The 254,120-nt window shown below is 51.6% G+C and overlaps 13 protein-coding genes across 31 annotated transcripts; 6 read left to right on the forward strand and 7 right to left on the reverse strand.

Moving 5' to 3' along the window:
• Positions 1 to 3,816: 3,816 nt before the first annotated feature.
• On the reverse strand, positions 3,817 to 15,156 carry Farsa (phenylalanyl-tRNA synthetase subunit alpha). Its single transcript, XM_041650122.1, has 13 exons — positions 14,959 to 15,156; positions 11,932 to 12,069; positions 11,748 to 11,846; positions 11,536 to 11,654; positions 8,790 to 8,882; positions 8,576 to 8,704; positions 8,387 to 8,502; positions 5,633 to 5,717; positions 5,445 to 5,544; positions 5,176 to 5,344; positions 5,006 to 5,083; positions 4,741 to 4,855; positions 3,817 to 4,212 (listed from the first exon to the last, which is right to left on the reverse strand). Exons 1-13 carry the CDS (start codon positions 15,103 to 15,105, stop codon positions 4,074 to 4,076), a joined length of 1,527 nt encoding a protein of 508 aa, XP_041506056.1. The 5' UTR covers positions 15,106 to 15,156; the 3' UTR covers positions 3,817 to 4,073.
• An 8,711-nt stretch (positions 15,157 to 23,867) lies between these two features.
• Calr (calreticulin) lies at positions 23,868 to 28,825 on the forward strand. The gene is made up of 9 exons (XM_041650773.1): positions 23,868 to 24,034; positions 24,394 to 24,495; positions 24,687 to 24,890; positions 26,068 to 26,162; positions 26,252 to 26,461; positions 26,544 to 26,657; positions 26,824 to 26,967; positions 27,901 to 27,993; positions 28,087 to 28,825. Exons 1-9 carry the CDS (start codon positions 23,944 to 23,946, stop codon positions 28,279 to 28,281), a joined length of 1,248 nt encoding a protein of 415 aa, XP_041506707.1. The 5' UTR covers positions 23,868 to 23,943; the 3' UTR covers positions 28,282 to 28,825.
• A 2,271-nt stretch (positions 28,826 to 31,096) lies between these two features.
• On the forward strand, positions 31,097 to 36,965 carry Rad23a (RAD23 homolog A, nucleotide excision repair protein). Of its 3 annotated transcripts, none has more exons than XM_041649986.1 (9): positions 31,097 to 31,362; positions 32,832 to 32,993; positions 33,136 to 33,317; positions 33,443 to 33,498; positions 33,637 to 33,764; positions 33,982 to 34,060; positions 34,153 to 34,283; positions 35,985 to 36,082; positions 36,228 to 36,424. In XM_041649986.1, the coding sequence occupies exons 1-9, from the start codon at positions 31,291 to 31,293 to the stop codon at positions 36,283 to 36,285; spliced, it is 966 nt and encodes a 321-aa protein (XP_041505920.1). In that variant the 5' UTR covers positions 31,097 to 31,290; the 3' UTR covers positions 36,286 to 36,424. The 3 variants fall into 3 exon arrangements, with proteins under 3 accessions (XP_041505920.1, XP_041505918.1, XP_041505919.1); XM_041649984.1 differs by lacking the exon at positions 36,228 to 36,424 and adding an exon at positions 36,589 to 36,965 and having other exon boundaries at positions 31,119 to 31,362; positions 35,985 to 36,149; XM_041649985.1 differs by having other exon boundaries at positions 31,134 to 31,362; positions 35,985 to 36,149; positions 36,230 to 36,424.
• A 466-nt stretch (positions 36,966 to 37,431) lies between these two features.
• Positions 37,432 to 40,373, reverse strand: Gadd45gip1 (GADD45G interacting protein 1). The gene is made up of 2 exons (XM_041649987.1): positions 39,980 to 40,373; positions 37,432 to 37,796 (listed from the first exon to the last, which is right to left on the reverse strand). The coding sequence occupies exons 1-2, from the start codon at positions 40,327 to 40,329 to the stop codon at positions 37,478 to 37,480; spliced, it is 669 nt and encodes a 222-aa protein (XP_041505921.1). The 5' UTR covers positions 40,330 to 40,373; the 3' UTR covers positions 37,432 to 37,477.
• Positions 40,374 to 52,605: 12,232 nt separating this feature from the next.
• On the forward strand, positions 52,606 to 58,073 carry Dand5 (DAN domain BMP antagonist family member 5). The gene is made up of 2 exons (XM_041649989.1): positions 52,606 to 52,914; positions 56,948 to 58,073. The coding sequence occupies exons 1-2, from the start codon at positions 52,606 to 52,608 to the stop codon at positions 57,191 to 57,193; spliced, it is 555 nt and encodes a 184-aa protein (XP_041505923.1). The 3' UTR covers positions 57,194 to 58,073.
• Positions 58,074 to 72,629: 14,556 nt separating this feature from the next.
• On the forward strand, positions 72,630 to 167,239 carry Nfix (nuclear factor I X). Of its 7 annotated transcripts, none has more exons than XM_041649548.1 (11): positions 72,630 to 72,888; positions 100,335 to 100,866; positions 144,433 to 144,495; positions 144,699 to 144,773; positions 145,228 to 145,348; positions 146,155 to 146,291; positions 148,816 to 148,938; positions 150,862 to 151,037; positions 156,217 to 156,364; positions 158,349 to 158,440; positions 163,325 to 167,239. In XM_041649548.1, the coding sequence occupies exons 1-11, from the start codon at positions 72,862 to 72,864 to the stop codon at positions 163,337 to 163,339; spliced, it is 1,509 nt and encodes a 502-aa protein (XP_041505482.1). In that variant the 5' UTR covers positions 72,630 to 72,861; the 3' UTR covers positions 163,340 to 167,239. The 7 variants fall into 7 exon arrangements, with proteins under 7 accessions (XP_041505482.1, XP_041505485.1, XP_041505486.1 ...); XM_041649550.1 differs by lacking the exon at positions 72,630 to 72,888 and adding an exon at positions 98,843 to 99,290; XM_041649549.1 differs by lacking the exon at positions 72,630 to 72,888 and adding an exon at positions 99,775 to 99,912.
• A 16-nt stretch (positions 167,240 to 167,255) lies between these two features.
• On the reverse strand, positions 167,256 to 170,103 carry Lyl1 (LYL1 basic helix-loop-helix family member). Of its 2 annotated transcripts, XM_041649555.1 has the most exons (4): positions 169,883 to 170,103; positions 168,900 to 169,255; positions 168,717 to 168,808; positions 167,256 to 168,056 (listed from the first exon to the last, which is right to left on the reverse strand). In XM_041649555.1, the coding sequence occupies exons 2-4, from the start codon at positions 169,229 to 169,231 to the stop codon at positions 167,644 to 167,646; spliced, it is 837 nt and encodes a 278-aa protein (XP_041505489.1). In that variant the 5' UTR covers positions 169,232 to 169,255; positions 169,883 to 170,103; the 3' UTR covers positions 167,256 to 167,643. The 2 variants fall into 2 exon arrangements, with proteins under 2 accessions (XP_041505489.1, XP_041505490.1); XM_041649556.1 differs by lacking the exon at positions 169,883 to 170,103 and having other exon boundaries at positions 168,900 to 169,272.
• Positions 170,104 to 172,060: 1,957 nt separating this feature from the next.
• On the reverse strand, positions 172,061 to 186,250 carry Trmt1 (tRNA methyltransferase 1). Of its 10 annotated transcripts, none has more exons than XM_041649611.1 (18): positions 185,913 to 186,250; positions 183,794 to 184,069; positions 182,898 to 183,174; positions 182,207 to 182,262; positions 181,823 to 181,965; positions 181,375 to 181,562; positions 176,889 to 177,004; positions 176,687 to 176,799; positions 175,068 to 175,216; positions 174,822 to 174,908; positions 174,669 to 174,738; positions 174,446 to 174,580; positions 174,255 to 174,340; positions 173,605 to 173,713; positions 173,428 to 173,504; positions 172,610 to 172,729; positions 172,395 to 172,518; positions 172,061 to 172,245 (listed from the first exon to the last, which is right to left on the reverse strand). In XM_041649611.1, the coding sequence occupies exons 3-18, from the start codon at positions 183,152 to 183,154 to the stop codon at positions 172,084 to 172,086; spliced, it is 1,992 nt and encodes a 663-aa protein (XP_041505545.1). In that variant the 5' UTR covers positions 183,155 to 183,174; positions 183,794 to 184,069; positions 185,913 to 186,250; the 3' UTR covers positions 172,061 to 172,083. The 10 variants fall into 10 exon arrangements, with proteins under 10 accessions (XP_041505545.1, XP_041505552.1, XP_041505553.1 ...); XM_041649618.1 differs by having other exon boundaries at positions 182,898 to 183,089; positions 185,913 to 186,249; XM_041649619.1 differs by lacking the exons at positions 183,794 to 184,069; positions 185,913 to 186,250 and adding an exon at positions 183,521 to 183,620 and having other exon boundaries at positions 182,898 to 183,089.
• On the forward strand, positions 184,720 to 203,353 carry Nacc1 (nucleus accumbens associated 1). Its single transcript, XM_041649622.1, has 6 exons — positions 184,720 to 184,929; positions 196,919 to 197,830; positions 197,921 to 198,094; positions 199,143 to 199,248; positions 199,345 to 199,442; positions 200,524 to 203,353. Exons 2-6 carry the CDS (start codon positions 196,927 to 196,929, stop codon positions 200,784 to 200,786), a joined length of 1,545 nt encoding a protein of 514 aa, XP_041505556.1. The 5' UTR covers positions 184,720 to 184,929; positions 196,919 to 196,926; the 3' UTR covers positions 200,787 to 203,353.
• Positions 184,782 to 186,166, reverse strand: LOC121447367 (basic proline-rich protein-like). Its single transcript, XM_041650550.1, has 4 exons — positions 186,123 to 186,166; positions 185,913 to 185,952; positions 185,505 to 185,614; positions 184,782 to 185,346 (listed from the first exon to the last, which is right to left on the reverse strand). The coding sequence occupies exons 1-4, from the start codon at positions 186,164 to 186,166 to the stop codon at positions 184,782 to 184,784; spliced, it is 759 nt and encodes a 252-aa protein (XP_041506484.1).
• Positions 203,354 to 204,922: 1,569 nt separating the features above from the next.
• Positions 204,923 to 209,907, reverse strand: Stx10 (syntaxin 10). The gene is given in 5 exon segments (XM_041650551.1): positions 204,923 to 205,016; positions 205,018 to 205,064; positions 208,412 to 208,662; positions 208,665 to 208,710; positions 209,788 to 209,907. Coding segments are annotated over 5 exon segments (558 nt in total).
• Positions 209,908 to 211,271: 1,364 nt separating this feature from the next.
• Positions 211,272 to 212,797, forward strand: Ier2 (immediate early response 2). The gene has a single exon (XM_041649482.1). The coding sequence runs from the start codon at positions 211,364 to 211,366 to the stop codon at positions 212,030 to 212,032; it is 669 nt and encodes a 222-aa protein (XP_041505416.1). The 5' UTR covers positions 211,272 to 211,363; the 3' UTR covers positions 212,033 to 212,797.
• Positions 212,798 to 241,976: 29,179 nt separating this feature from the next.
• Positions 241,977 to 253,331, reverse strand: LOC121447370 (voltage-dependent P/Q-type calcium channel subunit alpha-1A-like; the record flags this gene model as incomplete). Its single annotated transcript, XM_041650552.1, has 8 exons — positions 241,977 to 244,124; positions 244,466 to 244,719; positions 246,737 to 246,923; positions 249,813 to 249,926; positions 250,034 to 250,172; positions 250,270 to 250,379; positions 252,980 to 253,080; positions 253,160 to 253,331. Coding segments are annotated over 8 exons (1,548 nt in total), but the record flags the coding sequence as incomplete, so codon positions are not given.
• Positions 253,332 to 254,120: the final 789 nt, after the last annotated feature.

The following is a 254,120-nucleotide window of genomic DNA, read 5'->3' on the forward strand; positions in this document are numbered from 1 at the left end:
CTGGCCTAGGACTCTACGTAAACCAGGCTGTCAATGAACACAGAGATCAGCGTGCATCTACTTCCAGAGTGGTAGAATTAAAGGCAGGCACCCCCACGGCTAGTGATAACCAGCGACATTTATTTATTCATTCATTTGTTCATTTATTTTTTTGTGAAGCAAGGTTTCTGTGTGACCCTGGACGTCCTGGAATTCACTTTGTAGACCAGGCTGGCCTCGATCTCAGAGATCTGCCTACCTCTACCTCCTGAGTGCTGGGATTAAAAGCGTCCACCACCACTCCAGGCTGTAATTTTTTAAATAATTTTTTTTTAATTTATATGCATTGGTGCTTTGCCTGCATGTGTGTCTGTGTCAGATCCCCTGGCCCTGGAGTTACAGACAACTGTGAGCTGCCATGTGGGTGGCGGGAATTGAACTCAGGTGAATTTTTATACATTTAACCTACTTGTGTGTGCACATGTGCTAACTCTGACTTCCCCACTGGAAGGAAGTTCAGCCTGGAGGAGTCCACTACTTCCTTCCACTTTGTAGGTCACTGGGATGGAAGACTTTGCAAGTGCCTTTTCCCACTCTGCCATCTGGAGGGAATCTCTTTTGTCTTTAAATGTTTTTTAATATAGTTTTTGTGTCCATACACATAAAATGTTTTGCCTGCACATATTTCTGTACAACATGTGTGCCTGGTGCCCATAAAAGTCAGAAGAGGGATCCAGATTCCCTGGGACTGGAATTACAATTGTTGAGCTACTACATGGGTGCTTGAAATTGGGCTTACGTCCTCAAAAAAGCACCCAGTACCTTATCCACTAAGCTATCTCTCCAACTTTTTTTTTTTTTTTTTGATGCCACATACCCAGCAGCTTGAGTGCTGGTGAGGAACAGAAGAATGGGATCAGGTAGAGTTCTCTAGAGCTATGGCTGCGGATTGGAACCTCAGTTTTTTTATTATGTACAGCACAAGGGTTAGCTAGTTTTGGTAGGAGGTATCTGTGGGTGAGCAATCTTAGCCTGTACACATCTGGAGAGGAAGCCAAAGTTGCTAATCTTTATTACCCATAAACAGTCATACTGAGGCTCTGGAGGAGGACCTGCCATTCCTCTAGGGCCTGGCCCATATAGGTAATGGCTCTGGAAGTTTTCAATGGGTCAATCAGTCTTGGACTCCTCCGTGCCCACCCACATCAAAATACAAGTCAGAACTGTACTCACTCAGGGCTTCCTCTACCCACTTAATTTTTCTTCTTTCTTTTTCTTTTTAGTTTTTTCAATAAAGAGTCTCACCATGTAGTCCTGGTTATCCTGGAACTCGTTCTGTAGACCAGGCTGGCTTCGAACTCACAGAGACACACCTGCTTCTGCCCTCTGAGTGCTGGGATTAAAGGCCTGTGTCACTACTGCTCCCTACATTTTCAAATAAGGTATTGTGTAGCTCAGGCTGGCATGGAACTCAACATGCATCTAGGAATGCCTGTAACCCAGCTTTTGGGGGCTAAGGTAGGAGGATCTCCAATTTCAGGCCAACCTGAACAAAATGGGCTGACCCAGACTCAAGAAAAAACCCAATCTAAAAGACTGAGGCTAGGAACAGTTAACATGTCTGTGGTCCCTGCTATTTGGATAACTGACGCAAAATTACTTGGGCCCAGGAGCCGGGGCCAGTTTGGGCAATACAGAAGCCCTGTCTCAAAAAAGGGAGCTAAACCTGAGGATATAGTTCAGTTAGAGCATTTGTCTATAACATACACACCCTGGGTTTGATCACCAACACAGCACACACAAATAGGTAATAGACTGGAATGGATGCACACAAAAGCCCGGAGACCAGCTCAGCATCAGCGGACACTGCAACAGGAGCAAAGGCCCTGTGTTTCACGTCTGTCACACTGTGTAACTCTTCTGAGCCGAGCTGTCGTAACTACACCCCGAACAAGGACATATCTACATTCTGTGGAAAATGACTATGAATCTGGATTTTTACCAGCTAGGCAATGGAAAAACTGGTACTCTCCTTTACTGGCCTCAGAAATCTAACTGCCTCTATATCCCGAGTGCAGGAATTAAAGGCATATACTACCACCTGGCTAAAAAACTGGCACTCTCAAAACACATCCCCGTTTATTACTGCTGTGATAAAAATCTGAAATAACACTGTTGTAAAAGTTACAAGGATAACCATCTGGCAGATCCTAAAATTTATTGACAGGAGGCAATAAACTTAAGTGTTGTCAGGCAGTGGCGGTGCACACGTTCAATCCAAAGCTTAGGAGGCAGAGCAGGCAAATCTAAGTTCGAGGCCAGCCTTGATTACTGGGCTAATTTCAGGACAGCTGAGGCTACACAAAGAAACCCTGTCTTGAAAAAAAAGAAAGGAAGGAAGGAGGAAAGAAAGAAATGTAAGTGTTGTGACATGTGTCTATAATTTCAGTACTTGGGAGGCTGAGGCAGAAGAATCTGAAATTTGAGGCAAGCCTGAGCTATAGTGATAACCTATGTAGACCAGGCTGGCATCAAACTCAGAAATCTGCCTGCCTCTGCCTCCTGACGGCTGGGATTAAAGCTGTGCACCGCCACCACCACCAGGCCTAAAAAATTAAAACATATATGCAGACAAAATGACCATAAACATAAAAAACAAACAAACAGGCAGGCCCAGAAAAGCAGGTTAAAGTGCAGGTGCATGAAGCTTTATGCAACTCTTTCCTCAGAGTTTATGAACCTCTCTCTTTTTTCATTCAACAGTCTAAGTATGTGGCCTAGGCTGGCCTCAAACTCATGATGCCCCTGCTTCAGCTGCTCCAGTGCTGGGAGACTTGATCATTAGGGGGAAACCAAGAGCAGCTTTTCACCCCACAGCCTTGCTCCTACCAGGCATGGGAATGCGGGCTTTAGGCCATCACCCACTGATGTGGGCGTGTCATATATCAATCGGTTGATTTCATTGGTTAAGTAACAAACAAACTGCTTGGGCTCATAGCTTAGAACATAGGTGGGTGGAGTAAACAGAACAGAATGCTGGGAGGAAGAGGAAGTGAGGTAAGACTCCTCAAGCAGAGACGCCATGCCCTGCTCCTGGGCAGACACACATGATGAAGCTCCGACCCAGGATGGACGGAGGCTAGAATCTTCCCGGTAAGCGCACCTAGCTGTGCTACATAGAATATTAGAAATGGGCTAGTCCAGGTGCGAGAGTTAGCCTAGAAGAGGCTAGATAGAAATGGGCCAAGCAGTGATTAAAAGAATACAGTGTCTGTGTAATTATTTCGGGTAAAGCTAGCCGTGGGGGCGGCCAGGTGCCGGGGACGCAGCCCACTGCTCTTATTACTACAACAACCCACTAAAGTGTCCTTTCATCAGGGAGTTTCAGTGCTATTCAGTTAGACGAGGAGTGGGCACCAGTGACTCGTAAATGCCAGGGGTGAGGGGCTGGCTCAGTAGTTAAGTGCTTGCTGTGTAGGAGTTCAATCCACATAAAAAATACAGGATGTCCATTTATAATCCCAGAGCTGGAGTGTTGGAGGCAGGAAGGTTCCTGGAGCTTCCCTGTCACATAGGACATGGACAGTGTTCCTAAGGATGACACCCAAGGTTGTTTTCCACATGCACCCGAACAGACAGACACACATCCATTAAAAATAAATGTTGAATGGAACCACGGACCTGCCTGGGCTGCCTGGGCCCTTCTAGAATCTCAGACCATGGAGGATCCAAAACCCTGACTTCCAAACCAACATACCAGGAACTGTCACCCAGTTTTCTCCCACCAAGCAAGGCAAGACCCACAAGTCACCTAATGAAATGAACAACAACAAAGAATCCTAACAAAAGGCACCGCATGAGAGAAAGTGCCTATTTTATTAGACAACAGCTGACCCGCAGGGCCCAAATCCACCCTTACAAGAACACTACCACCAAAGGCCAGTGCAAGAAACCTGCTTCCTGCACTCAGGACCCTGCCCCTGGTGGGTGAGGCAGAGGGAGTGAGCTAGCCTCACAGAGGCCTCATAAATGTTAGCGAGGTCACCGCTGGGGGATGCACAGGGACTGGACAGAGCTCTCTGGGGCAGCCTATATCACGCAGCCTCCTGTGTCTGTGGAGACCTGGGCTCGATATCCAGGCGGCACACAGGGCTGTCATATACCATCTGCAGGTTCACCTTGTGGCCCACCAGCTCTCGGATGTTGTTGATGCCATACTTGATCATCGTTGGGCTGAGAAGGAACAGTTCAACACTGAGTCAGATTAGGCTGTCTTTTGCTCCTCAGAGGCTCCCATTTTTCTAGGAAGGGAAAGTCTTCCCCATGGTGAAAAGGATGTACCATCAGCCCAGTCACTCCCAAGCTCATCTTCCCTCCCACTCCCCACTCTGCTGGCACACCCCATGCTGAATCTAGATTCCGAGGCTTTGCACGAGCTATGCCTTCTGCCTGGTACACCCTGTGAGCAAACTTCACTGCTTTCTGGGCCTCCATGAAGCCTTGACCAACTAGTCTCCTCAGTCCTGCTTTATCCTCTCTATGGCACCTCCTGCCATCAACATGGCCTTCTGAGTTTCCTTATTGGCCATGTTAGTTGCCCTTCCTTTTCCACTAGGACCCAGGTTGCATGATATCGAGGGAATACGCTGTGGTGTTCACAGCTCAGGGCCAGCACACAACTGGGCATTCCTGTTAAAGAACTGTCAGAGGTATGAACAAGTGAATGACAGGGTCATCCCAAGCTCCAGCCTGGGCACTTACCGCTCCAGGGAGAGACCCCAAGCAATAACAGACACATTCTCGGGGAGCCCCATGGGCAGGAGCATCTCAGGGCGGAAAACCCCAGAGTTGCCAACTTCTACCCACTTCTTTAGGCCTGTGGGGATAAAGGAGAGATCAGAGAATGCATGTGGATGATAGCGCCCAGAGGATGGGAAGATAGGTTAGGAGCTTAGGAAAGAGGGTGACCCAGGTCAAATGTGGGGCCCCTCAGACCCTCCTCCACATTCACTTTCCCACCCCTGACCTTGGTGGTAGCTGAACACTTCCATGCTGGGCTCCGTGTAGGGGTTGTAGGCTGGTTTGAAGCGCAACTGGGTGATTCCTGCAGGGGTTGGCCAAGGCAGGCTGATGACCCAAGAGGCACCCTCTCAGGGACCCCAAACACTTCCTGTCTCGAGTGGCTTGCCTGCTCACCCAGCTTGGTGAAGAACTCCTTCAGCACACCCATGAGGTGGCCCAGGGTCAGTCCATAGTCGGCTACTACACCCTCTATCTGGTGGAACTCAGCCAGGTGGGTGGCGTCCAGCGTCTCATTCCGGAACACACGATCAATGGAGAAGTACTTGGCGGGTGTGAAGGGTTTCTGGGGAGAAGGGGTGACAGCCAGATGAGGCCTGATCCTGGCACGAGTCAGAAGGTCTAGGACAGTACCAACGACCCACTCTGCGCAGGCCACATTGTACCTTCTGGGCTAAGCAGTAGAGGGCACGGGCACTGGCTGATGTGGTGTGAGTGCGAAGCAGGTTTTTCCGGGCCTCTTCTAGCTTCCAGTTATACTTGTAGCTTCAAAAGAAAAAGCAAGAGTCTGCCCTGCGGTCCTGGAACCCCTGCCTCCTGCCCCTCCTCAGCCCAAGTCCTGCTTCTGCCTCACCCCTGTGAGCCATAGCCACCCTGGGAGTGGGTCCGTTTCACCCGCTGAACATAATCCATTGGGAGCTGCAGGGCCTCGGCGGGATCTGGGCAGGACAGAGACATGCGGTCAGTCAATGAGCATCTCAGAAGCTACTGCATGTCATCAGGCATGTCTCCACGGTAGCTCCGGTGCCCCAACAGCCGGAGGAACCTGGTACTCCTAAGATGACATTGTGATCCAGAACCCGTAGTACCCCACACTTTCCTCTTCACTGTGAAACAGCCCGAGTTTCCCTCTGGCTCTGACCCATTACCTCCTGCTCTGGTGTCCTCCCATCCTACTTGGCCATGGCCTGCAGTTCCAGGGTCACCAACTGACATTTCAGCCTCAGAACCTTGCACTGGCTACAGCTTCGAGCTGGAGGATTCACACCGTTCTCTCCCTTACTTCCTTGTCTTTGTTGAGGACTTTTTTAAAAACTGGGACTCACTGCAGCTCTGGTGGGCCTGGAACTCCCCCTGTAGAGCAGGCTGGCCTTGAACTCAGAGATTCACCTGTCTCTGCCTCCAGAATGCTGGGATTAAACAAGTGTGTGCTACCACCCCAGCCTTGCTTAGGACTGAAATGGCACACAGCCTGCCTGGCCCTGCAGGCACACACTAGTATCTGCAGTGGTTTCTCACTTCCTGCCCCACCACACAGATTCCTCAGGACACCTAGTCAGGAAGTGGATCTCCCTGGGGCCGGGGACTTCTGCCCTACTCAGGGCTGACTCAGCAGCAATGTTGCCATTCAGGAGGGTCTTCAGAAAGGCCTTGCTCAAAAAATATGTGATCCCCCCCCCCCCCAATGCTTCCTAGAACCCAGGGCCTTCCTCAGGTTTGGCAAGTGCTCTAACACTAAGATGTAGCCCCCCACAAGCAAATAAACAAAACAAGTTTCTCTCCTTTTGGGGAATGTAGAATTTCCCCTGCTCAGCATGCTGAGTGCTGGTGACAGGGAAGAGCCACCACACCCAGCTCATGCATGTGAATTCCCTGGGAATGTTCACACCATAGCTTTGGTGCTTGGATAAGTCTTTAGCATGTACCAGCTGTGTTGCCCTAGGCAAGTGATGTGCTTTCTGTGGTTCAGTTTCCTCAACTGTAAATGGGGCTAACAGTATCACTTCTGTAGTTGGAAGGTTTACAACAATGGAGTAGAAGATGAGTTTTGGGTACCACGACAACAGCAAGATCACTGCTACTAAATTGGCGATGGTCACCTAGGGAGCTCATCTGTCAACTCCTAGGGGAGATCGCCACTGTGAGAAGCCACTCATGTAACGCTAAAAGGGCTGGCCTGTAATCAGTGACAGAGAACCGCCAGCATCCAGGAGACCCTGGCTTCCATCCCTAGCAGCAGCAGCAGCATGCACACAGAGGAAACAAATAATTGGTCATGATGGGCACACTTACAATTTCATCATGCTGGAGGCTGAGGCAAAAAGACAGAGACTGAGATCAGTCATAGTTACATAGTGACCTACGGGCCAGCCTAGACTAGAGTAGGACCCTGTCTCAAAACAAAACAATCCACATTAGTAAGGCAAGATGGTCTTAGCACTTAAGAAGCTGAGGCAGGAGGAGTGACACGAGTTCAAAGCCAGCCTCGGCTACAGTGGAACACAAACTGAGAAAAACAACAATAACCAAAAAGAAAAAAAGGGAGGAAGGGAGGGATGTAGGGAGGGAGGGGAAAGGGAGGGAGGGAGGGGGAAGGAGGATGGAGGGAGGAGGGAGGGAGGGAGGGAGGGAGGGAGGGGATGGACATTTCTAGAACTAAGGACAATATGCTTCTATTTAAAGGTTTATTTTTATTTTTCAATTATGTATATGCCTGTGTGTCTATGTCTAGGTTTACGCACGTGATATTGGGTGCCTGAGGAGCTCAGAAGGTATCAGATTGCTTGGGCTGCAGTTGGAGGTTGTGAGCTTCCAACACATATGCTGGGGACTAAACTAGGGCCCTCTACAAAAGCAGCAAGTGCTCTTCACTGCTGAGCTTTTTCTCCAGCTCACATACATGCCTCAGTTTAGTGAACAGGATTCTGATCCCAAACAAACCCCTGAGAATTCACATGGTGGTGAGAGAGGGGAGGCGACAGGCAGAGACAAATAGAACACAGGTTCTCATATGTACTAACCACGTGCTAAATTGATGATAAACTGATGAGCCACACCCCAGCCCTTAAGTGGCATTAAAAATCTGGGACATGTTAGGCATGGTGGCACATGCCATTAGTCCAAACACTAGGAAGGCAGAAACAGGTGTATCTTTGTGAGTCTGAGGCCAGCCTGGTCTACATAGTGAGTTCCAGACAGCCAGTGAAGTTCTGAATAAAATACCGCCATGGATTGTGGCATATACCTTTAAGCCCAGCCTTAGCAAGGCAGAGGCAGGGGAACTCCTGTGAGTTCCAGCCTAGCCTCATCTACATGAGCTCCAGGCCAGCCAAGGCTACTTAGTGAAACCCTCTCTTAAAAAACCAAAAAACAAAAACCAACTCTGGGTGGCTAGTACAGGTACAACACAGGCAACGGCCCCAAGGCAGGCAGCAGCCTGGCATCTTCAGAAAGCAGAGACTAGGCACAATGGAGAGAAATTACTAGGGGATGGAACCAGCTGCCAGGGCCTTGCTGACTACAATAAGGTCAGATTTCATTTTAGGAAATGAGATACCTCTTCCCTAAAGCTTCCCCCAGACCCTGGTGAAGCTCCCAGGCCACCGACCTTTCAGGAAGAAGGTGTCGTGTTGGTCCCGTGCTGGGTGCTGCTGAGGCTGGAAAAGGGCATCGAAGTTCCAGAAGGAGCTCTCAATGAAGTTGTCCGTAGGCATCTCAGTGAACCTGCAGGAGACACGGACTGCCTGTCCTGCCTGTGCCAGTAGCTGCCACACCCCACCCCAGGCCCTGTGCTCACCCCATCTCCAGGAAGATCTGTCGGAACTGGGAGCGGACCTTGAGCAAGGGGTGCAGGTGGCCACTGTCTGGGAGCACACCTCGGGCAGAGAAGTTATAGGGTTTGAAAGGCCGGTCCCTCCAGGAGCCACTGTGGGGAAAGACAGGATACAAAGCTATGAGAAGGGCTGCCCAACCCTCCCCACAGCCTCTACCCTAGGGTCTCCTTATCCTACCTGGAGATCATCTCTGGGCTCAGCTCTGCCTCCTGCTTGGACACACTTGTGCTGAAGGCCTTGCCCTTGCTCACCCAGTAGGTTTTCAGGATCCTGTGAACAGAGAAGAAAAGGGCCATTGCTGTCACTTCAAGAGCCTTCCCTCCACCTGCCATTGAATGTTAATCCCAGAACACTGAGTCACTCTGGTTTTAGGTCGTTAGTTCTTGCTTTAAAGGACTCTATGTATCCCAGGCTATACAGTTAAGAATAACCTCAACCTCCGGCTTCCACCGCCCATATTCTAGAAATGCAGGCCCACGACACACTGGGTTTATGTGGCGCTAAGGATCAACTAGGGCTTAGTGCACACTAATCAACCAAGCTACATCCCAGAACCTGCTCTACTTACTCACGTCTTTGTTTATTCTAGAAGGTAATATTACACAGTAAAGGCTGAGATTAAAGGTGTTAGGCATTGTATTCTACAGAGTGTTCTTATTTGCTTTAAAAAACAAAAACAAACAAACAAAAAAAAAAAACCCACAGGGTCACGATAGAGTACTGACTGACTTGGAACTCCTGTGTAGACTAGGCTGGTCTTAAACTCACAGAGGTCCACCTGTCTCTCTGCTTCCTGTGCTGGAACTAAAGGTGTGACCATGTCCAGCTGCTTTTTTCTCTGTGGTGGTAGACACCAACCCTGGGGCCTTGGACCTGCCAGGCAATTATTCTACAACTGAGCTACATTACCAGTTTTGTTTTTAATTTACGTGTACTGTATGTCCCCATGTTTATGTTAATGTATGTTGTGTATGGTGCCTGCTGAGGCCACAAGAAGGTATCACATCCTGGGGCTCTTCCTAGCACAGGTCATGGAGCTAGAGAGACAGGCAGTTGTGAGCTGTCCAACATGGGAACTAGAAATCTAAGCAGGTCCCCTAGACGAGCAACCAGTGCTGTTCATCCTGGGCAATCTCTCCAGTCCCTCTGGCTTTTTAAAAGTTTTTAAAATCATTACTACATTTGCTTATCTATGCACACGCCACAGTTTATGTGTGAAGATCAGAAGACAACGTCAAGAAATCAGTTCTTTCCTTCTACCATGTGGGTCCCAGGGGTGAAACTCAAGTTTGAATGTAATTGTCCTCCATAATCTCATAAGAAGTGGTATTATTAGGAGGTGTGGCTTTGTTGGAGGAGGTGTGTTACTATTGGGGCAAGCTTTGAAGTTTTCTGGTTTTTCGAGACAGGATTTCTCTATAGCTTTTGAGCCTGTCCTGAAACTCACTCTTTCAGACCAGGCTGACCTCAAACTCGCAGAGATCCACCTGCCTCTGCCTCCCTTAAAGGCGTGTACCACCACCACCCGGCTGGCTTTTCTATGCTTAGAATACTGCCTAGCGTCTCAGTTGACTTCCTGCTGCCTACAAGATGTAGAACTCTCAGCTACTACTACAGCATATCTGCCTGCACACTGCCATGCACCCCACTGTGATGATAATGGACTGAACCTCTGAAACTGTAAGTGAGCCACCCCAATTAAATGTTTTCTTTAAAAGAGATGCTGAGCTGGGCGGTGGTGGCGCACGCCTTTAATCCCAGCACTCGGGAGGCAGAGGCAGGCGGATTTCTGTGAGTTCGAGATCAGCCTGGTCTACAGAGCTAGTTCCAGGACAGGCTCCAAAACCACAGAGAAACCCTGTCTCGAAAAAAAAAAAAAAAAAAAAAAGAGATCCTGAGATGATGATGTCTCTTCACAACAAAAGAAACTCTAAGACACCAGGCTTGTACTGGTGACAGTATCTTTGCCTACTGAACTATTTTGCTGGCCTTCTTTTTTTCCTCCTTGTTGATTAGGTGTTCTATGAAGCCCAGGCTGGCATCAAATGCCCATACTTCCCTTGTCCATTCTGCTGTGTCTACTGTCTTGAAACTGTCATTTGAAATTTTCTCATGCAGCCACTACCTACCTGGTCATGCATTTATTCGCTGAATAAAAAACACTAAGAATCTAATTTGTGCCAGGGTCCATTCAAGTAGTGATGCATGCAGAGGGGCATGATGCTATTAGCAAAGTATTGAGAGTTTATTTTGGATTAGGATCTGTTATTTCACAACCCTATGAGAAGGATTTACAAGGAAGGAAGGTGAGGCTGGGAAAGGCCAAGTGAGTTGGCCAAGCCATAAATTTTAGCTAACGAAATACAGGGCCTAGACTTCCATTGGGTAGCCCTACAACCCTGGGCTCTAAGAGGTTCTACGAGGCAGGCTTCACTGTGTGGGCCAGACTGGAACTCTCCTGTCTCCCTGTACAAGTATGCAGCATCAAATCTGGCTCAGGGCAGCCCTCTTAAGTGACGCACAAGCAGGAATTTAATTGGCTGGCTGCCTGGAAGGTACACATTCCTCAGCAGCAGTTACAGCAAGAGCAAGCCCAAAGGCTCCCTGAGCCCGGTACACACTCAAAGCCCTGCAGACAGCTAGGTCCATGCCTCTAACCCAGCACTAGGGAGGTAGAAACAGGTAGAAACCTCTGTAAATTTGAGGTTAGCCTGAGCTACATAGTTAATATCAGGCTAGCCAGGGCTACACAGAAGGACCCTGTCTCAAAACCAAGGAACCAAAGAACTAAATGACAGGGACAAAACCCTGTAAAAACGGGGTCTGGTGACTGACAGCAGCAGCAACTGGATATGGGCTAGGCAACCCCTCCATCCTCACGGCACCACACGAACCAAAAGGCTTAGGCCTTGCAGTCACTCACACTTCGGTCAGCAGCTTCCTTTTCCGGAGCTCATTCCTCTCCTTCTCAGCCAGCTTCTCAGCCTGGCCTGCCTGGACCAGCTGCAACCGCCTCTGGACCTCATCCTCTATACTGTCCACCTGCCAGAGGACAAAGGGAATGAGGGCTGGCGTCTGCCCCACCCACCCTTCCGTCTCCCTCCAGCCTGCTGGCCATCTGCATACAGGACTCACCACTTGGAACACCCGGGGCCCATCAGCTGCACTCTTGTCCACTCGGATCCACTTGTTGGACATGGCCTTGCTGAAGCCCACCTTGCCACTGGGATGTCGCTAGGGAAGTGGGACTGTGATGAGTGTTGTATACCAGGGCCACCTGCATCCCATCCCCTCCCTGGACCCAACCCCTGGGCCCTACCATTAGCTCACTCTGCACCAGGCCCTCAAGAGGGATGCTTCTAAACACACGGGCCTCATGGCTGCCCTCCCGAGCAATCTCCTCACCCTCAGCAGTCAGCTCCCAGCACTTGGTGGAACGAAGCTCAGCCTCAATAACCTGTAAGGAAATGAGTGGCACATGTACATGTGGTCAAAACCACCACCTCTACAGCATTGAGCCTGAGACTCAGACACCCCAGAGCTGGAGAGACGCCTCAGCAGTCAAAAGTACGTACTGCTCTTATACCACGCGGAGTGGCTCACCTCTAACTCCTAGTTCCAGGGATCTGGAACTTCTCCAGCTTCCTGGAGCATGTTCACTCACCTATACATACGCACACATACACACACACACGCAAATAAACAAAATAAATCAAGGCCATTTGTGATGGCCTTTAATTGCATCCATGCAAGTGGAGACCTGCTGCTTATGTGAAGCCTTGGTTTCCTGGGGAGAATCCAGCCATTCAGTGGTGGTGGCTTTGACTGTCGTTCATATTCGCACCCCTGCTGCACTGGAGGAGCAGCAGACAAGTCTCCAGTCCACTAGCTTCTCGGGCTCCTTAATTTCCTTCTGGAACTTGGACAACCCACTGCCATCTTCCTCCTTCTGCCCCTGACCTGACTCCTACATCAAGTATGAACAGATGTTGTTTTCCCCCTTCTTCTTATGGTTTTTCATTCATTCATTCACTCACTCACTCACTCACTCACTCACTCATTTCCGGGGCAGGTTTCACTATGTGGCCCTGGATGGCCTAGCCTAGAACGCACTCTATAGATCTAGTCTTGAACTCACAGGCATCTACCTGCCTCTGCTTAAGAATACTGAGGTTACAGGCGGATCTCTGTGAGTTCGAGGCCAGCCTGGTCTACAAGAGCTAGTTCCAGGACAGGAACCAAAAAAAGCTACGGAGAAACCCTGTCTTGAAAAATAAAAAAAAAAAAAAAAGAATACTGAGGTTAAAGGCCTGAGCCAACCGACACACCCAACACCTTAACTTTCTTTTAAAAGTTATTAATGTGTGTGTGTAGTCAGGCAACAGCCTTTAGTTCTTGCCTTATACTTTGTTGAGGGAGTGTCTCTCTCTCTCCCCCCTCTGGGGGGAGCTGCTTTTTTGAAACAGGGTTTCTCTGTGTACCCCTGATGTTTTGGAACTCACTCTGTAAACCAGACTGGCCTTGAACTCAGAGATTCACCTGCCTCTGCCTCCCGAGTGCTGGGGGATTAAAGGTGTGCATCATCACCTGGTGAAGGAGGGTCTCTTATTCTTTGCTGTGCTGCACACTCTAGGATCGCTAGGCCAAGAGCTTCCTGGCAATTCTCCTGTCTCTGCCTTGCTTAACGAGGGGTGGTGGGATTACAGGTGTGCAAGGACTGAACTCAGGCTGCCAGGCTAATATGGCAAGAGCTTTTACCCAATGAGCAGTATCCCTGGCCCCTATGCTGTAACCCTGATCTGACCTCCACACTGAGGACCCTGGAACTGTAGTATGTACGAGTGACACTGGTAAGTCACCTAACTACACTGAACATCATCTGTCTTCTGTGCAAGACCTAAAAACAATGTCATTACCTGAGATTATGGCGAGGACTACAGAACACAGCTGAGACCACAGAACTTGTGCTCAACAAATACACAGCCCAGAACTCGGCCTCATGGATCTTGCTTCCTGAGTGATCCACAAGCCTTCACTTCAGCACAGTCTGCTTGCTGATGCTGGAAGGACGGGCTTCCTCCCTGCTCCTCTACCTTGCCCTGAACCTCAAGTCACCTGCCTCCCCACGCAAGATACCATGCCCGTCAGCTTGGGGACCTGCCAGTCTCAGTCGTCAGCACCCCACCCCAGCCCTCACTTTTGCCTGGCAGTCCTCACCAAAGACTATACAAAGAATACAATCTCAATCTCGCTGGCCTCAACTCCACTATGCTTGTGAGGTAAAGACAGACAAATCAGGCTGGGCACGGTGGATAAAAACCTGTAATCTCAGCTGTTTGAGAACCTCAGGCAAGAGGCCAGAATGATCTTGTTATGTGGTGAGTTCAAGGCCAGCCTGGACAAATGACAGCCTGTTTCAATGTATCCCAGCACTGAGAAGCAGAGGCTGGTAGATCTCTGTGAGTGAGTTCAAGGACAGCCTGATCTACATAGTGGGCTATAGGATAGCCAGGGCTAAGTAAAGAGACCCTGTCTGTAAAACAAAACAAAAATAAATACCCACAAAAAAAAAGTTAAAAAGTAAAAAGTGGACTTGAGAGGTGCTTCAGTGGTTACGATCAATAGCTCTTACAGAGGAACCAGGTTTAATTCCCAACACCTACATGGAAGCTCACAATCATTTGTAACTTAAGAGGAAATCCAACACCCTCTTCTGGCCTCCTCCTCTAGCAGGTACACATATATAAACATAAAACCAATAAACAATTCTTAAAAAACCACAAACAATCAAACAAAAACAGTCATACATGGAAGGTGTGACCCTTTGATCTCAGCCTTCTGTAATTGGAAGCCAGCCTGGTCCACAGATCAGTTTACAGCACAGCCTAGAGCTTAATCTCGATGGTACAGCTTTGCCTAGCGCACAAGGAGGCCCTAATATGGAGATGAATGGGGATGAGGGACCCTACAAGCCCATACAATTCTGCTGCGATGGTCACTGCGTCCTGTAATCCCGATACCGATGCCCTGCCATTGATATCCTGCGTGTCATCGTTTTCCGCCACCGGATCAGACTCAGGTAACACGAGGTCAACAGTCACAGCTGGTTCTCTGAGCCCCCACATCACTCAGGTCATCTGCACCTCCCCATCAGACTGCAACACTTTAGGGGCAGCGATCTCGTCCTGTACACCGTTACAAGCTCCTTGCTTTCGCCTTAATAGGCATTGGTTCCAGACTTCCACCTGCTCAGCCCACGGCGCACCTATATGCAGTTTCCCCTAACCAGCCATAATGGGGCACAGATGGAAAAGCGAAGCGGGCCAGCGGCACGCGCCGAGCTCACCTCACCCAGAGCCTGTAGGCTCTTCACGGCGCCTACCACCACTTGGTGCTCCACGCCCAGCTGCGTAGCCAACTCCGCGCTGTCCAGGCCGCCATCAGCTTCCTCCAGCCGCCGCAGCAACAGCTCCAACACTGGATTGTCTGCCATGGTGGCTCCCAGTGTGCTTAGTGCGTGCAGGCCGCCGGGCGGACCGAGGAACCGGAACCGGAACACGAGAGCGCGTGAGTCGCCATTTTTAATGTGGCACACAGTGCGATTTGGGGGCAGGCCGTCGCCATCTTAAGTGTGGCAATTAAACCTCAAATGAACCTATGGGAGTCAGAATGCTTTATGTAGTTTCTCCCCAGCAGCCTTTAGTTAAATAGTGAGGTAAATTTGATGACTTGAAAGTCAAAAGTAGTTTCTCTTGATTTTTTTTTCTGTTTGTTTTATAGCTTGAGAGAGGCCTTACCTAGCAGAGGCTAGCCTTGAACTCCTTATCTCCTCCCTACATCTTCCAAGCGCTGACTGAGAACAATTCTCTTGATTCACTCCCAATACCCCGTAATTTTCATGCAGCCACTACCAGCAGGCTCAGCTCACTGCCACCTTCCTAGAATTCTCTCTCGCCCAGAGATAAAGCACTGGGTGGTGGGCTTCACTCAGGGTTATTCTGCTGAAGTTTTTAGATTTATTTACTTTATTTATGTGTATTTTGCCTGTATATATGCTTCACAAATGTGTGTTGTGCCCTCAGAGGGCAGAAGAGATCAGATCACTTGGCACTGAAGTTATAGATGGTTGTGGATTCTGGGAATTGAACCATGGTCCTCTTGAAGAGACTTAACAGCTGAGCCATCTTTCCTACTTCCAACTCTGCTATGTTAACTACTCTTTTAAAATGCTAAAGGAAGGGCTGGAGAGGGTAAAAACACTGGCTGCTTTTCCAGAGGTCCTGAGTTCACTTCTCAGCAACCACATGGTGGCTCACAGCCATCTATAATGAGATCTTGTGTCTCTTTCTGGCCTGCAGCAACATGCAGGCAGAACACTGTATACATAATAAAGTCTTTCTTTTTTTTTAAATGTCAAAGTAAATCTGGGTAGGGACCATACCCATTTAGGGAAGAGGGGTTCACCTAGGAACAGCCACAGGTACAGAGTATGCTGACCTGCATGGAATACTTGAGGTTTTTAAGGTTCTCCCCTAAATTCATAATGTAATTACTATCTAAATCTTCCACTTCACAGGAGAAAAAAACTCAGTGTGGGGTTACCAAAAAAACTGCCAAAAGCAATAATAGGTTTCTGAATATCCAGTGACCAAGTAACTCACAATCAAAGGCAGTGACTCCAAGGTGTCTCAGGCAGGCGTGGCCAGGTTGAGCCATGCTACCACTGCAGCCTTGGTTCTTCCTTGCTTGTTTTTGTCTTTTTGGCAGGGACCATGACGCACAAGTGGAGGTCAGAGGACAACTTTTGGGATTCAATTAACTCCTTCCACCCTGACGTAGAACTTGGTTCCTCAAAGTCTGTCTTTCTTCCTTCCTTCCTTTCTTTCTTTTGCTTTTGTTTTTCAAGACAGGATTTTCACGCTGCAGACCAGGCTGGTCTGGAACTCATAGAGATCCACCTGCCTCTTTCTCCCAAGCTCTGATAAAGGCAAGTGCCACCACTGCTCAGCAAAAAACAAAAAATTTTAACATTTCCCTATCATTCCCCAGTGCATAGCAAATTAGTGTACCTTTGTTTACACTGTGTTAGAAGTCTTGATTTTAATCAAAATTGCCCTTTGGGGGCTGGGTAGATAGATGAGAGAGTCAGAGGGCCCAGGTTCAGTTCCCAGAGCTCACATAGTGGCTCACAATCATCTGTAACTCCAGTTTCTGGGGATCTGCTGCTCTCAGAGGTCAGAATATGAAAACAAAGATTGCACTTTTGTTTCCTGGCCACCAGACCCGAATAATCACACAAAACTATATTAATTACAACACTGTTGACCAGTGGCCCAGGTGTATTCCTAGTTAGTTCCTAACATCAAAACCAATCTAATGCCGGGCGGTGGTGGTGCACGCCTTTAATCCCAGCACTCAGGAGGCAGAGGCAGGTGGATCTCTGTGAGTTCGAGGCCAGCCTGGTCTACAAGAGCTAGTTCCAGGACAGGCTCCAAAGCCACAGAGAAACCCTGTCTTGAAAACAAAAACAAAAACAAAACAAACAAACAAAAAAAATCAATCTAATTAGGTTGATGACAACGAGAAACTAGGTAAAATGGTAAGCCTCTGTGTAGCAGGCTTTCTTGAGCCACCAGTCCCCAAATCATGACACAGGGACTGATTATCAGAGGTAAAAGCACAGCCTTCATTTAGGCCTGTTTTTACTAGCTCATAAATTAACCCATTTATATTGATCTGCATGCTGTCATGTGACTCGTGATTTTTACTTCTCCTCCTGTCTGTCCTGCTTCCTCTCCATCTCCTCAGGCATCCTCTCTATGCCCAGATTCATCTATTCTTTTCTCTCTGCCTATCACTTCCTGCCTAGTTGTTGGCCATCCAGTTCTTTACTAAACCAATCAGAAGGCTCCTTGGCAATGACACATCTTCACAGTGTATAAAAAGTTTATCCCACAACACCTCTGTAGCAGGCTTTCTTGAAACACCAGCCTTCAAATCATGAAATGGAGACTTATTATGAAAGCTCAGATTTATTTTATGCTTGTTTTGTTAGTCTTATAACTCTTTTTAACCCATTTCTCTTCAGCTATGTTTTGCCTTGGGGCTTTTTACCTTTCATTCTGTGTGTCCTACTTTCCTGCTTTGTCGGTAGGCTGCCTGGCTAGGCTGCCCCAGGCATCTTCCTCTCTTTCTCCCTCATTGTCCTCCAGCCTAGATTCCTCCTCTTACTCATGCTCTCTGCCCGCCAGCCCTGCCTATCCCTCCTCTGTCTAGCTATTGACTATTATTAGCTAATATTATAATATTAGGTATTCAACTTTTTATTAGATCAATCAGGTGCCTTAGGCAGGCCAGGTGAAACAGTAACACATCTTTGCCTAGTTAAACAAATGCATCATAAACAAAATAACACGTATTTCCAAAGTTAAACAAATATTCTATGCCACATTTTCCCCTTTTTGTCTAAATAAAAAGGAGAGGTTTTAACTTTAACATAGTAAACAGGGAGTACAGGGTAAGTCACTTCCAAAACTACAGAAATGACAGAGACATCTGGCTGTTTGGACAGTAACACCCAAAGTTCTTCTACAACGTTGGGGCATCTGTCTTCAGCCTACAGGTCTAGAATATCCGGCAGACTTTTCTACAAAGCAGAAATTTTTGAAGGACTGTTCTACCTTGCCTTTACAAAGTTTAGCAGTTGCTTTCCTTTGTATCCGGCTTGACCAATTTGAACAGTACACTGTCAGCAATTGAGGCAAGGGCAGTCAGTTTCTTGCCCAAATAGCTAGCTTTGCCACACTGAAAGCAAACTCCATATGGAGGTTCTTCAATGCCTATCATTCTTTTGTGAAGTAGATTGGTGCTGCCAGAGACTCACATGTTTCACTGTCGTGAAAAACCTTAGGTTATTAAACACATTAAATGCCATATTCTGTAGGTATCTGAAGTATTTGAAGATCACCTATCTAAAGTATATGTCTAGTCTTGAAAATATAACATAACTACAAGTTTGATTATTATATATGACTAACTACTAACCTGTATTTCTTAATTATACATTGCATTTTTTTTTAAAGATTTATTTATTTATTATGTACACAGTGTTCGGCCTCCATGTATGCCCGCATGCCAGAAGAGGGCACCAGATCTCATTACAGATGGTTGTGAGCCACCATGTGGTTGCTGGGAATTGAACTCAGGACCTCTGGAAGAGCAGTCGGTGTTCTTAACCTCTGAGCCATCTCTCCAGCCCTATACATTGCATTTTTAAATGAGCTGCATCAGCACAATATCCCAGACAAGAGTAGAAACATACATAGAGCCAGGCGATGGTGGCACACGCCTTTAATCCCAGCACTCGGGAGGCAGAGGCAGGCGGATCTCTGTGAGTTCCGAGACCAGCCTGGTCTACAAGAGCTAGTTCCAGGACAGGCTCCAAAGCCACAGAGAAACCCTGTCTCGAAAAACAAAAAAAACAAAAAAAAAAAAAGAAACATACATAGAGTATAACAGAAATAACTTTAAATTTGTATCAATATAGGCAGATTATATACCAAAATCCATACCATTATAAAACATTTGAGGATAACAGTTGTCTTTTTTTTCTTTTTTTTTCTTTTTGGTTTTTCTAGACAGCAGGGACTGGATGATGAAACTGTCCCTGGATGGTAGTGGGGGATTGGGCGGCTAGTAAGGCCGGCCCATGGAGCAAGTATGGGCTCAGGTCCTTGACGAAAGCTCTGTTGAGTGCCCCGGGGCTGCCATTGCCACCGGCACAGGGCAGTGTTCTGAAGTTACAGTGCCTCTGCTGGAATCAGACTCACATCCATGGCCCAGAATGCCCTTGCCTGGGGCTTTGCAGGGTCCTTGGGCACCTTACGGAAGCACCAGTTAGAGGAAAGCTTGTAGTAGTAGAAGTCCTCCAGCCTTTGTAGTCGTCCCTGAAGAAGGGGAACCCTGTCTGGACCTGACGGATGATCTGGGCCAGCTTCAGCCTGCAGAAAGGGGTGCTGCCTGAACTACCAGGTGATCATGCCAAGTAGGTGTGGGGGGCCAAGTAGGTGTGGGGGGCTTGTCATGGCGCAGGTATCTTTCTTCCTCTTTGGGGGAGACTGCCTTTGAAGGCCTCAGATGAGAGGTGTTGCAAGACATCACCAAGGAAGGCGGCCCTGTGCCCAAAGTCTTTGTAGCCCTGACTGTCTTGGAACTCACTATGTAGGCCAGGGTGGCCTGGAACTCACAGAGATCTGCCTGCCTCTGCCGTGGGAATAAAGGCATGTGTCACAACCATGTGTACAACAGTAATTTTTTTTAATTAATATTTATTTATTTATTATGTATACAATATTCTGTCTGTGTGTATATCTGCAGGCCAGAAGAGGGCACCAGGTGGTTGTGAGCCACCATGTGGTTGCTGGGAATTGAACTCAGGACCTTTGGAAGAGCAGGCAATGCTCTTAACCTTTTGAGCCATCTCTCCAGCCCCTGGGTAACAGTAATTTAAGTGTGGACCATGCCTTGGACTTTTTTGCTAGTGTAGGAACGGAACCCAGAACCTCATGCTTTCTAGGCAAGGGCTTGATCACTTTAGTATATTCCCAGTTCTGAGCCACGCTCATACGAAATGTTCATCAACATTGTTTGAGCCTTTTACATATCAGCTAGTATTCCCCAATTCCAACTGTCCAGCAAAGTCCTGCAATATCAGCTCTAGTATTCCCCAATTCCAACCTTCCAGCGAAGCCCTACATTCAGGATTCATCAGTTTGATGAATCCCTCTCTCCTCAGTTCAAAATAACTTCTGTTTTCCCCTAAGGCTTATGCTAATTTCTTTCTTTTGTGACAGGGTCTCACTAAGTAACAGTGGCTTACCTAGGTCTCACTGTGTAGACCACCAGGCTGGCCTGGAACTCTCAGAGGTCCACTAGTCACTGGCATCCCAGTGCTAGGATTGAAGGTCTGCTACCACACCTGGTTTTTCTTAATTAAAAAAAAAAAATGTTAGGCCGGGCGGTGGTGGCGCACACCTTTAATCCCAGCACTCGGGAGGCAAAGGCAGGCGGAGCTCTGTGAGTTCGAGGCCAGCCTGGTCTACAGAGCTAGTTCCAGGACAGGAACCAAAAGCTACGGAGAAACCCTGTCTCGAAAATAAAAAAACAAACAAACAAAAAAAAAATGTTAGTATAGTTTCTGTGTACCAGAGCACATGTATTGCGGTCACAGGACAACTTTAAGGACTCCGTTCTCGCCTTCTACCATACCTGATGCAGGCTCTCTCTTGTTCATTTTTTAAAAATCTCTTTCTTTATTTTGTAAGAAGAAGGAACCAGATCTCATTACGGATGGTTGTAAGCCACCATGTGGTTGCTGGGAATTGAACTCAGGACCTCTGGGAGAGCAGCCAGTGCTCTTAACCTCTGAACCATCTCTCCAGTCCAGTCTCTCTTGTTCTTTTTTACTGCTGGTGGTTCTTCTGTCTCTACCTCCCATCCTGCTAGAGTAGAGCTAGGTTTACAGATGTGCATTGCCACATTTGACTTTATGAACATTAATTTCACTTTATTCATAGAGGTTCTTTGCCTGCATGTGTGTCTCCTGCATGTGTGTCTCTGTACCATTTGCATGCTTGGTGCCCATAGGAGAGGGCTTTAAATCCCCTGGAGCTGGAGATATGGATGGCTGTGAGCCTTCATGTTGGTTCTGGGGATGGAACTGGGCTCATTTGGAAGAACAGCCAGTGCTCTTAACCACTAAGTCATCTCTCAAGCCCACATATCCATTTTCTGGGATTGAACGTGGGTTCTTAAGCTTTTCAGGTTAGCACTACGCCATATCCCTAGTTCTTTTACCTCTTTTAAAATATTTTCGGGGGCTGGAGAGATGGCTCAGAGGTTAAGAGCATTGCCTGCTCTTCCAAAGGTCCTGAGTTCAATTCCCAGCAACCACATGGTGGCTCACAACCATCTGTAATGGGGTCTGGTGCCCTCTTCTGGCCATACACACAGACAGAATATTGTATACATAATAAATAAATAAATATTTAAAAAAATATTTTCGTGTTTATTTCACTATGTAACCCTGGCTCACGACCTTAAACTCATAGAGATCTACCTACTTCTGTCTCCTGAAATATGCTTTTCCTGTGTGTGTGGATGGCTACAGAGGCCAGAGGCCTTGGATCCACTGGAGCCGAGGTTGTGCACCATCTGACATGGTTGCTGAGAACTGAACTTGGGGGCCTCTGGAAAGAAGCAAGTGCTCTGAAACCATATATCCAGTCCCCGACTGAACTGTGTTGAAGGACCAGGTCTTCTGTGATCCCTACTGACCTCCAACTCACTATGCAGCTGAGAATGGCCCTGAAGTTCTGATCCTTCAACCTCTTGAGTGCCAGGACAATGGGCATACACCACTCCATCCTGTTTATTCGGTGCTGAGGAGGAACCCCAGGGCGTCATGTATGGTAAGCACTCTACCGACTGAGATACATCCACAGCCCAATCAACGTATTTTCTGTATGTGTGCAAGCATGTAGAGCTCTGGCTGGTCTAGAGCCAGACTCCCTTCTGCTCGGTCAGCCTTCTAAGAGCTGGGATTATAGATGTGCGTTTGAGGGTAGTATGGGCTACACAGCGTGACTGTCAAAACTTGCAGAGAGCCGGGCGAAGGTGGCGCACGCCTTTAATCCCAGCACTCGGGAGGCAGAGGCAGGCGGATCTCTGTGAGTTCGAGACCAGCCTGGTCTACAGAGCTAGTTCCAGGACAGGCTCCAAAGCCACAGAGAAACCCTGTCTCGAAAAACCAAAAAAAAACACAAAAAAAAACACAAAAAAAAACTTGCGGAGGTAAGGATGTATCTCAAACCCTAGAGGGCATGCACAAGTCCCTGGGTTCCATTCCAAGCAACAACGCATTAACATAAAGCTGGAGCATTGAGCATAGGTGTTAGTAGCCCAGGACAGGAAGGAGAGCCAATCACAGGTCACGATCACTCTGAACTTGGGATATCCTCCAGAGGGACCTAGACCAACAACACTCAGTTCCCTGCACTGCCTGGGGGTGGAGCTCCAACTTCTTGACCTCAAGTGTCATTCACCTTTAAATTCCTCTCGCTGAAGAGGAAGCACTCCATTTTTGTAAGGATTCCCTGGGCCCAGCCCGTAGTCTATCCCCACGTTTCCATTTCCTCAGTTTGGAAACACCTCCCATCCCCACCCGCCACCCCCACCTAGCAGCAGGCAGGGAGCTGGGCCCTGCTTATCGGCCTAGGACTCTATCACCATTGTCTTCTGTGTCCTTTTTTCCCTCCTCAAACGGCACCCCTTCCCCTCTGCCTATAGCCGTTTAATTGCAAAAGCCAAGTCGTTTGTGGGAGACCACAAAGCAGTGACCCCTTTCATTTCCCAGCTCTGGGTAAAAAAAGATAATAACCGTACCTCTCACCCGAAGAAACATGCTTACGGCCACACCCCTCTGAGATCTCTGTGTTTCCTGCCCTCAAACCGTGGATAGCCCTAAAAGGTTTAAAAGCATTTCTGCCAGATAACTCAGGGTCACCCATCTTGGCCTCTGTTATTTCAGAGGCAAAGCGACTTGCATCATGTCACACAGTAGTCTGACAGACTGCTAGGACACTACGGGGCAGAAGGAGGAGAAAGCTGGCACTTTCTCTACTGGCGTGAGCAGCTGGGACACTAGAATGCAGCGAAACCCCAGGATACTGGCACTTGCCCTTATCCTGAACGCCCGGGTGGGCGTTCCCTAAGCGCAGGACGGATAGAAAGTGGCGAGGAAACCTTCCTTCGTCCCTCTGTGCAGAGAGGGTGGAAAATGGTCGAATTTGAGCCCGGGTCTTGGTCCCTCACGGTTAACACCTGGGCTCGCTCGCGCGGATTCTTTAAACGATTCGAAGGAAAGCCAGGGACTCGCACCAGCAAGGGCGGGGTTGGGCCGAGGCCCGGTCACATGACCGGACCAGACCCGAGTGTGCTCGGGGGCCCCCACCCCACCGGGGGGCGTCCCCCACAACGCGTGGTCGACCCTCATTGGCCCATGGTGCGACCAATAGAAATCGGCCATCTGGGATCCCAGCGTTCCGAGCCACAGCCTAACATGCTGAGCCGACTAGGACGCAATGAGAAGGGACAGCTGTGGGTCTAAGCCAGTCAAAAGGGCCGGGGGGCGGGCTCAGCGGCCGGGTCAGGTTGGTGTGAGAGGTGGGTGCATATAAATTGGAGCCGCGGCGGCAGCGTCCGTCAGTACCGCATAGCCGCTGCCCGACGGTCGTTTTAAAGGGCCCGTGCGCCGCCGCCCCCTCGGCCCGCCATGCTCCTTTCGGTGCCGCTCCTGCTCAGCCTCTTCGGCTTGGCGGCCGCAGAGCCTGCCATCTATTTCAAAGAGCAGTTCTTGGACGGAGGTAAGGTCTGGGCCCACCTCGAGGCTGCCTCAGCGGCGGCTGGGCCCGGAGCCCATGGCTGCCTTGCCGTGTGTAAATGTAATTACGGTTCAGAGGGCCAACACTGTGGCCCCGGGGGACTAGAGCCGCGGGCGGTTCCTGTTGTGCGTCCTTGGGGGCCGCGGAAGGCACAGCAGTTTCCCGCGCCCGGACTTAGGGTTCCTCCGAGGACCTGAAGCCCGCTCGAGGTGTCAAGTTCGAGGTTGGGATGGGAATCCCCCTCCCCGCCCCCACCTGCTGGTGACTTCGGACAGACGTTGGGTATGGGGGCGGGGGTCAGCGGGCCGGCTGATCTGACTCTATGCCGCCCCCTCCACCAGATGACTGGACCAACCGCTGGGTCGAATCCAAACACAAGTCCGATTTTGGCAAATTTGTTCTCAGTTCTGGCAAATTCTACGGGGACCAGGAGAAAGATAAAGGTAAGAGGCAGGGAGTGGGTGTTCGGATTGAAGACGATTTCCTGGAGGAAGCTGTAGTCAGCGCTTAGAGCTTGGGCATTTCCCAGGAACCCGGGAGCCAAGGACAGGTGGGGGAAGGAAGGGGAGGTCATCAGTGTCCTTCGAGGGCTGGGGTACTCGGGGTCCGCCTGAACGACACTCCCATCCCACAGGGCTGCAGACCAGCCAAGATGCCCGATTTTACGCGCTGTCCGCTAGATTCGAACCCTTCAGCAACAAGGGCCAGACACTGGTGGTCCAGTTCACGGTGAAGCATGAGCAGAATATCGACTGTGGGGGCGGTTATGTGAAGCTGTTTCCGGGTAGTTTGGACCAGAAGGACATGCACGGAGACTCGGAATACAACATCATGTTTGGTGAGGGGGAGGGCAGCCAGTGCGGTCCTCTGCCTAGTGGACAGTGGGTGTAGACTGACCCCTTTATACTCAGAAAACTGGTTTTCACAGCCATAGAAAGCACATGAATGAGGGTCTTTTTTTCCCTGAAGGGATAACTAAAGGGTTAATCTGTTTTAGTTGTAGATTTTTGTTGTTCATTTGATTATTTTTAGATGTTTCCAAATCTTAGAAATTAAGCCGATGACTTAATATAAATCCCTGGAGACCCTTTTGAGTGCCTTCATGTTTATGCATGTATGTCTGGGCACCCTAGTGTAAAGGTCGGAGGGCAACTTCAGAAGTCTCTTCTGTCATTTGGATTCTGGCATTTGAATTCAGGCTGTCAGGCTTGGTGGAAATCACTGATTTACCTCTAAGCCGCTTTGCCGGTCTTAGAATGGTAATCTTTTCAGATTTGTCCTGAGTGTTAAGAATCAGGTCTTTGACCCTGAAGTGGTGGCACACGCCTTTAATCCTAGTTCTGGGTGTAGCGAAGGCAGGTGCATCTTTGTGGGTTCCAAGACGGGTATATGTAAAGAGAAGCTGTCTCAGAAAAAGAAAATAGAATCGGATCTTTATTCCTGGCTAGATATACTGGTGCACACATGTGATTCCAGCATTTAGACCACTGAGGTAGATTAATAGTTTTTTTTTTGTTGTTGTTGTTTTTGTTTTGTTTTTTTTGTTTGTTTTTTTGAGACAGGGTTTCTCTGTGGTTTTTTTGGAGCCTGTCCTGGAACTAGCTCTGTAGACCAGGCTGGTCTCGAACTCACAGAGATCCGCCTGCCTTTGCCTCCCGAGTGCTGGGATTAAAGGCGTGCGCCACCACCGCCCGGCGGTAGATTAATAGTTTAAGGCCAGCGTGAGTTATTTGTAACAGTGTCCTTTGTCAGAAACAAAATGGACTGGAGAGATGATTCAGTGATTCCAGAGAACACAGGTTCAGCTCCCAGTACTCAAATGGTAGCTTCGGGATCCTTTATCTTGGTGGGTGGCAGGTGTGTCCAGTTCCTGCTTCTGACCTCTAAGGCTCCTGCATATGCATGGTGCACCTACATGCACGTGGAAGTTAATAAGTAGGCGAGGCTAGATCTTTCTCTCACAGAGAGGGCTAGAGCCTGCCTTAGTAAGCAGCCTGTGTTTGCTGCTCGTGTAGGTCCAGACATCTGCGGTCCTGGCACCAAGAAGGTTCATGTCATCTTTAACTACAAGGGCAAGAATGTGCTGATCAACAAGGACATCCGGTGTAAGGTGTGCCGGGGTAGTCATTTAAGTGGCTGTCGTGGGAGGCCCAGGCAGTAGCCTGGTGGGAGGGGCTGCTCACCACCTTCCCTCTTCAGGATGATGAATTCACACACCTGTACACGCTGATTGTGCGGCCGGACAACACGTATGAGGTGAAAATTGACAACAGCCAGGTGGAGTCAGGCTCCTTGGAGGATGATTGGGACTTTCTGCCACCCAAGAAGATAAAGGATCCTAATGCCGCCAAGCCAGAAGACTGGGATGAACGAGCCAAGATTGATGACCCCACGGATTCTAAACCTGAGGTTGGTGCTCTGACAGTGGCTCTTCCGCCATCATTGAGTGGAGGACCCCTGGGCCCACTCTGACCTCCATGTGTATTCCTAGGACTGGGACAAGCCTGAGCACATCCCTGACCCTGATGCTAAGAAGCCTGAGGACTGGGATGAAGAGATGGATGGGGAGTGGGAACCACCAGTAATTCAGAATCCTGAGTACAAGGTAAGCTCGAGTGGTGGGTGTGACTCACTGGTCGGATGCTTGCGTGTGCGCTGTAATTAATATTGCACTGCAGAAACCAAACAAGACGGGCGTTGGGGTTCTCTGCAGGGCTGTTGCTTGAACTGAAGAATATGTCCACCTGTATTCACCTGGTTCTCCTCTGCAGGGCGAGTGGAAGCCGCGTCAGATTGATAACCCAGATTACAAGGGTACTTGGATACACCCGGAAATTGACAACCCTGAATATTCCCCGGATGCCAACATCTATGCCTATGATAGTTTTGGTGTCCTGGGCCTTGATCTCTGGCAGGTGAGACACAGGAAAGACAAAGGTTGTTGGCAAAGCTCACGTTGTAGGATCATACTGGTAGTTCTGGAGGGAAAACCCACCTCAAAGTGTCCAGACTCCAAAGTGCTGCATTTTATGAGGCATTTTCTTGTGATGCCTTTTTCTTCATAGCACAGGAGAAAGTTGGGGTTTTGGGGACAGGGATGGGTTGGGTTTCCAGATAGGGTTTCTCTTGTGTGGCCCCAGCTGTACTGGAACTTGCTCTTTAGAGCAGGCTGGCTTCAAACTTAGATCTGTCTGCCTTTGCCCTCCAAGTCCTGTGATTAAAGGTTTGCGCTACCACCACCTTGGTAAGAAAGTTGGTTTTATTTTGTGTTTATGTGGGTGCACATACAGAGGTCAGAGGAAAGCTAGAGGGTGATTCTCTTTATCTTGTGTGTCCATCCTAGGAATCATCTCTGCAGCTACTGTCTTTATTAGCTGACACCTCACAGGAGGTGTCTGGCCCCACTGAGCACCTAAGTCAGCAGTGCAGGTCACTAGGGCAGAGGTTTATGTCCTAAAAGCATGGCTTTTGAACTGTAGTATCCCCTTTTTTCTTAAGAGTTTTGAGGCAGGGTGGTCTTGGTATGTATCCTTGGGTGTCTTGGAGTTCACCACATAGTGCAGTCTGGCCTGGAGGTCTTTCCTCTTTGCCTTGCCACTGCACCAACATACCTGCCATGCCCCCTCCCCCACTGCCATCCCCTTTTTAGCAGCATTTCACTATGTAGCACTTGGCTGGCTTGGAACTCCATAAGGAGTCTAGCCTCTACCTCCTCAGTGCTAGGATTAAAGGCATGTCCTGCCACACACCTTGCTGCCTCACATGGTAGAAATAGAACGAACAGCCCTGTTCAGAGCCAGGTCTGTCAGAAGTCACTGTTGACCATCTGTCTTTTCATTCTTCCCCAGGTCAAGTCTGGCACAATCTTTGACAACTTTCTCATCACCAATGATGAGGCCTATGCAGAGGAATTTGGCAATGAGACATGGGGTGTCACCAAGGTTGGCTGGGGTTCCTGTCTTACTAGGGGTCAGCTGCAGGGACTGGGAGGCAGGTGAGAGCCAGGTACTAAAAGGTGTGGTCTGTCCCCACAGGCTGCAGAAAAGCAGATGAAGGACAAGCAGGATGAGGAACAGAGGCTGAAGGAAGAAGAGGAGGACAAGAAGCGCAAAGAGGAGGAAGAGGCTGAGGACAAAGAGGATGAGGATGACAGAGATGAAGATGAAGAAGATGAGGATGAGAAGGAGGAAGATGAGGATGCCACTGCCCAGGCCAAGGATGAGCTGTAGAGGCCATACCACCTGGGCTCCAGGGCTGGACTGAGGCCTGAACACCCCGCTGCAGAGCTGGCTGCTCCCAATAATGTCTCTATGAGACTCAGGAACTTTTCATTTTTTTCCAGGCAGGTTCAGATCTGGGGTGGATTCTGATTTTGTTCCCTGCCCCCCCCCCCTTTTTTTTTACTGGTGTTTGTCCTAATTCTCCCTCAGCCCTCAACTGGCTTCTCGTTTTGAATCAACATCTTTTTCTTCTGTCCCTTTCTCTCCAACCCCTGGTCACTGCCCTCCAACTCCAGAAAAAGGGGTGTGGAGGAAAAAGTCCTAGGCTTGAGATTGCATCTGCTCTCCTTCCTGGATCTCAGAGGAGGGCAGGAGAAAAGGGGGTGGTGTCTCCCCTGCCCCCAGCACTGAGGAAGAATGGGGGTCTTCTCATCCCCTTTCTCCCTTGCCCCCAGGACTGGGCCGCTTGTGGGGCAGCCAGTTCTAGCACAGCTCACACTGAGAGTGTAAGAACTACAAACAAAATTTCTATTAAATTAAGTTTTGTGTCTTCCCTACCGTGTTTCCTTCTCTGGGAGGATGTACGTCAGGGAATCAAGTGGCTTTTCAGGGTGCAGGTTGCTCAGGCTTGAGCTATTAAAGTTGATCGGATCCCACAAAATGACATTGGTGCATATATATCTGTATCATGTAATCTCAAGCAGGAGAGCAGCTGTCAGATTTGATTTTGTTTGCTAGATAGGATTCCTCCATGTAGCTTTGGAGCCTATCCTGGAACTCACTCTGTAGACCAGGCTGGCCTCGAACTCACAAAGATCTGCCTGCCTCTGCTTGCCAAGTGCCAGGATTAAAGAAAGGCGTGTGCCACCACTGACCACTAGCAGCAAGTTTTGATGTTTGAAGTCCTACTAAGTCCCTTGTCCTGGCAGCAGATGTGTGATGAACAGACTGATTGCTGACTGAGCTTGGTGACTGCTGGGCAGACACTTGAACCTTAATCTTAACTATCTATTGTTAGAACGGGCTGGAGCTAGGCATGGTGGCGCGCACCTTTAATACCAGCACTTGGGAGGCAGAGACAGGCGGATCTCTGAGTTTGAGGCCAGTCTGGTCTACAGAGCGAGTTCCAGTACAGCCAGGGCTACACAACCCTGTCTCAAAGAGTAGGCTGGATCTCTTAGTCCACTTTTTGATACTGCTACATAGGATAGATAGTTGAGCTGTTTCAAACCTCGCATCATTGGAGTGAATGCTGGTAAGTCATAGTCAAGGAACTAAATTCAGAGAGTGACTGGTTTAGCCCAAGGGCCCATGTTTCTAGGACTGAGCTGATAGGGGTTGGCTATGTTCAGTTGGAGATGGCTTACTCTGGGTGCCTGCCTACCACAAGGGGAAAAGGGACTGAAAGGATTAGGATCCCCACTGTTGGGTCACAGGCTTGCCATTTAAAGGTGGAAGGTGGACAGGAGGCCTGTGATCTTAGAAACTGATCTTGCCTTGCCAATTTTGAAGGAGTCTGCACTCAGGCGGCTGGAGAGAGGCAGGCCTTTGGGAACTGCCTGATCACTGGTGTGGCGAGAAGCATTTGGCAAAGCAAGCTCCGTAGTGAGCAGTGAGTAGTCAGTTCTGCCTGGGAGGATGTTGATGCTTGTGTTCTCTTTATGATAGCCTTGGCCTAGCTTCGCTTCAACCCCTTAAATCACCTTTGATGTGCTGCACCCCTTCCAAGGCTGATGTTTTCACCACCTTTTAGTTATGTTATGGTGACTTAGGCTTCTTGAAATACCCCTTACCTCCCAGAAAAACGTGGGTGCAAGCAAGGGAAATCTATGGAGGGGAGAATTGTATTTAGCGTAAAGGAGCCTTGGCTGGGCGGTGGTGGCTCACGCCTTTAATCCCAGCACTCGGGAGGCAGAGGCAGGCGGATCTCTGGGAGTACGAGGCCAACCTGCTCTACAAGAGCTAGTTCCGGGACAGGCACCAAAGCTACAGAGAAACCCTGTCTTGAAAAAGAAAAAACAAAAAAAAAGGAGCCTTGGAAAATGTTATTCTTTTTTTAAATGTTAAATGTTTTGAGGTGTTGAGTGGATTGCCAGTCATTGAAATATCACAAAGAGGTAGGGCACCCATGAACTAGAGTTTGTTCTAAAAATTAATAAGATAGCCCTTGGAAATGGAGCCACATGATACCCAGATTCTTTTTTTTTCTCTCTTTTTTTTAAATATTTATTTACTTATTATGTATACAATATTCAGTTTTGTGTGTATGCCTGCAGGCCAGAAGAGGGCACCAGACCTCATTACAGATGGTTGTGAGCCACCATGTGGTTGCTGGGAATTGAACTCAGGACCTTTGGAAGAGCAGGCAGTGCTCTTAACCGCTGAGCCATCTCTCCAGCCCAATACCCAGATTCTTATATTTGGTTATCAGCCTAGTCATTGACAGTTGAGTGGTGGTGGCGCTCGCCTTTAATCCCAGAGGCAGGTGGATCTCTTGAGTTCGAGGCCAGCCTGGTCCACAAGAGGTAGTTCCGGGACAGGCTCCAAAGCTACAGAGAAACCCTGATTCAAAAAAACTTAAAAAGATATGTTTGAGATTTGTGGTAACTTCATTTGCTTTCTGCTAAACTACTTTTAGTTTGTTCAGATCTGAATTAGGGCAACTAAACCTAAAGCAAAAACCATAAAAACTGGTAGTGAGTGGAAGCTGGTGCCTTAGAAGCCATTTTGCGGGCATATGACATCACTATTGACAAACATGACATCATCCAGACAACGAAGTCTGCCCGGCTAAAGCGCAACTTAATTGTTTGCGCATGCCTAAGGAAGGAAAGTGCTACCACGCATGCTCTAGAGGTAGAGGCAGGTTCACAGACGGGTGACAAAGCTGATATGCGCGCGCTTCTCACTTGCCCCGGAAGCGCTTGGAGCACGGCGCAACTGGGCGCTAAGATGGCGGCGGCGTGAGTTGCATGTTATACGAGGATCCTGGGGCTGCCGCATTGCTCCGGCCCCGCCATGGCCGTCGTCATCACACTTAAAACGTTGCAGCAGCAGACCTTCAAGATACGCATGGATCCTGAGGAGACGGTGCGGGCCGGAGCCCGGGTGGCGGGAGCGACCGGGTGCCGGGGTGGGTGGGGGCAGGGAGGCCTGGGACCAACGGGAGGGACGGGGAGGACGTGCGGCCGGGCCCTGCTGCCCTCCCCCAGCGGCCCGACCTCCTCGGATCCCCCCGATCGGCCCTGCCCTGCCCCGGCAGCTCGGGCGCCATTCCCTGCCTGGACCCAGGGCGAGTCCCCAGGTCCGCTCCGGTGTCAGCTGCCGGCTCCGCGTCCCAGCTTGCAAGCTGCTCAGGTGGCCCAGTTTGGCATCAGTGGCCAAGAGGTGCCAACTGGTGACGACAATGTTGATGATAATAAATGGTCTTAATCTTAATAGTTTTGGTGGTCCGTGTTTGTTGGCCGTTTATTCTTTCCCAGTGTCATCTTACTGAATCTGCAAAATAGCATTGTCCCTCGGGGATTCTTGACTTTCTCCTTTTGACAACCTCAGAGTTAAGGAACTTTGCCACGGTCACAGCAATGGCAGAGACAGGGTTAAATTTTTTTCTGTTTCATGTAACAGACAGCAGCCTAAACATGCTGCATGAACTTTTGTTTGCTTTTGCTTTTTGAGAGTGGGGTCTTGTAATTCAGTGTGACTTTGAACTTTCTGGGCCTCAAGTGATCTGTATTGACTTAGCCTCCCAAGGAGGTGCTACTACTGAGGCCACCTCCCCTGAACCTTCAAATATACTATAAAGCTACTGGTACACCCTAAGTGAAGTCTAGGCATTGTGGTCATGTCTATGATCTCTGAACATTAAGGCCAAGATGGGGTTTGTTTTGAGTTCCAGTCCAGTCTGAGCTACGTAGTTCTAGGCCAGCCTGGAGTACAGAATAAGAAGGACCGTTATAAAAATGGAAGGGAAAAGGATGTCTCAGTAGTTACAGAACAGAGGCCGGTGGTGGGTCTACCCTTTCATTTCCCTTACTGTTTCCCTTCTCAACCACACGGCATCTGAAATACAAATTCGCTTTTCTTCTCACATCAGTGTCTTCACATGAGAACAGTGACTGACTTGTGTTTTGAACAGGGTTTAGGGATGGAGCTCTGGTAGAGCACTTAGTATAAACAGGCCCTGGGGTCCATCCCTAAACCACCACCATCACACCTAGGTGTGAACATACACACAGACACACACTGAGCAGCTTCAGTGTCTGGCCTATAACAGATTGCTGTCAGCTGACCAGAATGAATCGGAATCTTGTACGATTGAGAGCAAAGCTTTTTCCCTAGAGTAAAAGGGTCAGGAAAGGAGTCTTTATTGTATTTGAGACAGCTTCATTATGTAGCTCTGGCTAGCCTGGAACTCAGTCTCTCCCCCGTGTTGGGGTTAAATGTGTGCACCACCATGCTTAGACTTCACTGAGGGTATCTGAGTGCTGGTGCTACTTGTGACCACACACACACATACATTATTAGTCTTGTTTATAATACCTTACTCCTTATTCCAGGTGAAGGTGCTAAAGGAAAAGATAGAAGCTGAGAAGGGTAGAGAAGCTTTCCCTGTGGCCGGACAGAAGCTCATCTATGCTGGCAAGATCTTGAGTGACGATGTCCCCATCAAGGAATACCATATAGATGAGAAGAACTTTGTGGTTGTCATGGTGACCAAGGTGGGTAGATTAGCTGGGATGCTGGCAAAGAGCTTGTGTGTCCAGGAGAGATTAGCCACAGGCAGGGTGGGGCTGTGATGGGGCAGGATGTTGAGGCTTGATAGGGATGCTGCTGCCTGATCCCTTCTTCTTCTTGTCACAGACCAAGACTGTCCAGGGGACTCCAGCACCCCCAGAGGTCTCACCTACTGCTGCCTCGGAATCCTCCACACCTTTCCCTCCGGCCCCGGCATCAGGGATGTCCCATCCTCCACCTCCCAGCAGCGAGGACAAGAGCCCATCAGAAGATTCAGCCACCACAACATCTCCAGAATCCATTTCTGGGTAAGGAAGGGACAGTAGCCTTACCTGTGCCCTGTCTTCTGCACCTTCCAGTGTGGTCCCATGCACTTGCCGGGAGGGCAAGCCACCAGAAGCCTGGGTCCGATTTCTCTCTCTTGAATTTGCAGCTCTGTTCCTTCTTCAGGTAGCAGCGGGCGAGAGGAAGACGCAGCTTCCACATTAGGTGGGTGGGTGGTCCTCAGGGCAGAGGTGACTGGGAGCCCCAGCCATCAGCCTTTGACAGCCTTGTCTGGGTATGGGAGGGCCTGGGAGCTGCCCTTCTGTGCTCCTGGTGACCCCAGCCCTGCTGCTCCCTCCACAGTGACTGGCTCTGAGTATGAGACGATGCTGACCGAGATCATGTCCATGGGCTACGAGCGGGAACGGGTTGTGGCCGCGCTGAGGGCCAGCTACAACAACCCCCACAGAGCTGTGGAGTACTTGCTGACGGTGAGGGAGTCTCCAGGTCTCGGTACCTCAACAGAAATGGAAGTGGAACCTCCCCATAGGCTCTTGGGTCCTTCTGTTGCCACTGGAGGCTTCCCAAAGAGGCAGGACAGAGAACATGGAGGGCGGGGATGAGGCCTTCCTGTCTCCTATCAGGCTGATAATTTGGGAGGGGGAAGTGGCTCTGTTGGAGAGAACTAAAGAGCAGGATCCCTGACAGGGAATTCCCGGAAGCCCTGAGCCCGAACATGGTTCTGTCCAGGAGAGCCAGGTACCAGAACAGCCGGCCACAGAAACAGGTGAGCAGGATGAACAGTTTGCATGTGGGCATCTACAGTCTAGCTCAGGAGCCCTGCAGGGGTCTCACCACACCTCTTCCTGCCACTAACAGTGGAGAACCCCCTGGAGTTCCTGCGGGACCAGCCCCAGTTCCAGAACATGCGGCAAGTGATTCAGCAGAACCCAGCGCTACTCCCTGCACTGCTCCAGCAGCTGGGCCAGGAGAACCCTCAGCTCTTGCAGGTGCATTCCAGGGCGAGGGAACTGAGACAGATGCCTTTTCTAGTTCTTTAGGGGAACACCCAGGGACATAGCTTTGCTCTGAGAAAGCAGAATAGCACAGGTCCAGTCCCTTGCTGTCTGATGACCGACAAGGTCATGTGTAATTGGACTTCAATGAGGTACAGATGCTGTTGACATCCCCCTGCAGAAGAGGTCAGGCCCAGAGCACCAAAGCAGCCTGCCTGCCTCCTGCCATACATCTGGGTCCTAGACTCTGGCCACAGTATTTTTGTTTGTTTGTTTGTTTTTCAAATGGGGTTTCTCTGTAGCTTTAGAGCCTGTTCTGAAACTCACTCTGTAGCTCTGTAGACCAGGCTGGCCTCGAACTCTAGAGATCCGCCTGCCTCTGCCTCCCCAGTGCTGGGATTAAAGGCGTGCGCCACCACCAACCGGCTCAGCAGTCTTCTTGAGTTCTTGCTGTACCGTAGCTCCTCTCCCTGCTTCTCAGTCTTGTCTTTTTCCTGATCTGACCTGAACCTGTGTCATCACACCAGAACCCCTGTACCGCTCTTGGCTGAACTATGAGAGGACTTCCTGGACCTCTGAGTTTTCAGGCCCACTTGTTTGTTTCTGCCCTGAGCCTCGGACAGCCTCCTGGGGACTGTCTCTGCTTCTACCCCAGTGGTAGCCACTTTGCCCACCCAATATCCTGTTTCTTTCTCTCGTGTCTCCTCATTCTACACCATGCCCCTGGTGACTGTCCACCAAGAGGCTAAATTGTCAGATGTCTGCAGAAGCAAAGGGTTGCATCAGAACCTTTAGATTTCCAAGTACAGTGTATTTAACAGACTCAGGCTGAGCGTGGTAGTGTAGTCCAGCACTTAGGCTGAGGTAGGAGGATCACTGGACTTGAAGTCAGCTCCTTGAAATAGTGAGATCATCTCAAAAAAAGAAAGAAAAAAGATAAAGGTTGCACAGGTTGAGAGTGTGCCTCAGTAGTGGAGTGCTAGTACTTAGCAGGTTGAGGCCTGGGTCCACTCGCAATGTGATAGAGGCACCCAAGCTGCACTCCCCCTTGTCTTCCCAGACTCTCTGTGCTGCTCATGTGGCCACAGAGCTCTTCTGGGACTTGCCATCCCTCTAGATCCACCCAGGGCATTTTCACTTGGTGCTTGTTTTAGCCAGAGGCAAGCTCCTCTCTTCTGCGAGACAGTTGATCCCTCCCAAAAGGCCTCAATAACTTAACTAGCATATCTGCAGCTACTTGGTTTGAACTTTTGTTTTTATTTAGTCTCACTATATAGGTTAGGCCGGCTTCAAACTCATGGTGATCCTCTTGCTTCAGCCTCCCGAGGGCTGGGATTACAGGTATGACCCATCATGCATAGCTTTGGTACATTTACTTCGTTTGTTTTACTGAGACATTTAATTGAGACACTACATAGCCCTGGCTAGCTTCAAATTCCTCTGTAGACCAGGCCAGCCTCAAACTCAGATCCTCCTGCCTCTGCCTCCCAAGTGCCAGGGTTAAGGGTGTGTGCCACCATGCCCGTCTCCCCAGCTTGGCACCTTAGCCCTACCTTGACAGTTTATTTCTATGATTCCATGACTGTTGGCCAGAGTAGGCACCTTCAGAGTGTTTGACAGTGTGTGTAAGCAGGGCTGTGATGGGACCTGGGCATACGCGGCAAGGACTGTGGACTGTCACCCTTCTCCTCACAGCAAATTAGCCGTCACCAGGAGCAGTTCATCCAGATGTTGAATGAGCCCCCTGGGGAGCTGCCGGATGTCTCTGATGTAGAGGGCGAGGTTGGTGCCATAGGGGAGGAGGCCCCACAGATGAACTATATCCAGGTGACGCCGCAGGAGAAGGAAGCTATAGAAAGGGTAAGAGGCCTGGCTGAAGAGCCACTCATGGTGGGCAGCCCCATACCTCCCTCCTTCTTACCCTGCCCATCTTCCCACAGCTGAAGGCACTGGGCTTCCCAGAGAGCCTGGTGATCCAGGCTTACTTCGCGTGTGAAAAAAATGAGAACTTGGCTGCCAACTTCCTCCTGAGTCAGAACTTTGATGATGAGTGACGCTGGGAGGCTGGAGTGCCCCCACCCCACTCCACAAAAGTTTTATAAAAGAGAAAGTATATATATATATATACACACACATATATGTATTCATGTTTATTTAAGAGGAAGAAAAAATCAAAAACCATTTAAAGAAAAAGAAAAACCACCACCTTGCCCAGATTCCCACCTTCCTGAAGTGGCCCCTATTCCCATCTCAGTCCGACAAGACCTGGGCCAGACAGCTGTCCCCATCCTCTTAACAGAGCCCAGCCTGCTCAAAGTTGCTGGCAAGACCAGGAGGCGACAGATGGGCCCCTCTTGGCCTCTGTCCCAGCTCCCTGCAGCCAGATGGAGAGGCGCCTGCCTGCTTCCCCATCCCTGAAGCATCCCCAAGGACAACCCACCTCCCTCCTCCATGATGAGGGGAAGCTGGAGCCCTAAACTTTTATCCTCCATTGGAGTGGCCCAAATCTTTCCATCTGGAGTGAGTTCATTAGAAGCCCAAGGCCTTCTCCCCAGACCGGCCTTGGCCTCCAGCCTGGAGAAGAAGGTAACATCAATTCTGAAGGCCAAGGCTACCCCTGCCCCAGGACAGAACCACATCTCTGATAAAGGTTTTGAAGTGAATAAAGTTTTAAAAGTGAGCCCTAATAATGGTGCCTGCCTACTGGAGCTTCTCACAGCAGCCTATGAATCTGTGAGCTAGCTGGGGCACAGGTGACGTGGCATGCCAAGCTGTGGGGAAGATGCCTGTGAGCCTCACAGATGGGGGCCCCAGCATCTCTTCCCTCTGGAAACTTGGGCCCCTGCCCCAGCTTAGCCCTAGAAGGGCTGCTGCTCCCTCTATCATGCAGTCTGTTTGGCTGTACTCCCCCCGGTAATTGGCTAATTACTGGAGATTAATGTTGGTAAACAGAAGCCTCCTTCTCCACCGCCATCTGCTCCTTCATTATTTGCCCATCCATTCCCCTTTCTATGTCCCTGAAGCCCCAGTTCATGGCATGGCCTAGCGTCCAGGTGTGAACACAGCCCAGTGGAGCATTCTCCCACCCCAGGTGTTGTGGAATGAGCCGGGGGCCCAGGAAGTCACAACTTGAGGGAGAATGTATAGCACAGAGCTGTCAGCAGCAGGTTTTATTGGGAAAGGGGCTTTCAGGAACTGGGCTCCCCAGACACTTCTGGGTCCTGGGCTTCGGCAGAGGCCATTGCAGCAGCTCGTGCCTCCTTCTTCTGCCGCTGTTTCTCCTCCTTGAGGCGCTTGCGCTGCTGCTTGTCTAGGTCCTGTAACAGTTCCTGGAAGCGGGCACTCCTTGGGTCCACGTGGTAACCCAGGCGCTCCTGGGCCTCAGCCTGTAGCCGGGCCCTCCGCTCCTTATCAGCCTGAGCTTTCTCCCAGCGTTCCCGCTTCTGCCGTCGCCAGTTCTCAATCATTTGTGGCATCTTGGCCATGCACTCTGAGATGTGCTGCTCCCTGCAGAGGAAAGCAGGCAGTAAGGGGCAGACCAAGTCGACCCTGGATTCCACCTACCTGTGGCTGTGTCTGCCAGGTCCAAATTCGGGCACAGAAACAACTAGATGAATGTTTTCTTCCAGCCCTGTGAATTTCTTAGTTACACTCATATCTCAGTCTTAAGACAGTAAAACTGAAAGAATCAAGCCTTAAAACAGGAAAGGACTATCCATCCAGCTAGGGTGGGACAGATGGGAACCAGCGCTGTTCTACACTCACAGTGTGACTCTGGACAGCTGACCTGGCTTCTCCAGGCCTCAGTTTCATCTGGACAAAATTCAAAGTTGAGAGGACAGGTTAAATACCAGGAACACATTTCACTTGCCTTGGACCCTGCACCAGAAGTGGCATCATCCAGATGTCTATGACTTTCTCCATTTCCCCCGCAGATCTGATCGTGCACATGTTCCTCCTTTGCTGATGTCTGCCCTGGACTTCGGGGCCCAGCACCATTCTCATCTCCACTACCCAGCCACACTGACCTAGTGCCTCAGGGCACACTTTAGGCATTTTTTTAAAATTTATTTATTATGCATACAGTATTCTTTCTGCATGTATGCCTGCAGGCCAGAAGAGGGCGCCAGATCTCCTAACACCATGTAGTTGCTGGGAATTGAACTCAGAACCTTTGGAAGAGCAGGCAGTGCTCTTAACCGCTGAGCCATTTTTCTCCAGCCCCTAAGCATTTTTTTTTAAATTAATTTCCTTTCTTTTTTGTTTTTTTGAGACAGGGTTTCTCTGTGCAGTCCTGGCTGCCCTGGAACTCACTCTGTAGTATAGAGGCTGACCTTGATCTCACCTGCCCCTGCCTCCTAGTGTTGGGATTAAAGGCCTGTACTGCCACTGGCTTGAAATTTTTTCAAAGATAGGGTCTTACTATGTAGATGAGGCTGGTCTACATAGATGGCTCCAGATGGCTAAGATTACAGGTGTGCTTTCCTCATGCCCAGTTTCCTTATGATAAATAAAGGGTCTCACTGATAGGTGTGAGGGCTGTCCTCAGACCTCACACCCTGCCTCTGAACCACGCCTTCTCCAAAGTGACAGTCATGTGTCACTAGGCTTGGCTCAACCTCAGGACCTTTGCACCACCTGTTCTCCTTCTGGGAACTCAAGATTTTCCCAGTAACTATAACTGGTTATATGGGGCTTTGCTTAAACATACAAGGGCTAGCAAACTCAGATGTTCTCCTGCATGCTTACCCCCCTCCCCTTTTTTTGGGATAAAAAACCTTGTAACCTTGGCTATTCTGGAACTCATTCTATACCAGGCTGGCCTCGAACTCACTGAGATCCGCCTGCCTCTTCTTCCCGAATGCTGGCATTAAGGGTGTGCACTACTACTGCTTGGCCCCAGCATGCACTTTTCCCCCCCAAAACAATATTTCTCTGTAGCTTTGGAGCCTGTCCTGGAACTAGCTCTTGTAGACCAGGCTGGTCTCGAACTCAGAGATCCACCTGCCTCTGTCTCCCGAGTGCTGGGCTTGCACCATCATTGCCGGGCTCCAGCACGCACTCTTAACCGTGTTTTGTCCTTCTGAGGGCCCCGTCATGTGAAATTCTTGTCTGTTTTGTTTCCCATTGTGTGGATCCTCCAATTCTTGCACAGAATGTTAGTAAAGATAAAATAGTTGAGGCTGGGCCTGGTACAGGCCTGTAATCTCAGATACAGGGAAGGTAAAGGTAGATGGATTCTAGATTCAGTGCCAGTCTGGAAACATAACGAGTTATGGTTAACAGTGAGACCTTATGTATATATAAGGCGAGCTAGTGATACAGCTCAGTAGTAAAGGAAGGGGGAAAGTAACACAAGAACTGCAGCTGAGTGACTACAAGAATTTACCTAGCAGTTGTGTGTGTGGGGGGGGGGTTGGTTTGGTTTTTCGAGACAGGGTTTCTCTGTAGCTTTGGAGCCTTTCTGGAACTCGCGCTGTAGACCAGGCTGGCCTCGAACTCACAGAGATCCACCTATCTCTGTCTCCCAATTGCTGGAATTAAAGGCGTGTGCCACCACCGCCCGGCCAGAAGTTTTGTTTTTCAGCCAGGTGAACATGTATGTTAACCCTACACCACAAGGGCTCCGCATGTCTTTAACGAAGGATTCGTGGTTTCGGGGCCGTGGGTTACCTGCCCCCATAACGCACCTGGCACGACGCTTTGCCTCCTCGGCCTGCTGCTGTGTGCGCAGCGACTCTTGCATGGTCGCTAAACTCGGGTACCATTCTCGCTCCTCCGCCTCCAACTCGCGCAGCTGCTCCGGGGACGGCCACAGGGAGGCGGGGGCCACCCCGGACTTGGCGCCGTAACGCGCGAACTGCTTGGCCGCGTACCGCGGCCCTAGTTGCCATCGTGGGCTCAGCGGGTTCTCCGGGTCTGGCCAATGGGGCTCGGGGTGGCGGCGCGGGGGTGGCGGCGCACGGTAGTTACAGGATCTGGGCCCCACAGCCACGGAGAACCGCAGGAGACGGCGCGCCTGCATGGCGGACGCCGCCATCTTGGCTGTGGGTCCTCGCGGGCGGCGGGCTGGCTAGAGTGCTGCCTGCGCGGCGGAAACCTCGGGGACCTCAGGTAAGGGAGCCTAGGAACTAGACTGGAAGACTGTAATCGGTGCCGTAGAGGTGCACATTTAATGCGGGAGGCGGTAGTTGTTAATATATATGACCAGGCGTGGCCATATATTATAAAATATAACATTGATCCCAGCACTCAGGAGGGAGAGGCAGGAGGATCTCTGTGAGTTGAAGGACAGCCTGGTCTATAGAGCTAGTTCCAGGACAGGCTCCAAAGCTATAGAGAAACCTTGTCTCAAAACAAAACAAGAGCAAAACTGGCATTCTAGTAATATTTAAAATAATATATTTAAGCTAACATTTTAATTTTTAGTTTTGAAATCTTGTTTTAATTATTTCCATTTTATTTTATATTTTATTTCCCCCACATATGCCTTTTTATCTCTCTAATATATTAAATATTTCCATCTTAGTATCTAGGTTCATGTTGCCTTTTAAGTCTTTTTGTTTGTTTGTGTAAGCATTGCAGCTCAGATAGAAAGGGATCCTGGCAGTCGGGAGCCAAGGAATGCTAAGTATTACGGCTTGGATGGAAAAGTATTCTGGCACTTGGGAACCAAGCACAGGTGGTCACGGTAGGCAGAGCAGGTTACAGCCCTGCCCCAGGGAAAGGTTTCCCCAATCTAACAGCTCTGCGCCTCCGTCAGGAGAGGGTTCCCCCGGCGAAGTTGTTACAGATCTACTCTGGTCCCGCCCCCCCCCCCCCCCCCCCCCGTAACAACTGTGCCTAGCGGAAACCCGAGTGGAAGTGGGGGAGTATAGTCCTGCTCTGCTGCGGGCAAAAGTTGTTACTTCTCTCGTGCACTCCATTCCTGTAAAGGGAGGTCTCACCCAAGCATCCTTCGAGAGGGAAGAGTCCAGGAGAGCGGCTGCCTCTGCAGGGGTCAGAAGATAGCAGCAAACTCAGCGGGTGCAGAGCTTCTTAGAGGCAGAGTTTTTCCAGGGAGAAGATTTTCAGGCTGGGAATTGGTCAGGTTTCAGTCCCTTGAGCTCAGACTGGCTAGATCTCTGCTCAGGGATTGGTTTGTTTTTTGCTTAGTTGCTTAGGGGTAGATTTGGCTCTGGTTTTAGAGCCAAAGTGTTTCTTTCACTGGCCCTTTTTAGCCTTTTGGCTCTAATTTCAGGGCCAGGACATATTTCTTTCACTGCACTGATTCTATGGCCAAAATGTGTTTCTTTAGCTCTGGTTTCAGGGTCAGGGTGTGTTTCTTTGGCTGGCCCTTCCCCATACAGTTTGTTTGTTTTTCGAGACCTGGTTTCTCTGTGTAGCCCTACCTGTCCTGAAATTTGGTCTACAGGTAGACCAGGCTGACCTCGAACTCAGAGATTCTCCCGTCTCTGCCTTCTGTGTGCTGGGACTAAAGGAGTGTGTTACCACTGTCCGGCACACTTTAAATCTTTTTTTTTTTTTTAAATATGTGTGTGTGCCTGCAGCGACCAAATTAATCCTCCAGAGCTGGCCTTCCAGGCAGTTGTCAAGGTGCTTGGGTACAGGGAACTGAACTCAAGTCCTCTGGAAGATCAGGAAGTGCTCTTAACTTCTGAGTCATTTCTTCAACTCCTTGTATTACATCTTGTTTGCTCTTGTGTCTTTTTGAGTATTACGATGTAGTGCTGGCTGGCCTGGAACTCACTGTGGACTAGGCTGGCCTCAGACCCACAGAATTCTGCCTGCCTCTGCCTCAGCAGTGCTGAAATGAAAGACCTGAGACCCCCCCGCCCCATGTCCATTTTGCCTTATATCTTAAACATTTAAGACCTACTCTATGGGATTTTAGTTCCGTGACTCGGTTGAAGGTGTGCTTGCCTAGCACACAAAGCCCTGTTGTTTATCCTTGCACTGTCTAAGTGATACAAAGTGGTGCAAGCCTGTTAATCCCGACACTGGAGAGGTAGAGGCAAGAGGATCAGATTCAGGGTCATCCGGGGCTACATAGCTTCGTATTTCCCACCCTTCCCCTTCCATTTTACTAAGTCTCACATAGCTCAGCCTAGGCTTGGATTCCTATCTGTCCAGTGCTAGGATTACAGGCTTCATTGCAGCTAGCAAGATTGACTTTAGGACTAAGGTTTTTTATTCTTTGCTTTTTGGATTTTTTAGATACAGTCTCATGTATCCCATGTTGGCTGCAGGTTTACTATATACGTGAGGCTGGTTTTAAACTCTTGGTCATCCTGCCTCTGCCTTTCAAGTTCTGAGAGTAGAAGCATGTAATACTATTCTTGTTTAAAATTTTATTTTAAACATTTTGAATGCTTTTACTCTTTTAGATTTAGTTTGTTTTTTTAAATATTTATTTATTTATTATGTATACAACATTCTGCCTCGATGTATGCCCACACGCCAGAGCAGGGCGCCAGATCTCAGTACAGATGGTTGTGAGCCACCATGTGGTTGCTGGGAATTGAACTCAGGACCTCTGGAAGAACAGCCAGTGCTCTTAACCTCTGAGCCATCTCTCCAGCCCTAGATTTAGTTTTAAAAAATATTTATGACTATAAATATTGTGAATGTATTCATGTGTGCTCAGAAGTCTACTGAGGCCAGAAGAGGGTGTTCAGTCCCCTGGAACTGGAGTTACAGGCAGTTGTGATCTGCCCGGTGTTGCTGGGAACTGAACTCAGATCTTCTGGAAGAGCAGGAAGCACTCTTAACCTCTGCCTTGAGCTTTATTGTGCACATGGGATTGAGTTAATTATCACTAGAGGAAAACTTTTTTCCAAATTGTGCTATACTTAATTATGCCTAAAATAAACTGTTTGGTGTCAAACTCTTGATTTAAGCCAGCACTAGCTGCTGAGTCCTGTTGAGCCTCACTCAGGCTGTTACTCTGTTGGTCCTAGTGTTTGCAGAGACCCCCACATGTATGTGAGCCTGTATGTGTTTGGATGTGGATGGGTGCCCTCAGAGGCCAGAAGAGGGCCTCAGATCCCTGGAACTGGAGTTTCAGAATCACCAGCACCACAGAAACTGGGCATGATGGTGAGGACCTGTAATCGTAGCATTCAGTAAGTGGACAAGAAGCTAAGAATTCAAGGTCATCCTGAGCTCCATAGAGTGTTTAAAGCAGGCCTGGGATGTAGTACAAATTCTAATTGTTCTTAATAAGAAGAACCCGGAGTCAGATATTAGGGGTGAAAGCTGAGAGATCAGATAAGCAGTGCAGGCAGCCACTAGAGAGACCTTTTACTTTTACTGAATCCTCAGGCTGAAGGGGTGATCCTGTCTCTACACATCCTTAGACTGCACCTGAGTGCCTGTCTCCTCCCGCTTTATATTCCTTTCTCCACCCAGCCATATCCCTTCCTGTCTCCACCTCCCTAGTGCTAGAATTAAAGTGAGTTCCAAGTGCTGGAATTAAAGGCATGTGACTTCCAAGTGCTGGAATTAAAGGCGTGAACCCCCGCTGCCTGGCTCTAATTATCTTTTAAACTGGATCAATCTTGTGTGAGCCCAGGGTGGCACTGAACACTCAAGAGATCCACCTGCCTCTGCCTCCCGAGTGCTGGGATTAAAGGTGTGCGCCACCACCGCCTGGCCTCTATGGCTAACTAGTGGCTCTCTGCACTCTGATCTTCAGGCAAACTTTATTGTTAGATCACAAACAAAACATCACCACTCCGGGATATGTGAGATTCTGTCATCTCCCAAAAAGAGCTAATCAACTGAGCATGGTGACGCAAGCCTTTAACCCCAGCACTCAGGAGGCAGAGGTAGGGGGATGTCTGAGTTTGAGGCCAGACTGGCGTACAGAGTGAGTTCCAGGACAGATAGGGCTGTTACCCGGTGAAATTCTGTCTCAAAAAACCAAAAAAGAAAAAAAAAATACAGGGTTTCAAGATAGGTATTTTGGTGCATACCTTTAATCCCAGCACTTGGGAGGCAAAGGCAGGTAGAACTCATAATTTTTTTAAAAATATTTATTTATTTATTATGTATACAATATTCTGTCTGTGTGTATGCCAGAAGAGGGCACCAGACCCCATTACAGATGATTGTGAGCCACCATGTGGTTGCTGGGAATTGAACTCAGGACCTTTGGAAGAGCAGGCAATGCTCTTAACCTCTGAGCCATCTCCCCAGCCCTAGAACTCTTAAATTTGAAGCTAGCCAAGGTTATGTTTGTATCTAAAACCTGTGTTGTCAAAACAACAACAAAAATAGGGTTTCAAGTAGCCCAGGCTGACTAAGTAGCTGAAATTAACCTTGAATGTCTTGTTTTTCTACCTCCACCTCCCAGCTGCTCGGATTTGTGCTGCCAAACCCCAGCTCTTCTTTTTCTTTACTTGTGTGTTGAGACAGAAGAGGGGACAGAAAGTTGGGACATGTTAGGCATTCTACCACTGATCTAGATTGTCAGACCTATGGTGTGTGTGCTGTGGATTTGTCTGTATGCATATATGTTCTTCTAAATTGTCAGACCTGCAGTGTGTGTGTGCTGTGGATTTGTCTGTGTGCACACATGTTCATATCTGAGCATGTGGAGGTCAGAGGTCAACTTTGGGAGTCATCCCTCAGGCACCATCCACCTCAGTTTTGGAGATGGGGTCTCTAGTTGGCCAGGAACGCACTATAGGTTAGACTGGCTAGCTAGTGAGCCCATGGATCTGCCTGTCTTAGCCTCCCCAGTGTTGGGATTACAAGCATGAATTATCATACCCACCTTTTTTGTTTGTTTTTTGTTTTTTTTGTTGTTTTGTTTTTTGTTTTTTTTTTTGTTTTTCGAGACAGGGTTTCTCTGTGGTTTTGGAGCTTTTGTTTGTTTTTTAAGTAATCTTAAAGATTCTTTTTATTTAAATTTATGTGTATGTGTGTTTGCTCACCTGAGTGTTTGCATGCCAAGTTCATGCAGTACCCGCAGAGGCCAGAAGAGAGCATCAGATCTCCTGGGACTGGAGTTCAGTTGTTTGTGAACTGTATGGGTGTGGGGAACTGAATTTAGATTCTCTGCAATAGATGTAACTGTTCTCAACCTCTGAGCAATCTCTCATATATATGGATCGATTGATTGATAGATAGATGATAGGTAGATAGGTAGATAGATAGATAAATAGATAGATAGGTAGGTAGATAGATGATAGGTAGATAGGTAGGTAGGTAGATAGATAGATAGATAGATAGATAGATAGACAGACAGACAGATAGATCATGAATCTACTGATACCTTAATTATCATCTGTGGCTACACAGCCCTGCAGTCAACACCCTACTGGTCACTCAGGCCTTGGCCTGGAGGGCCTTCAGGTCCTGCAACCATGATATATAGGTTTAAACTGAGTATCTTTTGTTCTATTTACCAACAAAGACTCAGAAGTCAGATGTGGGGTGAAAACCTGCTAGATCAGAGAAGCCGAGGAGCAACCAGCTGACCTTCCTTTTTGACTGGAGACCCAGATATTTTATGTCAGTTGTGGCTGTTGTGAAGGGCAATGTTTCTCTGAATTTTTTTCTCAGCCCATTTATCATCTGTAGAAAGGAGGGCCACTGATTTTTTTTCAAGTTAATCTTATATTCTGCTACATTATTGAAGGTGTTTATGAGTTGTAGAAGTTCCTTGGTAGAATTTTTCGGGTCACTTATGTTAACTATCATAGCATCCACAAACAGTGAGAGTTTGACTTCTTCTTTTCCGATTTGTATTCCCTTGATCTCCTATTGTTGTCTAATTGCTCTAGCTAGGACCCCAAGAACTATACTGAATAGATATGGAGAGAGTGGGCAACCTTGCCAAGACAAGTCTTACTTTAAAAAAAAAGCACATAATTGGTGACTTGCTTACAGTTTCAGTGGGCTCATCCATTATCATCATGGTGGGAAGCATGGATGGGAACGGTAACTGAAAGATACGTCCTTATCTTTTCAGTTTCTTTCACATGCCAGGTAGATGCAGGACTGAGGGCTTTGCTGTCACATCCCCAAGAGGGGCAAGTGTGACCCAGGTCGCACATACTCACGCTGAGAAGACTAGAGCTCAGAGGCAAGGCCTCTCTACCTCCACAGCCTTGTGCCTTAACATTTTTTATTAAAAAATTTCTGATAAAAAAAAAAAAGCCAGGTAGTGGTTGTGGTGCATGCCTTTGATCCCAGTACTCGAGAGTCAGAGGCAAGTGGATCTCTAAGTTCATGGCCAGCCTGGTTTACAGAGTGAGTTCCAGGGCTACCCAGAGAAACCCCATCTCAAAAAACAAGCAAGCAAGCAAACAAACAAACAGTTCTGAGTCTGCAGAGATAGCTCATCAGTTAAGAACACGGACTGCTCTTCCAGAGGGCCCTGATGTGGTTCTCAGCACCCATATGGCAGCTCACAACTGTCTGCTACTCCAGTCTCGGGGATCCTCTGCCCTCTGCTGGCCTCTGCTGGCACAGTACACACATGGTGCACAGTCAATGCATGCAGACAAACGACCCATATATGTAAAATAAAAGTGAATAAATCTTAAAATACTTTGGGGAAGATGAGACGGTCAATTAAGCCACTTCTGCCCCCTGAGTTCAAATGCCCCGGGGAATATAATGAGAGGAGAAAGAGTACTGAATGTTGACCTCTGACCTCCACCTGTGTGCCTCAGAACAACACAAGCTCATACACACATAATAAACAATAAGTAGATAAGCATAATTAAAGTATTTAATTCCTTTGAGTGAAATGCCTGATTTTTCCCTCCTCCTCCCCTCCCTCCCTCCCTCCTTCCCTTCCTCTCTCTCTCCCTTCCTTCTTTCCTTTCTCTCACCTATTTGTTTGTTTGTTTATTGAGGCTGGGATTAAAGGCCTGAGACACCACTGCCAGGCTACCCCTGACTATTTCTATTTGTTTTTATTTATGTTTTATTTAAGAATTTTTTAAGTAGGGTTGGAGAGATGGCTCAGCGGTTAAGAGCATTGCCTGCTCTCCCAGAGGTCCTGAGTTCAATTCCCAGCAACCACATGGTGGCTCACAACCATCTGTAATGATACCTGGTGCCCTCTTCTGGTATGCGGGCATACATGGAGGTATACATAATAAATAAATAAACCTTTAAAAAAAACACTATACAAAATAAATCCTTAAAAATGTTTTTTTTTGTGTGTATGAGTATTTTGTCACATGTATGTGTGTATAACATATTGTACTTGGTGCCTGCAGGTGACATTGTACACCTGAAAGTGGAGTTATAGAGAGTTGTGACCTCCATGTAGATACTAGGAATTAAACCCAGGTCCTCTGGAAGAGTAGCAAGTGCCCATAACCTCTGAGTCATCTCTCCAGCCTTGTGTGTGTGTGTGCAGTTTTTATGGAGTTATGTGTGTTCATGAATGTGCAGGTCCATGGAGAGGCAAAGTTTTTTTGTTTTTATTTTTTGGATTTCTTTTTTTCTTTTTTTTTTCTTTTTTTTGGTTTTTTGAGACACAGTTTCTCTGTAGCTTTTGGAGCCTGTCCTGGAACTAGCTCTTGTAGATCAGGCTGGCCTCAAACTCACAGAGATCCGCTTGCCTCTGCCTCCCGAGTGCTGGCATTAAAGGTGTGCACCACCGCCACCTGGCTTACATTATTTTTTAGACTTGCTTATTTTCTGTGTATGAGTGCTTTGCCTGTGTGTATGTATGTACATTGTGTGTGTGCCTGGTGCCTGCAAGGTCAGAAGAGGGCATAGGAGTCTCTTGCACTGCGGTTAAGGATGATTTGGAGCTACCATGTGGGTGCTGGGAGCTGGTTCTCTGCAAGACCAGCAAATGCTCTTAACTTTTGAGTCATCTCTCTAGTCACCTCTGTATTATTATTATTATTATTATTATTTTATTTACGTATTTATTTTGAGACAGGGTCTCCCTATGTAGCTCTGGCTGTCCTGGAACTTGGTATGTAGACCAGGCAGCCTGCCTGTGCCTCTGCCTCCTGAGTGCACCACCACACCTGACTTCCTCCATTTTATTTTTGAGGTCAGGTCTCTCACTGAACCTAGAGCTCCCAAATTGTCTAAACTGACTGGCATTCAACTCCAGACTTGTGATTGGAACACTTTACTGACGGAGCCACCTCCCCAGTGTGTGTGTGTGTGTGTACACAGTCTTGAGAACTATAGCCCATGCTAGCCTCATACTTGAAATCTCCCTGCCTCAGCCACCAGAGTGCTGTGATTACAGACCTATACCACAATATTTAGGAAAAAATACTAGATTTTCTTTTTATTCTCTTTTTCTTTCTTCCTTACTTGGCTTTTTGACAGAATCTTACTATGTAGCTCCAGACTCAAAAAGATCCACCAGCCTCTGCCTCCTGAATGCCAGAGTTAAAGGTGACTGCAACCACGCCTAGCAAATACATGATTTTTAAATTAAAGAATAAAGCTCCCGTGAACCCTCCTTTCCATAGTAGTATAGCAGGAGATAAACTTAGAATAGATGAAACTCATCTCATTGATTTCTTGAATAGTAATTCTTTCAGTGATTTGGTGAGGGAGACACACAAGACAGAAATAAACAGACGGGCTACAGAGGCAGCTAATCGGTTAGGGACGTGCGGTGTGTTTCCAGAGTTCAGTCTCAACACTCATGTAGACAGTTTCATGATCGTGTACAACTCCAGCTCCAGGGGTCCAGTGGCCTTTCCTGGCCTCCTGGCCTTCGAGGGTGCCTGCATGCATGTGCAAACAATAAAAATAAATCTTCAACAATTGCTGTAACCTCAGTCTTGCTGTGGGAGGCTTGTGCTGGAGCAGTGGATGTATTTAGGGCTACAGCCACTTTGTTTTGTTGACTGTGTCACGTCTGTAAACGTGCTCATATTGGCTTAGCGTCCTTTTGTTTTGTTTTTTTGAGACAGGGCTTCTCTGTGGTTTTGGAGCCTATCCTGGAACTACTCTGTAGACCAGGCTTTAAAACATGAGTGCACACCTTCTGGGAAGAGCTGTGCCCATTTTGAACTATAATAGTTTGACCTTTGACCCAGCCAGTGTGGAAAAGAGGCAGTCACCACCTGAGCTAGAATAAAAAAAATAAAAGTAGATAAATAAATAAAATAATAAAATAAAATTTAAAAAGTGCATGTCCTGTCTCTGTTTGCTTCTTTTGAATGGAACCCTGTTGGAGAAGAGTAATTTTGCCTTGTCCACATTTCCAAATTAGAAAAAAAAAAGTTTGCTTTTGGGCCACTGGGGTGGTGCTCACCTGTAATCTCAGCACTGAGGGAGGCAGAGGCTTGAGGCAAACCTGGTCCTACATATCAAGTTCCATGCCAGCCAAGGCTACAAAGTGAGACCATCTCAAAATGAATAAATCAGTTAAATGGGAAAATATGTATACCTATGAAAATTACTGTCTTTTTGTTTTAGACAGGATTTCTCTGTGTAGCCTTGGCTGTCCTAGAACTCACCCTGTAGACCAAGCTCGCCTCAGACTCACAGAGATTCACTTGCCTCTGCCTCCCGAATGCTGGGATTATGGGCTACACCACTATTATATTTTAAACTATTCCATTTATTTCCTGTGTGTGTCCACAACCCCCAGTGGGCATGGGCAGTCAGAAGAGAACTTGGGGGACTCTGTTTTCTCTTCTCACCATGTGTATGTTGGGCACTGACCTCAGGTCATCAGGCTTAGTGGCATGTCTTGACTTCCTGAACCACCTTGGGGACATTCCCTACCTACGGTGGCGGTGTGTCAGGGGTGTGTTTGCACTTTTATCTTCGCTTAGCTGAATGCTCGTAATAGTTGACGTGAAAATCAAGGGGTGAGCAGTGTGGCTCCGCAGAGCCTGACAACTTGAGTTTGACCCCCAGAGTCCACACGGTGGAAGGTGATCTATAACTCTGGTTCCAGGGGATGTCATGACTCTGCCTCTTAGGGCACCGGGCAGGTACATGGCACACAAACATAAACGAAGGCAAAATAGTCATACATATTAAAATAAACTTTTGCAAGTTGAAAAATTCATCAGGTATGTGTCTGTATGTGTGTGTGGGTGTGCACACCACACGAATCTGTAAGAGGACCACTTTGCGGGGTCAGTGCACTCTTTCCAGGGATGGAACTCAGGTTGCTAGGCTTGCATGGCAAGCACACCTGCCCACTGAGACATCTCCCTGGCTGAGAGTACTATCATTTGTTCTTTTTTGGGGAGGAGGGTTCGAGACAGGGTTTCTCTGTGTATATTTGGAACCTGTTCTGGAATTTACTCTGTAGACCATGCTGGCCTCGAACTCACAGAGATCCACCTGTTTCTGCCTCCAGAGTGCTGGGATTAAAGGCGTGCGCCACCACCGCCCTGCTCTATTATTTGTTCTTAAAAGCAAGAATCCACCGGGCGGTGATGCACATCTTTAATCCCAGCACTCAGAAGGCAGAGACAGGTGGATCTCTGTGAGTTCGAGGCCAGCCAGGACTACATAATGAAACCCGTCTAAAAAAAACTAAAAAGCAAAATTAAATTGAAATAAAATGTCACAGCATTCGCAGAGAGCCTATGGTAAGTCACCTCTAGATAACCTACAAGGCTTGGTGTGCCCAGTATTGTGTGTAAACAGTGGCGTGGTTTAGATAGCACAGCTGTAGCCTGGTGCTATAGTCCTCAGACTGGGGTTGGTCGACTCCTTGCATTCACACCTGTGGGTACAGAAAACCGGTTGCATAGCCGCAGTGTATTGTGGGACTCTGCGAAGTTTGGAAACAGCTGTGAAACTCTGGCTGGAATGAGAAGGGAGAAGGATGAGTAGGCGAGGGTGAGAGGATGATGGGGTCTCCAGGGCAGGATTTGCTGGGACTTGGAAAGGTCTTTAGGCTGCTCCAGGAGGTGGCCTCGAGAAGCGAGCGAGAAAGTGGGAGGTTGAGGTGAGTGCCCTCATCCAGCCTTCATTATCATGGAGAAGTGGGGTGGGAGTCAGAAGTGGACTCCGCTGAAAACCAGACTCGCTGTCGCACGAGGCTAAGTGCGGAGGCGGAGAAAGGGTCAAGGCCGCCGCGAGGCCTTGGCTGGAGGACAGCAGAAAGGATGGCTGGGTGGGAAGGCTGAGCCACCTGGAGGCTGGTGTCCGGGCACGGCGGCCACGCAGTCCCGGGAGCGGTCGCCAGATGGCGAGCGCGCCGCGGGAAAGACCCGGGCCGCGGCTTCTCACGCTCTTGCCGCCTGGCCTTGCCCCTCCTCACCTGGGTGTGAGATACATACCTCCGAGGTGCTAGGGCTGGACCCCCCAGGCGCTTCGAGGGCCCCAAAGCCTGGGGTGCAATCTCACATCCCTTGTGTACTTCCCACCGCTCTGTTCCCATCACCTGTATCAGCATCTCAGGTCTCTGCAAAAGTGTCACCTTCTCCAGGGGTCTTTCCTGACCACCCTGGGATCAAAACCCCTACCTTGACCCCTCTAAAGCTCATTCGATTCATTTTTTTTTTCTTTTGAAACAAGATCACTCTTTAGCCCAGGCTGCCTTTAGACTCTTGATGCCCCTGCCTCAGTCTCGTACGTGCTGGGATGACAGACCTGAGGGTTGTGACCCACACAGGTAATCTCTGCACTCAGGAGAATGAGGTGGAGGAAGCAGGAGATTGTGGCCAGTCTGGGCAGAAGGCAGTCCTGTTCCAACTCTCCCACCCAACGAGACAGTAGTGGTACTCAGGTTAGTTCGTTATGGGCACAGGGGAGTGTTGCAGGGCTCCCTGCTTGCCATTCACAGGGGTCAGAGCGGGAAGAAAAGAGCATAATGGGCACACGGGACTACTGTGCACCAACACCAGTTTTCAGGTCTGTCGGAGTCCTCAGTACAACCTCTGAGGTAGACTGTTGCCGCACCATATTACAGAAGAGGAAGCTGAAGGCCAGAGTGGTGGTCGGCCTCGCCTGAGGGTGCACAGCCAAGAAACGTCAGGGCAGAGCAGGAAACGGGAAAGTCCTGCTGAAGGGTGTGATGTCACTAGTGGATAAATGGGGTTCTCAGGACTCCTAAGCCTCTGTCCCCTAGACCTACCTTCCTTGATTCTCATGGTCCCCATGGAGCAGGCTCAGCCCCCACTGGGACTCCCAGCAGGCTGGGAGGAGCTGTGGGATTGGCCAGGTCAACTTGCCTTCCTTCCCTGCTGGGAGCTCCCAGAACCACCTCTGGGCTGCCCAGGAGGGAACAGTGGTGAAAAGCAGCTCTCTGAGGGCCCAGGCTCACACTCTAGACAGCAGGGTCCATTGCCCACGACCCTGAGCCCACTCCACGACAGGCGCAAGACTGCACAGCTAAAAGATGCTTCGTAGCCAGTTAACGATGCTGCTGGGTCTTCTCAGTGGGGCGTGGCTACCCAGAGGCTCAGGGAGGCCTGGGGCCCCATCCACTCCTGCTCAGGCCTGGGCTGCTGCCAATCATAGCTGGACTCTGGACCCTCTGGTACCAGCCTCTGCCCTGGGTAGCTGGAAGGCCTTCCTGGGCCTGCAAGACAAACGGCAAGGGACAGGCGGGCTGCAGGGAGGACACAGAGTGCCCTCTGGTGTGTCTTTGCCCCTGGCCCCCCAGGAAGTGCTCCAGGAGACTTGTAAGGCTGTGGCCTTTATTCAGGTGAGTTGGTGGTGATGGTGCCTGTGGTGGTGGCAGTGGTGGGCACTCTCTGCATTGTACAGAGGACAGATTATGTGGCCTCCGGCAGATTTGCAATCAAGTCTCAAGTGCTGAATCTTCCATTTAAATGCCAATGAACTTCAGGTTCCTTCATTTTCATCTCTTCCAAGTCTATTTTCTTTTCCTCCTCTGCATTTTTTTTTTTGAGACATGGGCTCCAGTAGCCCAGGCTGACCTCCCCGTAGCTAAGCGATCTGAAGATCCCACTCCTGACTTCACCTCATGCGTGCTGACATACAGGCATGTGCACACCTCTACTTACGGGACCCAGGGCTTCATTTGAGGCAAGCTGTGCCGACTGAGCCACATCTCCAGCTGCTGAATCTGTCCACACTTAGCAGCCAGGAAGAGGCTGTTGACAAATGCATGTCCCCTGTCCCCTCCAAACCCGCATGGCTCTTGCCTTTCTCTGAACAAAAGCCCAGGTTCTCAGAGTCCACAAGGTTCTATAGTCTTTGATCTCCCTGATTTTGGCTACTCCCACTCTCCTCCTTCCCTTCTGACAGGAGAGAGGAGAGAGGAGAGAGGAGAGAGAGAGAGAGAGAGAGAGAGAGAGAGAGAGAGGGAGAGGCCCTTCTCCTGGGTTCATAGGTGTGAGTCACCATCTTGGAGCAGAGGTGTTGCTATTGTTGTTGTTGTTTTAGCCAGAGTCTTATGTAGCCTGAGGCTGGTTTTAAGCTTCCGTCTTCCTCCCTCTGCCTCCTGAATGCCGGGGCCAGGAGTGCAGGTGTGCACCACAGCCAGTTTGTGTGGTATTGGAGGTAGAACCCAGGACCTCCAAGATGCTAGGTAGGTACTCTACCTATTGAGCTACATCCGCATTCCGGGCAGCAGAGGTTATCTGATTTTGTTCTTTCCAATATTTCTGTCCCCGAGAGCTATAAGGGCCAGGCACATAGCGGGCACTCTGTGTCTGCTGGGTGAAGGCATGAGGCTCATGCCTCTCTGGGCTGTGGAGCAGCTGAACAAGAAAAGATCTCATGTCTGCACTCAGCTGGTCCAGAAGAGCTTTGGAAATTCTTATTCTGCGCTGAGTTCAACTCTTGCTTCTTTGTTGGTGTCTGTGGCTTGCCTCCTCTGCCCTTTCCTCACTCCCCTTTAACAGAGGTAACAATCCCAGGTTCCTTCAGGGTTCTCTGGCCGTGCTCAATAGGGAACCACTTCCCCAAATGCCCTGGCTTGGTATTTGCTTATCAAACCTTGGAATTCAGGAGATCCAGAGTGATCTGTTTTTCTATTTCTTTTTCCTCCTTTCTTTCTTTCTTTCTTTCTTTCTTTCTTTGCCTTTCAAGATAGTTCCCACTAAATAGTCCAGGCTGGCCTGGAACTTCTGCTCCCCTGCTTCAGAGTCCTGGGGGTCACCATGCCCACTCCACATCCTGCGTCTGATGCCTACCAGCTGATGACTGCGCCCAACAGAACAGAACTCAGCTTCGAGTCTAGCTCACTGCTGAGCCCAGAGCTCCATTTGCTCCACATGGCATAAGACACTTAAGTTGCAGCCTTCCCTGCAGCTATGTGGTCTCAGGCAGCTCCAAGCCTCAGTTTCCGCATTTGGAAACGGACGTATTATCATTGGCCTCAGCATCACAGGGAAGACAGAACATCAATTCTGGGTTTCGCAGGGGCCAGCATGGGTGTCAGAGATTGTCTCTTTTTAATTCCAGTGCTGGGAGTGGAACCCAGGGAGCTGGGCGTGTATGATAGAGCATTTGGGTAAGGAGTTCACGGTCAGCCTCTACTAAATAGTGAGTTTGAGGCCAGCCTGGGCTGCATGAGACCTATCTCAATAACAAATGCCAACGAAAAAAAAACTTGTTTTAAAGGTTTCAAATATCTAGCCCAGCCTGGTCTACAGAGCAAGTTCCAGGACATGTTCCAAACCCTGTCTTGAAAAAACAAAACAAAACACAAAACAAAGTAAAAGGGTTTCAAGTAGTTCCTTCTTTTCCTTTAAATTTTTTTAAAGATTTATTTATTTATTATGTATACAACGTTCCTTCCATGTATGCCTGCACGCCAGAAGAGAGCACCAGATCTCATTATAGATGGCTGTGAGCCACCATGTGGTTGCTGGGAATTGAACTCAGGACCTCAGTGTTCTTAACCTCTGAGCCATCTCTCCAACTCCCTCCTTTTTAAAATTTTAATTTTTTTCTGTATTATGCTGAGCATGGTGACGCTCACCTTTAATCCCAGCCCATGGGAAGCAGAAGCAGGTGGTTCTCTGGGATTTTCAGGCCTGGTCTACACAACAAGTTCCTAGCTAGCTAGGGTTACATAGCAAGATCCTGTCTCAAAAAATATAATTACACTTATTTTGTGAGTACATGTGTATGTGTGTTTGCATGGGTGTTCCATGACCCAGTGTGCAGGGCAGAGGACAGCTTGTGAGAATTGATTCCCTTCATTGTGTGGGTCAAAGGAATTGAATTCAGGTCATCAGATTTGGCGGTAAGTGCCTTTGCCTACTGAGTTATCTTGCTGACCCCTGCGTGTGTGTGTGTGTGTGTGTGTGTGTGTGTGTGTGTTTAGATAATGTTTCAGAGGGGGAGAAATGGTTCAGCGGGTAAAAGCACTTGTCAGCAAAGCCTATCAGAATCTGACTCCTGGGACCCACCCAGTGGAAAGAAAGAGCTGGTCCATGATCTGGCTTTGACTTCTACAAGGGCACCATGGCATATAAACCGTACCACCCCCACTCCTGACAAAATAAATTTAATTTTAAACAATGAAAAAGATAGGGCTTCACACTATAGCCCAGGCTGGCGTAGAACTCGCTGTGCGGTCAGGGTTGGTCATCCTCCTTTAGCCTTCCAAGTGCTTGGATTACAGGATCACCATACCCCACTTGATTAGAGAATATTTTAATGTGTATTATTTGCCTAGTGTTAGTGTGTACACCAGTGTGCACACCAGTGTGTAAAGCTTGATGATGGTGTCAGGCCCCTCGGACTGGAGTGGTGGTGAGCCACCCACCATGTGGGAACAGAGCACCCAGAGCTCCTGGCTGACGAGTCCTCTCTAGCTGTCTTCCCTTGACTTTCATTTCTCTCTGGTGCTGGGAATGGAACCCAAGCCTTGTGCATGTTAGGTAAGTGCTCCACTCCCGAGCTCCACCCCCAGTTCTGTTTGTCTATTATTTTCACACAGGGTCTCAATAAGTTTCCCAAATGAGCCTCGCTCTTGAGATCCCCAGTCTTGGCCCCAGAAAAGGCTGTGATGTACAATGTCTACATCACCAGGCCCAGGTCTCCAGTTTAATCTGGGTGATTTTGTGTGTGAGTGTGTGTGAAGGCGCACACGTGTATCAGGACAGAGGTTGATGTCAGTGCTCTGAACTGTGCTGTTCCTTTTACATTTTTTTTTAAATGAGTGTTTTGCCCACACACATATCTGTGTGCTACATGCATGCTTGTGCCCAGAAGAGGGTGTTACATCTTTGGAGAAGTTGTGAGTTGCCGTGTGGGTGCTGGGAATTAAACTCGGGTCTTCTTAGAAGAGTAGTTGGTGCTCTTAACCACCGGGTGCACCCACTTGATTAGAGAATATTTTAATGTGTATGATTTGCCTAGTGTTAGTGTGTACACCAGTGTGCTTGCCAATTCAGCTTTGCTGGGCTGGTCCCTAAGCCCCGCCAGGGCTGTCTTCAGTTCCCAGGGCTGACATTACAGGCATGAGTCCCATTTTATGTGGGTGCTGGGGATCTGAACTCGGGTCTTCATGCTGGGACCACATCATTTTACTGTCTCTTCCCAGTCCTGGATTTGAAGGATTTCATCCAGGAAAGAGTCTTGGAAAGGTTGAATAACTTGCTGCAGGCCACACAGCCAAAAGGAGAATTCAGAATTGAAATCCAAGTCACCTGCCATCAGCAGCCACACCTTTATTTTGGGGTAGAAGTGGATAGCAATTATTCTCATCCCTCTGGCCTTGGACTGCGCAGGGCTGACTGTCCCGTGTCTGCTTGCAGGTGCTCTCCAGGCCTGGCTGCACAACTGGCAGGGTCCTTAATCATCTCTGTTTCGGCCACTGTTCCTCCTTCTACATCCCAAGCTCGGATCCCACCCCGGTGGTCCTCTGCAACAGCTGTATGCCGGCTCAGAAGCGCTGGACGTCGGTGGGGCTGTGGTGTAGAGTTGGCCAAGCAGCCTCCCCTCGGCGAGTGAGGATGTCGGTCGCCGTGGTGCAGAGGTGCCAGTGCCGGCCGAAGCTGTGAGCAGAGCATCGTGGAAGACTGCACAGGACAAGAACCTCGGAAAGACGCAGAGATGCAGTGGAAAGACGTGACCTGAATGATGTACATCAGGTCAAGAGAGCAGGGTTAGGACAGACGGACAGATCCACAAGGTTCTCATCTTGCTCCTGGAACACGAGACATGGTCCCCCCCAGTCATGGGTTTAGACTACTAATAGTCATAGCATGTGGGGCTGGGGTGTAACTCAGCGGGGAAAAGCCTTGCCTACAATGCACGGCACGAAGCCCTGGGTTCCATTCTTAGCTGGGGATATGTGGAGGGAAAAGGTGAAAATTCCTGTGACGGAGGAAATATTCCTTCCATAAGTACTAACTCACGTCATCCTCAAGAATCACTCCTCAGCAGTCCCGCAGGGGAGGATTTCCCCATAGGTCATTTTGCAGATGAGGAAACCGATGCCATTGAGGCATTGTTACTTTTTTGGGGGGGGGGGGGGTGAGACACAGGCCTGCGCACGCGCAGCACAGCTTTCCGCTAAGCCCCTCCCCCAGCCTGGGGTGCCGCTGTTGACCACGAGGTGGCACTGCGTCTCTCTGTCCGGGCCAGACACTCCTGCTAGGATGACAGCACCACCCAAACCCGGACACTCAGCAAAGATGACCCCGTTCTAGGGACACCAGAAAAACAGCAGCAGCAGCAGCAACAACAAAAAACCATGGCAGCAAGCGGGAAGCAGCTGCTTGGAAAACCTGGCCCCAACCAGAGGCGACCCCGAGTGTGCGCAGCTGCCTCTCTCAGTGACAGTGGCTGGGGTTTCCCTTATTGCCCCACCCGAGTCCTCGTAGCAGCCCCACGCCCAGCCTGGCATTCCACGGGAATCATAAAGGTTGGCCAAGTCCAGCTGTGCGTGCGTCTCTCTGACTAGGGTTTCCTGAGTAGGGGGCTCCCTCCTCAGCTAGGGGGCAGGGTGTGCGGCAGCCAGGCGGCCTAGCTCTGGGCGGCTGGAACCAGGGCTCTGGCAGATGGGCCCGTTTGGCAGAGACTCAGAGACATGTGGCAGCATTGCCTCCAAATGCCCCCACCCCCAGTGCAGGGTGGAGGGAACTGGTCAAGCGCCCCCCCTCGCCCTTCTTCCTGCCTCAGGAAGGAAGGCTCCAGGTGAGGGGAACAGGAGGGCCCCCCACAAGGAAACAGATGGGACAACATGGATCGGGAGCTGTGACCCCTGACCTCACAGGCCCGAACAGAGGGATGGGAACCTGCCTGACTGCCAGCTCCCAAGAGCATCCTAGACGGAGTGTCATGGAGAGCCCTGGGAGTGGGGGGCACCCTCCTGCCTGTCCCTAGAGCTTGGTGGCAAACCTCATGCAGCGTCTGAGCTGGCAGCTCAGCCCTGGCACCCCTTCTCTGGCGGGCACAAGATGCCTGCATCCCTCCACCTCAGCTGTGCCCACCTCCTGCCAGCCTGGAGAGCCAGCTGGGAACCTTGGTGCCAGGGGGGGCTAGAGTCACTGCGCCCTCCCAGGCAGTGCCAGTCGGCCCCCGCTGCTGCCCCCCAGGCCCAGTAATGGGTGGGTAATGAGTGCTGGGGGAGCGGGGGGAGGGGTGGGGAGGCAGGTGCCACAGGCTCTGGCACCGGGGGCCGCTAATCAGGTTTGCCAACGCCATCTGTCATCATGCGAGCATCTGGGGCTCAAGGTGACCCTGTCACCCTCAGTTACAATTATGAGTTTGGCATCTGTATTAAAGCCCGCCAGCCGGCCAGGCAGGGGAGGGCTGGGGTGGGTAAGGGGGTGCACGGTGAGCCCCGTCCCTGGGGTCTGGTTCCCAGGAGTTGTGTAGCTGCCAAGACATGAAGCTTCTCTGCACTGTGTATGTGTGTGCGCTCACACAATATGAGTATACACACGCCCATCCTCCTTAGCTATTCTCCCCTAGTGTGTCGGGGCACAGGACTGGGGATGGCAGGGTTTGTTTTTGAGTGGTGGTTGTGTGTCTGAGGGTTTGGTAAGGTGGGGGGAGGGGAACGGCTGCGACACTGTGTGGGTGCCTAGGTAAGTGGGTATGCCTGAAGGGGAGTGGAAACTTAATTTGGTTTTGGATGATGGTGTTTTAGGGTGTTGGTGCTTGGAGTGTGTGTGTCTGTGGGTGTGTACCAGAGGGCATGTATGCTGTAGCTCTTACAGTTATAGACTGTGTGTGCTGGGGGTGTGAATCTGTCTGTGAGAGAGAGAGAGAGAGCCGCAGCTGGCAGAGGCTGTGGACATCCACCCTTGATTCTCTCCTGCCCCTTCAGTCTGTTCCTGCTCGCAATAGCCCAGCTCTGATCCAGAGAGTTCTGACAAAGACCCAGGGCTCCAAATATTACAGGCCTGTTTTTGGTTTCTCTGTTCTTGGAATTGTATTCTCAGTTCAAGATTCCAGTTCTGAACAATGGAATTGAGACTTCCCCCTCCCCCAAGACAGGGTTTCTCTGTGTAACAGACCTGGGCTGTTCTGAAACTCACTCTGTAGACCAGGCTGGTCTCAAACTCATAGAGAGCCTCCTGCCTCTACCTCTGGAGTGCTGAGATCAAAGGCGTGTGCAATTCTAGACTTTTGGATTCTAGAAAATGGATCTGGGTTTTAGATTCTGGGTCCTGAATTCTTGGATCTGGTTTTCTACATCTCAGAACTATTGGTGTCTAGAGTCTTCTTCTTTCTGATACTGGAGACAGAACCTTGCCCAGACTAGGTAAAAGCTCTACTGCCCGCCCATACCTGTCCCCAGAATTTCACTGGACGATTCTAAGCAGGTGCTTTACGGCTCGACCTAGACTGTGGTTATGAATTCTAGGACATAGATTACATCGTGTGAGTTCTGGATCTGGGCTCTGATCTCTGTGTGCTCGTCCTGGACCTCTCTCTATAATTAAGCCTTCAATCACAACCCCTAAAGATCACGGTAGAAACGACATTTGACCACCAGGGGCCGCCCTTGGTCTAGATTTGGGCTCGACTGACCTAGCTGTGGGGCCACAAAGACTGGCGTGACCCAACTTTTTGAGGGAGACTGGGAGTAACTTTCTTACTCTCCTCCTCCACCCCAAACCGCATGTGAGGACCCATGGTCTTCAGTTCCCACCCGCTCAAATCTGGATAGTGAGCCCAGTGTCCCCACAGTCCTACAAAAGCGTCTCTTGGACAGGTCATAGGATGTTGAAGAACATCTGGAAAGGAGATGGGTGGCCCCGTGACAGCAGTCCCTGTAACCTGTAAAGGCGTGTAATTTTTTTTTTTTGAGACGGAATATCCTCTATGTATCCCTGGCTGTCTTTGAACTCACTCTGTAGACCAGGCTGGCCTTGAACTCACGGAGATCTGCCTGCTTCTGCCTCCAGAGTGCTGGAATTAAAGATGTGTGCCACCATGCCTTGGCTACCAATGTGTTCTCTGTGTCTCCGAGGTATTAATCTGACGTGTAGTAGAGTTCCTGTCATATGTGCCCATGATTATGTCAAGAGGTGGCCATGGGTGTCCCATAAGCACTGTAAGGACGAATACCTGGGGAAAGGTATTCTGGAGTCAGGAGCAGTGTCAGGAAGGCCGTGTTCTATATGAACGATAACAGGACAAGGTGGACATTCTGGGAGTGTCAAGTTGAGTCAGTGGAGAGAGAACACCGCAGTGAGGACTAGAAACTTGAAGCAGGGATCAGGGGTGACTCTCTAGGCCTCTCTTGGGACGTTCCCTGTGTCTAGATACATCTGGCTCTTTGTCAACCCATGCACAGACCCACTAGCCTCTCTGAACCCAGATTCCTCTAACTTGTGGTCCCATCCCTGCCTCTTCCTACAGCTAGGCACATCAAGGAGCACCGTGAAGCCCTTGTGTCTGGGTGCTGTCCTTCATCTTCCTCACTGGCTCCTGCGTCTGGATGCTCTCCTGGCAAACCCGTTCTCCATCTTCTTGCTGGCCCTGCTTTTGTTTGGTCTCCTTCCATCCTTCCTCCTCTGTGTATCTCTCTCTCTCTCCAGGAAGTCACTCTCATCTCCCCATCTCTTCCTCTTGGATTCTAACGTTACTTTCTCCGTCCATGTATCTCTCCCACTTGCCCCTTTCTGTAGCACACGCATGTGCACACATACATGTATGGAGGCCAGAGGTTGACCTCAGTTTGTCTTCCTCAAGAGTCTCCACACCTTTCCTTCTCACACTGGGTGTCACTATTTAGCCTTGTTTAGCCTGAAACTCTCCGTGTTGACCAGACTGGCCTGGAATTCACAGAATGCCTGTCTGTGCTGGGACTAAAGGTGCTCACCACCACACCCAGCTTCCCGCCTTATGTTTTCAGCACAGGGTCTTTTGCTGAATCGGGAAGGCTAGCTGGCCAGCCCCCCCCTGTTTCCACCTGCCTCTGCCTTCCCGGGCTTCCAGACCTATGCTCCCTGCATGCCTGGTTTTGTACATGGGTGCTTAGGAGTAGAACTCAGGCCCTCATGATTGCACCTCCTCAGCTACTCCTCCCTGCTTCATCACCCCCTCCCAGCCCGAGACAGGGTCTCGCCATGCAACTGATGTTGGCCTAGAACTCTTGAGCCTCAGCTACCCTTGTAGGATTTACACGCGTGTGTCACTGTGTGGGTCTGTCCCCTTTCTCTTCCTTATAAGACCTATTTCTTCCACGCCGCCTTCTCTTTCCGTGTCTCCCAGCCCTAAATCTTTTATGTCTCTGTCCACCTCTTCCTTCCTATCTTCATCTCTGCATTTCTCCCTCTATCACTGTCTCTCCATATTCGTTTCACTCCATCTCTGGTGTCTTTCCTTCTCTCCATCCCTGCCAGCCCGGGTGGGTCCGGGTGGGTCCGGGACAGCCCAACCGGGGCGCCGCTGTGAACAATGCGGCATTCAGGAGGCCGGCCAGCGCCATGGCAACGCGCCCGCCCCGCCCTCCCCGCGCGCGGGCCGCGCGTGCCAAGAGGGTGCCATGGTTACATCAGGCGCGTGCCCACCCCGCGCGCCACCGCGGCCCCGCACGCTCTTTCAGGACTGGGCCAGAAGGGGGCGCCCGGTCGTAGCCTCTGCCTGGAGTCAGTAGGGGCTTCCATCTTCAAAGTCCCTTGACCCTCAGTGCCCTAGACTTCCCACCTATAAAGTTCAAGTTCAGGGTGGGGGAGGGGAGAGAGAAGTGGGTAAGGAAGGAGAGTGGGGGAGAGGGAGGGAAGAAGAGAGGGAAAGATTGTAGGGTTCTGGGAGATAGTTCTATATTTGTGCTTTTGTATTTGATGGTTGGTGAACTGTGCAAATTTGTTCCAATTTGTGCAAATGCTTGGATGGCTGTGTGTTTTACAAGAGGTTGCTCCGGAGGACACTTGGTAGAAGGAGAACACATTTCCACAAGTCCTCTGATCTCCACAGACTTGTGACCACAAGCGAATGCCTACACATGTTCGTACGCAGAAATAATAAATAAGTGTAACAAGATATAAAAAGGTGCCGTGATGCACGCCTTTAATCCCAGCACTCAGGAGGCAGAGGCAGGAGGATCTCAGTGAGTTCGAGGTCAGCCTGGTCTACAAAGCGAGTTCCAGGACAGCCAGAGCTGCTACACAGAGAAACCCTGTCTTGAAAAATAAATAAATAAACAAATAAAAAGTTGAGTGAGGTAGTTAAGGTGCAGTGCTTGCTTAGTGGGCTTGAGGCCTTGGGTTCCTGTCAGCACCACACGGAAAGCTGGTGGTTGTTATGGTGGTCACTCTTCTCATAACTTAGGAAATGCATGTGTGTGTGTTGCATGTGTACGTGTGTGCGTGTGTGTGTATGTGTGTGCATATGTATGTGCATGTGTGTATGTGCATGTGTGTGTGCGTGTGTGTGCGTGTGTGTATGTGTGTGTATGTGCATGTGTGTGTGTGCGTGTGCGTGTGCGTGTGCGTGTGTACGTGTGTGCATGTGTGTGTATGTGTGTGCGTGTGTATGTGCATGTGTGTGCATGTGTATGTGCATGTGTGTGTATGTGTGTGCGTGTGTGTGCATGTGTATGTGCGTGTGTGTATGTGTATGTGCGTGTGTGTGTATGTGTGTGCGTGTGCGTGTGTATGTGTATGTGCGTGTGTGTGTATGTGTGTGTGTGTGTGTAGCACTTCTGCCTGTGATGGTGAGTGCTGATGTTGTCATGGTGTGCCCGCGTGTTTATGCTCATGTGACTGGGTGCCCATGTGGCATGGTTGTGTATGTGGAGTGCTGCTGAGTTCACATTGCCTACTGCTATGCTTGGTGAGTCCTGATGGGTAAATCAGGTGTGATTCGGAGTTTGGATGTCTGGGGTCCATGTTCTCACACCCTTGACTCATATATACATAGGTGTGGGTTCCAAGGACTACAGAGTTCTGGCAGAGCCCCCCTCACCTGAGGGCCTCCTGGCACAGAAGGGGATGCCCAGCTGCTTGGGACCTTGGACTCCCTACAGGTTCGGGAGAGCCCCAGCTAATGAATATTCATGAAGGGGGGGCTGGCACCTACTGACAACAGCTGCGCTTCTGTTAGTGGCTCCCTACTCTGTTAGCTCCCAGTAGAAGGCAGACAGGATTTCAGCCTGTCTGTCCCAGTCTCCAAGACTCAGGTCTGGGGAGTCCTGAGGACAATCACAGGCCGGCGGTGTCAGCCTGTTAACAAACATCCCAGCAGCTTGTTGGGATGGCTAGGAGGCTGTCTAAACGTTGTGACAGACTGTGGGAAGGGAGAGTGTTGTATGAGAGGGTGTCCTTGTAGCTGTGGTGTGACATTATCACCCTATTTCATTGTAGCTCTGTCCAGACTGTGGGTACGGTGTGACGCTGGGTGAAATGGACAGCTGTCACTTGCAATAGGACTGGACAGTGTGGCCTGTAACTGACTGTGACCGCAAGGCTGTATCGTGTCATGGGGGCCACCTTGATCTGAGGACAGCTGTGTGCCCCGCCCTGGGAGTGAGAGACTGGACCTGCTCCTCGCTCGGACAGCTGCAGGGACATGCAGACTGAGCGTGTCGGGGTGACATTGATACAGTCTGGGGTCAGATTGTCAGGGCAACCGAGAGGATGGGTGAGATTGTGGGGCTGATCACACGTCACTGGAGTTGTCCGATGGTATTTCTGTATGGGATAGTGTGGCTGAGGGGATGGCAGGCAGTGTAGCTGTCTAGGCAACACCGTGGTAGTGACTGTAGCTGTGTGTAGTTGACAGTATGACAGCGGTTGTACTTGAAAGCATGTACCAGAAGGCTATGCCTACCCAGATCCTACACAAGGAACTGAGGGGATTCCCTTAGGGCAGACAAACTAGGGGTTCACACTGACATTTCCTGAGACATGGACATAGGCTGGGCCATAAGATTTCTTTGTTTCCTTTTCCCCCTGGCTGGTTTGGGGAGAAGTGTCTAGAAGCAACAAAGATGGAGTACAATTCCATCTGTAGGTAGTTGGCCACAGAGGCCTCACTCAGTTCCAAGATATGCAGCTCAGTCAGTGTGGCCTTACCTCCTCTGGACATCTCACACTCTGGCCCAATTCAGTGTTGCTGCTGGCTGCCCCAGAGGCAACACAGAGGCCCTATTCAGGACCAGGGACCAGGTTACCAGGGTGTGCGGGTCTCCGGCCAGCTGCAAATGAAACATTTCCCTAACCCTATGTGACCAGTGGCTCCAGGAGGTGCTGGCCAGGTTGTACCATAGACAAGTATGGGTGTGTCTGTTGCACCCTGGGAAGCTGTGCTGGTAGGGTGTGGGTCTCCTCCTGTGATTCGGGGATGTTTGTGTCTGTGCGTGTGCCCGGAAATGATGCTCTGGCGTGTTTTCTTTGTATGCGTGGGTGTGTGCTCGCGTGGGTATATTGTGTACCCCCACTTAGGGAGGGCAGAGACCAACTTTGTTCCTTAGGTGTTGTGCACTTGGATTTTGTTTTCTTTCTTTACAGTTATTTATTGTGTGCGAGTGTATGTATGTGGCTGGGTACATGTGTCATGGCATGTGTGTGGGAATCAGGAGACAACTTGGAGGAGGTGGCTTTCTCCTTCCGTAGTGTGGTTCCAAGGATTGGATTCAGGTTGTTAAGTACCTTTTCTCACTGACCCATCTTGTTGGGCCTCTCTTTTAAATAATTTTATCTACTTATTTTGTGAGGGGAGAGAACGTGCATGGCATAGCACACATGTAGAGTTGGTGCCACGTGCCTTTAACTAATGAGCCCGCTTGCTGCCCCCTTTCTTTCTTTCTTTCTTTCTTTCTTTCCTTCCCTTCCTTCCTTTCTTTCTTCCCTTCCTTTCTTTCTTTCTTTCTTCCCTCCCTTCCTTCCTTTTCTTTCTTTCTTTCTTCCCTTCCTTCCTCTTTCTTTCTTTCTTTCTTTCTTCCCTTCCTTCCTTCCTCCTTTCTTTCTTTCTTTCTTCCCTTCCTTCCTCTTTCCTTCCTTCCTTCCTTTCTTTCTTTCTTTCCTTCCTTCCTTCCTTCCTTCCTCTTTCTTTCTTTCCTTCCTTCCTTCTGGATTTATTTATTTTATTTGTATGAGTGTTTTGCTTGCATGTATCTATGCACACCATGTACATGCCTGGTGCCTTCAGAGGTCAGAAGAAGCACCAGATCCCTGGAACTGGAGTTTTGGATGGCTGTGAGCTACCATGTGGGTGCTAGGAAACAAGCCCAGGTCCTTTGCAAGAGCAACAAGTGTTCTTAACATCGAGCCATCTCTCTAGTCCCTTCTTTGTTTTCTGAGAGGCCTGGACTTTGCCAGGTAGACTAAGCTGGCATGGCCAGTGAGCCTCAGGGACCTGCCTGTCTTGTCTCCCGCTGCTAGGGTTACAAGCGTGCACCACCGTGTTCAGCTTTTTTATGTGGATTCTGGGGATTCAACTCAGTTCCTCACGCTTGCTTTACCAAATGACTTCTCTGCAGGTATCACCTACCTCCACTTTGTTTGTTTGTCTGTTTTGTTTTTCAAGACAGAGCTTCTCCATGTATCCCTGGCTGGTCCTGGAACTCACTCTAGACCAAGCTGGCCTCACTTAGAGATCTGCTTGTCTCTGCCTCCTGAATGCTGGGATTAAAAGGGTGCACCACAACTCAGCTCCCAAGCCTGCTCTAATTTTAAAGATATGCTCTCCCTAGGTTATTCAGTCTGGCCTCAGATTCCTTCCTCTTGCCTCAGTCTTCTGGGTATTGGGATTACAGACACATGCCTCTGTGTCTGATGACCATCATGGTGTATGTGCATGTGCGTGTGTTTAACTTTTTTAGACTTTTTTTGTTTGTTTGTTTTCTGAGACAAGGTTTCTTTATATAACATTTCTAGCTGTCCTGGAACTCACTCTGTAGACCAGACTGACTTCAGACTCACAGAAATCTGCCTGTCTCTGCCTCCCGAATGCTGGGATTAAAGGCATGTGCCACCATCTCCTGACTTTTTAAAACTTTTTTTGAGACAGGGCCTTGTTGCTTAGTCTAACCTTAAATTCAATATGCTCAGACCAGGTGAGGTGACACACCTTTAACTCCAGCATCCAGGAGGTGGAGGCAGGCAGATCTTGGTGAGTTCAAGGCCAGGGTGATCTACACAGTAAGTTCCAGGACGGCTAGAGCTACATAGTGAGACCCTATCCCAAACAAAACAACGCAAAGGAACTCAGGATCCTCCTGGTGAGAGCTGGGATTATAAATGTGTGCCACTGTGCCTGATTCTTGTGTGGTTCCAGTCGATCCTGTTTCATGAGACAGTGTTTCATATAGCCAAGTCTGGCCTCAAATCTGCAATATAGCCAAGAATGACCTTGAACTTCTGATTCTCCTGATTTAGACAAGGGCCACCACATCCAATGTATGAGGCACTGGGGATTAAACCTAGGACTTAATCTGTTTTACACCCCCATCCCGCCCCCCCTCTGACATTTAAAATGCTTTTATTTTATTTTCATGTGTATGTGTCTTGTGTGTGCAGTACCCACAGGGGCCAGAAGAGGGCATGGGATCCATTTGAACTGGTGGAAAATGAGGTAAACTCTGTGATGGAACTCAGGTCCTTTGGAAGGGCAGCAGCACTCTTAACTGCTGAGCAATCTCCAGGCCCTGTTTTTTGTTTTTAATTTTATTTACTTACGTGTAAATATGTGTGCTTGCATGTGTGGAGGTCAGAGGATAACTTGCCAGAGACGGCGGGTCTCAGGGATGTAACTCAGGTCATCAGGCAGTTTTACCCACGGAACCATCCTGCTGAGTCTTGTGCAGTCCAAGGAGGGTTCAAGTCCATCATGTAGCGGAGGGTCATCTTGAATTCCTGATCCCCCAGCCTCCACTTCTATGGTACTTGGTCTGAAATAAGCTTCATGCCTGGTTTTTTTTTTTTTTCCATGCCTGTTTTATGTGGTGCTGGGAATGGAACCTAGGGCTTCATGCATGCTAGCCAAGCTCTTTACCAACTGAGCTGTGTCCCATCTGACTATGCCTGCACATTTCCATGGTCCTGCGTGTGTGTGGCAGTAAGATTCCAGACAGGCCAACACCAAGGCCTTCAGCTACACCTTGGAAGTGGGGAGCCATGATTCCTCCTACTTGGCCACAACTCAAAGAAGTGAGCACGGTTGCAGTCCCTCAGGGACCTGCCAGGCTGGGCATAGGATTAGATCGTGAAGAGGGGACCCCCATATTTCAAGGAGGAATTGGAGCACCCCTTTCTCTTTGCCTGGCAGCACCCACAGTTTAGATCCTTGCTTACCTTCTGTGCTGGGTGTGTGCCTACTTTCCCAAGAGCCCCTCCCCCACTGCCAAGCAGCTCTGGAGCTGAGTATTGCCCAGCCCCACCTTCTGTGGCCCAGGATGTGGCTGATGAAGGCCAGATGTTTAAGCCCTCCCTCCCCCACTGCTGCTGGCATCCTGGCAGGCAATGCCATGAGCTTGCTTCTCGCTCTCCAACACCTGCATGGGAAGAACACACCTGCTGCCAGCTGTAGCCAGGTGGGCAGCTGGCAAGGAGGAATGTGGGGGATTCCAGCTGTGACACCCCAGCTGTGCCTAGCCCCCTGGTAGTGCCCCCTCCTTCTCAATTTCTTCAGGGCCAGGTGTGCCCTCAGATCTGGGCTCTGGGAGACAAGAAGGCTGGGCTACTCTGCTTCCCTGAGAGAAACACCCTCTTGCAGCTGCCAACTGTGAAGGCTCAGAACATGGTGACGCTGTCCCTGTGTATGTGTGGGGATGCACTCAGTATCAAAGACCGGGTCTGAGTGTGGGTAAGATGAGTACAGATGTGTGTGAATAGAAGGGCTGGTTATGTGGGCGTAGATGGACACAGTGAGTGTGGGAACGTAAGGAGAAGATGCATATGTGAGCACAGGGAGGTGTTACGGTGTGAGTTCCAGTGCATGGGTGGAAATAGGGATGCTGTGTATGGGAGAATGAAAGGACGGACTGCGTGTGTGTGAGGACGGAAGAGTGTGAGTGTGTGCGCACACTATGGATGTTGTGTGTATGTAAGGTTGTATGTGTAAATGGAATGGACTGTGTGTATCTGTGAAAGTGGGAAAGTGGAGAGACGGATGTTGTGGGGTGTGTAAAACTGTAGCATGGCTGCGTGTGTGAATGTAGCATTGGTGTGTGAGTGGAAGCTGGGAGCTACGTGAGAGCGCAAAATGGGTGTTGTGTGCAAATGAAGACTAGAGCGTGTATGTGCAAGTGAGAGGGTGTGTGAATGAAGGGTTAATGTGTGGTGTATGTGTATGGGAGTTGTGCGGGGTGTGTGTGTGCAGTGAGTGTTTGAAAAGTTCATGTTATAGTGTGTGTGTACACAGGGTTGATATTGTCTAGTGTAAGTGTAGGATTGACGGTGTGTCATGTGTATCTGAAGGGTCGATGTGCATGTGTGTTTGTATGATGGGTTCATGTTGTCTAGTGTATGTCTTTCCAGAGCTGATATTGTGCAGTGTGTGTGTGTAAAGGGTTGATGTTGTCTGGTGTGTGTGTTGTGTGTGTATGAAAGGTTGATGTTGTGCATGTATATAGTGTCTGTTTTCAGGGTTGATGTTCAGTTGAGGGGGTTGATATTGTCTTATGTGTTGTGTGTGTGTGAAGGGTTGATGTGCACATGTACTTGTGACAGGGTTGATGTTGTTTAGCCTATGCAAGGTTAATGTGTTGTGTGTGAAGTGTTGATGTTGTTGAGTAAGTTTGGCAAGTGTTGATGTGTGGTGTGTGTGCAGAGTTCATGTGATTTATTGTGTGTCTGTGAAAGGTTAATATTGTGTAATGTGTGTGTGAACGGTTGCTATTGTGTTTTATGTGTGTGCAGGGCTGTTGTCTGCTGTGTGTGAAGGACAAGTTGACTCCCCCACCGCCAAATAGAGCCCTACATCTCTGTCTCTCTACCAGCAGTCCAGGTCCTGGATCCCCTCAGTCCTGGTCCCTCCTGGTCCATCTGTCAGACAGCACAGCCTCTCTGGGGTCCCCATTCTGGAGTCCTCCTTCTCTCTCACTCTCTTTAGTCCCCAGACTCCCTCTTCCTTCCAGCAGTCCCTCCCAGACCCTCGTTCTCACTGCACCCCCTAGCCTCATATAGCCCCCTCACTTTCAGCCCCCCTCTTGCCTTGGAGCCCCTCCCCCTCCTCTGTGGCAGCCCTGAAACTTTAACCGGGTGTTAAAAGTTTCTGTTTACGAGAAGCCCTTGAATTTTTAAGGACATATCAATTCCCTCCCTCTGCCAGGGCCTGCATCCTTGCCTTGCTGGCAGCCACTGTGAGCGCAGGGGCAGGCCTGGATCAACGACCCAAGCAGGAACGACAGGCACACTACATTCCTAGAGAGACCCTGCTTCGGGACACACAGGTACACATATCCACCTAGTAAAACAGATGAATAAAGGCTGATGTCTTTAGGCAAGCATATCCACCACAGACAGACTGTCCTTCCCTTGTGAATGCATATGTGTGTGTATATGAATATAGGCACACTATTTTGGCTTTTGAGATAGGGTCTCATATAGCCCAGACTGGCCTCCAGTTCGATGTGTAGACAAGAATAACCTTGAACTTTGTCTCCAGAGTGTTGGGATGATCAATGTGTGCCACCGCGACTGGCTTATGTTGTCCTGGAGATTGAAGCCAGAGCTTCATGCTAGGAGAGCACTTTATCAAGCACATCTCAGTCCTGCATGTTTTTCACACACAGAGACACAGAAGTACGAGTATGTCCTCCTTGGCACACACACACAAGCACACACACACACACCCCACAGGTATACACACAGACACACACGGAAACATGCCTGACACACAGTGACCATATACATTGCTATGGGCTGTGCAGACAGGATGACCTTGAGCTTGAACACGTGGATATAGTCATACTGACATGGTCTAACACATAGGCAGATACCTGACAAGGAAAGATCTCAAATCCCTGGTACACACACATATATACTCAGACAGAGTCCGGCATGTTAGCATGGTCTGAAACCCACACTGACATGGTCTTATATACATTTACAGGAGTGGGCTGACACAGACACCCATCCCTGGCCCACTCTGGTACACTCAGGCCTTTTCCACGGCTGGGACCCACAGGAGGGAAACATACACAGAAAGCCTGCTCCCACGCACCCCTCAGGGACTCTTGGATACTCACCCGCTGGTCACGCACACTCTGGGACATATAGGGAAACCCTGTCACAGATATCCAAGGGGGCCACACTGACATGTTTGATCAGTGCTGACACACTCACCCAGGTGTCCTGTGGCCTCACCTGCTGTCGCACTAAGATTGCCATCAATGACCGGTGCTCCCTGTCCCGTTATGTCCCAGTGCGTGGCTTAGGGAGTGGAAGGCACCTTTGCTGACTCACAGACACCTCCTGAGTACAGCCACACCCATGTCACTACTCAGAATACACTGAGCACACAAAACTGGCCTTGCTCAAACCCACACCAGACATCCCAGGCACATCTCCGAATGACCAATCTCAGAGGTTCTGGGACAAGGGACATAGCATTGAGGGACGTTTATATGTGCACATTCTCATGCCTGCTAGCCCCTACACACCCACCCACGCACACCTGGGCACCTAAACCACCCCCGACAGACAATGCATTGCTGAGAATTGCCACAGCTTCTTGGCCCAGGAGGCCAACAAGGTGCTGGCTGCACCTGGCAGTAGGAAGGAGCTCTGTCTTGACAGGAGCTGCCTGGGGACTGCAGGCAAAGCCTCCCCACCCAGCCTGGGGTCACCCAAGGGTTCTCTGTGCCCTGCTCCAGGGTTTCCAGGACCTACCTATCCCTCTTAACCCCTTCTTCCTTTCTCCTTCTGTTGTTTGCTTTTTTGGTTTTTGAAACAGGGTCTCACTATACAGGACAAGCCAGCCTAAAACTATGTAATGGGGGAGGGGAGGCTACAGTGCACTCATGATCTTTCTGTTGTAGCTTCTGCATGCAGGCATTACAGACATGTGCCAACCCACCCACCTCATTCCCATCTGCAGTGGAAGTGGGGAGTCCTGGGCCTGCAACAGGAGCTGGAGCACAACCACAATACAGATAATGTTCCTAAGTCCCAGGACACGTGCAAAGGTATGGAAGACATATGAAGTGTGTGTGTGTGTGTGTGTGTGTGAGAGAGAGAGAGAGAGAGAGAGAGAGAGAGAGAGATTTGGAAGAGTCTTTAAGGTTTGGTTATCAGGATTATAGATCAGTGTGCCCTAGGGCTGGGCAGCACAATGTGTGATGTGTGTGCCCCTGTACAGCGACACTTTGTGTCCTTTGTATGGGAGTTGCAATGTGTTAGTGCATCCTTTTTATCAGTGTCACCCCGTGTCTGGGTGGATTGTCACAGCTGCCTGCCAAGATATTTTGGCTTGGCTGTATGTTGGTGTGTCATTGTGTGTCTGGAGTGTGACAAGGTATGGTTGTGTGATCATACGTGTATCAGTCCGCAGGAACATGTGTGGCACGTGTACGTATGTTTGTGTGGCTCTCAGCGTCGGTCTGCATTGGGACGACATGTGACAGTAGGTGGTGTGTGGATCTTGGTTGTGTCTGTGCCCGGTGTGCACCTCCGTTTGGTGTGACTCCATAAGAAACAGGCCCTACGTTCCTCCGTGACATTTGTGCCCATCCAAGCCCCGCTGCGTGTCAGCGTGTGTCGGCGCCCGAACGCCGGCCAGCACGTGTCAGGGCGGCCGCGTCGGTGTGCGTCCCCGCGCGTGTGTGTCTGTGTGTGTGCGTGTGTCTGTGTGTGTGTGCGCGCGTGTGTGCATGTGTGTGCGCGCCGGCTGCGCTCACCCGCCCCGCCCGCCCCTCCCCGCGCCCCTCCTCCCGCCCGCGCCGCCCGCCCGCTCCCTCTCCCCGGAGTGCGCCGCTTCCAAACTTTGTCTAAACTTTCACTTTCACAGCGCGGCGGCGGCGGCGGCGGCGGCGGTGGCGGGCGAGGGCGACCGGCCGAGCGGCGGCGGCATGGAGTAGACGCGCGGCGGCGGCGGCGGCAGACGCGAGAGGCAGCGGCGAGCGCGGCGGCGGCCCGGAGCCCGCGGGGCCGAGCCTGTGAGCGCGGAGCGGCGGTGGGCCGAGCGGGGCCGCGGGCCGGGCGGGCGCCGCGCGGCGGAGGCCGGAGCAGCGGAGCCGGAGCCCGAGTGCCAGCCAGCGCGACGCCGCCTGCCGGGCCTGCCCTCGCCGCGGCCGGCCTCCGCGCTCGCGCCCGGGCGCCCAGCGATGTACTCCCCGTACTGCCTCACCCAGGTACCGGCCGCCGCCCCCGCGCCCCGGGAGGGCCGGGCCGGGGTCCCTGCAGGCACGCGGGCTGCGGGCGGGGCGCGGGGCGCTGCCCCGGGGCGCGCGGCGGGAGTGCGTGGAGAGTGGGCGAGGGGGGCGAGTGCGCGCGGCGGGGCGCGGTGGACAGCCGACCCCTACTGCTGCGCGGCGGTGCGGCGTGGTGGCAGGCGCGGGCAGGCAGGGTGACACGGCGGCAGGAGGCAGAGTGGCCCCGGGGCGCCGGGGAGCGCGGGCGGGCGGGCGGCGTTCCCTGAGCGCGGCGCGACGCAGCGGCCCCCGGGGTGGCAGTGGCGGGCGTGAGGGCGACAGCTCTGCGTGCGGCTGGGGTGCCCCGAGCGGCCCGGGCGTCTCCCCAAAGTCTTTGTTCAGGCCTCGCATGGGAGCGGGGCTGAGAAAATGGCGGGGCTCCCAAATTTCGGAGGGGCAGGGGAGGGGAGGGAGGGACGGGCGTGCTGCCAGCCCGGGCCGCGCCTCTCTGCGGATCCTGGACGTTTGCAGACGCGGCTCCCCAGCCCCAAACTTTCCTCCATGCAAACTTTACGGTCTCGGAGACCTGGACCGCCGCGGTGTGGACCTGGAATCGCCCCAGGGAATCCCTGCCCGCCACCCGCAGGCGGGAAAGGCGGGAGCATCGGTGGACACCGCAGGCCGACCCCGTTGGGATCAGCCGTCGGGTCAGCCTCTGGCACAGCAGCGCCGACCTTGGCGTGCGGCGGGAGCGCGAGCGCGAGACCGAGTCCCGCCTCCAGCGAAGTTCCCTGCGCAGTGTGTAGCGGAGGCTGAGGCCTGGAATATGCCTGGTGTGCCACCCCACTCTTCCCAGCCGTGACTCAAAGCACTGAAGGGGCACAAGCTAGCCCAGCCCAGACCTAGAGGGACCCTCACAGTGCTACCTGCAGGACCAGGCCAGGGCAGGTGACAGACTGCAAGCAGAGGGGATTTGTAGAGATTGTTTAGCCTTGCCGGCCAGTCAGGCCTATCTTTGGGAGCTCTCTAGGCTAGCCCTGAGTCTCTAATGGCACCCTCTGCTAAGCCAGGACCCTGTCAGACAAGTGTTAAATGTGCCCCACCTTAGAGTGGGAGCTCAGGTCCGTGATGCGTGTATATATATACATTGCCAGGTATGTGAGGGGCATGCCGGCACGTTTGGAAGGGCAAAAAGATATATGCAGGTCCGTGGCAGTTCCGACGACACAGCAGTCTTGTATTCCCAGGTACCAGTGTGTGTTTGTGAGTCTAGAATCTATGTGTGGCCACTGTGGGCCGATGGTGGCCAGGCTGTGGGGCACAAACACAGATGAGCAGGGGAGATGGTCTGTTTTCCAGTACATACCTCATGCAGGTGTGTGTCAGCGGAGGGGCCCATCCACGCCTGCCCCACACAGTGTGCACACATGCAGGTATCAACAGGCAATCTGACCACCACAACGGTGTGGGTCTATACCTTCAATTTGTCAGCTACGTATGTTGGGTCCCCCACAGGAGGACCTTGTCAGCTATCTAGATCAGAGCTGTGGCTACCTTCAGGGTGGCAGTTTGCTGGTCTTTGTGGCTGGTGTTTGAGGCCTCGTAGGACAAAGACCCCATACTCCAGCGGCCACCTTTTCCCCCAGGCTGCTCGCCAGCCTCCAACATAGGCTTGTCAGGCATCCGGGCTTGCACCCTCCTCACCCCAGGGGTCAAGTGAAGAACCTCCCCCTGGAGAGAAAATGCCAGCTGATACCCTGGTGACAAGGCTATGAAGGGACTGGGATGGCCCCCAGGATTGGGGTGATGGCCTAGGCTTGGCTCTGTGGCACTCCAGAAGGGAATATGGGCTCCAATCTGTGCGAGTTACATCTTGCACGCGCCAGGCTGCCTGGGAGGGGAGTGGGCACAGTCTCACCAGTCTGCCAGCCCTGCGTGGTGGGCAGGGAAACCCCTTTGCTTAGGGTCCTTGGCAGCCTTCGGTCAGCAGGGTCTGGCTGTCCCTGCCTTTCAGCCACATCTCTTTCCACAAACCTTTCTGCTGCCATAGTTCGCCTGCCGTCTTTGCTTTCCCAACCAACCTCTTTCGCTGGCTGCCTTTTTTTGTATGTTTCTCTATCTCCGCTCTTTGTCTGTTTCTTGCCATCTCTGTCCTTCTGTCCATCTAGCTGTCTGTCCCTCTGTCCCTGGCTCTGGTCTGGCGCTGGCCTCTACCTCTGCTTCCCCCATTTCACTCTCAGCCTCTCTTCCCCCCCCTCAGCCCCCTCTCCCTTTCCCTTTTTTTTTTTCCAGACTAGGATTGGCTTCAATTTTAGTCAATAAATAATTGAGCCGAACCAAGCTTGGAGCAGCAGGGCCCTGTGGGGCGGCAAGGCGAAGGGAAGTGGGGGGAATCTCCTTCTAGAAAAGAGAAACAGTGATCCATTGGTTGCTGGAGCTGCTGAAGGGCTTTATAGCAGCTGGCCTGGGGCTCAGATGGATATTAGGACTGAGGTGGACTCGGTGGGCCCCGCAACAAGCGGAGACACGTACATGTGCCGTCACCGCCAAGGGGAGGTCATAAACATTGTATTCACGTTGACGTCCACGCACACAACTCTTAACGTACACCTCAGCATACAATGGGCTGTGTGTATCTGTGTAAGCTCAGATATGAAAACTCCCTGTCATATTGCCATCAAGGCCACAAAGTGTGTGCCTGTGTTCATAACCACCAACAATACACACACCACCCCCAAGACAGGCTATGGGTGGACATGTCACAGAAACAGTGGTAGCTCTCAGAGTCATGGATTCCTCAGTACACACTCGACCACAGCAGGTGTAAATGTGCACACAAAGCCAAGGACAGACGAGCAATGGACATACGTCTTTATATGGAGTCCTGGTTTTCAAGCTGTGAGCAGAGACTCCCTAATATCCGTATAGGTACACACCCATGTCTTCCCACTCCTGGCCACAAGAACACATATGTTAGTATGTGGATGATTGTGAACACACACAAAGACACACATGGAGGTGCACAGAGAGGGTCACCCTCCGACAGGCATCTGTGTCAGTCCTCACAGAACCTTTGATTGTGCACAGATCTGTACACACTTGAAGGTGAGCTGGAGCTGCCGTATGTCTCTTTCCCACCTCTGTGGCTTTTCCTGGGTCACCGCGGCCACTCTTCTGTCCTTATAAATTATGACTCGTGCTCACATTTTGTCTTTTCATTTGTTGCTTAAGGTGGATGCCTTGCCCTGTAGCCCAGGCTGGCCTTGAACTTGCAGTGGTTATCTTGCCTCAGCTGAGTGCTGGGACAACAGGGCTGAACCACCATGTCCTATCTTGGTAGTCTTGCTTTTTTGTTTGTTTGAGACAGGCTTTCACGTAGCCCAGGCTGCCCTTGAAGTAGTTCCTTAAACTCCTGATCCTCTTGCCTCTGCCTCTCAAGAGCCTGGATGGCAGTTGTGACCACCATGCCTAGAAGTGCTGGCTTTTCTCTCTGGCTCTGCGCACACCTTTGCCCCTAACAGAAGAATGAAACAAGCCAAGTCGGGCTACTTTGGGGACTACAGTGGGGGCCTAGGAGATGTTCCAGTGCTGGATCTGGTTGAGCTCAGAGCCACGGCTTCGCTGGGTTAATACATCTCCAGAAGGAGCCTGGGTTCCTGACCTAGACATGAATGTCTCATGTACTTTCCATGGCTGCCAGATGGAGGCCGTGAGGGCAGAGGTCAAGGACTAGTCAGCAGTCGATTTACGCTCCCTCTCTGCATCTCCCAGTCCTGGAATTTAAAGCACCGGCTTTTCCTGGTCTGTGAAGTACATGTGTATCTTTTGGCCCTGTGATGTAACTCACTGCCATGCTGGGCAATGACTTGTGCTTGAGAAATGCCCCGTTGCCATATTGGTTGTCATCACCTGAGCCTTCCCAGTGTAGAGAACGATGATCATGAAGGCAAGAACACAGGAGAGCCCCTTGCCACCATGGCAATCCCAGTGTACAGCCTGGAGGAGGAAGCAAAGAATTTGGAAGGACAGGGCTCGGCTCTTTTCCTATTATTGGGGTCCTGTAGGCTGGGCAGAGTGGCAGACTTCACAGTAGGGCGAGGTGACTGGCGTGAGATGAGATGGCCTTCCCTGTCCAGTGGGAGTCAGGTGTGTGTGGACACACATTGGTCAGTATAGGCGTGGGACAAAGCATAGAGCCTCATTCATCCTGATAGTGACTTAGAGATGCCCCTCTCAGTCTGCATGGACATTGATTGTGATGGACACGCTCCCGAGAGCAGGACCCCGTGTGAACACAGGACTGAACGCAGGCTTTGTGGGGGGATGCCACATGGGAAGAATCCTGGGGTGAGCCTGCCCATGTTTTCAGCTGCTTGGATTCTCTGTCCTCCGGGGATAGGGCTGCAATTTGGGGTGCTAGAGCATTCTCCGTCAAGTTGCATTAAGGCAGGTGGAGACCCCACCTACTTTCTCCTGCTTGGTATTAGAGATACAGCTTCTGTCCCTGGTGAGATGGATGTCTCCACCGCCCTGCTGGGTCCAACAAGATGGGTGTCTCCACCGCCCTGCTGGGTCCAACAAGATGGGTGTCTCCACCGCCCTGCTGGGTCCAACAAGAGGGGTGTCTCCACCGCCCTGCTGGGTCCAACAAGAGGGGTGTTGCTACTCTCCTGTTTCCAAAGTCTTGGATGTGGAGTTGGAGGTTGAAGGGATGACTGATAGACAGACAGGGTTCTCAAGATTCCAGTAAATGATCAGCAGGCTGGGTGGTTTTGCAGCCACCATGTCCTCGTGGACCCTGTATGCGCCCTTGTGTGTTCCTTTCCATTTGTCTTTGAGGGTCTATTGATGGGTGCTACCTGCATTTCACTCAAAGGACAGTCGCACCTTCTTTTATGTGTTTAGTGATGGTGTAGTTGGGGTGTGCCTTGCCATGCACGGCCGTGCCGCTGTGGCGTGGTCTTGCCCAGCTCTTTGATAGCGCTGGGCCTGTTACTTTCACCGTTCTTTTGCCTGTGCTTCAGAGTGGCGTGACTTGTAGATCCCACCTACAACAATGGGCTGGCCTGTGTCTTTCTGGAAGGATAGCGGTCACATGAATAAATGTGTATTCATAGGTCACACGTGTGTTAGCATGTATATGCCAGGATGTGTCTCTGTGTGCCGACACCCCCCCGCCCCATGTCATTGTGCATCTCTGACTTGTCCCTGTGACTGTGGTGTATCACCACATGGTCTTTCTCTCAGGCATTCCTTGGCTTCTAGACATCATGTATGATGTCCATGGTGTGTTCTCTCCCCCCCTCCACTGAGCAGCTGGAAGCAGGCTGGCCTCTCGTCCTTCCCATGAGTTTGTGTGACCATGGTGGCCCTGCTGAGCTTCTGCCTGTTGTGGACAGGAGCTCATTGTGTGGGCAAGGTGCGGTGTGCCGGGGCAGCCCATAGACCTCCCTCTGTCTGCTCAGTGCACATTGATTTTGGCTTCTGCCTGTGGCTGCCCAGGCCTGGCCAGCTGGGTGTATAACTGTCTCTGTGGTCCTGAGTTCACTGTTCCTATGGTCCTCAGCACCCCCATTGCTAGGCTTGCCCTGGGGTCCATAGCCCAGAGCCCCTTGATATCCCTGGGAGGCTCTGAGGGCTCCGATTTGGAAACTGAGGTCCCCTTTCCTTCCCCCTTTCTCTAGCTCTATCCTCTCTCCCTCCTCCTCTCCTCCCCCTCCCGCTCCCTCTCTCCCTCTCTCTCCTGCCAAACGCGTCTTGGCTCTCTCTGAATATCTCTCCTCCTCGATTTTTGGCTCCAGCTCTGGGCTCACTCACTAAAGGAAGAAGGGCTAGCTCCCCACCCCCCACCCCTTCCTCAACACCTCCCCCTCCTCAGGAGCCCCTCTGAGGGCGGGAGCAGCCTCTAGCAGGGGCCTGGGCCCCAGAGTAGGCTTGGCCAAGGGGGGCCCAGGCCCAGAGGGTGAAGGGATGAGGGGGATTGGGCCTGGCAGCCTTAGGGGACAGTGGGCAGGGTGACTATGTTGCCAGGCTGAGCAGGCGGGCAGGGAGGGGTCAGGGGCACAGAGCTGGGGTGTCTGGCTTCTGGTGGGGCTGGCAGGCCTCTGTGAGGCGCAGCTGTGCCCAGAACTCAGAGTTGCGTTTGCCACCACTACCGATGTGGCTGCGCCAGCTAGAGAGGGGAGGTGGGTATCGGGCACTGCGGCTCTGCGCAGCCAATCAGAAGCTGGGTTGCACTGGGGAGCTTTCTACCCACTAAACCCTACCCTGAGGGGAGCTTGGGGTAGTGGCCAGTAGTGGGCAGGGGTCAGTGCCCACCTCCATTGCCGGGACCCAGCTCCGTCTGCTGGAGCGGATGCCAGCATTCCTAGTATAGGTTGACCAGAGCGGGGTCTGTCTGTCCCCACCTGAATCTGTAAGCCAAGCTGGAGGAAGGGACCATTCTGAGGTGCAGTCAGCGCCATGTCTCGAGAGGCGACTTTCAGTCTGAAGGGCAGGGGAGAGGGGCACGAATCATCCAGGTGGGTCCAGGGAAATATCAGCTTCGATGCAGTCATCTGGCGGGGGAGTTGGTTCTGAGTCCATTTCATCCAAAGTCATACACTCTCTGGCACAGGCGGCCAAAGAGAATCACATTGGCAGTCCAAACCTCCCTGTATCAGGCACAAACATGTGTGCACACGCACACACACAGACGTGTACATACAAAGAGACTCCCCCCTCAGACACCTACAGATACCCAGCCGCACCCCAGCATATCAGTGCGCATGGCAGGCAGAGAGCCACGTGTGGGTGGAGATGCACGGGGACTCACAGTCACACAACCACACGCCATGAAGCACAGACCGGACCACCACCACCAACACACAGGAGCACATGGAACCCACAAACACATGCACACAGTGTCACTACACACACGAGAACACCCCCCGCCCCTGCACCAAACACAGGAACAGGCCTGAGCACACACGTGCAATATAGCATACTCGTGGAAACATGGGCACATATCCCTCAACCCAGCGTTTCCAGAGTGATTTTACCTAACAGGGAATGTCTGGAAATGTATTTGCTTGGCACACGTGAAGGGATGTCACAGGCAATAGGTGGGTGGAAGCCAGAGAAATTGTACAGGTCACCCCACTACAATGAACAATCCAGCCCCAGATACCAGCGGTGCTAAGGTCTGAAACAGCCTCGCAAATACATTCGGTAACAAACGCACACATATGACTAATACGCATCTCTAGTACGTCTGTACATGTAAGACAAAAGGCTGGATGGCAAAGGGTCACACACAGACCTGGACATTGTCCCATGTGCTGCCACACATGTGTGAACGCAGGCAGAGTGATATCCATAGATTAGCTTGCACTCGGCCACAGCCAGGCCATGTTAGAAATAAGAGCACCTTATGGGGAGCCATGTCACTGGCTGACTGAGCCACTTGGGCAACCCTGGCCTGTCCTGGAGCCCAGGCTCTCTCTCTGGCCTAGCTTGTGGGACATGTCCATCTGAGCCCAGGACATGGGTTTCTGGACCCAGCAGCTGAGGTCCCTCCCTTCACTGCCCAGCAGTAGAGAACAGGAAATGGGACAAAGCTAAATTTGAGACCTCATCTTTGCGGGGCTCTAACAGTTGGCCTTCATTCCTTTGCAGTGCTGGACTAGAACCTGGGGCCCATGAGTGCTACTGCTGAGCTATGCTGAGCTATGCTGAGCTGTGCCCTCACGCCAACCCTTTACCTTTAGTTCTTCACTTCTGACCCTGAGAAAAGAGAAGAAAGTCATAGGTGGTCGAATAGCAGGGAGAGGGAGTCTTCTGTCGAGGGACAGCAAATTGCGTATCTGTCCTAAAAACCATGCTGACATTAAGTGTGTACACAGGCCTCGCTGTGTCGGGTCCTGAGCTAGGCACCCCTGAGCACATCTCCTCCTATTCGTCTGTGTCAGGCAGGCTGTCTATTAGCAGAGAGCTGTAGAGCTGGCTTTCTAGGTTGGAATCCCGGCTGTTAGCCTAGGCTCTCACTAGCTGTGTGACCTCAGACAGATCACCCAGCCTTTTTGGGTTTTATTTAGAAAGCAGGGTTTTGGCTAGCATGGGGGTTAACCCTGCCTTGTAAAAAATATTTCTTCATTTTATGTGTATGAGTGTTTTGCCTGTATAGATGCTTGTGTACCACATCTGCTCCTGATACCTAAGAGGAAATAGGCCAGAAGGTGTTGGATCCTCTAGCACTGGAGCTAGGGATGGTTGCAAGCCACTGTGCGGATGCTGGGAACTGAACCTTGGTCTTCTGCCAGAGCAGTTATTAAGCCAACTCTCCAGCTTATGGGGGTGAACCCCTTTAATCCTAGTACTTGGGAGGCTGAAGCCGAAGGATCAAGAGTTCTAGACCAACTTGATTTAAATAGCCCAGCCCTGTCTCAAAAATAACGTTTCCTTTGTTTTTTATTTGTTTGTTTGTTTTGTTTTTACTGAGCATGGTGGCTTGCCTTTAAGTCCCAGCACTTCAGAGGCAGAGGCGGAAAGGTCTCAACCCAATCATCTTAGCATAGTGTACATGGTAAGGTCCAGGCTAGTCAAGGTTACATAATGAGACCTTGTCTCAACCATAATAATAATAGTAATAATAATAATAAAGCAAAAATAAAAAAGAATGTAAAAGAGAAGAAAAAGCAGAGCTGTAGCTTGCAGAAAATGTTCTAAAATTGAACGGGGATGTGGACATGGGCACTTGATTTTATATACGACAAAATGGGATCCAGAGAAGCATGCCTAGTGCTAGGGTCAAAGGCAGGAGGCCATGTGGTCTCTGCTGGTTTCTGATCTCAACTCCGGGAGTCCTGGGGATGAGGCAGCTCTATAGCCATTTCCTTGGTCTTTCCCTAATTCCTACAGTCACGAGATTTAGAGTCCTCAGCCTCAGTCCTGGCTGCACCTTCCTTATTCTGACCTTTAAGGTCTTCTATTTAGTGCTCATAAGAAAGGTGGTCTTCCATGCTTGCACCCCACGGTCAGGCCCCTCAGCATAGCAGGCCCACTGCCCATTCCCATACCCTGCTGGGCACCCAACTGGAGCCTGCATGTTAGGGGTGCAGCCGGGGGGCCTTTGCATTCCTTGACAAATATTTGCCAGGCACCTCCCGGGTGCCAGGCCCAGTTCTAAGCCCTGGGGGCTCGGCATGGTGCAGAACCAGCAAAGGTGCCAGCCCTGGTGGGAAGGCAGACAGTGAGCCCGATAAACAAGGGTGTGTCCCGTCCTTGGGACTGTGCTGGGTGCTGTGGGAAAGAGCTCAGCAGGGCCCTCAGAGTGTAGGCAGCTGCAGGATTAGCAGAGGGGGCCTGGGTACCCACTTCTTCTACCCTCGGTCACCCTTTCTTTCTCAGACTGGAAGTGTGGGGGTAAAGGGTGCAGGGCTCAGTTTGGGCCTCAACATCTGTCCAAAACCCGAAACTGATCGCCTCTCTGTAACCGCCCTCTCTGCCTCTCTGATATAACATATGTGTTCACCTAAGACCTGGAGACATAATGACTGTGCCTTCTCCTGTACAGAATCTGGGCCTGGACAGGCACTGAAATTCTCGACCATGGCACTCTGAGCCAGAGGGCGGGGTGGGGGCAACTGGTAGCCCAGAGACGCACTTCCACCTGGAGCCCTAGATTTAGCTCCTGGGGGTGGGCCTGGTTTATTTTTACCTCTGCCTGTCACCCTGGCAGCACCAGGCTACACCATCTTTGCAGAGTCTTGGGGTCCTGCCATACTTTGGGGGGAACCTGGCTTTGAATGCTGGGCCTCCAACTCTCACTGGACCACCAGACCCCCAATATTCATAAAGTTCCTGAATCAAGGGCGCTAGGCTGGGGACCTAGGACGGGATCAGTGCTACAGGCTGGCAGCTACCATACCCAGCCTGGTGGCATTTGGTTTGGCCCCCTGCCTGCCCCACCCCCACCCTGTGCCTGGGCAGAGCCGAGCGGCTGCTAGTGCCAGTCTCCATTTCGGAGTTTGCAGTGGGGGGGCATGCTGGGCATCTCCAGTCCCCTGCCTGTCCCGTGCAGCCTGAGGCCTGTTCTCCCCCATGCCTACTCATTGGAAGGGCTTGGGGCTGCTTTGCCTGCTGCCCCTTTGCAGCCTGGAACTTGGCGAGGATGTCTGCCTGGCTTCCATCTTTCCTTAGTGCTCTTTCTCTCTCTTCATCCTTCTCTGCTTGCTATGGCTCACCATTCCTGGCATCACCTACCTCCCCCTCCCGTAGGCGCCAACTTCACTTCCAACCCTGCCATTGTTGGCTCTCCCAGCCTTCTCTGCCGCCTAGGGCTGGGACCAAAAATGGGGGTTTGGGAGGTGTGGGCATCGGGGGCTTGCTGGTTGCTTATCTGCATGTCTGGAATGGGCATGTTCTCTAAGCCAGTTGGCTGACCTGCCTCTTCATTTAGCCTCAAGGTGGGCAGAGCTAGGCTTCGGCAAAAGCAGGGATTCTTTCATTTCTGAAAGCCCCTAGGCCTTGTGCTGGCCTCTGGACATCCAGGAGAGCAGTGTGGCCGTTATCTGCATGCCAGGTGTGGGCAGGCAAAAGCAAGACTTCACGGATGGGATACCCACACCCTTCCCCTTAAGTTTCTCCCAGCACTACTGGAGTTCTGCTGCTGCCGTTCCCTAGAGCTGCGATGGGGCTGACCAAGCCTGGTATTGGGCACTTGTGCCCCCAGAGGGACAAGGGACTTTGGAGGAACCGGTTTACTGCCCCCCCCTCCCCCAAGCCCGCTGCCCGAGTCTCTCTGCACTAAACAAAGTTTGCTAAGTAACTTCAAATGTTATTTGAGGACGGCCTGGCCTCAGCCCAAGGCGGCCCTGTGGAAACTTGTTTTTCGCTGCCGAGGCTGCAAGTATCAAAGACACACTTTCGGATGAGGGGGGTGTGCTTCCATGCCTCTCCCCCTCTGCAGCAGGGGCTGGCCCCGAACGGACACTCAGAGCAGACACACTCAGGACACACGTACCTTCCTGGGACATGCACACCATAGACAGCAACAAGCCTGCCATAACATGCAACACACACTGATGGAGGCCTGAACCATGTGTGCCTTTTATGCAACACAGCGTAGAGAGCCCCTAGCCCATGTCCCCAGAATTCTTCCAGCTGGTGAGACTTTTGTCCTTAGTGCCTGTCACACAGTTCATATGCTCAGAGTAGTTTTTTATTTTGGGTTCCTGGATATACTTGGATAAATCTCTTCAGCCTCAGTTTCCCTACCCATACAGGGAAGCTGGCCAGTGGGAGAAACTGAATCCCACACTGGTTAGAATTCCTAGGTTGTAACTAGAATTCCTTGGTCTGGCTGCTTTTTGGCTGTGTTTGGAGTGCCTGGTCTATCCTGAAGGGTTGAGCCCTGAGCTCAGCTCTGAGCATGGGGCCTGTTGTATGAATGGCACTTACAGGAAGTGGCTGGCATTGTGACTGTGTGACATGGTGTGTACTGGCCCCACCTGGAGGCCCTAACACCTGCAGACCCATATCTTCCAAGCCCCCCCCCCCAGTAGCCTGTGGCAACTTTGCCGACATGATCCCCTCTAGCCTTTGGCTTTCATTCTTTCTCTTTCTTTCCATTTTCCCAGTGCTGGAGAATTTAATCTAGGGCCCAAGCAAGCAAGTGCCCCACCACTGAGCTGCACCCCAGCTTTTTTTATTCTGCCCCTTCCTGTCTCAGTCTGTGTCCTCTGTCCTCCAATTCCTTTTCTTTCTTCTCCAGGTCTCCATGCCTTCTGCTAGGTCAGAAAAAGAGAGAAATGTTTACAGGACATTTGTCCCTCACAGAAGCCAGCCAGGCCTCAGGTCCTCTATTCATTGAGGGCTCCAGTCACTCCCTTGGGGCTGGGGGTCACTGAAATCCCAACAAGGACTGAGCTCTTAAGCGGACACAGTGGGGGGTGCTTTGTTACTCCATCATCTGTCTCCTCTGAGGGTAGCGAACTGATGGACCCCCTGGAATATAACAGAAAAAACAAGATTTGAGGGTACAGTGGGATACCACCCCCCACACACCACGAGAGCTTACCACCCCCACTGTCACATAAATCCTCACTGAGGTGGTTAGGGTCTCCCAGCCCCAGCCACTGCTCATCTCCACTCATAGGCAATGCCCGCAACACCCGCCACCCGCAGTCTGTCGCGCGGTGACAGCCTGTCACAGGCACTGCCGCACACCGGCACAATCTGTCGTCCACGCACAGTCTCACACACAACCTGTCACACACACACACACATACACACACACACACACACACAGCGGCACAGTCACACAGCCAGCCTCATGCGATCACACCAAGCGTCACAGCTTGTCACAGACATAGATTCCTCACAATCAAAATAACAGCTACAGACCCATCTCCAGAGCAGTTAGTTCCCAGGGCCGGCGGGCCTGCAGAGGTACCTGTGACCCGCCACCTTCCTAACACGGGGCAGCTATGAGTAGCCTGTTTATAGAAAAGAAAATAGAGGCCAACAGGCCAGGTACCCTATGGGGCTGGGGAGCAGTTAACCAGGTCACCTCACCTTTCCTGTCCCCCCAGACTTGACTCCTCCTCCCTAGGAATTCCAGGTGTCCCAAAGCCAGGCTATGAAGTAGAACCTGTGACTCTTGCTTAAGGGTCATTAAACTGTCGGTAGCTGGGGCAAATTGAAGTGAACCTCTGACCCAGATGCTCTCTGGTCCCAAATGGTGCTCTGGTGGGCACCGGAATCCTATGGAGTTCTATGCATGATGTGTGCCTGTAATCCCAACACTCAGGAGGCAGAGGCTGAGGCTGGAGGATCGCTGAAAGTTTGAGGCCAGCCTGATATTCATAGTTTCAGACTAGGCTGGCCTAGAGTGAGAACCTTGTTTCAAAAATCCAAACCAGGAAACCCAACCAATCACCTCCCAACCGAGAAAGACAACCGTAGCAACACAAAAAGCCATTAGGCAATGTAGGGCTATCGGAGGCTACTGTGTGTACCATGGGCACCGAGTTGTGGGTCTGATGTGTGTCTGTATAATGGTAAGACTATCGTGGCCATGTGGTCTGCAGTGGTGGCAGTCTGTGGTCCTGGGGGTGGGGGTTTCCAGCTGGTAGATTCAGGTCTGGCAGCAAGGCTTCAGTGCCTGCCCTGTACACGTGGCTGGAATGGCACTGTGGCTTCTAGGTCTCACCCCTGTGCCAGGCCAGGCCCCAGCATCTCCAGGCATCTGCACCTCTACCCCCCCCCCGGGCATTCCAGGGCGCTTCATCCTCCTTTTAGCCGCCTTCTTTAGCTTTCCCCTTCTTTGTTCCACCCCCGCCCGCTCTCGGGGCTTCCCCCATTGGAATTGCCTCAGCCAAAACCAACACTGCTCCAACGACAACCCTCCGAAGTCTGCAGGGTGAGGGCCCTGCCCCTTGGCCCACTCGGAGCCCAGCTCCCAGCTCCTCTGGGTGGCAACAGCAACCAGGATACACGTGGCCATGGCTGCAGCTTGGGCGTAGGATGTAGTGGGGGGGGGCGCCTGCAATGTAGACTCCTGAGATACCTCAGTAAAGCTTTGAGGGAAGTGCACACACCTAAACAGGATCCAGCGGTGAGGATCCCACAAGAGTCCCTAGTCACCTCGGATCAGGATCTTAATCTTCTTCACTTGTCTAGGTCTACCACCCCAGAAAGGCTGCAGGGGGCACACATACTCCTAAAGAAGCCCGGTTGGGCCTCGGAGCCCCGACACTCAGTCCCTCCCCTGCGCATGCCGAGATGAGGGAATCCTAGCACGTGTACTTAGCATGGAGGTTCCTGACTCAGGTGGTCTGTGTGTTTGCAAGATCCTCTAGTGCCCACGCTTGTGGCTCCAAGCACACTGGCACGCAGCATTTCCTCAGCCTGCACACGAGTGTGTTTCACGTGAACTACACACCTGCCAGACTGCCCAGGGCACCTGGTTCCAAAGCCTTATTCAGGCTGTTGGGGGAAAGCGGCCTGTAGGAGAGGGCTAATATTCATTCTCTCTCTCTCTCTCTCTCTCTCTCTCTCTCTCTCTCTCAAGAACATCCGCTCCCTCAAACGCCCTGGGGGCACAGGTGAGTTGCCTCAGAAGGCTGCTGCCCAGTGGCGCTCCTGCCTGTGCAGAATTAATATTTGCAATTTTACCTTTTATATATATTTTAGTAAGAACTACTCCCCCTCGCCCTTCCCACTCCCTGTGTGCTTGGACATTCCACACCCCACTAGGCTCCGAACCGAACCTGCAAAACCTTTCTCTCTCTCTCTCTCTCTCTCTCTCTCTCTCTCTCTCTCTCTCTCTCTCTGCATGTCAGGGACATGAGGCTAAAGCGGGGCTCCATTGAGGATGCCCCACGTTGTTAAAGGCCGAGTTTGGATTGGGCTGCATGTTTGGATCCTTAGGGCCCTCCCCAAACACTATCCCTGTAGTGGGTGCTGGAGACCAGGGGATGTGCATGCGCTCTCTCTCTCTCTCTCTCTCTCTCTCCCTCCCTCCCTCCCTCCCTCCCCCCTCCCTCTCCTCTCTACCTCAATTCACAAAGAGGACATTTAATGTCCCCAACACCCACCCTTGCTAAATTGCCACCCGCCAGCAGAGTCCAGTGTGACCACTGGGGCTGTGTGCTTTCAAGTGCTTCGGGTGCGTCCAGCCGGCCCGGAGTGCCGGACTTCCGAGACCCTATGGGACTGGCTCAGAAGGAGCGCAGTGAGGACTCCCCAGAGAGCCCCGACGTCCTGTCACTGCTGCCCTTTGTGATCTTAAGTCCCCTCTCCAGTCCATTAGACCCCATCACGTGCCTGCACGCAGCCCCAGCTCTATGCTCCCCGTAGGTGCCGCCACCCGCTCACGGGTGCCTTCCGTAGTAGCCCCACGGGTGTTCTCTTGGCACCGCAGCGTGTGGCATTCGCCCGGACCCGCTGCCGCCCCTGGCTAAAGACTCAGCAGGGGACAAGTGTGGGTGGGGATGGTGATGAGGTCTCCCGAGGGCCCTGGCTGGAGGAGCAAGAGCAGCGCCGACTGACTCTCGCCCCTGGCACCTGGCAGCGTCCTAACTGCACGGCGGTTCTGCCTAGAGGGACGGCGGGGTCGTGCGGGCCATAGCGGGCATCGCGCACCGAGGCAAAAAGGCGGGAGTGGGCGTCGAGGCCCCGCAGAGCAACGCGCCTGTGGCACTGTGGCCGCGGAGGACTGGAGTGGGTCTTGCCGACACCTTGTCTCGCGGGCAGTGAAGGGGGCTAGTGTGAAAGGGACCACAGGCACCGCACACCTGACCATTTACACCCGCTAAGCACTCGCTGGGGTTGGCGCAGGGAGCCCGTGTCTTCCATGAAGCCCCGCGTGCGCAGGCGTATCCCGGCTTCTGACTCAGGAACTACCCACGCGACCCCACGTTGGGTGCCTCGAGGGTCCCCTCCAGGGTGCAGGGTGCTGTCTAGGGCTGCTTTGCCTCAGTTTCTCCGCTGGCGTTCAGCCTATGGGAGAGAGCGGGGTTGTGGCAGAAGCGCTCTGGACTCAGCGCGGCGCCTGCTGCTGGGGTGTTTTTTCCTGAGAGGTTCAAAAGCCCGGCGTCCGCAAGGACGTCAGTCGGGTCCAACAGCCCTGCGGCCCCAGGAGCCCGGCGACCCTCCCGAAGCTGCCGATTTGTAGGGAGCATTGGCGAGGAAATATCCCGAGAGATTTTTGTTCCAGTGCTTGGCTGGGGTTGGGGGCGTTTGGCCTTCAAGGAGCGTGGGGAAGAAATATGACCAAGTGGCAGAAAATGCGCTTCCACCTCTCCTTTGCTTTCAGGTGCGGGAATCGAGTTGCTTTGTCCAGCCTGGTTTTTGTTGTCCTTTGTTTTGTGTTGTTTAAAGAAAAAAAAATAACAAAAATCACCCTAATTTTAATTTTTTATTTTGTCCCCATGAGCAACATGGTTTTGTCTCTTGGGGCTGGCTTCTTGAATTTAGGGAGCCAGAGCTACCAGCTCTGTCGGGAGACTTCGTGTCAGGGCAGGAAGAGGGAAAAGTGGGGGAAAGTGGGGGAAGAACCTGTACCGATTTTGCTGAACCTCTTGGAGAAGGGAGCTGGTGTAGGCTAATGCCCAGAGTCAGAGCCACCCCCAGGTGTCCCGAGAAGCCGCCTGCGGAACTCTCAGGCGCTACTGGAGCAACCTTCTGAACTACTTCAGTGCGCTTTAATGGTGGGTTCATTTTGTTCCCCAATTGTATGTGACTCAACTCGCTCCCAGTTGCTCCCTGCGGGGAGGTGACCCTGGGCAGTGGTTAACACCTAGGCTTGCACCGTGGACTGTGGACCCCAAGACGACCCACCTGAGCAGCAAACTTCTACCCTACTTGGAACGCCCCGGCCACACTTAGCGCCTTAGCGTCTTATTATTGTTCAGGTTCCCTTCCTCCGCACTTAATTTTTTCCATATAAAGTTTTATTACTACTTTTTTAAGTGCAAAACTGAGGCTGAGTGGTAGAAACAGAAAGAAAAGAAGAAAAGGAAAATGCGTGAAAAATGCGGTGACCTCCGACGGTGGGGCTGCAGCATCCCCAGGCTCTGTCTTTGTGCTCTGTGGCCGATTTCCCTGGTAGACCCAAGCATGGGGGTGCCCTCCACTGAAAAGGCGCTATTTTGATTTTAATAATAATAAAAAAAAGCCCTGTGTTTCATTTAGGAGTGCATTTTTGTGCTGCCCCTGTAGACAGAGCCCGGTTTGCCACGGCCCGAGTCTGTAATCAGAGAGAAATACCAGCTTTGTTGGGGGTTAGACTGTATCATTGGCTAATGTAGTGGTTTAAAAAAAAATAATGCTAAGCATTGGAATAATTAAAGCGTGAGGAATAACTCATGTCTTCTCTCTCCTCTCCATTCAGCATCCTCTTATTTAAAGACCGAAAGAGCGCTTTTTAGGCCAGCCAACCTAGTTAGTTTTAATTCCCGCTCTTTCCCTCCTTACTGCCTTCTCTGGAACTCAACTGATTCGAAAATCCCCTGACTGGTAGAAAGTGGGAAACTTGCTGCCGGGAGGCCGTTCTCCCAGAGTTAGAGACGATTCTCCCCCTGCCCCTGGGCCCTGACCTGCTGCCTGGTTTGCAGTACGTAGAGCCCGGTTTTAAAAGAGAAAGGAAGAAAGGAGCAGGGCTCTGGTACCCATGCCAGTGAGGGCACCTTTCCCAGGCTTCTGGCCGGCTTAGGGAGAGTCAGCCCGGGGATAGGGAAGTAGCTTCACTGTATTTTGCTGGGTTTTGTTTTGTTTTGTTTGAGACAGTGTCTCACTGTGTCCCTCTGGCTGTCCTGGAGGTCACTTGTCTAGACCCTGCTGGTCTTGAACACTCAGAGATCTGCCCACCTTTTCCTGCTCTGTTACCCCAGAAAGGACCAAGTGTTTTTAAAAATTGCCCTAGGGGATGACTTATTTCAATTTAAGCTATATAATTCCTTTCCCCAGCCCGCGTGCAAAGGGAAAGTGTGGTTCTGGAGAGCTGCCTCGGCAGTCCTGTGCCCTTGGAGGTCCTGTGCCCTTTCTAGGGGAGATATCTGTCTGTTTGGGCTGGACCTGGCATCTCGTCTTTAGGCAGCACAAATGCTGCTACACATAGGCATAGGCCTGGGTTCCAGAGGAAGAGTGCTCAGGGACTGGCACTGCCCAGAGAGATGTGGGAATCCCGATGGGGTTGTAAATAGGGCTGTGGAGGTTTGCCCTGGGCCTTTGCCCCCAAGAGTTGCTGGGACCACTGAGAAGTAAAGGGCCAGTGGTGTATTGGGGAGGAGAAGGAGGGAAGTGGGCAGGAAGAGATGGTGGGGGCTTATCCCACAGAGTGTCTGCAAGCTGCAACCGAGTTATTTATTATTTACTTATTTGCTTCAGGTGTCTTTAATTAAATGTGTTTCTCCATTTTCCTGGTTATTTGCTGCTCAGACTTTTCAACCCTCCCTTGCATCCATCTTTTTACATAAGCAGAAACTTTTTTTTACTCCTTAGAGAGATATCGTGGGAGGTATTTTGCCTTCAGTGCTTTCTCTTTCCTGTTTTTTTTAAAATTTAATTTTAAAATTATAAAGTAAATTTAGTGCTAGTGAAAGTGGAGGGTGGGGAGCCAGCTGGGTCTAGTGAAAGGGGAGGCAGACATGAAGAGTTCAGCCTTCCTCAGGGGCAGACTGGTCTCAGAACCCCAAGTTAGCCTGCAGCTGCCTGCTTCTCCCTTGGCCTGTTCCTCCTGTGTCCTGTTCCGTTCATCTCCTGGCAGGAATCTGGTGGGTAGTCATGGGCACCGATTGCCCTAGAGAGTGTTCATTCACACCTAGGAGCTTCCTGAGACACATTCCCTTTGCTTCCAGGCAGGGCCAGAGGAAGGGCCTTGCTCCCCAGTCGCTGAGGCCCTTGGCTTTTGGCTCCGTGGGTCCTGTCTGCCCCCCCCCCCCCCATGTGCTGCTAGTTTGCTGAACTGCTGCACAGTTGGATGCCCTGTTGATGGGATCAGTGTTGGGCAGACACACAGAGAAAGACTCTCTCCCCTGCGTTATTGAGGAGGAGAGGGGCTTCTATTCACCGCACTTTCTGGGGTCACATGAGCACACACACTGGTCTCTGGTCTCCAAGGTGCGTGCACACACAAATGTTCACACTGAGGCCTTTGGCTTGGGCAGAACTATTCTTAAGGATTCCTAAATTATGGAAACTCTATAGCTTGGAATGTTAAGGCCTGTTCAGTAACACTGAAAATGTTTCTTTCTTAACCTGGGTGGAGTTGCATGGGTGTGTTCTCTTTGTGGAAAGGTACGGAGGAGCGATGCACTCATAATGTGAGCATTCTTTATATACAGCGGCTTCTACTAAAAATTTTGTTTTAAAAAAAAAGAAAGAAAAAAAAGAAAGAAATTCTGGGCTCCAAAGGTAAAGGAAAGGCCACCCATTACACACTTAAAATTCAAATTTAAATAAAAATGTGCCCCAGCTTGCTTTACGCAGTTCTTCTTGATAGGAATGGTGGGAAGGCTTGTAAAAATTAGTGGGCTGATAAAGAAATTAAACAACCCCCCCAAACAAAACTCCAAAGCCTGTGGTCCATATTGAGGAGGGCCTGCAGGCCGCCTGAAGACTTAGGTATAGAAGATTTCTTCTCAGAACCAGAGGGTGAAAGTAGGACCTTCCTTGCCAGTTACATTTTGCTGTCAACATCTGGAAAGCAAAATTGCAGCTGTTCTCCCTGCCCCCTCCATTACCACCTCTTTTTTTTTCTGCACTTAAATTTTTTGTGTGCTTGCCATCCATACTTCAGTTTTCTATAGTGTAAAAACATCTTCACGGCTGTGTTCAAATTGAATTTTTAGATTTGGACTTTTTAAAGAGCGTGCATCTTTTAGTCTGACGGTATAATTTTTGGAGCACTGTGTTTGAACAGGCCAATGATAGTAGCCACCGTTTGCCTTCCCTCTCTCTGCTGTCAGCTCTGGCTAGAAGCGCGAGGAGGGAGGACTCCTAGCCGCCCAGGACAGGCTCCCTCTTTTTGCCTCTGTGCTTCTTGGGCAGGTAGTGACTGCATCGCCCTCCACCCCCCACAGCCCTTCTGCGGTGTTTTTGTTTTCTCTTTGCCCCCCAAAAATATTTGAACCAAAAAGCCTCTCTTTTTTTTCCTCCACCCACAGCAAACTGAAAGGACTAGTGAACCGTGATTCAACAGAGTGAGGGCGCCTCTTTTCTTCCTTAGCATTAATTAACTCAAGTTCGTTAGGACGTTGGGTCTGTCGCCCACAGTTTTCTCTTGTGTGTGCTGAATCGGGTCATAGAGGGAGACTTCCCGTGCAAACAGTTTGTGTTGGAGCTGGAGGACGCAGAGGGGGAGAGAGGGTGAGAAAGAAAGGGAGCCCGGGAGGGAATGAGCGGGAGGCAGAGGGTGGGCACTGTCCGAAATCCTCCAGGCCCTGGTGCCAGCCTTTTTCTGCAGGGGCTAGGCACCGGGGAAATGAGGAATCTAGGGTTTTCTTGGCGGTGATCCTGGCCATAAAATAATTGGGGAGCAGTATATTTTGAGGGATTAGAATATGTCTGAAACTGAACATTTGGGGGTAAGCTGTTTGCCCAGGCAGAGTCGGCCCAGCTTTCCCAGAACCCTTGAGCAGTGAAAACCCCAGAGCTGGGGCTCTGCCTGTTGCTGCAGCAAGTAAAGAAAGAGGCTCCCTTAGGGCCGAGGGTGCCACGGTGCAGGCTGGCTGGGTACAGGGATCTAGAGAGGCCTGGCGCCCCTCTCCCCTCAGAGAAGCAAAAATCAAAATGGGGTGGAGTGGATCCTGACTGAGCTCTTGGGGGTCAGGGTGTCTGGGAGTGCAGGTTGTGTGCTTGAATTTGGGGGTGTTGAAGGAGGGGCCTGCTGTTGCAGCACCTATAGGCAGCTCCAGCATTGCCCTGGCCCCGGCCTCCCTAACCCGGCAGATGCTTTTTTCTTGTTCTGGAAGCAAAGACCTCACCTAGGGCAGCCCCCTTCTTTTCCTTCTCTCCTCTTTTGTCAGTTTTTCTGTTCTTTAGAGAAAGTTGTGAAGCTGGTCTGTGTGGTTCCTCCCTTTTCCTGGGCCCTGGGCCACTGTGGAGTGACACTTTCAAAGCCAACCAGGTGGGTGAGGCGCCACACAACCTTGGCCCCTGAAGCCTTTGGCCATCACCTATCCTGCTGGTCTTTGAAAGGCCCTCGTCCCCACTCAGCCCATTGACTAGGGAGGAGAGCGGTCTGGCCTTCCCAGCATTTACTTGTATTTGGTGACACGGAAGTTTCAAGCTAAATAATGAATTAAAGACTAGGGTTTTGTTTCCTATTCCCCATAGAAGACAAGATGAAAGTAAACAATCTCCAGAGGCACTGGAGAGAATAGATCATCTCCTCTAACACCCCCATCCCTATCCTAGCTTGTTCTGTGCCAAGAGGGTGAGGGGAGATGTGCCTGGAGCAGGGGAGCCTTCCAGCCAGGAACGAGGCTGCTTGTTGGCCCGGTCCCAGGCCACAGCTCCCGATTTGTAGCAAGGAGGAGAAAAGGCAGTGTGTGGGGGCGCCCAGGGGCATTTTACAGGAGTATTATGTGGCCTGGTTCTGAGACAGACCCCAGGAGAGACCCAGCTCTGGTGTGGGCAAATCCATCGTCTTGCCCAAGGACGATTTTTCACACAAACCCGGCGGTGGTGGCTGCTGTTCCTGAACGGAGGCCCAAATCAGCCAAAACCCGCTTTGTCCAAATTATCGGGAGCCTCCTCGGAAAGTGCATTTTCCGGTTTCCATTCCTAGGTTTCCAGACTCTTGGATAGTTTCACTGAGCAGCAGAGCCTCTTTCTGCCTCCCCCAGAGAGGGAGGTCCCACCCACCCCTAGGACAAGCAGCCAGGTCTCTTCCTTTGCTGCGGCCTGAGGTCCACAGTGTCTGCCCACGGCCTCTCCTAGCCTTCTAAGGGAGGAGCACAGATCTGACAAGATGAGAGGTGTGTGTGTGTGTGTGTGTGTGTGTGTGTGTGTGGTGGTAGTGGTTGTGGTTATGTATGAAGCTGTCCCCTTTCAGCCCAGACCCAGGCAGAAGTATAAATGCCAGGAATTAGGCAAACTCGCTGGGTCTCTATTTCTGGCCTTTCTAATTTCCTACGCCTTTCCTTACCTACTCTGCAGATATGCAGTAGGAAAATGGACCCTGGACTATCTGATGCTTTCTCCTTAGAGCACAGTCATGGGCTTAAACTGTGAGTGCTTAACAAGTGTGGGCCATGGTGCCCAGGGTCTAAGAGAATATTCTAGGCCCAGAAGCCAGCAGTTTGGGGACAAATAAGATTTTGTTTTTAAAGGTAAAGAGACCCACCCATGGCTGGGTGTTTGAAATAAGGCCTCTTGTGCTTATTAGCTTCACTACTGGGAGGCAAAGGCCAGCTACAAAATCTGTATCAGTTTGGGGAAATTGTTTTGTTTCCTGGAAGGATTTTTAATATTGTACATGTAAGTAAAGGACTGGGTGTGTTCTCTATTTTCCTCAAATAACCCACAAGGCCTCAGCTCACAGGACTGCTCTGAGAGCCTCATGGTTTCCACCCCTGGAAGCCACCATTTTTCTCAGTTTTCTTTCTCTTTTCCTCTTGTCTTGGGGCCCTTCTCTATTTTCTTGCTGATTCGTTCTTTCATTCTTTCTCTTTGTCTCGGACTGTCCTGCAGCTTCCAGCCAGCTCTGTGCTCTGGGTTTGCCCTCTGCCTCTCTTGCTTTTCCTCTGCTTGAATTTCTGTTTCTGTGGCCTGCTTAATCTTTGGGGTGGGGTGGGGGCGACACATCTCTCTCCGTGGTGGCTGGACGGGCATCAGAGCCCCATCTCAATAGAAACTCCTGTGTTTTCACCAAGTTTTATCTTCTCAAAAGTAAGAGAGACCTTTCTTTCATGAACTTAAAATTTTCTCTTCCAAAAACCAAAAATCCATGTTGATTTCGAAAGTGTAATCTCTGGTGTCTTGACTTCTCTTGCAAATGGAGAAAGTACTTTCCAAATTCCCCCTTCCCTCTATTCTTCCCCTGTTGCTCTAAGCATTCCTGCTTCCTTTCCCTTTGGTTGATTTCTTTCTTTCTTCCTTTCTTCTCTTCCCCAGCAATCTGTAGGTTCCCACATTTGCTCTTCCAACCCTTGAACCATCGTTTCTACTTGAAATCAGACCTGGAAGCATCTTAAATCATCCATAATTTTCCAGTCTTGGCTTGAGTTTGGCGCATCAGGGTGCAGGAGTGTGACCTCCAGACGGAGGGTGGGACGGGAAAGGAAGGAGTTGGGACAGGGACAGGTAATCTTCCAAAGGGTGCCTAGATTGTTTCCTAGGGAAAAGGGGAAGGATCTCTTTTGTTTGGGGGTCTAGGGGCATGCCCACAGACACACACACACACACACACACACACACACACACACACCCCACACGGAGAAAAAAGAGCCGTTTTTTCTACTGGGATGGCCTGCTTACCGGAAGCCAGCGTGTTCTGCTGGCAAAGTCACAGCAGGCTGGAGATGCTGCCCAATGACCTTCTGCTTACCTTCAAGGTTATAGCCCCCAGCTAGGAGAAAGACAGTTGGCAATTGTTCTCCCTTCCAGATTCACGAGGAAGGGCCTGTTGCTGTCCTGCCAGTCTCTGGGGCTTCCTGCAGACGTTCCTTGGTGCTGTCACTCTCATCAGCTCACCACCCAGGGACCTTTGACTCTTTCCTTCCTCAGTTCTGCAGAGACTGGCTCTCACACTGTCCCTAACATCTGTGGATTTTCTACTAGCCATGGAACTGTCGCCACCCAACCCAGACTTTCAACTGGGTTGTTCCACCACACTGTAGTCCTGAAAAGGAACAGACCAGGATTTGCCACGGAACAATATTGGCCATTTTCTTTTTAATATTTAAATCATAATCAGAATAGCAGCAACATCCCCACCACCCTTTGGACCGCCAAATACAAACTCACTTGCAGCATTTATGACCTCATCTTGACTTTAGAAACTGAAATTGGTTCCTCAAGGTGGAGAAGGCAGTGTTCATTCGGTCCCTTATGTCACTAGGCGCTAAGCTAGCATCCTTGACTGGTTGGACCAAAGCCTGTTATTCACAGGACGTGAATTATTGAACACCACCCTAAGAGGCCTGTCTGTGATGGCACCTGCCTCCTGCACTGTTCTCTCTAACTGCGTCTCTCGGGTCAGCTGTGAACTCACTATGCTGGAGTTGGCCATTTAGGGTTTGGGGTCCCAGGTGCTGGATGGTACCTCCCATTGTGTGTGTGGGGGTCTTTTGTTTTGGCACAGTCCAGGCGTTCTTCCAGGAGCCTCTTTGCCATTGAACAGAAGGCCACAGAGCACAGGGTTTCAGCTGCTGAGGAAAGGGGCATGAGTGAGCAGTGACCTTTTTCCCTTTGCCAACTTAGGGTTGAGCCTACAGAGAGGGTGGCTGTGGGGACTGAGCACTGGTCACTCGGCAGTCTGGCAGTCTGTTGATATCCTACCTTGGCTCTCCCTTTCATTTCCTGACTTCCTTTTGCTTTCCCAGAGGCCTAACACAGCTGCCCAGAGCGCTTACTGGAGAGTCCTCCTGGAGGTGCCCCCCCACCAGGAAGTGCCTAGTTGGGGACCTGGAGAAAGGACTTTGGCATCACCTCTCATGCCTCTGGTTCCCGAAGGCTCTTGCCTTCTGTTTTGCCATATCTTTTCTCAAGTCTTCTCTCTATCCTGGCTTCTCGGGTTTATATGCTTTTGCACCTTGCATTTTAGTCTGATATGAGGGACAGGTAAGAAAGCTACCCCGGGGGCGGCGTGAGTAGCCAGGGCAGATGTGGAGGAGGGAGGAATTGCAGAGGGTGGGAGGTGGGGGTGCCGAGGGGAAGTAGTGCCGGTCTTTCTGCCTCTGTCACTTCTCCCAGGGGCTGGCTGTTGTGTTTGTAGCTGCGTGTGGTGCTTGCCAGAGGAGCGCTGTGACAGGAGGCTATTTTAATAAACTTGCAGCTTCACGAGCCGAGCTGCATTGCGTTGGCATCTCCCATCACCACTAATGGAGTGTGCGTGGCTGGGTGTGGGCCGAGGGAGGCTGTGAGCTTACTGGGGGTTGAGGGGAAGGCAAGGAGGTGCAGGGTTCCACGTCCCCTTGTTTGGGAGTGCTCCTGAGTCCTACAGGCTGCAGAGTCTGAGGGACCAAGAGGTGGCAACACCCAGCCAACATTCTGTGCTGTGCTGTTGGCACGGACACTTTCCGAGCTGAGCTCTTTCTTCTATTCAGAGTTCTGTAGGCTGGTGCACAAAGTGGAGGAGAAAATGTCCACTCGCCCCACTGTGCTCCATTAAAAAAAAAAACCTAAAAAAAAATCTAGAACCAGAGAGTGTGCTGGCCTGAGAGAAAGACTGAAAGCAGAACCCAGAGAAGGCGCAGCTGCTTCCCCAAGGCCTTCTGGGGCTCCCGCCCAGCCGCCAGCCCGCCAGGAGTCAGGCCTTTATTTATTTATTTTCTGGCTTAAAAAAAAGTCCGCGTCTTCCTCAATCCTAGTGTTCCCACCCCCCAAGTTTGCTGGGTGGCTGCTGCCAAACAGACCCAAGTGGGCGCCTGGGATGAAAAATTCATAACTGCTGGACTTTGCTTTTGCTTGTTCATTAGACGTGAACTTGTCGATTGGGCAAATTGTTTTTGGTCTCCAACTGCGGGGGGGGGGGGGGGGGGGGGCTCTCCCCACCCTCTCAGCTAGCCCAGCTCCCTCCTCCCCTTGGACTCTGCCATTGGCTGCACGAGGATGCCTCTTTGCCAAATAGGTGGATTCCCCCCCCCCCAATCTCTTTCGGGCTCTCTCTCTCTCTCTCTCTCTCCTCCCTCTCCCCATCTCTCTCCTCTCTCTCCTCTCTCTCTCTCTCTCTCTCTCTCTCTCTCTCTCTCTTTCCCCCCCTCCCTCCCTCTCTCTCCCTCTCTCCCTCGCTCTTTCTCTCTCCTTTCCTCTGGCTGTCTCCCTCCCCCTCTTTTACTGACTTGGCACACACAAATGGATGGGGATTGAGCATGAACGGGGAGGGGGGAGTTTGGGAGAAAAAAGAAGCCACAACCCCCCACCCTAGCGGTGCTGGTGCACACACACCCTCTCCTCTCCCGCGCGCGCGCGCTCGCGCGCTCACATGCGCACCGTCGCACACCCCATCCCATCCCCGTCTTCCTGAGATCCACGCTCTCTCCCTCCCCCTCTTCCTTCCCTCCCTCCCTGGCTCCCTCTCTCCCTTTTGCTGCGTCTGCCAGCAACGGTCTGCAGCCGGTCAGAACTCGTCCTCTTCCCGAGAATCTGCGAGCTCCCCCTCTTCCTCTGGTCGGGTGGAGGGAGCAGCTCGAAGTTTACACCCTTGTGCCGCTGCCAAAGCCGAAAGCCTTTTCTTCAGCTGCTGCTTTTTCCCTCCTGGTTTTTGTTTTTGTTTTTCGGGGGTGGGGGTGGGGTAGGGTACGTTGTCGTGGGTGAACGTGGGGTGGTGGTGGTAGGAGGTTGGTTTTGATCTTTAATTTTGCATATTTTTTGCTCTTTTATTTTAAAATGCAAGAGGATGCACAGGGGAAGAAATTGAAACAATTTGTTGGCTTTTGTTTACCTGGTGTGTGTAAGAAGCCACCTCGCTCCCTCTCTGCTCACCATCCCTGACCTTTCTTTCTTTTTACTCCTTAAAAAAATTAATTTCCCCCTCTGTGCAATGGAGCGTGGGGGGTGGAGGGGGAAGGGTTTGAGAATCCACCCAAGCCCGGCCCCTATTCCCCAGAACACCAATAATAACCCCCTTTAAAACATTTACCTTCCTCCCCTGCTCCTCCTCCTCCCCTAGTCCCACCGCCCCAACTCATAACTCTGTTGAGTCCAGAATCTCAGAATCAGGCGTTGGCTTTGCCGGGTGCTTCACATCAATGGTAATTATTTGATTTTTTCCAGCTTTATTTTTGTAAAAAGAAATCAATTATTATTTAAACTTCAAACAAGCAAACAAGCAAAAAAAAAAAACAAAAACAAAAACAAAACAAAAGGAAAAAAAACTGAGAGAGCCCAGCCCTCTGCCACCTGATTGAGGGTGAAGGGGTTGTGGGAGATTGGGGAAGGGGCCGCAAGACGACCCATGTAGCTTTTAACCCTAATGTGGCTGAGAAAAGCACCTTATTTGGGCTAACAAGAAGTGTTTTGTTCATTATTACTGTGATTAACGTTAGTATCGGTGCCGATAACAAAGCTGAAACCACATATTTAGGATTTAGATCTGATTTTAAAAAATGCTGGGGTGGATGTTCCAACTGGATCTGAAGGAAAGAAAATGCAAGCAGCCTGGTGAGGGGGACCCAAAGCCTCTTCCTTCATCTCAAATGGCATTTTCTGTCTTCTCAGGGGGGCAGCCAAACATTGGCCAGTCCGGACAGGAGGACAGAAGGCAGCAAGGCAGCTCTTGCTTGCCCTTCCTTCTGCACCCTCAGGCAGCCGGACACTGTGCTGGGACCAGCTGACCCTAGTTCACAGCTGCCCTAGAACATGGAGATGTCATGGGTGCGACAGAACTTGGGGGGGGGTAACCAGCAAGCCCGTGGTGTGTGTAGCAACATTGTGTGCAGCAACATTGTGTGCATGTGTGTGTGTGTGTGTGTGTGTAGGGGGGGGGGGGGGAGAGAGAGAGAGAGAGAGAGAGAGAGAGAGAGAGAATAGGTGTGTGGACAGGCTCCCGTGCCTCTGTTTGGTTCCTGAGTCTGAGATGGGAGCAAGTGGCTTGCGAAACTGGTGGTGGCTTCAAACCACACTTCAGTAGAACAATCTCAAGAGAAAATTGCTGGGGGGAGGGAGAAGGAGGAGAAGGCGGTTTTCCTAGTGCCCCCTTCTAACGCGGCGTTTCTCCTTCTCTCTTTCCCCCTCATCCCGTCTTCCCCTCCTCCCGTCCTCCCTCGCCCCGCATGCTCCCGGCTTGCCGCCTGCAGGATGAGTTCCACCCGTTCATCGAGGCGCTGCTGCCTCACGTCCGAGCCTTCTCCTACACCTGGTTCAACCTACAGGCGCGGAAGCGCAAGTACTTCAAGAAGCACGAGAAGCGGATGTCAAAGGACGAGGAGCGCGCGGTGAAGGACGAGCTGCTCGGCGAGAAGCCTGAGATCAAGCAGAAGTGGGCATCCCGGCTGCTGGCCAAGCTGCGCAAAGACATCCGGCCCGAGTTCCGAGAGGACTTTGTGCTGACCATCACCGGCAAGAAGCCCCCCTGCTGCGTGCTCTCCAACCCCGACCAGAAGGGCAAGATCCGGCGGATTGACTGCCTGCGCCAGGCTGACAAGGTGTGGCGGCTGGACCTGGTCATGGTGATTTTGTTTAAGGGGATCCCCTTGGAAAGTACTGATGGGGAGCGGCTCTACAAGTCGCCCCAGTGCTCGAACCCCGGCCTGTGCGTCCAGCCACATCACATTGGAGTCACAATTAAAGAACTGGACCTTTATCTGGCTTACTTTGTCCACACTCCGGGTAGGTTGTTTTCAACACCCCCTCCCCAGTTTTATTTCACTTGCTGGCGTTTGTTCTGTTTATTGTTCTTCCTGTTTCTGAATAGTACTGCTCTGGGCCTCACTGGCAGCTTGTCCTCCTGGCCTTCGTATGTGGCGCCCCTCTCACTTTTCCATCCTCTTCCTCTCTGCCCCCACCCCTTTGCTCTTTCTCTCTTGCTATGACACCCAATTTGTGCATCTCGTCTCTCCTAAAGTGAAGATGCTGTCAGTTTTAGGACAGGGCCACGATGTCTCATAATTACCCACGATGGTAAGAGTTGGAGATGAAGATGATAACATCCACACTAACCACAGCTGATACAGAAAATGAGACGGAAGCGCTAGGGGCTGGGAGAAGGTGCAGGCTGGTGTAGCTTCACTTCTTCCCAGGAAAGGCTGGGTTTGGGGGAGGTGGCTGTCAGCAAGTCCAGGAGAGAGGGAAATGTGGAATCTGGCGTTTGGGACCCCGGAAGAGGTGGAAGAGGCGCAGCAGCAGCAGCAGCAGCAGCAGCAGTGGGATGGATGGTTCTGGGGTAGGAGCTGCTGTTCTGGATTTGTTTGTTAGGGAAAGAACACAGTGAGGTTCCTTAAGCTCCCTGCTCTGGGATGGATGCACACAGTGGTACCAGTGGCCCTGGGCCCCTCTGGAGCAGGGGGGCTTTGTGGGGAGCAGGCCTGCCAGGAAACAGCCTGCTATAGAAGAAGTCTTAGATGAAACCTGTAAAAAGCTCTCCCTTTTTGTGCCCTAAGTGTTTCCTAATTGCCTGTGCTCTTCTAGCATTGCCCTGTGTCTGGCCCAAGCTAGTTTAGTGCTCTGGCCTTGCCTGCCTACCCCCCAGCCCCATTTTTCTTTTTCTTTTCATAATTTCTTTCCACTTTTGTTTTCGTACAAATTGAAACAGAGATGGCTGGTTAATTTTTAGCCTCCACTCAGCTACGCCCAATTTACCGCCGCCTTTGAAACCTAAACGGGCCGGTACTCTGTGATTAAGCAAGGCAGAAGTGTGTTTACATTGTGCCCAACCAACTTGTAATGAGAGGCTAACAAACCTTTGTGTGTGTGTGTGTGTGTGTGTGTTTTCCTCGCCACTATTTAGGCATTTCCCCCTCATTTCCCTTCTTCCTCCTCTTTGTGTGAATGTGAGCAAATGTGGCTTTCCCTAAGCTCTGGAAAACCGAAAACCTGTCCTTCCCGAGACAGTGCCTCTGTGTCTTCCTTTGTATTCATTCATAAAAAAAAGGCAGTACATGCCACTGTGGTCACCCCTTGCCTGTTGGGAAAGTTGGGAGGAAGTGGTGTGAGTGGATCCAGGCACTCGGCTGGGAGATGCTTCCAGGAGGCTGTCCTTCTTAGAGAGGACAGGGTTGAGTGTGTGTTGGAGCTAGTAAAAGTGAATTCAAGGTCTCTTCTTGCTCATTCCCTCTCCATCTGGCTTGAGGCAGTGGGTACTGCCAAAGACCCTTCTACTCTATAGATCCTTCCAGGTCTGCATGTGGCCTTACGTGACCCCTCGTTTAGGAAGGCCATTTCCATGTCCTTCCCTCTCTCCCTGTAGCTTGGATTTTCTCTTATCTTTTTTTTTGGGGGGGTGGGGGTAGAGGAAGAAACTAAAGGAGACAAAGTTATTCCTCATTCTCTGTCTATACAGCAAGTCAGGTTATGGAGGGTGAGAGTTTGTCAGTGTTGGGGGTGCTTGGGGCTGCTCAGAGCAGGGGCCTATCAATATTCTATCCCATAGCTCTTGCATCCATGGAGTCTGAGCCTTCCACTCCTAGACCTTGGAACCCCAAAATATCTGTAGGAGAAAATCAGCATCTATCTCCCTCCTAGGCTTCCTCCTCCTCCTTCTTCCCCACTTTGGCTTTTTAGACCATGGTAGCTGCATTGTTTCCCTGGCATTGTTTTGTTTTTTGCCATGTATTTGTTTGGCAGGGTCTTACTATGTAGCTCTGACTGGCCTAGAACGTTGTATGTAGACCAGGATGGCCTTGAACTCATTAGAGATCCACCTGCCTTTGCAACTGAGAGCTGGGATTAAAGACAAGACCAACCAGCCCTAGGCCACATGCTTGGCTACTGCCGGTGTGGGGCTGAGAGGGGATGGTGTGCAAGAGGAAGGAAACCGGTTCCCAGCCAACCTCCTGGCTTCTGCACTGGTCTGGCAGGTGGAAGGGGCAAGGGAAAGGAACAGGGCTTCCTTTCCCTAGCTCATGAGCTCATTCACCCAGGAATACGAGTGAATTCATAGTCCACCGATATTGCCAAGGCCATCTCTGGCCAGGCTGAGGCCCAGTCTCCTCAGCAGATACCCGATACGTAACTGAGAACATATTCTTTGCAGTTCAGGCACAGACTTTAGACAGTGACAATGAACGTTCAGGATTTCTTGCTGGAATGGCTAGAATTGCACCTTTGTAGAGGAAATTTGGGTGTTGGTAAGGCCTTGTTGCTTGTTCTTTCCTAAGCCATTCCCGTGTGGCTGGTGTTTATGCTGAGAGGCTACCTTCCCCAGTCCCCTCCCCCCAAGTGCACCCAGTGAGCCACAGTGTAAGAACGGAGGCCTAGGGTTGGGGGCTGGATAGATGGTCCAGTGCCTAAGACTACTGTTGTTCTTCCAGAGGACCTGGGTTCTGTTCCCAGCGCCCTTAACACATCACAACCATCTGTAACTCCAGTTCCAGAAAATCTGACCTCTCCTGACCTCTGCAGGCACAGGCATGTAGGCCAGACACTCATACACATAAAAATAAACAAATCTTTAAAAAGAAAAGCTGGGTTGAAGAGCTGGGTGGGGCTGAGCTGATGGTGCCAGTTTTTATGACCGAGCTTGAGATGGCAGGAGGCATGAGGGTATGGCTTTGCTTCTAGGTGCCGCTGTCGCCCAGGCCCTTACAGGCCTTTGTGCCCCAGAAGATCCAAGAGATGACATAGTGAGAAGGAATAGAGGATGTGTTTGGGTGACTTCTAGAACTTGGGTCTGAAGGGCTGCCACAAAGTCACCTAGCTGCTGTGAAGGAATGTCACCCTGTGTCTGTCAGCTTCAGCAGGGATGAAGCAGAAAGCCCCATTGTGGAGAAGAGGATGTCCAGAAAGGGTGTCCCAGAGCAGGGGATGTGGCAGGGACAGCGGGAGTGGCAGCAGGAGGACTCTGTGGCCTGGAGAGGTGCAGCCCAGTAGGCCCAGCAGCCTTGCTGACTGTCTCCAAAACCCAGGAGTGCTTTGGAAGTGGGAAGTGACTGTGGATCAACCCTCAAACCTTGGTTTCAGTCCTAGAAAACAGAACTCAAAACTATAAGCCACTTCTTTACTGTTGGTAGACAGCACCTCCTGCACCTATCACAGGACCTCAGGCTAGGATGGCATCATGCGTGTCCCCATGGCCCACCAGGACTGGGCATCACAGCCTGTCCTCGAGCAGTCTGTGTACACCTCTTGAAAAGCTGAGCCAAATGTGACCGTCACACCTGAGATTTCAAAAAGTCAGCTTTTTTTTTCCTGAGACAAGGGTCTCAACTGTGTATCTCTGACTGTCCTGGAACTCACTCTGTAGACCAGGCTGGCCTTGAACTCACAGAGATCCACCTGCCTCTGCCTCCCTAGTGCTGGGATTAAATGCATGCTTTACATACTATGTGAAGCTGTCCTGTACCATGAGATATCTAGCTGATATCCCCATTTCCCTAATTACCAGCTTGCTTTTGTTTCTAGTTCACGTAAATCAGAACCCAAATGAGACTGTGGTTGACCTGTCTAGTAGTGGAGGTCATTGTCATCACTCTCTCTTCTCCTGATCTCCACGACTTTTCTGTCAGTTTTTGTTGGGTCGTTTCTCCTGTATGGTTTCCCGTGGAACTTCTGCAGGCTGTGCATTGTGGTTTGGTGTGCCACCAGGCCCTGGGGTAGGCAGACTTGGCCTTATTTGTCATAGGAGATTAGCTAGTAACTCAGGCTTCACCTAACGAACCTTTTCAAGCATGAGATATTCTGATTGACTCTGCTCCTTCTTGGAGTTGGGCTTAGAAGTTCGAGGTGGCTTAGAGGCCTGAGCAGGTACCTCCTATGTCCTTCGCTGGTGATGACTGTTGCCTGTTCCTGTCGGCTGAAAGCGAGTGAAGACCCCTAAGCCTTTTCTGGGCTCCCAACCCTTCTGGCGAGTCTGGTATATGTGGGAAAGACTGCCAGAGCACAGCTCCTTTTCGAGAGCTACCCTGAACATGGACCGTGTGTCACCCACTTGTCTGTGTCTTTGAGGCGGCGCCATCTGGTATCAGGGTTGGCAGAGACCACAGGGTCTAGGAACACACATTAGCAAGATCTACGGGTTGTTTTGTGATGCAATGTCTAGTCCCCTAGAGACTTTGCTGTAAGCAGTGCCACCATTGCTTCGGTGATGGTCTCTTATTCTCGCTCAAGGTATACGGCTCACAGGTTAGAACCAGCTCATACACCCGCAGATGGCATTTGTCACAGTGACCACTGTTAAGATTTGCCGAGCCCAGCATGGCTGTCTGTCTCTTTCACCTGTTTTCCTGGGATCATCCAGGTAGAAGCAGATTGTTCTGTATTGTGGCGGTTTCCACCTGAGTAAGGCCTCCGAACTTCCCTTCCTCCCTCTCTCCAAAATGTCCTGGGCAGTGTCCCCAGCCCTGCCAGAGCCTAGAGCACTTGCCATCTTCTGGGCGGTCCGGCTGCAGACTAGGAAGGTCCCAGAGCAAAACAAGAGTGTGTGTCCGCAGGTATTGGGAACTGTGACGTCGTAACTGCAGCAGAGGCCTTGAACCAAGTGCAGGGCCTGCAGCACTAGGCGCTTGTGAAGCCAGCCCATGTTCTCCAGATCATCCGCTGTCGAGCCTTGGGGGCCCTGGCTGTGGATGGATTACCCTGACCCTTCCTCAGGCTTGGGCATCTTTCCAGAGCCCCTTGACCACCCGCTCCTGTCCTCTTTGTCCATAGGGCTGCCTGTCCAGCCAGGCAGGGACCCCACTCCTTGCGGTTCACGGGGGTCTTAGTAGTGTTTGCTATGCTAGCCAAGCTGGAACTGTACCACAAAGGAGAAAATGAAATGTCCTTGTCTGAACTGATGCTACAGAGGTCGGACCTTGAGGAGCCAAGTCGGCTGGATGTTCCAGTCCGTAGATATGGGCAAGGTGACCAGCCATACTCCATCATGGGCCCAGCAGGAACGGGCCTTCTGTGGCAGGAGTGCTGGGGGCTAGCCACCAGAAGGACTTCCCGAGGAACTGTTTCACTTTTTGGCACTGCCAGCAAGGGTGGAAGAATGCCCTTCATGAAGCACATACTTAGCCTATGGCAAGCAAGGCCCTGGTCTTAAGGACTCCCAAGTCTCTGAGAAGGAGGCCCTGTATGTGCCCAGCAGGCGAAGGCCTGAAGATGGCTTCTAGAAAGCTCTGTCCAGAATGCCCAGTAGGCACGAACCTGAAGTAATTCTTGCTGGAGAGAGGAAAGGCCCTCAGGGCTTCCTTGGGGGCAGCTAGTTCAAGGTGACCACAAAGAGGAGTCAGGAGCCTTCTTGCAAAGATGGGGTGCAGACAGGCAGTGAGACCCCTGTCCAGTATTCTGTGGCAGCAATTGCCCCCACTTTTTCCTGGAGAAGGTGGCTGCCTCCCCAGCCCCTTCTGTTCCCCTCCCCAAGGAGCTGCCACGCTTAGGTTATTTTATCCTTTGCTGTCCGATTCAGCCGTCCTTTCAAAGGCCCCAGCCGTGTCAGTGCAGGGCTTGCACAAAAGGCCTCTTTGATTTCTTGTTTGTTTTCATTTGCCAGCAGAGGGGGAGGGGGCAGGAGAGAAAGAGCTTCTGGGTTTTGAAATTTTTATTTGGGTTGTTTCATTCTTGGAGCTGGCTCCCTGGAACTCCTGTCTGAGTTGGGGGCTTGGTGGCTGGGCAGAGGGTGCCCAAAGCCATGGGAGAAGGTGTAGGGCCCAGAATGTTCGTCCCGCAGGACAAGGCTGATAGGCTATTTATTCGTAGGGGTGAGGCCCAGGGGTGGGAAGCCTCCTGCAGAAGCCTGTGTCTTGAGTAGTGGAAGGTCCCAAGTGCCCGACAGCAGGTGACTCTCCCCTGTTTGTTGTGTCCCCAGAGGGCTTGAGTGGTTGTAAATCTTGACTTTGCTGGGTTCCCTTTTCTGCTCCCAGACTCCACCACTTGTTTCTTTGGTTCCTTGGACGAGGGTGGGAACACCTCTAAGATACAAGCTTCTCACTTAGGGATTTTAGTATCTCCAGATTCAGCCAAAGCCATTTCTGCCCCATGCTGGAGAATGGAGCGAGGGTGAGGGTCTGCTCAGTGACTGGGTGGGTACTTTCCTAGGGATGGTGTCCAGAGGCCAGGTATGCCACTTGTGTAAGACTGGGGCACAATGGCACTGTGGAGGCCCATTTTAGCAGAGCTGAGGCTGAAAGGAAATGGAGGATCTTCTTGGGCCACAGATGCAGACCAGGGACGCTCAGGCCAGCCCCTGCTAAGTATATGCCTGAGCCCCATGTGAGTGTGCCCCGGCACGGGCAGGAGGAATGGTGTTGCATACTGTCAGGGCCCTGAAAGGGAGTGGTGGAGACTTGGGTTTGGGCAGGTGGTCACAGTCATCAGTAACAGGGACATGTGCCCACTGGGTGAGAGGGGGGGCGCTGTGCAGGGCCTGCTTGGCAGACGGGAGGAGGAGGCTGGGGGGCTGAGAGATAGATAAATATAGCTGATGGCATTTCTGATGATAGGTTTTTCTTGGCACTGAGGGCACCGTGGAAAACAGCACGACAAATGCCCGGCCCTACAGGCCGCCGTCGCCATTTTAAGCGTGTTTGAGCCGAAGCACTCTTGGCATTAGAACAGGGTCCCAGAAGGTGGAGGGGCTGGGGTGCAGTCATTTGGCTGGATCAGGCTTTCCCCCCTCCTCTCCAAGGGTGCCTGGGTCCCTTACTTTATCTCCGTGGATACTAACACCTGGCTTCTCTGCTGGTTTGTAACATCCATATGTTTGGAGGTTGCCCTTTGTGTGTCTGCTTCCCAGGTGATGGCCCACCCTCACCTGGTGCCTTTACCAGGCAGGAGGAGATATTGGGCCCTTTTCCCGGTAGTGATGACACGGAGTGCCGCTGCTACCCTTCGGGTCAGGCCTCCGTTTGTTGGTATTTGGGGTATATCCCGTAACTGAACGGTAGTTGTCCACCCAGTCTCCCAGAAACTTTTTTTGTCTTTTATTGATGGAGGACAGGGATTGGCCCCCTTTTAATTCCAGCTTTCCACTGAAGATCCAGAGCGGTGTCAGCGCAGCTTAACTCCTCATGATGATTCCTCCCGGATTCTCCCAGCAACCTGCTTTAACTCCATGCTCGTGGCTGGGTGTGTGTGCTGCTCTGGTAACAGGGAGGGAGGCCAGACCTAGCTAGACTCAGGGACCCAGGAGGGTGCTCTCCCTGCTCCACACGGGGAGGAGTTAGCTCATTCTGTCCGCTGACCGAGTGGACCTTTTCAGGCGGCTTTTGGAGGTTGATTTCCTCCTTTCAAAGGGTGACTGATACAGGCAGGCGTCATCTTATTCATTCCGTAGAGGAGGAAACTGGAGGAGATGTCAACGGACTCAGGTCACAACATGAGTTTCTGGCAGAAGACATTCCAGGTCACCTTGGCCTGAGGGTCTCCAAGTTCCTTGAACTGAACCAAGATTACTGGCCTTGGTGGAGTCTCAGAGGAGAAAACCTCATGAGTCCCCATGGGAGCCAGTCCCATCCTCCTGATAGTAGCTGCTGCAGCCCAGAAGGGGCCAGAGCCCGGCTGGTAAAGCTCAGCTCAAGGGCTCCCCCAGCTGCTAAGCACGTAGGGAAGAAACAGCCGACCCCTTGCCCACCGTTTCTCTCTCTCCCCATCCTTTCTGGAAAAGCTCCCTGCTTCTGATCTATACAGAGAGGAGCTAGAGCTCGGGCTCTCTGGCCTCTCCCTTCTGCAGCCAGGGACAGCTCATATCACACCACCTTGGGACTCAGGGGAGATCACTTGCTAGTCCTGGGCTGGGGAGTGTGCAGGAGATCCAGGTACATGGTCAGCCAGGCAAGCAGGATTTGGGATCCGTAGTCCTTGTTCTGCCACACCCTTTCCCTGGGAGTCTACTTGGGGTCATAGTTTGAAATAAAAAATAAATAAATAAATGTAATTATTTTAATTAACCAGACGATTGCTGGACGTTTTATAATAGTCAATAATTCGTTACCTTTTATGAGCCTTTACAGTGGTTCTCAACCTGTGGGTCACGGCCCATTTGGGGTTTGAGTATCAGATATTTACATTACCATTCACAGCACAATTATAGTTACAAAGTAGCAATGAGAATCATTTAATGGTTGGGGTCCCCACAACATGAAGAAGGTTTAGAAGGGCTGCTTTACATGGATGCACCTTTTGTTTCTTTCTTATGCTGTTTCTGTGGTGCCAGGGCTGAAACCTAGGACTCTGCCCGCACTAGGCATGGCCTTTGCCACTGACCCATTCCTTACCGCTTGCTTAACATTTGAAAACCTCTCCTAATAGACCAAGGGCTAGGCTAGCCGAGAGGCTGGCGCGTGGCTCAGAATTCCCCTCTGCTTTTGAATCTAAGACAGGGCCTGACCTCTTACCTCTGGTATCAGCTCCTCTACCGCCGGGCTTCCCCAACACATCAGTTAACACTCTAGCTAGACCATTCTGTGCCATGAAAACAATGATGGGCACCATCAGGTTCCTAGCAGCACCGCTTGGACTCCACCCCCACCAACTGCTGGTTATGCCTCCCTCATCCAGGTGTGACAGTCACCATGCGCCCAGATATTTTCTGGTGTTTTCTGAGGACAGACTCATCCCTGGTCGAGAGAGAGCCCCTGTCCTGGAGAAAACCACCTGTCCTTACCGCTTGCCTCTCGAGTTTGGGGCCTCCTTTACCTTTTCTCCATGGAGACTGGCCCTCTGCACCCTTGCTTTTCTCCCGTGCTCTTCCCAGATGCCTGAGCAGCAGGACCCTTGGGTTGAAGTGGGGAACGGGAGCCACCTGTGTTCTGTTTCCATTGGGATCATATGCCTGCCTCTGGTTCTTGGCTTAGGGTACCATCTTGATTCCTTGTGTTTCGTCTCTCTGTGTGCTGTGGCTGCTGGTCTGGCAAGCCCCAGCCTGTGCTGTAAGCCAGGGACCCTTCCAGGATCATCCGTGATCCTTCAGTGTGGAGTTCAGACCGGAACAGTCATGGCAGGGTCTTGTTGAGTATTTGATTTTCTTTATTACAGAGTAAAATACTCTTCTGAAAATTTAGACAGTGGAGAAGCAGAGAGGATACTTTCTCAGTCCACCATCTCATGCCTGCAGAAGGCTCACTTCACAGTTCATGATGTGTGTGTGTGTGTGTGTGTTTTAGATCAATTCATATATCAAGTAACCTTTAAATATAGCAATATCTGTTTTAAGAACAGATGTATATTTGGGATAATTGAATTGGCTTTATCAGTACCACTGTGGCCTTAACTCTTCCCACCTCATCTCTCTGTCCCTGTGCCCCCTCATGCCAGCATTCCTGACCCTGCCTTTCCCCTTCCCCAGGTGACAGTTTCATCTTGTCCTTCCTGGGAGCAAGGTGACCAGCAGAGTATGTCCTGTTGTCAGAGTGGCCCACATCTTGCTGTGTGTTTGTGGGGAGGGTGTTCCTAAATCAGTGTAGCCCCGATTACCATACAAGTCAGGAAGGCAACCTCTCATATTTGGGTTCTTTCGCCTGCCGGAAGGAACTGAGGAAGGAGGGGAAGAGGCCTGACTGGACCCAGACATCCACTTCTGGCTTTGCAAGCCTTTCTTAGAGGGTGAGGACACTTGAGTGTGGGGTGGAACCCCCACCAACTGACCTGGCTTCTTTGAGACTTCCTGCCTTAAAAGGGTTGAATGCCACAGAGATGTCTAGAGTTTATTCCATTAAATTGTTGTTTCAAGCTTAAAGAAGGGGAGAGAGGGGCACTGAAGGCCAGAAGCGGGAATGGGAGCATCAGACACCAAAAGACTTAAGAAGAAATCCAGAGAGGGTTTTGTAGCTGGGCCTACCTGTCTAGGGAAGAAGGCTCCTGTTGAAAGACTGAGAGACAGGCAGTATGGTGACACCTGATGACTCTCCTGGACTGGGTGGAGCCTCAGGAAGAGATCAGGAGATTCCCCAGAGGCAACTCGCAGGAGGCCTGCTGGCCCAGTGCGGCCCTTGGGGAGTGTGTCCTTATTATGCCTGCAGATTATATCCCCATTAGTGCATAATTATTATATAATGGGCATTATTGCATAATGGCAGTTATATAACAGGTGGCCCAGAATACAGACAGGGGGTATAATAAGTGTGTATCCTTCGGCTATAAATAGCCACCAGCCCCACACTGAATATGTGGTCACACCGAGCCATATTATAAATATCCGCTCTGGGCTATAAATTTCTGAGCAGTGACGTCAGCGGCTATGGTACCTAGTTAGGGGGTGGTGGGAGGGACCTGATCCCCACTAGCCACATGACATCATTGTTTCCTTAGTAACAAGACCGCTCCCCAGGGGACCAAGTGAGGAGAGGCCTTTAAAGGGAGGCAGCAGATGGGTGGGGGTGAGGACTGAGCCTGTGACTGACCAGAGTGGGGTTCCCCGGGTGGGTGTTCCGCCCATCTGTTGACAGGGAGGTAGGCAGGTCAGCCTTAGGGCTCCTTCTGTGCGGGCAGCATGCAGGTCAGCTGTAGTCTCATTTCAGACAGAAAAGATGAGCCGAGAGGTTTCTTCTGTCTCTGTGTCTCTCCGTGGTTTGGGGGCCTCTTGCTGAAAGGGAGTGGACTATGGCCAGACTCAAGCTCTGTGCCATTTCCCTAGCCGAGGTTTGAGGTCAGAATCAGCTGGAGAGACAGAAGAAACGTGTGAACCATTTGACATAGGCCTGAGAGCATCGCTGCCATGGTGGGGAAGAGGAGACAGGACAGTGTCCTGACCCAGCAGAAGCTGTGAGGTGGAGCATAGACGTAGGGACATAGTTCCTATGGAATGATAACAAGCCAGTCCCGTGTTCCTGCATTAAGGAGGTTCATGTTGTCTGCTGGGGCAGGTAGTGAAGTTAGTTCAGGGCAGTGTGCGTGGAAACTTGTACCCTTTGCCAGGAGTTCCCTGGTTGTTCTACTGCCCCAGGAAGTTCCTCAGTCCCTGGGAGCCAGGTGGCTTGGACACTGAGTTTTAACCAGTGGTTATTTTGCCCTTTAGAAACATCTGGTAATCATTGTAGATTTTTTTTTTGACACAGTCTCACTATGTATCCCTGGATATCCTAGAACTTGCTCTGTAGATCAGGCTGGCCTTGAATTTACAGAGATTTGCTTGTCTCTGCCTCACAAATGCTAGGATTAAAGATGTACACCACCACTCCCATATGGTAGATACTTTACAAATATTATTATTGTGTGAATGTGATTGTGATGTGCAGTATGCGCATGTGTGCCACCGCGGGTGTGGAGGCCAGCATGTGTGCCAGGATGACTGTGGAGACCAGTATGTATGGCAGGCACCACGAGTGTGGAGGCCAGCGTGTGTGCCATCGCGAGTGTGGAGGCCAGCGTGTGTGCCAGCGTGAATGTGGAGGTCAGCATGTGTGCCATCGCGAGTGTGGAGGCCAGCGTGTGTGCCAGCGTGAGTGTGGAGGTCAGCATGTGTGCCATCGCGAGTGTGGAGGCCAGCGTGTGTGCCAGCGTGAGTGTGGAGGTCAGCGTGTGTGCCAGCGTGAGTGTGGAGGTCAGCGTGTGTGCCAGCGTGAGTGTGGAGGTCAGCGTGTGTGCCAGCGTGAGTGTGGAGGTCAGCGTGTGTGCCAGCGTGAGTGTGGAGGTCAGCGTGTGTGCCAGTGTGAGTGTGGAGGTCAGCGTGTGTGCCAGTGTGAGTGTGGAGGTCAGCATGTGTGCCAGCGCTACTGTGGAGGTCAAGTTCTGGAGATCACCACAGACCGTCAGGCTCCTTCAGCAACTGCTCACTCATCCTGCCAGCCATGTACATACTTGTTTGCCCCACATTGGGTACAATCTAGTGCCCAGGACAGTCCCTCAAGAACAAAGAAGCAGTGGCCACATGTATCACCAGTCCTGAGACGGAGTTTTGCAGGCCTTGCCGTGCCTTGTGCTCTCTTTAGAATGTCCCTTGTCTCTGCTGGTGACAGAGCTACTTAACTTGCCTGTGAATCTCTTAAAGTTGTTCCCAGTGCTTTGATTACTTGTAGGGAGCCCATGAGCCCCCACGCCCAGTATACAAATCCCAAGATAAGGAGGACTTGTTTCTATGAAAACTGGTTTCCCAGACCCCTTGACTGAGACTGGACAGTGCCCCCAGAGAGGCTTCAACTGATGGGACAGGTGAACGGACAGGGTAGGAGAGCCTTAGTCCTACTGTGGCATGTGCGGTTTACAGAACCCTGGTCTGAGACTCTGTGATGTCATTTGTATGTGAAGTGCCCAGCAAACTTTCTAGTCACCTGGGTCTACCGTCTGTCAGTCACTCACTACCTGGCTGCACTTGGCGCCCTCTGCCTCTGACCACATGCATAACATAGCCAATTGGATTGTGGTTTCCACTGGCCTTAGCTGGAACCTACAGATGAACCAGGATGGTGGTGGTACATTGGTCTAGTCTTCAGAGTGGGAGACCTGCTGAGTGGCAAGCTGAATCCTGTGTGTGTGAAACCTGACTTTGGGGTTTGGATCTGGGAGGGGGAGGCAGGGTGCAGGGTCTGTGAGATGGGCCCTGCCTGCAAGGCCAAAGGGAGCTCTGTGGGGAGCTATGTTGTCTTCAGACACAAAAGCTCGTGCATCTCAGGGCAGTAATCCTCGGTATATTGCCAGCCAGAGAGATGGGGCCAAGGGAGCTGCCCCTGCCCTGAGGATGGGCCAGATGCCTTTCACTTATTTATGGTACCATGGCTTATAAAGTAGGCCTCGCATACAGATCTCTGGGCATAGTTTCAAATACATGAATTTCTTTTAAATTAAACAGCACACACACATTTGCCTCTCTCTCTCCTTGCGTGTGTTCATGCACACTTAGTCTGTTGGAGTCATGGGCTGCCCAGAAGTGTTTGTAGCCATGTGGGACAGTAACTGAAGTGATGGCACCAAAGCCACCAGCTAATATTAGATTTTATAACCCAGAGATTCATTAATATAATTACCCACATGCCAGCCTGACTTGGCAGGGACTCTTGAATTGTGTTCCTCTCCAACAAAGTACTCTGGCTGCGGGATGCCCTGGTGAGTTTGAGCCTGTTTGTGTGTAGGCAGAAGGCATGCCTCCTTCGTTCCACTCTGGGAGAGGCCAGGTACTTCCATGGTAGCTGGGCCAGGCCTGGCTTTTTGTGTCTTGCCAGGAGACAGACCCCTTTGGAGCATCTGTGGCAGATGCAGGCAGTCCACTGGGAGGGACCCAACTCTGCAGATTTTACTGGGGCAGGAGTGGATTTTTTTCCTCCCAAGTGACCCTTTGCACATAATGGCATAGGCTTCTCTTGCTAGGCTTCCATCCTGGAGCTGGGACTATTTATATATATATATTTTTTCTGCCTTTGTATATAGTAAAAACTATATATACGATTCACAAGTCCATTTTAGATTTTTTAAAATTTATTTTTATTTTATGTGCATTGGTGTTTGACCTGCACATATGTCTGCATGAGAATGTTAGAACCCCTGAAACAGGAGTTCCAAACAGTCTTGAGCTGCCATGTGGGTGCTGGAAATTGAACCCGGGTCCTCTAGAAGAGCAACCAGTGCTCTTAACCTCTAAGCCATCTCTCCAGTTCCCATAAGCCCATTTTGAATACAGACTCACCTTCCAGGGGGGATAGCTGACAACCTGTCCTTGAGACAGTACAAAGGCCTTCAAGTGGCATAAAAATCAGGAGAAAGGCTGAGGAACAGGGAAGTCAAGGTAGGGAGAACAACAGGCCTTGAAAGTGGGTACCCCAGGGGAGAATCCTGTCAGTGCTTCTGAAACTAAAAGCAGCCTGCTATCGAGTGAGAAGCCGTGGGGTTATGGGTTGAAAGGGAGCTGGTTTTTCAAAGTACTTCTCTTCTGTTTGTATGAATGCGATGTCAGGAAAATGGAGGGCAATGGCCCTCTTCTTGGCCCTTCTGCCTGGTCATCTTGTTGCAGGTGCTATTGCTCATTGTGTTCTCTGGCCCCGGGTCAACTGGCTCCACCTTCACCCAGGCCATCCCATCACCGTCACCTCAAGACGTTATTTTTGCAGGTAGAGCCCTTCTAGGCATAGAACAGACGCAGTCTCCAGTCTCCGTGCTCTCTAGTCAGCCCTCGGGAGATCCTGATGGCCTCGTTCCTGTGCCAGATCTCCTTCTAGTCTGGTGCCCTGTGGCTTGGATTAACAAGGAGTAGCCCTGGGCCCAGTAGAAAGCTTGCCTTCTGTTCTGTGGTTCCTTCTGACCTCCTGGCCATTTATGTTCCTCCTGCAGCAGGCTGGGAACCCGCCTTCCTGCCCTTTCTCCTAGGAACTGCTCTAAGCCAGGGTCTCCTGGCCAAAGACGACTCCCGTCCTCTAGCTGGGACGCAAGCTTCCAGAGCTGGAGGCTGGGTTTGGTTATTAGCGTTGCATTATGGAAGGAATGTGAACAGGGAGGGAGGTTTGCTCCTCGGCTTGGAACACATAGACCGTTGACTGTGCTGCCACTGCTGTCCCTCACTCGCCCAGACCTTACGAGTCTCCCTTTCGGCTTTAAGAGTCTCCAGGTGCTCTTCTTCCCTTTCTGCCTAGTCCTCAGCCGCCTTCTTCAGCTCTACCTACCCATCCTTGACTTTAGAAACCTGTTTTCCTTTACAAAGTCCCCCTTGTTGGGTGGACGGGCAGCAGGGACCCTGGATGCAGAGACGTGGGCCTCAGTCTGCTACACTGTGATGTAATTTAGGGTCGCTTCTATCCAGCTGCTCTGTCTGTCTGTCTGTTTGTTTGCTTGAGACAGGGTTTCTCTCTGTAGCCCTGGCTGACCTGGAACACTGTAGACCTTGAATCACAGAGATCCACCTCTGCCTCCTGAGTGCTGGGATCAAACCCCTCTAACCTACCCCTACCCCCAAGGCCTCTCCGGTTGCTTTTTGTCATTTGGGATGGAGTTTCTTAGAGAACAGAAAGAAAGCTCAAGAGGCTAAACCTGCCAGGCAAATTTGGCTAAGTTTGTAGGGTCAAGGATTTGCCGAGGGTCTGTGCCGCCTGGAGAGAGTCCCGTGCTTGTGGCTTCTCATTTGCTTCTCACTCCATCCATCCACAGTCTATCTTTTTTTTTTTATTCTTAAAACTTAAAAAAACAATTTTTACATTTATTTACTTTATTTTATATGTACTAGTGTCCTGCCTGCATGTTTGTGCACCATGCGTGTTGTGCCTGTTATCCACAGAGGACAGATGAAGGTGTCCAATCTCCCTGGAACTTGAGTTACAGACAGCTGCGACCTGTCGTGTGGGTGCTGGGAACTGAACCTGGATCCTGTGCAACTATGGGTACTCCGAACCTGAGTACTCCAGTCCCCTCTTTCTTAAAACATTTTTTGAGGGGTGAGGGAGCTTGAGATGGGATCTCATTCTGGAGCCCAGGATGACTTTGAAATTGTGGCAATCCCCATGCTTCAGTCTCTGTAGGTCTGGGACTGTAGACATGTGTCTGTTTAAAAAGTATATATATTTTAAAGCCAGGTGGTGGCGGCGCACGCCTTTAATCCCAGTCCAGGGAGGCAGAGGCAGGCGGATCTCTGAGTTTGAGGCCAGTCTGGTCTACAGAGAGAGTTCAGGACAGCCAGGGCCACAGTGAAACTCTTTCTCAAGTAAACAAACAGAAAAAATGAAAAAAAAAGATTTTTACATCCATATAGTACATGTAAAATAAGCTCAAGGAAGTTTAGAAGAGAAAAGGAGAACTGTTACGAGTTTCCATTTAACAACTAATCTTTTATTACACTTCCTAGAGCTATTCATATATATTTTGAAATTTTGTTTAAAATTAGAGTTCTGGATGGTGCTTTCATCTGGAGTGTCTTGTCTGTTCTGCCAGGAGTCGGGGTCCACTGTGTGGCCCAGGAGTCGGGGTCCACTGTGTGGCCCAGGAGTCGGGGTCCACTGTGTGGCCTAGTTCTTGCAAGGCTCCAGGGATTCACCTAACTAGGGAGCTGAGTGAATGAAGAAAACACACACACAAAACAACGACAATCAGACACACAAAGACATGGACACATGAATACACAGACAAAAAAGGTGGGATTGGGTGGGCTGTGCTCTCTGTTGGAAAAGCCTCAGTCCCCCCCAAGCTCAGTGTGTTTATATTTATTTATGTATGTATTTATTTTGTGGGGCTTTTCGAGACAGGCTTTCTCTGTGTAACAGCCCTGGCTGTCTGGGAACTCACTCTGTAGACCAGGCTGGCCTTGAACTCAGAGATCCGCCTCTGCCTCCTGGGTGCTGGGATTAAAGAATGCTTCTCCATGCCAGGCTATCATTGTATTTATTATATTCAGTTGAACTGAGAGGCAGATTTATTGCCTACAGCGGAACAAGGAGGCAGGTTTAGCTAATATGTGTAGGAGCAGATTGTATGGGAGAAGCCTTCAGGCTGCCAATATTTGGGGGAGAAAGCTATGGTGGACATTTTACACACACACACACACACACACACACACACACACACACACACACACATCAACAATCTCACTCAGGCCCAAGGAAGGCTTTGCCATCTCTTTTAACCTCACCTAGAGACAGCTTTGCCATTCCCGTGGGGCTGAGTCTTTGCGGTCCTCGACATGGTCATCCTCATGGCCAACAGCACACTTTTGCTGGAGACTTCATTCATTCAGAGCTTCCTCTGTCTGCTCTCCACACTGTAGACGATCCATGCCTCTGCCTCCCAAGTGCTGGGGCTAACGGTGTGTGCTGTTGTGGCCTGCTTGGGTGCTGCTCTTGTGCATTATCGTGCGTCCCACGGCACTGTTGGATGGTTCGGCGCCTTAGCCGTGTTGCCCTTGATTCTTAACATCATCTCTAATGACATCTGTTCTTTTTTTCCTCTTGGGGATAAAATATTTCCTTTTCATGTAAGTGCTATAGGTACTCATTAAAACATTTTAAAAACGGGAAGCTGAAGAGTTGGCTTTTCAGTTAAGAGCACTGGCTGCCTTTCCAGAGCCCCGTTCAATTCCCAGCATCCACTTGGTTGCTCACAACCATCTGTAGCTCCAGCCCAAGGGGATCTGGCATTCTTCTGAGGCACTCACGTGATGCAAGACATATATGCAGGCAAAACATCCATACACATTAATAAAAATTAGATAAATTTTACTATAAACCTAAATTAAATAATACTCACTATAAAGTTAAGGATGACCCCTGGTCCTCTGACCTCCACCTCCCAAGTGTTGGGATTACATATGTGTGCTATCATATTCAACTTACTTATTTTATAAAGAATTAATATAATAAATAAAAACAAAATTTAAAAGAATGCAGCTTGTATGGTAGAACACATCTATAATCCTAGCACTTGGGAGGCTGTGGCATGAAAATTTTGAGTTCGAAGCCAGCCTGGTATATATACCAAGACCCTTGTTTACTAAAAAGAAGAGGTAAATCAGATGCTTTTTAGGGCTTGTGATATGGTTCAATTGATAGATTATTTGCCTAGCATGCATGAGTCCCTGGATTCTGTCTAGTGTCTAATGCCCTCACACGAAGGAGGCAGGACCAAGGTCATGAGGTCGTGACAAGCTCTAGGCCAGCCTGAACTACGTAAGGATTCCATCTCAAATGTAAGAGTCGGAGCAGTGGGTAGGAGCACCTACTGTGCAAACCTGACCCCCTGAGTGCAGTCCCAGAGTCCATGGTGAAAGGGCCCAGCAGCAAAGGGAGGGACTTCCGGAAACTGTCTGATATCCACGCGCTAGCTGTATCATAAATAAAAAGTCAAAAATTGTAAATGTCAGATATATTTTTAAAAAGTATGCTTTTTAAACGGCAGCATGAAATTTCATGATGTACAAATGGATGTAACTTCATCCCAACTGTAAATTCAGCCAGGATACTTGGCGGTCACAGCTATTTACCTGCCTCAGGTGACACTTCCTAGGGACTGAGTTGCTAGTTGAGCCACCTAGACTCTTCTGAAGATTTTCCTCCTACTTCAGTACTTACATCGCTGCTTGTAATCAGACACTGAAAGCATCAGACCCAGGCTAACCCACTCCATTCTGGCTGTTCCCTGCTTACATGCTTCGAGCCCTATAAGAAGGATGCTACTGCCATCACCTGTCCTGTGAGTGCCACCTCAGCATGCTCCTTCATCCCCTGCCTGTGGACACGCCCCATGGCTCCTGTCTCTCCACCAGCCTCCTCTCTGTTCTCCAGCTGTGCTGTATGGGAGTCCTAACCCTTCTCTGGGCCTCTGGAGCAGCATTCCTCTTTGGGCAGTCCTGGAAGGGAATGGCCGGATAGTCCCAGCTTTTGGTCCAGGGACTTCAAAGCGGCTTTTAACACTGAGGGTGGTGAACGGCTAGCTGCTGGCAGCGCTTCTCTAGTGCCCCGCTGAGGTGTGTACAGTATATGCTCTCGCTCCCCCGAGGAAATAGGGCCATCTCTGTCTACCTGGTACAGCCCATATGGCTCAGAGGTGGGGTTAGGAGGAGGGAAACCTTAGGTCTGGACTTCAAATGGCTTTTGTTCTCTCTCTGTCTCTGTCTCTCTCTCTCTCTGTCTCTCTCTCTCTCTGTCTCTCTCTCTCTCTCTGTCTCTCTCTCTCTGTCTCTCTCTCTGTCTCTCTGTCTCTCTCTCTCTGTCTGTCTCTCTCTCTCTCTCCTCTCCCTCCTCTCTCTTCCTTTCTCTTTCTCCCTCCCTCCCTCCCTCCCTCCATCCTTGAGACAGGATTTTACTTGGTATCCCTGGTTGGACTAGAACTCACTCTGTGGACCAGACCTGCTCCTGCCTGCTGCTAAGGTCACAGGTTCTTGCTATGCGATCCCAGGCTGACCCCAAATCTGCCTCAGTGGCAGGATTCTAAGCCTGTGACATCACACTCAACTTGGAGTTAGGACTTGGACTCACCCACTCTCACTCCACACTCAGGGCAACCTTTCCCCGGGTATCATTTCTTACCTCTTGCTTGGCCGATGGGAGCTGATTCTGTCTTGGGGTACCTGATGTCCCCAACTCCTGTGTGATGTTCCTTCTTGTCTCAGGCCCTGGAAGGTAGGAGGAGGCCCCAGAGGCCTGACAGGAAGTTTGTGCAGCGCAGCACTGGGAGGGGCTAATTGTGAGGGACAGACAGAGGGAGCAGGTGCCCTCTTCCCTTCTCCCAGCACTGCAGTGATGCACCCTCTACCCCTCGAGCGCCTGTACCGTGGTGCTCAGATAAGTGTGTTTCTGGAGCTTGGCCTGTTCTTTCTAGAGGTGTTCAGTACTAACTTGTGGGTGTCTGCTTGCATGTGCGTCAGGAGGTAGGTGTCTATGTGCAGAGTGAGTCAGAGCGTGGTGTGTGCGTGTGAACATCAGTGAAATACCCGGACACATTTCTCTGCTTAGGGGGTTTAAATTCTTGTCAATCTGTGACAACTTGGAAATTAAAGAGAATCTTTGTCATTCCCAGTGAGCAGGGGCACAGCTGGTGTGTCCCCCCAGGTTCAGCTCCCTGACTGGTGCCCTATGGCTGCAGCAGCAGCAGCAGCAGCAGCGGCGTCTGGTCGGGATGTGTGTTTGCTGAGAAGTGTCAGGCTCTTCCCGCCCGCTCAGCAGCTGAGCAGTTCCCTTTTGGGGCTCTTTGTGAACCTGCCTCGCTATTAATCTACCTGTTAGTAAAAGAGATTACAATTGCTGTAATTACAGGGCGCTATGTCTCCAAGTCAGGAGTAGGGCTGAGTGAGTGGTGCAGGGTGGGGGTGGCAGAGCCAGCCCCACAGGAAGCAGCTATTAAAAGATTGTGTTTGGAGTGGTACAGGGACAGCAGCCCTTCTGTTGGACTGAGACCTGAGACTAGGGTCAGTCGGGTCTGGGACTGGGGAGCCATGTAACCTGTGTGCCTCATGACTGAGGGCATAGACAGCAGGCGAGGCTCCCAGATGGCAGACACCTCTGAGCAGCACAGGCTCCACGCTGTAGGCTGCCTCTGTTACTGGAGGGACCTCTCAGACAGAGACACCACCACTCTGAAGTAGTCCTTGTGTATGAGGTGTGGGTGGGGGATTCTGATGGGGTCCCTTAGCAACCGCTGCTGCTAATTTGAATGGACACACCAGAGAGACTGTTCCGTGTGTGGCCTGGGTCTCGGAGCTGTGTGACTGAGGTGCTTCTGAGGGAAAAGACGTGGAGCTATCTTTATAACCTAGGCCTTTTTGGGTGGCATCTTTTCTGCTCCCTGGGCGCTTGGCTGTGTCTAGAAACGGTTCTGTGGGGAATGCTGCTGGCACTCACCAGATGGAGGCCACGCTGGACAAGAGCAGCCTCCACAGCAGAGGTTCTCGGGCCCTGGTATCTGAAGTGTCAGAGTTGAGGAATCTTGAGCAGAGCAGAAAAGAGTGAGAGCAGGTCAAGCTGAGGGGCACCGTGGGGGCCTCCTTAGTGCAGGCTGGGGTGCTCCTGCTACTTCCAAGTGCGGGGCCACTGGACTCCATGATTGTATCCCAGGCTAAGGACTAACCCTTCTTGTCCTAACAGATTCTCCCCTCCTGCAGTGGTAAAAGCTAGACCTGAGGTTGGGAGTCTGTCCATCTCACATCTGGGATAGTAAAGTCTGTTTTTGAGACAAAGCTATACTCTGTAGCATAGACTAGCATAGAGCTAGCAATTTTCCTCAGCCTTCCTTAACTTACGTGCTGGGGCTGCAGACTTGTGCCAACACGGCTGACCAGTGTGTCCTTACTGCCCACGGAGGCACCTGGGTTGAGGGATAGTGCTTTATGGATCCTTCTGAGTGGGAAGGGCTGGCACTTTCCACTGCCCATCCTAAAGGGACGCTGGCCACACTTGGCCCTTCGCTCCTATGTCTTCTGATAACTTGATGGGCCCCATGCGGTGGAGGCTGGCTTCTATCCAGTGTGCTGCTTCCTGAATGGCCCTGAGACTCCCCTTCCACTGTCCTGTCTTGATCAGCATGGCACCCTGTGGGCACTACTGCTCCCAGTGGGCCTTATTCCTCCCATTGCCACTTTGTTTTCACCTTTGACCCTGGTGCTTGCTCCCTGGGAGGGGACCTGGGACATGGGTTAGGATGGTACAGTGTGTGTGTGTGTGTGTGTGTGTGTGTGTGTGTTGTGGGGGGCAACCTACAGTGAAGTGGGTGAAAGCATCTGGCTCTATATTTTAGGGTATGTGCATTGCTTGCTTGCCACATGTGGGGGTTCTGTGCCCCCTCTGCCTTTGGGCCATGATGTCTTATGTTTTCTGCAGACAAAGCGCTGGATTTTTCAGCTGTTGTGAATGCCGCACTTCCCAGCAAGTCCCTAATAGTGGAGTTGCTTTGCATCCCCCACCTTCTCTCCCCCTTGACAGCTCCAACCTTATAATTTTACCTTCCTTTACCTCACACGTGCTCCCTTTCTTCCCCTTCCTCTTCCTGGGGTTTCTGTTGCTCATCACTGGGGACCCCCTTTAGGAGGGATCGCTCCTGACAAGAGAGGAGTGGCTCCCTGTCAAACACTGGGAGTTGATATTTTGTTTGGTGAAATGTCTGTAAATAGGCTATGAGGTGGTGGTTCGGCACGGGGCCCTGTGCACACGGATCTTTTCATCTATGCATGTGTCCTCCACACGTGTCAGGAGCAGAGACGGGGTATGATAGGGAGGGGAGGAAAGCAGGGGGTTTATTTTCTGGGGGCAGGAGTGTAATCTGGGATGTAACCTCGATGTGAGTCGCGGTCCCTGATCAGGAAAAGGCTCTGAGCTGGCTGTTTGCGAGAGCTGAGCCAGAACAGCTGGCACATGACTTCAACATCCAAGTATCCTGACCCTCAACGTCTTGAAGGTCAGTGTTGAAGACAGTTCCTCTTGCCCAGTCCTGAGTGTGGGAGCCCATCTGTCCTCGTGGCTGGCCTCTATAAGGCTCTACCCTGCCCTTGTTTTAAAAGTCGAATGTCTATTGCCTTCTATGGGCCCCCTTCCTAAGCTTCAAACAGCTTACCTTTCCTGGGGTTGGCTTTCAGCATTCTCTATGGAACCCCCGGCCGATTTGATTTTATAAGCTCGGCCACATCCGTTTTCCCCACCATTAGCTTTCCAGACCGCAGAATGCTATGCCTGGGAGCTGTTCCACAGCCGACACCCTCCCTGAATCCATTTTGAGTTGCTCTTCTCTGGCCCTATTAGAAAATGTCGGCTCCGACTACACTATGCTCACGAACAAAGGTGCAGAACGATTTTGGCTGCTTTGTCCAGGAAATAAATTCCTCTCTGGTGCCAGAAACTATTGAGTGGTGCCATGTGCTGAGCCACAGGACGAGCAGCGTGGAAGCTGGGGTAGGAGCCCATGGGAAGAGACCTTTGTATGTCTCGTGTTAGCCTCCTGTGGCAGGCTGGTTCCCAGGCCTGGGGAAGGCTAAACCCATCTCGGTTAAACCTATGATAAGCCAATGAACCAGGCACTGTGTTTCCCGGTAAGCTGAGTGTTTGAGGCCCGTACACAGGATGAGCGGCTAGCCAGCAACAGCCCCAGAGCCTGTCCCCATGCAGCCTGCCACAGTGGAGCATTCCTAATACCTGATTATTCTGAACTCTACTTTCTGGCTACAGACAGACATCGATATGTCCACACCCTCCAGTGATCTCTCGGGCCACCGACCCTCCCGTTCTCTCTGGTTCCATGTCTTGTGAGGGCACTGCGGCCTAGTCGAGCATATGAGACCCCGCCCTCCTCACCCCCCCCCCCCCAACTATCATCTTCTGAATTCTGCTTCTCACTTCCAGATTGCATCACAGACTCCACTCCCAGCGGTCTCAGGCTGACGTGGGAAGCTTTGGCCTGTGGTGGCTGGAAAACATACCCGTACAGGACAGCCATTCTCTACCATCGTTACGTTTCTTTATTTTGGGGGGAGGAGCACATGCGCACCGTGGCACACATCTGGAGGTTAAAGGACAGCTTTTTAGAGTCTCTCCTTCCATCACATGTTCCCAGGGATCAAGCTACGGTCATCAAGCTTGGCAGCAGGCACCTGTGCCTGCTCGGCCGCCTTGCCGGTCTTCATGCAGTTATTCTGCTTGTCACTTTCAGTGCCGCATTCAGGAAATGACACAAAGTCGTCAGTGTCTTATAAAATCGGCTCTGTCGGAGACTGACCCTGCTGCAGGCTAATGTCATTGCCCGAGCACTCATCTTTTTGTTGTATTTAATTAGGTAGGGTTTCACACAGCCTGTGCTGACCTTGAACTCCCCGACCCTCTTGCCTTACTTCCCAAGTGCGTCCCCATTCCTGGCACAAGTACATTTAAAGCAGGTTAGGCTAAGCATTGGTATTTGCCATATTAAATACATTTTCAACTAATAATATTTATGATGTGTTTGTCAGCAGGTCAACCCATTGTAAGCTGAGAAGCAATTGTAATTTATGTTAAAACCTTTTAACATTATTATTGTGTGTGAGAGAGTGCATGGTGTGTGTGTGTGTGTGTGTGTGCGTGTGTGTGTGTGCAGGTCAGAGAACAACTTAGTGGTGTTGGTTTTGTCCTTTCACCTTTATATGGGTTCCAAGGACGCAGCTCACCTCTTAGGCTTATGCGGGAGTGCCTGGCTCATCGAGTCTCTTTGGCCTGCAGCTTTATTTTAACGTTAAAATCCTGTGTCAGGTAATAGATGCACAGCACTCTGCTCACTGCCTCTAATCCTAGAACAGTTCAGTCTTCCAGGCAGAAACCCCACACCTGTAAGTGGTTAGTCGCATTTCTCCATCTCGCCCGGCCTCTGATAACCACCTGTCTGCTGTCTTCTATGGAGCTGCTCATTCTGACATTTCATGCAAATGGAAACATACACTATGAGCGGGGCTTCATCCGTGATGCAGGCTGTAGCCTTTATTAATAGTTTATTCTTCTGAAGGGTGAATAATATTTCACAGTATGGATGTGCATGTTGTGATGATCCATTCGTCCACTGATAGACACTGGGGGTCTTCTCCAGCCCTCCCCCCTTTTTGAGACAGGGTCTCACTCTGTTACCCCAGCTGGCCTGGAACTTGCTATGTAGCCTTGATCTCCCGGGGATCCATCCTGTGAGTGCTGGATTAAAGGTGTGAGCCACCATACTTGGCTTGCTTTCCCTTTCTGGTGGTATAAACAGTTCTGTAGTAGCGTTTTTGTTCCCATGGCCGTGTGGATCTACATTGCCTCTCTCGAGCTATCTGGGAGGGGACCACTGCCTCCTAGAGATATGCAGTTGCATCTCCCTGGCAGCTGGTCCCATGTTCTTCCTCCTCTGTGCTCCTGGCCCGGAACAGTTGCTACCTGCTCAGGCAGGGGTTGTTCCTGCTCGGTTCCCTGACGACCCTCTTGTGGCTGCATCCCTCGTTGCCACCCCCCCACCCATGCCATATATGCCAACATTAGCAGCTGTCTGCAAGCCACAAGCTCAAAGTGCTGGCCTCTGGACTCACTCATTTCTCTCTGCCCAGCCTTTCTTTTTCCTCTTGTGTTTGAGTGTCTCTCTTGTGCCCTAGCCCAGCTGTCACTCCACCTCACTTCAGTTCCTCCATCTTCATGGTGTACCCTGCTTCCAGGGGCCTTTGTCTAGGCCGGTCTACCAGCACGCATGAATTTGTAAGACGCTACACAGGATTTTCTGAGTGTGTGTGCCCCTGGAATAGCCATGGCACATGCCCATGCCCCACAGACATGCACATGAACGCAGGATTCAGTGTGCCTTGGGATATACCCTGGACCTCTGGGTGTCAGCTCTCGGTGGCCCCATGGAGCAATTAATGGTGAGGAATGTGACAGGACCTTCAGAGCCCCAGAGTGATGCTGAGCTCCAAATAGGTGGCCAGCTCTCTATTCCCTTTTCCCATAAGGGAGGCGCTGAGCAGCCTGAGGACAGATGGGGCTGGGAAGTGGCCCCGGACAGAGAGCAGGCAAGCCCTGAAGCACCTGCCCTGAAGCTACCTGGTGATAACTGGGGAGAGGTGGGGGTTCCCTTCTTCCCACACTCTGAGGGCATAGAAGAAGCTACTTTCCTGTTTGAGTGTTGAGTGTTGCGTTGTGGTCCTGTAGCCCATGCTGGGCTGAGGCTATCCCATGGGGTTGGGGACACCGTCCCGCCCTGCACTAGCTCCCTTCAGAGCTGGTCACAAGTGAATCACTTAGCTCAGCCTCTGCCAAATGACGTGAGGTGGGTACAGTGCCACCTCACTGCAGGCCCAGGGAGGAACAGGAGTGTGTCTAGGGGGCTCATGGAGGTGGGGATAGGAACAGGCCCAGGGAGGAACAGGAGTGTGTCTAGGGGCTCATGGAGGTGGGGATAGAGGAGCAAAGAGAAGTGCTATGTGGCCCAGAAGAGTATGTTTAGTCAGGCATGGCAGCCTTTCCTCCCTTCCCATGGAGCTTCCCTGGCTTTGCCTAACTGGTACTCCAGCTCAGGTCAGCCAGTCACACACGCAGACACGTACACACATGCGTGTATGCACACGCGCACGCACACACACACACAGACACCAACGCAGAGAGACATAGACAGACAGACACACACAACTCTCTGTCTCTCTCCCCCAAAGCCCAGCAGGTTCAGGGGCCAGACAGGCAGCAGCGGTGGTAAAGCTCGCTGAGAGGCCCGCCCCCCTCCGCCCCCTCCACCCCCTCCGCCCCTTCCGCCCTCCTTGCTCTGTTCTCCCTGGGCCTCTTCCCCACGTGGCTCATTACAACTCCAGTTGTTCAGGTCCTGACCTCGAGAGCCTTCCCTATTGACCCCTGACCAGCGATACTAATCTGTGTCAACAGGCCCCAGGGGTTAAAGAAACACAACCCGTTGCTGCAGCCTTAGCAGGTGCCTGGAGGGGGCAGGGCAGCTCTGGGAGCTGCTGGACACAGAGGGACAGGCTTAGCGCCCCCCACCCCCACTCCACTGCGGTGTCTACTCTCCCAGCTCCTGTGCTCTTAGACTTTCTCCTCCTTCCCCTCCTCAGCCCTGTCTCTGGCTTTCCGTTGCAGGCCATCACTTCCTTTCTGCCTCTCTTCCCTTAGGTCTCCAGGTCTCCACTCCTGTCTGCTGGCATCAAGTAGTGTCTAGGTTGAAACCAAGCTGGGTAGCTGACGGCCCTGCACTGCTGATTGGCACATATTTTCGCTCTTCTTTGCTACTTAAATTGTGGTAGGGAGTTTGTGCCCAGATCCTGGCAAGGGGCTGTTGAAACACAGGCCACCCCCACCCCCCCGCCGTTGTTATTTGGGGTCCTGTTGGGTCAGCCTAGTCTGCTCCTGCTCAGAGGTTAAGCTGGGAGTCCTTCTGTCCACAGGCATCAGAGGAAGGCAATGGGGGTCATCCCCATGCCTCTCCCTCACAGGAAGTGGAGAGCCACTGTGGTCACCCTGCCTCATCCTGCCTTTAGCCTCTAATCCTTAAGATGGCCTTTCCCTTTGTGGCTCTGAAGCGCAGGCGGCTGGGGAAGAGCACAGGTGCCAGCTATTGGGTGGTAGAGCTGGTATGGAACAGGGTAATAGTGAGAGCTGGGTGGGCTGGTCTACTGGGTGAGCTTGTGTTGGGGGTCTTTCTGATTCTCTCAAGAAACTCAGATGAGAACCAGGCTAGCTGTGGAGCACCCTTGGGTGTCCCCACTCCTTCTTGAAGTGCTATCTCTCTTCTGATCTTGGTTTCTGTCCCTACCCCCTTACCTCCACCCCCACCCCACTTCCCTCCTCCTCCTTTCTGGCTCCGACTCCCTGGCAGGCTAGAAAGCAATAGATAAACTCTCCAAAAAATTTTAAATTTCCCAAACTTTTCCAGATGCCAAGAAGGGGCCAGAGAAACCCTGCAGTTGCAGAGCAGGGGCTGGAGGGAAGCTGTCCCACCTCCTGTCTCTCCCCCTACAGGGAGCAGCATGATGTCAGGGCCAGTAGGCAATCCACCTTTGAGGTCAGACAGCTACCAGCCCAAGGAAATGAGGCGCTGAGAAACAGGGGAGCCTGGCCCTAACGGTCCCCTAAGTTGGGCGTGATGTGTGTATATCTGGGAACCAGAAGAGGCACTGTGGGCACAGTGTAAGGACTGATCTCTTTGTGCTCCCCCAAAAGGGTGCTGCCCCCACCTCTGCTGTTCTGTCCATCCGTTCCCTGGACACCTCCTAAAACAAAGGCCTCTTTGTGGTCCTGGCCCACTGGCCTGCTGCCAACTGCATTCTTTGCGTGTTTCCTGAGCAAGGATCCTGGCTCAGTGGTAGGCTCCTCCCAGCTCCAGCCTGAGCGCCCCCCCCCCCCCCCCCCCCGTCCTGGTGGTTTCTGCAAGTCCCTTCTCCTCCTACAGTTGCCATCTTCCCTATGGGTGAATGCACCCGCTCTGAGAAGGGGGACCCCCTAGGAAGGAACCAGCCTAAGGGTTCAGCAAGTCCCACTGAGCTGGGATGGTTTCTACTTAGGAGCCAAGCACTCCCATCAGTATAACTAGGGATACCAAGGCCCCCCTCTGGCCAGGCAGTTTTGAGAGCACCTCACTCTGGCTGCCCTTTGGTTGGGCTGTGGACCAAGGAGCTGGGTAGGGCCACCAGAGCCTTGGGCGGTATGTTTCCCTGCAGTTCTAAGGCCTGTTTCTGTTGCTGAGGCTGGCACCCCAGGGACTGCTTTCCCTCAGGGATGGGGCTTCGTCCTTAGCCTGCCCCATCTCAGATGGGTTCTGTACAGGTGCTCTCCTACTGGCACCTCTCCTGCTCCTTAGCAGCAGGGGCACCCTGCGTGGGTAGGCCCTGTGGGCGGGCGGGGGTGGGAGTAGCCTGACTTTAGGAGAACACACTGGAATACAGGCAGATCTACCCATCCGTCGTCAGTCACCGCGTATATGACTGCAGATGCACGCGGTCCTAATGAAGTCCTAGATCTCTCTGCTCTGGGTCCCCTCCTCCCTTGTTAAAAAATGTTCATAATTTGGAAAGAAAAGGAACTTTTTACAAGCTGGCGGATCTAGAGAACTTTCCATCAGTTTTTTCTGGCCTCGTGATGGGTGGGGCCCATTTTTCCTTCCCTGCTCTTCTCATAATCTCCTCTTCGCTGCCCCACCAAACACACACACACACACACACACACACACACACACACACACACACACCTACCTCCCTTAAGGAGGCCTCTAACACCTATCATTCCAGAGAAACGAAGGGGGCGAGAAACGAAGGGGGCTGAGGACCTGTCTCTACCTTCCTGGGCTCTATCCAGGCTCCCCACCCCTCCCCCAGACGCTAGCCCCCACGACAGGCCTAGAATCTCTAGAGTGCTACAGAGGATGTGTCGAGCGAGACCCAGGCCCAAAGTCTGCTCACCCTCCCTGAGAGCCTGCTGCACACTCCTGCTGGGCGGGGGTCCTCTGGGTCCAGCACTGCCAGGGAGGGAGCGGGTGCTGAGCTCACTGCCTCGGCATCTGCCCCCCCCCCCACCTCTGGTGTGAGGGCCAGCCGTACTCCCGCCAGCGCCTCGCTCCCTAATAGCTTTTTAAGTCCAACCACATGTGTCTGAGGAGCAGAGCGGTGCCGCCCCTCCTGCCTGAGCTCTCCCCCAGCCTCTGTGAGACCACCCTACACTACAGCACCTGGGGCTGGGAAACGGCTCCTCTTCCTAGAGCCAATCTGCTTGCCCCCAGGCCCATCTGAGCCAGACTGGCTGGTGACTGGCCTTAGCGGCGCTCAAGAGGGTCACGTGAGGGCGGTACTTCGTTCTGGTCCCGGGGTCCCGATCTCTCTGAGCTTCTTGGATGCTTGAGCCAAGTTAAGACTCCTTGTTTATGCGTATGCCTCAGTGCTAGGGCTTTGTGCCAACGCTGCTCTCCTTGAACCCAGCCCCATTGGAGTGACCCCATAGTCGCCTCTCTGACTCAGTCCACGTGCGGTTCCCTGTGCGTGTGAGTGGTCTATCGGGAGGCCTGTGGGGTGCGGTTTCGCAGGAGGGGAGTAAGGGCTGAGAACAGACCAGCAAGCAGACCTGGGGTCCTAATGAGAAAATTGCTTCCAGCCAGCGAGCCCTGCTCTGCGGCTGAAATTGCATCCAGCCCCAGCCAGCTTGAGCTAAAGAAGACCCCGCCCTTTGGCAAGAGTTTGAGCAGCCTGCGTACGACTCATTCTGCCTGCCCCTGCCCCTGCCCCTGCCCCACGCACCTAAGTTGGGGCAACTTAACCCTTAGCTCCTCGGCCCTCGCCGGGGCAGGATTCTGGATTCAAGCACCCCATCCTCCGGAGGTAGAGGAGGAGGAAGAGCTGAAGGGATCCTCTCCTTTCCCTGACATGCACGTCTGCTGAGGTTACCCACTGTGTGCAGAGGGCTCAGAGAGGAGGGCTGGGGTAAGCAAGGCCACCTGCCAAGTGGCATTTGGCTTGCAGAGAGAGGAATCTCTAGCAGCCCCGGTACAACTCTGCCTGTGTGGAGTCCCATCCTCTGGGCCACCTCATTTGGACTTCTCAAAGCTTTGCTTCTCTGTGTGTCCAGAGCCCAGAACCCTACCCCTAGGCAGTGGGTGAAAGGCTGGCTTAGCTTGCTTGCTTTCTCTCTTTTCCTCGCTCATTTTTTGGTTTCTGAACAGAACTGGCTACAGAATTTATGGGGCCCAAAGCGAGATGAAAACGCTGGACCTCTTGTTCAAAAGTTAAAAATTTCAAGACAGTGACATCAGAACCCAAGGCCACAAAGGCAGCTGAGGGCAGCCGAGTTTCCAAGGACAGTCCTGATGCTTATAGACAGCTGACTTGGGACACTGGCTCCTCCTGATTGGACCAGAAGGCCCCTTACTGGTGATGAGGAAGACTCGGGGGTTAAGGGGGGGGGATCTTTTCTTGACTTCAGGCTTTGTTCTCTGCTGATGCAACACCCCCCACCCCAACTTTTGGTCATCCCGTTTGGGGGGTTTTAAAGATGGGGTTAGAGAGGAGGGAGAGAACTGGTTGGTTTCATCTGTGCAGCCGGAGCAAAACTGCCCTGGTCACAGTGGGAAAGAACAGAATCACAGCTCCAGGCCTGGGCAGCCCTGAGGGGACCCTGCAGCTTGCTGGGCCCAGGAGGTAGCAGGTTGTTCAGGACCTTCATGGCCCCCTGGGTGGAACCTCCTCCAGCCACAAATCCCAAAAGCTGTGTGGAGGAGCGGGGAACTAGCAGGAGTGCTCAAGGGAAGAAGGCAGGAGGAAGGAAACAACCCCATTGTCATCCCTAAATTACTGGCTGGGATGGCAGGGGAGGAGGCGGAAAGCCGACATTGTTTACTTAATTAAAAGTAAACAACAATTTGCCGCTGCCAGCCTCCCATTAGCTGTGTGTGGAGCCCTAGAGCAGAGTGGAGACTGACTTTAGGCTTTCTCCCACAAGGCTGACTGCTGATGTCACACCCCCAGCCCGGCCTCCTGAGGAAGTCCTTCCTACCTAGATCCAGGCCCAGCAGGGAAGGTGAACCAAAAACACTCCAGAAGCGCCTTGTGCCCTGCGGGTCAGAATATGTGCATTGTGATGCTGTTTCAGGACTTAGTGGGGACCTTAGTCTTTTCCCATAGACACCCTGCTGTGTGACACAGCCAGGCCCGATTGTGGCAGCCTGGGTGGAGCAGAGGCTACTCCCAGCCAGATGCTGTTCTCTGAGGAAACTACCAGGCCTCATGACCTAGAGGCCTAGTGCACACTACCTGGAGGCCAGGGTCCTCTCTGCCCACCCCCCCTTTTCCCTTCTAGTGGTTTATAAACATCCTTCTCCCATCTTTTTGGCTCTGCTCCCAGAAGGGGGCTTTTCAGGGCTCCTGGAGAGCTGAGAAGAAAGTCAAGCTCCATGGGGTAGTGGGAGAGGACTGCTGGAATGTAGCTTTCCTGGAGGCCAGGACAGCTGCAGGTATCCGTGGACTGGGGGACTCCCCTCAGTAGGAATAGTGAGTGTGAAAGGTTGTGGGGAGCTTTCACTGTGCTCTGGGGCCTAGGGAGAGCATCTTTCCAAGGCCTGTTCCCACCTTTCCTGTGGGGCCTGTTACAGTGATGTAGGATGCAGGTTTAGCCTGGATCTCGCTTGGCCACAACCTCAGAGGCAGATCACCTGCTAGAATCCACCCAGGGCCTTGTCCTTTGGGCTCTCAAACCTTGAGGAACCAAGTGACCAAGTTGGGGGGGAGTATGGCTCGGAAAAAGAGACTGATGAAGAACACACATGCCAAGACCGCAGCCCAAGGAGCAGACATGAGAAAGGCCTTTCCGTGTACGCACGGAGCCACAGGATTCGACTGCTGCCCTGAACGACTGGTCTCAGAGCCAGCCCTGCCCCATGGGAACCTTTGTAATTGTGGAGACATTTTGGTTGGGGCTTGCAAGAGGCTTAACACCAAGTGAGAAAAGGCCTGGTATACTGCCTGACCTACAAGAGCGTGGACAGCCCCCAGGCTGTGCCTCAGACAGCATGCTTGTCACAGTGGCCAGGGTGTGAGGGTTAAGCCTAGCGTGAGATTTGTCCTTCCGGGATTTGTTCCTGCTCTCCCATAGCCCCCCTCTTCTACCTCTTTCTTTCCCCACTCCTTTTGCCTCTTATTTTCTCCCAGGGTCAGGAAATGCGTGTGCAAGTGTACACGCATGCATGCACAGACACACACATGGGTACGCTCATAGATCCCAGGATTCACACACATCAGGACGTTCACAGGCACTGGCACGCAGAACAATCTGGGAAGTCGGTTCTGCGCGCTTAATTGAATTAAGGGGCTGGGTTTGGCAGGACATTGTGTTTCTTACATGAGGCAGGAGGCAGCCACTCAGGCTCCCTGTGCACGCACGCCCTCCAGCCCCCCACCTCCCGTGTCAAAGATCATGCATCCCCTCTTTGTCGCTTGCTTGCTTTCTCCACGTTATCTCCCAAGGTTCAGCTAGCGCTACTTGAAGGCCATGGCCTCCTGAAACGGTGCTCCCAGCTTGAGGCTGGAGCACCGTCATGGGGAAAAAGGTCCCAGCCAGTCTCTCCTCCTGGTTTTCATCCTGTGCTTGCATGGGAGCTGCAAGGTGCTACTGATTAGAAGGGGAACGGTCTTTGCCAAATTTAACCCCCAACACCCAGGAGGTAGGAATGGTTTGCTCTTGATACTCCAGGCACCCGTAAGCAAGGCCAGTGCTTTAAGCCTGTGGAGGCTCGGGTTGCTGGGCACTGAAGCCCTTCCCCACCTTAACCCAGGGGGTAGGGTGCCATAGAGCGTTCTCTCTCCTCTGGCTTCCGTGCACCCCCACTTCAGCCTACCCCTATTCATGGAGACAGATCACCACAGTGAGGGTGATCCAAGCCCAGAGCCAAGGCCCATGCTGAGAATTCCTCAGGAGAGCCTAGCTTCGAACACTCATCAGGTGACTCAAAGGCTCATCAGGAATGATGCTGGAAGACTGTCGGGCCAGCCTCTCCTGAGACATTTCCCAGCATAGCACGCGCTGGGTCCTGCCCCTGCTCTGCCCCAAATCCACAGCTTAGAAGGAGCCTGAGCAAGCTCTTAACAGCTGGCCGTAAAGGCATCCAGAGAGCCACCGGAGGAATCCCAGCCCTGCCTGAGCCCGGAGGGTAGGGGCTGCCTCCCTTGACTACTAGGTACTGAGGTTGAGGACTGGCCGATGGAGGGAGGAAGAAGCCAGCCCTCGCTGGACCCTTCGAAGCAATCTGCAACTGCCCAGGGTCAGGGGGGCTGCAGGGCGGGCCTCACCTCGGCTAACCTCTGCGCAGAACAAAGGGGCCTTTCTCCGCCTGCAGTCTGGGAGGGTGAGCCTGCCGGCTTCTGCCGCCATTGCAGCCATCGCACCATCGCAAACGTTAGTGTGCTGCGGAGGTTTTGTTTTTGTTTGTTTTTGTTCTCCCCCCCCCCTTTCTGACTTCTCCATTTCTCTCCCTGTCTGAGGTTCCTGATCTGGCTTTTTTTTCCCCACTCCCGTAAGGTGGGTGGTAGAGGGATTTTCCTCTCCAAGAGTTATCAAGTGCAGAGGCAGGTTAGCTTCACCAAGAGGTGAGGGTGTTCAGGGCACATTGGGAGCACTCTTGGGGTCAATGGCTGAAAACCCTCAAATGGAGGCCCCAGCTTACGGGGCCGGGGTGGGCCCACGGATCACACCCCTGTGACCAAACACCTGGCTGCCTTATATTTCGCTTCTTCTCGCCCCCTATAGGCCTCCTCCAGTCAATCCCCCACTGCAAGCTGTTCCTAGTCGGTGTGCATAGGGAGCTCAGCCCTGATCATATCCTGGGATTAGCTTGGCAGGGGCAGTCCATGGGAGCCGCTGCCTCAGGCAGCTCTGTACTTAGTACACACGCCCTTTCTCCTGGGCCCTGTGCGTGTTCAGAGTGAACCCTGTCTATCAGCAGGACTTCCAGGCCAGCAGCCCATGGGCTTGCCCTGCCGTGACTGGCAGAGGGCAGCTAGCGTTAACTCGCTGCGCCACCTAGCTACCTTGTTAGGGAGCGCAACGCAGCTCCTTGAGCCCCCGTAGGGTCTTGAGGACCTTTGGCACCTGCTAGCCAAAGTGGATAGGTGGACAGGTGTTCCATTATATGTGTGTAATACTTTCTGCTTGCATCTCCTCTGCACAGAGAGGCCTAAGAGACCAGCTAGGAGGTCAAATACAAGACTAAGGTTTGGACCCCAGGCTTCTGAGTCTAGGTCCAAGTCCTTTCCAGCCCCCAGTGCCACATTTGCCTTGCCTAGACTCTCCAGATTAGAAAGTTGGAGTTCGCTGGGCATGGTAGCACACACCTTTAATTCCAGCACTCCAGAGGCAGAGACAGGCAGATCTCTGAGTTGAAGGCCAGCCTGGTGTACAGAGTGAGTTCCAGGATAGCCAGGGCTACATACACAGAGAAACCCTGTTTCACAAAACCAAAACCAATCAAATAAACAAACAACAGTTGGAGTTGGGGCTGGAGAGATGGTTCATCAGTGAAGAGCACTGGCTGCTCTTCCAGAGGATCCAGGTTCAGTTCCTGGCACCCACATGGCCACTCACAACCGTAAATCAGCTTCAGGAGGTTCGACGTCCTCATACAGACATACACACAGACAACACACACATAAAGTTTAAAAAAATAAAAGAAAGCACACAAGCTTACACACACGCACACACGCACAAATTGGAATCAAGATCCCAGGTCCTTCGTGTCTTGTCCGAATGGCTCTGGATGCTTCCCAAGTGGAAAAGGAACAGGCCAGGGACAGTGTTCTCTGCCATTTTCTAGGAGCCCTGGAGTCCTCCTGTCCTTTGAGACTCAGCTGGGGTTTACAGAGTAGGAAGATGGTCTGTCTTCAGCAGGGTGCTTCTGTTCCCTGGGGCGTCAAGAAAGATCCAGAAGGGGCTCTTACAGCGCTAACTGCCTGTAAGAGGTGGTGGAGGTGAAGCAAAGCTGAGAGCCTCACCCTCATGGAACTGAAGGTTCAGGGTCGCTCCCAGCCCAAGCAGGCTGTCAGCTGGGCTCCTGGGAGACCTGTGTCATCCTGGAGCCTCCTTCCACTTCCCATTCTCTCAGCAATGACCCCTCTGGAGGCTGTCCAGTGGATAGGGTTTGCAGATAGGGCTGCTGGGACATCCTCTCGTCCACCAGCCAGAGTTACCTACCCACAGCCAGGGCACTGTTCTGTAGAGGCCGAGGCAGGTGAGTCAGCCCAGCTGACCCCCTGTGTTGGGTTGAGGTAGGTGGGTTCTGCTTGGTTTTTCCTGCTAAGCCCCCAGCGTTCTTGGACGAGTTGTCTACAGGAGGCAGGGCAGTGGACAGCAGGGAAACAGGGCTAGAGAGGTGCAGGGGCTCGTGCCCGGTCTTCCATCTCTGCCCTAAGGTGAAGAAGCTGAGACTTTGCCGTCTCTGCAACAGGCTGAGAGGACTCACGTGTGTAGTTTTTTTTTTTTTGTTGTTGTTGTTTTACATTCTCTTCATCCCTGCTTCCACAGAAATCTTGGGGGTGGGTATGGAGGCTCCTGGTCTATGGTTTCCCAGCTTACCCTCTGCTGCATGCTCTCTAGATAGATGCTGGCAGTGAGAAGCAGCTCACTCTTTCAATGTTATTTCTCCCCTAAACCAGCACTCTGCCTCTGCTTCCTCCTTTCCCTGCCCCCCTCCACCTGCCCCCTATGGCCATCTCTGGCTCTTTTGCACAGGCCTCTATCTCCAAGCTGCTTGGCCTGACCCTGATTCTCTTCCCTAGCTCTTCCCTCTCTGTCAGTCCCTCTAAGTTCCTGGATTAGGGTTTATCACTTCCCACTCCCTTGAAGCTCCCCCTGGTCTGAAGCAGTCACCTCTGTGACCCTCAGAGCCTCTGTGGCCCCTCTCATGCGAAGGCTGGCATTAGGAACTGAGTATTCCTTTCCTTAGTGAAGAATTAGACCAAGGGCAAATGTGTTTGGCTGGGTTAGGGGTGCAGGGTGTTGCCCAGCCCTGGGAAGGGGAAACACTATTAATAGCTACCAAAGCAGCTGGGGATGGGGGTGGATATCTGGCTGGCCTAGCCTGGCCTGGGCAACTCAAAGGTCCAGAAAGGGCAATGCTAGAAATAGAGAGAGGGCGTGGGGTGGGGCTCAGCTTTACAGGCCCCGGACTGGGGTGGGCACACACTCCCACCACCACCACTGACTCTTCCTGGCCACGGTGCATTGGAGGCATTCTCCACTGTCAGTTTCTACCCGTCACCTTGAGGAGGGACAGGTTCTTAGGCTAGGGACCACTTGTCTGGACCCCACTGTCACATGATCCCTGGATCCAAGCCCTTGGAAATGCTAGATGCAGCTGCTGGCAAACTGTGGCACCAGCCGACACCACCAGGAGTGGGTTGTCTAAAAACAAGGCAGGGCCATGGGCAACAAGAAGTGTGCCTGCTGCCCCAGGGCTAGGCCTCTGCTTGTGGTGTGTTCAGTTCTCCTAACTTCAGGGTGGAGCAGGAAAGTGCAAAGCAGGTCGTAGGGGCTGGGGCCTCAGCATCCAGGGACGAATACTGTCATCCTGCTTCTCTGTTGGCCTTGGCCATGTCCTGGTCTCTTTCCCTGTCTCTCCCCATGTGGTGAGCAGCCTCAGGTCACTTACTAATGACCACTGTTGGGAGGACATACCTATATCAAGGTTCCGTCTGGGTCTGTCTTTTAGCAGCACCCTCTGCTGCTATCTACAGACGGTAACGAGCCAGGCTCTGCTGCTCACTGCTGGGGCCTCTGGGGCCAAAAACTACAGTCTCAGACGTACTTAGTATGTCACCAGTGAGCTGAAGTGGCATCTGAGCAGAGCCTAGTGGGGGTAGCATTTCTGTAAGTGGAGATGAAGAAAAATGACAACCAGACTTACGGCTAGCCAGTGTTTAGAGAGCTAGGCTCAGAGCCAGGCTTTGGGCCAGGGGCCCTTGTCCATGTTTCCCACTGCTCCTCATCCAGGAACCCAGTGGGCAGGTGTCACCTTTACTTACAGCCAAGGAGCCACTGTGAACTCTGCCAAGGCCACTGGACTGGGAGGTTCTGGAACACGGATCTGTCCGTGTCGTTGCCGCCTGCCTGCCTTCTGCCTCCCTTTGCATAGATGTCCCCTTTGTCTCCCTTGTGCTAGGATAAAGCCAGGCCCTCCAGATCTGTAGAGTACCACACAGTTCTCTTGCAGTCCAGACCAGCAGTTCCTTCTTCCTTCCTCGGCAGCTTCGGACTCGGGAAGGGGAGGCAAGCCTGGGCCAGGTGGCCCTGCCTCTCCTCATCTGAGCATCTTACCTGCTCTTTCGGGAGTGTCTGTACTGTCGCCTACCTGCTACCTCTGATGGGAATTTTGTTCTGGTGGAGTTCCCTGCCTGTGGAGCCTCCGAGACCTCCAACCACTATAGCTGCCTAGCAAACCCTGGGTCTGCTTGTTCATGCCTGGTCTCTGAGCTGCTGGGTCTACACGTAGGCCTACCCGTGTTTCCAGTTTTGCTAAGGCTTGGGTGCCTTTGCGAGAGCCCAGTGAGGACTGGGCGCTTCTGTTTGTGTCCTTCCTCTCCTCTGCTGGCCTCAGCCTGTTGTCCCTGAGCACCCAGTGCCATTGCCAGTTCGTCTCACTTGTCGCACTGCTCAGTGCCCATCTCCAGTTCTCACTAGGCCTCCTGGCAGTGGGCAGACACCTGGCAGGGCACATCTGGCAGCCCATGCCAGAAGAAGACTTCCCTGGAAGGCCAGACGGTCATGGAGGTAGAGGGAGATAAAAATCTCACTCTTTTTTTTTTTTTTTTTTTTGATTTTTCGAGACAGGGTTTCTCCGTAGCTTTTGGTTCCTGTCCTGGAACTAGCTCTTGTAGACCAGGCTGGCCTCGAACTCACAGAGATCCGCCTGCCTCTGCCTCCCGAGTGCTGGGATTAAAGGCGTGCGCCACCACCGCCCGGCAAAAATCTCACTCTTGTCTTCTAGAACTCATGAGTTTAAGAACACCATTCTCCTTATGTGAAGGTGGGAAGTCTTGATGCCCGGAGGGTTTCTGGTAGGATTTTCATAACTTGGGCGGGGGGTGTAATCAAGAGCTGCAGGAGACAGCCTTCTCCCCATCGAGGACTTGAGGCTCTTAGAGCCTGGCCATGACTTGGGAAGGAAGGTGTGCCAATGCTCTTCCTGCTGCCGGCTCTGCTCCAGCGTGGCACCAGCGAGGTAGGGAGAGGTGGTGCACAGGGTAAAATGTCACTTTCCCGTGCTAGCCATGGCCCACCTATCTGGGCATCTACCTCTTTCCCTGTGCCTCAGCCTACAGGTAGACCTATGCTGCTGTGATTATGTCTTTAGTTCCCCCTGGTGCACCCCATATTCCCCTGGCAGCTCACTCAGATCGAAGCCAGAGAGCCCTTTTAGGTCTGTGAGCTGAGGTGATGAAGAGAGGATAGCAAGGTTAGTAGAGACACAACACGTCCTCTTTACCCACACAGCTCCAGGCCTGTGGCTCCTGGTCAGGCTCCTGCGTCTAAACTGAAAGTCCAGAGGTGACAGGAGGGAAGTCCCAGCCCCTGGACAGCTCTGGGTTATGTGCTTATTCTAGCTTGGGGACAGGTGAGGAATATCAGAAAGGAGATGGGGACCTGAGAAGCTCCTTGTCTGCCCAGCCCCACCTTCCTCTGCCCTCTGGCTGCCCTGCACTCTCAAGGACTTCCTCAGTCCAGGTCCCCAGTGTCCTGTTTGCTGAGACAGGGAGAACCCCTTTGTGACCCTTTCCCCAGCCCCCATCTATTGCGGCCCCCTCCTCAGGGTGTCTCAGATTCTCTGACTTGGGTTTCAGGAGGCACAATAGCCACATTCTGCAGCCCTGATTGCTGCAGGCTGGGCCTCTGGCTCTCCTTGAGATTGGGTTTCCTGTGTCCTGGACACTCCGGAATCACAGAGGAGGGGGGAGAGGCAGGCAGATGAGATGCAGTACTGGGGAGGGCAGGAATAGGATCTGGAATCATACCCCTGCCTGCTTCTGGACCAACGGTTTGCATAGTCGAGGTGTTCCTTTCTGTGACTCTGGGCGTTCCATCTTATTCCACCTTTTCTTGACAATAAGAAGGGGCTGGTGGCATCTGCAGGTGACATGCGTGACTGGGGGTATAGCAAGTGTGCTCATTTGAGTGTATCCACATACCTAGGTATACTCTTGGAGTAGAGCTGAGGCCGGTCTGTGCACCCCTCCTGGCCCCTAAAGAATATGTTGGGTGAAGTCCATGGAGGCAGCTGGCCAGCGAGCTACACGCAGCTGCCCCCTTGCAGAATGAGCTTGTTTCGCGTGGGAGCCATGGAGTGTTGGCTATAGTGAGCAGGAATTCCTCCCTCACTTGCTAGGAGCCATAAATACATTCTTGTCTGTGGAAGGGGATATATATATACACACACATATACATCAGGGTTTTGGGCAATGCTGGGTTCTGACTATGAGAGCCTGCCCTCAAGAATTCTGCTTAAGAGACAGTCTTCTCAGACACATACATGCACGTGTGTGCAAGCAGACAGAAGTGAGGAAGAAAGGGAATTACAAAGAAGTACAGGGCCAGAGAGAGAGAATGATGGGGAGTGGGGAACGAATGAAAGAAAGAAAGAAAGAAAGAAAGAAAGAAAGCCAAAATCACAGTTAAGGCTCAGGGGCTGAGAGGGTGGAGCTAAGGTGCCATGAGAAGGGCAGCTTTATGGGCAGCTTTTTGTCTATCCCAAGAGACATTAAGGAGCATGTGGGAAAGGAGGGGCCCATCCTGGCCACTGTCGGTTACATGGAGGTCTCTGAGCTATTACAGCAGGGGACAGGATGACCTGTGGTCAGCAGGTAAGAATTTGCTGCCGAGGCCCATCTGAGAAACCCTCTTGGGTTCATGCCCAGTTAATCCAAACTTGTCACCTTACCTGCTCCTTCACAGCCCTGCCTCCCTTCCAGAAACCCTGCAGAGTAGCCAGGACCGCTAGCAGGAGTGGTCTCTGCCTCAGAGATGCAGCTTGTATGAGCAGCCTTAGAGACAAGAACTGTGCACCGCGTGTCACCAGTGGCCTGATCCATAACCACCCAGCAGGACTCAGAATGAACTGTGAGCTCTCTCCAAACCTGGCACAAACTACCTGCCCATCCAGGGCATCCGTCAAACATGGGCAGGGCTTGGTTTTCAGGTATTTGCATTCTGAGGGCAGAGTGGGAGACACGTTAGAGCCCAGAGCAAAGTATTGTTCTTCAGCTCCAGGACTTAGAAGACCATTGAATTGTCTTGGGTTGGGTCCAGGGTAGGTGGTGAAGGCTTTGTCCTGGTTCCTTTTCTGAAGGAAGTGGCAGGAGCCCCAGGCTCTGTAAAGTGGGTGCAGGGAGGAGCTTTTTTTTCTTTTCTCAGCCTGGGCCTGACTGCCCTGACACTGAGACCAGAGCTGTAGCCCTCGCTTCCATGGCAGCCAGGTTGAAGAGGCTGAAGCAAGAAAAGCCCCCAGGGGACATGGCCACAGCGTCCAGTGTGGACCAGGCAGGATGGGATAGGAGCTGAAGCAGCACCTGCCTGTCTTGTGTGAGCCAGTATCATCTCTGTCCCTCTGCTGTTCCACAGGCCACCAGCTGGCCCATTGTCCCCAGCGAGAAAGCAGACACTGGAGGGGGTTCTGTGTGGGCAGGAGCTCACTAATGTCTACCCACTGGCAGGAGCTCCTAGAGAAGAGTGGCAGTGGGCCCGGGACAACGAGGGAGGAAGGGAGGTGGCTGAGGCGAAGAGGCAGACGAGGCAAGGCCAGAGTCGGGAAGGCCACCCTCCGTCTCTAGAGCAGAGAACTCGGCCCCCACTGCACAGCCTCAGGTCCCCTCTTGTGCTTTTGGCAGTGGGCAGTGTGCAAGGCCTGTGAACAGGAGATAAAGAGTTCAGGCTGAGTATTTTTTCTCACTAACCGTGGATTTGTGTGTTTGTTCAGCTGGTGGCTCTGATAAGCCCCATTCTGCCAGATAAAAGCCAAGCAGCTATGAGGCGGGGCCAGGGGACGGGCTGTTGCAAAGGGGCTTTCCTCCTCTCAGTACTGAATCCCAGGTTATAACCTCCCCCAAGAGTCCCAGGCAGAAGACGGGTCAAGGTGCCTAGACACTTCGTGGCATACTGCCCCGGGCCCAGCTGCCAGTCCCTAGGGGTATCCAAAACAGGCACAGGCCTTGTTTCAAGGCAGTCCAGAGAGCCGCCACATGGAAAAGCTGGCCTCTGGCTCCCATCTCTGGATGGCAAGATGTCCTTTGGCTGGCCCCAGAGCCTGACCACTGAGGACCCAGTGACCTGTCTGATTCACTGCCAACCCCATCTCGTGTCTACTCAGGATGTGCTCTGAGCTGACAGGGAATTAATCTCCCTTACTTCCGAGATACCCTTAGCCGTGTTGGGCAGGGGTCCATTCTCGCTGAACCATTAGGTCCTCGGGCCTAGACATGGTAGTCAGGGCGTCTGCTGCCTTTCAGCAAAGCTGTGGCGTTGCCAGAGTGCCAGTGTTATCCTCCCTGCCCTTTCATGGCACAGGCAGGGATCATAAAAGCTGAGGTTAGTACAGACCTGCAAGACCCTGGCTGCAGCTGCCCTCATCGTAGATCTGGCTCCTCTGCCTGTGAGCCTAGGTCCAGACTTCCCAGTGTTTCTGCCTTTTGTCCTGGAGCTGAGCTGAGTGTGTTGGGGGCTGGTGGTGGCGGCATTGTGGCAATGCTGGCTAGGGCCGCCAGCCATAAGATGGCTGCCAAGGTCTAAAATGGCTGCCAGCAGCGCCCAGAGCCACGCCTGGTGGCGCGTGGCAGCCGGCCTCGTCCTCCCCAGCCTCTCCTGCCTGCTCCTTTAATATGAACTAATAGTAATAACAGCAGCACCCTTCGGGGAAGTGTCCTGGTTTAAGAGGATTTCCTGTCTGTCACACTCTCCTGGAGCCCCGTTTGTCTCTGCCTGAGTCACTGGCGCACCTCCATCTCTCTGTCACGTTCTCTGCTCTTTCTGTCCCTTGGCTGGGTATGTACACACCCATGCGCACACTCACAGGCACGCAGCTCTCCCTTTTTCCTTGGCCTTTTGCAGTGGGCCCGTTGCACTCCTAGGGGGTGGACTCTAAGCCCCCTCCAACTGACCCAGGTCTGGAGGTCTTTTGGGCTGTGTGGGTCCCAGGATGGGCGGGATCCATGCAGTCTACAGAGCATGTGTCACACTCCTTTGATGGACTCTGCATGCCAGTCTTGAGGCCGTGCCCTTCCTTAGCTGCACCTTGAGGCAGCTTCAAGGTGGGTTTCAGAAAGGCAGGCCCTAGCATAGGTCACCTGCCACCTAGACCCCTTGGCTTCTGCTTGGACTCGAATCAAACCCAGAGATCCAGAGAGCAAGAAGAAAATCCACACTGTATGATGCCAGGGTACAATGAGATCCCAAGATGCAGTCTGTGATTGGAGGAGAAGGCCCTAGGCCCCCTCCATAGCAGAGAATGCCGAACAAAGAGGTGATCCACCAAGACATGGAGGAGGAACACCTCAAACTGGAGAGGGAGGTTTGTGGGCGCCTTCCTAGTAACCTCCACTCTCTTCATTCATAGCAAGATGTACTATTACTTTTGGAATTATGAAAATATTGAAGGGCTGATGCTATAACTTAGTGGCAGAGCTCGGGCCGTGTGTGCATGAAGCCCTAAATTCAGTCCCCAGTACTGATGAGAGAGAGGAAAAAATTGAACGAGATGAAAGAAAAGGATAGCAGACCCCAAAATATGATAGCCTTCTACCCATCATGCCATGAAGTAGCCAGGAGCCTGGCAATGCTCCCAGCCACAGATGAGCAGGGCCCATCAAATCTTCCTGGGAGACAGCAAGATGCACATGGAGCTGTGGGTGGATTTGGGGTGGCTGGACCACTGCAAGGAGCCCAGCAAAGCCATGGCCAGAACCAGAGCCCAGTGTCAGATGCCACCTCTATGGTCTTTATGAATAGCTGAGTCTTCACCAAGTGCCCTACAACCTACCCCAGCACCCCCACCCTCTCACCAGCTGTCATGCCCAGGCAGGCATTCTGGAGGTCCCCATCTTGCCCCTGGCACAGACAAAGCTTTGGAGGACCTGGGGGGCGAGAGTGGGGGGCTTTCTCAAGCTCTGCAAAATATTCACACACACACTCCACCCTGCCCCCAGCCCTCTGTGAGCTTCCTCCACACAATAGGCCCTTGTCTCAGGGCTCCCTCTGAGCAGCTGTGGCAATGGGGCATGAGACAACCCAGACAGGCTGGCACAGAATGGGTGGCGGCAGGGCACACCTCCCCCTCCGGGTTGCCAGGCATTGCTTTGTAAGCATAAAGGTGAGATGGAGGGGGCACAAGCCCACAGGAACAGCATTCATTAGTGAACTTAGGGATGGGAATACCCCTGTGGGAGAGGGAGATCCCCAGGGTCTGCCTTGTTAGGGACAGTGCCCGGTACCAGCTTCTTCCCTTGGTGTCCTCCTGACTTCTGACTCTTGATCAGGGCTACCTGCCCATGGCGACTCTGACCCTCCGGGCTTACTAAACAGTTTCTGGGGGTAGTTTGGGTCGTCACAACTAAGGTGCTATTGGTATCTAGTAGGCAGAGGCCAGAGATGCCATGGCATACCCTGCCCAGGATGCCCCTCCCCCTGCCTCACTGACCAATCCAGTCCAAAAGTTGGGAGTAAAGTACACACTGTCTTCCCTCTCCCCTGTTTCCCTGGGCTAGTTCTGGAGCCTGGGTGAAGGGGTCTGTTGTCTGGGATGGGTATCCAAGGCTAGCCCTGGAGCCTGAGTGAAGAGGTCTGTTGTCTGGGATGGGTGTCCAAGGCTAGCCCTGGAGCCTGAGTGAAGGGGTCTGTTGCCTGGGATGGGTGTCCAAGGCTGGAGACTGGGTGCTGGGCTAGTGGTTGTATGAAACTTTGCTCCTGATTATTTCCCCCTCTTGTTTCTCTGCAGAATCCGGACAATCAGATAGTTCAAACCAGCAAGGAGATGCGGACATCAAACCACTGCCCAACGGTCAGTGCCCCGCCCCACTCTCCTTCCCCTTCACTCAGCTATCCAGTAACTTGGGCTGTCATCCAAGGAGGGAGGCTTCCCCTGGTGTTTGCCCCTTTTGGGGGACACCTGAGGGATGGAGTCAAGCAGGGAAGAACTTGGGGGAAATGGATCGGCATTTCGTCCCGCTCCAGCTCCACTCACCAGCCATTTTCTTTCTTCAGGGCACTTAAGTTTCCAGGACTGCTTTGTGACTTCCGGGGTCTGGAATGTGACAGAGCTGGTGAGAGTGTCACAGAGTAAGTCGTGTTCTGTCAGGGCCAGGGACCAGGACTCGGGCACTGAGGGGGTTTTCAGATTTCACAGGGTTATGTCGGTGACATCTTAGGATAAGTCGTGTCCTGTCAGGGCCAGGGACCAGGACTAGGGCACAGGGGTTTTCAGATTTCACAGGGTTATGTTGGTGACATCTTAGGAACTCTCTGCCCATTTGACCCGGAGATGGGAGAAGCAGTTGTCCAGAGAATCATGTCTCTAACCTCTGCTGGGGGGGAGAGCAGGGACGACCCACAACCAGTGGCGCTTCCCTTACAGCCTACCCAGGAAATCCCACAGGAAAAGGGGTCTTCCCAGCAGCATAGACATTACAGTGAGGTCTTCCTGGGCTTCTGGGAAATGGTTCATGGCAATCTAACTGGCCTCTAGGGTCTACAACACCGTATTCCGGCCTCACCAATCTCTCTGTCTTCCCAGCTCCTGTTGCAACCGCATCAGGGCCCAACTTCTCACTGGCAGACCTGGAGAGCCCCAGTTACTACAACATAAACCAAGTGACCCTGGGACGGCGGTCCATCACCTCCCCTCCTTCCACCAGGTAAGCCAGGACAGTGGCCTCCTCACCTTCCTGACCACCTCCCTATGGCTGCAGCAGCTCTGCATCTGGACTGGAGTACTTCCACCACGTGTCATGCTCAGCCATCCATGGAGCGCTTCTTCATGGGATATAGCCCACAACAAGGCATGGCTCTGCCTGGAAGTGAGGCTCAGAGAAGGCCTGTCTTGTAGAGATGGCATTTGAGCCCAGACAAAGCTGGTGGGAGGAGACTCCAGGCAACCTCCCTCTCAGTCAGACTGGGACAAGTTGTCAGGATGATCCCCACCAAGGACTTTAGAGACTAGAAGTCTTTTGGACCCTTTTAGGGGAGTGGGGACCACTCTTAATGCTGACCCATCTCTCAAGTGTTTGCTGTTTGTTTGTTTTTAATCTTGCATTAGAATATTTTCTACTATTTATTTATTTTTGATTTTTTTGAGACAAGTTCACTGAGCTGGTCTGGAATTGACTGCAAATCTCCTGAGTTTTGCAAACCCTTCTGATTGCTAGGGTTACAGATGTGGGCTCCCACGGTTGGCCTACAATACTCTTGTGACTAAGGTTCATGGCACAGCTGATAGGAAACAGTGGCTGGGCTGGGGCATAGAAGGCAGATGACGGTTTTGCCTGTTCTCTGGTGGGCCCTCTAGTAACCCGAGGGAGAGCAGATCTGAAGGTGTTCTACCCCAGGAACTGGAGTGCTTCTGTGGGCTGCCACTCCCCAGCATACAGAACCTGAGCCTCGTCCCTGGTGTCTGCTTGGACTCTCCTTGGACTTTGGCCCACTTGGCTCTCTTCCTTCTCAGCACCACCAAACGCCCCAAGTCCATCGATGACAGCGAGATGGAGAGTCCGGTTGATGATGTGTTCTATCCTGGGACAGGGCGCTCCCCAGCAGCTGGCAGCAGCCAGTCTAGTGGATGGCCCAATGACGTGGATGCAGGTATGGCAGTGATCGTCGCGACATAGCAGCCTGGGCTTCCGTAGGCTCTCTTTTGTCAGGTGGCACTTACAGACTCTCAGTCCTGAGGGTGGTAGGCCATGCCGAAGGAGGGGAGTGGGGTGAGAGCTAGCTTGTAGGCATAGTGGGCAGAGCAGAGGGTTATCAAGTCTATAGTGCCATTTATTTAAGGCACGGTCTCTTTTTCATAGACCCCTTGCCTCTAGAGACCTGGCCAGCCTTGTGGTTCCCCACCTGGGCCCAGGGTTGTATTTGAGGCTTCTGGCTCTCTGAGGCATGGGCTGCCCTGGTATCAGGTGCTCAGCAGCCTTCCCGACTCCACCACTAGATGCCAGCAACCAGCATCTACCCCTTCTTCAATGGGTTGTATCACACAGGGCCTAGCTGTGTGATAGCCAGGCTGGCTTCAAATGCTGACTGCCCCGTCCCCACCTCCAGGGTGTTGGGATTGCAGGCTGCATCACCGCATCCGGCCACCCTATTTGGACAACTATAAATGTCCCCAGACATTGCCAGATGCCCTCGGGAAGACAGATTTGAGGTGGCTAGCCCTGCCTTGGGGCCCAGCTTTACAAAGACACTCAGAATTGAGAGTGAAAGGGCAGAGCTGTCTCAGGAAGCTAGCAGAGAGCAGAGATTCCAAAGGAAGCAGCCCAGACCTTCCCAGTCCTCACTGCGTTGACTTCCTGTTGAGTCCAGCCATGGGCTGCTCCAATGCAGGTTGCTAGTGTGGGCAGCCTAGAAGCCCAGAGAGTGTCCTTGAGGCCTTGGGACCTGCTTTTGCGCAGTGTGCAGAGGACTTGCCTGCTCTAAGTGGAGCTGGGGACACTCTGGATAGGGCTAAGGACTGGGTTTCATTGTTTGAACCAGGGTCTGATCTGATGGCAACCTGCCTGGCAGAGAGAGACCCGGCTGAGGGAGCCAGGGCAGACCCTGGCATTGACTCTGGTTCCCATGCAAAGACAGCAAAGCTTACCTCCTGGGCTTGGGCTGAGGGAATGGACTTGATCCTCTCTAGAGCTTCGTGGAAAGGCACCCCAGCATGACCTGGAGGTCCCCGCCTCCCCGTGACAGCCAGGGCCTGGGTCATTGTGACCCCCCCCCAGGGGATTCTCTGGAGGTTCCCCACTGATAAAGAGGGAGTTGGGAAACTGGAGACTGCCATATCTCAGACCCCAGCCACGCCTGGCCTTGGGCAGGTGACATCTACAGGGATTGCTGCTAGGGTATCTTGATGACCTGCTGATTGCCAGTGACTGTCCGCGTTCTCAGGACCCTCCTCGCCAGGCTTCTGCAGCCTCTGCTCTCTGTCTGCTGTACTGCCTGCCATTTCTGTTGCTTCTGGCAGCCCTGTTGTGCACTGCGCCCCCAGGATCCCTCACCCCCCAACTTGTCGTTGTTTCCCTGGGCTGCGACAAATCGCCAATTAAGCAGCCCAGCTGCAGGATGGGAACAGCTGGGTAGGCGCTGTGCAGCAGCAGGGACAGCTGTGCACAGCTGGTGGGGCACTCCCCCCTCCTCACCATGCCAGCTATCAGGTGGCACACAGCTGCTGCCAGATAACACCTCTGCTGGTCGCTGGGAGCTCGCCCCCACCCCACCGTGGTTGAAACTCTGGTTTTCTGCTCTGCAGCTCCACATTCCCATCACAACTTACGAGATTTTTCCCTCAAAGACGGCAGCTCAAGATCTGCCTCACCTCCACCTTGCCTGGTCAGCCTGGACATGGCGTCAAAGCTCAACCCAGGACAGAGAGATACCAAAAGAATGTGCCCCTGGGAACCCTGCTTGCCAACCTGTTACTTGGATGCTATACATACTGGACAGGGATGGCACTGGCTTGCAGTCTCTGACTCTTTAGAGGCAGAGCCCAAACAGGGTCTTTTTTTTTTGTGCCCCTGTCTCTGGCTGGATGCCATCTTTGCCTTTGGCACCAGGGCAGAGAAGAACCCCACTCTCTGAGCCTGGGCAGTTCTTGACCTCCGACTCGTTCTCAGGATCCTCCCAGCTCTCCGGCCCCTGTCTTTGTTCTCATGGTGGATGTTGCACCCTCTGGAGCCTCTAACTCTGCTTTCCTTTTCCCTTCTCTTCCTCTTCAGGCTAGAGTATACTAGGACTCGGTCACCTTGTCCCAGGTCCCACCCTTGTCCCTCTGGTCCCCTTCATTGTCTACCACCCCTGGCTCACCACCTAGCTCCTGTGGGCTCCTCATGCATACCTTGCTAGATGCTGGCCTTGCACCCACTGTACTCCTGTACCAGCTGCCAGGGAGCAGGATGCCTTCCTTGCCACGCTTGCCCAGCATATGCCTCCGTGTCACCAGGGGCCTCGTTTTCCTGTTTCAGAAGCAACCATAGCCAGATCGCACCCCTGAGGTCAGGCCACAGAAGGAGCAGAGCAGGGCCCGAGGTGGAGGAAGGGCTGCTGGGGAGAGAAGGAGCGGGCTGCTTTGCTGGCTTCCCACCCCAGCCAGCTAAACCTGCGTGTTGCTGCTTCCTCCCCGTAGGCCCTGCTTCTCTAAAGAAGTCAGGAAAGCTGGACTTCTGCAGCGCCCTCTCCTCTCAGGGCAGTTCCCCACGCATGGCTTTCACCCACCACCCGCTGCCTGTGCTTGCTGGAGTCAGACCAGGTGAGAGATGGAGGCGGGGCTTCAGGGGACACTGCGGGAGGCAGTCACAGCAAGGGGCAGCTGGCCAGGTACAGTAGGGGCCAGGGCTCACTCTAAGCGACAGATCTGGGCTCCCTGAGCGGAGTCATGGCATAGCAGTGGGGTGGCCTGTGACCGGCCATGTACTTCTGAGAACCAGGTTTGCCTGCTCGGTTGGTTCCTAGATTTCCTCGCACACGCTAACTCTGGCTGTGTAAGTCTGTGTCGGGTGCATGTTTTGCACATGCTCACTGGGAGCTGCATGCAGCCTCCACCTCCCCTACCAGCAAGTAGTTGAGCCAAATTGCTCCTCTGCGGCTTAGAAAGAGCACGCTCAGCAGTCCAGGCTCCTGGTGTCTGTCCTAGGGCAAACTGGCACCTACTCTGGGCTTCCCTACCTTCCCCAGAAGCAAAAGGGATGGGCCATGGAAAGGACTGTCTTGTTGCTTTGAGGGTACATCTCGTCAGGCCCTGAGAAGATGCTGAATCTTCCCAAGGGTGGGGCCAGGCGGGAACACTCCTCCAGAGAACCTGGCTGTGCCCTGCTTGCTACTCTGCTCCCTCAGCACCCATCTGGCAGCAAAGGCCTGGCTTTTGTTTGCACACGGCCTTGGTCCGCCATTCCTCTCTTCTCTCCTATAGGACACAACAGGGAGGTTTACCTCCCAGCTTCCTCCTTGGGGCCTCCTGGCTTAGAGCCCAGAGGCAGCCAGCACTGGGGCAGGGTGTGGTGGCCACGAGATGGGGGCAGGGAGCCCAGGCCTTGTGCCGGCAGCAGGAGGGAGGCAGGCTCCACTCCATTTTTATGAACTCCAGCGAGAAGCCAAGTTTCCTCAGCCCCCTAATGAAACCGAGAGCAAGACTGAGCTGATTGGAAACAGACGGGAGGGGGAGAACGCGGGGAAGCGAGGAGGCCTGCGCAGGGGTGGGAACTGTGAGCGCACAGCACAGCGTTGGGGCCAACACGTGCAGGAGGCCTGCGGATCCCACTTACCCTTGCGGAGTTGTCTATGTGCTAGGTGCCCAGCCTGCACAGGCAGGGCCTGTCCGTGTGGAATCTCTGGAGCCATGGTATCCTGCTCTCTGCCCTTCAGGCGGGCTCACATCTAGGGCAGGGCAAATGAGCTGTCTGCCAAGGATGCAAGAAAAAAAATGTCAAGGATGCTAAAAACTCAGTCCTCAAGATAAGTAATATATTAATGCATTATTCCTAAAAAAAAAACAAAACAAAACAAAACAAAAAAAAAAACACGGAAGCAGTTGCAAAACATAGGATAAGGCCAACACCTGAAATCCCAGCACACAGGAGGCTGAGGCAGGAGGATTAAGGATTGGAGGCTGTGTGACTCTGTCTAAGCAGAAAATATGGCAGAGAGCTTGACTAACGTGGACCCCTGGGCTCTGTGCTCAGGACTGAAACAAAAGAAAACTGAGCAACCAAAGCAAGAGAGAATAAAAGGGAGCCAGACACACACAGGCCGGGTCAGAAGCTCAAGGTCATCAAGTCCAGCTACAAGAAACCCCACCTCAACAAACAAACACAAACAAACCAGAGAAACAACTTCCCAACTTCCAGGCAGTTTTAAGCTGATAACACCCAACCCTGCACTTGTGGCACGCTACCTACCTGCCTCAACTACCACCACCCCCCAGCTCCAGTCAGGCATTATTTATAGAAGCAAGCAGCTGGCCCTCCCTCAGGTAGTAGTCTGCCAGGGCTTTTTTTTTTATTTATTTATTGCATTTAAGTGTTTCTTTTTTATTTAGATGACTGAGGATTTTTGTGCCGGACACAGTGCTTCTGCCCCATTCTGCCTCGGGACCCTCAATCCGTCCGCCACCCCATCTTTCTTTCCCATGTGGCTACCTTACAACCTTTCCTCTCTCCTGCCTCTGTGCACACAGGGAGCCCCCGGGCCACAGCATCAGCCCTGCACTTCCCCTCCACGTCCATCATCCAGCAGTCGAGCCCGTATTTTACACACCCAACCATCCGCTACCACCACCACCATGGGCAGGACTCGCTGAAGGAGTTTGTGCAGTTTGTGTGCTCTGACGGCTCGGGTCAGGCCACTGGACAGGTGAGTCCAGAGGGCACTGGAGGCCTCATAGCATCATATCTGTGTCCGTCCGTCGTCCGTTTGTCCGATTGTCTTTCTGTCTGTCTGTCTAAGGGCTCATGAGAAGAGGGACAAAAGTCAGGAGCATACATGGAGCTGGAGTAGCAAAGAGCCCATAGACTCTACCTTGTGAGCAATTTTAGTGGGCTTGGGGCCTGGGTCTGAGTATTGTCTTAGGGTCTGTCTGATAGGGACTGGAGAGGTGGGTAGCCGCCCAACCCTCCCTTTAGGGGCTCCTCGCCCTTTCTATTGACCCTTGGTTCCCAGCAGGAATGAGCCTATAATTGGTCCATTCAATCTAGGCCTTGGACCCCTACCTTTCTAAAATCTATGGGGTCAGGGATTTGACAGATTGTGGACTTGAGTTTGTCTGGCTCATTACTGTTGACGTTTGGGCTGTTTCTCCTCTGTGGCGAGAGACTGCCCCGGACTCTGGGAGCTATCCCTGCCTGGCCTCCACCTAACTGATGCCAGGACTACTTTCTCCTTCCTAGTCATGGGCGTCAAATCTATCTCCCACTCTCAGTGGGCGCCACGTGAGGCCTGTGTGAAGATCCTGCGCCAGGACTCTTACCTCAGGGCTCCCGCACTGCTGTGACTCTAGAGCAGAGCCCTGCAGATCCATGGCGCTGTGGGGCAGAGGGCCCTGTGGGTTGTGGGTTCCTTTTCTGTTAGCCAGCCCCAGGGCCTGGATGATAACACACCAGAGATGCTGGCGGGACATGCTCAGTCTCCAGGAGTCATGAGATGGGATATGGTGGTCCAGACCTCTGGAGAGCCTTGCGGCCAGCAGCATGAAGACTCCCAGCCTCTCTCTCAATCAGTGTGGGTAGCCTGGCTGTGAGAAGTCAGCAGGATGGTGTTCGAAGAGCTTAGAAATCAGGTTGGGAGAGGCAGTCCGGGAGGAGCAGCTGCGGCCCTCGCTCTGGGAAGAACGGGTGTTTGCCGGTTCTGGAATGTGACTGGGCTGGACTCTCTGTCCATCCTGGATCTGGTCCTGTTTGCTCTGACTTGCTCCCCCATCCCCACCCTTCTGCTGTCCTCATTCTCTTCCCTACTTTATCCCACAAGGGCTTCTCTTGCCGATTCTCCAGCTCCTTAGCACATTGGTGGCCCTCCTGGTTAAACACTGCATATCTTAGGGGGACAGAAGGGTAGAACTGACCCCTGTTTACCACTTCAGAGATAGAACAGACTCCAGAGGGATGCTGACCAGCTTGCCTTTTCACCAGGCTTGGAGTCCGGATGAGCAGGACCTAGGGGCCAATGCAAAGAGCCATCTCTCACCCCAGGCGACTGAAGGACCGATCAGTTGGCTCCTGTCTCCTGAGGGCTGGTGCTGAGCTTCATCTGTGACCTAACATGTGTAACAGAGAACACTCACTTTGCTTAGAGTTATTTTCTCAAGACAGGTACTTATTCCATGAGACTGCAGACAGAGATGTAAGTAGACACCTTGCTGAGAGTAACTAACAGCAGGGAGTAGGGAATCTTCTCAGGGCTTCCTCTGTGACCTGCAGCTAAGAGAAAAGCCTGCTGCAGGGGCCCATGGGGCTGCAGAGGAGAGATGCACTCATGCTGGAGAAGAGGCTGCTTTATTGGGGAACAGAGGCTGTGCTGGGCTCCTCCTGGCCGGCCATCACAGAAGCGTCACAGAAGCGCGCCCTCAGATTAGTGTATGTAGAGTGACCCAGAGGCCTCAGATTCCACTTGTTTCTGCAGAGGTGGAGCCTGAGAATCCAAGTGTTTCCCTGGTTCCTGCTCCTAGAATTCTGGCCAGAGCACCCCACTTTAGGAACAATCGAGCTGGAGCCTGAAGGAGCGCCCTCCTGAGCACCTCATGAAGCCCAGGTTACAGAACAGTGTTTTAACCATGTAGGGAAAATTACAGACCATTACCGAAGGCTCCCAGGCACCCTAATATTTTACCCATTCACCCTAGTCTAGGGCACTTGTTTTGAAGATCACAGGGAGACAGCACTTAAAGTGATACCCCTCAGCAGGAGGAATGGTTTTGGCTAGCAGTATTTGAGGGGTAGCGAAGGGACAGCCAAATGGACGTGGCGAAGGTGCTGGCTCAGCGGGGTAATGACTCGACTCAGGGAGGCAGGAATGGCACCATCTGTAAGTGGCAAGTGATGTGCTGGGCCAGCGTGTATACTCCTTTCTGCCCTGCCTCTAGGCCAGTGTGTATACTCCTTTCTGCCCTGCCTCTGGGCCAGTGTGTATACTCCTTTCGGCCCCTGCCTCAGAGCCACAGACTTCGATGTTTTAACACCTTGTCTTGTATCATTAGGAAAGTTGTGACTAGCCACATTCAGGTGGGGCTGTCCTTTTAGACACTTGCAGGAGACAGAGGCCTCCATGCTGTGTCCTAGCTGCTCAGAACCCAGAGAGAAACTATGAGGCTGTGATCTATGAGACTGTTCTATTTCCTGTCCGAGGGAAAAACGGGATGGGAGCCAGACAGGCCATGGGTATGAGGGGAGAGGCTACTGCTTGGCTCTCAATGGCACCCCCGCAGAGCCGGAAAACTTGCTCTTTGGTCCTCACGCTGCCTAGACCCACGTAATTGCTCTCTAAAAGGGTACTTAGCACAGAAGATCCCAGTCCGGGCACAGATAGGAGTGCCGGACAGCCACAGGTTGTTTGGTCAGATGCTTCTCAACCATCGGCCTCGGGTGTGCAGGAACCCTGCAGAGGAACGGTGTGTCAGATCGGGCAGGTCCTTAGGGATAGAGGCTGGTGAGGAGAAAAACCAGAGCTCTGGGCCAGGTGTAACTGGAGCAGAGCAAGAGCTGCTCACGGCAGGGCAGGCCTGTAACCCTGGCATTTGGGAGGTGGAGGCAGGAGGATCAGATGTCCAGCCATCATGGAGAGTTGACAGTGCCACAGTCTGATGACCTAGGTTTGATCCCAGGAACCCACATAAAGATGGACGGAGACGAACTGAAGCAGAAAGGACGGCACAGCCCACTTGGGTTGTCGGACTTGAGTGCTGCCTAAGTCTGCTGGTGTGCTGGAGCCTGGGGACAGCTGCTTCCATGCCTGACAAAGGGCCCAGAGTCCAAGAAATATAAGACAGCTAGAGACTAGGGTGATTCAAAGAATCTGGCTGGTCCCCTTGTGGGTGTGTGGTGCTTTTAGACCAGGCCTCGAGGGGTGCAGGAAGGAGCTTCAGGCAGGGCACTGTGTGGTAAGCAAGTCTGCGCTCAGCCTGAGCTCAGTATTGAAAATACCTAGCAGAAAAGATGGGGTATGGGGATGGAGACCTTGAGTGCCTCTTGGAGAGAGTGCACCTTGGAACATTTGTGAGAAATCTGAGCTAACTTGCACTTGGGGTGCAAGTCAAAGGCTCTGGGGTCAGACAGGTCGGGCTCTGCCTCCAGGCATGGCCAGTGTAGTAGGTAACTGTGAATGAACCGCTTCCCTGCACAGAACCTCACTGTACTCAGCTGTTGAATGGGTGGAACAAAGCTTCCTTTGCTTCTGAGTTTCCCAGGGACAGTGCTGTTAGCTCTGAGTGGAGGATGAGAGCCTTCGTCTGTGTGCTGTAGGATATGGATCTGTAGGTACCCACTTGATGCCAATAGCATCTTCTCGGCCTCAAAACTACCCCTGGATGTTGCAGCATCTTCTGGGATGGGGAGCAGAATGGCCCTGAGGTGAGAACGGTTCCTCGGGAGTAGTTGGAAGGTCAGGCCCAGCATGGATGCAATGTCTAGGCTATGGCTGGGCACCCAGATCCCTGAGCTGAGCCACTCACTGTCAGAGCAGAGAGGGGACCCCATGCCCTGACCCCTGCGGTCTCCTTGTCATCGACTAAGTGAGATGAGTGAGGGCAGATTGATGGCTGGCTGGAGACTTCAGGTGGTATTCTGGGGTTTACCCTCCCATAGTCGGAGAAGCACTCAGGTGAGTGGAGCATGCTTATAATTCCAGCACTCAGGATGTCAAGGCAGGAGGATTGCCAGTTTGAGGGCCGCCTGAGAGAGAAAGACCTCCTTAGGACTTGTGCCTAGTTGGCCAGAAAGGCTGAAGTTTACTCCGTAGGAGAAGAAGAGCTGGGGCCAGGCCTCCCTGCACCTGAGCTGCAGGCAGCATTGAGGGCTGCCTCCCACGCAGCAGGAGGCGTGTTCCAGTTCTCTCCAGGGATACAGCGCTTGCCAGTGGCTGGGGAGCCTGTGGTGCATGCGCACTTTCTCTGAATCCTTGAAGCTGACCCAGGCACCATCAGGCATGAGGCCTGGAGGAGAAATACAAGTTGAGGCACAAAGGACAAGGAATGACTCTTGGTGGCAGAATGTCCTTGGCTCCCGAGGGCATGCGTTATCCAGGGAATCACTCTTGAAGAACCGCACAGAAGCTGGAGCCACCAATGGCGTATTTTCCTCACTGGCTGATCTTTATAGAAAAGGCCAGCAGGCTGAGAACAGGATCGGCTGGAGATAGAATGGAGGGTGAGCGACTCAGTGCTGGTGGCCTCCTGGGCCAGGCTGCCCATGGGGTGGATGTTGGCAAGCCTGTGGGTAGTCTGCCAGCTCCAGCCAGGCCCATGGAGGGAGTGTGTACCTTTGGGACCTTGGAGGTGAGCTGGCTTCTCTTTCCCACCATGAGGACAGGTCTTCCAGGGGCATGACTGCCCTGGTGGTGTACATTGCTGGGTGGTTCATTTCTGTACCTAGAACATCTTGCATAAGAATTGACAAATTAGCTGGGTACGGTGGCTTACGCCTTTAAACGGAGCCCTTGGGAGGCAGAGGCAGGTGGATCTCTGTGCTTTTGAGACCAGTCTGGTCTACATGGTGAGTCTGAAGCCAGCCAGAGCTACACATTAAGACCCCGTCTCAAAAAGAAATAAAGGAAGGAAGGATGAACCACCCGTCGGACATCCCCCTTCTTCCTTCCCACTACTTCATAAAGAGAAAGGAAAAAAAAGAAAGAGACAGAAACGCCCAAGAGACCAAATAGAGGCCTTACACCTCCTCCATCCTGTGCCCAGAGGAAAGGACCCTCCCTCCCACTCCTGCATCTTCCATCGGGAGCTCCCGCTCTCAGGAGCAAGTGGCCGGCCGCGCAGGGGAGCGTGTGTCTGTGTGTGATGTGCCTTCATGCGTCACTCTATTTATGTTGTTCGCAGCCCAACGGTAGCGGCCAGGGCAAAGTCCCGGGGTCATTTTTGCTACCGCCGCCGCCTCCAGTGGCCAGACCTGTGCCCCTTCCTATGCCTGATTCCAAAACCACCAGCACGGCCCCAGACGGCGCCGCCTTGACTCCTCCATCACCTTGTAAGTGGACGATGAAACCGAAACCACAGCGCCCAGCATCCCTGGCCCATCTACACAGTCTCCACTGCAAAAAGAGGAGCGCCCCCTCCCAACAAAGCCCCTCCCCAGAGCGCCTCAGAGCCTCCCAAAGGATGAGCAGGGTTGAACCCTGGCCATGGCCTCCTGGGCCTCAGTTACACCAGCCAGCACCCCATGAGCCCTGCCCACTGCTCCCAGCCAGGCCCTGGCCCAGGCCCCCCTGGGGGGCGGGAGGGAGAGTGCAGTGGGGCACTGGGCCGGGGGTGCTGGCGCGGGTGGGGGGGCGGGAGGCACAGCCATGCCATCTTCATGCCTGATTGCTGCTTTTGTTTTTGTTTTTTGTTGGTTTTTTTTTTGATTTTTTGGTTTTGTTTTTCAATTTTTTTGTTGTTGTTGTTTCGTTGTTCCCTTACACACACCAAAAAAAAAAAAAGAAAAGAAAAGAAATTAAATGTAACCACAAGGTGACGCCACCACCATCCTCTTTTTGCCTTGTCCCCTCACCTCCATCTGGCCCTTGGGCCTCTGAAGATGCAGGAGGCACTTTTCCAATCCCTTCTTCCCTCAGTTTCCTATTTGATTTCTTGTTGTCCCTCTTTTTTTCTTTTCCTTTTATACCCTCTTCCCATCCTCCTATCCCTTCCCTTCTTTCCCAGGTTGTAAGTTCCAAAGAGAAGGGAGGGCACTGGGCCCCAACTTCATCTTTCTTTTTCTTCCTTCCTCCCTCCCTCCCACCCTCTCTCTCCCTTCCTTCTTTCCTTTAATCCAATGACAAATGGTGCCAAAGGGAAAAGAAGAAATATCTAAGTGGAGAGGTCCCAGCTAGACCCGACGTGAAGGACAGGAGGGGCGGAAGGCGGGCGGCGCGCTGTCTCAGGCTGGCACAGGGGTGGGCAGACGTCTGAGCTGGAACTGCAGCCGTGGGTGGCAGGGTGGCCCATGTCAACACTCCTGTCCGTTCGCGCTCTCTGTCTCTCCTTCTCTCCCCCTCCTTGCCCTCTCCATGTCATCTCCTCATTTGCATATGCCATTAGACATGACCACAGTCACTGGAGGTGGGCAGAGTGGGGGCGGGAGCCAGGTTGGAGCTCACTTCTAGAGAAGGGACAGAATCTGGCGAGCATGTCCTGGGTATGTCTGGCATAGAGCAGGAGTGAGCGTCCCAGGTGAACTGTGAAACTCTATTTTCCTCTGGGGACTGCTTCCCGCCTGTCAGGTTCAGCTGAATACCCCAGAAGAGAAGAGCTCAGGGCTGTGGGGGTCATTGGTCCCCTGGGGCATTGGACAGCTGCCCCCAGGTGGCTGAGCTTTGGGGCTCTTTCTGTGGCCTCTTTCTCTGTCACCTGGCCTGAGGCACGGATGGGCAGAGAGTAGCATGGACTCGACCTTTCTGCCACAGTGCACACCAGGCAGCCAGGCCACAGGGTCTTTTGTGACCACTCCTGCTGGCGTGGTCTCCACTGGACCCCTGTGAGTTCCTGAGCCACTTGCCAATCAGTGGGACTGCCCAAGGTGGTAAGTGGCACAGCCCCCAGTGAGACTGTGGGGCTTGAGAGGTGACCTGGATGAGCGGCCATGCCCAGACAGGCTGGTCAAGGCTTCCCAGCCCCTCTAAAAATAGAAAAACTAGGGTCTCCGCTGGCGAACCCAGTGCTAACTGTTGTCTCAGTAGGGGACAGAACTAGGCCCAAGGGACTTCAGCTGCAGCCTCAATGGCCCTTCCTCAGCCCAGCCTTGACAGGCTGAGGCAGGAGGGTATGTGTGCGTTCCTGGTCAGAGAGCGGAAGGGCCTGCAGCCTGGCCTCCCACACTGTAGTCCTCACTCATCCTTCCCGCCGCCAGCTTACCCTACAGCACATCTAACCTAGTCTCTCCCTTCCTCCGCCGCCCAGAGGGGCAGTACCCAGGGGAGGCCTCATAGCCTGACCTGGTCTTTCCCTCTCTCCTCACCCCCTGCTCCCCACAGCATTCGCAACGACAGGCGCCTCCTCTGCCAACCGGTTTGTCAGCATCGGACCCCGGGACGGCAACTTTCTGAACATCCCACAGCAGTCTCAGGTAGGAGATGCCTGGATGCAGGAGAGGGCAGACAGGGGGGCACATCTTGGGATGAAGAGAGAAGCCAGGGTTCTGGGGAGGGCTGTTCCTTATGAGTTGCATGCCCAGGCTACTGCCCAGCTGAGCAGCCTCCCTAGGCAGCCTCAGGCTCCCTAGCTAATCAGCTAATTGGATAATTAGCTCTGACAACCCTGGACCTGGGAAAGGCAACCCAAGGCTAGAGACCTCTGGGCCATCCAGGAAAAGCAAAGAGGGAAGGCTGAAGCGCTGACTAGGAAGGCAACCCTGTCTCCTGGATCTCCTACCCTGGTCAGATCAAGGAGGCCTTAGCCTTCCATGTCTCCCTGGCACTGGGTGGGCTGGATGAAGGTGGGAGAAGGACAAAGTACGGCTGGTGGGCTGCATGCCCAGAGACTGGCATCAAGGGCAGGGTTGGCTGCCGTCCTGGAGGCCCCTCCTCTAAGTCCTCATAAGTCCCATTAGGAGGAAAGTCAGGCTGCTGGAGCTCCCAGTCCCCACTGACACCACCCCCACTTCCCAAAAGGAGACAAGCCAAACTTGTCCTCCAGCGTGAGGCCCCAGACTGCCTGGAGAATGCATGTGCACACACGGATGTCTCTCATGTGCCTGTGTCTAGAGAGGGTGAGAATAGCAGGCAGAACCCAGGGCCCTTGGCACACAGGGAAGGCCCACCTCAGGGACAGGCCAGGGCAACGTCAGAGGGCCAGGGCTTTCAGAAAAAGCACACAAATATTCTTCTTTTTGTACGTTTTATAAAAAAACTTCCTTGCTGGCTTCCTCAGCCCTGGGAAATCCACCCCTGCTCAGAGCCTCAGGGCCACCTCTGCTGGCTCCTGCCCCGCCTCTGCTGAGGCCCCAGTCCAGAGAAAGTTGGTAGATGGAAGTTTTGTGTGTGGTTTAAGGGTCTTTTCTTTCTTTCTTTTCCTTTAACACACACACACACACACACACACACACACACACACACACACAACTTAGCCAAACTTCAAACTTCAGAGCTCCCTAGTGGTGAGGAGGGGAGGAGAAGGGAACTTCAACCCCCTCCAGCCTCCCACCCCCTTTCCCCAGAGTCACGTCTGACCCGTCTGGTTTCCAGGAGCAACCAGACATGATGTAACACCCAGATGAACTTGAACTTGGGGGTGTTGAGAAGAAAAACAATGGCTCTGGGCAGGGTCTGGAGCCAGCCCCCTCTGCTCTGTGCCAGGGAGGCCGAGAAAGCCCTGCTGGCAGAAGGTGGGAGGGGGTGCCAGAGGAAGGGACAGCAGGCGGGCCTCCCCTCCCAGCTCTGGGCTGGCACCAAGAGCAGGGTTCCATTGCTCACTCCCTCTCCCCCTCTGCTACTCCTGCTCTGCAGTGCAGTGCCCTTGCTCTGCTGCTGCTGAGAGCCCTTCCCTCTCTCTCGGTTTTGCTTTCTTCACTTTCTCTGCTCACTTTACTTGGACGTTTTGAGGCCAAGTCAGAGTTTGAGGCAAGTTCGGGGGAAACGGTTTGTCTCTCTCTCTCCCTCACTGCCTTCAATGGCAGGTGAGGATGTGAATCCTAGCTGATCCAGGACCTGTGATCAGGCAGGTGTGTGTGTTGGGGGGGGGGGGGAGTTAGACACCCTGGAGCAGAAGCCCTTGGGCCTGAGGGCAGGCAGGCGGCTGTAGGGGGGACAATCAGGACTGGTTTCCACAGTAACCAGTGACTTTAGCTGATCCTTGGAGCACCAGATGGAGACAGAACAATAGAATGAGGGAAGAAAAGAAAATTTTAGCAATTTTATCATTCCCTAAATAGTGCTTTTTACTTAGTTTTAATCAGTTTGGGGCCTGGCTTGAGAAGCAGGGAGGGGGTAAACAGAAAAGGCAGCCTGGGCTTGATCGTAGACCCTGCAATTGCGGCCTGTGTGGAGACACTATTGAGATGAAACCGGAATCTTCATCCTCTGAGGATCCCCCACTCTTGAGACTATAAGGCTATGTAGTACAAGAAACTTCGAGGGGAGAGTTTGGGCCTTGGTATGGTGGCCCCATGTCCCATGTGTCTATCATGGAAGCAGAGGAGGGGTAGCTTCCCTTGCCTGGAGCAGTGGTATAAGAGCCCATGTTAGCTGTCCCTTGGGTCCCAGAGAACACCAGAGCTAGAAGCGCAGATCTCTGGTTGACTTCACTCTGGGAGGACATTCCACCTGGTTTCCACCTCAGCTTCCCAGGCCCTTTCTGGCTTTAAATGGGACAAGTGGGACTTTAGGTAGCTGCTTGCAAACCCACAGAGGGAGGCAAGCCCTCCTGTGCACATCCTGCCGGGCACCCTGTACGCATCACGCAACACTGGCAGGCAGCACCCTTTGCTGTGGCAATACCCACACTTCCAGATGTCCATCCTTTGCACCCGCTATTGTCCTCACCACTGGCCACAGGAAGTGTTGTGCACTGAAATAAATTAGAGAAAACAGTAGGGCTGGAGAGAGAGCTCCGTGGAAGAGCACTTGTTTAACGTTCGTGATGGCCTGGGTTGAGTCTCCACTCCTCAGTTCGCAATCCACATTCCAGATTCATCTTATGAACCATGGTATCAGTGACCTCACTGGACAGCACATCTAGGACTCCATTGCCACAGAAGATTCTAGAGGATCTTTGAAGCTCGAGCTTTATTTTTATTTATGTGTGTGTATGTACACACGCATGAGTGTGTGTAACATGTATGTATGGGCTTCGTTCCGTCAGTTCTCTCCTTCCATCTTTCTGTAGGTTTAGGGAGTAAATTCAGGTCACATGACTTACATGCTGGAACTAAAGGAGCAAGACATTGTGCCTTTTGGACTCCATTGCTGTTTCTTATGTTTAGTACCCCCATTTCACAGGGGCACTTACTGCAGTTTCAAACCAGAGCCTCAGGGACAGGGTCTGATGTGAGCTGATCAATATTGGAATATTCATGGTTTCAGGTTTTGAATAGAGTTGGTACCCAGGGCCTCAGGCATGCTAGGTAAGGCCACACCCCAACCCAGTAGTGATGGGTTTTCTATTTTTGTTTTGTTTTGAGCCAGGACCCCTCTACATAATATAGGCTGGCCTCAAACTTGATCCCCTCGCATCAGCCTCCTGGGTGTTGGGATTACTAGCAATTTTTTTTATCACACCTGGATCCAAACTTTGTGTGTGTGTGTGTGTGTGTGTGTGTGTGTGTGTGTGTGAGAGAGAGAGAGAGAGAGAGAGAGAGAGAGAGAGAGAGAGAGAGAGTTTTGAGATAGGGTCTTGCTCTGGGCTCGGACTGTGAAGTCCTAAGAAATCTCAAATTCCCAACAATCCTCTTGTCTCGGTCTCCTAAGGGCAAAGATAACAAGAATAAACCAACAATCTGGCTTCCAGTAGAGTGTGTGTGTGTGTGTGTGTGTGTGAGAGAGAGAGAGAGAGAGAGAGAGAGAGAGAGAGAGAGAGAGTTTGTTTGTTTGTTTGTTTTTCAGACAGGGTGTCTTACTGTAACCCTAGTTGTCCTGGAACTCACTATGTAGACCAGGCTGGCCTCCAGCTGTCAGAGATCCACCTACTGGGATTGAAGCCATGCACCACCATGGCTGGTTCTAGGAGTATTTTAAATGCTGGACAATTTCACATGAAATTCTGCCTGGATTTCTGGTTTCTTTTGAAAAGTGGGCAACTCCAGCTGCCTGGTGCCTTCACTCCAACTTAGCAGGCTGGATTCTACCTAAGCAGAGCACAAACCTTCCCATCCAGCCCTGCCTCCTCGTGATTCTGAACATGCAGTAGAGGCATACAGGCTCTTAACCTTAAACGCCCCACATTGGAGATCCATGAGTCGTCAGGTCAAGGTCACCCATCCTGTGTGTGCACCAGTGTGGGCTTGGGACACGGATGGAATGAAGCAGTATCTAGTGTGTGTGTTCTGTAGTTGGCACTGCCTGGTCCTGTATACACAAGTCTGTGACACGGAGCTCCAAGATGCTCCCGTTAAAACACCGGGGACCCTCATTTTGTTGTGAAGGTACTGTCAGGTATACCCAAGCAAGGGAATAGGTCTGGAGAAGAGTCCTCCACTCCCCCTTGGGCAGGAAACCAGAGTAGAGCCTTTGATGGAGGGCGTTGCCAAGCAGCCAGTCCCAGGGGTCCACCCTGTTTGTACTCAGTGTTCAAAGCCAGGAGGGCCCTATGTACGGGAACGCAGCGCCCCCTGCTGGCTTCCTAGGGAAGCAATGCCCACCGCAGGGAGCTTCAGGCTCTTTCCCGGGTCTAGTGCCCTGAAGGCCCAAGATCCTGCTGGGTGGGTGGGCTCTGGCCCCCTCCCCCAGGCTGGCCCCCGGTAGGAACTGAAGCCATGTGGTTCCCTGCCCCCAGCCTTTCAGCCCGAGGGACAGGACGTTGGCTGGGATGTACAGACGTGAATTTCTGCTTTTAATCCAAAGAGACAGAAAGAAAACTCAGCAAGAACTCAAGCTGGGCCACCCCCACCCTACTCCGCCATCCCCTGCGGGTACAAAAGCCCCAGCCTGGCATCCTCCCCACCTTCCAGGTCCCACACAAAACCTAAACAATTGCAAACATGGCCAGATCCCAGGTCTTGGCCAGTGCCAGCCATGGGGGTCCCACCCGCTGGGCACAGTGCCCACGGGAAGGCCAGCTGGACTCTTGCACCGGGGAATGGGTCTGGGGGGGATTCCCTCAGAGGGTGGGGAGAATAAACTGGCTTCTTCCATGGGGGTCAGCTGCCCAGCACCCTGGCTCCTCCTCCTGAGCTCACTGTAGACGGTAGGAAGGTAGGGGTCATAGGGCCAGGGGGGGGGGGTGAGATGGGAGCTGGGACCTTTCCGGCTGTTCTCATTGTCGCTTTTTTCTTTTTTTTTTCCTGGTCCCGTTTCAGTCCTGGTTCCTCTGATTAAGATCAACAAAGAAACAACAAAAATTTTTAAAAAGAGGTTCCTCAAAAGGGGGGAGAAGAGATTTTGAGACATGGAAATATCCCCCAGCCCAGCCCCACCGAAAAGCAAAATTTAGACGTCGTCAGCCACTCAGCCCTTCCCTCCTCCAGCCCTGGTAGCCCTGCGGTCCAAAGCAGCCCAGTCCTGGGAGCCCTCGGAAGGGGTCTCAGCCGAGTTGTACACCAGCAGCCAAGCAGAAAGAAGCATGCTAAGCGGACTCTGCTAAGCAGAGGACAAACAGAAAGAAAAGATGCAACCAGCCCGGCCTTTCCGGGAAGGAGCAGCCAGCTCGCTGGTCTGCCACCCCTGCGGTTCCTGGGGACCCCCACCCTCCGCTGGACCTAAGCTTCCCTCGGAGCCCAGAGGAACAGCTCTTAAGGATGATGGAAGTAGACATTCGAGCTCACCTCCGGACTTCGCCCCCCCCCTCCTCTCCTTCTCGCCCTTCCAGGGAGCCTCTGCTCAGGCTTCTGTCCCCTGCTGCTCTGGACTAGGATGGCCCCGGGGTGGGCAGGGGATGTTCCTTGGAGGTAGCTAAGCTAAATTCAGCGTTGAGTCCAGAATGGAGGGTGTTCTGCCACCTCCCCCACCCCGAACCGAACCGCAGGGCAGTTCTCGGGCCGGACCCCCTCTGTACAGCACACAGGAAAAAGTCAGAATGCTCTGGACTGGACGCTTAGCCCGGCACAGGCACCCTCTTCCATCCCCGCAGGCCGCGAGGGCTGCCCTCTGCCACGCCCCTAGTGAAGGGAGTCGGCCCCAGGTCGCCCCGCACCCCAGCCCTGCATGCAGGTGCCCTCGCTCCGCCCCTCTGCCCTGCCCCTGCCCTTGCCGCACACAGCCCTCCAGGGGCCGGCTGAGAGTGGAGCAGAAAGGGCCCCCGGAGCCGAGCGAGGAGGACAAGGCTGCCTCCACCTGCACTAGGTAGGCGTCCTGCTCTCGAGACTCTCAGTTCCTGTGGAGGGTGGGGGGTGTCATCCTTTTAAAAGAGTGTTCTGGAGCTTTCTGGTCCCCTTCCCTTCCCGCCACATCCCGTGGCCACTTCTCCCTAGATTTTAGCTGTAATGTCTTTCCTCTTTATTTAGGGGTGGGGCAGTCATTGTTTGGGTCTTTCGCTGTTGCAGTTGGGAACTCCTCTGAGCAACTTGGGAACAATTTCATAACACACCACAGGAAGCAGCTCTCCTCCCAGCCCCCTCCTCCTGCAAGGGATGGTGGAGGCTTGTCCAGAGGGTCTTGAGAAGCCCCCTGGGAGGGGAGGGGAACGCGAGCACGCCAGCCCCCCTCCAAGGTGACTGGACCCCTCTGGCTTGTCTTTCTGTGCCTTAGTCCTCCTTCCCTGCATCTCCCCTCCCAGGCCCATTCTCAAGGCCTTGCGCCTCTCCGGTATGAAAACACAAAGCACAGGTCAGGACCCTCCGAAAGTTGGTCCAACATTGCACCACGTGGGGGTGGGTTGTGGGCTTTATTTATTGAGAATCTAGTTGGTGAGGCTGCGGCCCTGAGCGGGCGAATGGCCGCGTGCAGGGAGCTCGGGATTGAGAGGCAGCTGTCCGGGCGGGCGCGCTGCGTGGAAGTTGAGTGAAGCCCTCCCCTGTGGCGTCCAGGGCCCGGGGTGGAGAACCCGCGAGGGGCCTCCCTGTGCGAGGGGAGGGAGCCCCAGGATGGGGGGCCGGGCGGGCCGGGCGTGACGCGCGGTCAAAGTGCAATGATTTTTCAGTTCGGTTGGCGAAACAGGGTCAGAGCTAAGAGCTAGCGAAAGAGGGTCCCTGCCCGGCCGCGTGCGCCTCTTCGGTTGGTCGAAGACAGTCGGGCTGCGGGCGGGTACTGTGGGTTTGCGGGGGCACACGCCCCGGGCGAGGTCAGAAGCTGCAGGCCAGCTGGGCCGGGGGCCCAAGGTGCCCGGCGAGGTACCCCCGGGAGGACCGGGGTGGGGTGGGAGTAGCGCTCCTTTCCCAAGTGGTGTTGTGAGGGGCAGGCGAGGGACGATGAGGGCAACAGATGTGGGGACGTGTTAGGAGAGGAAACAACCCACAAAAAAAAAAGGAAAGAAATAGGGGAAATTAACCTTTTTTTTCATTGAACCAAGTGCAATGCATCAGAGAGTTTTCCTATCTTTGTATGTTAAGAGATTAAGAAAAAAATTCTATTTTTGTTGTAATGTCCTCGTGGCTCTGGGGACGCTAAAAGAACTGGGCCTGCCCTGCCCTTAGCGGGGATGAAAGCTGAGTGTTTTCTTTCTTTCTTTCTTTCTTTCTTTCTTTTTCTTTTCCTTTTTTTGATAGTTCTCTGGGTTTTTTGTTTGTTTGTTTGATTGGTTGGTTTTTTGCCGTTTTCCTGCGTTGACGAGGATAATCTGGGGTTTTAATTTGTTTCGTCGTTCGGTTTCGGTGGGAGGGCTGAAGAAAACGTTCACATTTTATATTTTAAAAAAACACCTCGACATTTAAAAAAAACCAACACAAGATCAAAAGGAAAAGGACGAGAGAAAATTATTTTTAAGATAATTAAACATAAAAAACCCTGGTGCTTATTACATTATAAAGTACGTTTTTAAAAAACCCACAAACTATTATACATACGTTTATGAATCAATTAAATATTCTGCACTTGTTAGGAACACGCATATCCCTTCTTTGTTGAATTTAACGGAACGGGACAGCGGCGTGCGCCCCGCGGCTGGGCTGCTCTGGCCGCGGGTCTCCCTGGGCGCCCCCTCCCCCTTTCTCGCCCCCTCCCCCTCCGGGCACTGGGGCGCGGCGGGGGTCCCCGGCCCCCTCCCCCGCAGAGGTCAATGCCAACGAACAAACGTCCCTTTTCCCTTCCTTCCCACTCCGAGCGCCCTTCTTTGAGCCAGACGCCAACTTGACCCTCACCAGCATTAATCAGGAGCGCGCTCAGCAAGTTGGTAGTTTCCTCCCCAACCCCTTCCCACGTAACACCGCTCTTCCCCTCCCTCCGGGAGGTTCGATGCTCCAGGACAGGTCCAGCCACGCTGACAGGTCGATTTGCCCAGGCCCGCGCACGCACGCACGCACGCACACAGCCCGGCACACATCCCCACCCTACCCCGCAACCAGCCCTGTCGACTGCCTTACACACCCGCCCCCCGCGCTGGCCGGCCGACCTAGTGCCTTGTTCTCACCCCCGTGCTGGCGGAGCGGACGCCGCGCTCTGGGTCCCAGAGGGGCCGGGTGGCTCAGACGACCCACCGTTTTCCCCACCCCGACCGTGCTGAACGGACCCCCCCACGAGAGAAAAATAAAGGAGCAATAAAGTTATGAGAACTTTTGTCCCCCAATCGAGAGCCCTAGGGGCACCCCAGCCCCACCTCTGCTCCCCCAACCCCATCCACCCTGGGGCGCCCCCCCCCCGCAAGCCAGCCGGGGCCAGCCCCCGCTTTGGCCCCTCTTGGGAGATCCGTGCGCCCCACCAGCACCAGCATCGCGGACCGCAAAGGCCGCCCGTCCCGTCAAACAAGTTTCTTCTTAGGCTAAGAAACGCAGTATATACGAGTATCTCTATATATAGTACTAATGGATTTGGTGTGCTTCCCCCTTAGCGTCCCCTTCCCTCTGCTCCTCTTTCAGCCTGGTCTCCCTTCTCTGCCCTCCACCCCCCCCGTCTCTGCACTGAGATACATAAGAAACAAGGGTAGTTTACTGTCTGTTTTGTTTTCTGGGTTTTCAGTGTCCTAGCGGAATGCAAGTAGGCAGCCAGCCCGTCTGTCCCCTCTCCGCCCGCCCCGCCCCACCCCCGTCACTGCGCTTCTGTTATACCATCTTTGCCTGACTCTCTCCGGCTTCTCCATTGAATGGCTAATGTGTATGTGAAATAAAGAAATAAAGAAAAACAAATGCAAGAGTGCCTGGATCTTCGATAACGCGGTTAACAGGATCATGGATCAAGCGCAACCGGTTGGGCTCGGTGGGGTGGGCCCTCCATACACTGTCCAGGGGCTTCCCGCCTCCAGCAGGGGGCGCCGATGCGAAGGCTTCCAGACCCTTCCCTACCTCTCTCAGCACCCCTAAAGATCCCGTAGTCACTTTGCTTTGTTGGTTCTCTGGCCTCGACCCAGGGAAGAGGACACTAGCAAGGCCACCTCAGGTAGTCTGTGGGAAATTTTTCTGAAAAGTCTGCGGAGCCCCCGAGTCGCCGGTCACCCTTCCAGGACTACAGGGCGTTTCCTCATCTGGGCGACCTCAGTTCCTTTTACAGGGAGTTCACAGCGCAGCAGGCGAGGCGCCACGGGCGCCTTGGGTCACCGCACCTCAGGACTAAGAGCTGTTTGCTCCATCTTGATGGGTCGCACCGACCCATTGGGGTCGCCGTCGCAGTCCCCAGGAAGCACGGGCTGCGAGCACGCAGCCTCCACCCTGTGTCGGGCCCCGCAGCGCGCACCGCTCTCTACTCCCCGGTGCGCAGGTGGCTTGCGGGGCTCGGGAGCGCTGGGGCCCGAGGCGAGCACAGCCGCCTGGTCTCGCAGCAGCCGCACCAGGAAGCCGATATACTTCATGGCCAGACGCAGCACCTCGTTCTTGCTCAGCTTCCGGTCGGGCGGGTGGGTGGGCAGCAGCTTCCTGAGCTCCGCGAAGGCGCCGTTAACGTGCTGTTGCCGCCAGCGCTCTCGGCTGTTGGTGAACACACGACGAGCCACCTTCTGGGGTTGGTGCCCTGAGGACCGGAAGAATAGCATCAGCATACAGGCCAGAGGGCACCCACTGCTGTCCTCACTAAACACCACCAGCACCTGCTTGGGCTTGAAGCGAGTGTGGGCTGTGTAGACGCCAGGGCTGCTGAGCCTGATCATGCCTTGATGTCCACCCTGTGGCCTCATTCCGAGCGAGCATGTCCTCGGGTTTTCAGAGGTTCTCTTCTTGCCTGCTGTGGGCCTGTGGGTGACTGGTGGCCTATCTGATGGCTGTGGTTGTGTGGGTTCGTGGCATGTGGTTGTGACTGTTGTTTGTGTGGCTGGGGTTCTGAGGTTGATTGTGGTCTCATAGTTCTGTGTGATCCTAGTCCAAGGTTGTCTCTTTCATGACTGTGTTTTCGGGTTGGGGAGCGTCATCCTGTGGGTGCTATGTCCTGTTGTAGCCATGACTCTAGCTATAACACTTGGTTTGTTGGGACTCAACTATGTAGCCCAGGCTGGCCTCTGAACGGATTACAGGGATAAGCCACCAAGCTAGGTTCGGTACGGTGGTGTTGCATTGGCTGTCACTTGTGTGAGTTATCCTGTGTTGGTCCACAAAACACCTCTCCCTGTGGTAGAGTACAGGTCAATCAGACGTGGGCTGCAAGCACTCACAAGTACACAAACATGGACACACTCACCCTCAGCCAAGTCCAGCTCACCGTGGCTTGGTCTTCGTTTCAGCCGGCTGTGAGGGAAGATGCTGAAGGGTCCTGCTGGCCCAATGTAGACGCTGTAAGGTGGTGTGTGTCATGAACGCCTTGTAGGCAAAGCCCCTGCCCACCGACCCTCAGAGCTGCCCACAGTCCCAGCTCCCCACTGACCTGTTGAGGAAGGGGTGGGGGTGGTAATGCAGGGCCAGGGTGGGTGGAGCTGCTCCCAAGGCTGCTAACTGCAGCAAGGAGGGCCGAAGAGCACTCAGCTCTGTGGTGGGCATGGCTGCCCCTGTGGGCCTGCTATGACCCAGGTTTATCACTGGCACACCTGGAGGCAACCAGGGGGTGCATGCCGGGTTTCGGTGGTCCACCTCCGCAGGAAGGGGCCCAGGTGAGGCGGACTTAGGGGGAGGTGCAGGCGCAGGACTGGAGGCGTGCACCATCTCAACTTTCTCAGACATGGCGGAACCCACCTCTGCCTGGGCCTGGGGTGGGCACATGGACCCCAAGAATGGAATGCTAACCTGTGGAAGAGAGCAGAGTTACTGGGACGGACGGCCCCGCCAGAGACCATGTTTCTCCCACGTGTTTCACCTAAGTGAGCGCTTCAATATGAAAGCACCTTGAGAGAGAGAGACTGTGAGCTCAGTAGTCAAAAGCAGATGAATGGGTCCAGAAACTACTGCAAGACATGAAGGGGGAAGCTTCTCCACAAGAGGGGGTGTCTACTAGGTGCTAGACAGCATTAACCCTGCTTAGAGTTGTTTGTAAAGGGCTTCTTGCCTCTGAGCCAGTTTCTCTCCTTCCAGCAGCTGGGGCACAGTAGGGATCCCCTAACTTAACTCCTGAAACCTATACCACCTTTCCATGGTTGTTGCTGAAGCCTCCACCCTTGCTCAAGGTTCCTCTCACCAACCCTAGCCTCATCAGCATCCAGATTTTTTTGCACCCTACATAAAGTGTGTGCTGGGCTCCAGGGTCTGGAGTGTCCTGCTAGTGCGTGACTCCCCACCTCTCTGCCCTATCTTCCGCAGCTGGAGAGATTCCCCTGGTTCCTCAGTGGGTCCCAGCTGATGAATGAATAAATGAACGGATGAGCGCAGAGTGCAGGCGCAAACTCTCCCTCCGAACTTTCAAAGCGTCCTTCTTACCCTGTAGCAGTTGTCGCAGTCTGGAGTGCTGTGTGGTCAGGGCTGTCAATCCAGGCCAGGAGGCGGTTTCCACTGTCCAGTCCGGTCAGTGTGCCCCAGGTGGTCCCGTTGGGCCTCAGAGCTGGGCTGCGCCACCTCCCGGGCTCCGGAGGGCCTGAGCGAGTCTCGGAGGCGGCGGTGGCGTGGTGTGTAACCTCAAGAGAAAGTGAGCAGCTCCTGGACCAACCCGTCTTTTCCCCACCCCCGACAGCCTGGCTTCCTCCCTCTTACCCCCTGGCGCAGAGGCCAGAGGATGCTGGGCCCGTGCAGATAAGGGTCTGACTGCCTGGCCGCGCCTGATAAGGAGCTGCACTGATCCCGGAGGAAACCAGCAGGCAGGGATCACGGGAGCGCGCACCCTCTGGCCCACGGTGGCCAGTACTGGCAGTCACCCCCCAGGACTTGCTGCTTGCTCTCCTAGGCAATGGAAGACCCTAGCCCTCAGGAGACCCTGGAACCGAACTCTTCATGCAAAGAGGAAATGAGGCAAGGCTGCCTCTGGTGTCCTCTGCGGTTATTCTGGCTTTGAACCCCACCCCCTGCCCAGTGCCTGTGCTGAGGGGGGTGGAAGGGGCCCCTTTCCGGTCCTCTGAGGCCCCATGACCCAAGGGCCCCAGCCTCCAGCCTAGTTCCTCTTTTTTACACATCCCCTGCGGACTTCCCTACCCCCACACACCCAGGAATAGGGCTCCAGGAGATAGTTCTGGCGACGTGGCCCTTTGGTGTCCTGAACCCTGTGGCACTTCCAAGGTTATTTCTCAAGTTCAGGGGGGTGAAATCCAGAGTGTCAAGAGTTGTGTTTCCCAGAGCTGCTCCAAGGCTCCCTAAGATGCCAGGCAGGGGGCTGGAGTGATGGTTCAGTGGTTAAGAGCACTGACTGCTCTTCCAGAGGACCTGGGTTCAAGTCCTAGCACCCACATGGCAGCTCACAACTGTTTGTAACTCCAAGATCTGACATCCTCACATGGACATACATTGCAAAACACCAATGCAAAAAAAAAAAAAGATGCCAGGCAGGCCACACAACGGGGGTGCTGTCCCTTGCTGGCAGGTATTCTGGAGTGATATTCTGAATTCTGGAACCCTGGGGGCTGGAGAGCTGGCTCAGTGGTTAAGAGCAGTTGCTGGTCCTGCAGAGGACTCAGGTTCTGTTACTGTTGCTCACAATCGTCATTCCTAGCTCTCTCCAGTTCCAGGGGATCTGACACCCTCTTAACTCTGAGGGTACCAGAGAAGCACATGGTGCATATACATCCATACATGCCCGGAAAATCATATGCATAAAAGTACATAAATCTTAACAACAACAACAAAGTCCTAGAAACCCCACAGAAAGCTCCCAAGAAGGCCTTTAATCCCAGCATTTGGGAGGCAGAGGCCAGCCTGGTCTACGGAGAGTTCCAGGACAGCCAGAGCTACACTGAGAAACCCTGTCTCTTGAGTAAAAAAAAAAAAGGCTTCCAAGAGGAGCTGAGCTCTATGTAGTATAATAGGCCTGCCCCATGTATTTGGTGAATTGTAGGCACACCCAGGGAGGTGCTCAGTGGCCATCCAGCCTTGTTAAAGTGCTCAAGTCACCACCCCACTGCCTCACTTTGTAGCGGCTGGTGAAGTGTGCTTATGCCCCTGCTCTCCTCTTAGCATTACTAACCCTCTACTCCAGAGGAAGGGGACAGAGCCTCTTCACTGGGTGTCTGGGCAGCCGCCTGCTCTGCTTGCGTTCTCAGCAGTCACATCCCTATTGAGAGCAGGCAGGGCAGGAAGCACCTGGTCTGGAGCGGATGCACAGAGTGCCTGCTTCCGGTCTGGCTTCCGCCACCACACCAACTGGAGAGAGCACTGGAGAGAGCGAGGCCCAAGACACCAGGCAATAAGAGACTTCAGGGGGACTAGTGGGGTGCTGGGGGAAATGCCTGGATAGTCAGAGGGGAGGCAGCACAGGGTGACAGGCGGGTGACAGGCGAGCATGCTCGCAGCTGCCGCCCTGTGGCCACCTGGTGAACTGCTCTCCTGAACAGCCAGATCAGTTTCCAGGTCAGACTTAAAGCTGCAGTCAGGCAGGAACAAGGACCCCAGACAGGAACCCTCAGACAGAGTCCCTCAGGCAGACAACCTCCCCATTCGAAATGACAACCAGCAGAAAGTGACATCTCTTTATTGTCTCAGTCCACACCTGGCCCACCAGTGCCCCCAGCAGCAGCCTCTGGTCCAGGGGAGATCTTGGTGGTGGTCTCTGGACAGTCTGTGAGGAGAGTATCAGCAGAGACCACAGGCGCTGCAGGGCTGTGTGAGTAACAGCACCGGTCCCCTCGCTGACAGGTACCCTGGTGGGGAAAAGAGAGTGTGGAGCTCCAGGCTGTGAGCACAGGGCCGGGATTCCTTCCTCAGCTCCCAGCCGCAGCTGTGCCAGCCAGCCTGCCCAACCCCCCCTCCCCTGGGCTTTGTGGCAGGGAGGGTGGAAGAAGGGAATCACCTCCTTGAATCGTTTGCAAGGAAACGTCTTGAGGCGGGCTGCCCTCTGGGCTGGGTCCTCGGCTGGCTCCTTCCGCTTATTTTGTAGCAGCCTCCGTTTCTCCTCTGGATCTTTACTTGCTGCCCTGCCCCCATGCAGAGACAGAGGCTGGTACCCTACTTTTCCTTTGCTCAACCCACCCTAGCCAAGCCCCACCACTGCAACATTACACTTACCCTGGCCGGGCACGGGGCCGGGGGCCCCAGTTGGCTTCTGGATTGGCCTGGAAGCGCTTGAGTCCTTGCTGGCGGGAGCTGGGGTTGGCATCTTCCCGGATGTTGAAGTTGGCCTTTAGCCTGGACAAATGGGTGGGGGCTGGAGGCAGCAGCCATGCAGGGTGAACACAGCCCCAGAACCTGCCCACCCTGAGGCGCACCACAGGTCTACCAGGCTCAGAGTTCTCCCATTGTCTAACAACACCTGGATTTCCTAGGGAATTTCTGACAAAGTGGCCTGGATCTGACCCAATGGAGCTTGGCTTTGCAGCATCAGAAACAGACAATTGCCAAGACAAGATAAATCAGAAGTAACTCAGGCCAGAGGTGTGAACCCAGGTAGAGACTTGCCCAGCATGCACAAGGCTCCAGGTTCCATCCCCAGCACCACAAAAAAATAATAATCCCGTGTCAGGACATGCTATTCTGTAACTGTTGTGGTAGAAGACCTAAGTCAGGATGCAGTGCCGGATAGGGTGGTCCAGTCCAGAAAGCTTCTCTGAAGTGAGAGACAAGGGCCCAGGCAAAGGGCCCAGGCGGGACAGACTTTGTGCAGGGTTCAGGCCACTATGAGGAGAGAGCCATGGAAGGTTCCTCTGACCCAGACACTCACAGATACGTAAGGCTAAAGAACAGCTGGTGCAGAGAAGAGTGGGAAGGGCACAGGGTGAGGGCAGAAGGTGAGGGCTCTGGATTCCCCTTGAAGTGTCTGTCTTCTGCGCACATGCACCTGCTATGCCCAGGGGGTAGCCTGTCCCCTCCTCCATGTTTGTCTGTACCTGGGCTCCACAGCCAGAATCCGGAATGCTGGGCTGCTTTCTGACAGCCGTTCCCGTTTTACTGGACACTCCTTCTCCTGGGGACAGAGGTGGAAGAGAGGCTAGGCCTGAGGTGCACCCAAGTCACCCTCCCCTCCAAGTCCTCCTGCCTTGAATCGTGGGGTCACCTGCCCTCACCCAACAACGCATGATGTCCCAGAGAGCTTGTGGGGGAGCGTCTGTCTTCACTGCATTCTTACAAGCGTGGGAGAGAGAGACTCGGAAGCCAGCGTGGAGGAGAGCTGACCTGGGTGCAGAGACCACAAACAGAGGTTAGACCACAAGCAGGCCACGTGGAATGGCATGCTTGTTTCTTCCACAGCAAAGACATGTCACTGACTGTGACATCAAAACCACCTTTCGGGGGCTGGAGAGAGACAGCAAGAGACCTTACGGAATCTTTGCCTCCCCCCACCGCTTTTCCTCCCCATAGCAACCACACAGGGTAGGTGCCATGACCACACCTGCTCTGCAGATGCAAAACTAAGGCCCAGAAAGGTGAAGTCAGAGTCACCAACTAAGCCAGGTTAAGAGCACTTGCTGCTCTTGCAGAGGACTCTGGGTTTGGATCCCAGTGTACAATTCCCTGTAACTCTGAGCCTGGGGAATCTGACACCTTCTTCTGGCCTCCTTAGTCATGCACATGGTGTATTTGTACACATGCAGGCAAAACACACATACATAAGAATTAAAGAACAAAGCATCCACTGGAGGGCTCATGGCCTCTCAGCTCTGCCCCAGGCACACACTAGACTCTGATGGTCCAAGCTGCCCCCAAAGGCCCTCACCGAAGCTGCAGGAGGCTGGGTGTGTTACAGTGGATGGTGCTGCTCAGGTGGTCCAGTGTGTAGTAGAGAGGGACGTCGGGAAGTTCCTGAGAGGTAAGCATGGAGCATCATGGGCTGCTGGAAGGAAGGCGGGCACACAAGGGTACCCTCCCTGTGTAGGGGTCCCTTCCCTATATCCATCCAGCTCATACCTCAGTAACAACACTCAGGACACCTTGGATCCGCTTGGAGGTGTGGAAGCGGCCAGGATTAGTGGTCACTGCTTTAAGAACTCGGCCAACAAAGTCCAGGTCATGGATGGGGTCTGCCCACATGGGGCCTCCAAGCTGTGAAAACATGGCATACAGATGAGCAAGGGGCATGAATGCGTGAGCGCTAGGACCCTGGTCCACTGTCTCTCTGATCTGGGCCCACCTGGTGTCGCTGTCCACAGTGTTCACACTCAGGGGTCACTGGAGGACCACAGGCTGCAGAGAACTTGACCCTGTAAAGAAAGGCAGTTTGAGGAGAGGCTGCTGGAAGAGGGAGACCTTAGACATCCTTCCAATCCAAAACACCCTTGTTCACCTGCCACCAGGGTCTCCTGATGCTTTGCCAAGACGCTGAAGGTAGAAGGCTCCACAACCCACACACTGGAACACCAGGGCCTGCTTGCTGGGGAAGCCCAAGAGAAGCCATGAGGTTCCTGATGTGGTCACTACACCTCAACTCTTCCCTCAGACCAACTCAGTCCCTTTTCAGACACCAAGAAGGTCCCCTACGGCAAGACTCGGCTCCTCCCTCAATTCATCAGGTTCCCTCTGCGGGGCTTACCTGGCTGAGGCCTTAACCTTGGCCTGGCCTGTGAAAACGCGCACAAAAACCCGGACATAGAAATCAACGCTGATGCTGAGCAGTGGCACCACGAAGCGCTGGTAGCAGTTGGCATGCAGGTCCAGGCTATGCAGCACAATTCTCAGGGCCTGGTGGCAGGGGTGAGCATTAGCACTGGGAAGAACAAGCTTGGAGATGCACACATTCCCTGGCTGTGGGACACTGGAAAACAGTGTTTTCTGTTCCTCCATTTCCGTGGCTGGTAGCAGGTACTACATGGCTGCAGCCTGCACCAGTGATTTAACCCACCCAAGCTGAGAGTACGACTTCACTGTAGACAATGGGAGTGTTATCAGGGGCAGCTTCCAGCCTCTTGACAGGAGAAAGGTGGTGGCGCTGTGCAGCGCACGAGACAGCAAGAGACCTTACGGAATCTTTGCCTCCCCCCACCGCTTTTCCTCCCCATAGCAACCACACAGGGTAGGTGCCATGACCACACCTGCTCTGCAGATGCAAAACTAAGACCTAGAAAGGTGAAGTCAGAGTCACCAACTAAGCCAGGATTAGAACTCAGACCTTGAAAAAAGTGTTTTCTTAGGATATTTTTTGTCCTAACATTTGGGAGGTGGATGGGAGGGTCTGGAGTTTAAGGTTAGCTTCAGCTACAATAGCAAGCTCAAGACCAGCTTAGGTTACACAAAAGCCTATCTCAAACCCTCAACACCATGATTTCTTGTGTTGGGGTGTAGCTCGGTGGCAGAGCACCTTGCATGCACAAGGTCCATTCCCAGGCAGAACATGAAACCCAGTTTCGGGGCTGGAGAGATGGCTCACTGGTTAAACGCACTGGCTGCTCTTCCAGAGGTCCCAGCAACCACATAGTGGCTCACAACCATCTATAGTGGGTTTTGATGCCCTCTTCTGGCATAAAGTTGTCTATGCAGATAGAGCACTCATACACATAAAATAAATAAATCTTAAAAAAAGAAAACCCAGTTTCACTCTGAGTGCTACACCTATAATCCAGCACCTGAGACATAGCTGCAGGAGCCCTGCTTGGGATACTTATATCGTCATTTGGGGATGGCACAATGGCTCAGTGTGCAAAGGCACCTGCCATGAAGACTGACTGATACACGACCCGAATGATGGAAGCAAAGAATGGACTCTAGGAAGCTGTCCTGACTTCCATGTTTACCATGGCACACATGCCCCCTCCACACAAAAATGTGTGTTGTGTAATTATACACACACACATATATGCTACATGTAACTTTTTTTTTTTTTTTTTTGAGAAAGGGTTTCAAGGTATAGCCGTGGCTGTCCTGAAACTCTCTATTTAAACCAGGCTGGTCTCAAGGGATCCACCTGCCTCTGCCCACCAAATGCTGGCATACACCACCACACCTAACAACAAAATATTTATTTTTAAGGTTATACTATAGAATGCTAGGAGAAAAAAAAAAAAAAGACTGTTTAACCACTCCTGCCCATTGGCAAAGGATGTTAAGGATCTGCTTGCCAGTCATGTCACACCTTGGGCTGGACCAGTCCTGGCCATCCGAGGGCACTGAGGAGGTCATCAGTACAGGGAGGTCGGCGTGGGGGGGGACTCTCACCATTTCATGGCAGGCCCGGCTCTTGATGGCCATGGCTCCATACTTGCTATAGCACGTCTCTCCGCTGTTCCCTGCCAATACTGCCATGTCCGTGCAGGTGACACACAGAAGACCTGTGGAGAGGGGCAGGGCAGTGATGACCCTCCAAACACCCTGACCCTACACCTGCCTGGGCATTCTAGATAATATGGGCGAGCCTCACCTCCATCATTCACAGCTTGCACTGCTGCATCCAGGAAGGGGGCAGGACTGCCATAGGGGTCCAGGTCAATGACATCAAAACGCTCAGACGCCTTTTGGTGTTGGTACATCAGCATCCTAGATGTGAGGTGTCCAGGTTCTCAGCCTCTTAAACCAAGCCCCTGCCCTGTCCCCTATGGCAAACTGATTTTGGCATTGAATTTGAGGCCAGTTTAGCCATTTGGGGTTTTCTGTATCTTTTTTAGCCATAGGGATGGAACCCAGAGTTTCATGCATGCTAGTCAAGTGTTTTTACACTGAGCTAAACTCCAACCCCTTTAGTTATTTGCAGTTTGTTTGTTTGTTCAATTCTGTTTTATTTGAGATGGTCTCACTATGTAGTTCTGGCTGTCCATGAACTCACTCTGTAGACCAGGCTGGCCTTGAACACACAGAGATTGGCCTGGCCACTGCCTCCCAAGTGCTGGGATTAAAGGCATTCACCACTATGTCTGGCTTCCTTTTGCCATTTGTTAACCAAAAGATTTTTCTGTTTTACATAGGTCTCAATCTCCCCACCTATAACCCTGACGAATAACAGCCAATATGAAGGACCGTCCCTAGGCTCTTGTAGCTATAAAGACACTGCATTGTAGGGGCTGGTGACGTGGCTCGGTGACTAAGACAGAAAGCTGCTGTTACAGAAGACTTAAGTTCTTTCTCAGCACCCATGCAGAGATGACTCAGCACAACTACCCTGGACACCCTGTTCCGACCTCTTCAGTACCTACGCTCACAAATCTGTCTGTCTCTCTCTCTCACACACACACATACACACAATCACAAACATAGCTGGCTCAGTGGACAAACACACCTATTAGCAGTTGGACAAACCCTGTGGAAGGGAACTGACTCCCACAGTTGTGCTCCAACCACTATTTGCCTGCTGTAATACGCACATGACCACACAGACACTAAGTAAAAGATAAACAAACAAATAAGGGAAGCAAGAAAACGGGTCTGTGCCAGGCCTGGTAGTGCAGACCTAGCTTACTGTGAGGCTGAGGCAAAAAAAATTCTAAATTCAAGGCCAGCCCAGGAAACTGAGATGATGCCCAATGCAAACCAACACCAGCAAAAATGCTACTGAGTAGAACCAGTTTCGACGACACATACACCTGTAGACTCCAGGGAGCTGGAAAAACCTGAGCTGAAGGCCAGATCAATCAAAAGCAGTTAGCATCTGTTACCTGGTGACATTTTTTAAAAAAAATTATTTGTTTAGTATACAAGGTGTTTTATCTGCACAATGCCTGTGCATCATGTACATATCTGGTGCCTTCGGAGGACAGGGAAGGGAGTTAGATCTCTGTAGCTGTCTTGATGTTGCTGGGAACAGAACTCAGGTCCTCTGGCTAAGCAGGCAATGAGCTCTCTCTCTAGTCCTACCCATTGATATAATAATCTTCATTTATCTTAGCACAATGTTCTCATGGCAAAAATAATTACCAAGCCCAGCAGGGCGATAACAAACTTGTACCGTTAGGGCAATCTACAGACACCAGTTCCCCAACTGAACCCAAGGCTAACATGCTGGCAAGCCCCATATCACACAGCTGGAATCCCTGCAGCTGTAAAGCTGAGGTTAGGGACTGTCATGAGCTTGAGACTTCCTCTGCTACACAGTTAAGGCCCTGCCTAAAAAAAAGGGGGGGCAGGGGAGGCAGGGATGGGGAGCTGCTTTCCAGAGAACACAAGTTTAGTTCACAGCATACAAGTTGGCTGGCTTATACCTGCCTAACTTGTTCCAAGGAATCAAACAACCTCTTCTGGCCTCTGTGGGTACCTACACAAAGGTGCATACATTTCCACAGACACATACATAAATAAAAATTTTTTAAAGTGAATTGAGAGGGTATAGAGAGATGACTTAGCCACCAAAACTGACAACCTGACTCCCTAGGGCACACATGGTGGAAGAGAACTAACCTGAGCTGTGGCAAGTGTACCCTCTATACGTAAATGCACGTGCCAGGCAGTGGTAGCACACACCTTTAATCCCAGCACTCAGGAGGCAGAAGCAGGCGGATCTCTGAGTTCAAAGTCAGCCTGGTCTACAAGAGCTAGTTCCAGGACACACTCCAAAGCTACAGAGAAACCCTGACTCAAAAAAAAAAAAAAAAAATGAATAAACAAACAAATACATGTAAGAGACTGATTTTTTAAAACAAGGCACTCAAATCTCAAATCATATGATTATTCAAACACACAGCATTATAGTCACAACAAGTTTTTCAAAAGCCAGGTATGCACCTTTAATCTCAGCCCTTGAGGCAGGCAAATCTGTTAAGTTCTAGGCTATCCTGGTCTACACAGCTGGAGAAACAGCTTATAAAGGGCATTCGTTCCTTGTGCAAGGAACCACATTCAGTGCCCAGAACCCACAAGTTGGCTGCCAACGACCCACGACTCCAGTTCCAGGAGATCCAAAGCCCTCCTCAGATATTCATCTGGTGTACATGCGTACATATGGGTGAAATAATCAGATACATAAAATATTTAAAATTTATTTATTTATTTATTTATTTATTTATTTTTGTTTTTCAAGACAGGGTTTCTCTGTGGTTTTGGAGCCTGTTCTGGAACTAGCTCTTGTAGACCAGGCTGGTCTCGAACTCACAGAGATCCGCCTGCCTCTGCCTCCCGAGTGCTGGGATTAAAGGCATGCGCCACCACCGCCCGGCCAATATTTAAAATTTAAAAACAAGACAAAGGGCAGGCATTTGGCGACAGAGTGGAAGCAGGCTCCAGAAAGAGTCTAAGGCAAGAGAGACTGGCAGTGTAATACAGGCTTAAGATGGCAGAAAACAAAGTGATTTCTGGTATAAATTTATAATCTCAACTACTTGGAAAACGAAGAAAACCATGAGTTCAAATTGGTGGGACTATGTGTCAAAACAAATCCCTGTAGTGAGTCCCAGTTCTCATCATTAAACAGCACCCTTGTACAGAGTCTGGACAGTACACTTCTATTATTTAAGAATCCTGCTAGAGGCCCGTGTGCTAACTCATACCTTTAACCTCAGCAGTGGGAAGACAGGGGCAACTGGATTTTTATGACTTCCAGGCCATAAAGGACTACAAAGTGAGACCATTAAAAAAAAAAAAAAAAAAAAAAAAAAAAAAAAAAAAAAAACCAAAAAACAAAAATCTTGCAATCAAGCCTGTAATCCTAGCACAAAGGTGGAGGCAGGAGATCGATAGTTCATGGTCACAACTACACAGTTATTGAGAGACCAGCATGAGCTACACAAGACAGCATCTCACCGAGAGAGGCTTTGCGTGCTGGGGATGTAGCTCCGTTGGCAGAGTGCTTACCTGGCTCGGGGCTCCATCTGATACCCATGACTGAATAAACCAGGTGTGGTACAGCGCGCCTGTAATCCTAGCACTCAGTAAAGAAAGACTCAAGTATCAGAAATTCACCGTCAGAGCTAGGTGTGGTGGTAGCAATCCCAGCACTTGGGAGGCAGATCTCAGAGTTTCAGGCCAGTCAGGGCTACATAAGGTCAGGGCCACCTAGGATAGGACTTTTATCCCAGACCCACATGTGGAAAGATATGACTGCTGTAAACTGCATGTACAAACACTTACACACACACAAACCAAACAAAGGTAATTTAAAAATTTTAAACAAAATAAAACAAACAAACAAAAAAAAAGCAAGGTGGTGGTGATGCATGCCTTTAGTCCCAGCACTGGAGAAGCAGAATCGGGAGGATCTCTGTGAGTTCGAGGTCAGCCTGGTCTACAGAAGTGAGTTCCAGGACAGACACCAAAGCTACATAGAGAAACCCTGTCTTGAAAAACAAACAAATAAAATAAATATAAAATAAACAAGGCCTGAGAGTTGGCTCCCTGGTTGAGAGCACCTGTTGATCTTGCAGGACCTGAGCGCATTTCCCAGCAACCAGTGGCTCACAACTTAATTCCCTTTCCAGGGCGTCTGGTATCTTCTTCTAACCTTAGAGCACCAGGCACACATGTATAGGCTAAACACTCATGCACATAAAATGAGTACATGTTTTTTAAATTCTAAGAAATTCAAGGTCATCTTCTACAAAGCTAGTTCTGGACTATGTATTTCAGCACATGACAGGCTCAGAAGACGACTCTCCAGATGGCTGGGTGGGTACAAGCACTTCCAACACAAGCCTGGGGACCTACTGGTGCTTTCTCAAACCAGAGAAATAAAATAAAAATTAGAAAAATAGCATTGTATAACTCCTGTAAAATTACTATTCTTTTAGAAACGAGGGAATTAGAGTTCGAAGAGGCTACCCCAACCAGGTTGTCCCCAGTTAGCCGCATTCCAGGTGTAAGTTGCAGGCTCGAGGCAGGCCTGACTAGAACCTACTGGAAGCTATTGCTTAGCATGCATGAAGTCCTGGGTTCCATTTCCAGTACCACCCCGCAATGACAACAACAACAACAGCCAGTCAACCTACCGGGCATCTGCCTGGTTGGGCTGGACAAGATGTGCCACACCGTTGAGGTGCACGTTTCGGTCCATGAGCTCTACAGCCCGGGCAGAGGCATCATTGGCAATGACAGACCGGAGGCCAGGAACCTCTAGGGCAAACCGGATGGAGCGCAGACCGGAGGCTGCCAGGCCTTCCAACACTCGTAGACCTTCCTGTTAGAAGTGAGCAAAGACGTGCCTTGCTTCTTTTTTAGTTTTCACTTACTACTGAGTCAGTTCTCTCCTTCCACCATGGATTCTAGGGATCAAATTCAGGTCTTAAGGCTTTCTTGGCATGTACTTTCCCTGGCTGACGCTCAGGTCTCCATCTTTCTTCTGGGCTCCCGTAGATCTCCCACAACCACCCTCTATAGCTCCGTGGCTCTTTCCTGTCACCCAGAACCCTGAGCTGCCCCTGCTTACTCAGGCCCTACCTCACAGATCTCACCGACGGCAGCTGTCCGAGGTTGCTCTCCTGAGGCCAGGGTTTCCTTCTTTTCCTGTTCAGCATTTTCCTCCTCTTGCTCGGACAAGTTCACCGACACTTTCTGCAAGTCCTTCTCTCCTGGCACCTTGACTGCAGTCACCCAGGCAAAAACCAGACGCTACCATCAACGCTCCTCTTAAGAAATTTCACCGTAACTTTCAAATCATCAAAATCCTGATGACATGGCAGAAAAGTCTTTCCCCAAGCCCCGGGAAAAAGGCAGAAGGAATAGAGAATCCAGAACATACAGGAGCCCAAAGAGAGAGCGAAAGAGTGGGAAGTGAGCTTTATGTGACACGCCCCCCACCCCCAGGCCCGAACCTCCACTTACTCTGGATTCCCTTGGCCCCAAGATGAATTCGAGCAAACTCAGTGATCACAGCACATCTGGAAGAGTGGATGGCGGGGAGGGTCAGCTTGAAAACCCCCGCATGCCGGGGTGTTAGCTGTGGCCCAGGTCTGAAATCCTCCCTTCAACCTTCTTGAAAGGTGGTTGTCCCTCCCTAATGCCAAATGTCCTCCCTGTTGCACCAAACTCTAGATAAAAAGGAGTCCCACCTCAAGGGCTAAGATGTTAACTGTTGTAGCTTTAGATCGTTAAACCCAGAAAACCTGATAGTGACCTTTTCAAGGTTGGCCTCAGCCCTCAATTCAAAGCATATAAACTGATGTTTAATTCGACTTGCAGAAAAGTAACAAGTCTGTGTGAATACAACTACAGGAACCAGCTCTGGGAAGTGGAGTCCACCACCGAGTTGTAAAGAAAAGGAAAATGGGGAGTCACACGCCTTGAACACCAGAGAACACTAAAAGGCATATATAACTTGTCCCTTGCAATAAAGCCCCCGGTGCATGTCTTCATCTTTCAAGATGCTGGCCTTGGATTAAAACTCCTTCCTACCAACTCTTCCCTCCCGAATATTGGCCTTCGAGTAGCTCGCGTCCCGCAGTGATACTCCACAGTATTTTCTACCTCACTGACCCAATCCCCTTGGCCAAGCTAACCCTTGACTCTTGCTCACGTCAGATCCCGGTTGAACTCCTGCACTGGATTGTAGAAAACCTCGTTGGCGTTGGGGAAGACGATCTTGGCAGCGCCCTCGGTGATAGTCGCCTCCGGGGCCGCGGGTGGGCGCTCTTGGCAGGGCTGTGTGCCGTTCTCCATCGCTGGCGGAGAGGGTGGCCCCTGGGCCTTCTGTTCCATGAACTGAGCTCTACAGAGGATGCGGGCCGGATGGAGAGGGCGGCTTAACCACAGGATCGCCCTGGCGTGGGACATCCACTGGCGCCTCAACCCTCCTGCCGTTTCCAAGGGAAGGGAAAGGGCACAGGGAGGTCAGACTGCTGCATTCCGGGGCGGGGGTGGCCTACACATCTATAAAGTAGAACCTAAAACCCAGTGGCCTCGATAAGGCCTGCGTTTCCAAAGGCACTGGACCCAGAAGAGCCTGAAGCCAGCGACGCAGACCCATCCCCACCCACCCATCCACCCAAACACACACACCCGGGACGCTTCACCTCTCTGCTCACAAGACTCAACAAGTCGCGGTGCACGCTTCCCTCATTAGAACCTGGGAGCGGCCATGTTGGCAAAGAGGGCGGGCCATCACATGACAATAATTGGCCAATTAGCTACACTACTTACGGTGGGCGACCAGGACCAATATTCTTCCAGGAAAGGAATGCGCGGAATAGACTACATGAGTGATTTTCAATAATGCAGTTCTTCTACAAGGGAATTTCATTGCCGTTTAATTTCGGACAAAAAAACTGAGGAAGTTGGCACTTTAAGTTGTCTCCTGTGTACAACTTGCAGGTTAACTCGGGCTCTGGAATAGGATTCGCTGGCTTTGAATCTCAGTTTCGCCACACACTCTTAGGCAAGTTACTTAAAATGTAAGGCTCTCCTTTCCCTTACCTGTAAATAAGAATCTTAGTTTCCAAAAAATGGGCAAAGATTAAATAATCGAATGTCTGGGAAGTGTGCGGAGGAGCCACGTAGACAATAAGTCCTCTGAGTGTGAAGGCAGGAAAGTGTGGCCATCCGTGGTGTGAGTTGTCTTAGCTCGCCTTGCAAGTTCTCTCTCAATGGAATGTAGAAGGTACTCTCAGTCCAGGTTGTTCTGGAACTCACTATGTAGCTCAGGGCGGCACTGAACCTCGTTGGGAGTTTCCTGCCTCAGTCTCCCAGATGCTGAAATTATAGACATTAATTACCAGGTCTGGCAGTACTTGTTTTGTTTTAGTTTTACGTTATTTTTACGTCTGTGTATGTGCGCTTGTGTGCAAAACCCCAAAGAGTAGAGGTGATGGCCCCTCTAGTTAACGGCAACAGTGTGAGCCACCTGACATGGGTGCTGGGAACTTAACTCTATACGGCAAGAGCCGTACACACTCTCACTCGCCGAGTATTCTCTCCAGTCCAGTGCTTTCTCCATCTGAAAAGTTGCCAGATTGCTTTAACGTTATAAAACATAATTATCCAAGTTAGTGCAAAATGCTAACAGAACTTGGCATCGCGTAAGGACCCTAAATCTTAGGTTTATTGACCTCTTGAGCCTCCGTTTAAAAGTTGTGGCATTCAATCACTTCCCACTGTGTGATCTTGAGCGAGTTTCCTCCGTTCCATGAAACCTCATTTCCATAAAGAGCTTAAAACTGTGTCTGGAACAACAGTCGTTAGTCACTGTTACAGCAAACAGGGCAAACCGTCCCATAATCGCCCAACTAACTAGAGTCCACAGAAGAGAGCTCCTGGAAGAAGCCGGCGAGAACTAAAGCGCTCGGAGCGCAGCTAAGCTTGCCTAAGGGGCGGGGCCGAGGCCGTTTCCTCCCTGCCGGCTGCGCCGTGCGCTTCCTCGGCGCTCGGCTGGGGCGGCCTGGCCCACAATGAATGGCCGCCGCGGCTACCACTGCTCCTGAGGCGGAGGCCGCGGAGGCCGCAGAGGCGGAGGCCGAGGCCGAGGCGCAGGGGGGCGCGCCCCGGGCCCAGGCCCGGCCCCAGCTGCCGCTGCGGAGCCCGCCGGGAGGCCCCGGAGCGCGGCCACAGCGCAGGTGAGATGGCCCGCCCCAGGCCCAATTCCGGCCTCCTCCCGCCGGGGCGGCCCGAGGACATCCGAGGTTCCGGCCGACGGCCGAGAGGGGAGGCCCCGGGGCGCCCGACTGGGAGCGAGAACCCGAATCCGCGATGCTGACAGCGGCGGGAGGGAGAGGTTGAGGTGGCCGGGCCTCAGCTGGCGGCCTACGGCGTCCAGCCTCGAGCCAGGCCCGCGGGGCTTAAGGGCGGCCGGAGGGAGGCGCCGGTCGCGGGCTCCTGGAAGTCGCCCGGCCGGAGGGGGTAATCGTGAGGAGGCGGCGGGCGAGGCCGGAGGGGGAGGGGAGGCCTCAGGCTGGCCAGGGCGGTGGGGGGGAGGGGGGAAAGGCTGGGCGGCCGGAGGGAAAGGGCCTGGAGGGGACCGGGAGAGCCGGAGCCTACAGGTAGGGAGCATAGGGGAGGGGGTGGGCGGGTCAGGTTACAGGCCTGGAGGGGCCGCAAGGAAAAGCCCGGGAAGTCAGACTTGGTGGGTGTGGGCGGAGCCTGCTCGAGTGGGGGCGGACTGGAGCTCCCAGGGATGTTAGCAGGGGGTCACGCGAGGTCAGGGCTCCGAGATGTGGGGGTAAGCGACATCCGGGGGCGCCAGGTAAGGCTGGGGACTACGACTGAGTGTCGGGAGTTTGGAGGAGGCGCAGGACCGGTGGGCTGGGCCGATGGAAAGTGGGGGCAGGTGAGGGAAAACTAATGTGACCTAAGGGATATGCGCTCCCCTCCCCAAGTGTTTGCTCAGGGTCAGAACCAGGGGGTTTCCTCTTTCCCACGCCTCTTCTCTGGAGCCTCGGCCAACTGCTCGCAGGGACCGGCCAGCGGGTGGGTGGGAGTTTGCGTGGGTTGCTCCGGATACCTAGCTCCAACATCGAGGTTTCCGTCGGGATGGCCACTCTTTACCCCCACCCCCACCCCACCCACCCTGTAAGGAGGCAGCCAGCCCAGCGGTCTTTACCTGGATCCTGTATTCGTTCTCCACCTTCTGGCGCCGGAACCTGGGGGCTCAAGTCTAGGAGACGAGACCTCACAATCCTGTCTATGCTCCCTAGCTTTCCAGGCCCAACCTGCTGCTTGGACCTTAATTCTATGTCCCCTCGGAGGTAAAATACTGGAATGATGAGTGCCCGAAGCTCTGTTGTATCTTGGAGACGAAACAGGCACTTACACATGCTGACTTTTGCCTTGGGGGCTCCGGATCTCTGGAGCCATCCTCCCTCCGTGGTGCTCCTTCTAGGCCAGGTAGTTGCTAAGCAGGCCAGCGAATAAGCTCATTGATTGCTCACCACCGCTGGGTCTTAGGCTTTCTCTTCTCAGAGAAAGAAGCTGAGGTTCGGGGCGGGGCTTGTTCCTGGTCATATGACTAGACTGTGGCCTATGCCTAGTAAATGGAGTTGGCCCTCCTGGGGCACCGGCAGAGAAATTCCTGTTGTTCTGATTCCCTGTTGATGGCCTCTTCTTGGACCTGGCCTTTTCTGGGCTCCCTGGAGTGGCTTAATCAATCCCCTTGCAGATGGATCAGGTTTCCCTGGAGTTGAAGGGGCCTGTCAACTGAGGCCTGCTCCTCTTTCTCCTCCGTTCAGCCTCTGAGAGCCAGGGGCACAGCTATTGGAGGTGGTTACAAAGTGGGGCTTAGGGATTCAAGAGTGGGATTTTGTTTTGCTTGCCTAGACTTTGTTCTCTTCGCTTTGGTTTCTTATCAGACTGCTCCAGCTCTGAACTAATTGCAAGGTGAACAGTGTATTTATGGGCAGGTGTGTGTGTGTTAGGCTTTTAGTATTTTTGCATTTCAGTATTTTTGGTTGGGGGAACAGTCTCAGTGTTACTGTAGCTCAGGCTGACCTTGAACTTACTGTGTGATCAGGCTAGCCTTGAACTATGGCCCTTATGCCTCAACATCCCAACGCTGAGATTATATAGGCACGAGCCACCACACACAGGATGTCCTGGTGACTGATTGGACACCAGAGGCGAAACCACAAACTTCTGTGTGACTGCTACCAGCCAGTCCTGGGTTTAATGATGACTTTTCTCCCTGTCCCCTTATCTCCTTGGAGTTTCCAGACCAGCACCACCAACAACTGCCCCTGCCCTAGTCTCTTGGTTTGTTGGGGCTGGGGGCTGGACCAGCAGCGGATGGGGCTGGCATTGTTCTCTCCATTCTGCTGCTGCTGCAGCTCTCCTTAAAGCCCTGTCTCCAATAGAACCCCTCCTGCCCCAGCAGCTGTCACTGTTAGTTGGACTAGTCCCCTCAGAACCTTTATAATTGTGTTCCGGCCACCGGTTCTTGCTGCAGTCCTGCACTTTGACTGTTGAAGGACAAACAACTATTTCCTGCTTGGTTGGACCAAGACAATCTGCATGGGCATAGATTGGCTGTTCCCAGGCCTCAGCTGGGTGGGGTATTGAGGACAGATGGTGTCAACTAGTCACAGCTGGAATGCAGAACTGGTAGGAGTTTGTTGGCCCTGCAGTATGGAGGCAGAAATGATGAGATGGCACCTCCACCTGAAGCTAGAAGAGAAGATGCACTGGTCATACCTGCTTCTCAGTGAGAACCCGAGACAAGCACGAGCAGACAGGCTGAAGTGGACAGCTGGATTTCAGTGCTCTCTGCCCATTCCCTTGCTGGGACTGAAGGAGCTGCTCTGAGTAACACATTCAGTAGAAGCTGGCTCTGGCGAATCCTATTCAGATTGTGATGACCATACTTAGACCAAGGAAATGGTCCTCCAAAGTATGGAGAAAACTAGTTCAAGAAGGCGAGGAGATGATCAGTAGTGTGGAGGCAAAGATATTTCCATTGGGTAGTCAAAGAAGAACCATGATCTGAATTAGAAGGAAGTTTGGTTGGGGGATGGGTATTCTGGATGAGGACAACACATTCAAAGCTTTTATTGAGTGTGCGCCAGGCTCCTGCTGAGTTACCAAAATGTTTTGTCTTTGTGAGGGTAGAGTGAGGGATGACCCCTGGTGTGGGGCAGAGATCCTGGCCACAGGAAAGAAGAACCCTGTCAGAGGATCTCATGGGTCTCCCTAGCACCCCCAGGCAAAGTTCATATCTCTTGATTTACATCCAGAGTGCCCCCCACCACCTTGGTTTTTCAAAACAGGGCTTCTCTGTGTAGCTCTGACTGTCCTGGAATTCACTCTGTAGACCAGACTGGCCTTGAACTCATAGAGATCCCTCTGCTTCCCAAATGTTGGGATTAAAGGCATGAGCTACCACAGCCCAGCCATTCAGAGTGTCTTAAAATCTGTCCTCCACCACCTACCTCAGGTTCATGAACTGGGTTTTCTGGAAAACAGTCTGTACTTGGGCTGTACAGGGCCCATTAGAAGGCTGGCGAGTGAGCTCTGACCCAGGGATTCATTGCCAGAGCCAGCGAAACAGCACCTGCCTGGCCCAGCTGCATACCTGAGCAGACCTTCAGGCAGTGTGTCCCCTTCTTGTGAATTCTTTTCCACTCTATTCTCAGACTTCTACCCCTGGTTTACACTGAGCTCTTCTCTGTGTTTGAGTTCATTCAAGCCCATGACTAGCCAGCCCTGTGTGTTTTCAACACCATCTGGCACATGATAAAACTGAAGCCGTCCTTTCTTCAATATAATCCTCTTTTTGAAACCTGCAGTAGTGGCCTGTTTGCTAATGGTGTCTTCTCTGTCTGTGGATGGGTAGGGTTGGGAGAGAGAATCCGACAGGTCAGAAGTAACATGTCACAGTCTGTGTGCCCCAAGGATGCTCATCATCCTGTCTGCTCTCTGCGCTGCCTCAGCAGAGGTGCAAAAGTTAGAACCTATGGGACTTCTGGGCCTGGTGCTTTCTAAGAGAAAAGAACAAAGGAAGAGGAGTGGACATCATGATGGAAGAGTCAGGTGCCACTGATAGGCCCCCCTTCTCAGCCCCGAGACCCTGAGGTTTTAGGCCTCGGTTTGCCTAGCTGAAAAATAAGGACACAGTCGTGCCTGACCTGTTTAGGTTGTCATAGGTGGGAGTAAAGGCACTCACTTCCAGTTTCTAGGAGGCCAGGATTGCTTATTGACTCAAGACACAGTTGTGTAGGATGGCTCCCCACCACCAAGAATTGAGTTGGTGGCCAGACATGGTAATACACACCTCTAATCCCAGTACTGGGTGGCAGAGGCAGGTGAATCCAGGCCAGCCAGGGCAATATAGTGAGACCCTGTCAACAACAAAAGAATGACCTGGTGTCCGGTTTGCGGTGGTGGGGGCGGTATAGGAGTTTTCTGTTGTCTGTGTGATGAACTAAGCTGTGAAAGTGCTGAGGAACCAACCTTATGGACTCCTGCCTGATGGGTAATCCCTGCAACAGCAGAAGTTCCAGGGGACAGTGAAAGACATAGACGACAGAATTTACAGACAAGAAGGTGCAAAAGAGACAGTACCAATAATAGCTGGTAGTGTTGATTCAACTAAGAACTGAGGTTGTTCTATCTTTAGCCCCCCCCTTTCCCTCTCTCAAAGCCCCCTCCCCTTCCCTCTCTCAAACATCTGCTTGTTTGAGATAGTATTTTTTTTTTTTTTTGGTTTTTCGAGACAGGGTTTCTCTGTGGTTTTGGAGCCTGTCCTGGAACTAGCTCTTGTAGACCAGGCTGGTCTCGAACTCACAGAGATCCGCCTGCCTCTGCCTCCCAAGTGCTAGGATTAAAGGCATGTGCCACTACCGTCCGGCTTGAGACAGTATCTTTTGGGAGTTGGTTCTTTCCACCTTGTGGGTTCTAGAGATCAAACTCAGATTGCCAGGTTTAGCAGCAGGTGTCTTTACCCACTGAGCCATGTCACCAGCCCATGTGTTAATCCATTTTATAGACTGATATCAGGCCAGTAGTACTCTGCATCACCAGCGGCAAGCATTGTCAAAGATTTAAGCCTAGTGGAATACAGAAATACCTGTTTGCAGGTTCCACATCTCTATAGTTGACTATAAATTGAAAACTATTCAGAAACAGTGTTGTGTTTACATTGAACATTTACACACTTCATTTGCTTTCTTTGTGTGATTTTAAGGATGGAATCCAGAGCCTGTGCTAGCTGGGCAAGCATTCTACCATTGAACTGCACCCCCTTCCCTGAACAGATTTGTTTCTTCTCAGTATCCCCTTAAACAGTAGCATCTGAGACAGGATCTAGCTATCGGTCCGGTCTCCCAAATTCTGTGATTAGCAGGGCATATAACTAGATTCTTTGATTTTATGTATTTACTTTCTTGTTTGTTTTATTTGTTCGTTTGTCTGTGAGGGTTTTTTTTAAAAGATATGTTTATTTATACAGTATTCTGCCTGTAGGCCAGAAGAGGGCACCAGATCTCATTATAGGTGGTTGTGAGCCACCACATGGTTGCTAGAAATTGAACTCAGGACCCTCTGGAAGAGCAGTCAGTACTCTTAACCGCTGAGCCACTTCTCCAGCCCCTGTCTGTGAGTTGTTTGTTGTTGTTGTTTGTTTGTGTTTGTTTGTTTTGAGACAAGGTTTCTCTGTAGCTTTGGAGCCCTGTCCTGGAACTAGCTCTTGTAAACCAGGCTGGCCTCGAACTCACAAGAGATCTGTCTCCCTCTGCCCCCGAGTGCTGGGATTAAAGGCGTGCACCACCATCGCCTGACTGTATTTACTTTTTTATTAAATGTTAATCTGTTTATTTGGCAGGGCGTGAAGATCAGAAGATAACTTGAGGAAGTCAGTTCTCTCCTTCTACCATGTGGGTTCTAGGGATCAAATTCAGGTCACTAACTAGTGAGCAATCTTGTTGGCCCTGCAGCTTACTGACTTTGAACATCACTCATGTTGAATTTTTATTAGATTTGGTACTAGAAGCCATCTAGAGATAATGTAAGGTCTAGAAGAAGCACTAGAGGTGTAGTTCGGTGGAAGAGCACTAACCTGGTATGCAAAGGTCCTTAGGTTTTTTTCCCCAGCGCCAAAACAAAAACGGGAAAAAAATCTACCAGAGGATGTGTTTCTATTCTATGTACTACTATGACAATCAGATAAGGGACTGGAGCTTCCAGACTTTAAGAGATGTGAATTCTCCAGGCATGGTTTTGTTTTCTTCTTCAGTTTGTTTTGTTATGTCTTGCTAGATAGCCTTGAACTCCTACCTTAGCCTCCCAGGTAGCTAGGACTAAAGTCTCAGTTTTCTGACTTGATAAATGGGGATAGCCAGTCATCATACCTGATCTATAGGTGCTGTCAGCCAGGGTCCAGAGCCAGGCCAGACTACCTACATGTACCATGTCTCAATACAACAAGAAGTTGTCTTGTTTATCGTGTCCCTTTTTTGCTACTGTGGTCCTACATGGTCTCCAGTGCATCTCAGCAAGACCCATCTACAGTGGAACCATCCTCCCTCAACTCCACCACTGTTATTAGTTATACCTGTCACCTCAGGGTTGGACTTTGCACTTGAACTTTGCTTTCTCTGCTCTGTCTTTGGGGTCTGAAGTCACTCAGAGTGAACGGTGACTTGGAAGGGTAGGCTTGAGATCAGACTTGGTGGCATTACCCAGGCCAGGACTCCATGAGGACAGGCAGAACAGCTGCTGGGCTCTGGAAGGATCTGGAGCTGCCTCAGGCAGAAGCTAGAGTGCAGGGCCCACTAAGAGCAAGGAGGAAGGGTAACAGACAGAGATGCCCATTCCTGGAGATGCTAGTGAAGGAAGAAGAGGGAGGGACATGGGCAGGAGGAAAACCAGATCAAATTGACCTTTGGAGACCCTGTGGTAAGGGCCCCCAGGTAATCAGCAGACTCCTTTTCTGGATGGTAAAGCTTGGCCCATTCAGGTCTCCTGACTGCCTCGGTATTATCAGTTTCATGGACAGGATTCAGGAACAAATTTAGCCCTGTTCTTTGTGTGATCCGGGTCTCTGTTTTTGCTTCTCTGGCTTGTTCTTCTCAACTGAATGTTAGGAAGGCTCATTTCATCTCAGGAAATATCCTGGGAGATGAGATGGGCTTGTCTGAGCTTTTATCGAGCACTGTGAAAGGGAGCTGCTGTTCATCCCATTCCTGCCATAGGTTTAATGACAGCCTTTCAGGGAAAGAAAATAAATTCCGGGGCGGGGGGGGGGTGCTCTGGCACTTGGGAGGTAAAGGTAGGCAGATCTTGGTGTGTTCAAGGCCAGCCTGGTCTACGTAGTGAGACCCTGTCTCAAAAACAGAAGACCACAGAAATAGATGCCAGCTGATTGTGGTGATACACATACTTGGGCAGCTAGGACAGGAATTCAGTTTCATCCTCTATCTACCTATTCAAGCTAGAGTCCAGCCTGGGCAACTTGAAATCCCGTCCCAAAAAATAACAGCAAAAAAGTCAAACTATAGGATCCATACAAGTAGATCACTTTTCTCTTTACTATCAATGTTTACTTTCCTTCACACTGTCTGGGAATATATGTATCCCCATTGGTACTACTTAGGTTGGAACCAGAGACTTTGCCACTGAACTGCCCAGCAGAAATTTATTGCTCACACCCTGGAAGCTGGAAGTTCAAAATGAAGGTACTGCAGGCTTCGTTTTCATTGTTTGCTAAGGGCCATAGAGGGTGGAAGTGAAGAGGGATGAACATGCTTCTGTGGGTGAAACCGTCATGAACTAATTACCTCCCAAAAGCCTGCCCCTCCCCAATTTTTTTGAAACAGGTCCTCTTTTGGCCTGCATGCAGAATCCAAAAGAGGACATCAGATCCCCTAGAACTAGAGATCCATACAGTTATGAGCTGCTCTGTGGGTACTGGGAATTGAACCAGGGTCCTATTGAAAAGCAACCATAGTGCTCTTAACTATGAGCCATCTCTCCAGCCCCAGCTTCAAACTTATCTTTTGACACCTCCTGCCCAGAAAATAGATGTGTACTACTGTGTCTGCCAAAGTCCTGCTTAACTGTTGAATTAGAAATGGTTTTCAACATACAAATTAGTTTTTCTTTTTTTCCTTTTTTTTTTTTTGGTGTTTTGATTTATTGTTTTAAAACTGGGTCTCTAAAGCTCAGGCCAGCACTGTTGCCTACCTCATCTACACAGTGCTAGGACTAGGACTACTGGTATCATCTTGAGCTGGTTTGTTTTTGTGGTGCAAGAGTGGAACCCACTGCCGCACCTGTGTGACCTTGGTGGACCTCAAGTCTGTTGTCCAAGGCCCTCTTCCCCAAGAGCAAGTGGTCTCTTCCCAGGAAACACCCTGCCAGCCCCCTTCCTACAGACAGTGAGTCAACAGCAGTATCGTGATCTGAAACTTGGTGACATCAGTTCCCAAGTTTGTGGCTATCCTGAGGTCAGCTGTCAGAGGAGGCCAAGATAACGCCTCAGAGCTCCCATTCTTGTTTTATTAGACATGGGATTATATTTGAAGCAATGCGAATTAAATCTTTTTAAAAATACTTTTGGGGGTATTTATATTTTCTGTGCATGCCCTGCATGTATGTGTACCATGGGCATGCCATGCCCAGAGAGACCAGAAAGGGGCATCTGATTTCCAGGAACTGGGGTTAGAAACAGTTGAGAGGTCTGGTTTTTGTGTCCCAAGCTGATCCTGAACTCTTATGTTCAGGCTGCCCTTCTACCTCAGTCTCCTGAGTAACTGGAACTACTTGCAAATATGACCATACCTGATCCAGTCCTAGGGTCAAGGGACACAGTGGTGAGCTGCTTGGATAAACTTCCTGCCCCAGTAGGTCCTTCATGAAGCAAAGACAGTTTGCTAGATCTTTAGATTTGTTGTGTAAGTGAGACAGATAAAACCACTTGCTGTACAAGCCTGGCAGCCTGAGTTCAATCCCTGGCTCACATAAAGGTGGAAGGAGAACTGACTCTATAAAGTGGTCTTTGATCACCATGCATGTGCTGTGGGGTGTGTGTGTGTGTGTGTAAAAGATGACTCAGCAATTAAGAGTTGTAGCTCTTGCAGAGAACTGAGGTTGGACTCAAGTATCCCCTTTGGTGGTTCATAACCTCCATAACTCCCATTTCCCTCTTCAGACCTCTAAGGGCACCAACCACACAGACAGTGCACAGATATACTTGCAGGCAGAACACAATGAATAAATGTAATTTTAAATTTAAAAAGCCCATAGTGATGCTACATGCCTTTAATCCCAGCATTTGGGTGGGAATATGAGGCAGGTAGATTTCTTTAAGTCTAGTCTGGTCTACATACTGAGAGGCCAGCCAGAGCAACATAGTGAGACCTTGCCTTAGCCTATCTTCTTGAGTGCTGGAACTATGTGGGTGTTCTATTCTGAGTCTTTTTCTTAAAAAACCATTTAGATAAACCAAGTAAACTTAATCCCAGCACATAGGAAGTAGAGGCAGGTGGATCTCTGTGTGAGTTCAAGATTAGACTGTGGCTGTGTAATGAGATCTGTCTCAAAAAAAAAAAATAAAGAAAGAAAGAATTGGAGTTGGGTGTAGAGGCTCCCAGCACTGAGAAGGCTGAAGGTGAGGAATTGGTGCAAGCTCAAAGCTAGCATGGGTTACATGGCAGAAACCTATCCACAGATGAAAAGCAATAAGACATTTTTTTTTTTTTGCAAATGAACAGTATGCCCACAAGTATAAAATTTAAGATCAGAAAAATGTACTTTACAAGCCAGGTGATGGTGGTGCACGCCTTTAATCCCAGCACTCTGTAAGTTCGAGACCAGCCTGGTCTACAGAGCTAGTTCCAGGACAGGCTCCAAAGCCACAGAGAAACCCTGTCTCGAAAAAAAACAAAAAAAAAAATTTTAAAAAAATGTACTTTACACAATTACCTAGTTCTGTGCAGAGGAAATCAGTTGCAGTCTCCTTTTCTGTTTGTTTGGGGATTTGGCAGGGTGGCACACTGGCCTCATTTAGGCCAGTGCGCTGCCCCAGCCCTCTTTGTTGTTTTTGTCCAACAATTCTGTTGTGATTACCGTGCACCACCCCTTTAAACTGTAACAGCTACTGAGATGGGGTCTGTATTGCCTAGGCTAGCCTCTGTCTTTAGGCTCAGTGGATCCGCCCCCACTGTGCCCTCCAGAATTGCTAGGTCTACCACACCGGGCTTTGTAATGATCTTTCATGTATTCAGAGTTAGGGAATGATCTATCAGTGATTGATTGTTAACCTTTTTTTTTTTTTTTATTTTGAGACAGGGTTTCTCTGTAGCTCTGTCCTAGAACTTGCTCTGTAGACCAGGCTGGCCTCGAACTCACAGAGATCCATCTGTCTCTGCCTCTCGAGTGCTGAGATTAAAGGTGTACACCGCTGCTGCCCAGCTGTTGATTTTTTTTTTTTATATGCATTGGTGTTTTGCCTGCATCTATGTCTGTGTGAAGGTGTCAGATCTTGGAGTTACAGACAGTTGTGAGCTGCCATGTGGGTGTTGGGATTAAACTAGAATCCTCTGGAAGAGCAACCAATCTTAACTGCTGAGCCATCCAGCCCTGCTCATTGTTAACTTAAAGTGATAGTTCGTTATACCAAGAATAAGCACACATTCCCTTTGTTCTGAGCAAACCCGTTTCTTCTTTCCCAGCTCCTTGCAACTATCTGTTTTATGTTTTAATAGATTTGCCTGTTTTGGATATTTCATATAAATGGAATCATATGTCATATGGTCCTTCTAAAATCTGGGTTTTTCCTATCATATGAAGAATCTTGAGACTTTTCCCAAGTACTTTCCCCACATTATGTTCTCACCAGATTGTAAGAGTTCAGAGTTCTCACCTTTGGTAATGCCTGCCTTATTTTAGAGTGGGAATGGAAGTAGCTGAACTTAGAGCCTTGTTCACATACCCCAGCCTTTTACCTGCTTTGTTTCTGCTTTCAAGCCTTACAGTATGAGGTGATAACTGTTTTTGCATTATGGTTTGAATATATGTTTCCGTGGTGACTGGCAGCATGATCAGTGAGTGCCAAGGGTCATATTCTGGGCTGCAGAAAGTGGTGTGGACATACCAGTGGCCATTTTTAATAGAATGTAAGAATGTTGGTGCAGTATACTTGTGTCCTCTCATGTGCAAGAGACTGATCTTTGATCTTGACCATCTGCTCCCAGTGTCTACCAGTCCCATATCCTCACATTCAACCAACCATAGATCCAGAAAGAGTTCCTCTGATGGTGAAACTCAGTGGTAGAGCATGTGCCCAGCTTATGTAAAACCCTGGATTCCATCCCCGGCACTGCCCTAAACATTTTAAATGTGGTTTATTTGTGTTTTTTTTTTTTACTTTATGTATAAGGATGTTTGCCTATATGTGTTCCTGTTTGATCCTCTGGAACTAGGATTTTAGATAGTTATGAGCCACTGTATGGATGCTTGGAGTCAAACTCTGCAGGAGTAAAAGTGCTCTTAAGTGATGAGCCATCTCTCCAACCCCTACCCAGAACATTTTAAATCCAGGTATGATGGTTTACACCTATTATACTGGCAATCTGCAGACTGAGGCAGGAGGAGTGCCCTGAGTTCTAGGTCAGCTCTAACGGGAAACTTGTCTACAACAGACACATATTTTGAATATGGAAAGTATTTACATAGTGCTTATATTGAACCAGGTATTACAAGTCTTCTAGAGATTGTTTAAAATATATGGAGTCACATCAGTAACCCCAGGTTTAGAGGCAAGAGGACCAAGACTCAGAGGCCAGCTGAGTAATGTGAAACCCAGAAGCTTAGTGGTGGAGCACTTGCCTAGCAGCACAGGAAAGAGGAGCTTGAGTGGATGTGGACTCCGGTATCTATAGTGCCCCCGAACAGTCAGGACCCTGCAGATACCCATGGGATGACTATCATAAAGGCAGGACTGTGTGGGGACAGGAAGTGGAAGTGGCACTGGCATTCTTAGATATTAAACAGATTTTACCATGTGAATGTTGTGGCTCCCACAAGCTCTTATGTAGGAAGGGAGGTTGCCAAGGCAGGACAGGGCATATGTTGGTTTCTGCCATCTGACCTGTCCAGTGTCTGTCTCCTGTCCTCATGCAGCTGCTGCCATGGCGCAGACCCTGCAGATGGAGATTCCAAACTTTGGCAACAGCATCCTCGAGTGCCTCAATGAGCAGCGGCTGCAGGGACTATACTGTGATGTGTCGGTGGTGGTTAAGGGCCATGCCTTCAAGGCCCACCGTGCTGTGCTGGCCGCCAGCAGCTCCTATTTCCGGGACCTATTCAACAGCAGCCGCAGTGCTGTGGTGGAACTGCCAGCCGCCGTGCAGCCACAGTCATTCCAGCAGATCCTCACATTTTGCTATACAGGCCGGCTGAGCATGAACATGGGGGACCAGTTCCTGCTCATCTACACAGCCGGCTTCCTGCAGATCCAGGAGATCATGGAGAAGGGCACCGAGTTCTTCCTCAAAGTTAGCTCTCCAAGTTGCGACTCCCAGGGCCTGCACCCGGAGGAGGCCCCATCCTCAGAGCCTCAGAGTCCTGTAGCGCAGACACTGGGCTGGCCAGCCTGTAGCACGCCACTGCCCCTTGTGTCACGGGTCAAGACAGAACAGGAGTTGGACTCCGTGCAATGCACACCCATGGCCAAGAGGCTATGGGATAGCAGCCAGAAGGAGGCTGGAGGCAGTGGTAGCAACAATGGCAGCCGCAAGATGGCCAAGTTCTCCACACCAGACTTGGCCCCAAACCGGATGCCCCAACCTGTCTCAGTGGCCACAGCTACAGCAGCAGTGGCTGTGGTTGCAGTGGGGGGATGTGTGAGTGGACCCAGCATGTCAGAGCGGACCAGCCCAGGTACCTCCAGTGCTTACACCAGTGACAGCCCTGGCTCCTACCACAATGAGGAGGACGAAGAGGAAGATGCAGGTGAAGAAGGTACAGATGAGCAGTACCGTCAGATCTGCAATATGTACACCATGTACAGTATGTTGAACGTTGGTCAGTCAGGTAAGTGCCGTGTGTGTGTGTGTGTGTGTGTGTGTCTTTCTGTCTGTCTGTATGTGTGTGACATGAATACACTTGCCCCTGTTTCCACAGCTGAGAAAGTAGAAGCCCTCCCTGAGCAGGTGGTCCTTGAGTCCCGAAGTCGCATCCGGGTACGACAAGACCTGGCATCTCTCCCAGCTGAACTTATCAACCAGATTGGCAACCGCTGCCACCCAAAGCTCTATGATGAAGGTGACCCCTCTGAGAAGCTGGAGCTCGTGACAGGTGTGCTGACTGTACTTCAGTCCCTCCAATCCCTTGGCTCTGCAACCTCTGGTCTCATGTCACAGTTATTATAAACTAGCCGTCTACCTGTGTGTCCCAGGGCAGCTGACATCCTCAGTTCCCATTTGGACAGCAGTTGGTAGCAGCTGTCCAGACGAGAAGTGTTGAATTAGATGGGTTTGGTCTGGGGACTCCTTACCTAGCATACATAAAGCCCTAGATTCCATACCAGGCGCTACATGAACTTGGCATAATGGTACACATCTATAATTTCAGTACTCAAGAGGTCGAGGCAGAAGAGTCAAAAGATCATGGTTGGCCCTGGTTATGCAGCAAATTTGAAACTAGTCAGGATACATGAGACCTTGTCTCAAAAAGGAGTCAAAAAAATTAGTTGAGCTTAAGGTGGGGTATGACTCAGTGTACAGAACCAGCATGCTAGAGAGATCCCAAGTTTTGTTGGATTTTTTTTTTTTTTTTAATAAAAACAGGGTTTCTCTGTGTAGCCTTTGCTGTTACTCTGTACACCAGGCTGGTCTGGAACTCAAAGAGATCCACCTGCCTCTACCTCTCAAGTATTGGATTAAAGGCGTGTGCCAGCACTGACCAGCTAGATCCCAAGTTTTATTCTCAGCACCACAAAAGGGAGGTGGTAAGAAGAGTGGTACCAAGCAGTCTTCAGAGGAGGTGGAATACATCTGGGGTCCTAGATTCAGAGTTTGAAGCCAGCCCGGGCTACATAGTAAGATCCTGTCTCAACCAAAAAGAAAGGCGCAGGGAGAGGGAGGAGAGATAAATTGATTTGCTTCTCATCAAAGACCAATTTGTAGGTTTTGGGGTCATAGCTAGTGAGGAGGAGTGTGGCTGGGCCAGAAGTCTGGGGCTCACTGCAATAGGGACCTTGGGGTGTGAGTCTTTCTGGGCCTCTGCCATCTTATTTGTACCTACTACCTAGGTGTATTCAGAGTCAGAGTGCCTATGTCACACTTGGGTGTTCAGACTAAGTGAGTTGAGATTTGGGTCCAGATCATATGACTTTTCTTACTAGGCACCAATGTGTACATCACAAGGGCACAGCTCATGAACTGCCACGTCAGTGCAGGCACGAGGCACAAGGTCTTGCTGCGGAGGCTCCTGGCATCTTTCTTTGACCGGTAAGATACACCCGAGAGTCCCAAGGTAGAGGAACAGATTTTCTCACACCTCTACCAGGAGCGCTGATGCCCTCCATACCTCTACCCCACCTCCAGGAACACCCTGGCCAATAGCTGTGGCACTGGCATCCGTTCTTCCACCAATGACCCCAGACGCAAGCCGCTAGACAGTCGCGTCCTCCATGCTGTCAAGTGTGAGTGTTTTGCTGGGGCCTGGGGTTGGCAGATGGGATTTGTTTTGGTTTTTGTGGTTTTCGAGACAGGGTTTCTCTGTGTAGCCCTGACTGTCCTGGAACTTGCTCTGTAGACCAGGCTTGTCTCAAACTCAAGAAATCTGCCTGCCTCTGCCTCCCAAGTGCTGGGATTAAAGACCACCACTGTTCAGAGGACTTTTGTTTTTTCTTTCAATGTTTGACATGACGGATGGGTGGGGTTGGGTTTGGTTGGTTGGTTGGTTTTGGATTTTTTTGAGACAGAGTCTCTGTACATAGTCCTGGTTCAAAAAAGGGGGTGGGGTGTCTGGGGCCAAAGAGGTGGTTCAGCAATTGAACAACCTGAGTTTGATCCCCTGCAGCCCTCCTACAAGTTGTTCTCTGCCACATATCCAAATAATGATACATTTTAAAACTTGGAATGGGTTCTGGCTGGGTGGCAGTGGCACACTCCTTTAGCCCCAGCAATCACGAGGCAGATGCAGAGGCAGGTGGATTTCTGTGAGTTCGAGGCCAGCCTGGTCTACAGAATGAGTTCCAGGATAGGCAACGCAATACAGAGAAATACTGTCTTTAAAAACCAAAAGGTTGGGGGGTGTTCTGACTAGCACTCAAGAGGCTGGAACGGGAACATAAAGAGTTCAAGGTCAGCTACAACTACATTGAAAAGTGGGCGGTGGGAGGGGCATTTCTGAGGTTCTCTTGTGGCTTATTGAGAAAGGGATTGTAAATAGGGATTCTTCATTTGGCATATTGTATGGAAGGGACCTGAGTGCCTTTGTCAAGGAGGATCTCAGTCCATGGTAGTCAAGAGAAGATTGAGGTAGCCAGAACCTATCAAAGGGCAAGTCTGGCAGTGGCAGCCACTTGTCAGGGAATGCCTAGGTTTGCATTGGCAGTCTCCCAGGCCTTGAATCTTACAATACTACATGTCCCTAAGTCGGTGGGTACCCAGGTGGGCAGCAAAGTTTGGTGTAGGTAGTGGTATCCACCGGACGTTCATAGAAGCTGGGAGACTTAATAGGAGGAGTCTAGGCCCGAGCTGCCTGCTCTACTCCCACAGACTACTGCCAGAACTTCGCCCCCAACTTCAAGGAGAGCGAGATGAACGCCATTGCAGCTGACATGTGCACCAATGCCCGCCGAGTGGTACGTAAAAGCTGGCTGCCCAAGACCAAGCCACTGCACCTGGTGGAGGGTGATAGCTACAGCAGCTTCATCAACGACACTGGCAAGATAGAGCCGGACATGATGAGCATGGAACACAGCTTCGAGACAGCCAGCCACGATGGCGAGGCCGGCCCTTCGGCTGAGGTTCTCCAGTAACATATGTGTGACATCCCTCCCCTTCCAGGATGTCACACACCCCTTCCTATCACATACCCCCACCTACCACCTGGTCACGATCTACTGTCTGTCCCTCCTCAGGATCTGTGAGGAGGTACTCCATGCCCTCTAGCAGGATGCCGTAGCTGGCTGACCAAAGCCACCACACCTAGCAGAGGGCAGCACCTACAGCAGCTTTCTCAGTGACAGTGAGAAAGAGCTGAACATGATGGGCATAGAATACAGCTTCCAGACAGACAGACAGCCCCCTCAGAGGAGGTCCTCCAGTAGCCGCCTAGGACCCTCCCATGGATGTCACACTCCCCCTCCTGTCACACACATACCCCCACCACCTTAGTCACGAGCTACTGTCTGTCGTCCCCGGAACCTGCAGGGGGTGCTGCATGCTCCCAGCCTCTCTGCCTCCCTGTCATCCCACACCTTTTCCCCAAAGCAAACTGGGCTGGGTCAAGAGAGGACAGGCATCAGGTGGGATCTGTGACCTTCCTCAACACTCATGGGGAGCCCTGGTTCCCCTTCCTCTTAGGCATTTCCCAGCACCAGGCCCGGCTAGGGGATGGGCAGAGCTCAAGAAGAGCCTGCCCCTCACTGTGTCTGCTTGGGACTCCATGGGCCCAGGGGTTCTCAGGACCCCTCCCACCACCACCCCCAGTGCTTCCATGTCTCCAAAAGCGCCTTCCTGTCCCTCTCGTCTGTCCCTGCACCTTGGGGCTGGGGTAGGTGAGGCCAAGAGGGACTGTCTACTTTGCAGATGAGGAAACAAGCCCAAAGGGCTTAGAGAAATTCTTAAAACTGACCCTCTGTAGCAGCCTCCATCATACCCCTCTTAATCCCACCCTGCTCTGCCTCTGTGGGTTCCCTCAGCCCAAGAGGCTGGTTCTAAGAGAGCAGTGCTCCTGTGGGCAGACGAGAGTCTCAGGACAGGTTTCCAGTCTGGCAGAATTTGTGGGTGTGCGTGCGTGCATGCGTGTGTGCGTGCGTAGAGTGTTTGCTTTTAAAAACATGAAGATCATGAGGCAGCAAGACCAGGGTCGGAACCAGGGAGCAGGCTGGGAGGCTGTTGCCCTTCTCCCATCCGACCCTGGGCAGGGCTCCCAGCCCCCACCCCCTGTACATAACTTTTTGAAACATTTTTTTAGCGAATGAAATAATGAAGTATAAGATTTCCTTTTATTTTTCAAATCAATGGGAATGTGTCTGAGGTCCCCTGGGTCCCTGGGCTGTGGAAGGCAGGATGCAGGGAAAACTGAATGTGTGTGTGTGTGGAATGTGGGTGCATGTTTCCACAGGGGCCCGTTCCCAGTGCCCCAGGACTCCTGTGGATCCAACCAGCTTCCTCTCCCCCAGGACTACAGTTTAAGGGTGTTCACAGGTCCCAGTTGGCTGAGCCCACTCCTGGGGGATGAGGCAGGGGTAGGGTCCACATCCATTGTTGGCGGTTTGTGGAGCTTTCTCTGGCCGTTCCTTTCCACTCTTAACTCTCCAGGAGCAAGCTCTTGGGTTTCTGAGTTTAATATGTGAGCACAGGGTTTCTGTTACTCCTTCCCTTCATTAATGTCATTTCACCATCTCACTGGTTCTGTTCTAGCCCTGACCTCCTTCCCTCTCCCCAACTCTGCATTCTAGCTGCCTCTTCAGAGGCAAGGAGTTGCAGGAATGGAGAAGGTGGGATGGAGCCTTTTGAGTCAGATCTGGAGACCTGCCTCCAGGCCAGCAGCACCCTCTAATCTGCCAGGGTCCCTCTTAACATCTGATAGTGAGGGTGGGGTGTTGGGTCTGATTTGGCCCCCAGTACCTTAGCCCTGGGTGACCAAGTGGAGGGGAGTTGACACCCCTAGCTAAAGCACAAGCACCTTAGTCATAACCCCTCCCTCTATACCCTTGTCCTGGCCTGTTGTCCCACCTCCCCCAGCGAAGATCCCAAAGCACAATCTCCTGGAAACTTGGCAAGCAGCTGAGCCTGGCCATGGTGAGGGCAGGCTGTGCTCCCTGCCCAGACTTAGTAAGGGGGCAGCTCCATGGGACTGAGAGGTCTTGTAGAGTGGGCAGCAGAGCCCATTGGTTCCAAGCACCTCAGGAGGTGGCCCTGACTCCCGGGGCTTGGGGTGGGGGAGGTATAAAGCCAGGGGTGCAGGGGAGAAAACTACTCACTAGGAGAGCCAAAGACAGGGTTGTGCCTTACCTCAGGAGCCACCCCTGCGCCCCTCCTCTGGCGGTCAGCTGCTTGCTCTGCCCTCCTGAGAGCTGCATGCTCCCACCCCAAGCACCCAGGAGAGTGAAAAAGTAACCCACCTAGCAGGAAAGACAACTAGGGGCAAACCCAGTGGCTACCCTCCCACCCATCCACGCCTCTCATGGGGACAGCCATCACCCACTGGCCCATGTGAAGTGCCAATGTCCTTCCCACCCGGAGCCAAGCCCCTACCCTTCCCAGGCCCACAAGTGAGATTGCACATTAACTACTGTACGGAGAGGAGCGGTGTTGGGAAATGTGAACCCTGAGAGTCAGTGATGCTGATAAGAATAAACAAGACGCCTTTGTAACAGCCCTGCTGTGCTCTGCTCACTGGCGGGGGACGTGCTGGCCACCCATCCACGTAAACACCTGGCTTCTGGCAGTCTACCATATGTTGAGATCCTTGTGCTGCCACCAAACTATAGTCTGGCCTGAGATCACAAGTGTAACTGGAAAATAGACAGGAGCGTGCAGAAGACACTGGGTCCCAGGGCCCAAGACAGGTCCCAAGAACAAAGAAGAATGGGGAAACAGTGGTGACTCATACCCAGGGGGATTGAAAACCAGAGGATTGGGAGTTTAGTTACATGGCAAGAGTCTCTAAAGAGGCAGTTGGGGGTTTAGTGCTCAAGTCTCCTCAGGTCAATGGCCTTCACTGTGCCTTCAGACTAGCCCACACCCACACCTGTCCATGAGGAGTGTACCTGTGGAGGTACATTCTTGTGAAGATAATTAAACAAGTTTTTTAATTCCCAGGAGCACCTGGGATTAGGAGGGTGGCTTGGTTTGTGGTGTATGAAATAGCTCCCTAACAGAGCTTAAGTTGGCCTATGACTTGTGACTCTTACCTTCTAATACCATGTTTCACTGAGACCAGGAGCTTATATTTTGGTGTGATGAAAAGAAAGTCCATAGTCTCTCAGAAAATAGTGTTTGAGGGGGCTAGAGAGAAGGCTCTTCCAAAGGACCTGGGTTCAACTCCCATCACCCACATGGCAGCTAACAACTATAACTCCCCAGACCTGACACCCACACACAGACATGCAGGCAAAACACCAACAATGCAAGTAAAGACTATATATAAAAAAAAAGCTGTGACAAGTGAGATGGTTCATCAGAAAAGGGCACTTGATATGCAAGCCTAGTGGCCTGTCTTGGGCCCCCAGAACCCATGCAGAGGTAGGAAAGAACTCACTTCACAAAGTCATCTGACCTCCACATGTCCCATGGGAACATGAGTCTGCACACTAACAAGAACAAAATCTTTTCCGTGTGAAATACAGGCACTTCAGTTCCCAACATACAGATACCTGAGTCCCTGAGAATAAGCAGGAAGCTTAGAAAAGCCACCCAAAAGACAATCCAAAACTTGAGTCAACACTATATGGTACATAGATTTATGCTAAATTTTATTTCTGTTGGCACGATTAGAAGGCGTGAAGGTGAGTGGCTTTGGGCAGAGCTTGTATAAGGTCTTCCCAAATCACCCTGAATCACCTTGATCACTTGAATCAAGACCAGTGGCAGAAGCTCAGATTTCAACCCAAGGCCTAAAGGTCCTACTAACTCTGGAAGAGATCCTTGGGTCAGCTTGTTCAGGTTCAGTCCAGAACATCCCAAATAAGAGAAAGGAGTAGAATCAGGACCAGGAAAACCACACCACAGGGGCATGTACTGTCTGAAGACAAGGGGGTCAGAAGTCAAGAGGATGGCACTAGTTGTTGCCTTCTACCCCCATTCCAGGCTTTACCCTACAAGAACTCACCACTCGTCACTTGGGGCATGTTAGCCATCTTTCTGAGGACCCAATCTATCAGAGACTCCTGTGGTCTAGATCACAAGTAAAGGTTTCTAAAATGCTGCTAATACCATGGTGGAATCAGCCCCTGTGCACCAGAGAAGCCAGAGGCATGTCCCCCAAGCCCTGGCCACACATACCCTGCTCATCCAACTCCTCCCCAACATGACCCGACGTGTTTCAGAGCCTGGATGCTCCCAGACACCATTTCCAGCTGTTGATCCTAGTGGTCCATGGTCACCTGAGTAGAGAGGAGCAGCAGCTAGGAAAGATGAGGGTTCCGCAGCCTTACCCTGCCACACCTCTCCAAGGCCCACAGCCCTGCTGGCTGGCTTGCTGTTGCAGATATCGAGAGGATTTCAGACTTCTGGGCAGCTGGCAGCACCAGGGTAGGTTTGTAGCAAATTGAGAGGACAGTGACAAAGACTGGGTGAGCTGCTCCCCAGACCTGCCCTAAATAGCCATGCCACTTGACATGCCTCAGTTTCCTCATTTGCTGGTTTGAGACAGGGTCTCACTATGTAGCTCTGGCTGGCTTGGAACTCAGAGATCTCTGTGTCTGCTTCCCAAAAGCAAGTGCCACCCAGTTTAAGAGAGTTCTAGTCTTTATTCCCCAAGAAGGAGATAAGGATGATTAAATTAACTCAAATGATACCTAGCACCGGGCAGTGGTGGCACAGGCCTCTAATCACTGCACTCAGGAGGTGGAGGCTGTTGGGTCTCTTGAATTCAAGGCCAGCCAGAACTACAGAAAAACCCTGTCTTGAGGGAAAAAAGAAAAAACTAGGACTCAACAACAGGAAATACTAATACACCTTGATTTCTCTCTGTCTTCATGACATTTATTTACCCTGTGTGCACGTCTACATACTCACTCGGGGCACTACGGCGCTAGCCCTTCTTTGTTAATTATTTTCACCATAGTCTAGGCAGGTCATCAACTTAAACATTTCTGCTTTGCCTTAGTATCCAAGAACCTGGGATTACAGATGCCTGCCATGTAGCCTAGTTTTGTTTTAATTCTGTGTATGTGTCCCCTGTGCGCATCCACACTTCATTTAGGTTTTGAGTTTTTAAGGTGGTGTCTCTTGTAACCCTAAACTCCTAGCTGAAGATGACCTTGAACTTCTGATCCTGCCTCTTTTCCCCCAGAGCTAAAACAGCCGCTTGTGGATCACCACACCCTCTGTGCAAAGAGCTAGCCTACGGTAAACAGCCTGAGGAAAGGGCTGCTGTGAGTTCAAGGCCAGCCTCCTTCAAGTCTTAAATCCTGAAGCCTTGAACCAGACTTGCTGCAGGAGGAGGTCTTTCTGGACTTTCCTGACCTTGTTGATAGGAAGCTGGATCTCTTTTTCCTTTTAATGTTCCAAGGCCCCTGTGCTAATCAGGTTCTAGCCCCTGAGACAGTAGGTCAATTGGCTAGTCCCTACTGGTTCTGAGACCTCACTGTGCTGTTGGTTCATTTAGTCAGCAGGCTGCAGGAGTACGCAGGTGGGGTGGAGAGTGTTTCCTGCTCCAACTTCACAGTGAGTTGGGGGGGGGGGGCAAGATATGAAAGGTCTTTGCTGTATTTTGTTTTTAGTTTTTTTCCCTTTCTTTGAGACAGGGTTTCTCTGTCTCAAACCCTGGCTGGCCTTGAACTCAGAGAAAAGTGTGTGCCACCAGGCCCGGCTGTTTTGCTTCACCCCAGAATAACTTAAGGAGAAATGTATAGGCACAGTGCTAGTAGACACATGCACACAGTAAAAAAAGGTTTACTGGTTGTATGTCTTAAGTCCCGGTGGCCTGGAACGTCTAAGCAAACAGATCTCTGACTTTGAAACCAACCAGAACCACATAGTTTGACCCCGTGTGTAACAGTTTAAAAAAAAAAAAAAAGTAAAATCCTATAGGGGTGGAAAAATGGCTGTGATTAAGAGGGCTTTCTATTTTACAGAGGGTCTGAGTTCCGTTCCCAGCACCCATGTCAAACAGCTTACAAACTCGTATAACTGCAACTCCGGGGGCTCAAATGCCTTATGTCCTTCATGGAAACCCACTGCATGTGTACATACACAAGAGACACACATGTACACGTAAGTTAGTTTAAAAAAACAAACCACAATCTCAGAAACCAAAAGACAAGGTCTGGGGCTTGTGCCAAGCCTGACCACCTGAGGTTAACCCCTGGGATCCACATGGTAGGAGAAAATCGGCTCTCCTAAGCTGTCTTCTGTGCCCCGTGATTCCACACTCAAAAGTATAAGCAAGTAAATGTAAAATATTAGATCTCTAGGCTTGATTGGCCTAGGGCTGCTGAGCTTCCTGTGCTCCCAGATTACAGGCATGAGCCAGCTCACCAAGACTACAATGAATTTTATTTTCTTTGAGATGGCGTTTTTCTGTGTAACCCTGGCCAGCCTGGAACTGGCTACATAGACCACAATAGCCTTGAACTAGCTGCAATCCTCCTGCCTCAGCAATCCTCCTGGATGCTGGAATTAGAGACAAACCACCATGCCCAGCTCACCATAAACTCTCCTCATCTCTAAACATCTCCCATGTGTTTCAACACAACAGATTAAAAGACAATGGGTTAAGTAAAATACATCATTTACTTCCAAACGTTTTAAGGTCCTGAGAGCTTAGGTGTAGACATCTATAAAGAGGCAGGTAGAGAACCAAAGAATGCACGGGGGCTGGACATTGACACAGAAGGGCAGGTACAGGGTCAGGCTGACAGAAAGTTAACACCTTGTGATACTTGGGCTGGATGAATCCACCGCCTCTTTATAATTCCTATCCATGAAGGCCAGTGCTGTTGGTCCTTCGTTTTCTGTGGATGAAGATAGCGTTAGAGTCTCCACACCCTGAAGCAAGCTAAATGTGGTGTTGCATGACTTAATACCAGCACTCATGAGGCAGAGGCAGATGGATCTCTTGTTGCATCCTGCCAGGTTACAGTGAAACCCTGTCTTAAAAACAGACAAGCCGGGCGGTGGTGGCGCACACCTTTAATCCCAGCACTCGGGAGGCAGAGGCAGGCGGATCTCTGTGAGTTCGAGACCAGCCTGGTCTACAAGAGCTAGTTCCAGGACAGGCTCCAAAGCCACAGAGAAACCCTGTCTCGAGGCTCCAAAGCCACAGAGAAACCCTGTCTCGAAAAACCAAAAAAAAATAAAAAATAAAAACAGACAAAACAGGGGCTGGAGAGATGGCTCAGTGGTTAAGAGCATTGCCTGCTCTTCCAAAGGTCCTGAGTTCAATTCCCAGCAACCACATGGTGGCTCACAACCATCTGGAATGAGGTCTGGTGCCCTCTTCTGGCCTTTAGGAATACACACAGACAGAACATTGTATACATAATAAATAAATAAATAAATATTTAAAAAAAAAAAAAAAAAAAAAAAAAAAAAAAAAAAAACAGACAAAACACACATCTCCCAACACACCCCACTAGGACATCATCTCACCTGTACTGTCTCCCGCTCCACACCATTCTTTCCTGCAGGTCTCCAGCTGGAAGCTTGAACTTGCCTTGATTGGCTTCACTATGTGTGAGCTAGAGACACATTAACTCCCTCGACATACCCCCGTTCTCCAGCCTTTAAACACTACTAGCTGTCCAGCTTCCTTAAAGGGCTGGCTCCCATCGCCCCCTACTGTGGCCAGAGGTTCTTTCTGCCTTACCACCACCCTTCTAAAGCCCCAGGATATCGTTTCTTCCAGGTCCTCGAGGTCCCATTCAGTGTTTCCAAGGCCATTCTGCAACTCGTTGGCGGTCCAATCAAGCCCCACTACAATGCTTCCCTGCCCGAGCTCACACCAACGCTGGTGCAGGGGGCCGTATTCACCGCTTTCTGCACCTCGCACGGCTCGGGACAGGGGTCCTTACACCAGTCCCCAAATAAACCGAGGCCCAAACGCCCAACAGCCCTCCCAATTTCCTTCCACTCCACAGGGAGGAGACCCGTGCACCAGGACGGCTATAACCGAACTGCCTGGCACACACTAGCCCGCGCCTTGCCACTGGCTAGGCTCGAAATTGCTCCCTTCCATCCCTTTCCCGCCACCGTCACTCACCCTCAGACCACAAAGGGTCCTGAGAGACATACCAACCCCCCTCCCCCCATTCAGCAGGTGCAAGAGCTCCTACACCGCTAGCGAGCGGAACACACCTCCACCCTTTCCATGGAAGGCCACCATAGAGAGCCCAGCCACCAAGAGGGAAAGAGCGTCCCTAGAGGGCCAAAGCGTGTCGACTTCCGCCTGCACCTCGGCCATCTTGGTTGTGGGCGTCCAGTACACAAGCCTTCATGCCCAATGACCTACAGAATTGGGTCGATCCTTAGACTGCTGCTGTGGAACCTCAGTTTTCTTTATAGCCATTATCAATAATCCTAGCTTTCCATAAACCTTAGGGGATTACAGCAGGGTAAGGAGCTCATTTGATCGATGCATTAAATTTAGTGTATCCATTCGGAATGGTGGTACACAACTTTAATCCCAGCACTTCGGAGGCAGAGGTAGGATCTCTGTAAATTCGAGGCCAGCCTCCTCTACGTAACGTAGTAAGTTCCAGCACACCTAGAGCTACACAGTGACGTGCCTCAAATCTCCCGGGCAAAAAGAAAAAAAAACAAGAGCGCACTAGTTCGGTTCCCAGCACCTACATGACAGCTCCAGTGTCCCGCGCTCTGACGCCCACTTCTGGCCTCCGCTGTCACTACAAACACGTGGTGCACAGGCATGCAAACATACTTTAAAAAAAAAAACCCACTCGGCAGACAGAGGCAGTCGGATCTCTATGAGTTTCAGGACAGCTGGAGCTATACAAGTAAGATCTTCTTTCAAAATACTAGAAATTAATAAAAAGCTCAGCGGGTAAAGACACGTACCACCAAGCCTGAGTAACCGGGGAGCTTCCCCTGGAAGATGGGAGGAGGGAACAGACCCAGACACAGTACTTTGCCCTCTACGCCTGGGAGTGCAGGAGGGATTCGAAGTTTTTCTGTAAACCCCACAGGTCCGGACTCATCCCGCATGACGGTGCCGCGCGTGGGCACAGCGTAAGAGAAGGAAACCATAACCACTGGTCTAGTGGAGAGTCGTCGAGGAGAGATGACCGCTCAGAGGACGCCGTACCAACCGCACGCGAACCACTCAGCGCTAGGGGGCTGGAAGCGAAGGACATGAGGGGGTGTGGTCTACGATGGCGGCTCCGCCCTCCGGAAGTCCTTTGCTCTGTCTAAGCCGGTCGGCCCTTGTCCTAATATGGGCATCCGGAAGTGGTTCGCGGCGCCGCAATACGTCACTACACCCAAATTTAGCCTGGGAAGTCGGCCCTGCTGCAGTGGCGGGAAGCCTACACGTTGGTGTGGGGGTGTTCCTTAAAGGACCAGCACAGCAAATGAAAGACAATATTAGAACTTTATCCTTTTGCAATTAGAATCAGTTTTTTTTTTTTTTGGCTCGTGGCACAGAGTGGAACCGTTGACTTTTTGTGTATCTCTTTATGTGTGTGCTGAGTGTGTGTGTGTGTGTGTGTGTTCGGGCGCGCGTGGGAATCGAACTCAGGTCGAGGCTTGGCAACCAGTGACTCTACCCACTGAACTCTCACAACGGCCCAGATATCTTTCTTGGGGTAATTCAGCTTTCCGGGGTGTGAAGGCAGGACACTTTGGTGTCGGCGGGAAAGGGTGGCAGGCCCTACAAAATTGGAACTTCCATGGCACCGCGTTGCGGGAAAACTGGAAGATGTATAACGCTGAGCGTGAGGACAGCAGTCTCGTTGTGAATACAGGCGATTATAGGGGAGCTCCCTTCAGGTTCAGCCAGCGTTGTCGGCGTCCACTTTCCACCCTTGTCCGGGAGGATCGAGACAAAAAGGCTGGAGGAGGCTTCAGTTGCCTCTTCCGCCGTAGTACGATCATTCGTTTGTTTAGTAAATATGGCCTCAGGTGTCTCACCTGCGGAGTGGAGGTGAGGGGTCAGAGACATTAAATAAGGAGAAAGCTCAACAACCCCGGCGTGTAGTAACTACTTAACGAGTAGCAGCGTTTTTACTGTTCCGAGAATATTAATTAGCTGGCCGGTAGGCGCGAGGAACAGTGCCCTCGGGGAATATACTCCGTTTCCGGTCTTCCCCACTGCAACGGGAAGATTACCACCCCACCACCCGTTGGTTAGTGGGTGGGCCTCATCGGCTGGTCCGCCCGTGAGTCTGAGAACCCAGACCAACCTGGGGTCTCAAGGCGCAGTGGGGGAAATTCTTCCTTGCCGGAGTTTAAGTCCATTCTCCTTCAAGGCGTAAATTTATTTCTATTTCTTTAAGGAGTCGCTGGCCACTGGAAAGCCCGGATGAGGCCTTCTGATTGGGCGTGGCGTCTCGGTGACGTCATCCGGACTATATTAAAAGGCTCCGGCACGCTTTCCCCCGCCGGAACTTCTAGCTGTGTACCTGACTGTATAAGTTTGTTCTCTGGGCAGCACCTCCTGTCTCACTCCATTCCCGGCTCTCCTCTACGTTCTCGTCGAGCAAGCATGGAAGTGCAGAAAGAAGCGCAGCGCATCATGACCCTGTCGGTGTGGAAGATGTACCACTCCCGCATGCAGCGAGGTGGCTTGCGTCTCCACCGGAGCCTACAGCTGTCCCTCGTCATGCGCAGCGCTCGGGAGCTCTACCTCTCAGCCAAGGTAGAGCCCCACCAACCCGAGTTCCCGCCACCCGGCCGGACCCTTGACCCTCGCCTGCACCCACCGCGGGAAGCCGAAGCCGCAGTGAGAGCTGCGCCCCCCGACGCCGAGCAGCCCCCGGAGCCCATGGACACGCAAGAGGAGGCGCTGCGAGTCCAGGAGACCCCTGCGCTGTGTGACCCGTCCCCCGCCAGAGTCAGCCGCAAGCGCCGGAGCAGCAGCGATCTGAGCGACGGCGGTGACGTTGGCCTGGTACCAAGCAAGAAGGCCCGTCTAGAAGAAGAAGTGGAGAGGGAGGAGACGTCGGAGGTCGCCGATCGCCTGCAGCTTCCTCCCGCACAAACCGAAGGTGCCTTCCCTAATCTCGCCCGCGTCCTCCAAAGGCGCTTCTCCAGTCTCCTGAACTGTGGGCCCGCCGTGCCCCCGCCGGCGCCCCCCGCGTGCGAGGCCAAGCCAGCCTGCCGCCCGGCCGACAACATGCTCAGCGTGCTCGTGCGAGCCGTGGTCGCCTTCTGAGGTTTCCGAGCGGCGTCACCGGAGCCGAAAACTCACACCCGAGGCCAGGGCCGGCTGGGGAAAGCCGGCGGCCCGTAAAGAAGAGCCGCGGCCCGAGCTGCCAGAGGCCCGGGGGAAGGACCGAGGAGCTGGCGGCGCGGGCGCCTTCTCCCGGACGTGCGTCTGCAAGGTGCTTTAACGGACTGTCCCCTCCCTGGCTGGGAGAAGGGACACCTGGATCTTGAATCTCAGGGTCGGACTCCCTTGGCCTGGCTGCCCTTTCAAGGCCGTTTCACTAGCCGACGCGTTTCGGCCCCTACAAGTGGCACACTTGTGCAAGCGGCCCTGGTTGCGTCATGGGGCAGACGCGGGTGCTTCCTGTTGCCTTGCGTGGGTGTGGGGCCTGGGAGGAGGCCAGGGTGTGGACCCGCCCTAGGGACTGGGAAGTGACTTGAGTCACCTCGCCCCCACAGGCTGCTATGGTTGAGCCGGCCTTCTGCTGAGAGCCTGGACTGAACCGAACAAATCTTTGTGCGGTCAGCGGAGCGTCTGGAGACCCCCGGAACTGTCAGCATAGACTGATCGCCCGGCGTGGACCAGGCAGGACTACTGGTCGCAGTTTCTGTCCTCGTCGGGCAGGAAGGGAATTTTTTCTGCCAGCGCGTTTATGAAGTCTGTTTACGTTTCCTATGGTGGGTTGTGTTTAACCCCCATCTACTTGGCGTTTTACAATGTCAGCTAGAAAAATAAAAGATCGTCCGAGCAAAGAACGCTGCTGTGTGGCTTGCTTCTCTGGAGGGGGGAGGGGCAGGGTTAAAGGGTCAGAACTGGCAACCGCTCCCTAAGCCTCAGGAACTGGTTTGACCAGGTGCCGAAAGGGAGACCGGGTCCCCATTTCTTAGGTTAAATTCCCAGGCTGCTGCTTAAGCTAATCCTGTGACTTGGGGGGGATTCCTTAGAAATTAGTATACACTCCGGGACCCAGCGAGTAGGGAAAGTTTACAACATTTATGAAATACTGGGTGCAGTGTTTGAAGAGAAGCTGGAGAATTTTAAATGATAGCGTTCTCTTTCCCTCCCCTCGACTAGAACGCGTGGAGTGGCGGTGACTGAACTTTGAACATGCCCTTATCCGATTTCTTTAGTGCCGCTTTATGGCTCAGGCTGATAAGTGAGTGAAGTGAGTGCTAACTTTAAGTTACCTATCTAGGCCGGGCATTGTGGCACATGCCTTAATCGAGCTCTACCTCTCAACTAAGGTAGAGAGGCCCACCAGCCTTTAATCCAAGCAAAAAGCAAGGCAGAGGCGGGCGGATCTCTAAATTAGAAGCTAGCCTAGTTTTCGTGGTTAGTTCCAAGTCCACGCAAGCTGTAGTTAGCCTTGATCCCGTCCAGCAGCTCGTTATCCAAACAACACACAGTAAACTAATTCCTCTCCTTTGGTTTCCGACAAGCTCTAGGCATAACCTAAGGGCGGAGCGGGGGTGGGGGGGCCTCGAGACCCTAAGGACAAAGGAACCGCAGGTGCGGGAGGCTTAAGGAAAGCGCGCCCGACAGCTGGCCCCTCCCCCTCGGGCCTCTTCTGACCCCGGGGCTGAGGCGGGAGGAGGGGGTTTGCGGTGGAGTGGCGGGCAGACAGCAAAACTCCCTGGAGCTTCCGGAGCATCCCAGCCCCCAGCCTCTCCTCGCTCCTGGGAAGTAAGGGTAAAAGCAAGCGCTACCAGGAGTCCCAGCGGAGCCCGGCTACCAGAACTCCTGATTCCTAGTTGAAAATCTGAAGGATCCCTAGCCTCGGTCACTAAGTCTAGATGCTTGAGTTCTCGGGGGCTCTTGGGCACACAGGAAAGTGGCCAGGCCTGGGAAGTCCCTGGTGGCTAGGGAGGGGGCCTTAGAGCACATCCTGTCCCAGGAACCGCAGGGCCCTTCCTTCCCTGGGAAGTGGTTTGTCCGACCCCCATTCTGACTCCGGCTTCCTGTGCCGCAGCCGCTGTGGGGTGGGGACTGAAGCCCTGTTCCCTACACGTGCTAACCTTTTCTTAGGAGGAAACCAGCTCATGAAAAACTGTCATTATCAGAACCTGTACTCCCAACACTTGAGAGTTCAAGTCTAACCTAGACTGTCTCATAATAAATCAGTATTAAATAGGGTGTGTGTGGTAACCCCAGGAGGTTCAAGGTCATTCTTCGCGGTTTGGGGCCAATCTAGATTCTATGAGACCTTTTTTGTTGTTGTTTGTTTTTTGAGATATGGTTTCTCTCTGTAGCTTTGGAGCCTGTCCTGGAATTCACTCTATAAACCAGGCTGGCCTCGAACTCACTGAGATCCACCTGCTTCTGTCTCCTCCCGAATGCTAGTATTAAAGGCAGGTACCACTACCGCCCGGCTGCATGAGACCTTTTGAAGACACTCAAAGCCCTGTGATTACTGAGGAAATGCTAGATGAGTAACCTTAACTTTCAGAAAAACTACCGGAAAGTCTCTCTGAATCATAAACACCCCTGAATCGGAAGCCAGCATTGCTGCTGAGGGAGGTGCTAAAGGTTCCATCCCCAGCATTACCCCCCCCACCAAAGTAAAAGTACAAGACTGTATGCAGGTCTGGAATCAGCCCATTAGTTTCAGTACAGGGCCTTTGTGTTTATTTATTGTAGAGGTGTATGCGCATATTGTGTTATTTTAAGACATACTGTCCCAGGCTGGAGAGGCGGTTTAGAGGCTGGTCCTGGATGCTTTTAATCCCAGCACTTGGGAGGCAGAGGCAGGTGGATCTCCATGAGTTTGAGGCCAGCCTGGTGTACAGAATGAGTTCCAGGACAGGCTACAAAGTTACACAGAGAAACCCTGTCTTGAAAAACCAAGAAAAAAAAAGAAGCACTGACTGCTCTTTCGGAAGGCCAGGGTTCAATTCCCAGCACCCACATGGCAGCACACAACTGTCTGTACCTCCAGGGCTTCTGACACCCTCACATAGACACACATGAAGGCATAACACCAATGCATATAAAATAACAATAAAAAATAAAATAAAATAAAATAACAATAAATACATTCTAAGAAGAGAGATACTGTCTCTTGGGCCCCGAACTGTCTTGGAACACCACCTTCTGGGTATTGTAGTTGAAGTGCTCCATCTGGGGATAGAACTCCGGTCATCCTGCTTACATGCAAGCACTCAGTGGACTGACCTATCTCCACTCCTTTCCAAATCACACGATTCCAGTGATATAACAATTATCCTTCTTAGTCTCAAAATCTCCCAACCTTCCTCCCCAGGCTGCAGACAGCAAGCATCTACTTTGTGTCTTGCCTGTTGTAGACAGCTCATGTGAGGGGACTCATTCACAGCCTAACCACTTTATGTCAGGCTTCTCGCGGCCACATCACGTCTTGTGGGTTCATCAGCCGTGTAGCACACAAGAGCCGTGTGTCTAAGGTCCACGTTTGCCAGCCATTCTCCACTGTGACTGCTGTGCATGTGCTATGGACATGTGCAGAGATAGCTGTGCAAATATCTGCTTAACTCTCCTAAAGATGTACATTTATGGACTCTAAAAGAACTTTTAAGATTTATCTTCTGTGTATGAATGTATTGTTTGCATGCATGTACATATACCATCACATGGGTAGCTGGTGTCATCAGAGGCCAGAAGAGGGCATCAGATTCCCCATAACTGAAGTTACAGATGGTGTAAGCTGCCATGTCAGTTCTGCGGAACAAGCTCTGGTCCTCTGGCCAGTGCTCTTAACTGTGGAGCCATCTCTCCATCCCCTGCTTTTAAGGTTTTTTTTTTTTTTTTTTTTTTTTTTTGAGGGGATTCGGGGAGAGGGCATTCCAGACAGGTTTTCTCTGTTTAGCCTTGGCTGTCCTGGAACTCACTCAGTAGACCAGGCTGGCCTGGAATTCACAGAGATCCCCCTGCCTCTGTCTCCCGAGTGCTAGGATTAAAGGGACCACTGCCCATCCCTGCTTTTAACTTGTAAAGGTTTGTTTGTTTGTCTGCTAGAGCTGGCAGGTGAAGGGACTGCAGGGAGCCTGAGCACTTCAGTGCCATCCCCACTGGGTGGAAGGAGGAACTGGTTCCTCCAAGGTGTCTTCTAATCCCCACATGCCCGCACACACAAACATACACAAACATTAATTATTTGGGGTGAGGCAGTGAGTGTTCTGAGTGCAGAGGACAGCTGATGGGAGTCAGTTCTCTTCTTTACCATGTGGATGCTAGGGATACAAACTCCTGTTTTTTGATTTTTTTTCCCAAGACAAGGTTTCTCTGCATAGCCCATTCTGGAACTTGCTCTGTAGACCAGGCTGGAATTTGCTTCGTAAACCAGGCTGGCCTTGACTCATAGACATTCACTTACCTCTACCTCTCAAGTGAACTCCTGTGTTTTTTTTTTGTTTTTGTTTTTTTTTTTTCGAGACAAGGTTTCTCTATAGCTTTGGAGCCTGTCCTGGCACTAGCTCTTGTAGACCAGGCTGGCCTCGAACTCACAGAGATCCACCTGCCTCTGCCTCCCGAGTATTATAAGGCATGCACCGCCACCACTCAGCGGCTTTCTTGATTTTTGAAAAACCTAAAGACAGGAGTTCAGCCGGGTGGTGGTACAAACCTTAAATCCCAGCACTTGGAAGACAGAGGCAGGTGGAGCTCCATGGGTCCAAGGCCAGTCTGGTCTACAATAGCTAGTTCCAGGACAGGCTCCAAAGCTACAAAGAGAATCCCTGTCTTGCGTGGGGGGGGGAGGAGGCAAGAAAGCCTTAGAAACAGAAACAGAGCCACATACTTAGCTAGACCCTGTTTCCTTTTTTATAATAGAATCTCACATAGCACAGGTCAGAAACTGGCTGTGTAGCCAAGAATGACCTTGAACTTCTGGTCTTCCAGCCTCACAGGGGCCCCTCACTGGGAATGGTTCTAGGCAGCCGCTCTATCGGCTGAACCCCTGCCTCTGCGAGCCCCTGCTTCTGTGCTGTGCTGGGATCTGGTTTACTGGTTACATAAATTACAAATGCTCAGGAAGTGATTAAGAACAAATTAAACACAATCATTACTAATGACCATTACTGGGGGCTGGAGAGATGGTTCCGCAGCTAAGAGCTTATACTGCTCTTCCAGAGAAGCCAACTTCAGTTCCCAGCACCCACATCCCTGTAAGGCAGCTCACAACCATCTTTAGCTCCTGTCTCAGAGGATTCCATGCCTCTGGCCTCTGCAGGCACCAGCACTCACAGGAACACACACACACACACAGTTACACATAATTAAAAATAATAAATCCTTCCCAGAGAACTTGGACAACAATGAAGACACTAAGAGAGACTTACATAGATCTAATCTACATGGGAAGTAGAAAGTAGAAAAAGACAAGATCTCCTGAGTAAATTGGGAGCATGGGGACCTTGGGGGAGGATTGAAGGGGGGGAGGGGAGAGGCAGGGAGGGGAGCAGAGAAAAATGTAGAGCTCAATAAATATCAATTTTAAAAAAAGGTCCTTTAGTTGCAAAGCAGAAAAAAAATAATGATTCTTTTAGAAAATGATCTAGCTATTCATCTCAGAATGCAAAGTTGCTTTTGGTGAATTAACGTCCGTATATAACTTCCTTTGAGGTTTGACCTTTTTTGGGGGGTGGATATAGAATTTATTTAGTGGGTATTGGGAACAGCATAAGAGTAAGGGGTTATGGAGGGGTGGGGGAGAAGGGGAGAGAGAATGGGGGAATAGAAGAGACGAAAGAGGAAGAAAGGGAAGGGAGCTTCTGCCTCTTCAGAAGAGGGATGAAGGGGGGGGGGATGTCCCTTTAATGTTTTTCTTGGGTGTTTTTGTGTTCATTTTTGTGTTTCGTTTTTTGAAGCAGGATCTCAAGCTATGGAGTCACAGAGGCCAGCAGGGCCGCCTTCTGCCCACCGAGGTTAACTACACGGAGCCACCACACTTGCTTTGTCTGGTATTTGCGTTGTGTGGTTGTTTTTTGAAACAAGATCTCACTGTGTCACCCCAGCTGACCTGGAATTCCTTATTTAGACCAAGCTGGTCTTGAACTTGCAGAAATTCACTCATCTTGGCAAATTTTAAGTGGACTGTTACTCTCAACTCTGGGGTCTTTTTCTGCTTGTTTTGTATTTGAAAGGAGGTCTCATGTGGCCCAGAGTGGCCTCAGATTCACTATGTAACAGAGGATGGACTTCAACTTATGCTCCTCCTCCTGAGTACTAAATTACAGATGTGACCAAGACTCATACATGCTAGGCATGGGCTTTACCTACTGAGCTTCATGTCCAGTCTCAGAGACAGAACTCAGGGCCTCCCACATTCTGATAAGGGATCCACAACTCAACTACATCCCTAGTCTCCCAGTCTCCTTCCTTTCTTCTATTTATTTATTTGTTTATTTAGTTTGTGATTTTGGCTTACTAAATTGTCCAGTGTAGCATAGACAGGACTTGAACCCTGGTCTCTTCTGCCTCAGCTTTCCCACTAGCTGGGATTACTAGAATGCAGTCGCCACCACACTGGTCTGATAGTCCATTTGAATTATTATTGTTCATATCATCGTGGAGAAGTGTGCCTGAGTGTATGTGCATGCATTGCGTGCTTGCAGGAGCTCTCAGAAGTACGAAGAGGCATTGGATCCCCTGAACGGAAATTCCAGATGTTGTGAGAGGAACACATATCCTTACCAAGAGCAGTAAGTGCTTCATTTGGTGGGAGGAGAGGGGGGCTGTGGTTCGAGACAGGGTCTCTTTGTGTAGCCCTGGCTGTCCTGGAACTCACTCTATAGACCAGGATGGCTTGGAACTGAGAGATCCCACCTGCTCCTGAGTGCTGGGATTAAAGGCACGTGCCACCACCGCCTCTCTCCTATCTCTCCCAGGACATTGATGTCCCCCGCCCCTTTTCTTTTCTTTTCTTTTCGTAGATGAGGAAACTGAGGGAGGATGTACTTGCAGGAAAGCGAGGGAATAGACATAATTCCCCTCTCCTGTTTAAAGAAGAGATGGCATCGAGGTCAGCTTCTGCAGTCGGGGATGGGCCAGGCCACAGGTCGTGACTAGTCTGAAGGAGGAAGTGTCCAGACCGGTTTCCAGAGTTCTTGGACTCCGGCGAGCCCCACTGGCCTAAGGCGGGGAGACTGCAGAACCTGGCTAGCAGTTCGCGGGGTGGAGCCCGCACTTGACTCGGCGAGGAAACAAGTCAGGGGCGGAGTTCCGGAGCCTAGGAGTCAGTCAACAGTTCTAGGGGGACGCTTACGTCACCCAGAGACAGGGTGGGACGTGCAGACTTCGCCCTTGCGTGCAGTAACCTGCGCCTTCCGGGAATTCCTGGCCCCTCTTCTCGAGCGGCTCCTGCGGTGGCCAGGGGATCCCCCCTCCAACTCCCGAGCGCTCCACAAGGTCGCGAGCGTGGGCCCTTGCAGCGCGGGAGGGAGGGTCTGGAGGCCCAGGGCGGACAGAGGAACCGACAGGTTTGCGAGAGCGCGAGACTCAGATGCCCCGTGTGGCTTTGAGGGCTGCTAACGCTCCTGCCGGCGCCTGGAGGAACCCAGCATGTCACACCTGTGTCCTGGGAAACCCACGCCCACGCTCCCCTACGAGAGTTTACCCAGTAGCCTGTTAAGCTGAGCTTGGGTCTCCTCAAAATCGTGTCCAGAGAAGCTAAGGTCCTATACGTCCTCCTTTCTGTCTGACCCTTCCAGGAGCCTCTCAGTTCACGGCCCCTCCCTGCGCCTCTAGTTTTCCGACAGCCTTCAGTTTCCTGGCCTGTGGGCCCCAAGGCCACCCCTCCTCCCAGCTAAGAATCTGGGCACTGAGCGACCCCTCCCCCAGGGCCCTGCCTTTCCAGCCCGCCGCCGCCACCCAACTGGCACCAATTAATTTCCTCCCCAGCAGGTCCACTCACATCTGGCCTCCAGCTGCTCGCCCTAGCCCTGAGGGTGTCTGGGGGGGGGGGGGCTCCCAGAGACGCTCCCAGTTCTTTCCCTAAGCCCACCCACGAGCCCAGGCCACCCCACCGGGTCAGCCGGTCCGAAAAGGCTTCCAGATCTCTGGAGTAGAGATCAGAAGTCGGACCGAAGGGGAGGTGAAAAGCTTTCGGATTTCTAGATGCGTGGTGGGGGAAGGGAGGAGGCAGGTTCTCCCCGGTACCCGAAAGCCACAGACCAAAACCTTCTGGCTTCCAGATGGAAACTGGGGGAGGGCTCCTCCAACTCATGGGCTGTCCCGGACCATGCAGTGACAGGCGTGCCCCCACCTTTCCAGCCCGCGCCAGGCTGCTGGGTTTCCTTTTCCTGTTTGCCCTCCCCAGGGGCTGGCCTGGAGAGAGAGAGCGGGGCCCCTTTGAAGGGGCTCCTGGGAGGGTCTTCCAGGAAGAGGAGGAGGGGACAGACTGGAGAACAATAAGGTCTCTGTGGCGGGTGGTGGAACAGGCATCCTGTTAACCCTTGCCTCTGAAGGCGACTTTGGGGAGCCCCTCCAAGGCCTGGCCTCTTTGGAGAGGGGGGCTCTCCTCGTTTTGGAAAGCGATGAGCCTGCGGTCAGCTGGATTCCCTTCTGTGGCTTCGGGTAGGAACGCAAGTCACACGAGAGTGCACTGGGCTGGGTTGGTAGCTTGAGTTTTAGCGCCAAAGTCGAGACCTTTCAACCCCCAAGTGGCCAAGCTCAGCCACCTGTCTCAACATGTCAACTAAAGTAATGAGTCAGAGGTGTGAAAATGGCCTAGCAGTCTTAGTGTGCAAGCATACATAGGGACCTGAGTTCGAATCCCAGCACAATGTCAAAAACAGGGAAAAATTTGCAGCGCTGTGAGGGATGAATACCGGGTGATCCCTGGGGCCGACTGGTCGTCAGCCCAGCCGCAGGTTCTTGAGAAACTGTCTCAAGAAAAAAAGTCAGAGTGTAGAGTCCTGATCTAGACTACACATGGAGAAGGGATTTAATTACCTCACTGAAAAGAACAAACAAAGGGTCTAGGAACCCTACATTCATCTGCCATTGAAGATGTGGGGCACCCGGCCCAGCACATTTTAGGTTTAAATACAGAAAACCCGGAGCAGGGTCAAGAGGGTTGTATGATGTAGTTCTGCTCGAAGTATGGCCTCCCTGCTCTTGTCTCAATTCTGGTCCTTATCACTTCAACCAACAAGGAACAGAGCCAAGGAAATCCCACTGTGGCAGGCCACATGCTGAGGAAGTAGCTGGGTTCTTGTGTTCCAGGACCAAGTCCACAGGTTAGAAGAAGAGGAGACAGCTTATTAACAAAAGGAAAATGGGCTTCAGAGACAGTTCAGCAAGGGACATCCTTATAGAAGACCTGAGTTGGAGTCACAGCAACTGTCTGTAAAGGGGAATCTTCTGGGCCTGAAGGGAAACTACACCCACTGCAGAAACCTACACACATACATATACACGCAAATCGAAAATCCTAGCACAGCAGATCTCTATGAGTTTGAGGCCAGCCTGGTCTACATGTGAAGTTCCAGGATAGCCAGAGCTATATAATAGACCTTGTCTCAAACAAAAAGAAAGAGAGAGAGAGAATCTTCTTGTCATTGGGCTAGGCATAGTGGTTCCACTTTTAATCCCAGCACTCAGGAGACAGAGACAGGTGGATTTCTGAATTTTAGGTCAGCCTGATCTAGATAGTCAATTCAAAGCTAGCCAGGCTTCATAGTGAGACCCTGTGTCAAAAACCTTCAAAAACATAGTTTAGTCTCCAGATTCCTTTCCAAATGCAACATCTCACTAACCAGGGAACAAAAAGCCTCAAACAGTGAACAGTTTAGGGTGCAGTCACGTCACGTTCCCCTGTAATTCTCTGACTCTGAGGCATGAGACAAGAGCAGACAATGCTCTTAACTGCTGAGCCATCTCTCCAGCCCCCCCCCCAAAAAAAAAACCTCTATTGGGGGCTGGAGAGATGGCTCAGAGGTTAAAGCACTCACTGCTTTTCCAGAAGTCCTAAGTTCAATTCCCAGCAACCACATGGTGGCTCACAGCCATCTGTACTGAGATCTGATGCCCGCTTCTGGTGTGCAGGCAAACCTGCTGTATATATAACAAATAAATCCTAAAAAAAAAAAAAAACTCTGTCACTGAACATACAAATATTCCTTTCTGTTTTTGGAGACAGGGTCTCACACTGTAGCCCGGGCCTACAATCCCGACATTCCTTTAACCTTGGCTGTAACTACAGACTGGAGCCCCCGTCACACTTAACCCCATTTTACAGGGACAAGGTGAGTAAGCTCCAGTTCAGCAAACGCCTTCATCCTCTTAGATTCGGGGCTGAAGGAGGGTGCTGGGTTCCGACCAGTGCACTGGCTGCAGTCTCCTGCGCAAGCTGCTGGGGCTCTCACTAAGGCTCTTCCGCAGCCTCACCTCAGGTTTTCAGGTCAGGAAAGCCCTCTTGCACTACAGGGCACCTCCGCTTTCTTGGTCTTGCCAGTTTCTTAGATCCTTCCCCTGGGTGCCTTAGTCTCCTCAGCGTGAAAACCTCTCACAAGGCCAGTTTGTGCACATGCGGCCCACAGGCCCAAAGAGGACAAAGGCATTTGTTTGTTGAGTGACTGCTGTTTAAGTAAAACCAAACTCATGTTGCTGAGCACAACGAGAGAAAATTAATTAAGGAAAAGAAAATAATGGTTACGACCTGGCATCCCATCACTGCAGAGACACAGCGGTCTCTCCACAGACACACAGCGGTCTCTCCACAGACACACAGCGGTCTCTCCACAGACACACACAGCGGTCTCTCCACAGACACACAGCGGTCTCTCCACAGACACACACAGCGGTCTCTCCACAGACACACAGCGGTCTCTCCACAGACACACAGCGGTCTCTCCACAGACACACACAGCGGTCTCTCCACAGACACACAGCGGTCTCTCCACAGACACACAGCGGTCTCTCCACAGACACACAGCGGTCTCTCCACAGACACACACAGCGGTCTCTCCACAGACACACAGCAGTCTCTCCACAGACACACACAGCGGTCTCTCCACAGACACACAGCGGTCTCTCCACAGACACACACAGCGGTCTCTCCACAGACACACAGCGGTCTCTCCACAGACACACAGCGGTCTCTCCACAGACACACAGCGGTCTCTCCACAGACACACACAGCGGTCTCTCCACTGCAAGGCCAGCCTGCGCTACGAAGCAAGTTCCAGGACAGTGAGGGTTATTACACAGAGATATTCTGTCTTGAAAAAGAAGAAGGAGAAGGAGGAGAGAAAGAAGGAAAGAAAGAAAGAAAGAAAGAAAGGCCAGAGAACTTTGAGAACTTGTGTTCTTAGGGAAGCCTGTAACCTCAGTACTTGGGAGGTGGAAGCAGGAGGCCCAAATCTTCAAGACATAGTGAGTCCAGGTCTAGACTGCATGAGATCCAGCCTCAAAACACAAATAAAAAGGACTAGAGAGAGGGGTTACCGAATCTCTCATTCTTTTTTTTTTCATTTTTTTATTTTTTTTTTAATTTTAATTTTTTTTTTTTTTTTGACTTTTTGAGACAGGGTTTCTCTGTAGCTTTGGTGCCGGTCCTGGAACTAGCTCTTGTAGACCAGGCTGGCCTCGAACTCCCAGAGATCCACCTGCCTCTGCCTCCCGAGTGCTGGGATTAAAGGCGTGTGCCACCACCGCCCGGCCGAATCTCTCATTCTTGGTTGGTGTCTAGGTTAGCAGCCTAACCATGGCCTGCCACACAGGAAAGCCTGAATTCATTTGTTTGGCCCATTAGACCTGAGAGACTAGACTGCCAGGTACACAGGGCTTGGTTGAGGTCTGCTCGCTCCTGACCTCGTCACCTGAGAGCTCTTGGCCCCTGCTCTCTCATGAACCTTGCCTCTTGGTTCCCAGAAACTCCTATGAGCTTGCAATTACAGTGATTCCCAGAGAAGATGCAGCTCTCTAACCAGGGTGGGGCAGGGTAGGAGTCCAGGGACTTTCTTACCTCCAGGGTCAAGTGCTGGGAGGGGCATCGGAGATTGTACCCAGTCCTGAGGTACTGGGGACTTTCCTGGGAGACTGACTTTACAGACAGCTTCTGGGCTTTTCTTTCCCTTCTCTCTCTTTCTTCTTTACGATTCTTTTTTTTTTCTTCCCAAAAGAAATAGCAGTGTATTTAGTACACTGCATGGTGCATGGGACAGTGATTAGCGGCAACAGGAGTCCAGTGATAACTACCAGAAGCATTCTGATCAACTGGAAGAGTTTTTAGATTTTGTTTTCATTTTATTTTAGAGCTAGGGTAACCATGACTCGTCTGGAACTCCCTGAGTAGCACTCGGCTGTTCTCATTTGTTTGTTTGTTTTTCTGAGATGGGGTTTCTATGTGTGACAACTCTGGGTGTTCTGGAACTTGCTTTGTAGACCAGGCTGGCTTTGAACTCACAGAGACACACCTGCTTCTGTCTTGGGTGCTGGCATGTGCTACCACTACCTGGCTTGTTTTTTTGTTTGTTTTTTAATTTTTTTCTGTGTGTGTGGATGTTTTGTTGCATGTATGTCTGGGCATCACTTGCATGTCTGGTGTCCTCGGAGGTAAGAAAATGGGCGTCAGATTCCCTGGACCTGGAGTTACAGGTGCAGGTGCCTGTGAACGACTGAGTAGGTGTTGGGAATCCAATCTTGTCCTTCAGGAGGACAGCCAGTGCCCTTAAACATTGAATCGTCTCTCCAGCCCCATTTGCTTGATTTTGAGGTAGGATCTCATTTAGCTCTTGAAGTCTATGCATGGATGACCTCCAGCAGGCAAAGCTCTGTAAGTTCAATGTCAGCCTGGTCTACAGAGTTCCAGGACAGCAGAGCTGTTACACATCCTCCTGACACAACCTAATTGCAGGGATTAACCACAGCTCTTTCCTTAACTCATGGCAATCCTTCTGCCTCAGATCCACAAGTATTGAGATTTCAGGTGAGCACCATCAATTCCAGCTGTCTACTGAATTTTCAAAGTGTTGTCATGTGGAATTCCCTTCCGACATGAGCTGGATAGGAAACCAGGTCCCACTGAGGGAGAAGGAGCACGGCTGCCCAGGCTGCTGCCCCAAGAACCCAGCACCTGGTCTGTGCTACTGAGGCTCTCTCACTTTTGCTGCCAGAGTGAACCGCTTTGGGGGAGTGGCTAAGGGAAGCTCGCTGAGCAAGGCCTTTTATTTCTACACTTCCTCCACTTTCTTTTTCTTTTCTCTTTTTAAGATTTTTATTTGTTTATTATGTATACAGTGTTCTGGCCGCATGTATGCCTGCAGGCCAGAGCACCAGATCTCATTATAGATGGTTGTTAACCACCTTGTGGTTGCTAGGAATTAAACTCAGGACCTATGGAAGAACAGCCAGTGCTCTTAACCACTGAGCCATTTCTCCTCTGTTTCTCTCTCTCTCTCTCTCTCTCTCTCTCTCCATTTTCAAAGGCAGCATGAGACTTCATAATATATATATATTCCTAGGTGGTGGTGGCGCACACCTTTGATCCCAGCACACAGAAGGCAGAAGTAAGTGGAGCACTGTGAGTTCAAGGCTATCCTGGTCTACACAGAGAGTTATAGGATAGACAGAAATACACAGTGAGGCCCTTCCTTTAAAAAAACAACAAAACAGAACAAAACAAACCCAAAATGTTAGCTGGGCGGTAGTGGTGCATGCCTTTCATCCCAACACATCTCTGAGTTCGAGGCCAACCTGGTCTACAAGAGCTAGTTCCAGGACAGGCACCAAAGATACAGAGAAATCTTGTCTTGAAAAACCAAAGAAGATAAATAAAATAAATAAATAAATAAATAAATAAATGAAATGAAATATTCTTGGGAGCGGGGGCATGAGGGAGGTGTGCACATGCCATGCTGTGCACCTGGAAGGTCCAGGGACAGCCTTGTGTAGTCTATTCTCTCCCTTGTCTCCCCTGCCCACACACACACACACACACACACACACACTGCCTACACACACACACACACACACTGCCTACACACACACACACACACACTGCCTACACACACACAAACACACATACACACTGCCTACACACACACAAACACACATACACAAACACACACTGCCTACACACACACAAACACACACTGCCTACACACACACACACAAACACACACACTGCCTACACACACACACAAACACACACACTGCCTACACACACACACACACACTGCCTACACACACACACACACACACAAACACACACAAACAAACACACAAACATACACACACAAACACAGCTCTTTCAGCGCTCCCTGTCTCTAATCCCAGCACTCCAGGGGAATCTGGTTTCAGGCCAGCCTGATCTATAGAATAAGTTTCTGGACAGCCAAGAAAAACCCTATCTTGAAAAACAAAAACAAATAATAAATAAACTAAACCAAACAAAAAACCCACAGCTCTCACTCAGAGGGATAAAGGAGATAGTTTGCCCTGGAGCTAAAGCCAAGTGACCATGGACCAGGAAAGTATATTTATGCTTCCCCAAATATGATGTTCCAGCATGGAAGTAACTTCATGGAGTTTTTTTTATAGTAACAGAACAAAGGAAGTTATAAATCAAGGCACTTTCAAAATACATTGGTGGTGGGGCTGGAGAGGTGGCTCGAGCAGTTGTGAGCACTGGCTGCTTTCCCAGAGGACCCAGGTTCAATCCCTAGCACCTACATGATGGCTCATACCTGTCTGCATCTCCAGTTCTAGGGCTTCTGATACCCTCACACAAATATATATTAAGGCAAAAACACCAATAAACATAAAATACTAATAAATTATGTGTTTAAAAATACATTGATGAGGCAGGTGATTAATCCCAGCACTCAGGAGGCAGAGGCAGGCAGATCTCTGACTTTGAGGCCAGCCTGGTCTACAGAGTGAGTTCCAGGGCAGCCAGAGCAGCACAGAGAAACCCTGTCTCAAAAAATCAAGAAGAACAACAAAACATTAGTGGAAAATTAAGTAGGCAGTTTCATCAGGTGGCGAAGTCGCACCTGTGGGCCTCAGATGGTGCCTGGTGGCTTTGCAGTTCTTTGATTGGTGGAGAATAGGCTTCTGTTAGCTATACATTCTAAAGGTTTTATCTGTCAGGTGTTAGGTCTGACACAGAGGTGGCTGAGGAATAGCTGTTTCATAGGCTAAAGGCCAAGCGAGATAAACTGTAATTAGGTTCCCTTAGTATTCCAAAGTCTGAGTAGACCTTGACATTTCTGTCAGTTGAACACCTGTCAGACACTTGTTTATAGGAATTCTCTTATCCCTTCCGCCTTGAATATGAGCCCCAGGGACTGAACTTCGGACTCTAGACTTCTGTGGTGAGTGCTTTTGTTCACTGAGTCATTGTGTCAGCCCTGACACCTTGTTTTTCTGCTTGTATGGAGGACTTGCTATGACCCATCCAGAGTATCACACCCTTGGCTTTTAGAGCTGCTTGTCCTGAAGGGCATTGGGAGGACTCAGAACTGAGGTCTATCTGATTTTAATAGGCCCTTCAATTTCATCCAAGCTAGTCAAAGAAACCCAGATTATTTCTTCCCAAGCAAGACCTTTAATAAACATTAAATATAAGTCTTTTCTGTCCTCCCCCACCTGGCTCTGTCAAATACTATAAAAATAAAAGTCCCCCCTCTCTCCCAGACAGGGCTTCTCTGTATAGTCCTGGTTGTCCTGGAACTCACTCTGTAGATCAGGCTGGCCTTGAATTTAGAGATCCGCCTGCTTCTGCCTCTGGGTGCTGGAATTAAAGATGTGTGCCACTACCAGCAGCAAAACTTCTAAAATAAGGAATTCAAATGCTTTATCTTCCCGCTTGTAAAGCCTTTGTACAGATATTTTGCTCTCCTTAACATGGCCAGTATTAGAGAAGCTGGGCATGAGAACAGTCATGTGGGTTCTGGCGGGGGAGGGGAGATGAGTAGCTACAGGGAGGGAAATCTGTGAACGGGAGCAGCCTGGGAGTTTAGGGTTGAGGAAGAGGTGGGAAGGGCCAGGATGCGAATAGGAACTGGGAGAGTGGAGGCTAGCACTGACTTTGGCATGCACCATAGGTATGTGTCAATAGGGAGCCAGAGATAAGGAAGGAGTTCTTGCTGGCAGAAACCATTTCAGAGGTTCCTGGGGAATGCTGAAAATACCCAACAGCAATCTTATAGTCCAGCATGAGCTAAGCAAGTCACTGGAGCTACCCTTTTGGGGTGCTTGGGGTTTCCCTTCAGGCTACAGGCATTAGTCTCCACCAGCATTAGAATAGGAACCAAGTGCACTTGCTGTCTTGTGTGCTTGTTCTTGTGTTTGTGAGGCATGCGCCCTTCGGGTCAGAAGCAAGTTTCACCTTGTCCAGACACTATTTGGAGTGATGGCTTCTTTCTTTGGGATCTGGAACTTCTTTCTCACGTACCTAGAGAATAGAATCTCTCTCCCCACATGTCAACAAGAAAGGCTAGTATGATGTGAGAGTTTTTTTTAAAAATATTTATTTATAGCCGGGCGGTGGTGGCGCACGCCTTTAATCCCAGCACTCGGGAGGCAGAGGCAGGCGGATCGCTGTGAGTTCGAGGCCAGGCCAGCCTGGTCTACAAGAGCTAGTTCCAGGACAGGCTCCAAAAACCACAGAGAAACCCTGTCTCGAAAAACCAAAAAAAAAAAAAAAATTATTTATTTATTTATTTTATATACAATATTCTGTCTACATGTATGCCTGCAGGCCAGAAGAGGGCACCAGACCTTATTACAGATGGTTGTGAGCCACCATGTGGTTGCTGGGAATTGAACTCAGGACCTTTGGAAGAGCAGGCAATGCTCTTAACCGCTGAGCCATCCCTCCAGCCCCTGATGTGAGAGTTTTTGTTAGTTTGTTTTAAGCTTTATTTGTTTTGATATATGTACATGTTTTGCCTGCATGTATGTGCACCAGATGCATGAGAACCCTCAGAAGTCAGAAGAAGGCACTAACTCCCTTGAAACGGGAGTTACAGCCCTTTGTCAGCTGCAATGCCTGCACTGGACTAAACTCAGGTCCTCTGCAAAAGCAGTAAGTGCTCTTACCTGCCAGACCATCTCTCCAACCCTTGTTTTGTTTTTATTTGTTTTGATTTTTGTTTTTGTGAGACAGTGGGGTGATCTGAATAAAAATGGTTCCCATAAGCTCATAGGGAGTGGTACGGCTAGGAGGTGTGGCCTTGTTGGAGCAGGTGTGCCCTTGTTGAAGTAGATGTGCCCTTGTTGGAGGAAGTGTGTCACTGGCGATGGGCTTTGAGGTCTCAGATGCTCAAGCCAGGCCCAGTGAGGCACTCTTTTCCTACTTTCTGCTGATCCAGATATAGAACTCTCAGCTACCCCTCCAGCACCATGTCTGCCAGCATGACAATGGACTTCTTGCCATGGACTAACTTTTCACTCTTTAAGAGACAAGCCACGCCCACTCCCAGATACCCTCCTCTTGATTCTCACTGTTCCTTTTGGCACATGCGCTTCCCTCTCTCCTGCTCCCTTCTCTGTCTCCTTTCTCTTCTCCTTCTCCCCCACTCTCTCTCACTCTCCTCTAAGTAATAAATATCCAATTCTATTCTGTATGATGTGTCTGTCCATGTGCCTTCTACCCTGCCCGCTCACACCCCAGGCCTCGCTGGGACCAGCCTGCCCGGGACCAGCCACCGCTTGGGGACCGGCAGCCATCTCTGCCTGAGACTGGCTGCTCCCAGAGCACGCTGCCTGCCTACTGCTGCTGAGGATCCTGCAGCATTTTTAAAACATCATAAAACTAACCCTCTGAACTGTAAGCCAGCCCCAGTTAAATGCCTTCTTTTATAAGAGTTATTGTGTGTCTTCACGATAGAAACCCTAAGACAGACAGGTTCTCTCTGCATAGCCCTGGCTATCCTGGGCCTTACTCTGTGGATCAGGCTAACCTCAAACTCACCACCTGCCTCTGCCTCCCAAGTGCTGGATTAAAGTCCTGCATCACCATGCCCAGCCCTTGTATTTTGATACAGGGTCTGGTCATGTAGGTCTGCCTGCTCTTGACATGATCCCCTTGCTTTCATATCCCTGATGCTTAGAATGCAGGTGTGATTCCATGCCTGACTTGTGTTTTGTTTTTGTTTTAGGTGGGGGAGTCATGTAGCCTGTCTTGGTTAGGATAGCTATTGCTGTGAAGAGACACCATAACCATGGCAACTCTTATAAAAGAAAAACATTTAATTGAGGTGGCAGCTTATGGTGTCAGAGATTTGGCCCATTATCATCACGGTGGGGAGCATGGCAGCACGCAGGCAGACCTGGGGCTGGCTACATCTTGATCAGAAGGCAACAGGAAGTGGACTGGGACACTAGGTGGCATCTTGAGCATACGTGAGACCTCAAAGTCCACCTCCACAGTGGAACACTTCCTCCAAAAAGACCACACCTCCTCATAGTGCCCTTTGAGGCCTTGAATGTATGATGGAGACAAGAAGACTTTGGGTTTCTGAGCCTCCTGTTCCTACTTTCCAACTTCTGGGATTATAAATGTGCACCACTTACCTGAAGAAAAATCTCTCTCTTGTTCCTTCTGTGCCATCTCTGCCTTGTGCTTGTGGAGTGCTGACCTGTAAATTCAGCACCCAGGCAGCAGGTGCTACCCTGGGCTACAGGATAAAACCTGTTGGTGGTGGTTTATGCCTCTAATCCCTGCACTCAGGAGGCAGAGACAGGTGGATCTCCCAGTTCAAGGCCAGCCTGGTCTACAGAGTGAGTTCCAGGACAGCCAGGGAATCCTGTCTCAGACAAAACAAAACAACAACAAAAACAAGATGAAGCCGGGCGGTGGTGGCGCACGCCTTTAATCCCAGCCCTCGGGAGGCAGAAGCAGGCGGATCTCTGTGAGTTCGAGACCAGCCTGGTCTACAAGAGCTAGTTCCAGGACAGGCTCCAAAGCCACAGAGAAACCCTGTCTCGAAAAACAAAAAAACAAAAAAACAAAAAAAAAAACAAGATGAAAAAGAAAGAAGAAAGGAAGGAAGAAAGGTGCTGATTTTTCCTCCTGTAGGAGTGAGGTCTACCATCTCAGAGCAGGCCTTCTCCTTTTCTCTTTCTTGCCACCCCGTAGTCCTCCCTGGGTGGTGGTGTGTACACACTGCCTGTCTCTTGTGCTTCTACCCTAAGCCAGCCCTGCAGCTGGGGCTGGAGAGGCCAGAGCCCAGCTCCACCCTTGTAGCCTTAAATGCCAAGCCCAGACTTGAGTCTCTGGTCAGACCAGGCAGGCAGGTTCAACCTCCCACCACCCCAACATGCCTCAAGACTCCAAGCCTGGGAAAAATGGACCCCACCCTCAGACTGTCCCAGAGGGCACAGGTTCCTATGCCACATCAGGTTACGTGGCACACAATTCACTGTCTTTTTCTTTTTGAAACAGGGTGACCTCCAATTTGTGATCTTCCTGTCACAGCCTCCCAAGTGCCAGGATGACAGGCAGCCCAACAAACTGGCCAGACTGCTGGCTTCTGCTTCTTTTCTTTGTTCTTCTTCTCCTCCTCCTTCTCCCTCTCCCCACCCCCCTTCTTTGACAGGGTCTTAGTCCTGGATGGCCTGATAGTATTTTTGTAGACCAACTCAAAAAGAGATCCAGCTGGCTCTTCCTCTCAGGCGCTGGGTGTGTGCCACCACTTCTTGGCTTCTATCCTTTAAACAGTACTTTATTAGTCAGGGGTGGGTGGGGGTGGTTCACGCCTTTAATCCCAGCACTCAAGAGGCAGAGGCAGGTGGATCTCAATGAGATCAAGGCCAGTCTGGTCTACAGAACTAGTTCCAGGACATCCAGGGCTGTTACACAGAGAAACCCTGTCTCGAAAAACCAAATAACATCAACAAAAAACATTTTATGAACTCATTTACTTATTTGTAGGGGGAAGGACACAACACAATATACTTGTGTTGCGAGTATGTCCCCAGCATGCTCAGGCTTGAATCCAATGCCGGTATTGAAGAAGAGAAACAGGGGCCCAGATGACTCGGCAGGAACCTTGTCACCCAAACTAAAGACATGATCTGACCCGCACCCACACGGCAGAATGAGCTGATTCCACAGCCTTGTCCTCTGACATCTACATACGTGTATAATACACGCTTGTGCCTTTGAGAGCAGGTACCTACAGAGACCAGAAGCATCCTGTCCCTCTCAGTGATAGGAGGCAGGCCGCCTTGTATGGGTGCTGGGAGCTGAGCCCCAGTCCTCTGAAAGAACAGTGTGTATTTTTTTTTTTTTTGAGACAGGGTTTCTCTGTAGCTTTGGAGCCTGTCCTGGAACTCACTCTGTAGACCAGGCTGGTCTCGAACTCACAGAGATCTGCCTGCCTCTGCCTCCAGAGTGCTGGGACTAAAGGTGTGCGCTCCCACCACCAGTTTGTTGTGTATTTTCATTGAGAGTCTAACCTTTAAAGGCCGAGCCATCTCTCCAGCCCTGTTTTGTATTTTTGAGATGGAGCCCCACTATGTATTTCTGACTGTCCCAGAACTCACAGAGATCCACCTGCCTTTGAATACCAAGTGCTGAGACTAAAAGCTTGTGCTGCTATGCCCAACAAGATTCATTTTATTGACTGGGAGGTGGTAGCACACGCCTTTAATTCTAGGCAGAGGCGGGCAGATCTCTGTGAGTTCGAGGCCACCTGGTCTACAGAGTGAGTTCCAGGACAGCCAGAGCTATACACACAGAAACCCTGTCTCAAACATACAAACAAAACAGCCTCCATTCTCTCAACAAAGGCATCAGTGGTGAACAGTGTGGCTACCTCAACATCTGGCATGTCATCTATAGCTTTGTCTAAGGGACATTCCATATACTGCCCACCTGGTTTTTAATTCCCTGGCATATTTAGGGGTCTTTCACTTAGTAGTTATTATTACTGAAGAGAGCTTTTAAGCTTAGTGAGGTTTTTTTAATATATAAAAATGGTAAAATATAAAAAAAATAAAAAATAAAAAAAGAAAAATAAAAAAATTAAAAAAAATGGTAAAATATTAGCTTGAGGACAGCATTTGAGACTGTAACAGGAAAACTGACCAACCATAAAAACAAGTGTGAAAGACTATTCATCCCAAATCTCTGAACACAACGTGTACCCCCAAGTTGGGCGACACGACAGTGTTGAGCCTGCGCACACGCCCCTCCAATGCACACACCTGAGGCTGACAGTGTTGAGCCTGCATACACCCTCTCCAATGCACACACCTGAGGCTGACAGTGTTGAGCCTGTGCACACGCCCCTCCAATGCACACACCTGAGATTGACAGTGTTGAGCCTGTGCACACGCCCCTCCAATGCACACACCTGAGATTGACAGTGTTGAGCCTGCACACGCCCCTCCAATGCACACACCTGAGATTGACAGTGTTGAGCCTGCACACGCCCCTCCAATGCACACACCTGAAGCTGACAGTGTTGAGCCTGTGCACACGCCCCTCCAATGCACACACCTGAAGCTGACAGTGTTGAGCCTGTGCACACGCCCCTCCAATGCACACACCTGAAGCTGACAGTGTTGAGCCTGTGCACACGCCCCTCCAATGCACACACCTGAGGCTGACAGTGTTGAGCCTGCGCACACCCTCACCATGGAAGGGCCCTGATCCCTTTCCTAACAAGGTCATGACTTTGTGTCTGGCTGGTAGGGCAAGCAGTTGCCCACAAAGATCATGCCATTTGCCAGAATAAGACTGCTTTCAGTTATTAACGCTAAGGCTAACTCATGGGACACGGAAGTCTGATTGGTCAGAGAGGAGGCTCCCGAGGGTGTGCTCCAAACACTGCAGCCATGGAGAGAGCTGCTGCCTTGTGTTTTCACCACTGGGCCGCTGAGCCATGTTCCTGCCAAACATGACTGCTCCCATGTATGGCTGGGGAGAAAGGTTTTTTTTTTTGTAGAAATGAGTGAGAGAACAGTCAGAGGCATCTGGAAGGGTCCAGACTAAACTGAGTCATGAGAGGAAAGAGAGAGGAACTGAGGAGAGGAGAGAGGAACTGAAGACCAAGAGGCCAGGAGTCAGTCAAGAGCCAAGAGAGCGTGTGGCTGAAAAGGCTAGTTTATTTAGGGAGGAGAAGCTGGGGGAAGCAAAGGCCAGTGCCTGAGCTGGAGAGGTTAAGGGTGGGGAGGGGTGAGACGGCTGGGAGGAGCCACAGGTACTGAGTGAGCCTGTCCAGGGTTTCTTTAGGACCTGACACTCATCATTATTACAGGACATTCATTACTATTACTATTTTCAATCTTTCAATCTACTTTTGAGATTGGGTCTCATCTATTAGAGATGTATTAGGAAGCCAATGTGACTCTGAGTTTCTGATCCTCCCGCCTTCAGCCCTGAGCACTGGGATGGCAGGAATATTGGCCTGCACCCTGCTTTTCCAGTGCTGTAGACTGAAGCTGGACCTGTAGGCCATCACACCACCACAAGAGCCAGGCTCTCAGCCTGATTCGCTCTTCTGCTCTTACCCTTTCACCCTCTGACCAGACTCCTCTCCAAGCCTCTCTCTTTCTCAAAAGCCCCATGCCCAGTGCTATTCTCTTCCTCAGCCAATGACCTCACTACTCCACACCAGATGGTCATGACCTTGTGACCACCCTGCTCTACTTTTATAGTAGCTGGGTGCTAGGGTGGGCACCCAGCTTCAGTGGCTCCTAACGTTGGCCCTCAGCTCCCTGGTGCTGCACACTAGTGGCCAGCGTAGGGCACGAGTGCACCCAGGCCCCGTTTCTGTTGCTCCAGGGTCCTTGCAGCATCCAGGGCCTCAACCATGGGTGAAATTCTTGTAATTTTAAAATCGCGGGAAGAGAAGTCACACCGTACAACACGGCTCATATGGGAGGTTTATTGGAAGAGGAGAGAGAAGGGGCAGAGACCCGTCCTGGGGACAAGAGTGGTGGGAGAGGGACAGGGAGAGGGGACAGGAGGTGGGCAAGGCCCACCCTTTAAAAGGGAATGTAGGGAATGTGCACAGGAGGTGCTCTTAGTGACCGCTGCTGAGGCCATATCCTGTCAGGACCCCAAGAGCAGGCCAGTGCAGATGCCTGAATGCTAACATTCCTTCCTTTTGCTTATAAAAAGGTGAGGAGTTCTAAAGGGGTAACAGGAGAGGTGGGGATGAGGACGCTGTGTTCTCAAGACTGCCTCCTGCCAGTCTGGGGGGCGTTGACCACCTTTTGGGGACATGAGAAAGCTGGGGTGCTGGCCATGTACTGGGGTAACCAGCTGTTTCACTTCACTGTCCATGCTCTATTGGGCCGTTCGGTGCCTCTTGGACCTGGCAAGATGCTATTTGAGGTGGATCCAAGTCGACTCCCTAGAACCCACAAGAACTTAAAGCCCCCCTGCTCCTTTCCCATCACCACAACACCACCTTGACACCCTCTGTCTGATAGGAGACTCAGGTGGTTGACTACTGAGGGCAGTAATAGTAAAAAGAGAGAGAGAACAAATTTGTGCCACACTGGGAAGGCTGTCTCCTGAGAAGGCAAGGAAAAGTGACAGAGGAAAGGTCACCAGGGCCAGATGGAAATAGAACCGGTGTGTGCTGAACAAGGCGACGAAGCTTCTCCATCCGACTTGCACGTCGCAGCAAACAGGACATTCAGAGAGGGACAGCAGACAGGAAAAGAAAGTGGAGAATTCTTCCTCAGTTTCCCAGCTGCCTGGTTCGAGGAATACTGAGGCCACACTCGATTTGAAAGGAGTGGTCAGTGGTCTCCAAGAGACATCCCAATGGGAGCAAGGAGGTGTAAATGATAGCACAGTTCCCGCGAAGGGTCTGTAGTTCCTAGCGTCCCATGAATTCAGAGAGGATCAGATTAACTAGGCACAGGCTGTTCCGTGTATCAGCATGCAAGCAAGGGCCAAGGGCTCTGAGCCCAAGAGAGACACAGTCGTTTGGTACCAGGGCTTCCAGAAGAGTCAGAAGGCTAGGAGAAGACTGTGATCAAGAAAGGTAGCCTCACGTCCAGGTGGAAGAGAGCAGATCTGTTGAGGGTGGATCAGGTGGGTAAGGTCCCAGCGTAAAGTGATTACCTTTCGGAGGGCCCTGCCACTAGGCAAACATACAGCAAGCAACAGAGTTAGTGTAGGAGGTTTACTGGGGGAGGGGGAAGGCAGAAGAGTGGAAGGGTGATACCCTCGTCCACCTATCGGATCGCTGGCACAATGTTGTCAAGGCTCCATAAAATAGATATATAGTGTATATAAAGGGATATATATAAAATATAGATATACAGTGTATATACAGGGATATATAAAATATAAATACATAGTGTATATATAGGGATATATAAAATATAGATATATAGTGTATATAGGGGTATATAAAAATATAGATATATAGTGTATATAGAGAGATATATAAAATATAGATATACAGTGTATATATAGGAATATATAAAACATAGATATATAGTGTATATAGTGTATATATAAAATATAGATATATAGTGTATATATAAAATATAGATATATAGTGTATATATAGAGATATATATAAAATATAGAGTGTCAGGAAGCAGTCATTTGGATTGCTATCTAAGGGGTCTAACTGCAAAGGTGGACAGAGTTCCCATGAGTGAGGCAGAGAAGTAAGATCCAAGAGTCTGCAATTCCTAGCGTCCGAGGAATTCAGAGAGGATCTAATTAAGTAGGCACAGGCTGTCCTGTGCATCATCATGCAAGAACAAGGGCCAAGAACTCTAATCCTGAGAGAGCCGTGGTTGCCTGGTACCAGGACTTGATGAGATCAAAAGGCAAGAGATGAGTCCTCACTATTGGGAAATGGCCAGAGGTGGGAAGAGGTGGCTCACCAATCATGCTGGTGTTGGATGGAGGGGCCCAGTGATCTGTTAGTTGGAGAAGCTAGGCTGTTGTATGTGGACTAGTTTCCGGGGTCCAAGCTCACCTCAGGGTTCTGGGAGGACCTGCTAAGTCTCATGGCACCAATGTTATAATTTAAAACCCGCTGTGAAGAGAAGCCACACCAGACAACAGAGCTCACATAGGAGGTTTATTGGAAGAGGAGAGACAAGGGGCAGAGAAGGGGACAAAAGGGGGGGGGGGCAGAGACCAGTCCCTGGGGACAACAGTGGCAGGAGAGAAAGAGGGAGGGAGGGGGATGAGAGGGAGAAAGATAGAGACTGGAGGTGGCCAAGGTCCACCTTTTAAAAGGGAACATAGTGAACATGCAAAGGCGGTGCTCTTAGTGGTTGCAGCTGAGGACGTATCCTGTCAGGACCCCAAGGGCAGGCCAGTACAGATGCCTGAATGACATAAAAAAGATGGTTATACCCTTTTGTTTTGTTTCTTGAGACGGGGTTTCTCTGTAACTTTGGAGCCTGTCCTGGAACTCGCTCTGTTGACCAGGCTGGCCTTGAACTCACAGAGATCCACCTGTCTCTGCCTCCCTCCTGAGTGCTGGGATTTAAAGGCGTGCACCACCACTGCCTGGCTGGTTATAACATTTTAATGGAACGATAAAAGGCAAAAGTCTGGTGGGCGGCGGTGACCCATGCCTTTAATCCCAGCACTTGGGAGGCAGAGACAGATGGATCTCTGTGAGTTCGAGGCCAGTCCTGGTCTACAGAACGAGTTCCAGGACAGGCTCCAAAGTTGCAGAGAAACCCTCTCAAAAAACAAAACAAACAAAAAGCCAAAGTCTGGCAAGCACACAGCTCAGCCTCCCAGTGATGAAGAGACAGGCAGATTGGTCAGACTTGAAAAGCCCTGTTTTATATCCACACACCTTTGTTTTGTGATGACCACACAATATCCATAAGTTTTAAATTTAATTTGAGATAGTTTGTAACCTAGACTAGCTTCCGTCTTGCAGGGAGTCTCCTGTCTCTGCCTATGCTGGGATTACAGGTGGTGATCACCACACCGTTTACTCTTCCTCCCTCCCTCCCTCCCTCCCTCCCTCCCTCCCTCCGTCCCTCCTTCCCTCCCTCTCCCTCCCTCCCTCCCTCCCCCCCTCTTTCTCTCCTAACATTCATTTGATTATTTTATGGGTATGAATGTTTTGTCTGCATGTATGTCTGTGCACCTTGTGGGAGCCTAGTGCCCAAGAAGGCTAGAGGAGGGCACCGAGTCCCCTAGAACTGCATCTTACAGACACTTGTCAGCTGCCTGTGGGTGCTGGGAACTGAACCCACCATGTCCTCTGAAAGAGCAGCCCATGCTCTTAACGACTGAGCCATTCTTGTGTCTTTTTTGTAATCACTAAAAAACCCCCAAACAAAACGTATTTATGTTGTGTGGGCACATTTGGAGGTCAAGGGACAGGAGTCAATTTCACCTCCACTCTGTTGTCCTGGGGACTGAACTCAGGCCATCAGGCTTGGTGACAAGCTACTATCCCTGCATCTCACCCTCCCCATTCTTCTGACTGTGAAACGGTTTCACTAAGTGAACTTGGCTGGCTGTGAGTCTGAGACTCTCCTATGCTTCATTCCCCAATGTAGTCTCAGACAATTAGTTTGTCCAGGATGTGTTGATAGGCACGTAGGTTGTCTCCAAGTTAGTTGGTAAGCTTTGTCTGGGGTAAGGGGGGTTGAGACAGGGTCTCTCATGTATCTCTTGGCCAGTCTCAAACTGGTTTTTTTCCTGTCTCAGCCTCCTGAGTGCTAGGATCACAGGTGCACATCACTATAGCAGGCTACTGGTAAGGTTTTGTTGTTTCTCTTTATTTATTTGGTTGGCTTTGGTTTTATGAGACAGGATCTTACTATGTAACCCTGGCTATCCTGGGACTTACTCTGTAGACTAGGCTGGCCTCGAACTCTTAAAGCTCCTCTTAAGTGCTAAGATTAAAAGAATGTAAATGTAAACCAACTTGATTTACGGAGTGAGTTCCAGAACAGCTAGGGCTGTTACACAGAGAAACCCTGTCTTACAAAGGTGTGGTCATGTGCCACCATGCCCAGCCCTGTTGTTTTCTTTTCTTTTTCTTTTTTTGTTTTGTTTTGCTTTTTTATTTTTATTTTTGTTTTTTCGAGACAGGGTTTCTCTGTAGCTTTGGTTCCTGTCCTGGAACTAGCTCTTGTAGACCAGGCTGGCCTCGAACTCACAGAGATCCACTTGCCTCTGCCACCCTTTAATCTGGGATTAAAGGAGTGTGCCACCACCGCCCAGCTGTTTTGCTTTTTTAGAAAGGGTCTCACGTAGCTCAGGCTGGCCTCAAATGTCTTGTGTGACCAAGAATAACGAATAACCATGAGTTCCTCATCCTTCTGCCTTTACTTCCCAAGTGTTGAGATTACAAGGACATGCTACTATACCTAGCCTTAATGAGCTTTTTTTATCACGGTTTAGATCATACAGCACAATCTGGTCTGGTGGTGCCCGTAATCCTAACTATTTCAGAGGTGGAGTGGCAAGGGAATTGACAGTTCAAGGCCAGTCTGAACTACTTAGGGGTGTAGGTCAGAGATGGAGCACTTGCTTAACATGCAGAAGGCTGTTTGTTCAATCCCCAGGAATAGTTCCAAACCTAAACAACAAAACTATCTCACATAGAACCGGCCCTTTTAGGAGCAGGTGAGATGGCTCAGCGATAAAGATGATTGCTGCCGATACTGACAGCCTGAGCCAGTCTTTGGACCTACTCGGCAGAGAGGACTGACTCCCGCATGTCCTCTGACTTTAGCATGATTGCTGCAGCATCTACATACACACACATCTGCAAATAAATAAATGTAGAAAGAAGTGAGCATTTTAATTCTCGTTAGGCTGGTTCAATGACATTAAGCACATTCTTGCGAAACTTCTGTCTTGTCCTTATTAAACATCAACTTCCCTGTTTGTCCTCTCCACGCCTCCAGGAACCTCTGTTGCCTTTCTGTCTCTGTGTTTAGATCAGCAAGTTTTTAGAAATGGATATTTAAGCATGCCAGTTCTCCTGAGCCTTCAATGGCTCCTACTGGCATTGGGCTAGAACAGAAGGAATAGCAGAAAATCTTGGACCAGTCACCTGGGAAGTAGGTGTTAGACTCCTGGCTCTGGATGTGGGGGTATCTCAGGCTTCGGGTTAGGGGGTGCACTGTGGCTGTGCAGTCTACGGTGGAGGAGGGAGAATCTTGGCAGCAGGTACCTTGGCTCAGGGAGGTGTATTTCTGGGTCAAAGTGAAGCTGTGTGGTCTGGTACAGGGCGGGAAGAGCAGGAGCTGGGGGGTGACCCAGGGTCACACAACCTTCATTCTATACAGACATTCGGGTCCTGGGGAGACCAAGCTATAGCTGGCACTGTGTTTGAAGCTGGCTGCCAAATCCTGGAGTTCTGGTCTGCTGTCCTCACAGGGATGGAAGCTGCTGGGGCAACTCTGGATTGCCTCAGGAGAAGGAGAATTTGGAGCCCAGTGTCACAAGGTGCTCAGATGTCTGCTGCCCTCAACTTGCTTCAGGCTCCATCCTATGTCTGCCTGGAGGTCCAATGCAGCTGCAGCAGCTATATGCATGTTCAGGCCACTGCTAGGCGCAGTCGCTACACCGCTCGGCAAGAGGATCCTACCACACTCCGAGGCTTCCTTCAGAGCTCACACTTACAAAGCTGGGCTGCTGCCTGAGTCTTCCAGGATGAAAGGCAAAGACACAAAGGGGCAAAGTGGCCACCGACTTTCTTCCTTCGCTTCTGAGAAAAGGTAGCTCCAGTGCAGCCTGGCAATTCTGCATCGTATTTACATGTATTTTGATTTTTAAAATGACATTTGAGCCAGACAGTGGTGGCGCATGCCTTTAATCTCAGCGCTAGGGAGGCAGAGGCAGGTGGATCTCTGTGAGTTCGAGGCCAGCCTGGTCTACAAGAGCTAGTTCCAGCATAGGCTCCAAAGCTACACAGAGAAACCCTGTCTCAAAAACTACAAGATTACATTTGAGCACAAGGGAGGCAGAAGCAGGGGGATCTCTGTGAGTTCGAGACCAGCCTGGTCTACATACAGAGTTCCAGGTCAGTCAGGGCTACACAGTGAGGTCCTGTCTCGACAACAACAAAATACAAATTTGCTTATTCGAATGTATGTGTGGGGAGCATGCCACTTTGTAGGTATGGAGGTCAGAGGATAATCTGTAGGGTTCAGTCCTCTCCTCTATCGTAGGGGTTCTAGGGATTGAACTCAGGTCATTAGGCTTGGTGGCAGGCACCTCTACCTACTGAGCCATTCTGAGGTGGGATCTTGCTGTGCTGAACTCCTGAGTTTAATGGCTCTTCCCGCTTCAGCTTTCTGAGTAACTAAGATCGTGGACATGTTCCATCAGTGCAGGCTCCTGACCTACATTTACTTTCTCATTTTAAAAGATTTATTTGATGTGTTTGGGCTTGCATTTATATCAGTGCATCACAAACATGTTGTACCTGCAGAGGCCAGAGGAGGGCGTCCCACCCCCAGGGACTGGAGTCACGTAAGGCCATGAACTGCCATGTGGGTGGCGGGAAGGAGATCTAGGCCCTCTGGAAGAGCGGTCAGTGCTCTGCTGAGTCAGCGAAAAATTTCATCAGAACATAGAGCCTACACATTTGCATACCATAAAAAAGAAACCGTGTGTGTGTGATAATAATTCTATAATTTCCATTTTACTAATGCAAAATAGGGGGACAGAGAAGTTAAATCACATGGTGAAGTTTACAAAGCCAGTGACATTTTGAGACGATGATGCTAAGGCTGAGTGGCAATGATAATCCTTCAGTCTACTGACTCAGTTTGAAAATTGAGGTGTGGGAGGCTGGAGAGATGGCTCAGTGGTTAAGAGCACTGGCTACTCTTCCAGAGGACCCAGGTTCTATCCCCAGCACCCACATGGCAGCTCATAACTGTCTGTAACTCCTGTTCCAGGGGAACTTACACCCTCACAGACATACATGCAGGCAAAATACCAATGCACATAAAATACAAATAAATAATTAAAAAAGATTTATTAAAGAAGAAAAGAAAAAAAAATTGAGGTGTGATTGGGTGTGGTGACAAATGCCTTTAATCCCAGCACTTGGGAGGCAGAGGCAAGCACAGATCTCCCAGTTTGAGGTCGGCCTGGTCTACATAGGGAGTCCAGGACAGCCAGGGCTACATAGTTTGTCTCACAAACAACGAAATAAAACAAAAGGCGGCTAACAGCAAAAGACAACTAGCATCAACCTGTGTGATCATCACACAGTTCACATGCATGCACCCCTTTATGTATGCGCGGTTCCACACATGCTTTGACACATACAGCCAGAAGTTGCCCTCTTAGGCCAGAGAAACGGTCTTGGGGACCTGACCTTTGTGTGAACAGGCGCGGCTTTCTTTTCCCACTCTTCCTTCAATTTTGCAGATATAGGCCATATTCACAGTATTTTCCAAACAGGCAGGCAGGCAGGCAGGGAGTGAGGGCCTGGGAGACTGGGGGCTGGGCAGAGTGCTCTTACTACCAAGGCTGCGGTATGTAGACAGCGTGTTTGTGTTGTATGAGCGTGGATATCTAGACAGTATGCTGGATGAGGTAGGTGAATGTAGGGTGAGGGGGTCACTGTATAAACCCTGGAGGCGGGAGGGGGGAGAGGGAGGGTGCGGGGCTCTGAAGTTAAAAGTGTATATTACTTTTCCAAAGGACCTGGACTCGGTTTCCAGGACCAGGGTTAGAGGACTCACAGCTGCCTGTAACTCCAGCTGGCTCAAAAGGCACTTTCACAATTGCCCAAATCCACATATATATAAATAATAATGTTAAAAAAAAAATCCTGGCCCAACTCATTGCTCTGACGTAATCCAGACTGTTCAGATCTTTGACCTTGCCAGCATTTCTCCGTGGCTGAGGCTGGTTCAAGAAGCCAGAGGCCAGGGCAGAACACTTAACACAGAGGAAGGTGGTACCGGAAGCTGGACGCAGCCGGAGGAGCCTCGGTTCTGTGGGACTCTCCTCTCAAGGAGTCACAGATGCCCTTAGCTGGGAGAGAACCCAGGGCCGTCGTTCCTGGTACCAGTGGGCACTGCCTTCGAGCCATGTCCCCAGCGCGGTTTCTCTGGGAGCTAACAAACTGCCTCCCCTCTTCCATCCATCTCCCAAGAGTGACTTGCATGGCATCTTGGTCAAAGGACAAAGACCACTCCAGTTCAGAAGCCCTTGGATTCAAGTTTTTTCGTTTTTATTATTTTTTTGTTCTTTTTAATGTCATGCAATATTTCACAGTCCCAAGCCCACGTTTTTCAAACAAGATAGGAAAAAAAGAAAAAAAAGTTTTTAAAAAGATAAAGGAAAAAAAGAAGCAAGGGTGGTGGTGGTAAATTTTTCCTTTTTTTTCCCCTTTTGTTATTTCAAGCAGGACCAAATGTCAGAAAAAAACAACAACCTGTTTTTCCTCAATTTTTTTTTTGTCCTTTTAAAAACTGTTAGTGTTATTTTTTTGTAGTTGATCTCTGCAGGCAGTAATAAGTTTGGCGTGGCCCGCAAGCACTCCCGTGGGTCTGAGAAGTGTGTGGGGCGTGCAGCCGTCCCTCCGGCTCGCAGCCACCTTGGTTTCGTTCACCGGGAAAACGAAAGATTCAATTGAGATGATAAAACTCATCAATAGAAGCTATTTTTGTTTTTCTCCCCGGTTTTCTTTTTTAAAAACGTTATTGTTTATCATTTGCTGTGCGCCCGCTGTGCGCGGGCGCTGCGGGGAGGCGGGGCGGCTTAGCACCAGTCGTCCTCGCTCTCGCTGTAGGCGTCGTGCGCGCCCCTGCGGGCTGTGCGCGGCCGCGGCGCGCCGTGCCCCGCGTAGTAGCCGTTGGGTAGCCTGCGGCCGTGGCGCGGTGACGCGCAGCCCGCGGCGCGCGGAGTCCTGGGCGACCGCGGCGCGGGCTCGTGCGCGCCCCCTGGCTGCTCGCGCGGGTCGTCGGACTCGGTGTAGTCGGCACCGCGCGGCCGCGGGCCCTCAGGCGCATGCGCAGGCCAGCGAGGCGCGCGGCGGCAACCCCTGGGCGAGCCGCCAGGGGGCGGGGCGGGACCAGCGAGCCTGCGCGCCGCCGGCCTGCGCGGAGCGGGCGAGTAGGACACGAGCGGCCGCGGGGTGCAGGGGGTCTGGGGGAGCTGGCGGCGGCCGCGTCGCGGCGTGCTGGTGCCGGACGTAGAGGGGGCTGGGCTTCCACTGACGGAACTACTGCCCTACACGAAAATCGAAACAAAGGAAATCAAAAGCAAAGATACCACGGACCAACCAGGAGCACACGGGGACACACAGACGGGAGGGCGGGCGGGCGGCGGGACGGAGAAGTGGGGGGGGGGGCAAACCAACACAACAGTGAGGAGAGAAATGAGAAACGAGCTTCGTAAGTTTCCGAAGTCACTCACAGGCGTCCGCAGGACACGAGTCGCAGGGAAGCAGGGTCAAGGGGACAGCAAGAGCGGCCGGCTACCCGCGCCCTGCCCCGCCCCCGCCCCCTCCCACCCCCTGCATCCCCGCCCCCGCCCACCCCGCCGGTTCAGTCTGGGCCTGCCACACGCACCTGTCTGTGTGTTGCGTGCTCCCGACCCTCGCTGGGCGAGCGGGACCAGCGCTGCTCCCGAGCCCGCGCCCGGCTCGCGTCCGACCGCTCCTGTGCGTAGCGCTCCCGATCGGGAGCCGGGGGGTGGTGGTGGTGGTGGTGATGGTGATGGTGCGGCCGATGCTTCCGGTCCTTGGGCCGGCCACGGTCTTGGTCCCGATCTTTGGAGGGCAGGTCACCAGATTGGGTGGTCATGCTTAGATCTGTCCCCAGACCTGAGTAGGAGACGATGGTGAGAGAGGGAGAAGGGGCCCCAGAGAAGGGAAAGCAGGCCTGGAGGGTCTCCAGGCTCAGTGCAGCAGCCCCTGGTTTCCTCCCTACTCTGGAACTCCCCCTCACTTTCTTTTTACATTTATTTTCAGCACGCGCATCCTCCCGCGGTGGCACTCATCTGTAAGTGTGACCTTCCACCTTATGGGTTCCAGGAATCAAACTCGGGTCTTAAGGCATCAAATACCTTTACAGGCTAAGCCATCTTGCTTGGCCCCTCCCTTTTCTCAGTGTTGAATATGACCAATTTAGGACTATGTACGTGTTAGCTATACCTACCACCCAGACAACATCCCACTCAGCCTGGAGTGTTGCAGTCATGGGTCAGTGGTTAAACGTGTCTGCTGCTCTTGCACAAGATCTAAGTTCAGTTTCCTGCACCCATGTCCTGCAGCTCACAACTGCCCATAGCACTAGATCCAGGGAATCCAACACTCGCATCCCTCCTACCTCCCATTAAAAAAATAAAAATAAAATGCAGCTGGAAGGTGGTGGCACAGGCCTTTAATCCCAGCACCTGGGAGTCAGAGGCAGGCTGATCTCTGTGAGTTCGAGGCCAGCCTGGTCTACAAGAGTTCTTTCCTCGACAGTTAGGGCTGTTACACAGAGAAACCCTGTTTCGAAAAAGAAAAAAATGCAGCGGGGCAGGTATGGTGGCCCACACTTTTAATCCTAGCACTTTGAAGACAGGCAGGCAGATCTTTGAGTTCGAGGCCAGCCTGGTCTACAGAGCGAGTTCTAGCACAGCCAGGGCTACACAGAGAAACCCTGTCTCGGGGGAGAAAACCACCAGCAAAAAACCCAACCAACCAACCAGTCTTTAGTTCTAGCATTCAGGAGGTAGAAGCAGAAAAAAATCTCTCTGAGTTCCAGGCCACCAACTAGGACCACATAGTGAGATCTTTTCTCAAAATAACTAACTAAATCTTACTTTTTTTGAATGTTAAAATTTGTGTGTGTGAGGGTGGGTGCAAGTATCACAGTGCATATGGAGGTTGGGAGTCTTAGATGTTAGCCCTCATCGGCTATCTTTTTTTTTTTTTTGGTTTTTCGAGACAGGGTTTCTCTGTAACTTTGGAGCCTGTCCTGGAACTAGCTCTTGTAGACCAGGCTGGTCTCGAACTCACAGAGATCTGCCTGCCTCTGCCTCCCAAGTGCTGGGATTAAAGGCGTGCGCCACCACTGTCTGGCCCTCATCGTCTATCTTGTTTGAGACAGGGTCTCTTATCATCTGCTGTGTATGTCATGCTAGCTGGCCCAAGAGCTTCTGGGGTTTCTTCTATCTTCATCTCCCATCTCACTAATAGGAGGGCTGGGGTGACAGATGCTCACTGCCCTCTCTGTCTTTATGTGCTTCTTTGCAAACGCAGGCCTAGTTTCTGCATAGCAGCTGCTGTACCTTTTGAGCCTCTCCAGCCTCTTGCCTTTTTTTTTTTTTTCCCCCAAAGACGGTCTCTCACTAGCCTGGAACTTGGAACCATCAGGGATCTACCTTATGCCTTCCCAGCACCAGGGTTACAGATGTCCACTCCCATACCTGGTTTGCATGGGTGCTGGGATCTTAATCAGCTCAGCTCGTCATTCGTGTGCAGCATGTGCTTCACCCCACAGATACCAGCCAGACCTCTTTCTTTTCTTTTGAGACAGGGTTTTTCTGTGTAGCCCTGACTGTCCTGGAACTTGCTCTGTAGATCAGGCTGGCCTCAAACTCAAAGATCTGCCCTACCCCTGCCTCCTGAGTGCTGGGATTAAAGCCCGACTCCTTCTTTGAATTGGGCTCTTATCTATATCTTGGCTGGCCTCTAACTCCAGACCCTAACCCCTTCCTTCCTAGCTTCCCACATGCTGGCATTAGTGGTGTATGCCCAGTCCTTTGTCCCTACTTCTGCCCTTCAGCCTCCTCCTCCTCCCTACCTTCTGTTCTTTTGCAGAGTCTCTGTCCTTGGTTCTGTGGTAGCTTACCTGTGTCCACATCAGTGTAGCGGCCCAGAGAGCGCTCCGAGGTACGGTGGCCACGGTCTCTGCGGCGCTGGTGGTACCGCTGATTTTCCTCAGGTGGTACCCGCTCCAGTGAGTAGTCGTCCAGTCGTCTGGCTTTGGGCCCCAGCACAGAGGCTGAGCGCTTCATGGGGCTGGTATCAGAGATGGTCTGGGGGAGGGGGACAGGTGTGGGCAGAGTTAATGGTCAGCACTTTCGTGGCCTGCTCCTTCCAGCCCTGTAGCTGATGGGTAACAGAATCAGGGTGATGTGACCATCCAGGGACAGTGTCCAGGGGTGCAGTGGAGGTTTGGGTGTCTGGCTTTTTGGCTGTAAGGGTGGAACCCTAAGGCTACTTAAAAGCACCGACAGGAGTGTTGCTGCTTCTTAGGGTGTGTGCTGGACTTTGGCCAGAAGGCCCTGGCTAAGCCTTGCCCCTCTGGTGTTAAGGCTGGCTGGCTGGCAAGAAGCATGCTCCACTTGCAGAGGGCAAGCCTGGGAGCCCTGCTTCTCCTTAGTCCAACTCTCTTGACCCTCATCCCCACCCCCAACTCTGGCTCCTATCACCCAGGCCCAGCTTGGGCTGCCCTGGCAGTGGAGGCACTGGAGAGCATTCTGAATCTGCATTCACTGTCCCACAACCCTTGGTCTTGCTCTACCATGGACAGTCTTCAGTTCTCAGTAGCAGGCAGAAGAAGGAAGGCCCCCTGGACCAGGCCTGGTCCAGCTCTGATGTGCAGGAGTTAAAGGGACCTGAGGCAGAAGGCCAGTTGGTCACTGGAGGAGTTGGAGGAACAAACCCCCAAGAAAGGGGCAGGGTGGACAGGTTGGCCTCTTGGAGGCTCTGAAGACGAAGTGGGGTGCACTGTGGCCCCTTCCATACACAGGACACAACACACAAGGAAGGGACTCCATGGGGGAGGGGGAGGGTCTGCAACGAAAGGGTGGGGGGTGAGGTGAAGGGCAGGGGAGATGGTAGGTACTGGCACAAAAAGGGCAGGGAGGGAGAGGGGGCTGGAGCCGAGCTGGCCGGGCGCGGTACATACACTGAGGTTATTTCCACGTGGCCGGCCCCTTCTCCTCTGTCCCAGCCCCACAGGATGGCGCACACAGAAAAAAAACAGAAAGAAGGAAATAAATATAAAAGGCAAAAGTGATGGTGAGGTGGTGGGTGGCACATGGTGGAGGTGGTGGGCAGAGAGAGGTTAAACTTTCCGGTGTTGAGTGAGGGGGTGCCCCAGGACCCGGATGGCTGTCCCCCACAACAGGCACAGAAGAAACAGGAGACAAACTGACAGATGGCAGAGACATGAGACTGACAGATGGGACAGCAAGGCCACAGGCTCCTGGCCCATTTCATGCGATGCACTGCGGCACAGCATCCCTCCCCCACCTCGCCCCAGCTTCAGCTCAAAGCTCCCAGGTGGCCATCAACCCAGCTTGGCTCATCTCTGTTTTGGGGCCAGCAGGCCAGGCCTGACAGAAGGGACTGGGCAGCCACATGCACCCCAAGGTCACAGCAGCCAGAGGCCAGGCCCTTGGGCCATGATGACCCAGCCAGGCGCAGCAAATATGCCCCAGCCAGACATGCCGGCCACCCTCCTGCAGCCCCTCCTCCTGCCCTTTCTCCTTGTCCTCGGGCAGGGCGCCTCAAGCCAGCCTGGGCTTTCTCCCCATCTCTCACTGTGCATTAGCCAGGCATGCTTTAGTTTCCTCTATCCCCACGGGGATCTTGCCTTCCCTACAAGGGGCCGAAATAGCGAAGTGAAGCAGCCACACTGAGACACATACCAGGTACACACCCAGCCACGCTACCCCTCCCAGACGCGTGACAGAAGATATGCCCCAGCCATCCCAGGCCCACGCAGACTCTGCCTTCAGTCCTCAGACGTGCCCTGTTCCTGAAGGCAGCAGGCCATGTGCCTGCACATGAACAGGCGCGATGCCTACAGATGCCTGTTACACTGGTAGCACGCAGGTGCATGTATGTACAGGTGTACATGTAAGGTGTGTGTGTGTGTGTGTGTGTGTGTGTGTGTGAACTGCATGGGTAGCAGGACTTTTTTTTTTCTGTGATGGGACCCTGCCTATGCTAAGCACACCATGAACGAGCTCCAGCTTTAGAAGTAGGATTCTCTTGTCTTTTTAAAAATTAGCTTATTATTTGTGTGTATGTGTGTGTTTGTGGGCCTGCATTGAGGCCTGAGTAGGCCAGGAAAGGTGTCAGTTCCCTGGAGCTCCCGTCACGGGCTGTGAGCCGCCATTTGGTGGAGGTGCTAGGGATCAGTGCTCCCTTCCACAGCGGCACTGCACGCTCTCACCCGATGAGCCACCTCTAGATAGCAGTCAGGGTTCTTCAGTTCTGTTCTGAGACAGGCTGTCACATAGTTGAGGCTGGCCTCAAACTAGCTAAATAGCAGTGTCTGGCCTTGAATTCCTGATCTCCACTTCCCAAATGCTGGGATTATGGATGTAAGCCCTGTTTTTTTTTTTTAAGATTTATTTATTTATTATGTATACAACATTCTGCCTCGATGTATGCCCGCACACCAGAGGAGGGTGCCAGATCTCAGTACAGATGGTTGTGAGCCACCATGTGGTTGCTGGGAATTGAACTCAGGACCTCTGGAAGAGCAGCCAGTGCTCTTAACCTCTGAGCCATCTCTCCAGCCCCTGTTGTTTGTTTTGAAATATGGTCCAGGTCTGTAGCCTAAGCTGGCCTGAACCTCCTCTTCTCAGCCTCCTGAGTGCTTAAGACACCACTACCTGCTGCTGAAGCTGGGATTCCAACCTCTCAGGAGAGCTGGACCCACCCCTTCCCTGTATTTGCAATAGGGCAGAGACTGCTATGTTCTACAAGGGTGCCCAGTCTCTCGATGGCTTCTGGTAGGGAGTGGTTGGAGGGCCAGACCTGCTGGGTGCACTGAAGGAGCCAGGAAAGGGTAAGGGTCCCCTGCAGGAAGCTGCGGGAGGTCCCACCTCAGCCAGTGTCTCTAAGGAAGAGGTACAGGGTCCTTTGGAATGTGTGTGGGCATGGCCCAGAACCCTGCAAGCTCTCACCTGGTTCTCTGCTGGGAGGCGGGGCATGGAGGTGGCCCTGGCCTGGCCTTCCATGGGGAGGTAGTGTTCGCTGTCTGAGTAGCCATCCGTACCCATTTCTCGCATCTCCACAGACTGTCAGGCAGAGGGTGGGTGGGGCTGGGTGAGTCTGGGGCCTGACCATGTGTGTGGGAGACCCTTTCTGCCTGAACCACCCAGCCTGGGGGAGGGGGCAGCAGCACCTGCGAGTTGGGCTGGCTGTTAGGCATGTCGCTGGGTGGCCCTCGCTCTGGGCTCCATGTGCCAGTCTTCTGGAACATCTCTTGGGCTCGCTGGGTCACCCAGGACGGGCTCTCCTTCATACTGCTTTCCTGAGCCATCCTGCACAGGGACAGAGGCCAAGAAGGACATATGTGCTCTGGGATTCACGAACCTGGGGCCTCATACCCAACTGACAACTGCCCAGTTGGCTACTCACAGGCCTCCTCCTGGGTCCAGCTGAGTGGACGGAAGGGCGTTCTGGCTGGGCCCTCCCTCCTGTGTTGGTGATGGAGGTTCCATGCGCTGGAACATGAGTGGTGTCCGGTTCTGGGAAGGCGAGAAGGTAGTGAGCGTGTGCAGGGAGGGCTGACAGAGCCAGCACTGACAGGAAGCTGGGGCTGGCCCTGTGATGCTGGGGTCAAATCCAGGGCCTTGTGTCTTCCACCAAGCCACTCCCTCACCCTTGACACCCACCCCAACACAGGCAGGTTTGCTCTACCTGTGAGGCTACCCATTTCTTCTTTCTTTTTTTTTAAGGGTGGATCTTTCCATTTGTAGACCTGGAACTCTGCCTGCCTCTGCCTCCCTAGTGCTCTAGTTAAATTTTTTATCTATTACTTAAATTTATTTATCTTGTGTATTGTGTATAAACAAATAAATTATCTATCTTTTTATGCATGCACATGCCACTGAGAATGGAACTCAGGTCCTCAAAGACGGGAACTTTACCCTCTGAACTATTTCTTGAGACCCTGTTCAACTTTTGACATTGTGACACAATGTTGTCATCTATAAAGTTCATTTTGGAGACCCATGCAGCCGAGTTATATATGTATCTTCCACCCAGACTCCTTCAGAACTAAACCATTTATCACGAACCCTTTACCATGCTCAGCCTCCTCATCCCACACCTTCAACCAGTCCAGAAACCTGTGCATGTTCTCCCATATACAGCCACCAGAGGGTGCCAGCGAGCACACAGTGGACAGTTCCTCCAGTACTTAGACCCCTCTTCTGCTCCTATGCCATTTGGAATCATTGCCAGAGCCCACCCATGTAGTGTCCAGGGTTAAGCCCCGTACTCCTAGTGCCCTCATCTCTTCCCACATTCTTCCCTGCTCTGTTTTGTCTGTCACCCTGACCTGTTCAGTATCAGGCAAGGTCCAGCTTCAGGGCCTTGTACGGGCTGTTCTCTCTGCTTGCATGCTCTGGTTTAACACTTTTCCTCAAAGAGTACCCATTCCCTCTTGTTCTTTAACACACGAGGCAAGCAGCTCAAAAAGCTTAAGGAAGTCCCCGAGACTGACCAGATTCACTCGGCCCCTCCCTGCCAGAGTAAGCAGCAAGGACAACTCAGAGCCACTGTCAGGAGCCAAGCTGCACGACAGACCCTGGGAGATGGCCGGGAGATGGTGGTGCACGCCTTTAATCCTAGCACTGGGGAGGCAGAGGCAGGCCTGTTAGTTTTTGAGGCCAGCCTGGGCTACAGATCCAGTTCCAGGATAGCCAGGGCTACACAGAGAAATCCTGTCTCAAAAGAAAAAAAATTTCCAATCAGCTGAGCTGCCTGCAGAATGTGCTCCAGGGGGTTCCCAGCTTTTGTGGGCTGTCACCCATGCTGGGGTGAGTTTTGGTGATGCAATGTCTTTGAGTAATTTCTGATTTTGTTTTGTTTCGAGACAGGGTTTCTCTGTGTAATAGTCCTGGGTGTTTTGTTTCGAGACAGGGTTTCTCTGTGTAACAGTCCTGGGTGTTTTGTTTCGAGACAGGGTTTCTCTGTGTAACAGTCCTGGGTGTTTTGTTTCGAGACAGGGTTTCTCTGTGTAACAGTCCTGGGTGTCTTGGAACTTGCTTTGTAGACCAGGCTAGCATCCAACTCACTGAAATTTGCCTGCCTCTGCCTCCCATGTGCTAGATATTAAAGGTGTGCGCCACCACCGCCTGGTCATTTCTAATTCTTTTTTGTTTGTTTGTTTTTTGAGACTGGGTTTCTCTGTAGCTTTGGAGCCTGTCCTGGAACTAGCTCTGTAGACTAGGTTGGCTTCCAACTCACACAGATCCACCCACCTCTGCCTCCCAAGTGCTGGGATTAAAGGCGTGCACCACCACCACCCGGCTTCATTTCTGATTCTTAAGTAACCCCAATAAAACTCATGTTGTCCAAGTTGAACTTTTGTCTGTTGTGGCTTCCCTATCTGTGGTGAGTGTCAGGTCTCTCCTGGAACAGTTTTGTCACACAGCAAATGTCTCACTCTGGAAATAAACCCCTTTCTTCTTTTCTTTCTTTCTATCTGTTTTCCTCTGCCTCCCTAGGGCTGGAATTAATGGCGTGCGCCACCACGCCTGGTGTCCGACACCTTTAAAAATCTTACCATTTTATGTGCATGTGTGTAGGCCTGTGCGTGTGTGTTTGTGTGCCGCACATGATCAGGTGACCACAGAGGCCAGAAGAGGGCATTCCAGGCAGTTGTGAGACACCCCGTGGATGGTAGGAACTAAATACAGGCTCTCTGCAAGAGCACTTGCCCTTAGCTCTTAACTGCTGAGCCACATCTCCAGGCCCTTTGCTTTTCACCTGAGCAGTCTCCCGGGAGGGTGTCCTCGACAGCTTATTTCACACCACACACCCCTGTTCTAGCACTGGATGTTCTTTGGTTGGTTCCATCTCTCCCCCCCCCCCCGGGGCACTACCTGCCACAATGAAAACAGTCATTTAGTATTTTCAACTACGTCAGGGCAGACGTCCATGCCAGAGTCTTAAACAGTGACCTGCACAACAGATACTGAGTACCTGTCGGTGTCTGAAAGTTTGTTGGTTAGGTGTTCGTGAAATGGCCCACCCTCAGCACACTCCTTGTCGTGATTGGTTTCCACGAAGACCACCAGACCTGGCACCCTACCCCCGGCACCCCCAGCAATGGAAGTACCTGCTCCTCTCGCATGGCCTGAAGTTTCTTGGCCTTGCTCTGCCGGTAGTACTCCATGATCATCATGGCCGCGTAGATCTTGCCCACCGTCAGGTCTGTGGCTGTGGAGGACAGGCAAGCTCTCACACAGGCCGGGCCCCTTCCTGATCCGACCCTGCCCCTCCCTGGGCTTTCGCTTACACTTGTGAGGAGTGACCAGCAGATCTAGGGTCTTCTGGGACAGGTTGGGCCAGATGGCCATCATCTCCTTTCGGAGCTCTGCATCCATCTGCTGCTTGTCGGCTCCGCCTACAATATGGGGAGAAGGAGGTTGAGCATCTGCAGGCTGGGCTCTGGGGCCAGTGCAGGGCCACTGCCAGGACCCACAGGTCTGGCCTAGAGGCACCGGAAGGGCCAGGATTTTATCCTGGCTTCCACTTACCAACTGTGTTCCTAGGGTTGGCTACCTCCCACTGCCTCAGTTTCCCCACTGGTGAAAACCATCAGGATGAGTTATAGCACTTGCCCTACCTGCTGTTTGCTGACCCAAGCAGTATATGTGTGTGCCACGTTGGGACAGCACCTCCAGGCCATTACAGCCACAGTGCTGAAGTTCAAGTTCACAAACTGGTTGGCATCAGAGTTTTGGAGGCTACTCTGGGTGCTGGGGATAGAATCCAGGATCTTGCATATACTAGGTAAGAGCTACACTACTGAACCACACCAAAAATGATTGGAATGACAGACAGCCTTGTTCTGTGCACGAGGCAGCAGATAGTTGGGACCAGGAAAGTGTATCAGCCAGGTTGGAGACATAAACATTACGTGTGTGCATGCATGTGGAGGTCAGAGGTGAGCCTTGGCTGTCATTCTGCAGGAGCCATTTGTCTCGTTTTTTTTGAAACTGGATTTCTCACCGGCCTAGGATTCACCTATTAGGTGAGGGTCCCGAGGATTCAGCTGTCTCCACCTAGCCAGTGCTCGACTAGTGTTTGTTGCTCTGCACAGGTTCCCGGTGACTGAAGGGCTCCTCACTGTACAGCAAACTTTACTGACCCGAGGTGTCTCCCAGCCCCTAGTTTTCCCTGCTGTAAGCTTTCTCTTTCCATAGCATTTATTTATGTGTGTGTGTGAGAGAGAGAGAGAGAGAGGGGGGGGGGGA

Source organism: Microtus oregoni, unplaced genomic scaffold (genome assembly GCF_018167655.1).
Source record: "Microtus oregoni isolate MIOR12 unplaced genomic scaffold, Mior012 000004F_ref0000308, whole genome shotgun sequence".
Classification (NCBI taxonomy): Eukaryota; Metazoa; Chordata; class Mammalia; order Rodentia; family Cricetidae; genus Microtus; species Microtus oregoni.

What these genes read in the sequence shown, in the direction of transcription:
- Farsa (XM_041650122.1), bottom strand. Translation starts at nt 15,105, where the DNA reads ATGGCAGACAATCCAGTGTTGGAGCTGTTGCTGCGGCGGCTGGAGGAA. An exon ending in GGTGGCTATGGCTCACAGGG is followed by an intron (nt 5,545 to 5,632) that starts GTGAGGCAGAAG and finishes TTTCTTTTGAAG; the next exon opens with CTACAAGTATAACTGGAAGC. An exon ending in TGGGGTCTCTCCCTGGAGCG is followed by an intron (nt 4,213 to 4,740) that starts GTAAGTGCCCAG and finishes GTTCCTTCTCAG; the next exon opens with CCCAACGATGATCAAGTATG.
- Calr (XM_041650773.1), top strand. Translation starts at nt 23,944, where the DNA reads ATGCTCCTTTCGGTGCCGCTCCTGCTCAGCCTCTTCGGCTTGGCGGCC. An exon ending in AGAGCAGTTCTTGGACGGAG is followed by an intron (nt 24,035 to 24,393) that starts GTAAGGTCTGGG and finishes CCCCTCCACCAG; the next exon opens with ATGACTGGACCAACCGCTGG. An exon ending in GGAATACAACATCATGTTTG is followed by an intron (nt 24,891 to 26,067) that starts GTGAGGGGGAGG and finishes CTGCTCGTGTAG; the next exon opens with GTCCAGACATCTGCGGTCCT.
- Rad23a (XM_041649984.1), top strand. Translation starts at nt 31,291, where the DNA reads ATGGCCGTCGTCATCACACTTAAAACGTTGCAGCAGCAGACCTTCAAG. An exon ending in TCTCCAGAATCCATTTCTGG is followed by an intron (nt 33,318 to 33,442) that starts GTAAGGAAGGGA and finishes TTGAATTTGCAG; the next exon opens with CTCTGTTCCTTCTTCAGGTA. An exon ending in CTGTGGAGTACTTGCTGACG is followed by an intron (nt 33,765 to 33,981) that starts GTGAGGGAGTCT and finishes GATCCCTGACAG; the next exon opens with GGAATTCCCGGAAGCCCTGA.
- Gadd45gip1 (XM_041649987.1), bottom strand. Translation starts at nt 40,329, where the DNA reads ATGGCGGCGTCCGCCATGCAGGCGCGCCGTCTCCTGCGGTTCTCCGTG. An exon ending in GAGGCAAAGCGTCGTGCCAG is followed by an intron (nt 37,797 to 39,979) that starts GTGCGTTATGGG and finishes TTTCCTCTGCAG; the next exon opens with GGAGCAGCACATCTCAGAGT.
- Dand5 (XM_041649989.1), top strand. Translation starts at nt 52,606, where the DNA reads ATGCTTCGTAGCCAGTTAACGATGCTGCTGGGTCTTCTCAGTGGGGCG. An exon ending in AGGCTGTGGCCTTTATTCAG is followed by an intron (nt 52,915 to 56,947) that starts GTGAGTTGGTGG and finishes GTCTGCTTGCAG; the next exon opens with GTGCTCTCCAGGCCTGGCTG.
- Nfix (XM_041649548.1), top strand. Translation starts at nt 72,862, where the DNA reads ATGTACTCCCCGTACTGCCTCACCCAG. An exon ending in GCTTGCTGGAGTCAGACCAG is followed by an intron (nt 148,939 to 150,861) that starts GTGAGAGATGGA and finishes CTGTGCACACAG; the next exon opens with GGAGCCCCCGGGCCACAGCA. An exon ending in CGGGTCAGGCCACTGGACAG is followed by an intron (nt 151,038 to 156,216) that starts GTGAGTCCAGAG and finishes TGTTGTTCGCAG; the next exon opens with CCCAACGGTAGCGGCCAGGG.
- Lyl1 (XM_041649555.1), bottom strand. Translation starts at nt 169,231, where the DNA reads ATGTGCCCACCCCAGGCCCAGGCAGAGGTGGGTTCCGCCATGTCTGAG. An exon ending in CCCCACCCCTTCCTCAACAG is followed by an intron (nt 168,809 to 168,899) that starts GTCAGTGGGGAG and finishes ACCACCTTACAG; the next exon opens with CGTCTACATTGGGCCAGCAG. An exon ending in TGAGCTGGACTTGGCTGAGG is followed by an intron (nt 168,057 to 168,716) that starts GTGAGTGTGTCC and finishes TCCGGTCCTCAG; the next exon opens with GGCACCAACCCCAGAAGGTG.
- Trmt1 (XM_041649611.1), bottom strand. Translation starts at nt 183,154, where the DNA reads ATGTCCCACGCCAGGGCGATCCTGTGGTTAAGCCGCCCTCTCCATCCG. An exon ending in GAGTTCAACCGGGATCTGAC is followed by an intron (nt 182,263 to 182,897) that starts GTGAGCAAGAGT and finishes CCACTCTTCCAG; the next exon opens with ATGTGCTGTGATCACTGAGT. An exon ending in TCAGGAGACCCTGGTGGCAG is followed by an intron (nt 174,739 to 174,821) that starts GTGAACAAGGGT and finishes CTTTCTTTACAG; the next exon opens with GGTCAAGTTCTCTGCAGCCT.
- LOC121447367 (XM_041650550.1), bottom strand. Translation starts at nt 186,166, where the DNA reads ATGGCTCCAGAGATCCGGAGCCCCCAAGGCAAAAGTCAGCATGT. An exon ending in CAAGGCAAAAGTCAGCATGT is followed by an intron (nt 185,953 to 186,122) that starts GTAAGTGCCTGT and finishes TTGAGCCCCCAG; the next exon opens with GTTCCGGCGCCAGAAGGTGG. An exon ending in TCTCGGAGCCCTGACCTCGC is followed by an intron (nt 185,347 to 185,504) that starts GTGACCCCCTGC and finishes CCCTACCTGTAG; the next exon opens with GCTCCGGCTCTCCCGGTCCC.
- Nacc1 (XM_041649622.1), top strand. Translation starts at nt 196,927, where the DNA reads ATGGCGCAGACCCTGCAGATGGAGATTCCAAACTTTGGCAACAGCATC. An exon ending in GTTGAACGTTGGTCAGTCAG is followed by an intron (nt 197,831 to 197,920) that starts GTAAGTGCCGTG and finishes CTGTTTCCACAG; the next exon opens with CTGAGAAAGTAGAAGCCCTC. An exon ending in GAAGCTGGAGCTCGTGACAG is followed by an intron (nt 198,095 to 199,142) that starts GTGTGCTGACTG and finishes TTTTCTTACTAG; the next exon opens with GCACCAATGTGTACATCACA.
- Ier2 (XM_041649482.1), top strand. Translation starts at nt 211,364, where the DNA reads ATGGAAGTGCAGAAAGAAGCGCAGCGCATCATGACCCTGTCGGTGTGG.